This window comes from Phyllostomus hastatus, unplaced genomic scaffold (genome assembly GCF_019186645.2).
Source record: "Phyllostomus hastatus isolate PE091 unplaced genomic scaffold, TTU_PhHast_1.1 phas_scaffold_317, whole genome shotgun sequence".
In the NCBI taxonomy this organism is placed as follows: domain Eukaryota; kingdom Metazoa; phylum Chordata; class Mammalia; order Chiroptera; family Phyllostomidae; genus Phyllostomus; species Phyllostomus hastatus.
The window spans coordinates 1448717-1680732 of NW_025334023.1; the positions used below are offsets into that span (position 1 = coordinate 1448717).

Genomic DNA, 232016 nt, shown 5'->3' on the forward strand with positions numbered 1-232016 from the left:
TCCATTGTGTTTGTGATGCATTTACAGCAAGTGGCAGACATCTCTACACTTGGCCCCTAACACTTTGATGTGCATATCATTAAGCAGAGAAAAATTCTATTTAATTTTTTAGGTAAAATTTTCATACAGTGAAGTGCATAAATCCTAAGAGTACCACTCAGTTGTTCTGGCATATGCATACACCTGTGTGATCCAATCCCTTTCCATCATTCCAGAAACTTCTGTCATGCCTCTTCCAAATCAACACCAACACCCACTCCCTCAGAGGTAACAACTCTTCTGATTCTTTTCCATTATAGATCAATGTTCTTGATGTCCTTTAGGCAGTCTTGGTGTGAGCCTTCTTTTACTCAGCATGGTTTTGAGATTCACTTATGTTGTGTGTATCAATAGTTCATTATTTTTTATTGCTCAGTATATTGCTACCTGAAGAAGCAGAATTTTAGGATGTCTCCCAAGATTTCTGTCTCCTGGTGTGTATGCCCTACACACTCTCCAGTCTGGTGAATATGAGGGAACTGCACTCTTCTGATTAGGTTATGTCATATAGCACAGATGGCTTTTAAAAGGGAAGTTATTTGGGTGGATCTGACTTAATGACATGAACTCTTTACCTTTAGGTCAAGAGGTCAAAACAGTAAAGCCACAGAGATTGAAGCATGAGAAACTCAACAGGAAGAAGATTTTTCATTATTAGGTTGGTGGGGCCATGTGGCAAAGAATGCTGGTGACATCTAGGAGCTGAGAGTGACTTCCAGTTGAGAGCCAGTAAGAAAACAGGACCTCAGTCCGACAACCACAAGGAACAGAATTCAGCTAAAATTGTTGGGAACTGCCCTGCCTGTTTTCAGAAGCCCTGTGGCTAAAGCTGAGTAAAGGACCTTGGGACCATAAGCCACTTAGGAGACAAAGCTTATCTTCCTTGCAGGGGCCCCACCTCTGCTCCCTTTTACTTCACCCTGCTTGGCCCTGGGTGGATGACTGGTTAGCCAATTATGGTAAGATTCCTCAAGGGAGGGATAACCTAAGACAGGCACAGTCATGAAGGGACCCTGAGGGAAGGACTTGGGGGTTATAGAAAAAGGGGGTGATGGACCCTTGCCCCTTGGCTTTGACATAGCCTGAGTCCTCATTCTGCCTGCAAGAAGTCTCCTAATCTCTTAGCCATCTTACTTCTCCTGCCTGACTTAAGTCTGAAACAATGCTAGAGGGTGGTGAGACCCTGTGCTGGAAAGGGCAGGTTCTCCAGGGCAATCAGACCTAAGAAAAAATGCATAAAATCCTATGAAACCTACTTTGCTAATACCCTCAATTTAAATTATAAGGTTCCAAGCAGGAAGTGAGTTTGTTCCCCAAAGTTTTATGGCCTTTTAACCATCTGACCCTGGCTCAGAATAAGCCCTCAGTGTTCTTTGAATGTTATCTATTGTTTAATCATTTCTGCCTGACAATGATTGATGAGCTTTATGTATACACCCTGTATTCCTGTGCAAACTGAACCCAATAAAAGCTTGTCAAGGCAAGGGTCAAGGTGCTCTCCTCTTGAGAGGGTGGCCGAGGCTTTTTCTCCTCTTGAGAGAGAAGCCACACCATCCCTTTCCCTCCACAGGACTTGGTAGTCCATGTGAATTTGTCTCGTCTCATCCATAACACCTTGGACTCCAGGAGCTGGGGTCTGCATCGAAAGTCCTGACTAAACTTGGGAGTGAATTCTCCCTTAGGGGCTCCAGAAAGGAATGCAGCCTGGCTGACACCAAGGTCTTGAGCAGATGAGAACGTAGCCATGTTCTGAGCATATGAGAACCAGGATATGTTCTAACTTACAGGATTGTAAACCAATAAGTGAATATTGTTTTAGGCTGTTAAATTTGGAGTTACTTTTTTACACAGCAACAGAACACTAATACTGCAGTTTGTTTAGCCATTCTTTTAATGGGTATTGGGTTCTTTGTGGTTTTGGACTTTTATGAATAGTGTTGCTATCAACATTTATGTACAAGCCTTTCTTTGTAGGTATATGTTTTCATTTCTCTTGGAAGTGTTGGGTTATAGGATAGATGTATGTTTAATTTTACAAGAAATTACCAGCCCTGGCCAAGTAGCTCAGTTGGTTAGAATACTATCCTGATACACCAAGGTTGCAGGTTTGATCCCCGGTCAGGGTGCATACAAGGATCAACCAATTAATTCATAAACAAGTGGAACAACAATTCAATGTTTTGTTCCCCTCTGTCTCTAAAATCAATCAGTAATAAAATTTAAAAAAGAAAGAACGTACCAGATCTTTTCCTAAAGTGGTTGTGCCATTTATCTCCCACCAATAATGTATGTAAGTTCTGGCTGGGTCACATCGTCAACATCAAATAGTGTTAGTCCTTTAAATTTTATCCATCTTTGTGGGTGTATAGTGGATTTAATTGCTTTTCTCAGTTGGTTGACTGAAACCTGGATTCATTGATGAAGTTAAATGAAGTTGAGATACCAAGGATCCTTTAGTATAATATAGCAGAAAGAATCCAAACACTTAAAGGGACGGGATTGTTGGTTTATAAACCTTTCCTTATAGGTTTGTAAGTGTGATTCATCCACCCCCAGCTCCATCCCCTGAGAGGGTCCAGATGACACTCTCTTTACCAGGGCATTGAGAAATATCTTTGTGAGAGTGATGACATCATTGGAAAGTGGTATTGTAGTTGGTTTCTGTAAGCTGGGGATGTTGGGAAGACATTACTGATGGGACTAAAGAATATGGGAAGTTCACTGATATCCTAATTGATCTGTAAAACCAAAAATCCTCTGGACTGGTGAACGGAGGGCCAACTCAAGACAAGCGAGGGAACTATGGTCTCTCACCCAAGTTCCAGGCCTGGGTTAGTTCACAGATTTCCTTGAATGAAGTGAAAGCCAGTACACTTAAGGAAGATGGATAAATATCTGTCTATATATTCCTTATAGCCTTCCCCAATGGGACCTGCAGTCATTTCCCAAGGTAACTGTATGGGTTGGACCGTGTCTTGCAAAAAGACATGTTGAAGTCGGTGCCCCAGGTACCTGTGAAACAGGCGACCTTGTTTGGAAATAAGTCCTTTGCTGATGTAATCAGGTTAAGATGAGGTCATACTGGATTGTATGAGCTCTACCCCCATGACCGACCTTATAAGAAGAGGGAAATGTGGCCACAGAGACCCACAGAGAACACCATGTGAGGATGGAGGCAGAGGCTGGAGTGATGCAACTGCAAGACAAGGAACATTGAGGATCCCTGGTAACCACAGAAGGTCAAAGGGGCATGGAATAGATTCTCCCTTAGAGCCTCCAGAAGAAACCAACCCTGCCAACGCCATGGCTTTGGACTTCTGTCCTCTAGACAGTGGGAATAAATTTCTATTTTTTTCTCACCCAGTTTGTGGTACTTTGTTTATGGAAGCTCTAGGAAACTAATAGAATAACTGTCCTTGGGGATCATTGGCACTGGCTGCAAGGCTAATTGGAGTAGGAGTTGCTACCATAGTCCACCACTCAGAAGTGGAGGCTTATGGAGTCAAGTGATAAATTGACTTTTGATTCTAATCTATCTCACTGTGAGCCCAGTCCTTAAACCCATTTCCCCATGACCTCCCCAGTTCTGGATTACATAGACAGACAAGGGATGTTCAGCAGGTGGCAGAATATGTCTCTAATCCACAGGATAGGACTATTATGGTCGAAAGGGCTGCTTTCCTATCAGAAATGTAAACAAAAATCAATAATGTATTGCTGGGAGAAATGCAAGATTAGCATAACCATCAGAGACCTGACAATTCAGAGGTGACAATTCCTGTTACCCACTCGACTCACCTCTCAGACTCACACAGAAGTCAGAGGACGGGAGAATGATAGTGGATTATTGAAACGTTAAGGCAGGTGATGACTCCAATTGCACTGCTGTTCCAGACAGAGCAAAACAGAGCATCTGCCACCTGTGATAACGTTAACTTGCAAGTGTTTTTTCTCTATTTCGATAAGCAAAGAAGGCCAGAAGTAGTTTTAACCCGGCAAGGGCAGAAGTGCGCCTTCACCATTTTGCTCCAGGCCTGTGTTAACTCTCTGCCTCTTGTCACAAGTTAGTCCCCCAGGGACTTTGGTATCTTAGCATCCCATGAGACATTAAACTGGTCTCCTATGATTACGAGAAAATGCTGATAAAACCTAAACAGTAGGAAGTATCAGGTACCTGGATGTTTTCAGTGAGTTTTTGTCAGTGTTTGGGATTTTAATCATTCTGGTATGTGTGTACTTGTTATTCTTTTTTTTTCCCCCTAATTTAATTTTAATTTTATATTTTTTGCATATTTGGTTTTGTATGTTTTTAAAATATATTTTATTGATTATGCTATTACAGTTGTCCCATTTTCCCCCCTTCACTCCCCTCCACCCTGTACACCCTCTCCCACCCACTTCCCCCCCTTTAGTCATGTCCATGTGTCATACTTATAATTTCTTTAGCTTCTACATTTCCCACACTATTCTTGCCCTCTCCCTATCTATTTTCAACCTACATTCTATGCTACTTATTCTCTGTACCTTTTCCCCCTCTCTCCTCCTCCCACTCCCCTGTTGCTAATCCTCCATGTGATCTCCATTTCTGTGGTTCTGTTCCTGTTCTAGTTGTGTGCTTAGTTTCTTTTTGTTTTAGTGTGGTTGTTAATAATTGTGAGTTTGCTGTCCTTTTACTATACATGTTTTTTCTTTATCTTCTTTTCTTAGATAAGTCCCTTTAACATTTCATAAAATAAGGGCTTGGTGATGATGAACTCCTTTAACTTGACCTTATCTGAGAAGCACTTTATCTGCCCTTACATTCTAAATGAATAGTTGTTATTCTTTTAGTTTGCAATTCCCTGATTACATATGATATGGAGCATCTTTTCATATGCTTATTTGCCATCTGTATGTCTTCTTTAGTGGGGGGCCTGTTTAGATCTTTTGCCCATTTTAAAATGAGGTTGTTTGTTTTATTGTTGAGTTTTAAGCGTTCTATGCATATTCTGGATACAAATGTTTTCTTCCAGGCTGCAACTTGTTCCTTTGTTCTCTTAACATTTTATGTAGATCCAAATTTCTCTCTGATGTAATCTGCCTTCCTTTAACATTTCTTGTATTGTAGGTCTGATGGTAATGAATTCTTTCAGCTTGTATTTGTCTGAAAAAGTATTTCACATTCATTTTTGAAATATTTTAACTGGGTATAAAATGCTGAGTTTACAGTTTCTTCCTTCAGCACTTTAAAATGTCATTCTTTTGTCTTTTGGGTTGAAGTTTCTGGTGTGAAGTGTGCTTTGCTCCTTTGTATAATGTGTCTTTTTTCTCATGCTGCTTTGAAGATTTTCTCTTTACCTTTGGTTTTTGGAAATTTTGAATATGATGTATCCAGGCAGGTGTAGTAGTTTACAAACAGGTATAAAAAATCTTTGATGCTTTAAAAGGTAGAGCTTAATTCTCCTACTCTTAAGTTTGGAATGAATTTAGAGACTTACTCCCCCCATCCCTGGGACAAGGGAGTGTTTTTATTTTTATTTATTTTTTTGTACTGAGGTATAATGGACATATTAACATTGTATAAGTTTCAGGTGTGCAACATAATTCAATATTTGTATATATTATAAAATGATCATTACAAGCCCAATTAACATCCATCACCATACATAATTACATTTTTTTACATTACATACAATTTACTTTATCCAGTTATTTATAACTGGAAGTTTGTACTTTTTGATCCCTTTTACTCATTTCACTTGCCCCCAACCCTCGCCTCTGGCAACCACCAAACTATTCTTTGCATCTGTAAGCACATTTTTTCCCTTAGCTTCCACATGTGAGACTATACAGTATTTGTTTTCCCCTGCCTTATTTCCCCTAGCATAATGTCCTCAAGGTCCACCCATGTGGTTGCAAATAGCAAGATTTCATTCTTTTTTTTTTTAATGACTGAATAATATTCTATTGAATATATACCTACCCTATTTTCTTTATTCATCCATCAATGGGCACTTAAGTTTTTTTCCATATATTGGCTATTATAAATAATGCTGCAAAAAACATGGGTCCTTATACAAGGTCTGTCTGGAAAAGGTTCAGCCATTGTTAATTTAATGGGAACAGTTTGCACAACATCGATGTAACCAGGCAGCTAAGGAGAGTGGACTGGAATGTACATGCGTGAACAATGACTTCACTGTGCTAGTCAGTGGGGACAGTAGATGCCATTGAGTGAGCATGTGTACTGTGTGGCCATCACATTCAAAATGACTGAGCAAGTAGAGCAACAAATGCGCAACAAATTTTGCGTTAAGCTTGAACATTCCTCCACAAAAACTATTAGGAGGATTGAAAAGTCCACAGCTATGGGCACTGGTGATTGGCAGTTTCATTATGATAATACACCCGCTCATGCATCATGTCTTGTGCAGAGTTTTTTGGCAAAATATCAAATCACCCAGGTGACTCAGCCCCCCTACAGCCCAGATTGGGCACCCTGAGACTTCTGGCTTTTCCCAAACTAAAATCACCTTTGAGAGGGAAGAGATTTCAGACCATCACTGAGATTCAGGAAAATATAACGGGGCAGCTGATGGTGGTTGGGAGAACTGTGTGAAGTCCCATAGTGCATACTTTGCAGGGGACTGAAGCATCATTGTCCTGTGTACAATGTTTCTTGTATCTTCTTCAGTACATGTCTCTGTCACAGTATATGACTGGATACTTTCTGGATGCACCGTGTGTGTGTGTGTGTGTGTGTGTGTGTGTGTGTGTGTGTTTGAGTTTAGCGTTTTCATTTTTTTTCAGATAAATATCCAGTAGAGGAATTACTGGATCATATGGTACTTGTATTTTAATTTTTTGAGAAACCCCTGTACTGTTTTCCACAGGGGACTTTTAATGAAGAGAACACAGTGGGGATAATGGTATGCTATTTCTGAGATTGAGATCATACAAGATACTGCTGTTCTGCCTGACTCAGACTGCTCTGGGATGCTAACTGCAACTCTGTGAGGACTTTAAGCTGCTTTAGTCATCAGGAAATTACAATTATTTTATATATTTAATTGCTGTGAAAAGCCAGCTGGATGAGAAATTACTGTAATGGAAAGAAACTATTGGGTTGGCTAAAAAGTTATTTTTTTCCCCATAAAATGGCTCTATTAGTGTTTGTCTTTAACTTCATTCAAAACAATTTCATTAGATTGTACTGTGACAACTGTCATATCAGTGTGCATTTAAAAAATCAAAATTGGTGAATTTTTGGGTAGCCATTTTAATATTGAAGATGGATGAAAATAAGTGACATTTTTGGCATATTATGCTTAATTATTTCAAGAAAAGTAAAAACACAACTGAAATGTGAAAAAAGATTTCTGCAGTGTAGGGAGAAGGTGCTCTGACTGATTGAATGTGTCAAAAGTGTTTGCAAGATTTTGTGTAGAGATTTCTCGCTGGACGATGCTCCACGGTCAAGTAGACCAGTTGAAGTTGATAGTGATCAAATCAAGACATTAATTTAGAACAATCAAATGTGGTTATCTCACCACATGGGAGATAGCCGACATACTCAAAATATCCAAATTAATGAAGTTATTAGTGAAAATGAAAAATATGTCTTTTATTTTATGGAAAAAATGAAACAGACTTCTTGGCCAAACCAATATCAAAAATCCAAATTGTAAAATTATGGCATAAGAAGCTTATTGAGTGATTTCTTCTTCCAGCAAGGGCTTTGTTAGCACCTATTCTGTGTCTGAGACTGCCCAGATAAGCCACAGTTATGTAATTTTAACCGTTAAAACACAAACCTTGACTTCTTTAGTACAGCTCTATTAGAATGTAATTAGTTTAACTTAAAAAAAAATGTTCTCATCCAAGGACATGTTCATTGATTTTCAGAGAGAGAGAGAGAGAGAGACAGACAGACAGACAGACAGAAAGACACTGACATGAGAAAGAGCATCGAATGGTCGCCTCACACACACACCTCAACCAGGGATCAAACCCACAACCTAGGTATGTGTCCTGACCAGGGGGTGAAACAATGACCTTCAGTGTATGAAATGATGCTCCAACCAACTGACTCACACTGGCCAGGACAATTTAACTTTTTTTTTTTTTTTTAAAGAGCAGCTTTAGGTTCACAGCAAAACTGAGTGGAAAGCATCAAGTTCCCATAAATCATCTTATGCCTCCTGAAAGCTGTCCTAATATCAACACCAGCATCAAAATGGTACATTCATTACAACTGATGAACCATATAGACATGTCATTGTCAACCAAAGCCCATAATTTACATTAGGCTTCCTCTCTGTGTTGTACATTCCATGGGTTTTGACAAAGGTATAATGGTACGTGCCCACCATTAGCTATTGCACAGACTAGTTTCACTGCCCCCCAAATCCTCTGTGCTCCACTTATTCACCTGCACCCCATCCAGTTCCTGGCAACCAATGACACTTTTCACTGCCTTCATAGTTTTGCCTTTCCAGAATCATATGGTTGGAATCCTATAATATGTAGCCTTTTCAGTTTACTTCTTTCACTTAGTAATATGAATTTACAGTTTCTCCATGTCTTCTCAAGGTTTGATAGTTCATTTCTCTATAGCATTGAATAATATTCCATTCTGGATATACCAAAGTTTGATTATCCATCTGCCTACTGAAGAATATTAGGTTGTTTCCAGGTTTTGGCAATTGTGAACAAAACTGCTGTATAAATATTTGCATGCAGGTTTTTGTGTGGACATAAATTTGCAACAATGTGGGTAAATACCATGGAACATGCTTACAGGATCAGATGGTAAACGTATGTTTAGTTTTTTAGGAAACTGTCAAACTGTTTTCCAAAGTGCTGTATTATTTTGCATTCTCACCAGCAGTGAATGAGAGCTCCTGTTGTTCCATATCCTCTCCAGCATTTGTGTGGTTAGTTTTGGCCTTTCCAGTACTGATTATTTGACCTTCCCAAATAATCAGTATTTCCAGTACGTGTATAGGGGTATCTCATTGCTGTTTTAATTTGCAATCGCCTAATGACATATGATGTTAAGCATCTTTTCATATTACTTACCATCTGTATCTTTTTTTGACTTTAAAAAAATTTTAATAGTTGTTCAAGTACAGTTTTTGGTCCTTGACTCCCATCCCAGCACACCCACCCATTCCTCCCGCCTCCCTCCCATTCCCATCCCCCCTAGTTTTTGTCCATCTGTCCTTTATATTTGTTTCTATAAACCCTTCCCATTTTCCCCTGAAATTCCCTCCTCTCTCTGCTCTGGTCATTGTCAGCCTGTTCTCTATTTCAGTGTCTTTGGCTATATTTTGCTTGTTTGTTTTTGTTGTTTAGGTTCCTGTTAAAGGTGAGATCATATGGTATTTGTCTTTCACTGCCTGGCTTATTTCACTTAGTATGATGCTTTCCACCTCCATCCATGCTGTTGCAAAGGGTAGGAGCTCCTTCTTTCTTTCTGCTGCCTTGCCTGTAAGGTCTCTTTTGAGAAATCAGCTGACATTCTGATTCATGAATGGGATTCATTCCCATTCTGATGGGAACTCCTTTGTAGGTGACTGTCCCCTTATCTCTTGCTGCTTCTAGAATTCTCTCCTTCATTTTAATCTTGACTAATATAATTATGGTGTGCCTTGGTGTGTTCCTCCTTGGGTCCAACTTCTTTGGGACTCTGAGCTTCCTGGACTTCCTGGAAGTCTATTTCCTTTGCCAGATTGGGGGAGTCCTCCTTTATTATTTGTTCAAATAACTTTTCCACTTGTTACTCTTCCTCTTCCCTTTCTGGTATCCCTATAATTCAGATGTTGGAATGTTTAAAGATGTTCTGGAGGTTCCTAAGCCTCTCCTCATTCATTTGAATTCTTGTTTCTTCATTCTTTTCTGTTTGGTTGTTTCTTTCTTCCTTTTGCTACACTCCATTGATTTGAGTCCGTTTTCTTCCCATGACTATTGGTTCCCTGTGGGTTTTCCTTCATTTCACTTAGTGTAACCTTCATTTTTTTCATCTAATTTATGACCCAAATCAACCAATTCTGTGAGCATGCTGATCACCAGTGCTTTGAACTGTACATCTGATAGGTTGACTATCTCTTTGTCGCTTAAAAGTATTTGCTCTGAGGGTTTTGATCTGTTCTTCCATTTGTTTTGGTTTTTTTTTTTTGGTCTGGTCACACCTTTATACTACATATAGTGAGGGGCGGAGCCTTAGGTGTTCACCAGGGCGGGTCAGCCCAGTCACTGGGTTGTGACGCTGTCTGTGGGGGTGGGGTCTGAGAGGGAACAATGGCGCTTGCTCTGCTCTGATTTCAGTCCCTTCCATTGCTTCCCACAAGCAAATTGGTACCTTTTGGTACTGAATCCCGGTGGGTGGGCTTGTGTATGTTCTAGAGCCCTGTGGGTCTTTCCAATGAGCTTTCTCATGAGGCTGGGAGTCTCTCCCTGTGCCTCAACCCCCACAGGTGTTTTCAATCAGTGATTTGAGGGTTTATTTCCCCGAGAGGGGGCCCTGGGCTGCGTGGTCTGTCTCACTCCCCAGCTTCGCTTGGTTTGTCTGTGCACGAATGGGGGACCACCCGGTCAGCCAGCCAACCTGCATGCCTCACTGGGTCTGCCAGCTGCTGCCTGTGTGCCTGGGTCCGCAAGCCACCGCTTTTTTTTTTTCCTGCAACGCCTCTCCGCCAGAGCTAGACTCTGCCCCTCCTACTGAACTGGATGAATGTGTCTAACTCCTTGGTTGTCGGGCTTCCATACAGTTCAATTTTCTGTCAGTTCTGGTTGTTTTTGTTTGTTTCTAAGTTTTTGTTGTCCTTAATTTGGTTGTGCGAGGAGGCACAGTGTCTCTACCTATGCCTCCATCTTGGCCGAAAGTCTCTGCATCTCTTCTTTAAAAAGGTGTCTGTTCAGGTCTTTTGCCCATTTTGTAATCTGGCTGTTCGTTTCCTTGTTGTTGAGTTTTAAGAGTTCTGTATATTATTTTGGATACTAGTCCTTTATCAGACATGTGTTTTGCAAATATTTTTTCTCAGTATATAGCTTGACTTCTCATTCTCTTTGACATTTAACTTTGATAGATTAAACCCCCCCCCCTACTTTCTAAAGGATGTTCTTTAAATTGAGGTATATATATTTTTGATGTAAAAGTGTACAATTCAGTGGCTGCACAAAGTTGTGTAACCATTTCCACTATGCAACTCCAGAACATTTTCATTACTCCAGAAAGAGCCCCCCACCCCACCCATTATGTCTTTCCCACTCCCTTCAGCCTGCGGCAACCACTAATCTACTTTCTGTCTCTATGCATTTGCCTATCTGGACATTTTCATACAAATGAATCATAGTAGGTAACTCTTTTGTAACTGACTTCTTTCATTTGGCATATTTTCAAGGTTCATCCATGTTGTAGCATAAATCAGCATTTCATTATTTGTACGGCTGAGTAATATTTCATTGTCTAGATATACCACACTTTGTCTATTCATTCATGTCTAATGAATGTTTGGGTTGTTTCCACTTTGTTTTTTACCATTTGTGCAGCTATATGTTTTCCTGTCTCTTAGGTATACACTTAGGAGTGAAATTATATGTCCACTGCTGGGACATATGGAAAATCCATGTTTAATCTTTTGAGGGACTGCTAGACGCTTTTCCAAAGTGGTTGCATCATTTTACAGTCCCACTTTCTTCACATCCACACCAACACTTAATGTCTATCTTAAAAAAAAAAAGATTTTATTTATTTATTTTTAGAGGAAGGGATAAGGAAGGAGAAAGAGAGGGAGAGAAACATCAGTGTGTGGTTGCCTCTCACGCACTCCCTACTGGGGGCCTGGCTTATAACCCAGGCATGTCCCCTGACTGGGAATCAAACCTGCAATTGATCCTTTGGTTCACAGGCCTGCACTCAATCCACTGAGCCACACCAGCCAGGGCATCTACCTTTTTGCTTACCAGCCATTCTAGTCATTGTGTAGTGATATCTCATTGTGGTTTTGATTTGCATTTCCTGATCACTAAATGATGGCTTATTGGCCATTTGTATATCTTCTTTGGAGAAATCTATTCAGACCTTTTTCCCATTTTCAAATTAGATTGTCTTTTTATTGTCAAGTTGTGAAAGTTCTTTATTTACTCTGGATACTAGACTGGCCAGAGGAGGATGGGGGTTTTGGAGGAAGAACACTTACCATTGATGAAATTTAGGATGTGACTCTGACACAGGTGACTGACTTGGGCAGGAGCAGAAAAAGATCACTAAATGTGAGGAAAGCAGGGTGTTGGATAAGTCATTTGTGGTAAGCGGAGCCACCAAGAATGATGGCATGTGTTGGGGAAGAGAGCAAGTGAAACAAGAGCTAAAATCTTCCTTGAATCAGTAAAAGTCATTGAGAGAGCGACAGAAGGGCCGAAGAGTCAAACTGCTGAATTTTTAGTGGGAACGATGAGTAGTCACAGAGAAGCAGTGGGGACTCACTTTGGGGTCTGACAATAAAAGTAGCATCCACCTAAGACCCTTTCACTGCATTACGCACCATGGTTTGGGGTGACACCTGACTAATGCACAACAGACTGGTAGTTACTCCAGGTAAACTGCCTTCCCACCTCAAACATGGGAATACTGAATATGCAACCAGGAAAAAAGTTCAACACAGTTCAGCCTGAAACCAAAATATGTGAACCCAAGTTAGGGTGTGTGCTGATGGTAGCTAAATTTATTACTTCTCTAGTTTGTAGAGAAGTAATACTAGTTTACTATCAAGATGGGATTGTAGTTACTGACAGGAGTAGAAATGTATATTCTGAGAGTGTAGATCCAAAAAACAATACCTTCACGTGACTAACATTAAAGTCATGTAACAATATTACTATATTAAAAATGCTGTTCAGGCCTTGGCTAGTGTAGGTCAGTGGGTTGGGCACCATCTCTCAAACCAAAAGGTCACTGGTTTGATTCCTGGTCAGGGCACAGGTGTGGGTTGCAGGCCAGGCTCTAGGATGAGGGTGTGAGAGACAACTTACTGATGTTTCGGCAGCACGTCAATGTTTCTCTCCCTCCCTTCCCCTCTCTCAAAAATTAAATAAATAGATACAACCTTTCAAAAAATGTTGTGTCCCAGCTGGTACAGCTCAGTGGATTGGGTGCAGGCCTGTGAACCAAAGTGTCACTGGTTTGATTCCCAGTCAGAGCACATGCCTGGGTTGCAGGCCAGGTCCCCAGTAAGGGGTGCATGAGAGGCAAACACACACTGATGTTTCTCTCCCTCTCTTTCTCCTTCCCTATCCCTTTCTCTAATAATAAATACATGAAATAAAAAAATGCTGTTGAGTCTAGTTGGGTTTGCATTGGGTTATATATTAATTTAAGGATATGGTAATGATAATATTGTCATCTTTTCCAAAAACTTGGTATGCCTTTTAATTTGCAAGATCTTGTCTTATGCTCTTCAATCTGATTTTTTTGTTAAATTTATTAAGTACTATGCAATTTTGAATAGGTAATACACTGATTGAAAATTTAATATAAAAGTGTAAAAATGAATTTAGTTAATTTTCTTGTCCATTGCTATTCCTACTCTCTACCAACTCCCCCCTCTTCCAGAGGTATTTTATGTACATATGAACAAACATACACACCTGTTTGCTGCAATTATGAATGGAATGTTTTCCCTTTTTTATTGTTTCTGGTTTATTGCTAAAACAGAAAAATGCTATTGATTTTTGTACATTTATTTAAATACTTACCAAATTTCCTTATTAATGCTAATAGGTTTTACTGTAGCCTTTTGGATTTCCCAAATACAGTCTTATATCAGCAAAACAAGAATTTATTATTCTCCAATATTTATGTCAATTAGTCTCTTGCCTAATTGCTTTCACCTGAATTTTCAAAGCAATGTTGAATCTTCAGACTTTAACAGAAAGAGCTTTAGCATTTATAATTAAAAATGATGTTTACAATGGGTTTTCATGCAGTTTTTCTTCCTTTTACTGACAGCTTTAATTTTATCAAATTATACTTAAAGCTGTAAGACTTTAGCAAATACTTTTTCAGCATACACTGATAAAATGTTTTATCTCCTTTCATTAAAAACAATCTTTATTTTGAAATAATTTTACTTACAGAAAAGTTGCAAAAACAATACAAAGATTCCTGTATAGCCTTTACTCAGTTCCCAAATGTGGTGCTCTATGTTTATTTACTGTTCTGTGTGTGTACATATGTATGTGTGTGTAGTTTCCTGAAATATCTGCAAACTGTCCTTATCTTTAACCTCTAAATGTCAGTGCATATTTTCTAAAAACAATGACATTCTCTTACATAATCATATAAGAAATATTATCAAAATAAGAATATTAAGGGAACCAACTGTGTGGGAAAATATATTTGCCAATGATATCCTGGACAAGGGTTTGATCTCTAAAATATATAAAGAACTCACATGACTCCACTCCAGGAAGACAAACTATCCAATAAAAAAGGGGCAAAGGACCTGAACAAAAGCTTCTCCAAGGAGGACATACAGATGGCTCAGAGACATATGAAAAGATGCTCAGCATCACTAGCCACCAGGGAGATGCAAATTAAAACCACAGTGAGATACCACTTCACACTAGTCAGAATGGCCATCATAACCAGATCAACAAACAATAAATGCTGGAGAGGTTGTGGGGAAAAGGGAACCCTAGTACACTGTTGATGGAAATGCAGACTGGTACAGCCACCATGAAAATCTGTATGGAATTTCCTCAAAAAACTAAAAATGGAACTGCCTTTTGATCCAGCAATTCAACTGCTGAAATTATATCCTAAGAATCCTGAAACACTAATTCCAAAGAACCTATGCACCTCAATGTTTACAGCAGCACAATTTACAATAACCAAGTGCTGGAAGCAACATAAATGCCCATCAGTAAATGAGTGGATCAAAAAACTGTGGAACATTTACACAATAGAAGACTATGCAGCAGAAAGGAGCTTCTACCTTTTATGACAGCATGGATGCAACTGGGGAGAATTATGCCAAGTGAAGGAAGCCAGGTGGTGAAACACAAATACCACATGATCTCACCTATAAGTGGAATCTAATCAACAAACAAGCAAGCAAAAGATAACCAGAGACACAGAAATTAAGAACAAACTGACTGTAACAAGAGAGAAAAGGGAAGGGAAATAACAGGAGAGAGAAGGGAAAGGGTTGTCAAAGAACATGTATAAAGGACCCATGAACAGAGCCAAAGTGGGGTAGGATTGAGAGTGGGAGGTGGGGGTGGGGGGAAAGGGGTGGTGGGAAAATGGAAACAACTATGTTTAAACATTAAAAAATAAGAAAATTAACACTAAATGTCTATAGACATTTAAATAATCTTTAAATTCTTTTTAAAGTTTATTTTATTGATTATGCTATTACAGTTGTCCCATTTTTTTTCTCCCCTTTATCCCCCTCCTCCCTGCTTCCCACCCTCCTCCTTAGTTCATGTTCCTGGATTGTACATATAAGTTCCTTGACTTCTCCATTTCCTATACTATTCTTAACCTCCCGTATATTTTGTGCCTACCAATTATGCTTCTTATTCCCTGTACCTTTCCCCTCCTCTCCTTCCCCCTTCCCATGATAACCCACCATGTGATTTCCATTTCTGTGATTCTGTTCCTGTTCTAGTTGTTTGCTTACTTTTTGTTTTATTGGTTTGGTTGTTGATCATTGTTGAGTTTGTTGTCATTTTACTGTTCATAGTTTTTTTTTTAAGATTTTATTTATTTATATTTAGAGAGAGGGAAAGGGAAAAGAGAAAGAGGGAGAGAAACATCAATGTGTGGTTGCCTCTTGTGTGCCCCCTACTGGGGACCTGGCCTGCAACCCAGGCACGTGCCCTGAGAATCAAACCAGCAACCCTTTCGTTCGCAGGTTGGCACTCAATCCACTGAGCCACACCAGATAGTTTTTGATCTTCTATTTCTTAGATAAGTCCCTTTAACATTTCATATAATAAGGGCTTGGTGATGATGAACTCCTTTAACTTTACTTTATCTGGGAAGCACTTTATCTGCCCTTCCATTCTAAATGATAGCTTTGCTGGATAAAGTAATCTTGGATGTAGGTCCTTGCTTTTCATGACTTTGAATACCTTGTAGCCCCTTCTTGCCTATAAGGTTTCTTTTGAGAAATCAGCTGATAGTCTAATGGGAACTCTTTTGGGGGAAACTCTCTCCTTCCCTCTTGCTGCTTTTAAGATTTTCTCCTTATCTTTAATCCTGGGTAACTTAATGATGATGTGCCTTGGTGTGTTCCTCTTTGGGTCCAACTTCCTTGGGACTCTCTGGGCTTCCTAGACTTTCTGGAAGTCAGTTTCCTTCACCAGAATGGGTAAGTTTTCCTCCATTATTTATTCAAATAAGTTTTCAATTTCTTGGTCTTCCTCTTCTCCTTCTGGCACCCCTTTAATTCAAATATTGTAATGTTTAAAGTTGTCCCATAAGTCCCTAAGCCTCTCATTTTTTTTGCATTCTTGTGTCCTCATTCTGTTTCGATGTTTATTTCTTCCTTCTGTTCCAAATTGTTGATTAGAGTCCCAGTTTCCTTCCCTTCACTGTTGATTCCCTGTATGTTTTCCTTTATTTCATTTTGTGTAGCCTTCATTTTGTAACCAAGCTCAATTCTGTGAGCATCCTGGTTAAGTTTAACTCTGCATCAACTCTGATAGGTTGGCTATCTCCCCGTCACTTAGTTCTTTTTCTGGAGTTTTTCTGGAGTTTCTGTTCTTTCATTTGGGCCATATTTCTTTGTCTTGGGGCACCTGTTACGTGGTAAGGGGCAATGCCTTAGGTATTTGCCAGGGCGGGGCAACCCTCTTTGCTGCGCTGTGGTGCTGCCTGTGGTGGAAGGGTCAGAGGGAACAATGCCACTTGCCGTGCTCTTGTCCCACTTTCCATCACTTCCCTCACTTCCCAAAAAGCAGACTGCAAACTCTCCTGCGAGACTGGGAGTCTCTCCTGCCACCGCAACCTCCACAGGTTTTTTTTTTTTTTTTACAGACAGGGGTTTTGAGTCTTTAGTTTCCCGTGCTGAAACCTGGGTTTCAAGGTCTGTCTCACTCCCCCATTGTTTCTCCCGGCTATCTGTGCTCGAAAGTGGGACCTCCTCTATGGTCCGCCAGCTGCTGCGTTGCCATGTGCCCTCTCCACCCTGGCTGCCTGTCTCCACGTCTCCACCTCTCCTACCGGTCTGGGTGAATGTTTCTTTAACTCCTTGGTTGTCGGACTTACACAGAAATGATTTTCTGGCAGTTCCGGTTGTTCTTGGTTTTTAATTTGGTTGTTATCCTTCTTTTGGTTGTGCGAGGTCAAGTGTTTCTGCCTATACCACCATCTTAGCTGGAAGTTTTAAATAATCTTCAAATCTTGATGTAGTAAAACACATTCATAAACGTCCTGATACGGAGGCTGAAAAAAGCTTGGGTTATATGATGCAGCGCTCAACATTATTTTATTTGGAATTTTTGCATCTATAGTCATAGGTGAGATTAGGCTATGGCATTCTTTATGGCACTTTATCAGGTTTTAGTATTAATCTCTTACGCTGGCCTTTAAAAATCTGAGCATTTTTTCATCTTTTCCCATGGTCTGATGCAGTTTATATAGTAATTAAAAATGACAACTCATCTTTTTTTTGGTGTTGACTTTGTGATAATCAGTTGAACTATATACTTGTGATTTTTGTACTTTTCCATATATATGAATAAAAAAGTTTAAATAAAAAATAGAATCTTCCAAAAGGATAAATATTTAATCACTTTTCCAATTTCTTCTTTGGTAATTAATTTGTCTATTCTAACAATAATGTTGGATCAGTGTTTGCTAGGAAATTATCTGTTTGCCTGGTTTTCACATTTGTTGCCATGGATTACTCCCAGAATTATTTAAAATTCTCCCATATATATGGTTTTACATTTAAAACTTCTGAGTTTTCCTTCGTAATCTGGTCCTATTTTATTTTTTTTTGCTCTTTTCCCCTCTTTCAGTCTAAGAAGGTTTTATCTATTTTATTGGTGTTTTCAAAGAATCATTTTTCTATTTATGCTCCTTTTTTTTAGTATCCTACGTCATAACTTGAGGTTTTATCTGTATTAGTCCATTTCCTGTATTATACTGGTTTAAATGTTTTTCTCCCTAAATTTCTAAGACAATCACTACACAGCTTTGAGTTTTTCTTTTTGAACAGTAAAGGTGTTAGTGTTACATTTCCACCTCCTGGTCCAGCCTTATGCTTTTCAGGATACTCAGTAAGGTACCCGGGTCTTACTTTGCCCCATCCACTCAGGGGTCCATCCTGGCAGGTCCTAATGCCTGGCCACAAGCACATGACAACTAAATGTGTGCTCAGTGAATAAGTAACACTGATTTGTCCTGGGACCTACTGTGAAGACCTGTGCTTGCCGCAAGGGCCAGTCATTCATCAAAATACCTGGAGCAGCCATCATGTGCTGGCACTGTGCCAGCTTCTACAACTGGGTCAGTGAGACAAACAACTGGGTGTCTGCCCTTTTGGAACTCATGTTCTAGTGACAAAAACAGATGTAAAACAAGTAAGGTAACTGAGCTGAGTACTGCCTGTCTGCTAAGAAAGTATAAGATAGGGCTCCAACACCACTGAGGTCTAAAAGAGAACCCTTAGAAAAGTGATACTTAAGTTCCTCAGAATCTGAGGGTCTACTCTGTCCCCTATTCTCCTTTCATTAAGGGGGCCATTGGGTTTTCTTGTATAAAAGTCATCTGGTTTTGAGTGATATGTCTGCTGCTCCTGGCCACTGTTGATTGAACCAAGGGACTGACATAGCCAGGCAATAGAAATTTATTCAATAGTAATGTTCCCCCAGTCCCCAACCTTTTTGGTACTGGGGACTGGTTTCATGGAAGATAATTTTTCCACAGACTGGGGGTCGGGGGACAGTTTCAGGATGATTCAAATACACTGCATTCAAGCTCACCTCCTGCTGTGCGGCCCAGTTCCTAACAGGCCCGGACTGGTACCAGTCTGTGACCTGGAGGTTGGGAACCCCTGCCATTGAGGATGGCCACTCACTGACTTAATTAGAGCCACTAAGGGAAACTTGAACGCCAAACAGAATGAAAGGAGAAGAAAAGCAGAACAACAATAGTAAAGTCATAATATTGGCAGTCACATGACTCTGGGATATTGATTTGGAACTGTAGGTATCAATATGAATGTATGGCTTTTAATAATATACAGAGAGAGACACACAACAATAAATTCAGACATGTGACGCATGTGTTAACATACATATACATATTTTCTTGTTTTGTGACCTGAAAGGGCTGAGACGCAATGACACTCCAGTAGCAATGAATACACCTGGTGCCCAGATCTTGGTTTCTAAGTGTCACTTTCAAGTAACAGAAACCAGGTGCTGCGTGGTGAAATGGCTAATGTCAGGGCTGGGGCAAGAAAAATATGAGTGAGTTTGGAACACCCTGTGGTGCCAGAAAGTAAGGAAGTGCTAAAAAAATAACAGGGGCAATGCTGAAACAACACAGGAGCTGACTGGAAAGGGTTCCCAATGGCCAAATCTAGGCCTGAGAGAGAGAAAAAAAAAACTGTGTTAGTATTAGATTATAACCCATAGAAGAAAACAAATATCCATTAGTTTATGCTCAGATAAATAAATTATTGAATAAATATATGGGGGAAAAGAGACAGCCCTTCCTTACAGTAGAATACCAATTAATAAATATAGGTGGAATAAGGGAACAGAAAGTCATCATTAGGCAAATAAACATTAATGCTTGCTGTAAGCAAGAACACTTAATGGATGCTAAAATCAGTGGGCAAAATTCTAAGGGGAAATAAGACATCTGCACAGCTTCAAAGACTCTACTCACAAGATTCTTACTAATTTCATAGTGGAGAAACCCGGCACATACCACCCCAGCTGTGTGACCAAAGTTCCGTTGACCCCCTGCCAGGAGGCCTTGAGAAGGGCACAGCATTGCTTCTGGGGTCGTCTTGCCAAAAATGCAGACTCTCAACCTAATCATGTGAAAACAAGAGGCTAACCCAAACTGAGGGACATCCCTCAAAATGACTGGCCTGGACATTTCAAAAGTGTCAAAGCCATGAAAGGCAAAGAAGGACAGAGGGACTGTCAGGCTGAAGGAGATGAAGGAAACACACGACAAAATGCAAGGCGGGATCACGAACCTGACTTGGGCCCTGAACTGGAAACGGAACATCAGTGGCAGAACGGCGGCCAAATCTGAATGTCCACAGGTTAGTTAGAAGAACTGTACCAATGTTAATTTCCTGATTTTAATAATTATACCATGGTTTTATAAGCTGTTACTATTAGAAGAAGCTAGGTGAGGGTATAAGGGAACTCTACTAGTTTTGCAACTTTCTGTAAGTCTAAAATTATTTTAAGACAAAAACGAAAGAAAAAAAAAAAAGAACAGCAGTCATTGAGGTAGGGAACACCAGACACAGCTCCTTTGGGGCTAGATGGTGACTGCCAGAGCCCAAGTCCTGCCTTATGACCGCCTTATACCCGCCATGTTGTTCTGACATTCTTCCATTCCCCATGGGACTTTGATTCCTGCCCCCATTTTTTGCTTCTTGAACGAGATGAGCTAACACCAAAGGAGGATTCCAAAAAGGCCCCACAGGGTGAGGGTGATGGGGTGATCATGAATGGGGGCTACTGCAGATGATGCCCAAGGACACACCAGGCCTTTCTGTGCCCAGCTGAGCTGAGGCTGAAACATGGGATGGTGTGAGGACCTTCTGCTTAGCAACTGCCACGGACAGTGCACAGGGGGCTGTTCATTCCAGGTGAACTTAGATGGGACAGCGGCTGGGGCAGACGCCATGATCTCTGTCTTTTCCCTAGAGCTTCCCAGGTCTATGTTATTAGTCTCCTGAAGGAGGCCCCAGAGAGCTGAGCTTACTTGGTCATTTGGTGCTATTGTCCAGTCCCAGAGTGGGCCAGGGTGGTGACCCAGCCAGCCTTCCTCCTAGAGGTGCTCTACACTGGCCTAGTCCCAAGGCTGGAGAAGCCTGGTCTGGCCTGACCCCAGAATGTGGGGTGAGGAGGAGTATGATGTGGCAGTGGAAGGGGGAAGGGTTCTCTGGGTCCCTTCCCCTTGGAATTTTAGGGCATGGGAAAGAAGTAGCTCCAGCCTAAACTGCAGAGCCTCTGTACTCTGCCTTCACTCTCTGAGGGCTAGCAGAGAGTGGCAGGTCAGTCTGGCCCGTCTTCTTCCAGCCAGATCTGCTCTTAGCTGCCATACTTCTGTGCTTCCAGGGAACACGATGAAGTTCCAGAGACTATGGGGCACGGGGATCATGTTGAGGGGGTTGGGAGAAGAGGTGGGTGGGAGAAGAGGGGGCCCTCCTTCTGCTCTCTGCCTTGAAGGGGGTACAGGCACAGCTTCCCTCCTGGACACTTGTTAGCAAGTTTTGGCCCCAAAACAAAGGGTGCAGGAAAGTGCAAAATTCCTGCTTTGGACTGGGGCTGAGGAGGGATCTTGCAGAGACTGTGGGAAGGTAAGAGGCCTTAGGCTGGGCGGAGAGGAGTGAGAGGTATGAGGTAAAGGTAGGTCAGTTGCCATGCCACAGCCGTGGGGCCTTTATTGGATGTTGAGGGCACTGGGCAGGTAGGTAGACGCTAGAGGAAATGGCACACCTTCTCAGGGTGTAGCGGTGCCCGGATGTCCAGTTTGTGGGTCTTGCTGTCCTCATCGATAATCTCCAGCCGCAGCTTGGGTGACCGCTTCTCAGTCTGGGATGAGGGCAGGTCAGGGCTCTTGAGCAGTTGCTTGTCTGAGTCCTCCACAGTGATACGCAGAGTACAGCCCCCTGGCAGCAGGTCTTGTTCGTAGGCGGCTGCCAGCTGGTTCACTACACGCCGCTCTACCTGCAGGTGACAGGTGAAGTAGTGTCACTGCTGAGGCCAGGGCCAGCCTGTGACCTGAGCCTGAAGGCCAGGCTCTATGACTCACTGCTAAGACAAGTACTTACTAAGAGCTTTAGTTTTCTCACTTGCAAAGGGCTAACAACACACAACTTGCAGGACTGTGCTAAAAACTCAATGATGTCAGCCCTGACTGGTGTGGCTCAGTGGATTGAGCACCAGACTGCAAACCAAAGGGTCACAGGTTCAATTCCCAGTCAGGGCACATGCCTGGGTTGCAGGCCAGGTCCCTGGAATGGGGTGTATGAAAGACAACTACGCATTGAGATTTCTCTCCCTCTCTTTCTCCTTCCTTTCCCCTCTCTAAAAATAAATAAAATATTAAAATAACAACAACAAAATACCCCCCAAATAGCAGTTTCTGAGGTTCCCAACTCAGTTCCCCATCCTGGTAGGGATTCATACTTGGTTACCCTCCAGAACAGGGGTTTAACTCGATCATCCTGTGCTTTTGCTTCTATAGGGGCATCTGCACTGGGCATGAACAACTCCAGGCGGGGAGCCCAGGGCCTATGTCTGGGGCCACAAGGAGGGAGGCATGGAGGTGCTCACTCCTCAAGGCTCCTGTGCTCACCTCATGCTTGATGGAGCGGGCACCATAGTGCACATTGTAGCCGTCGACCAGCACGTCTGCCACCTCGCGGTCCCAGAGCAGTGTGATGTTGTGCCGTTGCTTGGCCTAAGAAAGGTCAGAGAGGAGTGTGTGGCCCAGTGCTTTCCAGCTCTCATCACTCATGCCTGAGGCCTGGGCCTGTGAGGGACTGTGTGCTCAGGGCACTGGCCCCGTACACTGTGCTCCATCTTTTGGGAGATGGTGCTCCCAGAGCAGATATCCCATCCCCACCCATGGGCAGTCCCCACTCTTACTCTCTTGGCCCAGAAGTTCAGTTCCTTGTTGACCAGCTGGATGAGCTCCGAGTGGCAGAAGGGGAGAAAGTAGACGATCTCATTGATTCGTCCCAAAAATTCATCCCTCCGGAAGTGAGCCTGCAGGGCCAGGTAAAGGGTAGGGTGAGCTCAGTGACCCAGATGGGAGTAAAGGCAATTATTGGACCCCAGTGGGGAAGGCATGGGGGCTTCCATAGCTTTAAGGGGATCCCCCCAGCAGGAAGGACAAAAATCTTACTTTTAGGATAGGGCGAATCACTTTCTCCTTGAAATTCTTTGATATGGTGATCTTGTCATTGATCTGGACATCCTCTGTAGAAAAAGAATCATAAACTGCCTATTTCTCATACCCAGGGGGCTTTGGGAGAGACGCCTGCCCCTTGACCCCATCCCTAAAAAGAGCCCTGGTCCTGTCCTTGATGATCTGTGTACTCCTGGTCAACACGTCAGGCCATCTGGGCCTTAACCTGGTCTTTTTACCTGAACAATGACAGGGCAGGACTGGGTACTTTCTGAGGTTCTTCCAACTGTCGTGTGCTACAAAGCCTGGGCTTCCTTAGGGTGCAAGTTGTGTGAGGGAGAGGAGGACAGTGAGGACTAAGACTTGAGTTCTGAGTTGGAAGAAGGGGGCTGGAGGGTTCATTCAATTCCAAATGGAAGGGTGACAGGCGTGGCCTTCCGTCTGATGCCCTCTTCCTCTCCAGCACTCTCCTGTCCACCTGCATGGGAAGGCTCCCGCTCCGTAGAGTTCCTGGGCTGCTGTCCCAGTGTCATGCCGAAGCATCTCCATCTGTGAAGTGTGGATCTCTTCAACCCCTTAAGACCCCGGCCTCTTCCTGGCCCCTCACCCTGAGGTGGCTCTGTCCATTCCTCTGTCTGGAACTCTCCTGTCACCTGAGACTTGGGGTTTTATTGAGGAAATGAGGGTACTGTCTCTGTCTGGTACAATGCTTAGTATCTGGTCATTGCCAGCTATGGACAAAACTTCTTACTAAGACCCTCATCAAGGCCCAGGACACCAATGCCATCCTTGCCCTCAAGAGATGTGCTGGTCGCCCGGGCACTTGCCCAGTTGCCTAGACAGCTCTGTCATGTGCCGTACCAAGGTTCTCGGCAATACGGTTATGGCTCATCTCCAAAGCTTCCTGCCTCAGCTGCAGTGCGTGCTGTGCAATCTCGTCGCTGGCCACGTTGGAGGTCATAATGAAGATGGCATCCTTGCAGTCAATAGTTTTCCCTTTTCCATCTGTCAGCCGGCCCTGGGAAAGAAGAGTGACTACACAGTCAGGGAGTAGTAAGACTGAGCGCCTCTTCCAGGAGGTCTCCCCCATGCCTGACAGAGTCAGCTACTTGCTTGCTCCCTGGGTTCCCTGAGCACTGTTCCCACACCTTGGTTGCTGTGCTCACTGCTCTGGGCAGCCACTGTTCCACAGAGTGAGCACCTCCAGGTGAGACTGCATCTGCCGAGTCATGAATCATAGCACCAATCATCCCTGGCACCCAGAAGTGAGCCTGATTTCACACACATCCATCCAACACACTTTCCTGGAAGTCCACTCTAGTCCAAGCTCTGTATTGGGGTACTGGAGATGCACAGAGCCTTTAACATGCTCCCAGTCTAGAGGAGTGACCCTCAGGAAACCAGCAACAATAAGACAGTGCATTGAGCATTATGACAGGGGATGCCCAGGTTGCTGTAGGAGTTCAGAGGAGAGTCTTTCACCAGGCCAGTGTGAGGACTAGATATGGTCATACCAGAGAAAGCTCCTTAGGTAACCAAGCTGTGCAAATGATGAGCACTTCCATCACAGGGACCTGCTTAATGTTCTCTGCACTCTACCCATAGAAGCCCCAGGAAGTCAGAGGCTGGATCTTGTTCCCCCCGAGTCCTAGAACAGTGTCTAGCACACAGTAAGTGCTCAGTAGCTGCCTGCTGAATGCCTAAATCCTTACAACTCCTACAGAGAAACCAAGGCTCAGAGGTTAACTAAGCTATTCAAGGTCTCATGGCTAGTAAATTCTAGAGCTGAGGCTCACACCGTCTGATCACAGAGCCCATGCCCTTCCCTCTGCACCAGATCATACCAACAGTGCTGTATAAATGCTCCATGAAACTTTGCTTCCCTGAAAAAAAATTCTCAGAACCCTGCCAAATTTAGTTTGCATCCTTTGATCCTTGCTGGAGAGAAGCAACTGGGACAAGTGCAGGGAGAGGGAGGCCTGCCTGGGACGTCCTCTGGGTTTCAGACAAAGCATGGCTTCTGCCTGGCCAGGTAACATGACTCTGGGGGGCAGGTCACTGACCTCAGCTGTTGGCTTCTGTCTGCCCCAGCCTCGGCTGGTAACCAGTCCTCAAGTGTTTCCCCTTCCCTGTTGGCCCGAGTCGCAGTTAGCTCTTACTTCCAAAACCAATGCAAAGGCCAGCCTTGGCCCTCACAGGCAGCATGGGAAGGAATGTGCATTATTTGAGCTCCTACTGCATCCTGGGTATGGTACTGGGTGCTTTTCAGCCTCACTTTACACTGGCCCTTGGCACAGGCCTCTTAGGAAGTGTTATTTCCAAGGGGATCTAACCAAAAGGGCCTCCTGATCCAGGTCCCTGGTTACTCTCCCGTCCCTGCCTTGGGGTGGGGCAAGGGGAAGAGCACAAATGAATGTTCTTGAGCTTTTGCCATTAGCTTTCTCACTTACGGGTTACAACACAACTTAATCTACTCCTTAGTATAGACCAGGTCTGCATGAGTGTGTGATGTACCCAAGTGCATGCATATGACACTGTGTTTGCAGAGTTCATTCAGGAGGATGGAGTGCACACGCTGCTATACTGGCCAGAGCAATAACCAGTGGCAATTTCATTCTGAGAGATCAAAGCTCTGTTCATAACTGGGCCTGAGGATGGGTCCCAGGTGGGTGAGGGGAGCAGGTGCATGCATGACTGACCCAAGGGTGACTTCATGTCTTGTTGTCCTCTGAGTCCCTGGCAATAAAGATATGTCCCAAAGAGGGAGCTGTCACTGTCCTACCTTGCAGCAATAACTGGAGTGCATATGTTCTGGGTGGGGCATGAATGCTCACCCCAGGCTCTAGGGGCTGTTTTCCCATTGCTTCTGTCCTTGAAGGAGGAAGAAGGTGGGCTCCTTGGGGCCCAGTCTCTTCCTGGGACTTTGGTTCTGTGCCATAGGCTCTGGGCTCATCTGGGATGTGACTGGCATTAGTCCTGTTTGGTGCTTTGGTGAGAGCAGTAAAACTGCTTTTCTGGGCCCAGGCTTGGGAGAGCTGACTGGGTGGGAATGCGGGGCTTCCCTCAAGCTCCCAGGATGGATTAGGAGACTTTAGAACTCCCAGCGCTTACTTCTCCTAATGCAGCACTCACCACAGTGGGCTGAGCTGCTTTCTGTTGTGTCTCCCCTCTGCTCGCACTGAATCAGTCTCTTGCTCTGCCTACTCGCTCTCTGACTCTTTCCTGATGGGCGGCAGGCTGTTGTAGACCTCGCCTCTTCTCTGCACAGTGTACTCTCCCTTGTTGAGATTCCATCCCTTCCTGTGGCTTCCATGACCCTCTCCGTGCTGGAGCATTCCCGACTCTAATTCCAGTCCACACCTCTCCTGTGATCCAGACTTCTCCAGCTGATGAAGGACCGCTCAGACATCTCCATCTGGCTGTCCCTCAGGCATTACCTTTCAACAATTCCGAACCTCAGCTCCTCAAGCTCCTCACCTTCATCATCAATTTGTTGCTCATCCTCCTGCATTCTGGGCCTCACTGATGGTAGCAGCAGCAGTCCTGTCACCCAGGCCAGAGATTCTGCCCCTCGTCATCCCTGGCCCTCCCTCTCTCTTCCCATCCAATCACTGAGCCCTGCACAGTTAACCTCCTGGTAATTCTCCCCACCCCACTGCCCTGCTTTAGACAGGCCTCCCATCTCCAGGCTGAACTCTTCAATAGTCTCCTTGATGTCCCCTTCTTCCTTCCATCCTCTCACAGTTGCAGACAAGGATTTTATATAAAGTGCAAACTTGACCATGTTTCTCTCTTGCTTGAAGTCTTTAGAGGTTCCTTATGATCCACCAAATAAATCTATACTCCTTTGCCTGGCATTTTAACTGGCCCCAGTCTATCTTACCCACCTCATCCCCACCATTCTGGTCTCACTTTCCTCTGCAGGTGAGCAGTACTGAACAGCTACTGTTCCAAGGCACAGCTACCTCATGCGCCCCGTGCTTCTGCATACTCAGTGTCTACTGCTGGTCCTTCTCTACTTGGTTCATCTGGCAAACACTCACCCTTAGGTTTGCTAAATTACCACTGAATTACGCTGGTCAATAGAGCATATCCCCTGATGTTGTGGGCTCTGGCAATGGTTGCAATAGGACGAGGTCCCTGTCCTCAGGGGGACATATGCATAAATCTGGCTAAGTAAGCTTGGATGGCAGTCTTGGTCAATGGAGCCAAGGGCATAGACATCAGAAACAGCAGTAGGCTGTGGGGCCTGCAGAAAGAAGTTGCTATCAACTACCAAAAGGCAGCTGTGAAGTGGCAACAGCAGGGGAGGGGTGCATAGGGCTTCCACGCAGGGCCACCTGTCTTTCAGTCAGCAGGTGCTTTCCGTCCTTCTGGGCCAGGGGGGCCATCAGGGGTACCTCTCCAGGTACCCCTGGATGTCGGAGGCCAAACAGGCTACTGGACTTTCCCTTCCAGTGAATTCTTCACTGCAGACCCACCTCTTTCTTTGGGCCCTAGCTGCATGTTATTATTTATTATTGAAGTGGTAGGCTCTAGAACTGGGCTGCCTGGGTTCATACCCGGATTCCCCCTTTCCAGCTGCGTGACCACAGGTGAACTACTTATCGTGCTTTATTTGAGTTTCCCCATTTGTTACAAGGAGGCAGTAATAATACTATCTTCCTAGGGCTGTTGGGAGGACTAAAGGAACTGATACGTGTACATTTTCAGAACAGTGCCTGGCATATGAAGTACAAACTTGTCAACTATTATCATGTCTCCTTTCCAGCTGTCATTAGGCAGGGAGCCCCTGAAGGGCAGGCAGGTTTGGGTCTGGTGCAGAGCTGAACATCTGAGTCCCATCAAGAGCCTGGAACAAAGCAGGAGGCCTCAGAGAACAGGTGTAACTAAACAGGCGACATTTGAAGCACTGGTCTTCACGCCACTGCAGAGTGTCTGGGCACAGGGAGTAGCTGAGGGGCTAGGAAGACAGCAACAAAACTCAGGCAGGGGCAAGAATCCCGGTTCAGGTGGGGAAGGTGGTGGGAAGCTGTGGGGACATGTGAATGCGCGTCTTCTTGGTTTGGTGCCTGGTCTGCTATCTGGTCCAGGGGGAGTTTCTTCATGCACCTCATCTAGTGCACCTGTGACATGGGAAGTGAAACTCATTCCTGTTTCCCAAGAGCTGGCAGAACTAAGTGGAAAAGGTGGGCCAGACTCTACCTGACAACATGCTGGCTAATATAGGTCCTGCACGGGAGCAGAAGAGAAGCCTCATCCTGGTTCTGCAGCCACTGGGATGGGTGGGGGTCAACCCCTCCATGATCATACAAAGGGGAGAACTGGGGCTCTGGGGTCAGATGTATTTGCAGCCTGATCCTGGCCACTCCATATAGTAGCTCTGTGGCCTTGGAGAAGTCATTTATAACCTCTGAACCTTGATTTCTTCATCTGTAAAAAATGAGATTGCTCCTCCCTTGCCCAGCTATTGTAATGCTTAGTGATAGTGTCTGTAAAGTCCTTAGCACAGTCTAGTACATAGAATGCACTGAATAAAAGGGGTTCTCTTCCTCATTTAGAACTTACTTCGCCTGTGTGTATGTGTGTGGGGGAGTGAGGGGTGGGGGAAGGGGCTGTCTCATTTGTGATGAGCCTGGAGCCCCTCAGAAGAGCTCCATGAGCCAGAAAGGTTCTTGTAGCTTATCTTGGATCCAGCCTTCTTGTTTGCCGCATGAGGTACCTCATTCCTAAAGATGAAGCAGAACTAGAACTACAAGTTCAGGCCTCTCTCTCCTGGCACCTGTGTCCTACTCAGTCTTTCCAGAAGGTAGCTTGGGCAGTGAGAAAATTTCAACTCTTAGGCAGTGCTGGTCTTCCCTTAGTGCCCAGTCTGGGCCTGGTCCAGAGAGGTGTGAAACCACATCTGCTAAGTGCCCGAACACACACATGGGGGAGCAGCAAGTTGAGAAATGACCTGACAGGCCTCTGGGTCCTTGGTTCCCACTGTCCACAGACCTCCACACCCCTAGGTGTCCTGGCCTCCATTCCAGCCCAAGCTGACTCTCACCTCATCAAACAGCTGTAGCATGATGGTAAGCACATCTGGATGGGCCTTGTCCACCTCATCAAAGAGCACCACAGCATTGGGACACTGTTTCAGCTTCTTGGTCAGCTGACCACCCTCCTCGTGGCCGACGTAGCCTGGTGGGGACCCAATGAACTTGGCCACCTGGGGGAAGGAAGGAAACATGTTATAATGGCCTTTCCAATCTTTTAGTTTCCAATTTGGGGCACGCATGGGAAGATGGCTTTATATACACTGTTAAAACTGCCTGTCTCAACAAGGAGTGTCTGGCTGTCTCCTGGAGTGGCAGGAACCCGGCCATGATGGGACAGCAGATAGATCTTTTCTATATTTATTCTTCAGAGCAACTCCTGTGCAAGCAGATCAGTGACCCTGCTGCGCACACATGCCCCTGAAGGCCAAATCCCAAGGCTGCTGGAATTATGTCAGGCCTGAATGACAAGCCACATCAAAATGCCCAGGTAGTCATGTTGACAGGCCCCCCAAACCACACTTCACCAAGGATGTTTACTCACCTCATGCCGCTCCTGGAACTCAGACATGTCCAGCCTGATGAAACCCTGTGTGGAAAGAAGCAGGAGTCCAATCGGTGGGAAGGCAGAGGAAGGGTTAAGGAGGACAGCATCTCAGATACCCTTTAAGCTTTCGGACCACACCAACTCAAGATCTTCTACCCTATTCTTACGATACATTATTTCTGGCTCCTTGTCTCCTTTTCTGCTCACTCATTGTCTACCTGACTCCATTCCCTACCTTCATGAACCCAAGTTAGGTACCTGCCCTTCTAAATCTGGCCCAGAATGTCTCTTTTCTCAGGCAGGCTTCTTTTGGTCTGATTACCACATCATCGGCCCAAACGCCCATCCTCCCATCCATTGCACATTTCCTGAGGGCATCCCGTGTGTGCTCCGTGCTGGAGCCACATCAGCAAACAAGTCTTGGTCTCTGTCCTTGAGGGGCACCCACCGAGTGGGGTAGGCAGACCTGGACAAGTCAGTCACAGTCAGTGTGGATCGTGATGATGTGCAGGGAGCAAACAAATACCCAAACAGCTCCATGGTGCCCTCACCTTTGCAAGTTTGTGTGGGCACAGGCCCCTTTCAGTTTACTTTCCTTTTGAACAGCTAAACATTTTTATTTCATCTAAAAGTCATTCATAACATAGTTTGCAGCCTTTCTCTTACCACTGCTGGGCCTAGGAGTGATTTCCAAGGAAATGGTCCCCAGGGGTGAGGCCTGACCACGACCAGCCCCAGGTAGAGAGAACACTGGGTAGTGTGGCATTTGTCAGTCAACACAGGCAAAGGGCTCGCTTCTTTCTGTGAAGACTTTAGGGCACTCACAGGCGCCCTGTCCTTCCACCCGGGTCAGGGATCCCTGCACCCTCCTCAGGCTGCTCTCCCACTGGCACACGCTTCCGAGACAGCACACTCACTGACTGCGTGTCTCGGTGGAGCTGGGGATAACGTGGTGCCAAGATCCTGAGAGGAAGGGATATCTGAAATGGAGGCCTAGTCTAGCTCAGCCTCTGGTCTGAAATTCACTCGGTGATGTACTTCTAGTTTTTTCTCTCTGTTCTGTCACTCTGCACCTGAGGTACAGAGTGGCAGAACCCAGGCTGGCAGACAGGGGCCTCAGCTCCTAGTCTCAGTTCTGTCACTCTCTGTGTGGCCTTGGGTGTGCTGCTCCCCCTTTTTGAGCTGTAGTTTTCCCTGTGTAACACAGGCCCTTATTTCCCTTCCTACTTTCACCAGAGATCTGAGGAGAGGACCTAACCGGGAAGTGGGAAAGGGCTTGGGAGAGTTGCTGAGGTCATGTGGGGGAGAGCCCTGCCATCTGAGCACATGTGGCATTAGCAAGTAAGCATTTTCAGAGGAACCCAGGCAGCTTAGCCAAGAGAAACACAGGCTTCAGAAGGTTGGGAGGATGGACATGGGGAAGCTGGGAGTGCTACCCAGAGGGAGCAGTGGGCTGGAAGCCATGAGGTGGGTATCTGGTAAGAGCTGACAGTCCCTGGCCGCTTACCATGTGCCTGGCAATGTCTAAGCAAGCTACAAAGGGCTCAGAACATGTACAAGTCTATGAGGTCAGCACTAATATCATCCCTATTCTACAGATGAGAAAACTGAGTCATAGATTAAAGGAACTTGCCCAAGGCCACTCAAGCTTGACAATCTGGCTCCAAGTTTATGCTCTGAGCCATTTACTCTACTGCCTCACATCCGCTGCTCTATCCATCAGGTGGGCTCTTGGCAGTCTTCCTCGGAAGGGTTCTGAGTGTGGTGCCCAGATGTCACAGTCCCAGGACACAGGCAGTATAGACTACGGCTTGCTTATGTCAAGTGACCTGGGTTCTTGCCCTAGCTGCTTTGCTAAATTGTTAAGTTTAAACACGTTTCAGGGTTTGATTTTCTTGACTGGGATAATTTTCCTAAGTTTCATATGATCTTAGCTTAGGGTTATCTAGAGGTGAGGCAATGATAATGACAGTAATTTTCAATAGGTACTGATTGCTTACAAAGTACCAGGAATGCTGTTTAGCATTTTATATCTTGTTAACCTTCATAATCAATGAGATAGGCACCATTACTGATAGACCCATTTTACAGATGAGAAAACTGATGTGAACAGAGATCCCAGCCAACCCCACGGAGTAGTGCAGCGTGGGGATCCCTGCCCTGACCCCCCTCTGTCGTACTGCTCTGTAACTCCAAGCCTTTATGGTTCCACCACCCTATTTCAGGATGAGATACAGAATAGCATTAAGGTTCTTTCTCAAGGATTATTAACTCTAATAATAGGTGTTGATAAAGCTACTCAATTTGGGAGAAATGTAAGGGAAGGGCTAATCAGAGAAAAAAATAAGCTCATAGATCTGATAAGAAAATTATAGAAACGTGCAAATAATGTCTTGTGAAGCAGCCAGGTCTGGAGGTCCCACTGACTCTTTACAAATGAGGCAACTAAAGATTGGAGGGTCAGACTCAAATTCAAGTCACCGACTCCCAAGCTGGTGCTCCTTTCAGCACACAGGCCACTTTAACACTGCGCCCTGTACATGACACTTCTCACACAGCACTCCTTGGGTCCTGGCGCTGTCAGGCACCCGGTTAGATAGCCTACATACAGGACTCTTGGATTTGGAAGGCCTCAAACATGCCTGTTACATGGCCAACAGATGTCTATGCTAAAACAGGTTCAGTAAATCAGGAGTTCTGTGGAATCACTACCTAGGACTTTAAAATACATGAATGGTTATATAGGGCTTCTCATGCTTCTCATCTCCCGATGTGACAGGGGGACAAACTGACAAGTTTACAATCTAGTCTATTGCATCTGAGAACAATAATATTTGAGAGAAGAGTTGAGCGACTAGATTCTGATTTTACTTTTCCCTTTAACAACTGACCTTGGACATATCCCTTAATGCTGTAGGTCTGTTTTCTCATCTGAAAAGTAGATCTACTTTAGCATCTACGCTCTTTTCCTCAAAGATGAAATAAGACAGTCGATGGGGTACTGCTGTGGAAAGTATGAGGTGATGCGCCAATATGACACAAGGGGATAGGCGCTGACTACGTGCTAGAGCCTGAGCTCATCTGACGCTCGTAACCACCACAGGCACGGCGACGGACAGCCTAGCTCGGAGAAGAGAGCTGAAATGGAGAGGGGTGAGGAACAGGCTCAGGGCCAGTGAAGGTAGAGTTGGAACCTGTGTCAAGGGATGACTGACTTCAGAGCCTGCACCTACTAGCCCACCGCCTCTGAGCAGCGACAGCATTACTCCCTTCTGCTCGGTGGGCCAGGTGGTAGAAGATGCCATCAGCACGCCTGCACCAGTGTGCGTGTGCCTCCAACGGGACTGGTGCTCCTGCTGAAAGGCAGCTCGCACCGCTAGGCTTCTCACAAGCCCCTCTCCTTTCTGCACCAGCAAGTCAGCAGATACTTTCCTCCTGCTTCCACTGTGTACGAGTCGTATGAAGACACATTAGGAGAGCTCGGATAAGGAGATTATAATTTGTAATTAAATATTAACCTTTCTGACAGTATTAAAATTAAAACACTCAGAATTCTTCATCCCTAATCAGGTGGTTCCTGCCCGTAACTGCATCTTCCCTAATAGTCTTGTTAGTTTATGGCCCTTTCCAGAGTGCTAATTGTTTCAATCGCTGTCAACCTGATGAATTGTCTTAAAAATGCTGTTTCAGTTGGGGCATATTAGCATGTCACGTGCTGCTTCTTGCCTGCCTGCCTGCCTGTCAAGTGGGTCCGCTCTGGGTTTGGTTGAGGTAAAGCACAGCTACTGGTAGAGCCAGGGAGGCTTAGAAGGCTTCAGCTACTTATTAGGCAGAGGAGGCTATGGATGCAGCTCAGGAGGACACAGCTTGAGCAACCTTGTTTCTGTGGCTGCCAGGCCCTCAGGAAGGTGCGAAAGGGGTAGCTAGGCTGGAAGCAGGACAGGAGGTGCTCAGGGGTCTGCTGCTGGGAGAGTTTGGCTGGTGAGGCCTGCACAGTTCTTGTCACCTCAGATGGGGAGGTTTTCTACAGAAATGAGGCAAGGGCACCTGGGGTCGTAGGCAACTTCTGGTGGTGGGAGCAGGGGCACCTCGGCCTCCATAGTGGGAAAGCTGGTAGAAAGAAGAGTGTTTGGCCTTCGACAAAATGTTTCTGCAGTCTCCAAGGATTGTTCTCTCTGACATTTCTCTCTGCAGGAAAGCACTGCTTGGCAGCCTAGGAAATCAAACTGAGCAAGCCTTGGAAAACCAGGGTTTGAACAAGTGAGAGATGGGGCCAGTCCTCTCCTATGGAGAATACAGGGCTCTGCGTCTGGGGAAAAAGGGGCTGTGACCACCCCACATCTTAGAAGAAATCCTGTTTTAAAGCTTATGTGGGATGGAAAGAAGCAGTAAGACATCCTCTTATTCCTATTTGTTTTCTCCTACAGGCCCCAAGACTCCCTTTGGCACTGTCTTGAGGCACAGAAATGGCACTTTTCTAAAGCTGTTTCCTTCTCCAGACTGAGTTCCTCAGGGCAGAGAGAATGTCTGAATAAACACTATTTTTTTTTTTTTAGGAACTAGTATAATACCAGGCACAGAGTAGATGCCTGAAAATATTGTACAGATGAATCTTACTGGGTTCTCCCAAGTGCCCCAAGAGTCAGGGCAGGAAGGGTGTAATTTTCCTATTTCAATGATGAAGAAACGAAGGTACACAGAGATTGGATAACTTGCCCAAATTCCTGGAGCAACTGGTGGCTAAGTTGAGGCTAGAGGTGAGGCCTGCTTCATGGTTCCGGGCCTATCTCTTTGAATGGCTATCGCCAGATTCAGGGAGCCTAGGGTTTTTGGGCTAGCAGGAGTGTCAAGGTCTCAGTGGCCTGAAGGTCAGGCCCAACGTCCCAGCTCTTACCTTTTTGGCATCTTTGTGCATATATTTGGCTGTCTGCTTCGCCAGCTCTGTTTTGCCTAGTAAGAAAAAAGGGAGAGGAATTGGGTTAGGACCAGGTAACTACCTCCTGGAATGAAAGAATATTAGAAATGCATGGACAGTGAAAATAAAGTTTTATGGATGGAAATGCTGAGTCTTGGAGTGGGTCAGTGACTCTCCCAAACTCATTAAGGGAATTAAGGATGGAGCGGGGACCAGAATCAAAGTCTGAATTGCATCTCGATTATTTTGTGGACAGAGATTGTGGCTTTTTCTCTATAGCAGCATCCTAAGAGTGGGAGGTTGGCTCAAAATCTAGAGCCAACTTGTCCTCTGAAGCTCAGCACAAACCTTGCCTCTCTAGGAGCACCCTGACCCCGTGGCGCACTGCGCCGCATGCCTCTAGATACCTGTGATCTTGCCATCCAGCCAGGCCTGGAGCCACAGACCAATTACAGGTGGGGAGGGTACCTCTTCGAGGCTTCATGGACTTTCTTTGTAATTTAAAGAGGGAATGTCAGAACTAAAGTGGTGGCTCTGAAGGGTCACTGGTATGAAGCCTTTGGAAGTCACTACATAGTACAGGAAATCAAGTTCTATAGTATCATGGTGAGGTGGTGGTAACTTTTTTGGACCCTATACCTGAGGGAGAGCTAAACCCATAAAAGTGCAGAAAGGGGAAGAGAAGGTAACAGAATGCATGAAACTCCCCATCAAGACAACAGCAGGAGGTGGTGGAGCTGGGGGAGCTTGAGGGGGTGAGAATGTCTCAGTCCAACTGGCTAGAAAAATGCCCAGCCCTTTTTACTATAATTAGTTTTGCTATGCACCCACTGATTTGCCATCAGGTACTTTCTCCGGCTTCCTAGCAGGTTATGTCTTAGGTTGTACTGAGTAAAGCTGCTCCGTCTGGGCAGTGGAACTGATTCAATTGTATGCAAAGGGCAGCCTTGGGGGATGCAGAGTGGCTGGAGCAGGGCTACCAGGTCCCGAAGGCTCATCCTCCAGATGAATTGCACCCCAACTTCCAGAGGGAGGGGCATCCTTCCAGCTATTTCTAATGGGACAGATGATCCTTTTGCTGGTCCATAATTTGGAGGCAGTTGTACTAGGAGCTGGAGTTGAACTAGAGGTGGGGAGCCTGACCATGGCCCATAGCGGCTGGGATGCCCCCAGCTCTTCTTCCCCACTGGCTGATCTGCTCCCCTTACCTATTCCAGATGATCCTAAGAAGAGGAAGACCAGAGGGTGTTCTTCGTCATACCAGCCATTCTCCTTCCTCCGGATTGCTACGGCCAACACACAAGACAGGGGACGGGGAGGGAGGCAGATAAATCAATGACACAAAAGGCAGGATAATTATCACTAAGTATACAATATGTTTTACTGCTCTGCGCCCACTCAAAGTCCTCACTACCATTAGTGCTGCCTAATCTGATTAGCTGGCAAGGCCCCTAGAGATACCTAATCAGGTTAGCATGGATTTGGAAAGCTGCCCAGAGCAGATTTCGGATAAAGTTTTCCAGGATGAGCACTCAGCGTTGCCAGGGAAACTGAAAGGCGGGTGGATGGTGAATGGAGGTGAAGGCAGTGGGGGGTTGGTGAAGGAGAATTCGAGAGGAACTTTAGCTCTCAGCTGGTCACCCATCTACTTACCACTGGCGGGGGACTCAGCCTGCCTCCTATGCCAATGGGAGAGGCAGAAGCCCACAGCAGGCCCCTGGGGATATGGAGTGTAAGCTCTAGACTCTTCACTATGTGGGGAAACCAAGGTCTGGTCTGGAAATATAGTCAAACATGCTTCCTAGAAGCCAGTCAAAGGTAGTGTGGAGCTCAGGGCATGGAAGAGTGAGCCATCTGGTTAGCATCTCCACTAACCATGGCTTCTGGGTGTGGGGGGGGATGGGATAGATCTGGACAGGGTCCCCTAGGGGTGCAGCTCTGCTGGAACGAGAGCTGACCTCTGCTCTTCAGGAGAAAGTATATAATCAAGGGCTGTGCATTCAGGTAAGGAAATTACATGCCCAAGTAGAGTGGGAGAATCAGACTCAGAAGCATCACTCAAGTATAAAAGCAGGAGACAGAATGAGGCACAGCCATGAGAAAATGAACCATTTACTGCATACTATCTACTGGGCAACAGTTGGAAAAATCACCAACATTTTATTACTTAAGACCTACACAAACACCCCAAGAAGAAATTCTTGGCTTCATTATTCTGAACAGGAAACTGAGGCAAGAGATAAAGAGGCCTGCCCAAGTCACAAAGCTAGCTGACTAGCTGACCGGTAGAGGCGGTACAATTGCTTCTCTCCCTAAACTGGTCTTTTGTGTTGCATACGGCTGCTTAAAAAAGCGAGTATCGCTTTGGGTTGTGCTAACGGTTACAGAAGTGGGAGGGGGACAGAGCGCTGTGCAATGTCAAGGTTAGTTTGCAGATGAAACAGCATGTATGGTCTGGTCCCCAGAGAGTCAGGGGAAGATTAGTAAAGGGATATACATCAGAGGACAAGGCCTGGAAATCAAGTCAACTGAGAGAGTTGATGGTCTTAGGGATGTGTCTGCAGTCTTGAGGTATAAAGTTCCTAAATACTATGCTGTGTGGTACGACCCATGTGGTTGGGTGGCTGGGTAGCTCAGTTGGTTGGAGCGTTGTTCCAATGTGCCAGGGTTGTGGGTTTGATCCCTGGTCAAAGCATATACAAGAATCAACCAATGAATGCATAAATAAGTGAAATAACAAGTCAGTGTTTTTCTCTCTCTCAAAAATCAATAAATAAAATAAAAATTAAATAAATAAAAATAATTTCTTTAAAAAGAAGACGCTGTAGAAGCCAAGGATGCTTTGTTGGGAGAAACAGGATTGATGCATCATGGAGGCTGGGTAGGATCTGGAGAGGCAAAGGTGGCCAGAGGACAGATTTGGAGGGACAAGAATGACCAGAACAGTGGTGGGTGGGATCAGACTACAAAAGTCTCTAACACTAGGAGTTTAGGTCCATGCTGTGATCTCACCTTAATCTCTAATGCTGCTAACTTAAGTACTTCCTAGTTCTGGCCTCAGCAGAAACAGATGGAAACTGTGCAATCTCACGGACATCAGAGTAGCCAATCTGCCTGCCTGGAAGATGCTCCCTGAGAATCCCAGCAGGGGCCTCAGAACATGCAGTCCACCCTTTCCTCTGGGCTGGGTCCAAGGCATCTCTGCACCAACTGGCCTGGTCCTCTGGAAGGCCTGGCTCCACGGGGAACTCAGAGGCCTCATAAGTACCTGAAGGCTGTTGATGAAGGGGAGAAGTCCAAGCCTGCTGAGAGGGAGCCTGCAGCGTTCAGAGACAAATAAGAACCCAGGGGTGGGGGTATTTGGGGAGGTGGAGATATTATAAAGGCAGAGGCTACCAGGGGGCCATATCAGCCTCACGGTTGCCTTCAAAGGGCCGAATGTAGAGCTCCTTGCCTGTAGTTAAGGAGTAGTTACATTTATACAGTCCTACAATGACATTTGGCCCTTTGAAGGCAACCGTGAGGCTGCTGTGAAAATGAGCTTGACACCCCTGGTAGACTTTTGTGAACACTATGTATGGATGTCTGTTGGGCGGTGGTGAGAAGGGTCATCAGAAAGAGTCCAATTCTTACAGAAGTTGGCCAAATTGAGAATCTAGGTTGAAAGAAGCTGAGCATAAACTGGATTCAGGCTTTATGGGGTCTCCAGAAAGTGAGAAATGCCCAGGTATCATTTAGATAAGGGGCCTGAGTTCGGGGGTGGAGGACAGGGCTCCCCAGGTGTCATGCACCTGAGGTGCCGATCTGGACTTCTCTTACAAGGAAGCTACCCAGCCCCCTAGAGCTGCACACTGCCGGGTGATGCAGTTCAAACACACCATGGAGAGAGTGGAATTGGATTATGCCTGGGGCCATCTTTTTCTCCTTATTTTCTAATAATGCACCTGGGAGAAAGCTCTTTATAATGCTAGGCAGACTCCACTGCACAGCTGTCCCTGGTCAATTCTGCCAGACCTAGGGCATGAGTCTGGGGTGGGTTTGATCTCGGCCCCCTGTGAAATAGGCGAAATGCCAACCATTAAACAATTACAACTCTGGATATTTCTAATAATATCTGAAGAGAAAAACAGCCAAGCAGATGGTGTCCGACAGAATGAAAAATGGAAGCAGCTAGGAAGGACTGGGGACGGTAGGCGCCAGGGGGTGCGGTTGGCAGGGTGGCGGAGGACCAAGGCTGGGAACCTGGAGGGTCCTGTCAGGCCAGGGCAGGGTGTTGGACAGACAGAGACCTAAATAGCCCCACACAGGATGTGGCCACAGGTACCAGTGCTCTCGCTGTGAACCAGCAAAGGCAGCATCTTAGTCTGCTAACACTTCACGAGTCTGCTAACACTTTAAAGAACTTCCTAAGAACTTCCAGAGGCAGGATGTACAAAGAAGTTAGGTAACGTGCTCAAGGTTACACAGGTAAAGAAATAAAGGCCCTGGGCTTTACTCCTCAGCTATGGCTGGCTTTTGAGGAGTTAAAGGAAAGGGGTCTGCCTGTCCCAGCCCCAGCCTCTCCTCATACCCTGGCTTCACCTTGAAAACTGTCTGGCTCAAGCAGCCGTTCAACACAGGGTCTCAAGAGCCCGTTCCCTGAACTGTGCTCTTGGGCTTGAGATGATGCCAGTGTCTCCTTTACTGGCTGGTCTCATCCCTGCAAGCTCCCAGCAGGCCTGGTCGTCTCTCCATGTGTGGGGCCGGATCCACTGCCTCCTTGCTGGGTCCCCCCTTTACTAGAGCACCTGGCCATGTCTATCACTAATGGACTATCCCAAAACTTGCCTGCCACAACCATTTTTTAAGATTTTTATTTATATTTAGAGAGAGAGGAAAGGAGGGAGAAAGAGGGGGACAAAAACATTAGTGTGTGAGAGAAACATGCTCCCTAACTGGGGTCCAGGCTCGCAACTCAGGCATATGCCCTGACTGGGAATCCAGCTGGGGACCTATCGCTTTGTGGAATGACACTCAACTAACTGAGACACACTGGTCAGGACCCACAACAACCCTGCTTGGTGAACCTCACCATCCCACGCTTGCCCATTACTCTCACGGTCTGTGTTCATTGGTGGGGTGGCAGGGTGGAGAGGGTAGGAGTTACAGAGTCGAGGTTGGAGCCTTGACCCTGCCACTTACTAACTGATTGACTTCTATTTCTTTAGGGCCTTGGTTTCTTCACCTAGAAAGTGGTAATACAATACATCCTGAATTAGCCCCACATGAGATTAAATGAGTTAATGTTTACAAAAGCATTCTGTAAGTTGCAAGAAGTGAAATAATAATAAGAGTAAAAATAATGGTAGCCATAGCAGCAGGAGTGGCCACAGCCACCAGCTCTGGTATTTTACGGGTATTTCTGTCCTCCTGGGAATAATCCTGAGCAGTAGGTATTATCTCCACCTTACAGACAAGGAGAATGAGGCTCAGAGAGGGGCAGCACAAGGGGTTTCATCTGCCTGGGCCTTTGTGTCTGGGGAGGGTGTGCTCCAATCTCACTGTGCATTCTGTGGGAGCAGGTGCCAGGAGTTGTTTTCAGAGGGGCCTTTGGGAATAGCCTGACAGTGGTATAATGCTGGCTGACTAAATGAATTAATTCTCAGTCTTTCTGGAATCATGGGGGGGAAAGAACAGATACTTAGCTCCCATTTTACAGAGAAAGTGAGGCCTGAACCTAAGAGTCCTTTTATGGCTCCCAATGGTTACAACTACCCTTGGGTAAAAAGGTTTCTCTTCTCTTCTTAACCCTTCTCCAGGGAGCCTATCTATTTGTTCAGCAAATAAGCTCTGTGCTAGGTACTCAGGCACCTACAAAAAAACCCCTAAAATAAGGTCTGTATCTTTTTGATGAACGTGGCCATGAAAACTAGGGGCTGCAAATGGGACGGGAGCACTGGGAGAAGCGTGCGAAGGGCCATTTGTGCCTGACCGACGCCTGCCTGGATAACCAGGGGGAGAGAGCCAGGCAGTCATTCCAGAAGGGAAGACCCAGCATGTGCAGAACCAAAGGGAGGGGGGAAGAGCTGCGTCCTCCTGCTGTCCCAGGCTTTGCGTCCGTCAGTTCAAGAGTCTGGGGCAGTCTGACTCTTCCTTCCTGATAGGTTCTAGCGGTCTAGTGTGGGGCATTTTTTAAACCTAACCTGGTGTTCCATACTTGTGGCATCTCCTAGGGGAACCAGTTCTTCAGAGGGACTTTCCTGGTTGAGAGTCACCTGAGTGTCCATTAGCAATTTCCTGTCTACAGCTAGTGGGTTCCAGAGGCACAGCAAGTGCTCCCAAAGTACCTGCTGACTGAGTGGACATGGGAACCTTGAGAGTGGAGGATGACAAGAGAACAGTCAGCCTTGAAGGACTTATTTTTCTGAAGGCAGACTGTTGCTACTCACTGAGGAGCCAATATATTAAAAATGCAAAGGACGGCTTTTGCTGAGCCTACCCACTGCGTCTGTGCACGCATACTGCGGGCAGGCACTGCTGGAGGGAAGAGCGACGCTTCCAGAAAGAGGTTGGGAGGAGAAGCTGTGTTGAGGAGAAGCAGAGTATCAAATGGACTAAGACTTCCTTCATTGGAGTTCAACAACGTTTTGCACACCTGTGTGCCCAATCCTGGGGAAAGAGCTGAATGTGAGGTTGCTGCTGACCTTTGGAGGGAGAAAGACATACAAACTCATGCCCTGTGGTAAGTGCAGTGATAAACGGTGTCCACAGGAAGCCCTGGGTCTCGAGTGTCTCAGCAGGCCAGTGGAAGGGTGGGGCCATCCAGATAAGGAGAACAGCAGGGGCGCAGGAGAGACATCTGAAATGGTGAGGTGTGCAGGTGGAACTACAAGTACTTTTCTAAATTAATCACTGCCACTCCACAACTCAGAAATGACTTGGAAACAGGACTCCAAGAGAGGGTGCAGGAAGATACAGGACCTGGGAAGTTTAGAGTTTCAGATTAGTCAAAGAGAGAAGTGAAGCATGAGAGAGAAGTGTGTGCCCACTGTGCGCCACATGGTTGATGTTGAGATTCTGAGTTCGGGCCCAACTGCAGCAAGGAAGAGTGCTCGGGGTGGCAGAGCTTCCCTGAGGAAGTTCGAGGGCTTCGAAGTCAACTGGGGCCAGGTGCAACGGGTGTTAGGGACAGGCCCCCAGTCAGAGGGAGCCACAGGGAAGTTTCCAGGTGTTTAGCTGACCTGCCCTGAGGGGGCTGCTCAAACCAAGTTTGGGGAATATCCTGTCCACCCCAGGGGTTGAAGGTGAAGTAGTATGGGTGCTATAATGAACATTTTAGCTACAGTCACATTCCCAGTATGCTTGTGGACTGCTAGGAAGCAGGCTTATAGCTTCTCTTTTCTCAGAGCACATCACAGAGATGGACAAGGGGCCACATCCAATTAATTCAACAAACTCCTCTAAGCACCTACTTTGAGCAGAGCGCTATGCCAGAAATTGGGAAAACAAACATTTCAGTCATGGTCTCTGCCTTCAGAAGTCTACAGTCTATTATTGTTCCTGGTCTGAGTCAGGCTGAGTAAAAGCCAGCCAGAGTGTGGGAGACAGACACGGCGGGGGTGGGGAACGGGCCAGAAGAAACGGAATTCCGCGCAGAGGGGTAACATCAACAAATGCAGGCAGGAGACCAACAGAGCACGTGCAGGGAAGCAGAGGCAGCTGGCGTGGCTGGTAGCACCACTGGTGGGCACAGTGCAAAGTGGGGGGGGATAGCAGGGGTGGGCCCTGTATGCTGGGCTACAGTAGCAACGGCCACTCAAGGATTTTAAACAGGGGGGGTTTACAAAGCGCACTCCATCTGGGGAGAAGTGATTATACTAGAAGGAAAGGAGGTAGAGAGACCAGCAAGGAGGCGACTATGTGCTTCAAAGGGCCTAAGGTGGAGCAGTGGTTATTAAGAACAGAGAGGAGAGGCCAGGTTTCAGACACATTCAAGAGGTAGAATGACAGAAATTGATACTTAATGGGCTTTAAGGGGGGAGGGGGGAGGGAGGGGACAAAAAAAAATCCAAGTTTCTGTTTAGGAATCCAGGAATGGTGGTACTTTTATAGAGAGAGGAACACAGGAGGTGAACAGGTTGGAGATGGGGGGCGGAGTCTAGCTGTGAATGTGCTAGATAGACAGCTGGTTGCCCTTCTGAGGAGGATGGTGGGAAACAAAGGCTCTGAATTCCCAGGTCTGCCCCATGGGGCAGGCATCCACCTTTACCCTTGACCAAGAACAGCTCTGGATTCTGGAAGGAAAGCCTTGTTTTCAATGCCTAGACTCTGGATTATGGTATGTAGGTTGGTCCTGCTTTGGCTCCAATAATGCTAGAAGACCAGAGGCCCAGGACGAGGGGTTGGTACGTTATCTCCTCCATTTGTAAGGTGGTAACTGTGTACCAGGCCTGCTAGAAGCCCTGCAGCTGGGGATCACACTGATAAATTCACTGTATTACTTTGCACAAATCAATATCCCAGCACTTACCAGGGTTTGATGTGACCGAAATTGGTTTCAGCCAATTCGAGAGGGTAATAAATGGCCATTTATCAAATCAATTCATTCTGCGGCACTTCTCTGTCTGCCCATCATCATGGTACCCCTGGGGTGGCAAGGGCCACCCAGCCAGTTCCTAGCGCACATATGACACTAGTCTAGGGAACCCAGGGAGGCTGCTGACCCAGAGAATGTCTCAGGTTTCACCTGGATAGGTGGCCAAATATTATCTGACCATTTTAAGTGTGGTCCCTAGCTGGGGGGCTTCTAGCAGGTGGGCACATAGTTGTTGCCTTGTAAATGAAGGTGCTAACTTACCAACCCCATACACAGCCCAGGCTCCAACAGCCTCTGTCTCTTCTGGGGTCGCTGGAGCCATGGCAGGGTCAACCTACACACCACAGGACAAGCAGTAGGGCCTTCCTGATCCGAGGCACAGTCTGGGTGACAGAATGGAGCTTTGGACAGAAGCACTCAGGGTAGGCATTCTGACAGCCCTTAGGAGATGAGGAGCTGAATCATCTACTCCTGCTTGGGTCCACGACACAGGGACATAGATGGGTGGGGCAGCGGAGAACTGTAGGACTAGGGAGAGAGGCCAGCCTGGGGCTAGGACTAAGGATCAGTCCCAGCTTGAAGGAAACAGCTGTGGGCCTGGCCGAAAGCACATGGCGGCCAGCCCTAGACAGTAAACATCTTAAGGACAGGGACTAGGTTTTATTCAGGGCTGCCCGGCACACACTGGGAAGAGCATGTGCTCTATAGTCAGGCCATCTGGATCTGGCCCCCCAGTACACAGGGGAGGACCCTGATGCTCAGAGAAGCTAAGTGAACAGCCTGAATGGCACAACTGGTAAGTGCTGAACTGCTATTTAAGCCCAGGCTGGTCAAATTCTTTCCATCTCAGTGTTCCCCACTCCCCCAACTCCTACTTCTAGGAGCTACATATCGTATGGGCTTGAGAACCTGGTGAGAAGCAGGAGGTCAGAGGAGCAGGCAACCTGCTGGGAAAAGGCTGTGTAAGAAGCAGGGGGAAAACACTATGATGGCAGAGGTAGTTCTGGCCCAAATGGACAGGAGACTCCAGCAGAGATGCTATCTTAGGTCTCTGCCCAGGTAATCTCTCTCTCCCACAGGCTACTCCTTCTCTCTCCAACCCCTGAGAGCTCCCAGGGTCTCTCCTCCCTCCACTTCACACACGATGTTGGCAAATAAGTGGGAGGTTTCCACCTCCAAGGGGGTGGCTGAGGGTGGGTATCTGTATCTAGACCTGAAAGGGCAGCTTGGTGTGGTTTGGGTCTGAGCAGTCGGGCCTTATACATTAAAAAAAGCTTTCCCTAGCTCCTGTGTGTGCCAGGAGGCAGCTGGCTGACCTCTTGCTGGTGAGACAGCTCTGATCACTGGGCTACTGTTATCTGTTGATGGGGTCAAGCCCTTGATGAGGGGCCCACAGCTGTCACATGAGTCCCGCTGGTGTATGTGAGGATGATGAAGATCAGGCTCGGTTCTGTGTATCACAGGGACAACCAACTTCATTTTCCAATTATTCCTCTAATTGGTTTCCTAGGGCTGAAAATGCCACCCCAGAATATCCCAGAGGGGCACAATTTCAGCCTGATGCCTCCTTCATCCATGAGCAGAACCTGGTGTTGTCCTTGGCAGTTGCTGAACTGCATGTGGTGCGACCAAATGTTTGGAGAGGAGAGGTAGGCCGCACGTGAGGGGAACTGACCAAGACAAGACGGAGGTTTTTAGACTTCAGCTGAGCAGCTACATCACCTGCAGGGCCTGTTAAAACATGGGTTGCTTGGCTCCATCCCCAGTTTCTGATTCCACAGGTCTGGGGTGTGGCCTGAGCTCTGCATGTCTAATGAGGTTGCAGAGGACGGTGACGAGACTGGTCCACGGACCATGCTTTGAGAACCACTGCCTTAAGGACATCCCCTTCTCTAAACCAGGGATGGGTTCCTCCACCCTCGCAGTGTCTGAGGTCACCCCGAGGGAGTCATGTGCTTGGGTCGGGGGGTTGGCATGGGTAGGAGGGGCATTAGGCTACTGGTTATACCGGCGGGTAGTATGGCTCCCAGGGGTCAAAGTATGGGACGCAGGAGCTTCTGGGGTAGAGAAGAAGGCACTCAAAACTGGTTCAGGACGTTTTACCTAAAATTGAGTCAGTGGCAAAAGATAGGAGCTGCTACCCTACTTGTTATGGACAAGCTCCTGTTTCTCTCTGGGTCTCAGTTTCCCTACCTGAAAAGTGGGGATGTGGAAAACTGTACCAGCTAAAGGCTAGAGTTAAAGTGTAAATATAGGAAAAGCAGCCTTTAGCAAGTATTTAAGTGCTCTGTGACTCAGCTTCCTCATCTGTAAAATGGGGATTTAATGGTACCAAACTCACAGGGTTGCTACAAAGATTAAATGATAGAACATATGCGAAGAGCTTTTCCTAATGCCTAATAGAAAGTACTCAACAAATGTTGTAATATTTTTAGCTCCCTCCCCAGCATGGTGACAGCAGAATGTACAGTTTGTTGCAGCAGACCGTGCGCTCCCCTGCCCTTTTCAGTGTGGGCTAGCATCTCACACACTCACCTGCACCCACGGTGGCGATGGCATTCTCCTGGCCAATGATGTGCTCCTTCAGCCGCTGCTCCAGTGGAAATCGGCGCCGCTCCTCAGCTTCACGCTTCCGCTGCTTCTCCTGGTACTGTGGGGAGAGCAAAGGTGGCTCAGGAGTGCCGGGCCCAGCAGGATCCTAGTTCCGTTCTATCCCCCATCTCAAAACAGAGACCTGGCTCTCCAGGGCCAGGATGCACAGCTCTGGCTCATGATCGCTGCAGGCCCAGTCCTTCCCCGTCCTCTCATCTACCCCTCACCCGTCTCCTTACCTCAGCTGGCCACTGTTCAGGGGTCCTGGCTCATCCTGCTAGTTAAGTAAGTATGGCTGTTAAATTAACCCTTGACTCTAAAGTCTGACAGAAGACCTGGGTTTGAATCCCAGTTATATCACTTACAAAATGTACTTCTCACCTTGAGGAAGTTACTTCACCTCAATTTTACCTGTTAATTAGGGATTAAATATGATGATCTATATAATGCACCCAGCATCGTGGCCGGCATGCAGTAAGTGCTTAACAAATACAGGTGCTTTTCCCTTTCCACTTATCCTCTTGAAAACCTTCTTCTTTTTTTGTTTTTAAAATATTTTATTTTTATTTATTTTTAGAAAGGGAGGGGAGGGAGATAGAGGGAGAGAAACATCAATGTGCAGTTGCTGAGGTCATGGCTTGCAACCCAAGCATGTGCTCTGACTGGGTATCGAACCTGCAACACTTTGGGTCGTAGCCCGCACTCAATCCACTGAGCTACGCCAGCCAGGCCAAAACCTTCTGGGCTTTCAACCAGAGTTATGAACACCCTCCACTTCAATGATATTGCATTTCAATTAAACACAATCATTCCTCAATTGCTATGTGCTAAGCCCTGTGCACACCATGGTGGAAAGGTGGGGCAGGGAGAAGGAAGAGAACTGTGCTCCACCTCCTGGGAGGTCCCAGTGATGCTGAGTGCCTGGCATGTGCTGGCCCTGCGTGTGGTCCGCTTTGTAAAGGCAGAAGCCCCTGAGCTTGCTCGCATTGTGAGGAAGGAGAGAGAGAGCCAGGCGCTGCTGTCAGGAAGGTCAAAGTCAGGCAGGGGAAGTGAGGCAGGGTCTGTGCACAAATATTTTTCAGGCAGAATCGACCATTCTCCTCAGTTCCAAAGCATCACATCCATTTCTAACCCTGTGCCTATCACTACCCACCCACCCTCTAAAATCCTGAACCCCTTGAAAACAATTTTGTTGCATGTTTATGAAAGTGTACTCTACTCTAAATCAATGATGAGCTCCTTGAGGGCAGGCACTGTTTTTTCCCTCACTGCTATTTCTAGCACAAGTCTTGGCACAGTAGAGGCATCAGTGAAAATGTCTGCAAAAATGAATGTGACGACGGACAGAAAAAGGAATTAACAGCTAGACTGGGCGGTGCCGGAGTCCAGAGAAGGAAAGGGTGCATAACGTGTGGAACATGTTGGGGGTGCTTTCTGGGAGACAGGAGGCTGGAAGAAGCTGGAGTACTGGGCCAGGTGGAAGTCGTGGGACTATTCGTAGAGCAGGCAGGGAGGGGTGAACGCATGGGCCCTGTGAGAAAGCACTTAACTGAAGCCAGGGGAGAGGGGCAGAGAGCAGGTGCTGGGGTGGAGGATGCAGGAGGCTCCTTTACCCTCAGACCCCTGAAGTACTGACAGATTTCCAGAAAGCAAGCTGCCAAGGTAAGGCCCTGTCACAAAAGTTGTGGCTGCAGATTGCTCTTGTGGGCGAGTGGATGAAAAATACCTGCTGGTTGGGCAGTGTTTTCCTGTTACAGTAGTGACCTTGACAGAAGTTAAAAAAAATAAATAGCAAACAATCCAATTTTGGTTGTTGCTATCAGTCTGTAACTGAAAGCTCCCATCAGTCCTGGGGTTTCATATGGAGCAATAATTCGGCGCCAATCCCAGCGGAGCGACGCTTGCCGGCTGGAATCCAGAGTGTCACTGTGCAGCTCCCTCAGGCGCCACATACATCACCTGGCTCTGACGACTCCAGTCATATATCTGCCTCCTCCTCCACCCTGCCCACCCGGCCCCTCTCAGCACTCGGGTCCACTCTGCTGGAAGGCTGACAGTGAGATGCACACAGACTGGCTGGTACAGCCCTGGCTAGCGGCCTGGCGGGCCTGCAGTCAGGAGGACCACGGAGGGGCTCGAAGCGGTGGAGGCTGTCCTCCACTGTGTGCTGGGCCTCTTTCCTCACTTCCCCTCAGTGACGGGCATTCCCACCTCTAGGCCTTTTGCTCACACTGCTCCCTCACCACAGAAGTTGCCCCCATTCCCACTCATCCCTAGTGCCTCGGTGATCTCTGCTTCAATACTACATTGTCTAAAAAGCCTGCTGTAAGGCTTTGTGCATGCGCCAGGACCTATGGAGCACTTACTTGACTGCCTGTTTATCTCTCCTTACTGGTCCATAAAGTCCTTAGTGACAAAGGCTGTATGTTTTTCACCTCTACAGCTCCAGCACCCAGCAGAGCCTGCTCGTGGAAGGAGTCAACACATGCTGTCAGCCGAAGGAGGTAACTACTATCTGTGGACTCTAGGCTGTGCTCCAGGCACTGTACTCAGCATTTGGTACAGAGCATCATATTTGATTCTCACAGCTGTCCCCATCTGAAGTTTGGGGCAGGGCAAGTGGCAAAAAGAAGCAGCTTTGCTTCAACAGACCTGAATTCAAACCTCCCCTCATCTACCTATTAGCTAGCTGGACCCTGAGGAATTTAATTCACCTCCTTGAATTTCAGTTTCCTCATCTCTAACATGAGGATGGCTCTGGTACCTACCTTGCAGGATCCTTGTGGGACACTGGTGGGGATTAGATGAGATAACGCATACAAAGTGCACAGCAGAGTCTCTGGTGCAGTGAATGTGTACATACGAGTGGTACGTGAGAGACTCCAGGGGAAAGCACAGTACCTGGCCCTCGGGAGGCCTCTATGCTAATTTAATCTGCATGAAGCTCTGTGCATAAAAAGAAGAGGTGCTCTGGCTCAAGCAGAAGCCAGAAGCCAAGTCCACTTGGATGCCCCCACTGCCCCAGAAGTGGCCCCTGACTCCCTCCCCCGAGGAACCCAGCAGGGTACAGTCCCAACACCGACTGGGCTCCACTGTGTGTCCTTGCATGGTACAGAATTCTGCCTCTAGGTACTTTCTACCCACTGTTCCGTGCAGCCTCACAGAACAGAACACATCTTTTTCCTTTGCTGTGGACCAAGCCCAACATGACTTTCCTCACCCTTTACTGATTTGGGTACAATCACCATGACCTCCTTGTTTTCTCCAGGGAAACATTTCTATGTCCTGTAACTCTTCTTCAGTGTCATGGTTTTAGGGTATCTTACAATTCCTGCTATTTTCTTGGGCAAGGGGAAAGGGTCCTTGAGTTCTATGGGGGCAAGGGTAGGGAAAGGTTACATCATGACCTGGCTAGTTTCTCAGAACTTTCTAGATGGTCCCGGGAAAGATTTAACCCATGGCCTAAATCTGAGCATGTCCTGATTCTCTATTGGCTTGGAGCACTGAATACCTTTTCAGAAAAACTTCTGAAAATGCATTAGAATTTTAGACAAAAATGTACAGGATGCTGGAATTAAATCATGTAGAAGATTACTGCTTCATGCTCTTTCTCTAATGCTTAGCAGACTTTGTAAAAAAAAAAAAAGTGTTGAATTAATTACTTTTTAAGGCATGAACTATGAGCCCAGGCCTGTGAAATGCTAGCCAGTGGAAGAACCTAGGAAAGGAAAGTACTTGGTCTGTATATACTCTTCTTGGGAAAGAAGAGAGAGGAGAATGGGAGAAGACACTTGGGAAGGACTCCACAGTTGTGGGTTACTATTGTTCCTGGCTTTTTGAGGAGATGGGAAGGAAGGCTACAGGGACTAAGGTCAAGGCTGTGCCTTTACAGGGTTCCACTAGAGAAGATAAGCAGGTAACCCAGCTTACAGAAGCAGAGGGTGCTGGCCCGAGAGACACTAGGAAGAAGCCACCCAGGACAGCAGGAAGGGGGGAGTGATCATCTTCTTAATAAAAGCCATATGCAATTAGCTTCAGAAGCCCTCACCTGGAGCCAGCAGCAACCAGCTCCCTACGCTACATCTTGGCTAGATAATCGCGGCCACTGGTTTCCATCACTCTTGATTTAATATGGCACCCCTCCTGGCTGTGAGTGCATTTACAGGAAAGGGCTGGGAGGCCAAGGCAAAGCCTAGTTGAGCTTGCTTAGAGGTGGGTAGCTGGACTGAGTGTGTCTGCAGGGGAGGGTTACAGGGAGGAGTAGGTCAGCCACCATTACCGGTGGGTATTTCTCAGGGAGCAGGTCTGATAATGAACCTGGCAGTGTGTTCACTGAGAGGGTGGTTGGGGCAGGGGTGGCAGGTGTAATGAGACTTTGGGCAGGAATGAGATAGGTACTAGGAGGAAGAGAAGAGGCCAAGCTGCAGTTTGCCTCTTGTGGGAGTTCAGGGCCACAGAGTCCACTGGCTGCTCACAGACAGACAGGCATACCCCACTCTTCTGATTCCAACCCCAACTCACATCATAGGCAGGGCTTCTACCAGGCCTGAAGCTGGGGTTGACAGAGAGCTGGGTAGGAAGGCCAACAAAGGGGACCAGGGGGCAACATATGAGATGCAGGGGATGTGATGAGAAGAAACCTGAGTGGGGGAATGATGACAAGAGGAGCCCAGGGGATGCAGACCAGATGTGAGAGACCAGGTGATGAGACAGGCACCCAAGGGACTTGAAAGTCTCTTGAGCCACGGGCTAGTGTGGCTCAGTTGGTTGGGCATCGTCCCACAAACTGAAAGGTCACCGATTTGATTCCTAGTCAGGGCATATGGCTGGGTTGGGAGTTCAGTCCCTGGCTGGGGGTGCATATGAGAGGGAACCAGCCGATGTTTCTCTCTCACACTGATGTTTTTCTCCCCTCTTTTGCCCTCCCTTCCCCTCTCTTTAAAAAAGAAAGAAAGGAAGTCTCTTGAACAAGCTCATAAAGTACACATTTCTGTAGAGGAAAGCTGGGCACAGGGCAGGCATCTGTCCCATCAGCCCAGTGACCACTATGTCAGCATCCTGGATTCCACATAAATCAAGTCACGTCACCCCTCTGCAAAGAGCTGGGCTGATCCAGAGACGAGACTGCTGAGAGATGGCTAAGAGGGGCAAGCAGAGGCTGGAGTGTGGAAATGAGTTGCGTTCTCAGTGCATCAGATCAGAAGGCACCTGATGCTACTGTGTCCTGTAACTGGTGATGTTACCTTTGATCACTTGCTCAGGGTGGTCTGGGCCAGGTTTCTCCACTATCATTTTTCCCTTTGTAATTATTAAGTATCTTGTGGGGTGAGACTCAGACTATGTGAATATCCTGTTATTCCTCAAACTTCCACTCACTGTTTTTAGGATCCATCAGTGAGTCTTGCTTGATTTGGGACCAGCTGTTCTAATCCTCACAACCTTATGAAGTTCAGAGTATCTCATCCCTCAATATACAAGAGATAAAGTAAATTAAAGCAAGGTTCTACTGGTAGCAGGTAATAGAGACAGACACCAATCCTTATAGTTTGGCTCCAGGGCCTGCACTTTCCACCCTGGAAATAAGACCTGCTCTCTGCCTTCAGGGAGTTCAGAGTCTATTTAGGGAGATGAGACTTAAAACACAAATTTCATATCTTTACTTTTAGCACAGGACTAGCTAATGAATTTATTGAAAATAAACACCAGAGGGTGTTCTTGCCAGAAATGCATAATCTGAGTTGAGTTTTTAGGAAACATTAGACAAACCCAAATTGAGGGACAGTCCACAAAATAACCAGTTTGTACTCATTAGGATGTCAAGGCAGCATTAATACAATGCTCTGATTTTGAGGACTGTATTGAGGTTATATAAGAAAATGTTCTTGTTTTGTGGGAAATTCATATAAGTATTGAGAGACGAAGGGGCATAATGGGTATAACTTACCTTCAAATGATTCAGAAAAAGTGTATCTTTATATATGGAATTTGTGCATATGTAAGTGATAAAGCAAGTGTGATAAATGTTAACTAACGACTAGTGATCTGGATGAAAGGTTTATAAGAATTCAGTGTACTATTTGTTGAAATTATGTAAAAATAAAATTAAAATGAGTCAAAATAATTCTTACCCTTGGGGGATGGGGAGTGACTGGAAGGGAGGATGCAGTGGCTTCTGAGAGTGTGTAATTGCCTCTTTCTCGGGGAGGTGTATTTAGTTTGTGAAACTACCCTGAGAAGTGCACCTATAACGTGTGCACCTTGTACAAATATATTTCAATAAAAAGTTTTCAAGAAGTTAAAACAAAAGACAACGCAAAAAACTGTCCCCATAAAGCACAGAGCACTGTGATGAAGGGCAGACAGTGTTTTCACCCCCCCAGGGCCAAGCACAGGGCTCGGCACCGGCACTCACAACGAGACGAGATGTGTAGCAGGGGAAAGGCTGGGCAGGGAAAGGGAGGGGTCTCTCCTTACCCTACACCACAAGGAACATAACCATCCTACCCTCCTGCAAGCCTCACCCCTTCCCTCCTGGAAACCTTCCTTTAGCTCTGGTGGGAGCACCCAGGCTTGCAGCCTTGAATGGGGGCCCAGGGGAGTATTGCATCCCCAGCTACCCCTGAAGCAAATGAAAAAATATAGAGATAGGAAATGTGCTTGTGATTCTGTCACTGGGATATGCAAATAAAATATATATGATAGGTCTATCTGCCTAATATTCCTGCCAATTCATTCTCCGGGTGTGATTAAAATGAGCAATAAATTCCTCGTGAGTCTCGGTGGAGTGAGGATCTGGGAGTGGAGATGTGGGTTGGCACCAGCACGTCCCCCTCAGCTGAATATTCATCATGGAATAGCTCTCCATATTTTTATTTTATCTGCCATCATGTGCACAGAGATATATTTCTACTTCTCCTTCGTCACTTAGTTAAGACAGGAAAACAGTCTAAGCTTTAAGTATTAAACTCTCCACCTAGGGAAATCCTGCAAAGTGAGACCACAGGCTACCTTCTCTATGAAGCCTGACCTGGTCATTCTGCCTGGAGGAGATCATGCTTTCTTGGAGCCCCACAAACTCCGTGTAGACCCCTCCCCTAAAGCACAAGCCAGTCTGTGGGTATCAAAGCTGGGAGTGTCCGCCTCTCCCCATCCTCCTCTCCCAGATGGCCGGCTCAGGGGACAGGAGCTGACCTTCATCCACCTCTGGATCTTCTTGGGGGTCCCGAGGAGGCTTCTCTACACAGAATGCTGAGAGAACTGAGTAAACCAATAGTGAGGAGAAACTCATTTAGGTCAATTAAAATGACAGAGATTTTAGATAAATAACACCTTTTAAAAGGCAGAATGAAATAAAAAATTAGGCTAATGGATAATTTTAAAATAGGAAAATCTCAAGAAATAACATTAAGGGAAAAAAAAAAGCAGATTCCAAATAAGGACCTAGGATCATAATTCAAAAACCTTGAGAGCCAAGTGGGAGATATAGATGTCTGATAGGCAAGCACATACAATAGGGAATGGGAAGGCAGGTGGCTAGAAAGTCCATGCTCTAACCTCTAAAGCATTACACTCATACTTTTAGAAATTCTGGGTTGGCACAATAAAACATGGCTGCCAGTTTGAGATCCTTGGTGTACAAGTATACAGTAAACTATCAACTAGGTTTTAAAAAGGTCATCTATGTGAATATGTATAGGTATGATCCAGAAAAGGTAAATACAGCATTATAAGAGGAAATTCTGATTTATATCTCAATAGTTACTTATAACAACTTGATTTCTGTAAGTCACCTGACTTCTTTCAGCTCCAGTTTCCCATCTGTAAAATGGCAGAAGAACTGCTTCATAGATTTGTTATAGGACTAGAAAAATATGTATTAAAGCACCTGGTATAGTGCCTGAATACACTAGATAAATGGTACCTACTATTATTATAAATAATTAAAAATATCAATATGTATAGGTATAAAAGCTTTTAATTGAGATTCTGCTAGTTGACATCTCTTCCAGGAAGCCTTCCTTGATCTAGGTAGGATGAGAAGCCACCTCAGGGTTTTCACAGTTCCAGGGCTTCCCTGGGACTGATGACTCAGTGGTGACATAGTTCACCTGCCTGTCTCCTTGTCAGACTGTGATCTGCTTCAATATTTCACCAACTGTCTTTTTCCCACACAGCCCAGAGTGTAACACACAGATGTCATTTATAAATATGTACTGAATTATTTAATTCTCTTATTTTACTTTCCTAATTTTCTATGATAGGACAGATGACTTTTACAATTAAAATTTTCTGTAATGAGCACATATTTGACTACAGAGTGATAGGTGAAGGTGGAAGAGGCTGAGCTGGGTGGCAGAGGATGCCGAATGGACAGAAGAGGAGTAAAATAAGATCAGAGTGGTGCTAACTTGTGTCTAGACAAAGAGCTGGGAGATGAGGTCTCAGGCTGGAGCCTCTGCACCCTCCAGGCCTGAGTCATTATGTTACAAACAGAGGGCCTGAATGCAGCAGCAGCTGCTGCTTCTTTTCTGGCAGAGGGAGACAGAAACCAGGTCTAAAGCAGTGCTCTTCCTCAGAAACTCTGCCTTACAATTTTGAAGAGGTAGCTCTGCAGCTTGGAGGGGAATAACAGAGCAGAAAGAATGGGTGACTACGCAGACACTAAGCAAATGAAAGACGATACTGCTGACATCGAGGGAGAGCTGGGGGGCAGTTCAGCTGGTTAAAATCCAATGGGATGGCAGAGCGATCAGGTGCAGATGCTCAGAGGACAGCTGGACATTCCAGATGTAGGAAATCCAGACCACATGAAGGGACAAAAGAGAAACAGTCTTCTAGTTGAGAAGTTACAGGACCCCTGGGCTAACTCTAAGTGGTTGTCTAGCCTCCACAGGCAACCCCTTGCACTGTACGACAGCTCTGTTAGGGAGCTCCTCCTTGCATCTGCCACCCTTAAGCTTGGCTCTGTCCTAGCTTTGCCACTGAATAATATCTCCTCCCTTCCCAATCACAGCCATTCCTGTGCCTACGTGCAATCTCTCCTCTCTGGGCCAGATGACCCTATTGCCTTCAGCCTCTTCTCAGGGCACAGTTCCTCCTGTCCCCTTACTACCCCCCTCTGCACAGATTCTAAGAGCTCAGTCTACTCAGAAGGTAGTGCCGCAATTGCCCTCTGTGGTCTAGAAGGATCTGATTGGCACAGAGGAATGCAACTGCCATTTCTTAAACTTGGGACAGAAGCCTTCCGGCCTACATCAAGCCATTTTTTTGGCAGCCAAATTTTGTTAAGGGTCCCTCGGCAGCCCTAACCCTCCCCCTGTGCTGGCACTAAAAGGCCTGTTTTTTGCTTTACATGACCAGACAAAAGTCAGTCCTAAGTCACATTACCTGACAGACCATTTATACTCTTGGCCAAGTGAAGTGCTGGCTTTCAGAAGACAGTAATTAGGCCTGAAAAGCGAAAGGATGACTGTGATGCAGTCCTGAGGTTATCTGAAACGTGCTTAGGGATTTCCTTAAGGCCCCTGGGAAAGCTGACCTGACTTCCAGGGCTGCTCCTAGGGGTGGGAAATCTGAACAAGAGGGAAGCATTTGCTCTGTGCAATTTTTGCCCTTTGCCGCTCCCAAGTGCCCCTTAGAGTGTGCTATAAAAGCCAGTCCACCTTCCTAACACCTCTCCTTCTCTGGGGGAAACATTGCAAGATGGTTAATGAGGATCCCAAGGAGACAAACTGTAGTTAACGCTGGTTCCCAGATAATTCCAGTTCTTCCCCTTTTAGATACATGGTAGGTTCACTCTTGGTCTCCTTGTGATTGGGCAAGAACATGAGATTAATATGTCCATGAGTTATGAGCAGAAGTGGAAGGTTCTACTTCCAGGCTGAACACTTAACTGGAGATGCAAGGTATTCCAGAAAATTCTTTTCCTTTGGCAAGCAATCAGCAACATGCCACAGGGTGGTTGCTCTGCACTCGGGTCCTGGAGTGCCTGCGATGAGCAGAGCACCCTGTGCCGCCCCCCCCCCGCCCCCCCCCACTGACCCACAAGGAACATGCAGAGTGAGGCAAAAATAAACCTTTGTTGTTTTGGACAACGGAAATTTGGGGTTGTTACAACAGCATAATATGTTTATCCTGACTGATACACAGACAACCGTATACTGAACGGAACCTCAGAAACCGTTTAGTCCAGTGTTTTCACTGCAGAGGTAAACCGAGCTTCGATGAGGGAAAGTGCTAGCCTGAGGTCACCCAGTGGTGGAGCTGGGATCACAACTCACATCCTGTCTGTCCCAGTCCAGCGACCTCAGTGCTCTTACTTAAGACACAGAGTATTTGCCACTAGGTGGGCCCTGTTACACTGAATCATCTCAGGGAACTTCAGCCAACCTGCTCATAAAAGACCCCACGATGCAGGAAAGAGCGTAAGACAGCACCAGAAACAGGTTTTCTACTCTAGTCCTGCCTCTAACCTTACTTTGCTCAAGTCTGTAAGTTCCAGTTTCAATACTAACTTACTCTGGGGCCAAAGGCAAGCCACATCACACCCCTGGCTCCAACTTCCCTAGAAGTAAAATAAGTCACTTGATTTCAGAAATTTAAAACGTTTGCCTCACAGCAGAGGCTCCATGGAGGCTGTTCAGGAGGGAACGGACGAGCCAGGGAAGGAACAGGTCCATCTCTCCTTCAACCAGAACAGCTCTAGTTTCCTCTGATTATTCGGTTTGGCTTCGGTATGATTTACCATCACTGGACTTGATGATTTCTGAGGTCCCTGCCAGCTGAGATTTGTGATTATAATTCTTGGATTCTGCCAAGTAGTTCCCGAGTTACAGTTCGGTGGCTGGGAGGACCAGAGGCAGTCCTGTTTTAAGGGAGTTCAAAAGTTTGGGTGAGAAGATCAAGTTAAGATGAAGACTCTGGGGGGTGGGGGCAGCCCAGACTGTATACTGGGTTCTCTGGAGCATGTGTGGAACGGAGGGGTCAGGGAATGGTTCTAGAGGAGTGGTGACGGGAAAGGATGACTTGATGAGGCTACAGAATGAATTCACGAGGCTTTAGGAAATAGTATTTGGGCTAAAGATTTTGTCTCACCAGCCTCCCTCCTACGAAGAGGAGCTAGAAGATTCATCACCTCAAAAATTAAATTTGAAGGTTAATCCTCAGAAGCAAAAAGTGACCCAGAATTCTTTCTGGTCATGACAGGAAGTTTCCTATTCTTGATGAGACTGGGGGTCAGATTTGTTTTAAACAGACAATAATAACCTAAGAGGAAGTGTGAAGCCTGACATAATTTAATGAATGAAAGATTTAATGCCTCATGGAGTGCCCACAGGCTTTTCCTTTCCTTTCTCTGAGACTTACCTTGGTCTCCGAAGTTCTTAGAAGCTTCATCACTTCTCCTTCTCGGGCATAATCCAAGGCTTTGTGTCCCATCTCATTCCTCAGTAGGGGATTGGCTCCTGGCAGGAGGAGGAGAAAGAGAGGGTATCAGAGGCTCTGTGAGTAACCAGTGGGACCTCAGAGGGTCTTGAACCCTGGTTTTAGTGTTAGGAATGCCCATTGAAATGAAGAGCAACAAAAACCTATGAGATGGTAGAATGGTAGGAAAAACATGTTTAGCTACTTGAAAGGAGAGGTCTTAGTCCTCTGTAACACAGAGGTCAGAGTACTGTGGCTCTCACATGTGTAGAAACACTACGCATACTACCATACACACAGATGTGTTACACACACAGGTGTGCTCTACACAAATACACACAGCTGAACATGCTAACAAATGTACCAAACACACAAATTGATATACCCCAACACCAATGCATTAGTTATTAAGATACTCCTATTATCCAACTCATTTGCGTACAGGTGAACATTCCTTTATAAAAATCATATATAGAAGGGCTCCTTACTAAGGAAAGAATGTCCCAAATAACAATGTAAAGGCCCCCTTCTTTCTGCCCTTCTCTCCTAATGCTTTTTTCTCTCTGGCATTTCCTGCCTGCCAGAGTCAACTGAGTCCTCCGGAAGGGTGTGGCCATCCCCAGCAACCTGACTGTCCCAGTGGCAGCTGGAGGATGTTACTGATGCTACTTGTTGGTGAGTGTGCTCTCCTCCAGTCACTAGTTCCTGTGATTTGAAGACAAAGAACTTTAAGTATGACAAAAAGAAGGGGCCATGCATCTACTTTCTTCCCTTTTTTAAGTGCCAGCAGCTGAGCCTGTATAAAGTGCTGACTGTGTGCAAAGACTTGGCAGATATGGAGGAAAGGCTACTCTGACCCCTATGCTGTCAGAATCTCTTTTCCAAAGTCCAGGTCTGAGTACTTCACTGTCCTCTTCAAAAGCTGCCCTGACTGGTGTGGCTCAGTGGGTTGGGTATCATTCCGCAAACTGAAAGGTCACCTGTCTGATTCCCGGTTAGGGCAGATGCCTGGTTTGAAGGCCAAGTCCTTGGTTGGTGGCGTGTGAGCAGCAATTGATCAATGTTTCTCTCATGTACATTGATGTTTTTCTCCCTCTCTTTCTCCCTCCCTTCCCATCTCTTTAAAATTAAAGTTTTTTTAAAAGAAAAACACCCCCCCCCAAAAAAAACCTGTCCATTCCATTCAATTTAGCAAACCTTAAATGAGTGGACACAGAAGACTCAGACCTGGCCCTGATCCAAAGGTACTCCTCTCAAAGCAGGAAGAGAGAGAAACATAAGAAGAAAGCTGTGTCTTGAACATAGTAGATGGCCAAGAATTATGTGTTAATGGAACATTCCCTGATCTTTCTTGCTAGGGAAGTGTTGTCCAGAAGTAAAGAAAGGTTAAGGCTCGGTCTCTGCCCTAAGGATGTAACTGGCTGGCTGGGGACACTAAACACACAGACAAGGCTGTGTCAGTGTGTCCAGCCACTGTTTGTTGATGGATAGTGAAAATCAGCATTTCTCAATTCCAGACTGTGGAGACATTTATATCATGATATAAAACCATTCCTACAGAAGCTCTCTGCTTCTTAAAGGCCTTTAAACTTAGCAACAATAGCTAGCATTTACTAAACATTTACATGTGGTTGTCTACCTGGGCTGTGGAGGAAGAGTTGCAAGAAGAGGAGGGGAAAGGGGCAGAGAGCAGAAGTAGGATCCAGACCAAGGAAACTTATTATTAATTGAAAAATATCATACTTTTATATACAATCCTACTTTAGAGTAGGAATTTCCTACAAAATATTAATATGTAATTTTAAATAATTCATACACCTTTTAAAGTACACAATTCAACCCTGACTGGTGTGGCTTAGTGGATTGACTGCTGGCCTGCAAACTGAAAGGTCACTGGTTCAATCCCCCTTCAGGGCACATGCCTGGGTTGGGGGCCAGGTCCCCACTTGGACATGTTAGAGGCAACCTCCATGATCAATGTACCTCTCACACATTGATGTTTCTCTCCCTCTCTCCCTCCCTTCCCCTCTTTCTAAAAGTAAATAAATAAAATTAAAAACAAATAAAAGTATACAATTCGGTGGTTTTAAATAGTTATTTTACAAAGTTGTAAAACCATTACCATATCTAATTCCAGATCATGTTCATTATCTCAAAAAGAAACCTGGCCAGGCAGCTCAACTGATCAGAGTGTCATCCCGATATACCAGGTTGCGGGTACGATCCCGGGTCAGGGCACGTACAAGAATTAACCAGTGAAGGCAAAAATAAATGGAACAACAAATTAATGTTTTTTCTCTCTCTCTCAAAAAAAAAAAAAAGAAAGAAAGAAAGAAAGAAAGAAACCCCACAACCATTATCTGAGACCACCCCCTCCCCGTTCCCTCCAACCCCTGCAACCATCGTCTATTTTCTGTTTCTACTATAGATTTGCCTACTTGACATTGCATGTGAGTGGGATCACATAATGTGTGGCCTTTTGTGTCTGGCTTCTTTCACTTAATATAATGTTTCCAAGGTTCACCCATATTGTAGCATGTGTTATTCATGCTACTACATGAACGTAGCATATACTTCATTTCTTTTTATTGCTGAATAATATTCCACTGTGTGGATATACCACATTGTTTTTCCATTCATCAGCTGATGGACATTTGGGTTGTTTCCCCCTGTAGCCATTACAGTGCTATGCACATCTGCAAACAAGTCTTTATGTGCTGATAATACCCACTGGTATTTACTAAGCACTTACTCTGTGCCAGGCACTGTGCTCTGTACTTTATATACATTACATCATTTAAGTCTAACAACTGTCCTGAGAGCTAGGAATTAAAGTTCCCATGCTATAGACATGGAAATTGGGTGCAGAGAAGTGAAATAAGTAGCCCGAAGTCACAAAGCTGGTTCTTTCCTTGGACCAAGAGTCAAACCCACCCCAGATTTTCTGAACCCCAGTTTTCTACACTCCCATCAGGGTGACCATGACACATCCTTGCTGAAAAATCCTTCAGTAGCTTTTCATTGCACAGAGGATGAAGTACAACCTTCCTAGTGAGCAGGGTGTCTTCGGCAGCCTCAAGGGGAGCTCTGTCCAGATACAGGCTGGAGGAGAAGGGTGATCAGGGAGAGACCTCTAAAGGAGAAAGACAAGAGGAACAAAGAGAAGAAGAGAAATGGAATAAGGAAGAGAGTAAAAATGGGAAAGATAAGGGGAGGGAGGAGAGAAAGACAAGGTGAGAGAGGGACAGAGGAGAACTGAGAGTGAGACTAACCACTTTAAACAAGGGCTGTCAGTGATCTATATTTGCTTACAGAATGAAAAATGTGTGCCATAAACATTGGCCACTGAGTAATTTCTGGTAGGAGTCATGTCACTTCTTATAAAGAATGGGATGGGGACAGGGAGGACATCTCTACACCTGGGCCAGCCAGCACAGGGATGCCTTTTAAAGCAGTGCTGGGCCTGTTGCCAGCCCAGGAGGCTCTTAGGCCTTACCCCAGCCGCTTCTGAGGGAGGAAGCCAGTAGAGATCCCCAAGGTTCTGGAGCCTCAGGGTAGCGTGTCTGCTCCCACTTTAGGAAGGCTGAGGCAGGGGCACCACGAATAATGTCCATTTGATATGAGCCTCCAGCCCCCAGCCCCCGCACCCTTGCTCTGATGCTCTGACTTGACTAATTGCTGTAATAATTGATAGAACCTGACTTCTACAACTGATCGATTTCATCTTCACGACCAACGGCCACAAACCATTACACTCCAATAAATAACCACGTTGGGCCTCATCCGCCTGCCCTCTCCGGGGGCATCGGGATGGCCTGTGCCCTGGCCTGACCTTCCCTTGCCTCCCACCCAGGGCCCCTCCAGGCCAAGCAGCTGGTCTAGAGGGTCAGACCTCTGGGAGCAAGTGAGAGGGCTGGATGGAGGTGGGGAGTGCTAATCGCAGGCCATCCGTCACCTCCCACTGGCTGTCTGGGGCTGGGGCCAACACCTGGAGCACCGCAGGCAGTATAGTGCAGGACCCCTCCCTTCCTCTCCCTGCTCCAGATTAGTGTGTCCCAGCTTATAATATTTGATAAATAGCAGACTGGCTTCCTGGCAGCACTGCTGCGGCTGCGCCTGCCCGCTACAGCTGTGGAAGGTCACTCATTGGGGAAATATGTTTCTGTCAGTGGTATTGAAAAAAGTTTAGTGGAGTGACAGGCCTCAATTTTTCAAATTTTATTAACTCCATCCTCTTAACCATTTGTCTTGAATTCCTTCAGATTCTGGGGGATCTGTCAATAGGGCTTGGGCCAGGAAGGTAGGGTTGGGGGTGGGTGGTCATGGGCTGGTCCTAACTGGTAGGGTGACTGGTTTGGGTCTCATCACCCAGGGCAGGATAGGACAGTGGAAATGGTGTTGGTGAGAGGGAAGGCCTGGTCCACTGGGGTCCAGGAAGCCCACTGCTCTCTGGAGTAGCACTTGACTTTGATTTGACATTCACAGACTTTCTGAGAGGAAAAGACCTTAACAGTGAGCTCTCCCAGCTCCCTAAGTAGTGACTACCCTCTACTACATCCACAACAGGTGGTCACCCTGGCTTCCCTGAACATGCCCAGAACCCAGTTCCAAGCCCATGGCCCTTCAAGGGGTTTCCCCCACTACACTAAGGGGAGATCCTTTTCATGTGGGCCCCAACCTCTCTCTCCAACCCCACTCCCACCTTAGTCTTCCTGCAAATACCTGTTCATCTTTTAAGACCCAGTTCAGGCTTCTCCTCCAGGAAAGCTTCCTTGTTTTCCTCCCACCCTAGTTTGGTACCATTCTTTGTGCTCCCATAGCCCTTCAGCTTCTATCTTACTGCACTAATCACGTCACATTAAAACAGTCTGTCTCCAACCAAGACTTAAGAGCTCTTAGAAGCCAGGGACCATGCCTGATCCACTGCTACATCCTTGCTACCCAGCGCAGCGCCTGGCATATAACAGGAATTCAATAACATTTACCAAACCAATGGACTTTTTATAGGTGTTCTCTTCTGAGGCCACACACAACGTGGCTGTACTTTATACCCCAGAAGAGCCTTCTGACAGCAAGTGTGTGGGCACGTCCTTAGTTCCTGTAAGGTCCAGGGGCCTTAGTCCCTGGTCTCTTTTCTAGTTCTAGGTACTTCTCTGCCTGGGTGGCAGATTAGGTCAGGTGAGGACCTAACATTCTTGATACTCTGTAGGTGGGAAGTGGGGAAGAAGTGGTGGGACAGAGTGGCCCACTTGCCCTTCCTGGGGAGAGGGATTAAATTAGGGTGGGGGATGTGATTAAGGTCTTCTAGTGCAGGAGAAGCAGTTTAGAAGCTGGGGGTGGGGTGGGGGAGGAGGCTTGTAACTCCCTCCTCCCTTGACACTACTCAGTCCAGGCCCCCTGTCTACCTCTGTGAATATTAGAGAAGAGAATGTGTGTAAGAGGACTTAAAAAAACACAACAGTAACTGCCCTAAACAAATATGGTTGGGTTATTATTATCAATAATTTCGACACACTCACCTCCCACAGCTTTGTCAGCTCCTTGCCCACCCTGACCTCCAAACACAGTTTTATCAGTCGTACTGGACTTCTAGGGATCTGCATCTCCAGCCACTGCAGTTTCCATGACTCACCCTACCCCTGTAAAAGGGCACCAGGCAGGGAACTGGCAGGGGTGGGGGGATCACCACCCCCTGGCTGTGTGATCTGGGTTCACTTCTCTGTTTGCTTCACTTCTCTGTTGGTAATAATTGTGCAATGCCTTTCTCTAGGGGTTTTGCTTGGACTGAATAAGATAAAAAGCACACAAATGATAAAAAAAAAGGGTTGTACAGGCTGTATGACGTTCTCTGTAATAACTTTTACATTCACTCATCCCTTCTATTTTGACTGCTAGCTCCTTTACTGCCTTCATCCTGATTTTCATTATTTCAACCGTCTCCTTACTATCTCCAGCTACAGGTTTTTGTTGAACATAAAATCTTTCCCATGATGAGATATATGGAGTGAGCTCTTCTTTTGGTTGTGAGTGCCCATCAAGCAGACAGAGAGAGGCAATGGCCCAGGACATCAGAGAAGCCATGCACCTGCACTGGCCCCACACTGTTGTTTGGACCACTCCTCATGCCTGGAACCCCGCCCCTTGTCTCCCTGATTCCCTATTCTTCAAAGGCCCTTCTCTGGGAAGCCTCCCCTCCCCTCCCCTCCACTCCCTTCTAGGTTCTCCACCTGTCCCTGGGCTCCTGTTGTCCTCTCTGCTCACTCCTTTTCCTGGGAGTCCACCCCTGTTAGTCTATATGTAGCTGCTCAGCTCAGAGATGGTCCAATTCCCCTCTGTACTCCCAGAGTCTGAATGAAGGTGAGAGAAGAGCCCTGTCCACAATGCTACACGAAATAGCAGAACTGGGAATAGAGCCTGGGGTCCTAACAGTTTATCTTGAACTTTTCCTAAAGACCAAACCACTGATCATTCTCAACATATGTATATGCAGGTACGTGCGTACCTGCACCATCATGCTTCCACGGAGCTAAGAATCTTTACTGGGCACTTTACATGCCACAGCCTGTGCCAGCTACTTCCATGTACTTAATTCTTCATTTGGTGAACAAAGCAGGAGAGGTATTATTTTTTCCATTTTATGGATGATTTAACCGAGTCTGGGAGGAGTAAGATGAGAGGATATGGGCTAACATTTGCTGGGCATAAGGCTTTTATACACAGTGTCTGAATTATTCATCATACAGAGGCTCAGAGACCTGAAATAATTTGCCCATGGTCACACAGTGAATAAGAAATAATGCTAAAATTTAAAGGAGGGATTTATTATATTGGGTTGGCCAAAAAATTTAAGTTTTTTTTGTAAAATAAAATACATACTTTTCATTTTTACCAATAACTTTATTGATTTGGATATTTTGGGTATGTCAGTTATATCCCTCACTATATGGTGGTATAATGTTGATTGTTTTCAATTAATGTCTTGATTTTATCACTAGGTACTTCAACTGGTCTACCCAACTGTGGAGCATCATGGCAGAGAATCTCCAGCACGGAACTTCATAATCCACTTTTGACAGGTTTGATCAGTCACAGTACCTTCTCCATACACTGCACAAGTCTTCTTTTGCCATTTCAGTTGCATTTTTACCTTTCTTGAAGTAATAAAGCATAATATGCCAAAAATGTTGCATATTTTCTTCCATCTTTAATATTTAATTGGCTACCCCAAAATTCACCAATTTTGATTTTTTTTAATGCATGCTGATATTACAGCTGTTACAATACAATCTGACAAAATTGTTTTGAATGAAGTTAAAGACAACTAAGCACTACTAGAGTCAGCTTAGGGAAAAAAAAAAACAAACAAACTTTTTGGCCAACCCAATACTATTCTCTTTTTTGTAAATGATTGAAATTTTACATAATAAAAAAAAATTTTTTTGTTTTTTTACAATGAAGCCAGGCCTTGTTTTCTACTACATAATGCCACCTTCCAAAGGCTCAATGACTCAAAAAGGGAAAAATAATTTTTTCTTTTACCTTCCAGAGTGCTCAGATGTTCTAAAGCCAAAATAGGGGTGTTTCTACAGGCAGGTTTGGGATAAACAGCTTTGTGGAAAGGGGATACAATGGGGATCCTTTTCCTCCCATCAAGGTTTCCCTGTCTGGGGGCCAGGTGAATCGTGACCCACATATACTGACCTCCCAGAAGGTCATCCAGGAGTCCTAACTCTCCAATGGACATTACAGGTAAGATCAATTGTCTTTAGGTAGGCAGATTTCTCAAGTTCACAGAATGGTGCACTCTCCCTCCTAGGAGCACATCTGGGTCTTTCCCTTCCCACTCTTCTTCACCCACAGGCAGGAATCTCCTAAACTCTAAGGGTCCCCATGAGACTTGCAACCAGGAGAGCAATGGGCAGGGCAGCTCATCCCAGGATAACTCCCTGAACCTGTCTTCAATGTCCCCTTTCCTCTGACTTTCCAGTGAGCCAAAGCAGCCCTGCCTTGGCTCTCTCCTGCTGCTTCTTCTGTCCTAAGCCCTTCCTTGTTTTACTGTCCCTAGCTTTAATAACGTACTCTTAAAATAAAAATAAATAAATAAATAAAGTTCACAGAAAAGAGAGCTATTGCATCACGGTTGGATTTAGTCGTTTCATTAAAACCCACCAAGCACTGAGGCAGGCCAAGGGATCGGCAAACTGTGGAACAAGACTGGTTCTTGTCCTTGAGTAGAACCCAGCCTGATGGGAGACAGACAGGGACAAACAGTGACAATACAGTGTGGTGTAGGAGGACAAGAAGACGAGGGTGATGACCCCCACCATCCCCCCAAAGGAGCCACACATTGGGTAGTCGAGGAAATGGGAAATCACAGCATTAGCTGGAGAAGAACACAAGTACTAAGACAAAAAAAAGACTAGAGAAGCCCAGGGAAGGGAAGGTTAAAGCTCAAGGTCACAGAGACTGTGGGAGAGCATGAACTAAAACCCAGGTTGTCTAGTCCAGGGCTCTTTCCATCTGTCTTAACTGTCCTGGGCCCCATTTCTGAGTTTTCAGTTCCAGTGTGGACCTGAAGGTGTAGGCTGCTACCCTGGGCTGGTACTGTTCCCTTCAGTAGTACCAAATTCCCCTTTGTCTAGCACTCAGACCCTTCATTCTGCAAAGCCCAGCTCCAATTTCCCTACTTTAAAGTTTTCCTAGACCACGCCTGCTTATATGGATCACCTTCTCCTTTGAACTCTTCTTAAACCACTTATTCTGATCACACACTTTTCATTCATACATATTTGTGTCCAGAATCAGAGAGCATCACTAAAGATGCTTTGTGAATGCCTAGAAAAAGAAATGGTAATGATGGCGAGGTGTGAGGCTGGGTTCAAAGAAACCAAGACATGCTTTTGTTCATCATGATTACCTGTTTGCTCAATCAGGTGCAGTTAGGGCAAATGTGAACTTCATCAGACATTTGATGGGATGTCTCGGGACACCCCTGAAAACACGACGGAGAAAGGGGAGCTGGATGCCAGGATAGTGTGGAGGTTTAGTAAGTGACTAGTGGACTAAGTGGACCTAGGGGTAGGTGAGGGGAATGGCAGAGTGCAGTGACTGACAGACCAGAGGTGACCTAGAAGGAAGTTTCCAGTGGCAACAAATAGTCCTGGTCCTCTTCAGCTTGTCTTTCCCTGACACAGATTATCACAGTGATGGTCTCTTCATCAGATCTGCAGATGTCAGGTTAAGGTGGGAAGGGTACCAAATACACCTGGTGGAAGGCTGACATTAAGAGCTGAGACAAATGAGATGAAAATGAAAGGTGATAAATGGGAAGCCATGGGTTTTGGAAAAGAGACAAAATGAAGATTGTTCTGGGAAGAGTGATCAAGATAAAAAATAGTTTAGAACCTTGTGAGAAGAATGATTTAAGGACCTGGAGGTTTAGGCTGGAGAAAAGGTAGCTCAGGAGAATACAACTGCATTTTCAGGTGCTTGAACGGCTATCATGTGGGACTGGGATTAGAGCCATTCCACATAAGCTCAGTGATAAAATTAAGACCCTTGGAAGCAGATTTTGGCTGGATATAAGAAACTTCTAACTGTTAGAACATCTGAAGATAGAATCTGAGCAACCTCAGGAACAACTGAGTTCTCCAGCACTGGAAACATTCAAGCACATAGTGGAAAACCAGTTGGTAGGCCTGCTACTTACACATCTGTTTACAGAGGTTTTTCAAGATTGTTAATTTGTGTCTGTTCATTCATTCAAAAATACTTTTTGAGATCTTTCTATGCATCTGGCACCATGCTAGGTGCTAGGCATTCAAAAGCAAGCAAGACACTGTCCCTGTTCTTAAGGAGCTCCTGATCCTGCTGGGAGGAGTTTATTTCAAGAGTATCTTGTACCTTGATTATAGGCCTCAGCACAGGGAAGGTTGGCTTTAGCTTAGGTTAAATCAAAGAGTTCCTGTGGAAATTCAAACACATATTTGGCTACTAAAAGCCATAAACAGTTTAATCAAGGCCAAATTACTTGCTCAAACCAACTGTTAGCTGTGGAAATGGAAGTGTACACTGAAACACAATTTGTGATTTTTTTGTGCATTATATTTTGCTCTTACAGTCTGAATTTGGTCTTTGGCTGGGACTTGTAAGACAATCTGTAGGTACATAAACAAGTGGCTGTGGTGTCAGGGTGAAGTGATTTAGCCAGCAGGGCTACCCAACTCTCCATTTCTTACCCACCCTATGGGGACTGCTTCAGCACAGACATAAACATGCTCCTGCCGTTACCTTATTGCACTCGTCACATGGGGAGGCTAGAAGGCTTGATTCAGGGATATGATTGGATTTTAAATCCCAGTCTCACAGGATTTTAATTACTGGTCTGGGGCGGCAGGGATAGGCGCTGGCTGCCTTTGGATGGAGGAGGTCGATACGCCACTCCACAACATATTGAGCCACAATGCCTGCAGACTCTATTGCTCTATTTAATCATCTTTTGCAAAATTTACAGTGGAACAGGAGAGATCAATACGGAATTTATCACATTCTCTTGTAAATATGAGCCAGGAAAGAGTTCCAGGCAGTTTGTTACTGAGTGGGAGGGAACATGTCTGTGTGCAGCTGGGCATTAGGAGATGAGACAAAAATCCATTCTTCTTGGCATAAGCTACAGATGCTCAGCCAGTCCCTCCTAAGCCTGAAGGCGAGTTCAATGGGACTAACACTGATTCATTCATTCATTCCATCAACGAACCAACATTCCAGAGCACCTATTTTACGTCAGACTCTGTGTAGGCTCTGGGGATTCCAACTGGAATTCTAGTAGTGGAACCTGAGCAAATTACTTAACAGTCTAGTGCATTTATTTATGTAGGTGATAAGAGTATCAAACTCATAGTTATTTTAAGTATTAAAAGACATAAGGGCCTTAGTGCAGAGCTTAAAACATACAGTAAGAACTCAATAAATGATAGCTATCGTTATTTTTACTATATTTACCATTATTAGGCACTCCTTCCCACAGTGCATCTCACCAGTGGTACATGTACAGAAATGGGATATTGTGCAGAGAGCCAGGTGCCCCATCTAGCAGACAGAAAAAAAAAAAGACTGAGGCGGCTTCCACAGGTTAGAGACCTGGCCAGGGGCACTGGCAGCAGAATCAGAGGAGCAGGGGCTAGAGGGTGTGTAAAGAAGAGATACATGTTAAACTCAGTTTTTTTCAAAGCTTCAGCTGTAATCCTGAAAACAATAAAATAGCCTCCCTAAATTGTTGTGGGGGAACAGAGTGAGAAGTGATTCTTTATGTGGGTAAACCAGGGAAAGTTACACAAAAGAGACATAAATGAATTGGCTCTTGAAGACTAAGTAAAAGTTTGGTAAGTGGAGAAGTGGGGCAAGGACACGCATCCCAGGTAGAGAAAAGTGAATGAGCAAAGGTTTGGAGGCAGGAAAAACTCCAGGCTAGGGAGTAAGCAGTTGAGTGGGCCTATGGCAGAGACAGCTCTTGTCTCTCCAGGCCGACCTGGTGAAAGGATGGCAGAAGATTCATGGTGGGCTGCAGAACCTTGTAGGCTGGGTTAGACATCTGAGCTCATCTTACAGGCACTGGGAAGTGAACGTTTTCAAACAGGAGTGACAGGGGTTTGTCGGCTAGAGGCTGGTTTAAAGGGGAGCCTGGTGATAGGGGACCAACAAGAAGGCTATTAACACTAGTCCAGACAAGAGTAAAATAAAGTCTGAATTCAGTCTCCTCTGTAGTGGAGACAGGGAAAGAATGGACTTGAGAGAAAGTTCTAAGAAAGATGGGATTAGTGGAAAGTAAAGGCAAAGTCAACAGACTTACTTATAATACATCCTTGTTTGCGTGACCATAGATGATGGTTCCATTCACTAAACAGGGAACGAAGAGGGCTGGCTTTGGATACACTGAGTATAAAATGTCGACTGAATATTAAGATCAGCAGAGGACTGGAGACATGAAAAAGCCTGGTTTGTTCTAAGACAAATATGCAGGCCACTCTGGGTAGAAAAGAGGTGGTACAAAGCATGGAAATGAATATTCAAAGACACCTCAAAATTGGGTGGGGGAAAGGACAAAAGCAAAAACTGCTGCCAAGGATCTCTGTTCAATGCAAACTTAAGGTAGGGGTTTTCTAGATGAGGGATAATGCTCCAAATAGCATGTGACATACGCACTGTAAGAATGGGGATCGTCAGCTCATTTTCACTTTGGGCAAGTTTCCTGGAAGCCATGGGCTTCCAGGAGGCCAGCCCTATTTCTCGCTCACCCCACAATCCAGCACAGACTATTCCCAGAGGTGGCAGCAGGCCCTGTGACCAGAAGGCAGCTGGGAGCAATTGTCAGTGGCAAAGGAAAGGCTCTGGATAAAGCAAAGTTCAAAGTGGACTATAATAAGAGCCTGGGTCCCTGGGCTTCTGCACCCCCTCCTGCAAATGACAGCTGAGGCCAAGGCAGCCAAGCCTGGGGTCTGGGCTAGATTTAGCAGTCATAATTATACTGCTGACGTCTGGGGCAGAGCCACAGTCTGCAGAAGGCGACAGCTTTTGTTCATGCACATCATCTTCAAACATGCTAATCTCATGTCTGCTTCCATCTAACAGCATTGAAGGGAGGCTGAGGGAAGGGCATACAATGCCCACACATCTGGCTAATTCAGTTACAAGGCCAATCAATCTTGATGGGTTGTCTATAAAACACCAGTCACCCCAAAGGACGGAGCTGACCAGATGTTTAAGCTTCTGTTGACCAATCGGGCCTAATGTCCATAGCAGGGAAGAGGGGTTATCAAGAGTTGGCTCAGGATTCCACTCACACGTCTATTATCAAAGCTGCCTAAAGCCTTCTGCTTGGATGAGAAGTACATTAAGATGGTGGTCGAGCCAGGCTCATTGGAATACTCACACCTTAATGAGGACAGGAGGTCTTATTTACAGATGGCTTTGAGAACACTTGCAGAAAGAGGAACCAATAACATACTTTTGCTAATTGCACTACGCAGTATAGAGAGAATCAGGGGTGGAGTGGGAATATTGTTTACTATGATATTAAATGCCACAGGCTATAGTTCTGGACACAGAAACTGTTCATCTGCTGATGACTTCTTTTCAACCCCCATCAAGGTTGAAGGAACTGTTTATCTCCCTCATAAGACTGTTGCTTTTTTTAAAAACCAGAGGCCACTGCCAAGGACTTCTTCAATTAATGCTTTTTCCTTTACACCCAACCACAGAGACCAGGCAACAGTCGCCAAGAATAAAAGTGGAAGAGAGTGGTAGGGAGATTAGGAGGAAGGAGAGGGCAGGGAATAGACTTGTAGTCTATACCAAAGGGATCATTTTTCACCCAGAGCTTCTTGCTGGTGCTAACGATTCCACTTTTTTTTAGAGTGTTTTTTCCTAATTAATTCTAAGGACTTTACCATGTTTGTCTCAGAGTTGTGGCTGGCATCACAAACCAGATAAATAGACTTGCATAAAGGAAAGCTCTGATATTTTTAGAAGGTGGTGAGAGAAAAGCACAAATTAAAAATGGTATCTTTGTTGTGACATCCTGTGCCCAGAACAGTGCCTGGCACTCGCAGGAGTTTCATAACTGAGTAATCATGCCCCAATTATGATACAGCTGGGTTGTGCTCCTTCAGTCTGTTTGTTGGGAGAGGACTTCTATCATCCCTGGCAATCCTACTGGACAAAATCACTCAGAGAGCAGGAGAATCTTCTCTGGGCCTGAACAAGTGGGAGGAAGTGGTGTTTGGAGGGAAGGGTACAGATCTCATTACCATACCCAGTAACCTCTTCTTCCTTTTCCTCGAGGCAGCAGCAATCAATGCCGATGACCGACCCTGCCTCCTCCTGATTCTTTTCTGCCTTGATTTCCATTATATACAATACATATGACTTGGTCTCTTTTGTAGGTTTCTGTTCATTCTTCTGTCCCAAGTTATGGGTGACACCCACAGCTGAGTCCTCAGCCCCATCTCTTTCTTTCTGATGTGTTCTCCTTTAAAAAAAACAACAGTTCCAATTTGCATAGTTTAAACTACCCTAGTGGTTCTCAATCCTAACTGTGTGTTAGGATTATATGGGAAGTGTTAAAACTGTATCAACCCAAAATGGGAGAAAATATTTGCAATATATATGACAGATAGAGGGCTAATATAATATACTTAATGTGTAAAAAAAGTTTACAAATCAAAAGAAAAACTAAGACCAGAAGTTCTAGCAGAATGTATAAAAGATATGACCTCGAAAGAAGATATAAATTGGTTCTTAAATATATGAAATGATATTCAATTTCACTTATAATAAGAGAATCAAACTAAAACTACACTGAGATGCTACTGTGTTGGCCAAAAAGTTTGTTTAGTTTTTTTCTGTAGCTGGCTGTAAGAGATCTGACCAGATCACTGGGAAGGAGTGGGAAAGGACAGTAGGAGGAAGTTGTCCAAGGCAAAGGTAAATAGCCCAGGAAAGGATTGGCTGAGAAGCTGAATGTCTCCAAAGCCCATGGAATGATGGGCGAGAAGATCTGAAATAAAAGAGGCGCTCTTGGGCTCTCAGAGGGGCACTGGCTCTCCCTGGCTCTTGGGCTCTTCTCCCTAGAGGATGCCTGGATGATCGTCCTGCAGCTGCCTGCATTTCCCAATGGACAGTATTTTGGATGGGAAGGAAGTACAGACATAGCCTAGGACTGGGCTTGCCTTGCAGAGAGGGTGGCAGGTTCATCCTTTTGGTGTTGTAGAGGGGACAAGACCTGAGGCAGAAGCCTGCTGTTCTTCCGAAATTGTATAGATTTTGTATCTGATGTTTTAGTTTGTAAATTAACCCTATAGAAACAACTAAAAACTAACAGGGGGAATGCTAGGAGAACCTAGGTATTAGAGGAAGTGGGAGTAAGACTTTTCACTGAAAACCCTTTTGAATTTTGTTCCGTGTTCAAGTATTAACTATTCAAAACAAAGGAAAATTAAACATTTATAAAATATCTCTGAGAATGTATTAAGCATAATAATGGCCTCTCAGTGATGTCCACCTTCTAAGTCCTGAAACCTGTGAACATGTTAAATGACTCAGCAAAGGGCTATTAAGGTTGCTCATCAGCTGACTCTGATGGGAAATTACCTTGGCGCATTCAGGAGGGCCAATGTGATCACAAGGGCCCTTATACATGAAAGAGGAAGAACAGTCTGTGTCAGTGCTGAAATATGACTCTGCTGACTACTGTTGGCCTGCAGGTGGAAGAGGGCTACGAGACAAGGAATGCGGGCAGCCTCTAGAAGCTGGAAAAGGCAGGAAAACAGACTCTCTCTGAGTCTCCAGAAAGGAATGCAACTTTGCAGACACCTTGATTTTAGTCCAGTGAGACCTATTTCAGGCTTATCTCCAGAACTGTAAGATAATAAATCAGGGTTGTTTTATGCCACTAAGTTTGTGATAATCTGTTTACAGCAGCAAAAGGGAAGATATATAAGAAAAGTTACAGTGGTTGCCCTTGCCAGGTAGCTCAGTTGGTTAGAGTATTGTCCCGATATGCCAAGGTTGTGGGTTCGATTCCCAATCAGGGCACATATAGGAGTCAAACAATGAGTGCATGGAAAGCTGGCACAACAAATCAATGTTTCTCTCTCAAATCAGTAAATAAAAAATCTTTAAAAAGTTACAGTGGTTGCCTCTGAAGAAGAGGACCAGGAATGTAGAGGGGAGACTTCCTTTCCACTATATCTTCCATACTGCTTGAAAAATTATTTTATTTTGTACATTTTTTAAAGTAAAAATCACTAAAGTCACTAAACAAACAATCACTTCAGGAGCTCTCTATTGATTTCAAAATTAAGTACAAGTCCTCGGGCTCATACCCAAGGCCCTCCACATTCAAGTCTCCCTACTACCCACAATCCAGCAGGGGGCCAGTTCCTACCAGGTCTCTAGTGTGCAAGGCTCCTTTGTGTTGCTACATCACTTAGAAAGCTTTCCTCCTTCCCTCTGCCTGTATGAATTCTCCCCGTCCTTCGGGGTCTGCCTCCAGTCCCTCCTCCTCCATGAAGCCTTCTACAACATCAACACTGATGTTTCTCCTCCTCATTCATTACACTTATTCTGGCCTTTGCTTATGTGTAATTTAGGATCCTGTCACTGGTGCTCTTCTCAGTGTGCTTTGTGTATGGGCCTTTCCACCAAATGAGCATACTACAGGGTGCAGTCTGAAGGACGAGCCTGTATCTTTTTCTTTTTCTTTCCCATAATGCCTACTGCCCATTTATAAAATAACTTACTCAATAAATATTTACTGAGTACCTATCATATGCTAAGGAGAGTGCAAGGTGCTGGGAATATAAGCACTGCAGATCCAGACCCTACTTTCAGGGAACGCATTGTGTGGTGAAGGAGAGAACTATTAAGCAAATAGCCAAATAACTACATGCTATGGTAAGTGTGATAGAGAAGTTCCACAGGATGATTTAAGAGCATATATTGGAGGAACCTAGAAGAGGGGATACTGATGGTCAGTCAGCTATAGGAAAATAATTAATAGTTGCTGAACAAATATAAATACTTAATTTGCAATTAGATAAATCAAGAGGGCAATATTCAGTCAAAATCACAAACTATGAAATGGAAGGGAACTTTGAGATTGCAGCCCAACTATCTAATTTTACAGATGGGGAAATGAGGTTCAGTGAGGAGCAAGGGACTTGCTCAAGTTCCAACAGCAAGGTCCAGTTTGCATCAGGTCGCCTGCACATAGGGTTCATTACTTCGAGGGAGTCTCGACAAGCTCCCTTCTTCTGCTACATTTAAAAGAATTCATTTCTCAAACGATGTTCAGGAAGAAGTATGTGGCATAAACCTTCAAGAGCACCTCTATGCTAAAAGCAAATGCTTTATATGAAGGGTTCTAGTCCATCTAATCCTGGGATGGGCCTTCGCCGCTATTTGCAAGCCCTGACCTTCAGACTGATGTTTCCCTTTCTTAAAGCTACAGTGCTGCCCTTTCTGTGTGCATTCTACCCAAGAGCACATGCTCTTGGTGGGGCATGAGTGAGCTGGCAAAGGGCAGTTGGCCCTGTTTTGGGAAATGTGAATCCTAATCAGCTCTGTTTCCAGGCCCAGTGCAGGTGAAGGAGAGCATATTACACAGAACAGACCTGGCCCAGCTGATGCTGACCTCTTCTTCACCCAGGGGAGCCTCGGCCTCCAGCTGCCACTGTTTGGCAGTGATGAGGTCATGCCGGATACCAGCCAGGCTCATCTGAGGACTGTTTGGAGCCGATTAAAGCGTTGATGGAGTGTGGGTGCCTGGATGGCAGGAGGCTCTGGAGAGCTTGGGTTCTGGTGACCAGGCAGGCACTCATCTCTAACTCAACCAAGCAGCGACTTCTGTACATCCACAGGATCTAGGATACAGAAATGCCTTTCCGTGGAGGTCAGCAAGGACAGTTCTTCATTTTGTACTGGGTAAGGGGCTACCTTAGGCCAAGGGCAGACGACAAAACACAGGGTCACTTAGGGCCCCTTTTAGCCCTGACCTACCACATGGACTGCAATTAAATACCACAGAACCTCTCCATTCTCCACAATGCCCCCAGCTGGACTGCTGGGTCCCTTTAGGTGACTATTGGCCATCCTGCTTCATGGGATTTTCTCAAGTGACAGGCTAACATCTACAGGTCTCAACATATATGCCATCTACTCAGGGAGGACTGTACTCTTCCTTAATAATACTTGTCTAAATGGTAATTAGCTAATAATTTTTTAAATTATTTGCCTAATGTTTATACTTTGACAGACTTTAACCTGCACACAGACAGGGATTACAATAAATACTTGCTAAAGTAGTAACAGGAAATCAGTAAAAAGACCAATATGGGTAAGAAAGTTTGACAGGTAAGTTTTAAGTAGTGTTCTTTAAATGGAAAATTATGTACACAAGAGAAGGACTCCTCTTACCTGCCACTTCATGGGGCCAGTCAGGTCCTCCTGGCTGTCTTATAACCAGTCACCCTTCCAAGCCAGCCTTTTCTGGTTTTGAGAGGCAAGGAGGATTTTTTTTCTTTTTCCCTTTTAACAATTTTACTGATGTAATTTACATGCCATAAAGCTCACCCATTTTAAAATACACAATCTAATGGTTTTTAGTATATTTTCAGAGTTGCACAACCATCATCACCATAATCTAATTTTACAACATCTTCATTATCCCCAAAGCAACCTTGTACCCATTAGCGGTCACTCCCCATCATTCCAACAACTACTGGCTTGGAGAGTTTTTAACTCTGTACCCAAACAACAGGAGAAAATCTTTAGTGTTCAATTATTTGACATGATCTCTTCATCATAGAGATGGAAAAAGTGGTGCCAGAGAGGGGAAGATCACAGTCCCCAATACCTGCACCCCAATGATGGCAATGCTCTGGCCTCTCTGCCATATAGCACGACTATGTGCCCAAACTGTCTACCACTGGACTTTAAGCAACTCGAGGACAGAGGATATATTCTGCTCATTTGTCTCCTCTCCCTGCCCGCAAGTACTATCACAGCAGTACTTAAAGTGCTTTAAGTGTGCTTCATGAACTTTGTTACCAGTTCTCGATGAGTTAAAAACAGTAAGTGAGAGTAAGAAGTGTCTAGAAGCTTTTACAGTGACTTAGAGTAGTTTTATATCTGTTGAACCTAGTGAGATATTTGGGCCTGTATTTTATATGCCTTTTTAAAGTATAATTTTTCTAATAATTTATATCAGATTTTATAAAAGTATTGGTTCATGACAGACTGCAAATTCAAACAAGAGCAAAAAGATACAGGTCTTTTACAGACTGTTTGAGAAGCACTGCCTTAAAGCAATCCATCCTCCACTCTCCTCTGCTTCCCCCTTTCCCTTTGTTTCATTGAATCTCTTGTGCTGGTCCCTCTACTCATTCTCACAGCTGAAGTGTAGGTTGTCTCACTATGTGCTTGGGCTGCTGGAGCTCTATACCTTCCTATGCACAGCTCACAGACTCTGCCAGCTTCCACCACCCCCAAGAGACTGAAAACTCTCAAATTTTCATGTCCAACTTAGAGCCCCTCCTCTCTTGAGCTTCAGACCCATTTATCTAACTGCTTGCTACACATCTCTCTAAATGAGTGTCCAACAGGTTGTTGGGTAAGTCAACAGATATTTATTAATCAACTACGATATGCCAGTTGTGAATTTTGTTCTAGGAACTATAAATATAGCCATAAAATAAACACATAAGGTCTCTGTGATCACAAGGTTTATGTCCTAGTGGGGGAGAGAGACCATAAATATGTAAACAAATAAACATGATCATTTTAGGGACTAATCAGTACCATGAAGAAGACAAATAGGGTAATACAATATAAACTGACTGGGGGAGCTACTTTTACGAGGGTGGTCAGGGAAGGCCTTTCTGAGGAGGGGACATTTGAGTTTAGGCCCAAATTCCCTATGGGGAGAGTGCTCCCATCAATGGGAGAGGTAGGTACAGAGGCCCTAGGATGGTCAGGAGCTCAGTGTCTCTGAGGGACAAGAGAAGGCCGGTGTTACTGGAGAATAGAGAACAAGGGGAGAGTGACTGGAGGGGAGGCTGCAGAGGCAGGCAAGATCTAGGTTACAGAGGGCCTGGTAGGCTCTGGTAAGGAGTTTGGATTTCATTTTAGTTCCCGTGGGAAGCCTGTGGAAGGTTTTAAGTAGGAGCATGACAAGATTTATGTTTTAAAAAGATCCCTCTGGCTGTTATTTGGAGGATGGATTTAAGCAGACAAGAGTGGAAATGATGAGACTAGTCAGGAGGCTGTGGTGATCATCTAGGAGAACTGGATTATCACCCTGAAGTGGAAAAGAGTTAGGGCAATGGAGATGCCATGAAGGACATGGGTTCAACATGCACCTTATTATTTATTTGAAATATTTTATTTATTTATTTTCAGAGAGATGGGTAGGGAGGGAGAAAGACAGGGAGAGAAACATCAGTTGATTCCTCTCACACGCCCCCAGTCAGGGATTTGGCTCACAACTCTGACTGGGAATCGAACTGGTGACCTTTCGGAGTGCAGACCAGCACTCAATCCACTGAGCTACACCAGCCAGGGCCAACGTGCATTTTAGAAGTACAACAGACAAGACCTACTGAAGGACTTCACTGGCAGTGTAAGGGTAAAAGAAAATTCAAGGATGACTCAAGCCCCAAGGGCTGAAAAACTGGGTAGATGATAGTATCATTTACTGATATGGAGAAGACTTGGGAGCTGCCAATTTTGGGGGAAAAGCAGAAGCATATTTTGGCCATGTTTACAATAAGACTGAGGAAAGAACGGGAGCTGGGGAAATGGACTAAGTAGATAACAATCGCTCTTTTTGAGGACTTCTGCCATAAAAGGATGCAGAAATGAGGCAGCAGTTGAAAGTAGAAATGGGTTCAAAAGAAGTTTTTAGTTTGCCTTGTTGTTTAAGATGGGTGATATTGAAGCATATTTTTATGCTGACAGGAATGAGCCAGCAAAGATGGGAGAAGAGAGATGGGGGCTAACTGGAAGATAAAGTTCTTGAGAAGGAACAGGAAAGAGGGGCTCAAGCCCAAATGCAGGGTTGATCTTAGGAACTTTTTTCTACTGTGGAGGAAGGAAGCCAGGATAAGGAGACACTGAGGGCTGGTGGATGTGACAGTGGGGAGATGAGGTAGTTCCTTTCTGATTGCAATCTATTTTCTCTATGAGGTATGAGGTGGTATCATTAGCTTAGAAGTTGGGGAGGGCGAAGACAGATGTTAACAAGACTGTCTTGGTCCAAAATAAGACAGTGATTTTACTCACAAAATATAGTGCAATGGCTGACAGTGCTGAGATTCATGGTCATAAATGTAAAGTCTAGTTAAATGGCTGTGTGATTTCTTCTTCCAGCAATATTCAGCTTTTCAGATACAGAAATGAAGTAAAAAAGAAATTGCAATTAACTAGCATTAGCATTTTATCAGGTGAGTACAGACGAGGGAGAAGTAAGGGAGTAGGTAGAATGCTGGAGGGTGGACTCTAACAGATGTGGGGAGGGAAGGAGGGAAGGAAAGAATGTTCAAAACAGAACCGGTCATTCCCCTGTAGCGCCATTCCACCCATACCTCCTCTTGATAGCCCTTACCTCGGTACAGGCGCATACCATTTACTCAGCCATCCAATCCAGAACCTGGACCTCGTCTTGACTACTATTCCTCTTTCACCACCTGACACCCTAGTGATTCTGTGCTTAAATCTGAGACCATTCTTCTCTCCTTTCCCACTGTCTTATTTTAGGCCTCACGTAGACAATTATAATAGCTTCAAATGAAATATTTCTCCTTTCTCCAATCACACCTCTTCTAATCCATTTTTTCTATTTTCTTTCACATATAACAGATATACAGAAAAGTACAAAATATGCATAAAGGGACAGCTCAATGAATTTTGGCAAGGTGGACACACCTGCATATCCAGCACCTGGATAAAGAAACAGAACGTTAAGCATCCCAGAAACCCTCTGAGTCACTTATTACCTGGCCCTTTGAAGGTAACCACTACTGTGACTTCTTCAACCACCGGTTTGTTTCGTCTATTTTGAACTTTACATATAAGCGCAGTCATACTTCCATGTCTGGCTTGTATCCAGAATATCAGGTTTGTGAGATTCATCATGTTGTTCAGGGCAAGAGTTCATTTGTTCGCTCATTCACTCTATTATTCCATTGTGTGAACATTCCATAATTTATTATCTATTCAATTACTGATAAACAATTTTGACATTTATAAGCCTTCCCTCCCCTAAATCTTAATGGTTTCCACTGGATAACGTCCAGTTTCCTTAGCAGAGCTTATGTTACAGACCTTCATTATTGGCTCCTGCTTTCCATTCCTGCTTTCTGACCCTTCTATCTAAACCTTATAGACCAGCTCTTCTGAACTGCCTGTAATGTAGTGAATCAAGTGTGCTGCTTCATACTCCATGCCTCTGAACATGCTGGTCCCCTGCCTTTCTCCCTCACTTACCTGGTAAATTCACATTCATTCTTTAAGACCTAGTACAAACATCATCTCTTACATCATGCTTTCCCTGCCCTCTCCAGAGATTTAAAAGGGGTATCTTTGGGATCCCTCAGAACCTTTTATATATCTCCCTTAACACACTAGCTAGCAATTCTTTGTTAAAATATCTGATTTCCTCACTGAGCTATCAGTTCCTTAAGGGCAAAGACCATGTCTGGATTATTGCTATTTCCCTAGTGCCTAGGGTGGGGCCTATGACAGGAAAGATGCTCAGTAAATGTTTGAAAGATGAATGAAAAGGCATGCCCAGGAGCTACACTGAATGCTGGAACTGGAAGGGGTTCTTGGGATCAGCTACTATAACTTCTCTATTACTGATGAAGAGAAAGAATTTGCCTAAAGGACAAAGATTTGTTGGTGGCAGGGTCAAAACTTCTGCTTTTGTGCCCAGCACTCTTTCCTCTTCTCTGCACTGCTTGCTGGCAGGAATCAGAGGATGAAGTTTCCAGAGGACAGCTGGAGGCAAAGCTGATTCCCTCAACATCTGGCATTACAGCCAGATGGACAGACAGTGAAGTGGAACAAGAAATGGAACCCTAAGTTTCAAGCTCAGACAACAAATTAACAAGCTGCTAAAGAAGGTCAGCACTGGAAAGGCTCTTTGCCTCAGGCGGGCATGGTGGGGAATTTAAAGACTCATCTGATGGTGGCTGGTTAACACTGACAATTGAGCCATGTGCAAGCAAGGGGGGCAAGGAAGAGCCATCCATGAAAAGTAGGCAGGGAAGAGGATAAGGGAAGCCCTGGGGAAAATGCTATTAGGTTTCATAAATCTCAAGTGTTTCTGAGGTGATGAGCACTGGTGGCTGAAAAGGCAGCGTCACTGTGACTATAATGAGAAGGAAGGTATCAGCAAAGAGGTGAAGCTCTTAAAAAATAGGATACTAGGACACTAAGAGCAAGTGGGCTGAGAAGCAAAGATGTGACATCCAAATCTCCAGGGGCTACAGAGATTTAGCAGTGCATCCAAACATGAACTAAACTATGTGCAGGGTGTTGTGGCAAAGGAGGCAGAGACTAAAAGACAGTCCTGGACCTCGATTTACCTCAGTCTAGTAGAGGGGACTAGATCCAAATTCCAGGAAACAGGGGAGACTTCAGAAGGAGGCTGGTGTTAGAACTGGGGACTGATGGCAGAAAGAATTCCACCAGGCTTAGAAACAACGTCTTAAAGGGGAGTGAGAGAGAAAAGGCACTGAGGTGGGAGCCCTGAGTTGACATCACAGTGTGGCAGGAGTTAGGGCAGCACTAGGGGAAACAGTTAGTTGAGGGTCAGACCAGGACAACTCTAAAACCAGGTTAAAAAGTTAGGATGAGCAGAATTCTTTTTATTTATGTATTTTTTAACAAATGAGCACTGAGTGTTTTTGAAGTTAATAACATTACATATATAAAGTGCTTACTCTGTAGAACCTGTACGCGTCCTAATCCTGACAAAACCTTAGAAGGTAGATGGTATCACTCCATTTCCAAGTGAAGAAAGACAACCTCAGAGTGGTCCCTGCTTGCCCAGGGCCACAGCTATGAAGTGGCAGGGCTGGCATTCAGATCCTGACTCCACAGTTCATGCTCTTTCCTTGCAGCCTTTCTTAATTGGGATTTGTCCTTTGAACCACATACGGGAAATTATTTGAATAATGTAGTACCATCTCAGACACCTGGGAGAAAAGCTAATTCCTTGTGTGTGATGGACACCTTAGAGCATTAGGACTCAATTCTTTGGGGAACCCTGGTCAGGAAGGCTGTCGTGATTAGAGATATGTTGTAGGAAATGGATCTGGCAGTGAGATCCCATCCACCTTAATAGCCCTGGAACTATTGGGATAAATCAGTTCTATGGGCTTAAAAAAGGAGGCTCCCCATCTTCCCAACCATCCTGCTTCTTCCTCTCTCCATCCCACCAATATTTTCTTGTACTTGACAGTGCAAGTGCTGAAGAAGAGGCTTCCTACTCTAAACCAACAACATAGGTTTTCAGAGATGAAAACCACAGGGGCCTGTGCATCCACTGTTCTGTGGAGGTCAGAGGTAGAAAATTGGCACTAGTGAATTCAGAGCCTTTCCATAAAAATTGTCTGGCAAACTCCCATTACACTTCCTGACAAAACTAGGCATCCTCTCCTATGGGAAGCTTCCTGTGACTGACTCCCCTCTCTGTTCACCAGGCAAAAGCAGGTATGTCCTCCTCCATGCCCCTGAGCCCCTTGTCCAGCCCCCTGCTGAAGCACTTATCCAGTGGTCACTGCCTGTTTCTGTATCTGGCTCCTCCACCAGTCTCCGAGACTCTCAGGGTCAGAGACAGTTTGCTTGATCCAACCTAGGATGTCCTGAGGTCCATGGTCTCAAAGATTGCAAATGGCTTAGTCAGAGTCACATTATGGAACTGAGATTTAAACCCAAGCTTGTGTTCTTTTCACTGACTCAGGAGCCTCATGAAGATGCACTAAGCACCCAGCACAACACTGTAAGAGTTCAGAGACGGTGCTTTCAGAGTGGACCAGACCACCAGAAGAGGCTTCTGAGACCCTTCTGAGAAAGGGAGGCTCAAAAGCCTCCCTTGAGAGGAGAAAGGGAGGCCTTAAAGAGTCAGAGGATCTACATGAGAACAGAGGGCATGTGATGGTGTTTTAGGTGGTGGTGGGGTGCAGAAACAGAGTTAAGAAGCCTTTAGTTAAGATTACAGGTTTCATGAAGGAAAACAGGATTGTTAGCTGTCAGGTGAGAGTTTGATTTCTTTATACAACCATGGAGCATGGAACAGGGGCTTATACAGATGTTATCTCATCTCAGAAGAAAACTGAGGCTTAGAGAGTTAGGGTAACATGTCCAAGGCAAAACCAGTAGTAGGGTGGGGAGCTGGGGTTCTGAAGCTGTCCTCTTTAATACTCTATACTGCCTCCTAAGGGGTCACAGAACTTCCCACATTATCATACTGATACTGCTGCCTGGACTTCCACCCAGCTCTCACATGGGGACTGCTAGTCAGAGTGGGGCCAAGAATAGCTGTCCCCTCCAGCTCTAACCATCTAGGATCTGAGGATCCTAAGTCCCTATGGATTAAGCAATTTCAAGGACAAGGACTCTGGATAGACTTCGTGAACACAGGCTGGCCCCCTGATGTCACAGAGAGCACTTTCCTCTCATTTGCTGGAGCAAAGCCACTGGCACATAAAGGCTAAGAAAGCTGGATAGTAAGGAAGGCAGACCCTCCTGCCTTCCCTGAAACCCTTGGATTAGGTCAACTGAGGTCAAAAGACTTTGGAAATGTTACTGGCAACAGCCCCCGGGACAAGGGTGTAGGATCCTGCCTCTCGGTTGGCTGGTCACACACACAGGCTGACCAAGAAAGGTCAAGGGGGGAGGGAGGTCAGAAGTTGGGCTGGCCTGCAGGCCCTGAGTGACGGCCACTTGTTCAGATCAGGAAGGGAGAAATAAGTGGGTTAATGGTTTTGGCCCTTGAGGCTGGGAGGCTAGGGCAGGGGGTGTAAATGGATGCTGGATAAAAAGGCAGGTGGGCAAACTGTAAAAGTGGGGGATTTGGGCATCTGTTCCAAGTCAACAGGCAGGAACCATGCCCCAGAAACAGTTCAAAGGGCCAGCCTTGGCCTGGAGGAGGGGAGGGTGGACATTTCATAAAAGGCTTGTGCCTCTTCATTTCAAAGGTGTTCGATCTGGAAAGCTGGAGAGGGTCTCTTTTTAGAGTGAATTCTCTGTCAGTTTGGGGGCTGAGGAGAAGCAGGAAATGTAAACCATTGCACAATGGCTTGGGGGTATTGATTGATTTTAAGGCACGGCAGAGAGAAGCCTCATGGTGAATGCTCCAATTCCTAGCTACAAAATGTCTCGCCAGAGAACTTTGCAAAGGACAAAGTGAGTAGCATCTTGCTTGGGGATGTTTTTTAAGTCTCTGCTTCTGAGAGCAGTAAGTTCTTGCTCTAAAGGCGTCAGTCATCCTGGGCACTGTTTCCACAATGTTCGTGCTCCAGACCAAAGCACACTCTGGAGCAGGTCCCTTGTGGGCTCGGGATATGGGCACGGCCTGGAACTTAAGCAAGTGTGGCTGGATTTGGGAGTTAATGAGAAATCCCTCTAATCTGATCACATGACAAGGGTTAGAAGATGATCTGGGGGTATAGAGCCAGGGAGGCAAAGACTCTGGGATGAAAAGAGGTGTCTTTGAAGAATCGATTTTGAAAACGTGATTAGGCTGAAGAGGAGAGTTGGTGGAAGTTACAGAGAAGAAAATTACAGCTCATTAAAAAAAAAGCTATTTCAAGCAGTCAAAGAAGAAATGGACTCAGTGGACACCTAAAATGGAATGGACTCCCAGGAAGTCCCTGACGAAGTCCAAGGAAATGCCAGCCAGCTGTTAGAAAGGTTTGTGCCAGGAGAGCGGGTAGCCGCAATGACCTCTGAGGACCTCTGAGGACCCTTGCAGCTGTCAGGTTACATGAAGAATGACTCCTGACAACTAGGACCTGGGAGGGTCTCCAACCCCAAAAGAGGGTCTCTAGTCCTTTGATAAATAGCACTGAGGGCATAAAAAGGGGCCTGGGCACCACACATCCTAGAAAGAGGCTTCCCTTAATCCAAAGAGAGACTGGAGTGGGATAAAGGTAGTAGGAAGAAAAGTGACTGCTTGGGAGGTAACAGGTAAGGTGGAGGATAACTCTGCACCAGAGTTGGACAGGACCCGAGCAACTCGAACCTGGGGCCTGCACATACTGACCCTCCACTTAAACTGATGCTCTTCAAAGGGAGGGTATTAAATCACTCAGTAAATAGTTACTGAGTGTTGACTGTGTGCTGGGTACTGTGCTAGATGCTGGGAATGATTTTCCCAACTTCAGGGAGCTCAGATTCAAGTTAGGGAGAAGGCTACTGAACACAAAAACAATTTCAGACTATGACAAGTGTGACTTTAGGCTGGGGTAGTGGTGAGATCAAGGAGAATGTCTTTGAGACCTGGGTTAATAGGGGTTTTAAGGGCCTCCTCTTGTTCCACTAGCCCTGCTGTAGAGGTCAAAGTGGAGAGAGAGAACACTTTAGGGGAATGCAACGAACAAAACTCTCAGGGCATGTGCAGACATGCAGGATGGCATGGTACATAACACACAGGTAAGCAAAGGAACGTGTTCTAGCCATATAAGGGCAAATCCCAGGTGCATATTGCCACTGTCATTAAGCATAGCCACCCTCAAAGCATTTCCAGCTCTGGGAGGGTAACAGGGCTCTCGGGGAACACAGTATTTCCAGAGCGGAGAGGGTGTCAAGTCTCTCTCCCTGCCAACCCCTGCCCCATTCACCCATACTCTCACCTCCATCAATTAGCTCCTTGGCAGTTTGGTAGTCGTCAGCAAGGACAGCATAGTGCAGGGCTGTGCAGCCCTTGAAGCTGGCTCGGTTGTTCAGCCGGTTGTTGAAGTCATCTTCTCGGGTGACCAGGACTAGGGGGACAGTAACACAAACCCTTCTATTAGCAACAAGTGCCCTGATCCACCAATCTCACTTTCTTTCTCTTGGCATTTTAATTAACCCACTCACTCATCTACCTACTTACGAAACATATAATGTCATCCATTATGTGCCTGGCGATCTGTGTCGGGCAAGACAAGATAAACCAGAGCCAAGTTAGTTCCACAAACATTTACTGACATCTATTATGTATCAGGATTCATATGGGGACACAGAAGTGAATCAGATGTGGTCTCTGACCTAATTTGAAGGAGATAGACAACAAATACATATTTACAGTATTATTTGAGATAAATACTGTTAGAAGTATAACAGGATGATATAAAAAGCCAGAGAGGAGCTGAGCTCAATTAGTGCATGGAGAGAAGATCCCAGAAGCCCAGAGTCTTGAAGGGTGAAGAGGAGCCATCCAGGTGAAGGGAATGGTGGGGTGAGAGAGACAGAGGCTGTTCTTTGCCGAACAGTAACATTTCCCTCTGCTCTGAAGATGTTTACAGTCTAGTGAGTATTTAATACTACTTTGTAAAGAACTTTTTAATTTATAAAAGCCATTAAAAATTTGAAACTACAGAAAAATACAAAGAAGGAATCAGTATTTCAGCAACATGAGAAACTGCACTTAATATGTTGGTATATATCCTCATATATATGCACACATATCCTACAAAAATTCACTATATTGCAATTTTGTAATATGCTTTTTTTAAACCCTTAAAAATGCACTGTGAACATGTTCTTAAAGCAAAGACAAACAGCATTTCACATGGTCAAAGAACCAAAACCCCCAGGCTCACTCTAGCACTAGTATTCACAACTCTCCCTCTCCAGCGTCACATAAAAACCTAAGACCAGTTCTATTGCTTTTATAGGAACTTACAGGTTGGGTGACCACACATATCCAAGCAGAACCTGGTTTACGCCTATTGTCCCCGACAGTCCCAGTCTGGACAATAAATTGGAAGGTTACCCCACCTCTGGGGTCCTCCCTTGGAAACTGAAACCTCTTATAACAGTTATGCTGCTTAGGTGATGGGGTTTCTTTCTGCCTCAATTATCAGAGTAACTATTATGTTTCCTCCTGAACTGAGTTCACTGTGGGTGGAACTCGGGTCCTATCTACCTGAATCCCCTATTCCCCTGGCCCACAACACTGGGCCTGCAAAGAGTAGGCTCCTCTCACCACTGGGTAAGGGTGTGTATTTCACTCGAGGTAACCTTGCCTAGATAGTCAAACGCACCAGACAATTCCTAAACCATTCTTTTCCAAGTTACATGGTCTTGGAACAGCGTCCATGCATTTTCCCATTTGGCAAAACTAGAATTCCTATTTAAAGTTCAAAAAGCCAGAGGACTGTCATGCCTCCTAATACTAACAGACCTCATTTGCTGACCTTTTTCTACTCTGTACCTGGCCTGGTCACTCCACACAATCAATTTATGTACTTCTTGTAACTACCTTGTAATAGTAGGGGTTATCACTCTTATTTCACAGACAAGGAAACTGAAGCATAGAGGTCACCCAGCTAAAACAGGGGTGGGCAAAAGTAGGTTTACAATTGTAATACAAGTAAACAATATTTAATAAATAATACACAAATTAACGTTGTGTTTTGCTTACTTACAACTGTAAACCTACCCCTCACCCATAAGTGGTTGAGTGAGGATTCGAACCCAGGGCTAACCTGAGTCCTTAATCTTTCTTTCCAGCACATCATGCTGTTACCCTTATTTTGCAAATAAGCAAATTGGATCCCAGAGAAAGGAGCTCAGAGCCTAGAAAGATGTCTGGTCCCAGCATTGGCTCTTATTCTTTTTTTTTTTGCCTACTCAAGGTGAAGGTGTAGTCATACTTTCTGCAGAACTTCCTTTAATAGGGAATGGCCTGAGGCTTTATAGCTAGCACCCAGATAAACTAGCTTAGGTGGAAGCATTTCAAATGTTTGGCCAAAATAAAGTTGGTGGAGTACAATTTGGCACCAGAAGCTCTCCAGATTGATAACCTCCTTCTCTCCACACCTGAAGTATTATCTGACCTTTCCTGGAGTAGGGAGAACAGGAAAAAGGCCCCTGAGTAGCTAACATATAAGTCACATGTGCAAAGTTATCTGCATTTTTCCCATAAGAGAGCCCTTTAAGGCCCAACTCAGAGATTACTCTTAGTCTGGGTCTTATCACTGTAAGTGATCTTGTTTCCAACCTACTGCAGATTAGGAGAAGAAAACAAGAAGGCTGGGGAGGAGGCTTCATAATCAAGCAGATTGATTACAATCAAGTGCCAGCTAGGCAGGGAGGGAAAAGAACAGAACAATAAAAAGCTAAAAAGGAACTCACAGAATACTGCACCTCAAAAGCCCCTAAGGGTACCACTGAATGGCCACATAGGACATTAACTACTGGATATAATGATGAATCTGAGGAAAAGTGATAGTTGGCTCAAGAAAGCAGTAAGGGTGTAATCCATTTTACAAGGAAAAATCATTCATTCAACAAACAACATTTAATGAGAACCAGTGCTTGGTGGTAGCTGCTGGAGATACACTAATGAGTAAGGGAGTCTAATGCAAGAATCAGACCACTGAATAAGTTATGTTTCACAAGTGCAGTTATAGAGTCATATATAGGGTGCTTACCATAAAAAGCTGATGAAGTCAAGAAACACAGCTGGGGCCATTCAGTTCAGAGACAAATGTCACCAGAGTACCAACATCATAGACCAGCTATTAAGAAATCATAGGAGGGCCCCTGCTCGCCTCTGGGGTCTCGTCTCTTATCATCTCCTTTCTAATGCTCTCTTTTGCCTCTGAATTTCTGCAAATACTAGTCCACTGCCTGCAGCATCTACCCCTCTTCCTTGTCTTCAGTCGGCTAACTCCAATTTATTTTTAGGCCTCGGATTAGAAATCACTTCCAGTGATTCCTCCCAAGTCTGAGGTAGTTATTGCTCCTAAGAGCAACCCAGTACCTTAGGCATCTCTGATTACAGCATTCATTACCTTCTTTTTTTTTTTTTTGTTCTTAAGATCATAGGTATTTCTTTTCTTTTTTTTATTATTATTTTTTAATCATTGTTCATATACAGTTTTCTCCTTTTTACATTCATTACATTCTATTGCAATCACCTATTTACTTGACTGTGCTCTCCACTTGGCAAAACGCTCAATGAGGACAGGAAGTGTGACTACCTTCTCCACAGTTGTATCCTCAGTGCCCACAATGGTGTCTAGCCATAAATATGTGCTTGACAAATATTTGTTGAACAAGTGAATACGTAATTCATAAAAAAGCTTTTGATATTACCTTGTTTTTGGAACAATAATAATAATGTCAGCCAATGGTTACCATATTTAGTGGAGACAGTGGAGTGTGGCTGTTAAATAAGTGAGCTTTGGGGCAGGATCAGCCGTGTTTGGATCCCAATTCTGAATTTACTGACCGTGTAATCTTTGGTATCTTAGCTACTTTCTCTGTGCCAAGTTGGTTTGTTCATGAATTTGTTTGTTCCTTCCTCTCTCCTTTTCTTTTTTTAAGATTTTATTTATTTATTTTTAGAGAGAAAGGGAGGGAGAGAAACATCAATGAGTGGTTGCCTCTCATGTGGCCCCCAATGGGGACCTGGCCTGCAACCCAGGCATGTGCTCTGACTGGGAATTGAACCAGCGACCCTTTGGTTCTTTGTAGGCCAGCATTCAATCCACTGAGCGACACCAGCCAGGGCTCTTTAAAAAACAACAAAAAGATTTATTTTTAGAGAGAAGGAAAGGGAGGGAGAAAAAGAGGGAGAGAAACATCGATCGAATGCCTCTCACATGCCCCTAACTGGGGACCTGACCCACAACCCAGGCATATGCCCTGACTGGGAATCAAAGCGGTGACCTTTCTTTTGGTTTGCAGGATGACACCCAACCCACTGAGCCATACCAGTCAGGGCTGTGCCAAGTTTCTTTATCTGTAAATGGAGATGATAATAGTGTTCTCTCAGGGGTATGGCAAGGATTAAATGAGACACTATGAGTAAAGGGGCTTGGAACAGTGCCTGGTGTACAGTACCTCTCAATAAATGTCAGCTATTATCCTTACAGTCTAGTGCTTCCACATATACTCCCTCTGTGAAAGAGGTCCATTTGGGGAATCCTGTATACACTATTCCCCTCAGAAAAGCATAGTTTTTAGTTAAGAACCATCTGTTTAATTCATTGTTACTCAGCAGTTCCTTGTTTGACAGCCTCTTTCCACCTAACCCTTATTAAAATCCTGAAGTACAGGTGTTCCACAGAACACTCTCTGGAACTGAGTAGTGCATTACTATCTGTAAAATATTTTCACTTCTTTCAGAATAATCCTGTGAGGTGTAAGTTTACTCTCTCCACTTTACAGATCAGAGAACTGAAGTTCAGAATGAAGCCACAATCAGCTGGTGGTGGAGCTTAGCCTATTTCATGCTCTTATCAATAACCTCTTTCCCCTCATCACCCAGTGCTAGAAGTTCTGTCCCAGATCTTGCTGAAGTCCCCAGTTCATTAGATTTCATACTCTTTTCTATTCAAAAAGAGTGGAGAAAGGTGGAAAAGTGTGGGGAGAGGAAGAGCATGCACCCTCATACACTCACCCCCCCAACCCCACTGAAGAAAACTATGCAAATCCACGGGCGCCAAAGTGACTCATCCAAGACTGGCTCGCCAGCTGGCCACCACGGTGGTCTTTTGTGGTCCCATGTTTACAGCTGGTCCTCAGCCAGTGAACCGTCTCCTTCCCAACAAAGACATCTACCAGCCTGTCTCCAGCATGGGGTGAGGCAGCTCGGGCTCTTGCTTCCCCTCCAAGCCGGCCATTCCTGCATCTTCAATGGAGGCTGCACCCTCCTGCACAGGAAGATGGCAAAGCATCATTCTGCCATCCTTCTGCCCTCACCTCTGACTTCTGATGTTGTGAAGTCTGTGCCTGCGTGCCATGGCAAGTTTGTGCCTTATACATACTCTGCAGGACAGCAGTGCCAAGGAGTCAGCAGTGGAGAAAGTAGTCCCTGAGGCCCGCCAAGTAGCCCTGGCTACGCCTGAGCACTGCTGAAACTGCAAAAACACCAAAAAAACCCCCCCAAAACAAAAACAACCCAAACCAAAAAACCTCCCCCCAAATCACTGCCTCCCACAATGAGAAAGAGTGATTTAAGGTAAAGGAATCATGCAGTCCTGACTTTTCAGACTATCACTCACTAATAAGCTCTTCTATCTGTAAAATGGGTATGATAAACAATAATTTTGGGAATCGTAAATATTTAAATATTGCGAATCAAATTTGATAATACATTTAAAAAAAAAAACCATTACCACAAACATTTACTAATGCTCCTTTCCCCTTTGGGTTAGACACCAGGGACACAGAGATGAATCCGACACGGCTCCTGTCCTCAGACTGCTAAAAGGTGTATGAGGCTAAATGGGCGGTCTCCAGGTAACAAAAGCTTTATCACTGCTGCCCTGTGCAGAGGAAAGCAACCCTCGGAACAAGTTCCATTCCCGCCGGCTCAGCGCCCACCCACCACTCCCAGGAACCATGCAACCTAATGTGATGGGAAATCTAGCAGTGCTCTGCCCTTCAAGATGTGAGCATGTCTTCATGAGAGGGAACCTCTATGACTAATGTGGCAAACTTGAGAATAACCCCTTACATTTGTGCAGATGTAACAGTTTAGTGAGCACAATGCAATCATTCCCTTAACCTCAAGACAACCTAGGGCAGACAGGTCAAGTATTGTACTATTCTCTCTACTGAAAAAGAGACAGAGGTAAGGAAGTTAGGTGGCCTGCCCAACTCGCACTGCTAGTCGGTGGTGAACTCGCAGCAGACTTTGAGCCTGCCTGGCTCCACCCTCCATACTGCACAGTTTCTGTCAATGTCCACAAGGTCAAGCCTCACATAACCCAGGGTCAGCTAACCTGGACTGAAGCTCAGGGACTAAGCTAAATTTTTATCAAGAGTCTCTGGGAAAAAGGCTCTGAGCTCTCAGGTTCCTCCCACCCAAGTTGTTTTGTATCTATGACCACATTAAATCCTCACTATAAGCCGAGAGACAGCATCGCAGGCTGCTCCCTCAGCCTCTGAGGGCACTGGCTGTCCGCTCTGTTGTATTTGTCTTCAGCCAGAGGAGTGGGCAAGAAGGAGATTTCCCATGCTGGGCCACCATGAGACCATCCCTGGAGAGGGCAAAACCCTTAATATCCTTCCACAGCCTAGATAGCCTGCCTTCCTTTCCAAATCCTACCTGTTCTTTAATACCCAATCCGAGGCCTCCTCTTCCAGGAAGTCTTCTCCCCCAAGCTCTGCCCTAGATATCTGTCATTTCAATTTTGTGTACCCATCTACCAGTTATTTATTGTCTTAAAACACCTCTTGTAATACTTTTGTGCCTTAAAATTTTCCATTCTGTTCTGACTCTCCAGTTAGAACAGAACTCCCATAGGCTCCTCATGGATGACAGTAACTAGTTACATTTTCTGTATGTACTTCATACAGCATCGCTTCAGTTTTTCATGCAGCTTGAAACTTCATCCATCCACCTGCCCACAAGCATACCATCCCTTAGCACCTCAGTACAGAACGTGCTAGGAGAAGCATGTATGCACAGGGTATGCCAGCAGCAAAGATGGGGCACATGTCACGTGGGTCAGGAGGAATCTCCCAGAAGAACTGTCCTAAGGATGAGGGGGAGTTTGTTAGGTGGAGAGGGGAAGAAGGGCAATCCAGGACAGGAAGTGGCATTGGCAAAGGCCAGAGGGTAAAGTCTGCATTACCTTTCCATTCAGGAAAGCAGGAGTCCTTCGGTGAGTCCAGAATGCTGAGTGAAAGTGGGCAGAGCAGTGAGTGGGCAGAGATGAGGTTGCCCAGATAGGCAGAGGCATGACCTTGAGAGGGGTTGGGACTTTAACCTGAAAGCTATGAGTGTTTAATTGTTTTGGTTAACAAATTAAGCAGCATGGGGAACAGTAAGAACAATAAGCCAGGAGACAAAGAGAACTGGGTTTAAAAATGGCTCTTTTACTAACTTGATATGTGTCTCAATCCCTCTGTGCCCCGAATTCCCTATTTTTAAAATGGAGGGGAGTAGTTGTTTTTTTCCATTAGTGGTTCTCAAACTTTTGTGGGAACAGAATCACCTGAATAATTTGTAAAACACTGATTTTGGGGCAGCCACTTCAGCAATTTAAATTCAGCAGGTGGTGCCTGGGAATGCACATTTTAAAAACTCCATTGTATTGTTCCTCCAAGAGACTGAGAAGCACTGGACTAGATGACCTCTGGGGGTCTTTCCCATTCTAATAATGTTCTGCAAAAAAGACAAAAATGATGCAAGGCTAGCCAAACCCACCCCGCCTCCATCTGCGTGGTCCTGCTCCAAGAAGGGAAAGGAAGTCTGGGCACCAGAACATTCTGTCCAAGCCCCAAGTTTAGAAAGTTAGAGCCAAGCTCCCAGAACACCAAGCCTTGCAATGAGACCTCCAATATCTCACCTGTATCTCCTCTCCCTCCAAAACTCTCAGTTGGAATTAGGTCCTTCTACACAATACACTCTAGTCTGTGTCCTTGTTCATCCACCAAACATTTTAAGTACTTTGCATGGGCTTTGCCCTCAAATGCATGCAAATAATGTCAAATAACCTTTCTTTTATAAAATATCTCTGAAATGAAAATATTCATAATTTTGAGCCAGGGACCTGGATTCTAATCCTGGTGACTCTGGAAAATTATTCCATGCTTTGGAGCCTCAAATTTCTCGTTGGTAAAATTGGGACATTAATATCTATTAAATGGGTTGCCGTAAAAATTAGAAATGACGGAGTATAGTGAGAGGAACGGAATAATTGGCACCAAGGAAATGGCAATTTTCAAATTAACATGTCTTCTACTGTCCTGGAACCTGTAATATCCATAATCTTCTGTTTGACTTTAAGAGGCCTCTCCTACCTGGTCCCTGTTAATGTCTCAAAATGGACTTGCAGTTCCTCCCCTCTTGCTGGTTGAGGCCCCCCCAAAGAGGACCCTGGCAATCCTATAATGAATCTTAGTGGGCAGCACTGTGTACTAGAAAGGGCAGACAGCCGAGAGCCAGTCAGACTGGGAAGCAAAACTCACTAACTGTGTGACTCCAATCAAAATCCTAATATCCCTGAGAATTTGCTTCCTCACCAGTAAAATAAATAATATCAACCCAATAAGATTCAATGACAAACCCAGTTAAAAAATGTACACAGGATCTGGTGTAGATATTTTTCCAAAGAAGATATACAAATGGCCAAAAAACACAAAAAGAAGCCCAATATCACTAGCCAACAGGGAAATGCAAATCAAAGCCACGACATACCACTTCATATCCAGTAGGGTGGTGAAGTAAAACAGACAGGCAGTAATGGTTACTGGTAAGGGCACAGAGGAACTGAATCCCTCATACATGGCTGGTGGGAATGTAAAACGGTGCGACTACTTTGGTAAACAGCCTGGCAGTTCCTCAAAAGGTTAGATATGGACTTACTATATGACCCGGCAATTCTACTCCTAGGTATAACCCCCCAAACTGAAAACATTATGTCCTCACAAAAACTTGTGCACATTCATAACAACATTATTCATAATTGCCAAAGTAGAAACTACTGAAATGTCCCTCAACTGATGAATGGATAAATAAAATGTGACATATTCATTAACAGAATATTATTTGACGGTGAAAAAGGAACAAAGTCCTGACACTTGCTACAACACCGATGGACCTTGAACATGTGCTCAGTGAAAGAAGCCAGGCACAAAGGACACATGTTGCATGGTTCCATTTGCAGGGAGTGTCCAGAATGGGCAAATCTACAGAGACAGAAAGCGGATCAGTTAGTGGTTATCTAGGGCTAGGGGGAGTTGAGGTGAAATGAGGAATGATTGATAATGGGTATGGGGTTTCTTTATGGGGTAATAAAAATGTTCTAAAACTAATTGTGGTAACAGCTGCACAACTCTTGTGAACATACTACAAACCACTGAATTATACACTTCAAATGACTGCACTATATAGCATGCAAATTAAATTTCAATAAAGCTGTTATATGAAAAAAATGTATGTTAAGGGTCTGAGAACATTGCTTGGCATGTAGTAAGGACTTAATAAGTGGCAATAAATTTATTATGCCCTGCCCTCTTCCTGATGCCCCTTGAACCCTGACCGGAACCACCGCTAACACGAACACTGCAGAGTATGCAGGCTCATCGCAGGGAGCTCACTTCAGACTCAGTGGAGGGTCACAGGTGAGTCCTGGAGGCAGTATCCCAGCACTAGGAGTCTTCCTCTAGTACTCAGATATTTAAATATGTGGAGTAATAAGAAAACAATGGCCTATATTTATTGAATGCTTATTATGTGCCAGGTATTATGCTAGGAACCTCACAACTACTGATATTTTCCTCACAAGAACCATACTAGGCTGTTGTCATTACTCTTGTTAATGAAGAAACCAGGATTTAGGAGATTAGGCAGCTCGTTTCAGGTCACATCAACAGTGACCAAGCTCGTCTGTTCAATCCCAAGGCTTGTACTATTTTCTCTCTATGGCTTCACTGTTCTTTCCTTTTATTTATCTATGTTTTACCTGTCCTCTACAATTCAAGCATCCTGATTTTCACTGATCTACATTTCCTCTATACATTCCAGTGATATCTAGTCTACATGAAATTACTCAACATTTTCTTTCACATAGTATTACGTGTTCTTAGAGTGCTTCATGTGTATACCCTTGAACATGGTAGGTGCTCAACAAATACTTCTTTAGTGAACCGTGGTTAGGCTGTCTCCCCAAGTAGCAAATAGATTCTTGAAGGAGAGATACTGTGTCCTACGGATCTCTTTGTCCTTCATGCAGAGAAGGCACTCATCTAGGTTATCTAGGCTGGCTTAAAGGTAGAAGACCAGACCTTTCTTGAAAATGGTTCTCAAAGATGCCATGCTCTCTGCTAATGGACAGGAAGGTTTCTACCTAAATGCACGCTGATATGACAGCTGCCACAATACAATCTAACAAAATGGTTTTCAATGAGGTTAAAGACAACTAAGTGCCACTAGAGCCATCTTATGGGAAAAAACAAACAAACAAAAAAAACAACCACACAAACTTTTGGCCAGCCCAATAACTAAAAACAGGATCCTGCTCACCTCATTATTACCTTATCATAGTGTAGCATTGGAGCTGGCACATAGTAGGAGTTCAGAAAAGATTGTTGATGAGTTAAAAAGAAGACTGGGTCAGCACTTACTCTACTGGACATACAAGCACAGCCTTCCCATAAGAACCCTAAGCCCATCTTCTCTCATTCCCATGGAAGGGAAGGAGGAGAGCAGGAAGACTGACCTAGAACTTTAAGGGAAGGCTGTTGTCCCTGCCTGTGGACCTGGACAACCAATGTGGCATCCCTTCTGACCCAAGACCCCTGCTTGGACCACAGACTCAGGTGGAGCATTCAGAACCCATGTTTCACCTTCACACTATTCAATTCAAAGATGTTCAAATTTCCAATTGTTTTATCAATGTCAATTTTATAGTTTGTTTGAATTGAGATCTAAATCAGATTCACACATTGCTACTGATATGTCTCAAACATGGTAAAAATAATATGGGAGGTGGTGGGGAAGCGGATGGGGAGTATAGAGAAAACAATGTCAGCCATGTGTTAACTGTTGGGGGGCATGATGATACATGGGAGTTTTTTATACCATTCTATTTTAAAAAACAAAGGCAAACTTTTCAGAATTGGTGACTCTGCTTTCTATAAACCCAACAACAACACTTCGTCTGAGCCTCTTCTATTTCCCTCCTCTCCTAACTCTCAGAGTAGTAGCATGCTAGGAGGTAACTAGAGTCCCTCTGATATGTCCTACAATTACTCTAGGCTCACACTCTCCCCAGTATCCCTACCCTGCCCCCATCCTAACCAAAGCAGTATGCTGCCAGCTCCAGGGATCCTCTAGGCAGGACTGGCAACAAGAGGAAGGAAACTGCTCTTTTTGCCTCTCGGGCAGCTATGCTACTTGGTTGGCCAAACTTGGTCCCTTTGTGCTCTCATCCCTACACCTGCTTACCTCTCCTCTGCCTTTCCTTCAAGATGTTAAAAATTCGCAATAAAAAACAAATACAAAATGCTGTAATTAATAGCCAATTCCAAGCCAACCCAGCATCTCTACTAATAAACCTCAACACTTGCAAAAAGAACAATAAATTCTGCCCCTCTCTGGTTCTGAGGTGGTCTCTTTTATACACTCCGTGTGTGTGTGTATGTATGTGGCTAAGTGTGTCTACATATATATTTATTTTCCTTTATTTCCTATCCAGGGAGGGGCAGAATAATGAACTGCGTGCGTCAGGGAAGATGAATCTGAGATACTAGGGAGCAGTGCAGTAAAAAGATTAAAGTGTTATTATTGTTGGTTTTTTTTTCCCCCATGGTCCATTGTGACAGCTCGACCGTCATCTGTAAAAAATGTCTCAGCGAGAGATAATCATCGGAAACTCAATAAAGCGTCAGGGGGAGCCTCAGCCCCCATCAATCACTGGGTGCCTGGAAAATTTCAGCCCTCTGTCTCCCTTCCTGCTATCCATATAAATGTCTCTAATATATTTTGTGTGGTGTGTGGGACCCATCCCTGATTTGGAACTTTTGATGAAAAAATATTTATACACAAAATATGTAAATTAGTTAAAAATCACAAGACTAGTTCTTTGCTAACCCATCCCATGTTTTCTTATTTTTATAAATGCATCAAATTTATTCTTTTTAATAAAACATGTCAACTAGTCTATCTCCCTCTCCTAGTCAAATACATATACAGGTATGGAGGGCTAGAAGGATGAACACAATTAACCTACTGGCTGATACACTTAATCTTGAAGTTGACCAAAAAGCCTGATGGACTGACAGTATGCTGTCCATCCTGGTGACTCCATAGTGGCCAGCACTGCTAAGAAATGACAAGGAGAACCACTGGCCGTAGAGGTGCAACAAGGCCCTGACAATTATGAGGAAGAGTAAGGGACATTATAAAAAATAGTAACTTGCCCGAACAGTTTTTGGCCTGACAGATTCCCAAGCTTTTTAAGACTCTGGACAAGCTGGAGGTTCTGAGCACACGTGGGGAGCACAGAGACTGATATGGTTTGATATGGTTGCTGGGTTCTCTACAAGGGCAGGAGACAGTTCCACTGGTATTTGGCATAATCTCTGCCTCAATGAACTTTAGTGCCTGCACCACAGGGCTGTAGCACACAGTATCAATAAAATTGCCAGCTGCTACTATGGCTATCACCACCATCAGCACCTTATTATCACTGCACCCTGCTTCTCCACCCTGGAAGGAATCAGTTCCCACGGTGCCCTATCCTTTAGGACCTTCAAGGCTTCTCTCTGTCTAAAGCATATAAAGTCAAAGCATTTGAATAGACCCCAGTTGATTAATTGCTCATAACTCTCTAATATGAATCTTTTGCTGTGCAGATGCTTCACCCTAAAAAGTTCATTTTTTGTTTGCTATCTCTGAATGTTTTGAACATAACACACCCCTTCTCTGCTCACACCCAAATGCACCCACCTACAGGCCCTCCATAAAACCTTCTAATACTTCAAGGCTCAAGCACCATTTTATTTCTTTGACTGTTTGAGCCAGAGATTGTCTTCTCTGAGTTCTGATAGTTCTTGTTATCTGTACCTCTGACTGGATCCTTACTGAAGATTGTCTTGGTAGTGTATTCAATCTTAATTATTATTAATTACTATTTTTGCTAGTACCTTACATCTGCATGATGCCTTATATTTTCTCAAGTTAGTTCTTTCGTAAGTACTTCAATTTATGTTCATATTAAACCTATAGTACATGGAATATTCTCAGATGAGATAATCAAGGTTCAGATGGATAAAGAGAATCATCCAAGGTCACACAGTTAGGTGACAGACAGCCATACCTTGCACTCTAAATAATGTTTTGCTCTTTGTTGGTAATGGTTTGTTATCGCTGAAAAGCATTTGGAAGGCTGTGCCAAAGACTCTGAAGTTCCATGACAGTATGATGAGGATAATGATGAGGATATAAAAACAGAAACTTACGTTAATGATTCTTTCTGTGTTCTGGTTTTAGGGATAAATATACTATCTCTAACTCTCAATAATCTTTATTTTACAAAAAGGAGACAGAACCTCTGAGAGGTGCTGAATTGGCTCCAGGTGTCAGGGCTACTGTGCTCTACACACCCAGAGTACAAGGCATAAGCACACAGCCTCTCTGGGGTGAAGCTGAGTGGCAAAATAAGGTCTCTTTCAGGGAGAAGGAGCTCCAGATGAGGTTTTTAAAGCAGTTCAAGCACAAGGCCACAATTACCACCTGTAGTCTAGCACGTGCTACTCCAAGAGTGAGGGTCTGTTAGTAATGCAAAATCTCAGGTCTTACCCCAGACCTACTAAATCAGAATTTCTGGGAGAGGAGCCCAGGAATCTGTTTTACTCTCTAGGCAACTCTTATTTCCTTAGAAGCCTTATTACTCCCATCTGAGTTTGTGCTCTCCCAGGGCATATACCTCTTTGCTGTGACTGGGTAGGGCTGGGCACACAGTGGGCGCTGGGTGGTTAACTTATACCAAATAGATGAGCTAGGATGAGACCACCCCTTGGCATGTCCTGGGGTGGGTGAGAAATATGAGAGAGCAGTTCCATCACCACCAGTGGGGACTCCCAGCCATCTCCTGAATTCCAGGGCACTTGTCCGCTGGTTTGTGATGCGCCAGCTTGCACTGTCCTGTCCCCCAGCTGAAGACAGAGATGGGGAGGTCAGCTGCAGCAGGTGAGGACCTGCAGCCCCTGGAGCTGTAGGAAGGGGGCCACATGGGCTGATAGCGATGACTATGGCAGGTCCAGCCTGGAAAGCCAGGGCCTTTTCCCTCGGAAGGGCCCTATGCCAACCCAGCTTCTGCACAACTCATCTTTATTCAGCTGCCATTTGGAGCTGAGACGAGAAGCTGATTTATAGTCTTCTCTGGCCACGTTTCTGCCGTGTTTTATTGTTTTAATTGTACATATGAGAGGCGCTCAGAGTGCTCGCTTGCATTTCTGACAGCCCCAGACACCCAATGTTTATAACAGTTACTTATAAGCAGCCAGAGGCATCCCTGGCTGGGCAACTTGTTTTCTGTTACCACTTATTTACTGCCACCTCTACCTGAGGACTGGGGCCCGCCACCCATCAGCCAGCCACAAGTGGAGCTCTCCTGGAGTGGGCATGGGTGGGATTCAAGGCACTGAGTAGGATGTGGGCAGGATCAGGGAACGAGCTGGTAGAGCAGCAGCCGTGATCTTCATGCTCCTTTCCACATGTGTCCCCTCAGTGTGCCTTTGCTCAAGCTGTGTCCCCTGCTTAGAATCTTCTTTTCTCCTCCCTCCTCTTTATCCTTCAAAGCCCAGGTAAAATCCTACTTAAGTATATTACTTTCTCTGATGGTGAGCACAGAGTTTCTAGAACCTTAAAAATCACATGCTGATATGGACCTTGGAGGCCATATAATCCAACATCCTAGGGCAAGAATACTCTTTACAGAATCCCTGAAGGACAGACATCTAGCCTCTGTCAGTGCCCCTCGAGTGGTGAGTTGCTCAATACCTCTAAAGCAGGTACTGAGACTGCCTTACACTAAGTCAAAACCTACCTGCATAAAGAAATACTTCATTAGCCCTGGTTAGTGTGGCTCAGTGGACCAAGTGCCAGCCTGTGAACCAAAGGGTCTCCAGTTCAATTCTCAGTCAGGACACATGTCTGGGCTGCAGGCCAGGTCCCCAGTGGGGGTCGCACAAAAGGCAACTACGCACTAATGTTTCTCTCCCTCTTTCTCCCTCCCTTTCCCTCTAAAAATAAATAAAATCTTCAAAAAAAATTCTTCATCAAAGGTTGCTATGTTCAAGAGAAAACTGAAATTCACTTGCTGAAGATCACACAGGTAGTGATAGCTTAGAGGAACATGACTGCCTGGCACCAACGCCTGACCTTTCTCCATGATACCGTCATGCCTCTGAACGTGCCACTCTGAGGGCTGGAGAGGATGGACAGAGTGAACAGCCAGGCCAACCAGGTTTCCACCCCAAACATTTCTGCACTGCCTGCTCTGGCAAACCTACCCAGAAACACAAACACTGACAAGAGTGGGAGATACTGTGATATGCCGAGCTGAGCAGGCTCCTTTTACTTTTTCTTTTTTTCCCCCCACCGTTCAAAGTTTATTTGGTGTTTTAGTTGGTATGACACTTGGATAGTTGGCTGTGTTATTTATATGCAGACTTTTCTTCTTATGTCATATGGCAATGTACACTAATCTGATTCATACAGTAAACAAATTAAGATCCTTAAGAACAGTTATGCACAAGACATGCAACACTGGTATTTATACATTGGATCCTAGGATGTGAATGACTGGAGAAAAAAAGTTGGACTAGGCACGTTGGGTAAAGGAACCACAAGTTACGTAACACACAGTGAACACACATCTGGTTCGAAGGGCAACTGTGGTGTGTTCAACGCTGGCAGTGGTGCCTTTGAGAGGTGGAACTGCTTCACACGAACCAGGTTAGGGCTGCACAAGGTAAGTACCATCCAGTATCAGGACAGAGATGCAGGGCTTTATGAGCCATCACTATTTCTATCTTTAGGAAACTGATGTTTTTAGCCACAGATCAGATCGAAGGGACAACATGCCAACCTCTAACTAAAATCCAGTTGGCCTACACAGTGAGGTGGTACGACATTAGAAGACCTCACAACTGCAGCTCTTTCTGGATCCCCACAGTGTATCTGCACTCTCCTTCAGACGGGCCTCTCCCTCAGGTGTCAGAGTCACCTTCACAACATCTGAGATTCCATTCTGCCCCAAGATGCAAGGAATACCAGGCAGATGATTTTTTTTTATTCCATAGAGACCCCTGATTGTGGTGAAAACTGGATGCACCCGCCTAAGATTCTTCATTATACTTTCTGCTCAATCTGCTCAGATAGTCCAGTGGCCCAGGGTGTGTAGCGTTTCAGTCTGATCACCTCATAAGCACTGTCAACCACCTGTTTGTGAACTCTACATCAGTGCCTAAATCAGGGTGCAGAATCTTTAGGGAAAAACTGGCAACATTCATGCCACTCCACACATGCACACGAGAGTCTCCATGCTCCTCAAGGACCCACCCATGACAGCTTAATGGGTGAACTGCCAGCCTTTCCCCCATTAGGCAATGGAACTGGGCTGAACCCAGATTGCAACCACTTCCAATAACATGGTTTTGGGGAAAGCCACTTATTTTCCAAGTGATGTAGGTCAAGATATAGACTGGATTGGCAACATTAAGCAATTTGCAGTTGGGACTATATTTTACATTAAGAATGATGAATTTAAAGATGTTCACACTGGATCAAATTAAGACATCTTTCTCCTTGTTGTTGACGTGCCCCAGATGTGGTAATAACCAGTTTGGAATTTGCAGTCACATTATAGTCTTTGCCAGAGATAATTTTTGGTGTTCTAAAAAAAAGGGTACCATGTTGGAGATCCATCATCTTTCCCTTTAATTTGTCCATGACATCAACAAGAGCAAGTTCATCTGCCAAGTCCTTCATTAAGATACTAATGGCACAAACCATGCCAACAGCATCAACCCCAACTGTAATCTTATTCTGGGAGCTTTGTTCTTCCTTAAGAAGATTCACAATCAGCTGATCCTTGAGAGTTACCATATTGGACTTAGAACCAAAAGGGATTGGGTGTGCATGGAAGGTAGGCATTGGTGGCACACGGTGTTGGAACTGGACTTGGCCACAGCTGCTCCAGTACCAGGCTCATTAATAAGGAGCAATGGCCATATGCAAAACAGAAGCATATCAATAGAAATGGGGCAACAAATTACAAAGTCTCAGCAAGGAGGGCACATAAGTTTCTTCCCTCTCCAGGCAGTGACTGTTCTGAGCAGGTAGAACAGATACACAATCTCTTTGTGAGAATACAAGGCAACTTCTCCAATGCCCCTTGGTCTACTTGTCAGAATCCTCTTTCCTCTTCATACCTTAAACGAGGATGAGTGAGGGAAGTACCCTCTTATCCCCCTCTTACTTTAACTTCTTTCCTTAGGCAGGTTCAATCACACCCAGTTTTAACTTCCAAGCAAATACCGGTGACTCCTAAATTCCTATCTCCTGCAGACTTCTCCTTTGAACTCCAGAACCATGCAGACACTATTCACCCAAATCGGAAATTGAGGTGTCTCCATGGGGGCTTCCTTTTCCATCAATTTGTACAGTCTACTGAGAACTGAACCCCGCCCCCCCGCCCACTATTTTTCTAACATCTATTTTCTCCATTCCCAAAGATCACTTCAGAAATCACCATAAATGATAGGTGCATTTTGGGTTAGAGAAACATAGCTTCTCATCCAATTCTCAAAGGGAGCACATCATCCCCTAAAGGTCAAGAGTCACTGCTAATCTCTCTCCTCCAATTCATCTACCGTCTTGTCAGAATGGTCCATCTAAAATGCAAATGTAAACTGAGCATAATCCTACTTAGAATCCTTTGATGGTTTTCAGAAAACAATGTGATTTCCCTAGAACTGCTTTACAAAATCCTTCCCATGTGGAACCCCAATTCCCTCTCCACTCTTATTTCTTGCTATTCTTCTCAGCACTGTGGCAGATAATGCTACCTTCTGTCACCTACCCACCCCATGTCTTTGTATGGGTTGCGTCTTCTGCCTGGAAGGTTCATCTCTCTTAGTCTACTTGGTAACTTCTGAGTCATCTTTAAAATTCAATTCAAAGTCACTTATCTTGGGATACTTTCCAGATACCAGCCTATTGTGAGGAAGAGCTTATCACTAACTATATCAGGGTTACGTACACCCTTTGTACACCTACCTTTGCATTACCACTCTGCACTGTGGTGCCTTGTTCATAGATCTGTCTTACCTGACTAGGAGCATTGATGAAGGGCTAGACCATGTAAATTCATTTTTGTATTCCCAGCATCTGGCACAGTGCCTGATACTCAGTAAATGCATGCTGAATTACAAATAAGTAAAACTAATAAGCAATTACAACTGTAGAACACTTTACAATTCACACATCACATACTTTTATCTCTTGATCTGCACAATACTAACTAGGTAGACAAGGGATATACATTACTGGGTTTTAGGGAAGTTTTGCCAAGGTCACAAACTACAACGTAACCATCTCCCTTCAGCACTTAGCACAGGCTGAGGCCCACAAATATATCTATTAGAAATGTGATGGACTTCAGTACTGACTCTATGCTCCAAAGATGAAGGACTGTCCAACCTGACTGAGCATGTGACTTTCCTATGAATTTGCCTAGACACACTCTGGGCAGCAGAGTTGCACCTCTTGTTCTACTCTACCCTCCTCACACATTCTCATAAATCAGATAACTTCCCATGAAAAAGCCAGTCCAATCCAAAGAAAAGAGAGTAACAGGATTCTCTTGTTTCTGTCTACTTCATCCATGAGAAAGATCAAGAGCTGGGTACTGTGCTGTGAGTGCAGTAGGCAATCAATAAGTATTGGTTGTATGGATCAACTGATGGGATATCTATAAATGGAAAAAGAAAAGAAAAATATAGCTAAGAAGGAGCGGAAGGCTTAGTCTGCTAAGGGGAGAAGAAAGCTCTAGTGAGATGATACTAAAGGACTGGCACTCTCTAGCCATAGAGCCTATGAATTTGGAGAGCAGAACACATCCAAACTGATATACCAGGGAAAAGCAGATGAGCTGCCAGAAAACTGTGGTACACAAAGGAAGTCTGGAATTCTTTTAAAGAACTGCAGAGAGAGGAAGATCTTGCAAGCTACAGAACAATGAGTTTATCAGTGATTTCTGACAAAAATTTCTAGAATTTTTTTGAACAATTCTTAAATACTTAGGCACTAGTGTGGGTTCCCTCGGGAGGACACCAGACCTTGCCAGAATAACCCAACATCCTTTTGGGAAAGGGTTCCTGGGCAAGAAAGTATGACAAATGCTAAACATAGTTTTATTTTAGCAAGAAAGCTGAGAAAAGCTCTTAAAATTTTGTGGATATGATAAAGAAATGAAGGATAGAAAAGAATTAAGTTTGGCAGATTTACAGTTGTGAATGTTAAATAATGCTTCAAAATCGTCTTGATCATGTGCTGTGCAGCTCTACACTTTCACAGAATCCTTATAAACATTTTAATCAAACACTAGCACGTGCTCTGACTGCTGTGGCTCAGGTGGTTTGGGCATTGTCCTGCAAACTGAAAGGTTGCCAGTTTGATTCCCAGTCAGGGTGCATTCCTAGGTTGTGGGTTCAGTCCCTGGTTGGGGTGCGTACAAGGCAACCAATCAATGTTTCTCTCTCACATCAATTTTTTCTCCCTTTCTTTCTTCCTCCTTTCCCTTCTCTCTAAAAATAAATAATATCTTGAAAGAAAAAAGACTGGCATGTAAAGTACATGATGGCAGGGATTCTGTCTAAATCAAGTGTCCACAACAATAACTGCTAGACATGTGATCAGTAAGAATTTTTTTGATTAATTTTGAATAAACAAATGAATCCATAGAAAGTCTATTCACTAAATTTGTAGGCCATACAAAATAAGCAGAGACTCTTAATATTTTTGTTGTCTATTTACCTACCTACACTTACTTACTTACTTACCTAGAACATATGAGGCCAACATAAGAGTTGGAAAGATTCAGGAGATGGCCAAAAAAGGAAGGAATGAAGCACACATTATTCTAGGCACTGTTGAGTTATACAAGATCCCTGTCATCATGTACTTTATGTGCTAATCTTCAATTCCAATGGGAGGAAGGAAAGAGGAAAGGGAGGAAGGGAGAGAAGGGAGAAAGAGAAGGGAGAAAGGGAGGGAAGGAAGGGATGAAGGGAAGAAGTGAAGGAGAAAATATCTAGAACAAGTACACTACAGACTATGGGTCAAATCCAGCCTGTCATCTGTTTTTGTAAACAAAGTATTACTGGAAGCACATTCAACTGTGCATTGTTTACGACTGCTTCTGCGCCACAATGGCCAAGCCCAGTAGTCACAACTGAGACTGAAGAGCTCACAAAGCTTAAAATGCTAATTATCTGTTTTCAGAAAAAGTTTGCTGATCAGTGATCTAGAATATTGACTATAAGCATCAACCTGGACAGAATTATTAGAACATAAGGGTACAAAACTTGAATGCAGGGGTGGAGGTGGGGCAACAGCAGAGGTTGGACTATATGGCTTCTCAGCTCTGAGAGTCTATGAAATAAAAAATGCTTACTGAGTCCTGCTGGGATCCTGAGAACAGGTGAGAAGGCACTCAAATAGCCCTTTCCCTTCTTGGCCCTGCCTTCTCAGCAAATGCTCCTCGTTGCTTTTTGGTAAGAGCATCTGAACAGAAGACAGCTGAGGCAAGCAGCAAAGCTGTGTGTGAGTGAGGAGAGGACAGCTTATAAGCTGAGTCTCCTCATATCAGACTGCAAATACAGTGCAAGTTTGGTACTCATGAAATTCTCCTGTTTGAAACATAAAGTTACATAATTCCTCCAGTTCAGTGGGAATTCCAAGGAGGCATAGGTCATGGCCTGCACATGGACCTGTCAGCTGAGGAGGAAAGAAAAGATGTGGGCAGATGAGAGTTCAAATAACCACAAAAAGGCCAAGATTTACAGAATATTCAAAACAGCAGCTGAAAGCATGTTGTAATTATTGCCAAGGACAGTACAGGCTTTGTGGAGGAACCAGCTGCAGCAATGGAGCCTGAAAGAAGAAGTGGCTGTAGAGAAGCGAAGAGGGGAAGGGCAACTTTACACTGCATTTGGGCAGTAGCACTCTGATGCTCTTGACATTCCTCTCCCGTTGCCAGTTTGAGAAAACTTGCTGGAGCAGCAATGACACCTCCACCTGCTGGGCTACCACACTTGCATCAGTCTGGCAGCCTCCCTGACAGCTCTTGCTCCCCTTGGTTGAACTTCCCTCCAGGTCAATGTTCTGTCCCTCAGGTGGTCAGCATAGTTGTCGGTCCCCCTGGCCTCACTGCCAACCCCAAAGCAGACACTGCTTGGCTGCTCTGTTGCTAGAAACAGAAAAGAATCTCAGCCTCTGCAAGTGTTCCAGGATAATGGGCAGGAAGGGGGCCAGTCTAGAGAAGCAAAGCTCAAATGTAAAATACTCATTTCTGTCTGCAGCCAAAGCAACCTGCCTTTTCCTCAACCCCACTCTGACGAACTACTCACTAGAGGCAACACAGACTGACTTGCCCAGATAACCTCTAACAGACATGTGACCAAGCCCTGGCAGAGGTGCACACCACCACTTTCTTTTGGAGAAGCCCAACCAACCACCTACACAACACCCTGGGGAGACACTGATGACCACCCCATTTTATAAGCATAGACATCAAGGCACAGAGAAGGTCCACTATTTGTCCTGGGTAACACCGTGAGTTGAAGGGCCAGTCCCAGAGATAGGATTGTATTTTACATATAGGAAGAGGAAAAAAAGCAGTATTCAGAGCAGTGCTGAGGAATTTCTGAGGTTGAGGAAACCGGTGAGGCTGCTTTCTAGTTCTGGGGCAGAGATGGGACAGGGTAAGTTTGCAGCAAGAAGAAAAGGAACAAATCCACATTCCATGCAGTTGCCTTAATTATTTTATGGAAACCTGCTCCACTGTCCTCTCATCTGTGGCTCCACAGGCTGAGGTGCTTTTGCGAGAACACCAGTAGGAAGGTTCCCCTCACTCTCACCCCATTCATAAAGTCAGGCCTCTAATTTATTCCCCAAGACCTCTTAAAAAAAGATTTTATTTATTTATTTTTAGAAAGAAGGGAAGGGAGAGAAACACCAATGTGCGAGAGAAACATCCATCAGTTGGCTCTCGCACACCTCCGACTGAGGACCTGACCCACAACCCAGGCATGTGCCCTGACTGGAAATTAAACCAGGGACCTTTTGATTCATTGGCCAGCACTCAATCCACTGAGCCACACCAGCCAGGACTATTCCCCAAGACTTCTGAAGTGACATAAATTATAGAAGCCCAAAGGGCTGCGAAGGGCATCTGCTCCATGAGTCCTCTGGGAGATAAGGGATTTGTAGGTCTCTCTGAGTTGCTGGTAGAGCTAGCACAGAGCAAGGCTGCCTGGAAGTCACAGGGAGTAGAGTGCTCAGAACAGCAGGGTAGCCCGGACTTACCTTCCAAAGAATGGATTCCCTGCTCCTTGGCGGTCTTGTAAACACTGCTGAAATTATCCCCAAGGTTTGGGTCAGCACCAGCAGCAAGCAGGACCTGCACCACACTTGAAGAAATCAGAAAGACAGAGGTGTCAGAAGCAGGGGAGGCCCAAGAAGTAGACACCCAAATTTTGAAGCACGTCTGAGGACTGGATGTGCCTCTACTCATAGGTGGTACCATGGAAAGAACATTAACTCTGCAAGAGTCAAAGGCAGGAGTAGAAAAGCTGGGTCTGAAACTTCCTGGCTGAGAGGCTCTGGACAGTATCTAAGACCTCTCTAAGGCTTGGTTTCCACAACTATAAAAGACAAAGTGTTTATTCAACAATTATTTATCCAGTGCTATGCTCTAGTCAGTATTGCAGGTGCCAGGGTCTATGCCCTCATGGAGTTTACAGTCTTCTGGAAAGGACAACAATTTAGCATGAAATTACAGTGAAGTGTGATAAAGACTATGATGAAAGAAGTACCATTTTCAGTGGGAAACTGAGAGGACATCAAGAAGGGCCTTCCAGTGGTATTTAAGGTACTGAAAACTTGAAGGCTGAATAGCCAGATCTGGGATGGTAAAGTGGGAGGACTCAATGCATTTATAAATCCTAGAGGGAAGAGAGTGTAGCTGCGCCTGAAGAAAGCAGAGTTGGAGGAGAGAGTGTAAGGGGAGACCAGTGGGAGATGAGGTAGGCCACTGAAGGGCTTAAAGGGGCAGTGACATGACAACATATGTTTTTCCTCCCTACTTCAAAAGATGCACATATTTAAAAAAATGAAACTATATTGAAATATTAAATTAAAAATGAAAGTCTCCCCTTATATCCATCTTCTTAATCTAAATTCCAATGGTAACCACTATTTATAGTTTGGTGTGTTTTCTTCCAAGCCTTTGCTTTTGGGAGAATCACTCCAGTGCCTGTGTGAAAATGGACTGGAGGGAGTAGGACCAGAGGCAGGAGCCTCCACAGGTTGTTGAGAGGTTATATTAAGTAAACTTATAAAGCATGGAGCATAGTGCCTGACCCAGGAAGTGTTCTGTATATGTTAGCTTCCCTTCTATTACGTAGTATTCCTGCTAATGCTTTCTTTTTTCCTAAAAAGGGCTCGTGTTCACTATAGGAAATTCAGAAATGTACATAATCAAGAAGAAAACATCCTTCCATCTTTTCCAATGGATATATATTTTCTTTCTTTCTTTTTTTTTTTACAAAATGGGATCACACATAAACCCTACCTAAACATATATACACACACACCTTCCATGTTTTAAATATTTGTCTATCACATTATTTTTAAAGACTGCACAGTATTCCACTATAGACTGCTCTTCACTTAGCCAATCCTATACTGTAAAACAATTAGATTATTTTTTAATATTTCAATAACACAGTATCTCTGATTATTTCCTTTGCATAAATTCCTAGGACATGAAGTTCAAGGTCAAAAGTATAAGCATTTTTAAGAGTTTTAATAAATATTACTAAATTACCTTCCAGAAAGATTGTACCAATTTTTAGTCTCACTAGCAAAGGATGAAGGAGAGTAACTGCTGTGCTTTCCTTTCACCAAAATAGTGTTTTCTTTTTCATAATGTGTTAAGCTGATAAAACAGAAAATGAAATCACACTGCTGTTTCAAATTGCATTTCTCTGACTTCTAGTGAGGTCAGACTTATATTTTTTGAAAATTTTAAAGTATATTTTATTGATTATGCTTTACAGTTGTCCCATTTTTTCCCTCCCCTTTATCCCCCTCTGCCCTGCACCCCCGCTTCCTCCAGCATTCCACCTCCTTAGTTCATGTCCATGGGTTGTACATATAAGTTCTTTGGCTCCTCCCTTTCCTATACTATTCTTAACATCCCCGTCTATTTTGTGCCTATGAATTATGCTTCTTATTCCCTGTACCTTTTCCCCCTTCTTCCCCTACCTCCTCCCCGAGCATAACCTTCCACGTGGTCTTCATTTCTGTGATTCTGTTCCTGTTCTAGTTGTTTGCTCAGTTCGTTTTTATTTTTTAGGTTCAGTGTTGATAGTTCGGTTTGTCATTTTACTGTTCATATTTTTGATCATCTTCCTTTCCTTAGATAAGTCCCTTTAACATTTCATATAATAAGGGCTTGGTGATGATGAACTCCTTTAACTTGACCTTATCTGGGAAGCACTTTATCTGCCCTTCCATTCTAAATGATAGCTCTGCTGCATAGAATAGTCTTGGATGTAGGTCTTTGCCTTTCGTGACTTGGAATACTTCTTTCCAGTCCCTTCTTGTCTGTAAAGTTTCTTTTGAGAAATCAGCTGATAGTCTTACGGGAACTCCTTTGTAGGTAACTGTCTCCTTCTTTCTTACTGCTTTTACGATTCTTTCCTTATCTTTAATCTTGGGTAATTTAATTATGATGTGCATTGGTGTGTTCCTCTTTGAGTCCAACTTCTTATTTGGGACTCTCTGAGCTTCCTGTACTTGTATGTCTATGTCCTTCACCAGACTGGGTAAGTTTTCTTTCATTATTTTTTCAAATAAGACTTCAATTTCTTGCTCTTCCTCTTTTTCTTCTGGGACCCCTATGATGCAGATGTTGGAATGTTTAAAGTTGTCTTGAAGGTTCCTAAGCCTCTCCTCATTTTTTGGAATTGTTTCTTCATTCTGTTCCAGATGAATGTTTATTTCTTCCTTTTGTTCCAAATCATTGATGAGTGCCGGTTTCCTTCCCTTCACTGTTGGTTCCCTGTATCTTTTGCATGGCCTTCACTGCTTCCTTTATTTTGTGGCCATACTCAATCAATTCTGTGAGCATCCTGATTACCAGTGTTTTGAATTCTGCATTGATAGGTTGGCTGTCTCCTCACTGCTTAGTTCTTTTTCTGGAGTTTTGATCTGTTCTTTCATTTGGATCATATTTCTTTGTCTCAGTGCACCTATTACATTGTAAGGGGAGGAGCCTTATGTATTCACTAGGGCGGGGCAACCCACTTTGCTGTGCTGTGGTGCTGCATGTAGGAAAGGGGTCAGAGGGGGAACAATGCCACCTGCTTAGCTCTTGTCCCACTTGCAAGAGACCTGCAGTTTCTCCTGCTGCCACAACCCCCACAGATTTTAACAGCCAGAGGTTCTGAGGCTTTATTTTGCCCACAATGGAACCCTGGGTTTCTTGGTCTGTCTCAATCCCTAGTTGTTCCTCCTGGTTTATCAGCATGCAAATGTGGGACTGCCCAGTCCACAAGCCACCGCCTTGACATGTGTCCTCTCCACCTGGGCTACCCATCTCCTCCCTTCCTACCAATCTGGATGAATGTTTCTTCTTTTACTCCTTGGTTGTCAGAATTCCATACAGTTTGATTTTCTAGCATTTCTGGTTGTTTTTTGTTTTTAAATTGGTTGTTACTTTCTTTTGGTTGTGCGAGGAGGCAAAGTCTATTTATCTACACCTCCATCTTAGCCAGAACTCCTCTAGTGAGGACGGACTTAAAAAAAAAATATGTCTAGCAGTCAGTTGAGTTTTTCACAAACCCTTACTCATGTCCTTTGTCTGTTTTTTTTCTCTGAATATGTTAATCTTTTGCTTAGCGACCTTCAATACTGTTAATGCTTTTGAAGATGTAAATGGCAAGAATTTTAAAAAATATATTGTAACTGTTAAAAAGCACTAGTCTTTTTGTTTTCCTCTTGTTAGTTTTTTAACATTTATAACCAGCAGTGTTGATGGTTTCCCCTGTACCATTTGGTTTGAATTTCATTTCTTTCAACTCAATTATTGGCTCAATTATTTGCTGAGTGGATGAATGAATTTCAATAATATCCATACACACAAACACACAGTCCTCACCAGTAAGTCAGAGAACCAGAATCCATCTCCCACATAGTTGAAGTTCTTTAACATCTGATCTAACACAGTCAGGTGAGTCTCCTGTGTCTACTCACCTTCCCTAAAAGTATCTCCTGGCAGGCAGTGGACCGCTGTCACAGGTACCTTATTCAAGATATGGATTAAGATCCCAAAGAGAAATGAAAAGGGCCTATAAGCAGCTAAAATCCATGTTTAAAACCCATATATTTAATTCATGCAGAGTCTTTCAGGTTCTCAAAAGAGGGTACAAAAGGGTGATTATAGATGGGCAAACTAACTGAAGGTAGTGAGGAATAATATCTGATAAAAAGGTGGCGTGGTAGAGAGTTTAAGTACATTGGTTTTAAAATCTGGGACAATCTAAGCATCATTGTGAATAATGACAGCTATGGATTATAACCACTGAGTAAAATAAGATTCCATGAGTCTGTATTGAAAATAAATTAGTAAGTCAAAATGGAGAAGGGGAATCTCTTCCTTACTGTAGAATGACAAGTAATAAATGTAGAAGGAAGGATGAAATTAGAAAATCATCATTTTGCAATGTCATAATTATCAGGGATAACAAGAGTATCTACTTCACATGGCTATTAATATATGTAAAGTACTTAGAACAGTGACTGACCGATAACAAGTGCTCAACAAACATTAGTTATTATTTCTATGTAACTGACCCTGTGGTTAGGCTGTGGGGAAGTCAAGAGAAGTATGAACTGAGACACTTAAAGTGGGAAGACAGCATGCCATTTTATAAAAAGCACAGTGAGACCTGGGTCCAAATCAAAGCTCTATCATTTACTGACTATGGTTTTAGACAACATAGTATACCTCTGAGACTCCATTTTCTTACCAGAATAATGGAGATAACGATGCCTCCCTTGTAGGTTATAAGATAAGTATGTAAAACTCCACAGTGCCTGACACACAGGAGTTCCACAACTATGAGCTCTTATCCCTTTGTCCATATAATCCTAGTAATAATAACATGAGTCTGGGTCAAAGTACACATCAGATTTGTACTTGATCACTTCCAGAACTCATGCTGGCATATTCCTATATTAAGAAGGCAGCTCTTCTATATTCTGAACAAGTTAGCTTGTTTTTAAAGTCTAAGAGAAAAGGGTTTGTCGATCTAAACTCGAAGGGACATAATTTGGTTAATCCTCAGATGTTGTATCCAATCACTATTCAATTATGTCCCCTTCCATGGCAGGCTGTCCCTCCAGGCAACTAGTGTCACTAACTATGGTACCTGGGCCTCTCTAGGTTCATGAGTATTGATTCTATCTGTCTAATTTGCAGGCTGCAAGACGTGTCTAAGCAACCAAGTATGCTGCCCTTGGTCCCAGAGAGCAGACAGTGGTCTGGCAGGATGGGGAGAGGAGAGTGACTAGACTCAGCCCTGGGGCTGCTAAACCCATAAAGGGAATGGGCAATTCACTTCACAAACTTGAAGGCCAAAGAGGGCAAGCATCAAGGCTAGTGACTCATTCTGCAACCTCAGAGAAGACTCCTTCCACTTTTAAGAAAAACTCAAAAGGCAGCAGCCCCACTTTGGGATATAGCTAGGACTAATGGAACCGTAGCTGCTCAGTGGCCAAGAAAGGCACCAAACACCTTGCCAGATAGCTAATAGGCCTTTTACTTAACAGCCACCATGCACATCCAACCCAGAGCTCCATGAGGATCAGGCCCTTCTTGGAGAAACCGGCCCAGTCAGGCTGGAGGGCTACATGACTATGGTTAGCTTTGGTGACCAAGATAACTTTGTGGACCTGTGGGCTGCAGCAGGACGGAACCAGAGTAGGAGACTAGCCAGGTGAGAGAAAGCTAAGGCAACACTGGGAGTGCCAAGAAGTCCATAATCAAAACAGAACAAAGGGGCCTAAGACTGTGAGGCTGAGTCAGAAGCTAACTCAGATGGCAAGGACTAGAGGGTGAGGCATAACAGACCACAAATGAAGCAGTCAAAAACCAAGGAATACACTGGTAGCAGAGGGCTAGGCAAAAGAAACAGTAACTAGGAACAGCAGTGAAGAGCCTGAAAAATGAAGTGATTTCTGACTCTCTGAATTTTTTGCTGAAGTAGAAACAAATCCCCAAATTTAGAACTGCTTTTGGGGAAGGTGACATCCATGGGGAGATGGTGAGTCGGTACACCTGGCTGACAAGGAGAGTGCAGGGTCAGCCCTGAAATCAGAATCTGACAGTACAAAGGGAGCAGGCACTACTATTCAAGGTGATTCACCATAGGCTACAACTATAGCCTCCCCTCTGCTCTGGTGGGCGTGTTAGCTGCCATTTTGTAGTTTAGGCATCACTGCCTTACATTTAAATAGTTGGAATCAAATGGGCTGTGGTTTATGGGTTAGGCCTTTGTGGTCTTAATGGCTAGATTAAAGTGGGGCAGAAGACACCACGAAGAACATCTCCACTCAAAGTAACTACATTGACTACTCCACACCTATTCACTGGGCGAAGGCTTAAGAATATCGGCAATTCTCCCAGCCAGCTCAGGATGCAGCCTCTGGTGATCTGCGGAAAGATATGCCCACCAATGCCAATATCAACCTCAAAGGCTAGAGATAATCTTTAGACCCACTATTTCCCTTACTAACTGGGGGAGTCAGAAAACATTTGTAGCCCAAGTGAATGGGGTTTGTCCTTTAGTGACTTGCCTTCCTGTGTGCCCATCAGATTCTATCCTGTTCTTAGGTCTACCCCAAGTGAACTGATGCACCAAAAGGACAGGCCTTGCAAACACTGAAGGTGAAGCTTGTGAGCGACAGCATCAAGGTGACAGGCTGACAGAGGAGCAGCAAGAGGACAAAGCTAGCCACACTAGTTAGGGGGCAGACAGGCTTGAAACTCTGGCGAATCAGAAATGGTCAGGTCTTGAAAGTTGGCCAGAGGCAGACAGGAGACTACGGGTCCAGAGCCCAAGACCTCAGCAAGTTACACATGTGCGTAGGAATAGGAAGCTTTGATTCTGGCTAAGAGCTATTTTCTCTGCCCTGTTTCTACTGCCTGCTGGTACAAGCACCTATTTTCTCAAGGTACAGAGTGTTGGCTAAGTAAGAGAAAGATAGTAGTCTGATAACAAAAGCTAACATTTGTGTATACTTCTTCATGCCAGGTGCTATTTTAAATACTATGTATATTCTAATACATTTAATCTTCACAACAACCCTATCAGGTACGTTACACATAAAAAAAACTGAGGCACTGAGGGGTCACGTAACTTGTCCAAGATCATTCAGCTGTAAGGCGCCCTGGGCAGCCTAGCTCCAGGGTCCATGTCTTTATCACTCTGCTCTATTGCCCCTCACTTCCTAATACTGACTCCCAAGTAGTTAACTATCTCTAGGGGCACTTTGTCTCAACTCAATTTTTAGCAGCCCAACAGAAAAACAAGACAAGGATATAAATAGTCAATTCCTACAGGAGGAAACAAATAAAAAATATTAAGTATGTGAAGACGTATCCTCAAACTCATTTGTTATTAGAGAAATGCAGATTAGAACGTGGTATCACTTTAAACTCAACATGTTACCAAAAGTTAGAAAGCTGAAAAATGCCAAGTGTAGGTGAGGACACATGGGTTCTGCGACTCTTCATGCACTGTCCAGGGAGAGACTGGTGCAGCCATTCTGGAAGCTAAACTTACAATACTTTGTCAAATTAAAGTACCTTACCTTCTAGCCCAGCACTTCTGCTCCTGAGTACAGATACCCTAGAGAAATTCTTATACAGATCCATGAAGGGCAACACCAGGCACTCATCACAGCGTTCTGTGGTGGTGGGGAGTTGCAGACAATCAATCCCCATCACTGGGGAATGGGTACATTAAATGTGGTAGACACACACTGTGAAACACGATGAAGCTGGATACATGTGCAAAAACATGGACAGATGATTTTAAAAAGGGGTGATTCCCCTATTAGTCATATATTGAATCTGACAATTTGTTCCAAAACTTTATTCCTTCAGAGTCTCACGATGGCAGAACTCCTGATTCCTATGTCCAGAGTGATCATGGGGACAAGGATCCAGTGAAAACAATGAACATCCTGAGCACTAGTCACCAAATACGACACTCCTCCTGCTAGTAGTGTCCCGTTGCTTCAACTGACTAGTCCTCAACTGACCTGCAGGGCTCCTCAGTGATCCAGAAACCAACCCAACTGACCTTTGGTCTTCCAGCCTGGACGCATGCCCTTCCTCTTTCGTCTGCACAGAACCCAGCGTGCACCCCCTCAGTGGCTGACCCTCATCACAGTGTAGTGTCACTGCCTGTTTACTTTTATTTGCCTTTCTCGCCAGGCTACTAGGCAAGGGCCATGTCTCAACCTTCTTCCCCAGCTCCTTGATCAGTGCCTGAATCACTTTAAGTGGTCAACTGTAAGATGTTTTCTGAATGACTGCATGAATGAATGAATGAAGAAAGAATAAAGAAATCATAAACTTATTTGGTGGGAGATGGGGGAGAAAGGTGAAAGGCAACGGTCTCAACCCTACCCAGTCCTCTCCCACCAAAAGAGGCCACAGGCAGTTTAGCTGTGGAAGGCCTCCGTACTCCTCTCCTGAGCACCAGCCCACTCCTGGGCTAGAGGCAATTCCCAGGCAAAGCTGAGAAAACGAACATGATGTGGCCCCTATATGGCAGTTCTTAGGACTCATGAAAACTCCCTTTGAAGGCACAGCTCCCACGAGGCCCGTTTTAACTGGCTCATCAGGCTGTATAATTAGACTAGAGGTGGGAGCACATGTAGGAAGGTTGGCTCGCACTGACCTTGATAAGCTCCCACTTTTAGGGCAATGGGATATCACAGTGAACGGGAAGACAGTTACATAGAACGATGTTAAGGTTTTCTGCTCTCAGTGGCCAGAGGAGCTTGGGGCCATCACATTGTTTGTGAAAGAGCAAGGAAATCTGTGGTGTGAGCTGAGGCCTATGCTGGGTGAGGCGCATGTCAAAGACGGCTGATGAGTAGCTGGAGTTGGTGAAGCAAGAAGGGCAGTGATCCCCACTCCAGATTGCCCCCACAAAAAGTTGAGCTTCAGGAGAAGCTCTGCCCCTCCCTCTACCCCCCACATCCAAAGCACAGGGTCATTGTGATGAGTATCGTGAGTCCCAAAGAGAAGACAAAGAGCTGACCTTTATTCTCAACCCAATGCACACCTCAATGAGGGGAGGAAGCAAAGAGGTCACAGCTCAGGAGGTTTGCTGGAAAGTCAAATGAGCTGTATCTCATTTGGTCTACTGGCTGTTAGGAAAGCAGGGGGGCCAGACCAAAGGTAAATGGCATGTATTACCTCTAGAGATCCTGTGGCATGCAGGCATGAACTAGGGGTAAAGAGGGAAGGAAAAACAGTTTTCTTCTTAAAGCCAGCTTCCTTAGGCAACTAAAGATTAAGGTGGAAAGCACAGTATCTGTGTAGATAAAGTAGCCACAGTGTGTTAAGCATTTACATTCACTATTTCAGATCCGTAGAACCACCTGCAATGAGGTACTAGTCTCATTTATAAGTGAATAAACTGAGGCTCAGCAAGACAATATGAATTGCCCATGTGTGGACATTGAATAAGCACAGGAACCAAGATCCAAATTCAAGTCTGTCTGGGACCAAACCTATTGTACATTCCCCTAAACAACACTGGTTCTCATCCATTCAACCATCTACTAGTCTGCCATGCTATCCCTTAGTTACTAAGCCTCTACTATGCACTAGGAACAGGGATATTTTCAGATGGTAGTTAAAAGTAAAGCAGATCATAGCAGCTAGCTGGGACGAGAAGTCCCGTTCAGATGGAGACGGGTCAACATCAATGGTAGGCCCAGACAGGATTAGATAATTTGGGGCAAGGGGCAAGAAAGGCATGGCACAGTAAGCAGAGGGCCATGGAATCAAGACCACCCATGGCAAGATTTACAGGATAACCCCAGTTGTGCCCTCCACTTCCTTAGCCTCTTCCTAAATACCTTTCCATGTCTTTCCATCTGTGGTTCATACTATACAGCCACTGAACTTATGGGCCGATATGGTTAAGCCCTGACTGTCAGGGATTCTTACCACGATATGAGCCCAGACCAGGCTCTCTCTTGGCACATGATCCATGAGTATAATGGGGCTGGTTTATCTCTTAAGACTTTGAACAAAAATAACAAGGAAACCAAATGACTACCCTACGCTGAGATAAGGGCTGTCATTATTCACATTTTGCAGTTGAGAAAACTGAGCAGTAAGTGGTAGAACTGTGTTTTAAACTCAGGCAGTCTCCTTTCGGGGCCCTTGTTACTTACTACAGGGTCCAGCAAAAGTAATGCCATTGAATGTGGTTGGTAGGGTACGTGAATGTCCCACACGAGATTGGACAGCATTTGAACATTTCACCTAAAATGTCATGGTGTGCTTGAGTGATATTGTTATTACAGAATTATGTTTATGATTTTGTAATAAAAGGTTTTTATGTAACAAAAAAGGGGTGTTATTTGTGCCAAACTCTGTATGTCACACACAACTAGATGACGTGGTCCCCCAAGCAGGGCTGTGTCTGATCATCTGTTCCCTCACACACAGGGTCCAGTACAGGCCAGTAAATATTTGTTGAATCAGTCCACTGCCGGGGCCTTCACACTGCACTGTTAACAATCACACTGAGTTTTCTGGCGGCTCTTGGGCTTTATTTGCTAGTATTGCTAAGGAGGGTCTCTCAATGTGAATTTTAGGGTTGGTTCTTGGTTTTAATTGTAAACTAAACACTCATCTCTGTTAATTTTTATCACCACAGATTTAACCATTGCTCTAGTCTACTGACTTCTTTTCTCGAGATGTCCCTGATTCTTTAACCCAAGATAATTGCTACCTCGTAAGCTTCATTTAATCTGCCAATTTGATAGGCATTTAACCATAGTCTCCATGGAATCAGTGATATAACTACTAAACAGGACAGAGCCCCGTGGCTCTGATGTCTTTGAAGAAGTACAGGAGTGGACCACATCACAGTCCCTAGAAATGAAACACCCCTCCCCAAGCCACTGAACTGGGTGAGCACTGGATGCTCTCCTGGTCCCAACTGATACTCACCATGGAGACAGCACTGAACACAGAACCTCAAGACAAGATACAGCATTGGAGAAGGGGGGGGGCACCCCGAGACTGTCATGTTAGGCAAATGAGCTGGCACTGCTTTCCAGAGAGCAGTGTCTTGAGTTGCCTGAGGTCAAGGCATGCGCCTGCCAAACTAGAATCGGGTGCATGTTGGAATTGGAATATCATTACTACAAAACAGGATTATCTCGAGCAACGATTCCAAATGGGATTAGAAATGACTCTTTGTTACTCAGAGATAATCAGCCACAGCAGCAGTGGTGGGTGGGAAAAATGTCAAGCTCGGCACACTTTTCTGGGGGGCATGGTGCTGGCATTCTGGGCACCTGGCCAGCACCCTCACCCACCCTTCTTTGCTGGGAAATAGTGGGCACTGTCCTGCTCTGGGCAGGTGGCCACCTGGGACAAGAGCCAGCGCTCATCAAAGCGCCCTGCTCTGGGTCCCTTGTTCTAGGTCCAGCTTCTCAGATAAAGAGGACTGGGAAAAGAATCTCCAAAGCCTTCCTGCAGTGATGATGATGATGATGATGATGATAATAATAATATTAATAATTGATATTAATAATTAATAATAATGGCAATAATTATTATTGAAGGACTACCAGCACTACTATACTACTACAAACTAAAGTAGTAAACCCTTATCAAGTGATTACTATATGGTAAAAATTGTTCTGACCACTTTACATATATTTACACATTTATCCATCAAAATAGCCTTTTGAGGTAATCTGCTTATTATCTCCATTTTATGACTGAGTAAACAATCACAGATAAGTAAAAGAATATGACAAGGCACAGAACTGGTAAGCGGAAGATTTGAACCCAGGGAATCTGGCTCCAGAGTGCACCACATGCTGGACTGCCACAGCCTGAGAGGATCGTGGTTAATGTTGGGTAACGCCTTTCCTTCACACTCCCTGGTCTCCAGACCCTGCCAGTTCTTCTACTAGCTCTGGCAGACTCCTACTTTTTTACCTTTGTGAACCTATGCTCACAATGGCCCAACTTCCAGAAATGCTGTCCTTACCCTTCACCTTTAACAATCAAAATCGTGTCCATCTTTAAAGACCCACTCATGTGAAAGGGCCTCCTTTCATGATGTCTCCCCAGTAATCTAAGTGGTCTTCTCTACAGTATGGACCACATTCTGTCTCATTTAAAGTGAGACTCATTTTATCCCTGTTCTGTCAGCTTCTTGGGACAAGGTTTGTCTGTTTTTATATGTCTCATAACCTTCCAACATAGCTGTTCACCAAGAAACTCTGACTGAGATGACCTGACTCCTGGTCCCAGCAACCCTTGGTCCATCCCATGGCCTAGCTCCCTGCCCCCTCCCTCCACAAGCAGTGTAGGCCAGTGAAAAGGATAAGGGCTTGGGGTTTAGAGACCTGGATTTGAATGCTGGCTCCCTCCTTCATTTACTAGACAACCTTGGGTATCTCTGAGCTTCATTTTCCCTGTCTGTAAAATAGGGATCATAATCCCTCCCTTTTAGGATTACAGTGAGGAATAGAGCCAACATGAGAAGTGATTGACAATGGGCCTGGCATACAGAAAGCACCCAATCAACCACAGCCATCATCGTTACTACCATCAGGTAGTCAGACAGCACAAAACCCAGCCTCCTCAGGCTGAAGGAAGCCCCACTCTGCAGCATGCAGCCAGGCCAAAAGTAGGCTGGGGACCCGAGGAAGAGGCTGTAGGCCTCTAAGGTGGGAGAAACCTCCATGTGGGCAGGGCCCCTAAGAACCTGCACTGAAACACAGGTGTACAGGTGCTCCACCTGCTTTGTCTCTGGCTGGCAGCAAGGAAAAAGAGCGTCCCAGGGAGGTTGCCCCGGTCCAGCTGCAAAAGCAGCATCAGCTCTTTGCTCTAAGAACACCTGTGGAGTTGTCAGCCCCACAAAGAAAGGCCTGTAGAACCTCTTCTGCAGGACAGCAGTCTGGCTTGGGATGCTGGTTTCTTAAAGATAAGGTTTAATGCCCTCTTCTCCTTAGTAAGGTGGAGGGAAAATAAGCAAATGCTAAAAATAAATGACTGCTGTGAGAGGGAATTAAATGGTCTTCAGCCAAGGATGGCGGCATTTTAAAATTAACAAAGCCCAGGTACCACATCCAGGAAGGCCTTGGCAAATGCGTGTTATCCACTCATTAGCTCAGCTCCTCAGGGACACTGGCCAAGCAGGGAAGGCAGTGCCGGGAAGCGGTCCTTCCGATGCTGATGAAATGCACTCCGGGAGAAACGACAGAGGAGGGAGGGAGGCTCTTGTGGGGAATTTCAAACAGTTCTGCTGGAACTTTGTGCTCTGCCTCACGGTCTCACTTTCTCTGAGGCAGGGCTTTCAAGGCAACCGGTGAGCCCAAGTGGACTGAAATCTGAATCTATCATCACCACCCCATTCTTTTGGCATGTCTGGTTCCTGAAGCACCACAGTGGCCACACTATTTAGGTGGTCTCCCTGCTTGGCAAACCTGGGACAAGGAACCCAAGTACGATGTGGGATGGGAGGCAAACTCCCAGACCTGTACCCTGCACTTTCTCCATGCTATAAAGAATCATGTAACACTATGAATTTATACGTGCCTTCTCTATACCACGTGTATAGTGAATTTATCGTTCTTCATCAGTAATTATACTTCATGACACCAAGAATCATGAATTTACAAACCATTCTTTCTTAGCGATCAGAATATACAGTGCTCTAATGTGAGATACCATCAACAATAAGAATTCAAAACATTCCAGGTGATCCTAAACAACAGAATTCATTTTGGCACGATGACAGGAATTCTCAGTATGCCATCAGTTGCAGCTAATAATGAAAATTAGAGTGGGATGATGACCTTTTAAAAAGGTTTTTTTGTAAGTCATTTAAGTATCAATTATGCACAGTGAAATCCACCCCTTTAAGATGCACAATTTGATGAGTTTTGATTGTATAGCCAAAATCATAATCAAGATTTAGAATATTTCTATCACCCCAAAAGCTCCTTTGAGCCCTTCTTCCCACTCCTAAACTCTAGCAGCCACTAACATGATTTCTGTCCCTACACTACTGCCTTTTCCAGACTGCCGTATAAATGGAATTATATAGTAGGTAACTGTTTGTGTCTGGCTTTTAAGCTTTGTCCATGTGTTGAATGTTGGGGTAGTCTTTTTTTTTATTGCTGTGTGCTGGTCCACTGTATGGATGTACCATCATCTGTGTACTCGCCAGCTGATGGACATTTGAGTGATTTCTAGTTTTTGGTGATTTTGAATAAAGCTCTTTTAAAATATTTACATACAGGTCTTTTTGCAGATGTAAGTTTTTATTTCTTATGGGCAAATACCTAGGAGTTGGTATTATTGGGTAAATATGTTTTACCTTTATAAGAAGCTGTCAAAGTATTTTCCAAAGTAACTATACCAACATGCACCCCTATAGCAATGACAACAATTATTCTGTAATTCTGTCAGCACTTTGTATTATCAGTTTTTCTAAATTGTAGCCATTGTAGTTAATAGATATGAAGTGGTATCTCATTATGATTTTAATTTACATTTTGATAAATGACTACTGCTGAGTATCTTTTCATGTGCTTATCTACTATCCATCTCTTTTTTGGTAGTTATCTGCTCAAATCTTTTGCCCATTTTTTAAAAATAAAGCCCTGGCTGGCGTAGCTCAGTGGATTGAGCGTGGGCTGCAAACCAAAGTGTCGCAGGTTTGATTCCCAGCCAGGGTACATGCCTGGGTTGCAGGCCATAACCCGCAGCAACTGCACATTGATGTTTCTCTCTCTCTCTCTATCTCTATCTCCCTCCCTTCTCTAAAAATAAAATTAAAAAAAAAATTAAGTTGTTCGTCCTCTCCTTATTGATTTATAAGAGTTCTTTAGATCTTCTGGATACTATTCCTTTATCAGACATATGTTTTGACAGCTTTTTTGTTTTTGAGGAATTAGAAATTATAAGGATCTAAATCATACTGTTTTTCTTTTAAACCACTATACCCAACACAAACACTGATGAAGGTAACCACTGATGAAAGACTTAAATTTTCAATTTACAAACACCTTAGTGCGACTAGAGAGAAGACCAAGCAGTATTTGGTACCTGCTAAAATTCCTGAGACTACTTTTACCTCCGCTGTAAGCACCCAACCAACACTAGGCTTTCAGGGAAGCTACATCTGGAGAAATGGTTGTCCTATAAACAGCTTTTGGCCCCCCAGACTCTGCACCTCCCAAAGCCCTGTTCTGGTCTGCCAGGCTCTTGGAATGGTCAACAGTCGTCACACTCCATTGCTGGCCATTGTCCACTGGGAAAGGTAGGAGGCTCCAAATCCATCCCTCAGTGAAAGAGCAAACAGTGGGGCCTGTGGCCGCTTGGACATCAAAGTTGAGCAAACGGGCCTGGCAGGCCCTGCCTCTCCGCCTACATATCCTGCAAATGCCATATGAAGGAGCTTCCCTGAGGGGGGTCATGACTTTCGGCTTGTCATAGCATACATCAAAGTTTGCACCACACACGAACTGGGTGCATGGGTTCGAATCAAGTTGCCCAAGAGCGGATACTTAGCCATTGTGTCCAGTTTTAATCCTGTGTTTTCCCAAGTAATTAAGCCTTCTTGCTTATGAACTTGTGACTAAGTAAAGCATCACTGAGAGGTTGTAACATCAAAGTGCCTTCCACCGTCTGTCCATGTTTGGTAAAATTGGATTTCTTTCCCTTCTTGAAGAAAAACTAATTGAATTTAGCTGAAGGCTGGGTATATTTGCACGAGCCAGTGAAGGCTATGCCAAGTCACAGTGATCATCCTGGGGCCCTGTGCCTCAGCCTTTAGCTGGCCTGGGTCAGAGCACAGCACAGAATGAGGCACCCGGACTCAGGCTAGACAAGTGCCTGTGACATAAGGCTTATGGAGGGCTCACTGTGGAGAGGGCAACAGCCCCCTGTAACCGGTCCTCAAGCCAAGACTACACCCCAGCTGTTACTAGAGCTGGCGGAAGAATTTTCCTAGTAGAATGTTGGTTAATCTTTGGCAGAAAGGCTACTGAAGACAATGGTTATCACATTACTTAAGTCCTTGATGTCAGCAGTTTAAGTAAGCTTCTTAAGGCAAAGGCTGTGATGATTATTATCTGCATTTCCTCATAACCTGGTGCATCAGCACCTGACACAATACAGTTTGAAAAATGTTTGCTGGACATATGAAATGGTAATAGAAAGAATGTCAGAACAAAGTTCCCCTCTCCTGAAGAAACGAAACTCTGTATCCCTTGTTTGCCATGCTCACTGGGAATTTCAATCTAAATTAATACTTCATTTACTAATTACCTTATTTACAGTGAGTGCAGCATGGTCCCATTTATGTGAAGTTATACACACACACACACACACACACACACACACACACACACACACAAGGATTGGTCTCTAGATAGAGGGAATTCAGTTCCCTGCTACTTTCTTCTCTATATTATTTTTACAAAAACAATAAACCTATTTTTGGAAAAGAAAATCTCTGGTTCAATCCTGATATAATTATCTTCCCTTTTACCAATATGATTTCTGATCTTGATCCAGTTTTAACTCTCCTGCGTACATTTATATTTTTATTTTAATTTACGTCACCTCAAATTCTTTTTGGAAATAAAAGGAAGACATAAATTATGAATTAGGCTCTCATACAGACTTTAAAAATTTTTGTTCTATAGCATCATATTGCCTATTCAAAATTAAATAAAACAGTATTATCTTTACTCTTCAAAATTAAATAATAAATACATACATAAATAAAAGTTCACATGAAGTTAGTCTCCTTAAGAACAGAGACTATTTTGTTCTATGTCCCCAGGGATCTAACACATTAAGCAAGTGCTCACCAAAGGCAGTTGAGGGGGAAATGATGGGGCTACTCTCAGGATCTCTCCTTTGATCTTTGACTGCCAGCATCTAAGGGAGATGATGGTTCTCTGCTTTCAGCCTTGAATTAAGCGGTGCTATCCCTCTACCTTCCCTTCATCCAAATCCAATTAAAAGGTGGTGGCATTTCAGGCCTGGCCAGTACGATACCAGAGGGTTTGGTGAACGATGAGAAGCAGCACACTTCTCATAAGGAGAAACTTCCTGACAGACTGTGCTGGTATGGACACGGTAACTCTTCAGGATTGCTTCCAGGGCACCCTACCCATGGGTCTGCTCACCCTGACTGAGGTACTCCTGAGATTCCCTTTTACCAGATTCTACTTTTCCTTTTTCTATAGCACTCCTTACCTTCTTATGTTACGTAGATTTCCTTTCTACCAGATTCACTTTTCCTTTTCTTCCCCACAGTATGTCTTACCTTCAAATATATTATATAGTTTACTTAGTTTGTGGTTTATTATATATTTTTTGAAGATTTTATTTATTTTGAGAGAGAGGGGAAGGGAAGGAGAAAGAAAGGGATAGAAACATCAATGTGTTGTTGCCTCTTGCACGCTCCCCTACTGGGGATCTGGCCTGCAACCCAGGCATGTGTCCTGACCAGAAATTGAACCGACAACCCTTTGGTTTGTAGGCTGGCACTCAATCCACTGAGCCACACCAGCCAGGGTCTGTGGTTTACTATATTTGTTTATTGTCTGTCTCTGCCTCTCTCTACTCAGGGACTACCATCTGTATAGAAATAAGATCTATGAGGGTGGGGATCTTTGTCAAGAACAGTGCCTGGCAAACAGTAGGTGCCCCCCACAATTTGTGATGTGAATAAATACACCAACATGAGAGTATGCTATTTTCATTAGAAGTCTGTTTTCCCTGGGTACCTAAAGAAAGAGAAGGACACAAAATGGGTGCTTAATACACCAATAATTAGTCCTAGGAACCAAAGCAAATAAATACAAGCCAACACTCTCACTTTGCTCAACAAGCATCACTGATTTGCTAATGGCTCTGGATAAAGACAGGCAATCAGTTAAACCAACAACTCATTAGATTCAGAAAGCTATCTACTCACTGATTGGCAGAACTCTTAAGTATAGTGTTATTTCCACTTGTCTCAATACTGAAAATACATTACACATAAGGGCACCTTCCCCCACCCCCTTTTCTCAACCACTGTCTGCCTCTTACAGATGGAGACATCTGTAAGCTGGGAAGGAGATGGGTGGGTAGGGTAGAAGTAGGGGTGGGTGGATTATCAGTGGTAGAATAAACATGTACACTTGAGCACAGAGAGGTCTAACGTGAGCAGCAGAGAATAACTTACCGTTTGTAACCTGTAGCACATGTATTATCTCATTTCATTCTCACAAGCATATAGAGAGAATCCACTCTGCTGCCAAATTCAGTCCTCTTAAACTCCCTGCTTTGAAAATATCCTGTCTACACTGCTCTGACATCGCTGACTTCACTACACTCTCTCTACTTGCCTTTCTTTTCCACATTAGGCCACAAGCTTCCAAGGTCTCTCATTCCCCAATGCTTAGCACAGAGCCTGGTTCAGAATAAATATTTACCAAATGTCTGCAGATAACTAATTTCAGGTGGAGAAATGGTGTCCAAAAAATTCTGAAACTCAATTAAGGGTCAGAACCAGGACTAGACTCCAGGTCTCTCAACTACAAAGTCCATTTACATCAATTTTTTCTTGCAAAGACTGAGTGCTTGCCCCTGGCTGGGTAGCTCAGCTGGTCAGAATGCCATCCCAATACATCAAGGTTGCAGGTGTGATCTCTGGTCAGGGCACATACAAGAAGCAACCAATGAATGCATAAATAGGTAGAACAACAGATTGATGTTTCTCTCTTTCTGTTTTCTCTCTCTCTCCCTTCCTCTCTCTCTCTGGAAAAATCAATAAACAAACAAACAAACAAACAAAAAACAACTAAGTGCTAGAAGCTAAAGAGGCAAATAAGGAAATGGAGAGCTGAGAACAAGTTCACGATAGAAGAGCAGAGAAGAGAGACTTATCTCAAGTACAGCTAAGTCCCTCAGGCAGTCTGAGGCAGTGCCACCCCTATATTATAAAATCCCTGTATGTTGGTGTCTATCACATTTATGATCCTTCCAAAGGTGGCTAGGATTGGCAGATAAAAGCCTCGAAAATCTGCTTGAAGGGAACATTTAAACTGGTACATCCTGCTATCAATTTCAGTGGCTACTACTAAAGTGGCCAGTCTGTTTCCTTTGAATGCATTTCTTTTTGCTATTATTTAGTCAAATCTTTTGCACAATCATAGCATCCAGCACTAGCTTGGGATCTAGCAGAGGAAAGCAGCAGTAAAACACACAAATTTTGTAGGCAGCCAGACCAGGTCCTAAATTCTGTATATGTGAGACCTTAGACAAAATGCTTTATCTCATTGGTTGTCAGTTTTCACACTTGCAAAATGAGAATAATAACATATATGTTGTGGGTGCTTGTGAGAATTAGCAATAACTCTTATACAAAGTCGACTACTTTGATCATTACACAACAGCTACACCCTAAGGGAATGGGCAAGCAGGTAGGAAAATAGCAGGGCCTCCACTGGGAGAGCAGGAATGTGCCCACCTTTCCTTATTCCTATCAGGACCTCCAAAGAAATAGCCCAGACCTGGCTGGTGTAGCTCAGTGGATTTAGCGCGGGCTGTGAACCAAAGTGTCACAGGTTCGATTCCCAGTCAGGGCACATGCCTGGGTTGCAGGCCACGGCCCCCAGCAACTGCACACTGATGTTTCTCTCTCTTTCCCTCTCCCTCTCTCTCTCTCCCTCTCCCTCGCTTTCTCCCTCCCTTCCCTCTCTAAAAATAAATAAATAAAATCTTGAAAAAAAAAATTGCCCAGGTCATGAAGCCAATGAATGATGGAGCTGAGATCCACAACTACATCCCTTTCCACATCTCCTATACTTTCCCCAGCACTGGGTATAGACCAGTACCTTAGGCTGAGTTTGTCTCCCTGCTTCTGGAGAAGACAGCAGGGTGACGGCAAGGGTGGGAGAGGATTCAGGAATTCGATCTGAAGAGATCTGGTTAAGGGAGCCCTGTGTGGAAGGAGATCTCTCACCTGTAGTTTCGGCTGATGGCTGCCACCATAAGTGCTGTCCAGCCAAGCCTGTGCCTTGCATTGACATCTGCACCATCCGCCAACAGCCTAGAAGACAGAGGAATATTTTCAGTGTACAGCTTATCACAGACCTAGGAGTGGAAGAAATGAGACAGTCAACAAACTGTGGGGCTGGATGACCCTGGATACAGGTAAAGGCCTTTGAGAACTAAACACCCATCCCAGCATCTCTGGCCAGTCTCCCCAACGCCAGGATTCCCCTACTTCTCTCCCTCCTTACCCTAAATCAGTCTGCCCCTTGCTCTTATCCTCCTGGCTGTGTGAGGAAAAAATGTGCCTCCCCTACGTGATTACCCTGACACTCCTACTCCCTCCGTCCAGAGTGCTCCCGCCTCTGCTCCCTGTTCTAAGCCTACTCTCGTGCCATGGGATGCAATCCTGGCTTGAGGAGTCTCCCTGAGAAGGCTTCCTTGATTTACCCAGTCCACAGATCTCTCTTCCTCCCTTAGAATTTCCCTGTTCTTAGCACCAAATGCCCAGGGATGCTTTTTCTTTTTCCTTTTTTTAAAAGATTTTTATTTATCTATTTTCAGAGAGAGGGGAGGGGAGGGAGGAAGAGTGGGAGAGAAACATTGCTAGGTTGCCTCTCACACCTGGTCCATAACCCAGGCATGTGTGCCTCAACCAGGAACCGAACTGGTGACCCTTCATTTTGCTGGCTAGCACTTAATCCACTGACGCACACCAGCCAGAGCCCAAGGACACTTCTTATCTAGGTAGTTCCTGCTCTATAAAAGGATCACACTCTTCAAGTTTATCCACATGGTGGCCCTTTGAAAACTGGAAATCTTTGAACACAGGGAAAGATGGAAATAATGTTAGAAATGCAAAATTGGGTCTCTACAAGAGTCCACATGAACCTATTTGACTCTATATGCCACTACCTAGCACGCTATAGGGGTGTAGTAGCTGTTGGGTAGACGAACAATGACCGCGTTTTAAGTATACCACTGAAAGCCTGAATTCTGGGTCCTGGGAAGAGGGCCCGACAATGTGGAGGTGAACAGAGAGAAGGGGAGTAAACAGAATGAATTCTTACTCAGTACCTACTACAAGTGGAAACTGCCCTCAGAACTTCATATACATGCTCTCATTTACTCTTCGTACAGGCTAAAGGAGCTGATACTTCTTTTCACAGATGAGGTAACAGGCTCAGCGAGGTGAAATGACGTGCTGAAGGTCACAAACTAGTAAAGAGGCAACTCAGTGACTGGAACCCAGGTGGGTAACGGCTCTACAGCCTGAATCCTTCTCACCTTGTCATCCTTCCCTGAGGCTAAACGTGGTTCCATGTCACATGGAAGACAAAAGACTACACTGACTTCAGTAACTCCACAATATGTCTGGGTCCTGGGCTAGATCCTAGGATGGGGGTGAGGAGAACGCATGGGGTCTACCCTAGCAAAGTATATAATTTGGTTGTGGGGAAGGACTGAGGAGAGTAGGAACCAAAGCCTGTGGTGTTTGGCTTCCCACCAGAAATGCTATAGAAGGCCAAGAAAGGAGGAGACTGAAAGTCAAGAGTGATTATTCAGACAGAAGTGAAGCCATCTGTCTGAACAAAGGAGGTCTGCTTATGAGGAATGGTGGGAGCGGGGGGTATTTGGGGGAACTGGGAGGGTATCTAGTCTTCAGTGGGTTCTAGATGAAAGGGCACCGGCAGAAAGCCCAGAGCTTGGGGATGAGTCCTGGTGCCATTCTTACGTAGTAAATGCTCCTCTGGACCAAGCCAAATAAAACCTCTGCGCTGTTTAATAAGTAAGCAGGTGACTGAGGTTTGGGAGGGTGAAAAGACCCAAAGCCTGAGGGGGAGACAGCCAACAAGCGCACACCTGTACTCGGATGAGTGCACACCGAGGGAACCTAACCCAGTCTTAGTGACCCAGAGGTCTCTCTGAGAAGGTGACAACAGAGAGCTAGTCAGAAGAAAAGGGTGCGAGGGAGGGGCAGGGGTGTTCCAGGCAGAGGTGAAGCCTCTCTCCCAGAGAAGACAGCATGGGTTATGTGAGCACCTGCAAGAGGTTTGGCATGACTGGGGCACAAAATGTAAGAGGAGAGTGCCAGGAGTGGAGGCTGGAAAACCCTCATCTCTCGTGTCTATTCTGGAGGATTTCTTCTGGGCCTCTTACCATGTACACTTCTTGTATGGAGGAACAATTCTGTATGGCCAAGAATGTTAAAGAGACTAAAAAAAACCTGATGATGAATTTTCTGAGACCAAAAAAAAAAATCACTTTTTGCACAAAATCTCCTCCCTCATTTACACACCTTCCCTTGTTCGCAGGCCAACTGGTGCTGTGGGAAGCACAGGGTTCTGAGAGCTAAGAGACTGGATTCCTGACCCTAAGTGTGATTCAGACAGATGGTCTCACTTCTCTGATCCTCACCCAGAAGACAGGAATATCAGGACCAAAATCAAAGAGGTTTGTGAAGGGAAAGGCTTGAACTGTGTCTCGAAGAAGGGGAACAGTTTAGAGACAAGGGAGAAAATGTAAGGCAGTGAAGACAAAAGGAGCAGGATACTCCTCAGAAGCAGGGAAGCAATGGGAAGGTATGTTCAGAGACCAGGCAGGTCCATCCGGGTGACAGTTTGCAGCAGAGGAACACCTGCTGAGGTATGCAGGGCCTACAACAGGGCCTCACACCCGGGCTAGGAGGCCAAGACAGTGGGCGTAAACTTTTCTTGAGCCATGTGTTTCTTTAAGAGTAATGATCTTAAAACTGATGACTCTCTCCAAAAAAGTACACAGGAGCACACATTCCTACCCCACCCCATTTTGTTTTGTCTTGTCTTGTTTTTTACATACAACACCCAGGGGTTCATAGGTCCTCATGAAATTAACAGTGGACCCTAGGTTACAAACCCAATATAAAGAGTTGACAAATGCCTGGCATGTGTGCCAATGTCCTGCACTCCTGCACCTAAGTCAGAAATCACAAATCTCTCCACACAGTTCCTTCCTGTGGAGCCATTGAAAGAGCCTCGGAATCCTCAACACTGGTTCCTCCTCCTCAACACTGGTTCCAATCAGCCACCATCAATCAACTGAAGCTGGCAGCAGAGAAGAAACCTATTTGCCACTCCTCAGACTCACACCATAGGCAGTGAGGTTGTCAGTGAAGGTTTTGGGGCAAAAGAAATTACAAAATTAACCTAAGAGCTTAAGCAGGCTGAACATGAAAGGGGAGAGAGCAGGAAATGGGGTCAAGGAGGCCAGTCTGGAGACTGCTAGCACACAGACCTAAGGAGATGAGCTGGGGCAGAGACAGAAGCAAGCAGGGCACTGCTAGGAAAGGGCACGGCTAGGGCAGCCAGAATCCCTAATGCTTTCACTGGGTCAGTGACCTGTGTTCCCCTGCCTGGCTGGGCACAGAGAATTTCAGCACTGCTCTACAGATAGGGCGGAAGAAAGAAGATTGAGTTGCCTCCCCCTCCTGCTCCCTGAGGGTTGAGTGTAGTGTAACAAAAAGGATGAATGAAGGGCTTTGGTGTAAGGTCAGACCTGAATTCAAATTCTGGTCCAGCTGGGTAACCCTACGCAAATCAATTCTCTATGGGACTCAGTTTTCTCACCAATCAAATAGGGATGATAACCTCTAATATACAGTGATTGCAGCCCAATGCCTGGCATACAGTAGGTAATCAATGCAGGGTGGCTGCTGCCTGCCACCCTTCTCTACTTCTGTGCCTCTGAGGGAACAGTGTTCTGGTCTCAAGCTGGTAATGGCAGGCTGGCCAATACCCAGGGGTTCTGAGACAGGGCCACACAGGGCCACCTGGGTAACTCAGCCAGGCTGGCTCCAGGGGCTCTTTTGTTCATTTATTCAACACATATGTGCACTCACACACTCCGTGTCCAGCCACATGCTAGCTACTGACAACACAGAGGTTCTTACTTTCCAAGACCTAAGCCAACCAGGTTTTTATAGATATACATATTTGTTTATTACTCCCCCCCCCCAAATGATTGTACTTTAAAGTACACTCATACTGCTAAGTATACAACAATTCCACTTTTTAATCTGCTGCATAATTCTCCATGGCACTTCCAACCAAACTTTCCCCCTCTGCTCTCCATCTCCTGACCAACAAGAGCAGTGCTCGAAGAACATCCTCTTACGTGTGCCCTTTGGCCCTGTGTGAATATTTCCCTGGACCATGTACTCAGAGTGAGACGCAGTTATACTACTTACATTACCTGGTTTGACGAATAGTGCCAAGATCCCCTCCAGGGCAGCTGCTCCACCTGCCCTCCACCAGGAGGACCAGGGGACTTCCCTGTGTACCACTCTCAAGCCAACACTTAGCAATACCCAGCTCTCCTAACCACTGCAAGTCTAAGTGCAAAGGATCTCACACTACTGTTTTAATTTGCATGTCTTTGATTACCAACAATCTTGAGCTACTTGTTATATGCACGTTAGCATTTTAGGGTCCCCTTTCCTGTACATTGCAGGGCTTTCTTTAAAGAGGAGGGACTGCTAGGGGAGAGGGCTTCTCCAACCTTGCTAATCCTTTCAATTCATAGAGTAGAACGAGCACAGGGCAGAGTCAGGAGACCTGGGTTCTAGTTCCAATTTTGCCACCTCCTACTCTTAAACCCTAGAGAAGGCATATCATCTCTAAGTTTCAGTCTCTCCATAGGCCCAGTAGGGTTTTAGGGGGTGACAGTGTAATCTGAGGGGAAGGGCGCCACAAACCTGAAGGATCATTCCCAGGAGACAAATCTGTGTTTGGCAGCGAGACTCCAGCTCTTGAACCCTGCCTAGCTTCCCTACTGAGCATCATTTTTTGCAGTCTCTTGGAGGTGAGGTGTAATGGGAAAGGCAATGACCCTGGAATCCCAAAGCTGGAGTTCAGATTCTGGCTCTCACTTGCTAGCTGTGAAATGGAGGATATTAATCCCCCATGGTGCAAGGTGTTTGTAAGGATGAAAAGAGACAGACACGGTGTAATTTCTCGGGAGTGGTGGCACCCAGCAGATTAAGGAAGAACCAGAACAAAATAAACGCCAGCACAAGTTAGCCCAACTACAAACTTTTCCTCTTTAGGAGCTGGGTGGACCCTTCCCCTTCCCCCACTTCCCCTCTGTGTACAGCAGCCCCAAAAGTTAGGATTTCACAAACCCGGGTCTCCTCCATTTCATTTTGTTGCTTTGCAAGTGAATGCCCAGCAGGCAGTCATTTCAAAGTCCTGGGCCAGCTGGGCCGGTGGCTGCCTGCTGAGAGTGGCTGAAAGGGCCTCTGAGGCCTAAGAAAGCCACCCTTGCTCTCCCCTGCGATTTTCACCAATGGACAAAATGCGGCAAGTGAATTAATCTCTTTTAAAAAGAGCAATGCTTGTGACAGAGCACGGTGTCTCCGAAAAGGTTAGGATTCCATCATCCCTGAGATGATGAGTGGAATGCTTAATGCAGGTTGCCACTCAGGGCAGAGCAGCCTGTGTCCAGGGGCTGGGAATGGGGGTGGGCACTGCAAGCCTTTCTGGGCTCACTGACTGTGAAAGGTCCTTCCCTAATGAACTGGGTCTCCTGCTTGGCAGGGCAGTGGTGGGTGACACTAATTGGGGGTGACCTGGGATAGAAGATAGAAAGGAGACCACACTAGAAGTCCAGAGTTGAATCCCAGCTCTTATACAACTTGCAAGCAGTAGAACGGGGCAGGAGACTAACAGGAGAGACCTCAGTTCAAATGCAGGCTCTGACATATACTGGGTGGGTAGCCGTGAATGAATGGCTTAGCCCCTCTGACCCTCACTTTGTCCCCTCATCAGAGTGACAACTCCTGCTCTCTGAGCCTGTTTCCACATCTGTTAAAAAATGGAGAACACCTTGCCAGCCCTACCCCATATATCACACAGGGGTGTCATGAAGAGAGAATGAGACAAAGCATGTAAAAATACTTGGTATGCAACAATGCAATGTATAAATAGAAGAGCCTGTGCTATTATCATTCTTATTTTCCAATTAGTGCTACCCCATTTTAAGGATATAGAATATATGAAAGGTATACATAGCACTTGGAATGGAAGTCCCCAAACGTTTCTGTGGATTGACAAATAAATGGTCTCAAATTCCCAGGTGAGGGCCTCAGTAGAATAAGAGCTCCTTAGGCCAAGAGTTGAGGATTTCCACAAAAGAGTAACAAATCAAGGGGGGAAACAAAGCTGCTCCAATCTCTAGGGATCCAAGAGAGTTCTGACGACTATGGACCAAACAGGCAACAGTGATTACCTCTGATGGAGAAGGGAGAGGGGATGAGGGAGCCCTACTTCCTGCTCTAAAGGCTCCTGTATTGTCCGAAGTTTTGTTTTTTATAACAATGAACATACTATTACTCCAAAAAAAACCTTTTTTAGGAAAAAATAAAATATCATTTTTATCTCCAAGAAGCCTTCCCTGAGACAGCTCCGATGCTGCCACAGTGCCTCTGCCAACCAGTACCAACAGTTGTCACAGTTTCTTTGTCTCACTCCCCGGGCAGCAGCATGGTCCTTTAACACTGAGGACGTGCTTTGTCTCTGCACCCCTGGTGCTGGCACAGAGACAGGCTCACCCATCAGAGGGCCCTGGGGCTGAACCACTGAATGTCTATAGTACTTTCTTACATAAATCTCTGACCAATATGCCTGTCTTCTGCTGACAGTTACTTGTTTTATATCCGCGTGCCTGACTTTTTCAAAGTACTTAGGCTCCTGTGCATATGTGGGTGTGGGTATGGGTGCAGGACACAGGGCTGAGGACACAGATACAGACTTGGGCTAGCGGTCATGTATTTCAGTCACAGCTCTCTCAGTAACTAACTGTGTGATCCTGGATAACTCTCTGAACCTCACTTTTCAGTAAAATAAGGGAACTGAATTAAATGATTTCTCAAGTCCGTACCAATTCTAAAATCCTAGGATTCTAAATATGTGTAGCACTAAAATTTAGAAGTGGATCCCTAGCAGACATGGGCATCGGCAAGACTTCCAAAGAAAAGACAGCTCCTCATGTCTGCTGTGTGTAGAAGGGAGGGAGAGAGTCCCACACAGGGAAATGGGGGCAGTTCTGACGTATTCTGTCTAACCAGCTCGCCTACTCAGGAGAGGGAGAGTTACCACTTGATTCTTCTTCTTCCTCATTTTATGACCAATCAATACCAAGCGGCCCCTGAACTTCAATTGTGCATTGTTCCAACTGATTGCCGGATCCTTAGCATGAACTGGCCCTCAGCTGCAGCTGGGGAGGGGGCTGACGGGTAGGGAGCTCTGTCCCACCTGCATCAGAGGCCTGGAAGCAGTGAGCCATGCAGACTCAATCATGATCACTATCGGGGCAACAGGGCCCTGGCTGGAGCCTCGCAGAAGGTCCTATTTACAGTAATAACAGCACCAGGCCAGGCTGTCTGAGCAGAGGCAAGGCGCCTGGGGCTAGAATCCATACACAGCCTCCATCTGTGCCTTATCTACCCAGCCAGCTTGGATTGGGAGGGGTGGGCAAAGGAGGAGAGGCTGCTTTAGACCCCAGCCTGGGCCAGCAACTTCAGGCAGGGTCCCAGGGCTCTAACTCCACAGACAAGTCTTCTCAGGCAACTTGTTCATCTGCTACTTGAACTTAGCACTCTCCTTTGCGACCCTTCAAGACCCTTCCTCTAGGAAGCTCTACAGAAGTTCTCACTCCCAGTGAGATGGCCTATCCCAGCACTGTCATGCCCTGGCTACTCGAAAGGGAAGTGGGTGGGCAGTGAGAGGGAAGAGGGACAGGCATTTATGCAGCACCTACAAGTGCAGGCACACTGTATAATGTGCCTGTACACTTTAGATTTCCTGGACCTGAAGAATGATCTGTAGACATCAATCCAATTCAATCCTTCCTTTTATAAATACAGATACAGAGGAGATTCAAAAAGCATCATCTGCCCTGGCTGGTGTGACTCAGTGGACTGAGCACCGGCCTGTGAACCGAAGGGTCACCAGTCTGATTCCCAGTCAGGGCACATGCCTGGGTTGTGGGCCTGGTACCTGGCAGGGGGCGCCTGAGAGGCAACCACACACTGATGTTTCTCTCCCTCACTTTTTTCCTCCCTCCCCATCTCTAAAAATAAATAAAATCTTTTTTTAAAAAGGCACTTTTAGGCTCGGAATAGGCTGATCTGAATAGGAGCCTACACCTGTCTTCCAGGCTGTGTGACTGTGGGCAGGTCATGCTAAGTTCTCTGAACCTCGCTCACCTAACATCAGCCTGCCAGACCTACCTAACAAGGGTGCTGAGATGACCAAAGGAAATAATGTATGTGCAAGCAATTACATTTTCCAAATGTAAGTTGCCATTGTTCTTATTGTTCTATTTGCTCAAAGGCAGAGAGTGGAGGAGCTATTATCAGAACCTCAATGAACACTGCTGAATGAAACAGAGTACAGTCCAATGCTGGGGTAACCATTCTTTGCCTACCTCCCTTACAGTTTCTAGCAGGAACTTGGCACACACTAAAGTATATAGATTATTTTCCTTAATTTATTTTAAAATGATTTCAAATATACAGAACAGTTACAAAAATAGCATGCACGCGCACACACACACAAACCCCCTCATATATCCTTCACTCAGATTCTCATTACATTTCGCCTCATGAGCTTACTACTCCCATGAGAGTTAGTTTCAGACTCTATGGCCTTTACTTCCGAATACTTCAGCACATATTTCCTAGTGTGAGGACGTTCTCTTGTATAACCACTAACCAATAATGACCAAATTCAGAACACTTAACATTAAAATACTTTTATCTGATATACAGCCCATATTCAATTTTTTCAATTATCCTGATAAGATCCTTCACAGCGATCTTCCCCGCCCCATGGTCCAGATATAGGCCAGGATCAATATTAGAATAAAGCATTCCACGTGTCTTCTGTTTCTTTTCATTGAAAGTAATTTCTCAGCCCTTCTTTGATTTTCATAATATTGATATTTTTGCAGAATAAGGTTGGTTTGTTTGTAGAATGTCCTTCAATTTGGATAGCAATTTTTTGAGGAACTACTTTCTATTATTCATCCATTCATTCCACAAACTTTTCATGAGACTGGTTATTATAATACTCTGATCAGGCTACTGAGGACACTTCGATTAATTTCGTAGTACTCTTGACTTCAAGGTGTTCAGTGGACAGCTACATACCTGGCAAGTAGCTAAAATACAAGTAAGGCACCTGGAGGAAAGTGCTACATGAGTGTAGGTGACAGCAACTGAACCACAGGGACAACTTCCTGGAGTCAGAGACCTGAGCTGTGTCAGAACGGGTGGCCAGAAGCAGATTCCCCTAATGATCCTGGGATCCTCTATGGGAAATATCTCTGCTTCCCCAAGCAGTGTGTGCCATGGCTGAGATTCAATAAAACACGAAAGGCAAAAATATAAGGCCAGAAAGGGGAGGGGATGGTCCAGAGCACCCTCATCTGGGTACCTCTGCCCAGGGCTATATGCTAGGTCCCAGTCAGCAGCTGCCTTCTCGACAAGAAGTAAGGGCCTATCTTATCCATGCAGCCAAGTGAGGGAAAGGGCCATGGGCGCCACCTACTGGCTCCACAGCAGGACACTAGGCTGCTGTACAGGGTAGCTGGGCAGCTGGGCAGCTAGCTAGTTGCCAGGAAGCTTGACACACCATGGCAATGAGACAGAGATGGCTCAAACTTCTCAAATAGCATTGGCATGTGAGCCACCAGAGCCAAGCTCCATGGGCGCTCAGATTTTCAGTAAAGAATGGACTGGCCAAAGCCAACCACAATACCTGGGCAAGGATTTGGCCTTCATCACTTCAGGTCCATTCCAGTAACAAAAGTTAAGTAGCCTCAATTAAAGCCAGACTCTGTGTTGGTTACTGAGATTAATTGGACAAGGTCCTTGCCCACAATGAGTCCCCAGTCTGAACTAGGGGTAGCGAAATGAGACAAGTAAGTACACAAAATAAGTGTGTTAAGTATCACAGTTGCTCTGAGAGCTGTTTGTAGAGTCAGTGACCATACAATATGCTTGGCTCTTCCTGTCTTACAAAACTCTTAAATGATGGAGCTCATAAAAGCTCACATTTCTTGGGTAGCTTACTATGCATCAGGCACTCGACGTGTATGAACTCATCTAATCCAGTGACTAGAGAAGAAGCCTGAGTCTTTCAGAGGGTAACTGATTTGCCTAAGATTACATGGCCAATAAACGGCAGTCTAGAACGGGAGCCCATGCTCCCTCTACTGAACCACACTACTGTCCAGGGCATGCATCCTGTCTTCTTCTTCCCTTCTTTCCTATGTAAGCCTGAGGCTAGCATACTACTAGTATCTGATGGAACTAACCAACTGACAGGAAATAATAAAGAAGGAAGATTATTAACTGGAAAAGAGGTTATCTGAGGAACAGAGATACTCTTTGATTAGTTCTGCTTTCTAGAACCTTCCCCATGAAGAGACATTCTTCTCATAGACTCAAGATGCGGAAGACCCAATCCATCCCTTCTTTTTCTTCTTTTTGGTGGTCTCCATAGTACCCCCACCACTTTCAGAGTCACTGGCAATACAATGCTTTAAAGTGGTCTTGTCTTTAGGTTAAAACAAGCTTGGCAAACAAATCCAAACAAAAGGTTAAAGAAGTACAGGAAGCCCTGGTTCTCAGTAAACTGGGCTGACTGCAAGCTTAACATAATCCAGGAGTACATCATGCAGCTGCTAAGAAAGCTAATGCAAGCTCAGGCCACATTAATGGAATCACAAAATCTCTAACAAAGGGGATCACAGCCCTGCTCCTCACAATAATGGTTATGCCACACTGTAATTCACAAGGGGCACCAAAAACTTTGTGACCATTTCATCAGAAAATGACCAGGAAGGGGAAAAGACTTGAAACCACAATTTAGGTTACCAAGGCTTATTTGACTTGGAGCTCTGTCTCCTGATATTTAAAGGTCTGGAACAAGAAAAGGGAGCAGTGTGGTCCTAAAGGACCTAGTGGGGACCAAAGAGGAAGTGGAGAGGGAACTGACTACGTCACAGTAGCCCACCACATGCCAAATACTGTGCCAGGTGCCACAGGGAGGGGTGAAAGTAGGCCTGCAGTTTTGAGTATACAAAACAGTTTATTCTTGTATTATTATTTATTAATTATTGTTACTTTCCACATGAACTGTAAACCTACTTTTGCCCCACCCTGTATTCAAAATTCATCACAACATTAAATATTTTTCTAATTACAAAGTGCCTTTGATTCTATTACTCCAATTGCCCAGAATGTCTTTCCACCAAGCTCCTTGAATCCAAATATTGTATCATCTATCTCCAGGCTCAGACTAAATACCACCTTGTCAATGAAACCTTAACTTTTCTTTTTTTGAAAAATTTTACTTATTTTTAGATAGAGGAAAGGAAGGAGAAAGAGAGGGAGAGAAACATTGATTGGTTGCCTCTCAAACGTGGGACGTGCCCTGACTAGGAATCAAACTGGCAACCTTTTGCTTTGCGGGACAATATCCAAGTGAGCCATGCTGGTCAGGGCGAAACCTGGTTTTTCATATGCATTAATTATAATTTTCTTACTAGACAGCAAGTTCCTTGAAAGGCAAAGGTCACCATGATACATGGCTCTCCTCAATGCCGACTGGGGCATATTTCTCATAATGGGCCATAAGGATAGATAAATGCCACAGAAAATAGACAAGTGGCCAATAAGCATACAAAAAGGTGATCATGAGACCATATAGCCATGATGACCATTAGCCATCAGGAAAATGCAAATCTAAACCACAATGAGATACCACTTCACATATACTAGGATGGCTATAATAAAAAAGACTGACAATAACAAATGTTGGCAAGAAGTGGAGAAATCAGACCCCTCACATCCAGTGCTGTGGGAATATAAAATGGTGTAGCCACTTTTGAAAATAGTCTGGCAATTCCTCAAAATGTTAAACATAGAGTTACTATAGGACTGAGCAGTTCCACTCTTAGGTATATCTCTAGGTATCTTTTCAAGACATATAGAAACATACATTCACACAAAAACCTGTACATAAATGTTCATAGGACATAGGAATGTTCACAGCAGTATTACTAATAATGGCCAAAAAGTAAAAACACAAAGGTCCATCAATTGATGAGTGTACTATAAATAATATGTGGTGTATCTATACAAAGAATGTTATCGGCCATACAAAGGAACGAGGAACTGATCCTACTGCAACATCATCAATCTTGTAAACGTCATGCTAAGTGAAAGCCTGACACAGAAGGTCACATATCGGATGATTCCATTTATATGAAACATTCAGATAGGCAAATCCAGATACAGAAAGTTGCTTAGTTGTTGCCAGGGTCTGGGGAGGGGGAAATGAGGGAATTTCCTGTGTTCCTATGAACATTCACGTACAGGTTTTTGTGTAAATGTATGTTTCTATATCCTTTGGGCAGAGAGCCTAGGAGTGTAACTACTGGGTCCTGTGGTACTCTATGTTTAACATTCTGGGGAACTGCCAGACTATTTTCCAACGTGGCCACACCATTTTACATTTTCACAGCAGTGACTGTCAGGGGTCTGCTAATGGGACTGGGTATTTGGCTGGCGGGGGGTGGGGACGGGAGTGATGAAAATGTTCTAGAGTTAGTGGCAGTAGTTGCATGATCTTGTAAAAAACTAAAAACTGGACTGTATATTTTAAAAGAGTGAATTTTATGGTACATAAAGTATCCTCAAAAAGAAAAAGAAAGAATGAATGAACAAATGAATGAATGCTTGATCAATCAGATTCCTATTCTTCAGGAGGCAGAAAGTACCTTACACCTAGAGGCACCCAACTGAGGGTAGGATGCTGCCCATGAGAGAATCTAAAGAGGGGACTTGAACACTGGAGAGGAAGTAAGGTCAGAGACAAAAATGCCTCAGATCCTGTCTGACCCATACTTGGGGGCTGGGGCTATGACTGAGCCCCAGTGGGTCCTGCCCTGCCTGCTGGACTCTGAACCCCTGGGAATTCCAGGGGCCTCCCTCTGTGTTTCATATCCTGTTCCTGCTCACTGTCCATCTGCAAAGGCTGGTCAAACACACAGACTTCCCAGGAGGCCTGGGTGCTATCCCCCCAAACAAAAGGCATTAAGATGGAAGCCTCAGATCAGCCTCAGAGAGGATTCTATGCAGCCTTCCTGGGCCTCCCATCCACATGAATGGAGGATACTTGAGACCAGTCAGCCTGCCCAGCTGCTGTACCCTCCTGCTGGGTAGCCTCTGGAGAATAAATAGGGTTTCATTCAACCGACAAAACAATCAACCAGCCAGACTCTATTCCAACTATGTGCCTTCTGAGTATCCAATCCACTCAGCCTTGTGAGACTAGCTATGGTGGAGGCAGGAGGAGGTGCCATTCACCCTGCTGTGATAGCACAGCCTAGGTGAGGAGATACAGACATGAAGCAAGCGAAGGGAAAAGCAAGGAGGTGAAAATTAAACACAATACTATGTAGCTCTGACTTTAAGGCTGTGGGAATTTTGGTAAGAACTATCAACATGGCCTAGAATAAGCAGTGAACTGTAGTGAGAAAAAGCACATACTTTGGGGTCATGTGGGCCTTGGTTTAAATTACAGCTCTTCTCTTACTAGCTGTGAGGAAGTAAGTACTAAATTTGTCTGAGCCTCAAGTTGTCTCATCTAAAAAATGGACATAGTACAATCTGCTTTGCAATACTGTAGGAAGCAATAAAGATAACACAGTATCTACTATCATGCCTCTCATAGAGTGGGTATTTAATATAGCTATTACTCCTAGGAAGGATGAGCTTTCTGGAAAAGGAAGGGCAATCAAGCACGAACAGGATCTAGACAGAGAAGAAGGACAGGGGTGGAGCGGGAAGCACTAGAAAGGCCGAAGGGCAGGAATGACTTAGTAAGCTGTAAGTCTGGGCAGTAGGAAGCCAAGTCTGACAGGAAGGGGGGTTCTTGGGAAGGAGGGGAAGGCCAGGCTTGGCTGGTGAGTGTGGGAGCAGGGGTGTCAGCGAAGAGGAGAGATGGAGGAGGACAGAGAAGGGGTCTGCATTTGACAGTTTGTCTTCAGGAACCTTGTGGACTCCCAGTAAGGCAGACAGAAAGGGTTCCCCCTTTGCTAGAAAACATCTCCCTGAGCCTGGAGGAGAGTTGAGAGGAAACTGAGACCCAGGAAAGCCTCTCTGTGTTTCCGGCCTCACAGCCTTCTCATCTGTAAAAAGAAGTGGTGGGCCACTTCCAAGTGGGCAAATCACTTACACTAACAGAATTTCTACTCCATCATCTGTGAAATGGGGCTACATTACCTGCACAGTTGTGAGAATTTAGTGACCAAAGCCTCACATAAGGTGGCATTCAATAAATATCAGCCACTAATAGCAATATTTAAGTTACTAAAATGTTTTATATTTTATAATATGCATATATAAAAATATATAAAATATATTAAAACAAAAATTGTTATTAAAGAAATATGCTATAAACATTAAATAAAATTCTTAATATATGAGTTCTTTAAAAAAATAATAAAACTAAGCATAATAGGCTGTGTATTTTTTGCTTTACTTTAGTATACACTTACCTTGTAGTTCATCAATCTGGAGAATCTCTGAATGCCCACAATAAGAGTTCAAGGAAAATGTGGACGGTAAAATTTGAATATTCAGAAAATTCTATTACCTTAATTTATTTTGGTAATTAGTGGGCCTGAGCCTTGTGTAATTAACAGCTCTCAATAATAATACCTACAATGTACTAAGCATTTCGTATGTGCTAGGTACAGCACTAAGTAATTTTTCACTATTATGCTTAGTTTTATTTTTTTTAAAGAACTCACATATATTAAGAATTTTATTTAATGTTTATGGCATATTTCCTCAATAACATACTTTTTGTTTTAAATATATTGTTTTATATATTTATATATATTATAAAATATAAAGCAATATTTTAATAACAAATATTTTCTCATTTACTTTTTTCACTTAATACTCACAGCAACATAGTAAAATATGTCAACCAACATCCCACTTTGCAGATAAAGACTCTACGGCTAAAGAGCGTGGGCAACTTTCCCAAGGTTGCAGAGAGCAAATGGCACAGCTGGGATTCACACCTTGTTTTCTCAGACTCCAATGTCCTTACGGGCAGGACTCCTGCCAGTGATACACGAGCCTCTTGGGCAGACCTGCTGACAGAGTCACAAGGAAAGAACCACTTACTACTTTAGGAGGACGCTGGACCTGGAAACCCTGCTCAGAAAGGAGGAGAGGGAAGAAAGCAGGATGCAGACAAGTTCCAAAGTTCAAACGTGAGATTTTCTGAGAAGGCTTTTCGAACAGGACAGGAACAGGCAGGAACTGTGAGGTGAGCAGCTAAAGTGTGGATGAGAAAGGGGCCACATACTAAACCTGACACGCTCAGGGGAGGCCTGCACAGGGACCTTAAAAACTCAAGAGACCAAAAGTAACCACATAGAATGGTCTGAAATTAAAACTTTCTAGCTAAAAGTGAGTCACAGTGGGTAGTCAGGTCCTAGGCAGACATCTTTCTTAACAAAGGTGGATCTTTACCTTAACTGAGCCTGTCTATTGCCTTAAATGTCAGGGTAATTTCCTTTTTCCAGACCCCTCAGGGCACAATTTCCCACCATAGCAGGTGACCAGAGAGCCCCTCATTATTGCTGTTATTGTGTTAACTGTCCTATACTCTATACTGGCCTAAGTAAAAGAAGTACATGCCTATTCGTTTTACTTCTTATCCAATCCCAGAAGTTTCCCCACTTTGCTTTCTCCCGCCTCCCTAATCTGTCACCAATGAATTTCATGTAACCACCTTACATCTTCCCCTTTGATTCTGATGTATAAAATAAGTGGTAAAGCTGCCATGTTCCAGAGAATTTCTGGAGCATTTTCTCAATCCGTTGAGATTTTGCTTCCCGGCAACTGTTGTCAGTTTGGCTTAAATAAACGCATAAAAATTCTTACAGGCTTGGATGTTTCTTAAGCTGACAACTGTTTTCAATATTCTTGGATCTCTCTCTGTTCCTCAGTTTCCAGGAAAATTCTTTGGGAAAAACTCCAACTGGTTCCAGCCATACTGATAGAATTTGCATTACAGCCATGACTGAACTGGGATTTTCAAGCAGCAGTAGCTGGGCCACAGCAAGGGTGGTGGGGCGACAGGAGTCTGACGGCTGCCCTGCTGTGAGGCCCCAGGGACTGCAGCCCTGCGGCCTACACCATCTTTGTGGCTGGATCAGTGCCCAAGAAGATCCTGGCACACACAGGCAAGTAGGCACTCAGACTGGTTCCTAATGTCTCTCTCGCTGATCACATCAGTCCCCTTCCAACCTCTCCGCCTCCAACTCAGCTACCACTGCTGTTAGAAGAAAGATAGAGCTTCTCGCGACGGCCTCTAAAGACCTGCGAAGTCTACTTATTCTCTGGACTCCTGGCACCAGCCCTCTGGGCTGCGGGGCCCATGACCCTCCTTCAGTTCTTTGTGTTTGCCATGGTTCCTCTTTCCACAAGGTCTCTGTAGATAACAGCTCCTTCTCTGGGAAAGCTCTTCTCACCTTCTTCACCTAGGTTCACTGCCCCTTGTTTACTGCAGAGCTCAGGCTCCCTCTGGGAGCCTTCCCTGACCAGAGGAAATCTATGTGAGACACTTGGAATTCTCCCTACTGCCCCTTTGCAGCTGTAATTTCACATGTGCACAGGTAATGTCCTACAAGGCTTTAAATTCCGTGAGGAGGGGCCTGTACATATATTTGGCTTACTACTGATCCATTAGGGCCTAGCACAATGCCAGCGCCTAGTAGGCACTATTTATTTAATGAATAAATGATTAAACTAATACTCCATTTTTATTATATTTTCAAAGGGAAGTCAGTTCTCTGATTACAGATTTATTATAACTGTAAGTAACCACCAACAATCATCTAACTCTTACCATTTACAAAATACTTATCCAATATTTAGTATTTAACTATTTACATAAATAGTGAAGAACAAAGCAATGACTTGACACCCCCAAAACTCACAGTATTATGAGAGAGAGAGAGAGAGAGAGAGACAAGGAAACAGATGATCAAATCCCAAGAGAAGGTAGTAAGTGCTATCACAGAGGAAGTATAGGGTGCGGGTACTTGGAGGTTCAGGGAAGGCTTCTTGGAAGATGTGACACCGATGACCAAAAGGAAGAATAGTTTTCCAGACAACAAGAATTCCCCTGCCTGGAACTCTCACAAGATCCCGGGAGGGTGGTCTGATAGGTATCCTCAAAGACACTTCACATTTGCCCTGGCTGGTGTGGCTCAATGGATTGAGTACCAGCCTGCGAACCAAAGGATCACCACTGCAATTCCCAGTCAGGGCACACACCTGGGTTGCAGGCCAGGTCCCCAGTAGGGGGCGCATGAGAGGCAACCACACACTGATGTTTCTCTCCCTCTCTTTCTCCCTCCCTTCCCCCCTCTCTAAAAATAAATGAATAAAATCTTTAAAAAAAAAAGATACTTCATGTTTGAAAAACTTAAAGAACCACTACCTCAAGGCCATACAGTCCACAGGCAGTAGGGCCACTACAGGCTCAATCCCAGGGCTGGGCTCCCCTTCAGAGACATGCTTCTCCCCAAGGTACCCAGTAGGCCCTGCTGTTTATTGCTCTCGGACTAGGTGAACCACCTGACTCTGCTGGGCTTCTAGGCAGTTGACTGGCTGCTTCCACAGCTCACCTACCCATCAAGTTCAGAAAAAGCTGCTAATCCCATTTTCCCCAACTGCCTTCTGCTACCAGGGAGCAAACAAGCAGGGCCTCAACAGGTTGCACAACTCAGAAAAGGAGCAAGGCTCAGGGACACACTACAGAACTGTCTGTCTGGTGACAGACACTGGGGCAAGCCCTGGTGATTCAGTGTGTGAGCCAAATCCTTCCAAAGAGAGTCAGTTTTCATGCAGAGCTTAACGCTAGGAACTGTATTTCAAAGTTCTCAGTGGGAACCCCATTAACAAGATTGGAAACTAAGACTCAGAAAGGGAGTTTCTATAACTTATTAAGGATCATAGAGTCATTTAGTAACTGTGTCAGAAGTAGAATCCAGGACTTCTAATCCTAAAAATCCTGTATGCTTTCTGTAACATTATGCTGCCTTCTAGCATCTCAGCATTCAAAAAGGCTGTGTGGGTTACACCCTAGCAATCAGAAAACGGTGTCATGATTTTAAGAGAACTCTCACTACAAGGATCAAATTATAAGAGTGATTCCAGTTAGGCCCTGACCTTCGGTCTAGGGCAGCGATTTTCAACCAGTGTGCCTCAAGAATGTTTAAAACATGCAATACCTGCCTATACAGTCAGGGACACTGACCTCTTTTCCTTTAGTTTGTCAAATAAAAAAAATAGCCAAGAACACAACTGTAGCCATCTGGTGTGATGAATCAAAATTATACATTTCTTTCCAGTCAGATTGGCAAAAAATATATTTTTTTGGTGTGCTAAAGAATTTTAGTAATTAGTTTATCTGTGCCATGAGATGAAAAAGCTTAAAATGGCTGATTTAAGACAAAGCTTTTGTTTCAATCTATTGCAAACAACAAGAACAGTTACATATTTATTGTTGGGAACCGCCCTGACTGGTATTAGAAGCTGAGACCCCCGCCTAGGCTAAAGCTAAGGGAACGCCCTTGGAACCGTGAGCCGGCAAGGAGAAAAAAGGCTTATCTCCCTGGCAGTAATGCTGTTTCTGCTGCCGAACCCCAAAAAGCTTGGTCGGTTAGCCAAAGACGGGTAAGATTCCCCACGGGGGAACAACCCAAGCCAGGCACGATCACTTTTGGGAGGCCCCCCAAAAGAAGGACTTGGGGGGCTGCAGCAAAAGGGGGTGATGGACCCTCACTCCTCGGCTTTGACAAAGTCTGAGTTCTCAGCGTCCGGAAGAAAATCTCCTTATCTCTCGGTGGCCTTAGTTCCCGCGCTCCACCTAAGCCTGAAACAATGACGGGGAAGTACAGCTCGGTACTGGGAAGTGCGGATTTCCCGGGGTGATCAGGCCTAAGAAAGAACATGTAAATTACTGTGAAACCTTCTTTGTCCAAGAATGCTCTTAGTTGAATGAGGAGGGTCTTAGAGGAAGCTAGTTTGTTCCTCAGCCTTACAGCTCTTTGACCCCCAACTCAATAGACCGGCAGAGTTCTTTGTTTTATATATTCCTTACTTCCCCTAATGAGTATTGTATGTTACCTGAGTTATTATGCAAAATGAGCCTAATAAAAGCAGGTATGGACGGTAAATCAGCGCGCTCCCCACTGGGGGGGTGGCCATTCTGTCCCTACTTCCCCACAGAAACTGGTTTGTCTCTGTGCATGTGTGTTTTTTCTCGCGTATTGTCGAGCCATCCACAGTGTGCCGTGGTCACTGCTAGCCGGTGACCCACGCGCAACAATTTATTGGTTGAGAGAGCTGTGTATTTTGGTTGCTCTGGTGCTATCATTAGTATCTTCCCGTTCAGCTAAAATGATATGCCAATTGATAAACAGACAGCCCCTCTGAGGCCCCAAGACAGCCAAATGTATTTACTAGCCAGGGTTTTTGTTAATTAGATAAAATCCCTTGATCAATGTGCAGAACATTTACCTGTGCTGTAGCTAAGCACACTGAGAATACCTTAATCCTGGCACGTGGACAGCAAGTGTTTCAAGCCCCAAGCTGGGCATCTGGGGACAAGAACCAAACCAAGCCATGAATGCAAATCTAAAATAAATGTGGGTAGCCCTCAACAAAGCCCAGATCTTTTTTTTTTCCTGAACTACAAACCAAATCAGACTTTTTTCCTAAAAGCATCTAGTAAACAAGTTTGAGCTGGTATGAAGTCCTTTAGTTTCTAAAGTCATCAAACCAATCTCTAAACTGATGGAGATTTTGAAAGACAGCATGGTACATACAGTGGGACAAGTCAAAAAGACACATACTCAACTTCCTAGTTGACATTTCCACTTGAATATCTTACCAGCATACTAAATTCAGAATGTTCAAAACTGAACTCAGAATCTTCTCTCAACCCAGTCTTCCAGCATCTTCATTTCAGTGAATGGCAACAGCACTGAGGCAGCTGATCAAGCCAGAAAACTGAAATTCATTTTTAATACCTCTTCTCCCTAATCAATCATATCCAATTCTACTCAAGCAGTCAACATTCATTTATTGAGTACCTACTATGCAGCAGGCCCTGACAGAGTTCTACACATCGCTAAGTCCTGTCTAGCTTCCTTCCTCCACCTCTGCTACTGACATCTCAATCCAAGTCACCATCTGCCATCATGCACTAGTCTGATGGCTCCAGTCACTCTCAGCCAGTCTTCCCACATCTACCACAGCTCTGTATCAATCTTTTCTCCACAGAGCAACGAGAGATTCCCCCTCTGGCAGAGCAACTGCCAGTATTGGATTCCCCTCCCCATCACACACCCTTGGCTGTTTCTTGCCTCGGTACTACCACTTAGGCTGTCGCCTTTGCCTGGAATGCCTTCCCCTTCTATTTGCTGTGCCCTACTGATATTTTAAGACTCTAATTAGGTGCCATTTCCTCTGGGATTCCTTCTCTGGTACCCCAGGTTGGTTAGGGGCAGCATGTTGTGGGCTCCTGTCTCTCGACACTGACCACACTTGTTGTTACAGTCTTTCCCAGTCGCCTTCATTGAGGGCGGAGGTCATGCCTGGTCAGGTGCCCCCAGTGCCAAGCCTGTGACCCAGCACGACAGGTGCTCAGTGAATTTTTGTCAAATGAACAAATGAAGCCTGGAGAGAACAGGCAGGCAGTCTGAAGTCCAGGTTCTACACCACCAGGGTTCCTTCATTAGAAAATGTTTGGGTGTTGTGACAAACTGACTTAAGCACTTAGCAGAGAGGCTCAGCTCCTGGCTGGCAGAAGGGAAATCGGTGTTGTCTTTCACCCAAGCTTGTTCTGAAGGAAATGTGATCTCCTTCAGGACAGGGAGAATGGGGCCCTCACTTTCCCCAGCCCTGACAGCTCCTTGTATGGCTCAGGCTGAGCTAGACAGATGTGCCTTCAGTCTATGCTGTGCCCTGGTTTCGGGTGAATGAGTCTCGAGTCTAGAAGCTCAGGCTCAGGTTTGGGCTGAGCCCAGAAGCAGGGCCACCTGCTCATGTTGCTGACTGGTGAGACAGGGGATCCAGGACTGATGTTCACTCCTGGAGAGCTGAATGCACTAACAAGGTTTAAGTGCCCTGTGGAGAAGGAAGAAAATAGTTGCCACATAAGGAGAAAGGAAGAATGAGGAAGGAAAAAGGAAGGGACGCGGCCTCCCCCTGATACAACCAATGAAAATAAGACTCTAGGCTGCATGTTTCAGGTTTGCTAAAAAGTCATAAAAAAAACAACAACTTCGCCCAAGTTCTGCTATGCTAGAGAACATGGTAAGAGATGTGGGGAGTTAGACCCTGTTCCTGCCCTGGGGAGGCACACAATCCAGTGGTTTAAGGTGAAGACTGGCCCACAACCTTCTTCACATAGAGACAGAGTGTGGAAACGGCAGATCCTGCCCTGCCCCACCAGCCAGGCAGGCCCAAACCACAGTTACCCAGCTCCACATAAAGCAGGTCAGTAGTACCCACATGCCAGGGCATCAATCCAGAGCTCTTGGCTTGATCAACTCACACTCTGAGGATTCCTGATCTGCTGCTGATTACATCAGCATGTGAACCTTGCTGGTTTGTGGACTGAGTGCCTCAGTCCTGATGTTCAGCCCTACTTCTCTTACCTGACCTCCAGTTTTGCTTCTAGAAAAGGATTCCTCTCCTCCCACAGGCTGGTATTTCCCTTCCTCGATGACCCTCATTCCCTCCTAGTCCAGTGACCAGCAAAGGCACATACCCCCCATCTCCAGTGTCTAGCAGAGGCCCACTCATTCACTCATATACAGGAACTGTTTAGGGTGAGAAGAAGAGAAAAATGAAGTCCTAATTCAGATCTTTATAAACTTGACCTTGTGTTACTAAAATAAACTTTTAATAAATCTGCATTTCCACCTTTTCTCCACCTTTTTCTTTCTGAATGACTCTAACTGGGCAATTTTCCTGCTTTAATATTTCCCATGTCTTCCCGGTGATCATAAGAATTCAAAATTCCTTATTCTGGGCATTCTAGAATTTGCACATTCCAGCTTCTCTCAAATCACCCTCCCTCTTTCCCCGCCCTGCACCTCTGCACAAGTACCACGCCAGGAGCATCAACACAACATTGGGCCCAGCAGCCAGCTGGCATCCTCTGCCCTGTGCCTCTGATCAGCTTATTTTCTGCTCTTTCCTTCTGGGGGTAGTGGGGAGAGCAGGGGAGAGACTGTCATGCTAAAGGGCAGGGTCTATGCCTTGCCCATCTCTGATGCCCTCACAAATGGCAAAGATTCTGACTGAGTCATCACAACCAAGAGCAATGGGACAAGAGGAGGCAGGAGAAAAGCAAGCTAGAGACTAGCGACACACGTGAAAGGCCCCTACAGACCCTATCCACACAGACAAGTATGAATGTGGCTGAGTCACACATACACCACAAATGCCATCACGTTCTCTATTCTTTGGGCAGGTGTTTAATTGCTATCAGAAAAACGTGTATCTGAAAGAGCTAAAATAATTAACAGATGGAGGCTCAATGGAATGGGGTAAACTCAGCCTACCTGGGTAGTGGGAGAAAGGTGGAGTCACAGCACTGCTGCTCTGCAAATGTGCTATCTACATTGGATTGCCAGAGAAAAGCAGCAGCCTGGCAGCCCTCAGCAGTTACCAACAGGTGATTCCAGGGTCAGCAAAGGCCTGGAAAGAGGGGGCCCAGGCAGTCTCACCCGCTCGGTTCCTCGCACTGCAGAAGGAAGCGAAGCTCATCTGTTTCTGGGGGAATGAAGATGCCACGCACAGCCTGCAGTTATGAATGGCTCTTATAACAACAAGCTGACATCTATGCTTGGTTTTTAAGATGCATCATCGCATGTTTATTAAACTATTGCTCTATCATATTTATTAGTCTACGAAACAACTCCCAGCCCATACTTCCAAACGTGGTTTATTAAAAACTAAGCCTTGAACATTAATACTCAAAAGCACCCTTGAGAATCAATAATAATGCTGCAGATAAAATGAAAGAGAATCAAAGCAGTAAGTCTTGGTGGGGGCTGCGGCTGCCTTCCAACACTTTCTGGTATGCTCAGGCAGCTGGAGTCCCCACTCCAGCTCCCCAAGGGTATGTTGGCGTGGGTGCTGGGCTAGCTCCCCCAAACACCAGACTTCCTGTCTGAAATGTGGACTTGGTAGTACAGAAGGGGGAGTGTCTTACGGCCATTTAGATCTATGCAACGGGCCAAAAAAGGCCAAGATTAGGCCCAGTGAGAGCCACTAGTTTCACTGAGAATAAAACCTCTGCCCCTAACCAACAGTCCCGTACTGATGCCCTGTGCTGACCCAATCTGCGCATCCATCATGGACACATACTCTGTCCTGGGCCCTGAGCTGAGTCCTGCCCCTGTCTAAGAAAAGCCTTAAATCCAACCAGCCAGTGGTACCAAAGGGCCCAGGGAGACTGGAGGAATGCAATCAGCCCATGGGCAGGGATCCAGCATGTACACCCCAGGCCTTTCTAAGTCCAGAAGACCTGGCAGAAAGGTCTCTTCCAGCTTCCTCCCAAATCCACATGCCTCTCCACGGGTGCCCACCTGTACCGCATTCAGGCAATAAGCAATGACATATGGCCCATTCCACATAGAAACAAGAACAAGTTAGAAGATTCAGGGAAGAAACCACAGGATGCAGAGGGGACTCCACACTATGCCCTGTGAAGAACAAAACAGTGGAAGGATCCAGGGGTGTTTGAGGTCAGAAGAAAAGGAAACACAGGGCTCACCAAAAGAGCCCAGGTGGCTCTGTAACTACAGGGTTCAGTTCCCAGCTCTGTGTGAGGATTTCCTCTAAGGCATTCGTCACCAGAAGCCCACCCCACTCGGCCCCTCCTGTGGGGGAGAGCAAGGCCTGGGGCTCAACACTCACCTGCTGACTTCTTGGACATTGTTGGTGCGGGCAGCTTCCAGCAGGGCTGCATCTGAAGAAAGAGAGGGCACTGGTCACACCCCTGGCCAGAACCTACCCCTCAGTACAGCTTAGAGGGCCCAGCAAGACAGTGAAAGTAAAAGCACTTCAGAAACATGGGCTTTAACAAGAGAAATGATGCCAAGATACAGGCATGCCTCAGAAACACTGTGTGTTCAGTTCTGGACCACTGCAATAAAGTGAGTGTCGCAACAAAGTGGGCTGTAATCTTTTTGCTGGTGGAGGGTCTTGCCTTCAGTTTGTAAAAACAAAACAAAACAAAAAGAAAAAACAACCCACAACATCTGTGAAGCACAATAAAGTGAGTGCAAATGAAAGAGGTATGCCTGTAGGTAAAGAGAAGGCTAACCATCCCATGCCCACATGTTAACAACTTGTCTTCCATATCTTGCTGTTATAGAGCCCAAACTCTTAACTCCTCTCATCACATGGGCGATCCCAGTGAAGTGCTGACACCAAGTGTTGCCAATGGTAACTGTTCAGTGTGTGGATTCCTTCGCTCTTCATTAGCTGTAAAGCTCTACCACAGGTGGCAAATGCAAGGCTTACGGGCCAAATCCGGCCCTCCACCTTGTTTAATCTGGCCGGGCACCTTGTTTCTACCTGGTGGCAGTGCTGAGCTCCTTGCCCCTAGTTAAGGAGTAGTTCCATGTACAGAGTCCTAAAATTACATTTGGCCCTTTGAAGGCAACTGTGAGGCTGATGTGGCCCCAATGAAAATGAGATTGACACCTCTGAGATATGTTTTAAATGACTATTGTTATTAGCCATTTCCTGAGTTTGCCCCACTTTCTCTCCCAGCTTGTTTCTCGGCCTAATTTTGATGTCACAGGTCACAAGCTCAGAGGTAGGGATAGGACAGGGAGAGACAGGCTAAGGGGGGTGTGGGCCCTTCTGAGAGGAGAGAGTTGACCAGGAGTCAGGAGGCCTGACTCCAACACACACTGCTCCCTCCTCACCCTGCACTGTGGCAGCCCCCTCCCCTCTCAACCCCAGCTTCCCTGACTTTAAAGTAGATGCAGTAATCCTTGCCCCACCAGGCCTCACAAGGATGCTGAGGATATGAAATGATGATTGGTAAATCTGCAAACTCCCTGATGCCAAGCCCAGCAAAGGGAGACCCCAAAGCAAAGGGTTCCAATTCTTAGGAATTACCTAGCATGATGCTGGCACCACCTTGTGGCCACGTAGAAAAACTGACTCAAAAAAAAAAATCTCAAAAGACAACAGCAGCACAATTTCTTCAGAGTTAATACCAAGAACCCGGGAGACCTCTGAGCCCAGCTTGAGCCTGGGTCTGAACTTCAATGTTGAACACCAGATGGACTCACACCCAGTACTGTCTTAGGGAGTTCTTAGTCCAGCCAAGAGACTCACCCAGTGAAACAGGAGGCAGCACTGGAGCAGGGTAGAAAGCAGGATCCGGAGATAGGCAGACCTAGGCTCCCATCTCTGCCACTTACCTGCTGTACCACCTGGCCAACTCACCTAATTTCCTGGGCCTCAGTTTCCTTATTTGTACAATAAGGATAAGATACCACCTTATCAAGCCTATGCAAACCAGTGCTGTGGTTCAGACAGTAATGATTCCACTCCACCTCCAAGCCTAGACTACAAGGCCAGGTCTTTCCTGGTTATCCTCCCTAAGCACATACCCAGGCAGGCCCCAGCTGGAAGGGAAACAAGCCTTCTTCAGAGGTGGCTATATCCACTCTTCCCTCACTCTGCTGAAAGAAGTGGCTTCTGCAAGGTCATAAAGGAAGGGAAAAACAAGCCGAGATTAAACCCAGGCCTCCTGGTTCCAAAACTGTACAGTTTCTACCACACAACACCCAGGGCCTGAGTTTACAACTCTGAGTCAGGGAATAGTAGTTAGCAAGTCAGAAGGGTTGGAAATGGTCATGGCCTTGGTCATCATCTATTTTGGTAAATAAAACTCTGGTCTCTTTGCTGGGGTTCACATGCCACAAAGCCCAGTCCAGAGCCCCCAAGGAACCTCTAAAAGGCAAAACCTTGGATGCCTCCTCCTAATACTTCTAAACATTCTGGCCTCAGGATATTTCCTGAGCTCATGACTCTCCGATGCCTCCAGGAGAAATTCCAAACCATTCAGGCCCCACTCCATTTGCTCTCACCTCATCCCACAGAACCCCTGATCTCCAGCCAGGTTGGCCATTCTACTAGCTCCTACACACACCATGCTGATCTGTGACTCCCATACCTTTGTTCCCGGAAGCCTCTGCATGGAATACAATCCAACTCAAGACACACTTACTGAGTACCTACTAAGTTCCAACACTATGGTGGACAACATGAAGGTATTTAAAAAAAGAGCTGGTATCAACCTGAAAAAAAAAAAAGAGGTAAGATGCATTCCTTGCTTTCATGAAAGTCACAGTGAGGCCTTTTCATCTCACCTCAGCCTTCAGAAGGCAAGTTCAAATTCTCTGTCCTCCAGGGGTCTCCAACCTTCCAGGAAAGCTTTCCTGACCCTGTTGGCCCTTTAATTCCCCAAACTACACAGAATCAGACCACTCACCAGACCCACAGGCCTCACTGCCTATACTGTCTTAAGTAACTTTGTGTTGCGTTAGGAGTTCCACACCTAGCTCAAAACTAGGCACATGGGGTTATCTAAAAATGCTGAAAGGGGGTATCCATAGAATGCCTAAGCTACAAGAGAGCTTAGAGCTCTATTTCAACATCCTTGTTTTGTAGATGAGGACACAGAGGGCCAGTGAGGAGAAGCCAGGGTCTAAAGTCACAACGGGAATTAGAGGTAGAACCAAAACAGGGTCCCAGTTGACTTTATACCTACTCCAAGGCCCGTCCTTCACAGCTGCCGAATAAGCAAATTTCAAGGCAGTCTCCCCCCCTGTTCCAAAGTCTCAGAGCTGGGGAGGTATGGAATCTATGAATACCATGCCTCAGTGCGCCCCCCCCGCCCCCCTCCACAATGAGAATCTGTTTGGACAAATGAAGGCAAGAAGTCTGGCTCTCTGCCTGCTCTCCCAATCCCTGCTTAGCAACATGCCCCCAGGTGAAATTCCAACCCAGCCTCCAAGGGTTGCTTTGGGTCCCCAGGGAGCCAACTTCCAAGTCTTCCTTCCCCTGCTAACTGCCCCACATGGCAAGATCAACTCATGTCTGAGGCCAGGCACTGCAAAACCCTGGGAGTCTGATGGGCAGACCCAGGCTGCTAAACTCCAAGAAAGTCAAAATTACAGCACTGTAAGAGTACTGAGAAATCATCTTTCACTGTGTAAGTGAGGAAACTGAAGCCAGAGAAGAGCAAAGGGTGAGGAGTGGCGAGGCCAGCATTGAAACTAAGTCTTCTTCCTTTCTTAGGCCACCTTAGAGGGTGAGCTCTAAACCATTTAGCAGTTGCCTCAAAATACACGCAGTCTCCTGCAGACCTCTTAAAGAGGAATTGGATCAGGTAGAATTTTAGAGCTTAAAGGACCATGCTCCCGTTGTACAGGTGGAGAAAACGATGCCCAAAGATGGGCACTATTAGGCACTGAACTCTCCAGTGCAAACCCTACCCCTGTGATGATGTCTGGGTCCCTCCAGGTCTGAAACTCCTGTTCTAAATCCATAAGCAATTCCCACACCCAAAGAGAATCAGGACGCTCCTCCCGCCTCTCCCTTCCTCGAACCCAGGCTGTCCCAATAATCACCCTTGCTGGACGGGGTCTTGCTGTAACAGTGAACCACCAGAGCTGTGGCCAGGGCCCACATGCCCATTCCAACTCTGTTGGGGAGCTCATTCCAGCAGTCGTGTCCGGAGAGTGTTTCTTTGGAGCTGGGAAGGTGTTCCCCTGGAGCGGCTGCGAGGCACTGGGTCTCCGGACGTCTTCCCTGGCGCCCCCCGGTGGCTGCCCCTCTGCGGGTGATCAAGGCCAGTGATGTTCCAGGACGCCCCCCAAAGGGGGCTCTCAGCCACTGAGGCTCCCCGCAGCCCTCGGTGGTCACATTCCGGCCGGAGGGACTTCGGTATTTCTGGAGCAATGGAGACCTAAGCAGCTGGGGTAGGAGCCGCTGCGCCAGCGCTGTTCTCTTCAACACCAGGGACCCCAGCATCGTGACAACTGGTTCGATAACCACCTGGTGCCGGCCCCCGTGCTGGCCACTGGGCTGGCCACGTCCAACATGGCTGCCGCGGCGCGTTCGAAGACGCCGCTAATAGAATGGAATTACGCACTACCTCACGGGAGTGGTAGTCCACAGCTTTAGAGTTTCCCGCAGCTGGAGGGCGAATAAACTACAATTTCCAGAAAGCTGTGGAACGCGTGTCACAATAAACGTCTATTTACAGGAGGCCCCGGGGCATGTTGGGAAATGGAGTTCGGATGAGGGGCGCGGCGATTAAGATGCGGGTACCAGAAGACAGCTCAAACACGCGCTCGATTTAAATAGGGATCTTCGGCAAAGACCTGTTATGAAATGTATGCTTATTTCTTCCAGTGTATTTCTCTTTTCAGCTTGAGACAGCTTTTCACGAAGATGTTTAGGGTAACTGGTCCACCTGAAATAAGAATTCTTTTTATTTTCCTACTTTCCTTTTGGCTGAAAAGCTGATACCTTGTCTTGCTTTCTCACTTGTTTTATTTTCAAAAGACTTTCATGTGGGCCATTTCATCTTGTCTTCATGGCACCTGCGTGCGGAAAACTGGATAAGGACTATTGTAATCTACAGGGAAGGGAAGGGAATTTAGGCTCAAAAGTGAAATGATTTGTCAATAAATCAAATAAAACTCGTCTTCTGACTCTGAGCCTATCCTCTCCATAAACACCTGTAACCCATCCCGGCCCCTTTTCCAGACAACTCACAAAGCAGACAGAAGGAGGAAGCTCTTCGTGCCAGTGCTCTCTCTTGCCTCTGCACTTCCTTCAAATGTCCTTTCAAACTTCCCATTATGAGAACCTTCCCTGACGATTCTATTTAAAATAGCAATTCCCCTTTCCCCTATCCTTTTTGTCCTGCTTAATTTTTCTTCACAGCGTTTACCAGCTGACATACTAAATATGTGTTGTTTTATTGTCTTTCTCCACTAAAACCCCCCATGTGACCCCCATGAGACAAAAACTTTGTTTTTTCACTTTTATGTCACTAGCATCCAGAACAATGACTGGAACAAAAAGAGGTGTTCAGTATTCTGCCAGTGAATGGATTATTCTCACCTTATTGGTGTGGGGGAATGAATATGAGGTTTAGAGTGTAAGCAGTCCTGGATTTCAATTTTGACTCTTAGATTTACCACATGTGTGATCTTGGACACATTTCTTTACCTGATTGTTAATTTGCTCATCACAAGGCAATTGCTTGTATTAAAAGAGATAGACCTGTGTTAAATGGGATAATATGTAGACCATCACCATCCCAGCTTATAGTAGTCTTCAAGAAATTGTGGCTACCATATTTCCTACCCTACACTTCTTAAGGGCAGCAACAGTTTCTCATTTCTTCATCTTTTTGTAAGGCACTCAGCAAATAGCTATTGAATACCAGTAAATGAATGTATATTTTAAAATTACTCAATAGCCAAAGCATTTTGACCTATTTTAATAGATTACCAGGATATCCCGTCTTGTTAGCCGCTCAATTCACTGTAGCAGCTCCATCCTCCCTGCATTCTTAGAATAGTTCTGCCTCCCAGTTTAGGGTGGGTCAAGACAGAGTGCTTCTGAACATTTAGGTAAACATCACCAGTAATAAGCAGAGTTCAAACCCTGTTGCTGTAGATACATTCCAGGGCCCTTCAGTTTACTTAGCACTGCATAATTTTCAAAGTATATACCCACTGATTCTGTCATTTGATTTTCACAAATAACATCCATTAGGGGTGCAAGGCAGGAATAAATCGCTATCAGCACTAGGTAGGTAGTACTGAGAGGTTAAATGATCATGTCTGACTGAGTGGGAAGTAGTGGGGGAGCAGAGCATGGGAATATCTATTAGAATCAGCTGGTACTTACAATGGATTCTAGATCTTCAATAATGAATTCAAAATCTTCTAGGTCACATTGCTAACTTTTTTTTATTTCATTTTTTTTTAAGATTTTATTGGTTTATTTTTAGAGAGGGAAGGGAGGGAGAAAGAGAGAGAGAGAGAAACATCAATGTGCAGTTGCTGGGGGCTGTGGCCTGCAACACAGGCAAGTGCCCCGATTGGGAATGGAACCTGTGATGCTTTGGTTCGCAGCCCGCACTCAATCCACTGAGCTATGCCAGCCAGGGCTTACATTGCTAACTTTTCAAAAAGTCTTCAACTCAGGATGACTTCCTTTTGATCTACTTAGAAAGCAGGGATTTATATCAGGTTCCAGTTTACCTAACTTGGTCCAGAGTTTCTAGTTCTTGGGGTATGGGACAGAGACCTCCAGCTTCATTTAGTTTATAATGAGGTGACAAGGGGTTTAGAAGGAGGCGGAAAGTGAAGGATCAATGAATGCAGTTTCTGTGGTTACCTACTTCTGGACTAGAGTTAGGGGCCATTCTATAGGTTTCTAAAGAAAACACTTCCCTGAAAAAACAAAAAAAAAAATACCACACATTTCTTCTTTAAGATATTATTTGTTTGTTTGTTTATTTGTTTGTTTTTAGAGAGCAGGAGAGAAAGACAGAAGGAGAGGGAAAGAAACACTGATGTGAAAAACATCAACTGAGCCACACTGGTCAGGGCAGTAACACCCATTTTTAAATGAATAAATAAGTCATAGATAATGAGAGTAGGTTTTTCTCTATTGGAGAAAGAAGTTATAAATAAGGAAAGGGAATGCTACAATGAACCTTGTGGTATCAAATTGGAATTGGGGGTATCAGTATAAACTTATGATTTTAAAATACATGTATGGATAGACCAATACAAAAATATAGATATGTAAGCATACATATAGTTTAGGATAGTCCATAGATTGTCTATCTTGTCAAAGAGCACAGGTGCCAATTTGAAGGAGTTTCTCATGCCAACACTGGAACAATGAAGCAAAAAAAAAAAATGATGGTATGCGGTTTTTACCTAGTAAAACAAATACCCATGAGGTCTTACTAATATAAATAGTCAAATAAATAAATAAATAAATAAATAAAGGAGGAATAGAGAAAGATAGCTCTTTCTGACAGTGGAAATTAATTAATGAATGTACAAGGAAGAGGGAAATAGACATCACCATTAGGCAAGTACCACAGCAATAAATATTTCAGACAAGATCCACAGATGGTACTAACATATGGTAAATGTGGGTAAAATGTGAGAAGAAATAGGATTTTTACCGTCTCAAGGCACCTCCTGAAAGATACTTATCAACTATAAACACTTTACAGTGGAGAAACCAGGTGCACACCAACTTAACCAAGTGATCAAGGTAAATGTTACCAGTATTAAGAGATACAGACATCATGAATCCCTTGATCCATTCTGATTAACCCTTGTGAGTCAAAGATCTTTTTAAATATATTTAGCACTGTACCTAGGGGTTAATGCATAGAATTTGAAGACAGAGTCACTTGCTGTGGATCTTACTGCATATTGCCATGCTACTATCTCCACACCCACTTTCCCACACAGATGAATGGATTTGTTATTAATACTAACAGCTAAATTTTATATGTTTCAGCCACTGTGTCACATAAGCTACCAGCACCTATTATTTACAGAGATGCTCAGAGAAGTTTCCCTCAGGTTTCCTGGGTATTTTTTCATGATGTCTCTAGCCACTAAAGATAGCAATTCTAGCATGTAAACACATCTGAGAAATCCTAGAGGAACTTATCTAAGCAAGTTATTCAAACAGAAGTTAGTGGCTACTAAACATTGAGTATTTATTCTTAGTAGCTTTATATGAACAAGCTCACTTAATCCCTACAATAACCCATGCATTGGGAACCACCCACCTGGTTTCAGAAGCTGTAACCCCCATGCCTAAGGCTGAGTGAGTGACCTTGGGACCATAAGCCACTAAGGAGACAAAGCTTAACTCCTGGCAGGGGCACCGCCTCTACCCCTTTTACTTCACCCTCTTTGGCCCCCAATGCATAATTGGCTAGCCAATGATGGGTAAGATTCCTCAAGGGAGGGACGATCTAAGACAGGCATGATCATAGGGACCGCCAGAGAAGGACTTGGGGGGCTATAGCAAAAGGGGGTGATGGACCCTCACCCCTCAGCTTTGACATAGCCTGAGTCCTCATTCTGCCTTAGAGAAGTCTTCTAATCTCTTGGCTGCCTGACTTAAGCCTGAAACATTTGGGAGGTGGGTGCAGCCCTGTGCTGGAAAGGGCCCCAGGGGCAATCAGGCCTATGAAAGAATGCATAAAATCCTGTGAAATCTACTTCGCTAAGAATGTCCTCAGTTTACTGATAGGGGTCCAAGCATAAAATGTGTTTGTTCCCCAAAGTTTTTAGCCCTTTAGCTAACTGACCCTGACTCAGAATAAACCCTCATAATTCTTTGAATATTTTCTATTGTTTGATCCTTACTGCCTGACAATGATTGATGAGCCTTACCTAGCAATTCCTGTGAAAATTGAACCCAATGAGGGGAGGGGTCTGGGGGAAAAGCTCCCCCACACCCATAAGTTAGATACTATTAATATTTCCAATTTTGTTGGACTCAGAACTCAAACTATTACCTATTAACAAAACACAGTTTGTTTTCTAAGGAAATGTGTGTGTATGTGTTATGTCTATGTGTGCAAACACATTGCACACTTTCCTGTATAACAAATAGAACATAGTGAATATAGTTTAATCTTTTCCTGATGATTGAGGTTATTGCTATTGTAACAAATATTTTTTGTACCACAGTATCAATGTAGAAGTCTTATGCTCTAATCCAAACTATGCTCAGAAAATATTTTGCTAAATAAATCTCTTATATCAACTTCTTTTCTTGTCATCTGTTTCTTCCCATTGAATCAAAGTATAGCATGTGGCCTCTGGGCAGAGTAACATAGCTACTTTTCACACTAAGAGTAAGAATTTTATTTATGATAAATCTGCCATTTATCACATAAGTGAGGAAAAGATGAATTAGTTAGTAAATGGTGTTGGGACAACTGGATGGCCAGGAGAAAAAAAGTAATTGGATTTATATCTTACCCCTCCAACCATAATAAATTCTTACTAAATCAAAAGATTTAAATGTGAAAAAAAGAGACCAGAAAAATGCTGGAAAAAAATTCTTAAGAATAAGTGGAGTAGGGAAATTTTCTAGGTGTAACACAAAACTCAGAACCCACAAAAGAAAAGACTAACGTATTTGGCTCTACATAAAACAATTCTGATGGGAAAATACCATAAACAATTAAAAATACAATTGACTATCTGGGAAAAAATAGATTTGAACCAGAGAGGCGAAGGGCAGTATTACAGAGAATGCCTGTAAAATATGAAAAACACCTACGATGCAGAAAATAAATGGATGAAGGCAATGTCTCTGTGCACAGTACAGAATGGGGCTCCCAAGGTATGGATCAGAAAAAGGGGACTCCATGAAGTATGCATGGCTAGGAGAGCCATATGCGGCCAGATTTCAGCTTCTACTTTCAGAAACTGCATGTCCAAATTTAGCAGCCCTGAGCAAAGGACTTGGCCAAAGAGCTCAAAAGAAAAAAAATGTAACATAGGCATATATGCTCAACAACTCCTATGATAAGACCTGAAGAGGCCCTGGCTGGGTAGCTCTTTTGGTTAGAGCATTGTTCTGATACCCCAAGGTTTCAGGTTCCATCTCAGTCAGGGCACAAACAGGAAGCAACCAATGAATGCATAAATGGGTGAAACACCAAATCTATGTTTCTCTCTCTTTCTGTCTCTCTCTCAAATCAACCAATAAAAAAAGAAATGCACAAGTTAAAACTGTAATGACCCATATCTTGCACAATATACAAAAATGATCTCGAAATGGATTATAGACCTAAATGTAAAACCTAAAATTCTAGGAGAAATTTTTTGTGACATTGATAAGGCAAAAATACAACACCAGAAACATAGTCCATTAAAAAAAGATAAATTGTACTTCATCAAAATTAAGGACTTTTGCTCCTCAAAAGCCACTGTTAAGAGAATGAACAAGGAGAGAAGATGGTGGCGTGGTAGGAGGGAGCAGATTCCACTTCCATTACACACGGGAGAAAAACCTAGCCGATCAGCGGAGGAACAGAGCAAACAGCCAACAATATCACAACATACATGAAAATTGGAGATCAAAAATTGTAGCGGACATTGAAAAACCGGACAGTAAGGAGAGTGCTTCAGGATAATAAGGGCCCAGGGATCAGCACTGGGACCAGGTTGTAGCCCCAGGCCCGGTGCTCCCGGTGCTGGGTCAACTGCTCCCTCCCTGGCCAAACAAGGATTGAGCAGCACCAGGGGAGGCCTGGTTGCTTGAAGGCACAGAGAGGGGAGCGAGGACTGAGTGGCAATCACACAGGGGCTGTGGGCACCCACGCATAGCCCTGGGAAGAGTGTGTGCCAGAGCTGTGCAACAAAGGGTGGCCTGGCCGCAGGCTGCGCCTGCGCCTTCACCTGCAACCCTGAGAGAGTGTGATTTTTGTGGAAGACTAGGAGCCCACAGCTGTGAGCAAGGAAAAGGTGAGGGCACTCCGCAGGATCCCGTGTGCCCATGGCCGTGAACTCAGGGGAAGTGCACGCCCCTCAGGATCCTTGAGCCCATATATGTGAACCTGGAAAAGGCGCAGGTGCTCCGCAGGATCCCCAGAGCACACAGCCCTGAACATGGGGAAGGCAAGCGCAATCCGCACTCTGCAGGATCCAGGGAGCCAATGGCCGTGAGCTCTGGAGAGCGAGCTTAGGAGGACCCAGATCCCACACCCAGGGCCCTACGGAGAGGCACCAGACTGGCCCTGGGGAGAGTACATGAGATGCTGACTGAGCGCTGAATGGGAAGGGAGAAAAGAGACACCAATTGCCCCTCAGCCTGCTGAAGCCAGCAAGACTAGAAAAAATGGTTTGGCCAGTTGAAAACCAACAAGAGGTTTTTTGTGTTGTTATTTTGTCTTTTTTTTTAAGTAACTTTTTATTTTTTAATTCTTATTATTTTTATACCTCTCAATTCTTTATGCTTCTCTGTCTTTCTAGTGTTATTCCTTCTTCCTTTCTTTCCAAATTTATCTCTTCTTCCTTTCATCTTCTGCTTTTTTTCCCTTCTTTTTTCTTTTTTTTTGAACTGGCAAGTTATTGCATATTTGTATTATAATTTTTTCATTATTCTTATATTTTTATTTTAATAGTATTTTGGTATTCCTCTTCTTTCTGTATAGTCTTCTTTGCTTGGCTGCTTATATTGTATCATTTGACAGGTTTCCCCTGTTATCTCATTCATACTGTATTGCTAACTTACTGTCCTTCATTTATGTTCCATTAGTACACTACTCAAGGTTCTATACTCCCTATTCTTGTCATCTAGGTCTCATAGATTCTGTCATATGATTGTTGCTCTATTACTACTGTAAATAATAGTTATTCCATACAATTGTAAATACTATACAACACCCCTCCCAGATTTTAGCTCACTTCATGGTTTCCTGAACTCTATTACTGTAGTGGTTAACTCTATTCTCTCACACACTACACCTATTTACTATTCTTTACTCTCACCCTACCTCAGAATCTGACCTCCCACAACCTCACTGCTTTCTAGGTCCAACTCACAATCCTTTCCTCCCCAATAAGAGTCTTATCTTCTTTTCATCCTTTCTAAAAAGTGGCTAGTGGGGTGGAAGATCATGGTTAACACTATATGTAACCAAAGGATCTCCTATCTCTTCTCTACTGGCTGCTACTGTAAATATCATAGAATACCCTCACTGTCTTAAACCATTTTGCCTTACCCCTACAACTGCTCACAAAAAAGAGTAGGGGGAAGCTGTGAACACCAGGATACCTGAAGGATACTGCACCACTGAATCTCACAGGTATTCTACCACAGTTCACACCATAAGCCCAGGGAACCAGAACAGATCAATTTAAGAACCAGAGGCTAACAAGAAGAGTCTCACCAACAATGAGAAGACAAAGAAACAATCCCTAAATGAAGAGAAAAGAGGAAGCCTCAGAAAGAATGCTAAATGAAATACAGGCAACTCAACTATCAGATATTGAGTTCAAAGAAATGATTATCAGGAAGCTCAGTGAGCTCACAATGAGCTACCAGAAACTACAGGGAAGCTACAACAAACTCACTGAAAACTATATCAACATGAAAAAGAAAATAGAAACTATCAACAAGGGCCAAGAGGAAATGAAGAATACAATTTCTGAGCTGAAGAACACAGTAGATGGAATGAAAAGCAGGATCAATGAAGCAGAAGATCGGATCAATGAATTGGAGGACAAAGTAGAAAAAAACACCCAGAAAGAGCAGGAAAAGGAAAAGAGACTCAGAAAGAATAAAGAGGGATTAAGAGAAATACAAGACAATATGAAATGTAATAATATCCGTATAATAGGGATACCAGAAGGAGAAGAAGAAAAGCAAGGGATCGAAAACCTAGTTGAAAAAGTAATGAAGGAAAACTTCCCTAATTTGATGAGAGAAAAAGTCACACAAATCCAGGAAACACAGAGAGTCCCAATCAAGAGGAACCCAAAGAGACCCACCTCAAGACACATCATAACTAAAATGGCAAAATTTCAAGATAAAGAGAGAATATTAAAGGCAGCAAGGGAGAAACAGGAAGTAACATACAAGGGAGCCCCAATAAGGCCAGCAGCTGACCTCTCAATGGAAATGCTCCAAGCCAGAAGAGAATGACAAGAAATATTCCAAGTAATGAAAACTAGAGGTCTGCAACCAAGGCTACTTTACCCAGCAAGGCTCTCAATCAAGGTAGGAGACCAAATAAGAAGCTTCCCAGACAAAAGAAGACTAAAAAAATACACCTCCACCAAACCGGCTCTGCAAGAGATGCTAAAGGGACTGCTTTAAGGAAAGAAAGGAAAAGAGAGAGACAAACAGACAGACACAGGTATGTAAATGGCAATGAATAAGTACCTATCAGTAATAACCTTAAAGGTAAATGGATTAAATGTTCCAATCAAAAGACATAGAATAGCTGAATGAATAAGGAAGCATGACCCATACATATGTTGCCTACAAGAGACCCACCTCAGGATAAAAGACCTACACAGGCTGAAAGTGAAGGGCTGGAAACAAATTTTTCAAGCAAACAGACAAAAAAAAAAAAGGCCAGGGTAGCAATACTCATATCAGACAAAATAAACTTCCAAAAAAGGGCCATAAAGAGAGACCCAAAAGATCACTTCATAATAGTCAAGGGAAGAATCCACCAAGAAGACATAAACATTGTAAATATATATGCACCCAACATAGTAGCACCCAAATACATAAAGAAAATCTTAGAGGACTTCAAGAAAGATATTGACAGCAACACAATTACAGTGGGGGATTTTAATGCCTCACTGTCAAAAATGGACAGATCTTCCAAACAAAATATCAACAAAGATGTTGTGGCATTGAACAATGCCCCACATGAAATGGATTTAACTGATATTTACAGAGCCCTCTATCTCAAAGAAGCTAAATCCACATTCTTTTCAAATGTACATGGAACATTTTCAAAGACAAACCACATGATAGAACACAAAACAAGCCTCAACAAATTCAAGAAAATTGAAATAATACCAAGCATTTTCTCAGATCACAAGGGACTGAAACTAGAAACCAACCCCAAAGAAAAAACTGCAAAACACTCAAAATCATGGAGATTAAATAGCATGCTTTATGGAACACCATGCTTCATGGAATGAAATAGCATTCATTAAACAATGAATGGGTCAAGAATGAAATTAGGGAAGAAATCAAAAAGTTTCTGGAAACATATGAAAATGAACTCACAACAACCCAAAACTTATGGAACATGGCGGAGGCAGTCCTGAGAGGGAAGGTCATAGCGATACAGGCCTACCTAAAAAAGACAGGAACATTTCAAACAAACAACCTAACCCTTCATCTACAAGAACTCAAGGAACAACAACAAAGACAGCCCAGAACAAGTAGAAGGAAGGAAATAATCAAGATCAGAGCAGAATTAAATGACATAGAGTCTAAAAGCACAATTCTAAGGATCAATGAATCCAGGAACTGGTTCTTTGAAAAGATAAACAAAATCGACAAGCCTTTAAGCAGACTCATCAAGAAAAAAAAACAGAGATGACCCAAATAAACACAATCAGAAATGAAAGAGGAGAGATTATAACTGATACCACAGAAATACAAAGGATTGCAAGAAATTACTAAGAAGAACTGTATGCCAAGAAATTTGAAAACCTAGGTGAAACGGACAAATTTCTAGAAAAATATAATCTTCCAAAACTCAATGATGAAGAAGCAGAAAGCCTGAACAAACCAATAACAGCAAATGAAATTGAAGCAGTAATCAAAAAGCTCCCAACACACAAAAGCCCTGGACTGGATGGTTTCACAGGAGAATTCTACAAAGCATTTAAGGAAGAGCTAACCCCTATCCTTCACAGACTATTCCAAAAAATCCAAAATGATGGAAGACTTCCAAACTCTTTTTATGAGGCCAGTATCATCTTAATCCCAAAACCAGACAAAGACACAACAAAGAAAGACAACTTCAGACCGATATCACTGATGACCATAGATGCTAAAATCTTCAACAAAATATTGGCAAACCACATTTAACAATACATTAAAAAGATCATACACCATGACCAAGTGGGATTCATCCCAGGGATGCAAGGATGGTACAATATTCACAAATCAGTAAATGTAATACATCACATTAACAAAATCAAAGACAAAAATCACATGATCATACCAATAGATGCGGAAAAAGCATTTGATAAAGTACAGCACCCATTTAGATAAAAACACTCAGCAAAGTGGGAATAGAGGGAGCATTCCTCAACATAATAAAGGCCATATATGAGAGACCTACAGCCAACATCATACTCAATGGGCAAAAACTAAAATCTTTTCCACTAAGATCAGGAACAAGACAAGGCTGTCCACTCTCACCACTTCTATTCAATATAGTACTGGAAGTTCTAGCCACAGCGATCAGACAAGAAAAAGAAATAAAAGGCATCCAAATCAGAAAGGAGGAAACAAAACTGTCACTGTTTGCAGATGACATGGTAGTGTACATAGAAAATCCTATAGACTTGGCCAAAAAAACTGCTTGACTTAATAAATGAATTTGGAAAAACAGCATGATACAAAGTCAATATCCAGAAATCAAAGGCATTTTTGTACACCAACAATGAAATAGCAGAAGCAGAAATCAAGAAAAAAAATCTCATTCATTATAGCAAAAAGAAAAATAAAATACCTAGGAATAAACCTAACCAAAGAGGTAAAAGACCTGTATTCAGAAAACTACACAACACTGAAGAAAGAAATCAAGGAAGACACAAACAAATGAAAACATATACTGTCTTCATGGATTGGAAGAATTAACATCATTAAAATGTCCATACTACCCAAAGTAATTTACACATTCAATGCAATACCTATTAAAGTACCAATGGCATATTTCACAGACATAGAACAAAGACTTCAAAAATTTATATGGAACCATAAATGACCCTGAATAGCTGCTGCAATTTTGAGAAAGAAGAGCAAAGTAGGTGGGATCACAATATCTGATACTAAACTGTATTACAAGGCCACTGTAATCAAAACAGCCTGGTACTGGCATAAAAACAGGGACATGGACCAATGGAACAGAACAGAGAGCCCAGAAATAAACCCAAGTCTCTATGGTCAATTAATATTTGACAAAGGAGGCAGCAACATAAAATGGAGTAACAATAGCCTCTTCAACAAGTGGTGTTGGGAGAACTGGACAGCCACGTGCAAAATAATGAAACTCGAGCACCAACTTACACCATATACAAAAATAAATTCAAGGTCGATAAAAGATTTAAATATAAACCGTGACACCATTAAAGTCCTAGAGGAGAACATAGGCAGGAAAATTCAGGTATTTCATGCAGCAACATTTTTACTGACATGTCCCCTAAAGCAAGAGACATAAAGGAAAGAATAAACAAATGGGATCTCATTAAAAAAAAAGAAAAGCTTCTGCATGGCTAAAGAAAACAGTATTAAAATAAAAAGAGAACCAACTGTATGGAAAACATATTTGCCAGTGATACCTCAGACAAGGATTTAATCTCCAAAATATATAAAGAACTTACACAACTCCACTCTAAGAAGACAAGCAACCCAATTAAAAAATGGGCAAAGGACTTGAACAGACACTTCTCTAAGGAGAACATACAGAGGATTCAGAGACACATGAAAAGATGCTCAATATCGCTAGGCATCAGAGAGATGCAAATTAAAACCACAATGAGATACCACATCACACCAGTCAGAATGGCCATCACAAACAAAGCAACAAATAACAAGTGTTGGAGAGGTTGTGGAGAAAAGCGGGGACCCTAGTGCACTGTTGGTGTGACTGCAGACTGGTACAGCCACTATGGAAAACAGTATGGAATTTTCTCAGAAAACTAAAAATGGATCTGCCTTTTGACCCAGCAATTCCACTGTTAGGATTATATCCTAAGAACCCTGAAACACCAATCCAAAAGAACCTATGCACCCCAATGTTCATAGCAGCACAATTTACAATAGCCAAGTGCTGAAAGCAACCTAGGTGTCCATCAGTAAATGAATGGATCAAAAAACTGTGGTACATTTACACAATGGAATTCTGTGCAGCAAAAAGAAAGGAGCTCCTACCCTTTGCAACAGCATGGATGGAGCTGGAAAGCATTATGCTAAGCGAAATAAGCCTGGTAGTGAAAGATAAATACCATATGATCTCACCTTTAACAGGAACCTAAACCACAAAACAAACAAACAAGCAAAATATAACCAAAGACACTGAAATAGAGAACAGGCTGATAGTGACCACAGGGGAGAGAAGAGGGAATTTCAGGGGAGAATGGGAAGGGTTTACAGGAACAAATATAAAGGACACATGGACAAAAACTAGGGGTAGGGTGGTAATGGGAGGGACGTGGGGAGGGAGGGGTGGGAGGGCTGGGATGGGAGTAAAGGACAGAAAACTGTACTTGAACAATGATTAAAATAAAATTAGAAAAAAGAAAAGAAAAAGAAAAAAGAGAATGAGCAGACAAGCCACTGAAGGGTTCACTCTGAGGTATTTCAGGTAGAAAAAGATATCAAAGCACAGAACACTTGCATTGCATTATGTGTAATCATTGGTGCTATTTCAAGACATATACATATTTATATTTTTGTGGCTATGTGTACTTCAGATATCTCTGAAAGAATAATAAAAATAGTTGCCCTTGGGGTGGAGAGAATGGGACTGGGAGATGAAGGAAAGAAGCAGGGAGAAGGGAAAATTTTTCTTTTAACTTACACAATTTTGAATTTTGTATCATGTGCATATACTGCCTATTCAATTAAATCAACCAATCTCAATAATTTATAAATTCACTTTAAACTGATTTTTGGGAGTCTTTTAAATCTCAAACCACTGTATTATTTTTTCTCACGTGGAAACACTGACATCTTGTGGACTTTTAAGGTAATGCTGCTATTTTAAAATTTTATTTTCTAATTACTGTTGACATACAACACTATATTAGTTTCAGGTGTACAACATAGTGGTTAGACATTTATATACCACACTAAGTGATCACCCCAATAAGTCTAGTATTCATCTGATACCATACATAGTCTTTACAATATGATTGACTATATTTTATTTGCTGTGGTACAGATACTTTGGAAGACAGTTTAGCAGTTTCTTATACATTTAAGACTTAACTGTTCCACTGCTAAAAGAATGAAAAGTTAGCCCTGACCATCATGGCTCAGTGGATTGGGTGTAGTCCCACAAACTGAAAGGTTAGAGGTTCAGTTCCCAGTCAGGCCACATGCCTGGGTTGTGGGCCAGGTCCCTGGTTGGGGGCACAGGAGAGGCAACCAGTTGATAATTCTCTTGCATATTGATGTTTCTCAACCTCATTCCTACCTTCCCCTCTCTCTAAAAATTAATTAATTCAAATCTTTTTTAAAAAAGAATGAAAAATTACATTCCCGTACACACAAAACATGCCCTTTATACGAATGTTAATAATGGCTCTGAAAACTACTATACTGGCAGGAGTGACTGGCCCTAATTATCCTAGTGAGCTAGAGTAGCTGCCACAAAATGAGGACAGTGAGACTATCTGGGATACTGAGATTTAATGCTGTCTCCTGATGCTTCTGTGTCTGGTGAATGAGCAATTCCAGCAGCCAGCACCTGACAAGGGCAAGGCAACCAAGAGCTCACACCCCTGAGGAATGAAGGTCTGGGTTATCCTACCAGGCAGGCAAACTAGATTAGGTGAAGTCCTAGAATGAGGGCGGGGGTGGGGGTGGATGGAGAAGAAAGACAATACTGATTTAGGACTACTGGAAAAAATTGGAATTGTAGCTTTTTTTTTTAATAATCCTGGTCTATTAAATGTTTTATGAGGTTGCACTGGCTACTGTCTTTAACTGGGCAAATTTAATGTGGGATGCAAGGGGATCTCCTTGGTGTGAGGACTGAGGGTGCCAGAGCCTATGGTGCCCAGTGTTACATCTCCTTAATTGAACTCTGATTTTAGCCATCACCTTGGTTGGCAGTTCTTCGTGACTGCAAAGTCCTCTTGTGATGACATCCCACCTCAGGCAGGAACTTGCTTACGTTATCACTTAATATGTTGTTTTTTGATATTTAAGTTCTACCAGAAACCAGTGGCAAAGATTTGCTTTTCAGATGGAGACTGGCCTGCAGAAAGGGTCATAGTTTTACTTCGAACCCCTAAGGGTCTGCACTATTATTCTCCTATTGTAACAGAGGCTTCCCCAAAAAATCCCTTTTGCTGTGGACACTTCTCTTACCATTGAGTCTGCTGAACCTCAAGACCTAAGCGGCACGGCCACTTGACTAACTTTGACCCACTGCACAGCTTTTCCTAACTTTGGGTCCCACTCAAAACCACAGCCTTGGAACCACTTGGTAAATGGGTTTCATCAACATGTTCCAATGTAGTATATGTTAAAATCCAAACAGGCCTACCAACGTCTGTGACTCTTATATTCATGATGTTCATTGCAAGGTGAAGCAACCTGCCTCTCACTTTTAAAGCTATATTTCAACATGCCCTAGGCTATTGGAGCCCTAGAAACTTCATCTGTGTATCAGGTCCCTGAATGTTCACAGGGCTTATGTCCCATCCTCTGGAATGCATGTGTTTGCCAAGGTATCTAGGCTGCTTGCTCCTTCCTGCTCAGGAGGTCCCACTGGCATAATGTCATCAGTGTAATGGTCCAGCACGATGTTCTGCGGGCTATCAAAATGACCAAGACCCTCTATGGCTGTACTATGCCAGGGCAGGAGGTTGACGTGGCCCTGAGGAAAAATAGTGACATAATACAGCTGCCATGCCACACAAAGATTGCTTTGGTGCTGAAAAGAAGACATTTTCCAGATGCCAGGAGCCATATTGATTTGCTCCAATAACCACACCACATCCAGGTTGCAGCTGTAATTGAATTCAGTATCCGATTATATTTATAATAATCCATAGTCATTCTCCAAAACCCATTAAGCTTTTGCATCTGCCAAAAAGACAAAATTAAATGGGGTTGTAGTAGGAATAAGAGCTTCCCATCTTTCAAGCTCCATAGGTGGGGCTAACTGCAATTCCCTCGGGAATTCATTAACTATCACGACGCTGGGGGATAGGATGGTTTTGTTTCCTCCATAGCTAGTGTACATAGATCTGGGCAACCATAAGGTGGTAGAAATAGGATTCTCTGATCACCGTTACTCCCGATGACCCTAGTGCAGCATCCATGTTTCCTGTCCCATAATCTTAGGCCCTGACAAGTTCCTATTCGTATGTGCACACACGGGTGGGGGTGTACATGTGTGGGTGAGGGTGTGTTTCCTCTAGGGACCTGGAGGCTGTGACCTTGGTTTGGCCACTCTGGGATCCTCATGCCAGTGGACCAGCAGACAAAAAGATGTTCCAGTCCTGGCAGGGTAGTCAACCCTGATTCACGTGAACAGCAAGGGTTGCCATTTCATAATGGATAAAGAGTGTGCCTGGAATTCAGGGGATTCGCTGGGGCACCTCTTGGTGCTGCTCTGCCCGGTGATAACTTTGAATGGGTAACTGCAGCAGCCATGGCCTGACAAGACCAAGGCAAGGGGGCTGAGGGTCTGGAGAACCCCACCAGGCAAGTGACCCAGATGAGTCAAAGTGCTGACTGAGGGAGAGGGGAACCGAGTGGTTGGTAGAGCAGGGAGATGAGGAAGATCAATTATGACTCTGGGCAAAGCTGTAATGAGAGGATGTAACTTGATTTTATAGCCCCATTGTAAAAATTTGGAATTGGCTCAAAGCCTGAAGGATTGGATGTAAACTTCCCCTCTTGAGGAATAAGTGAGAATATTTTTTTCTCACGCAAGATCCAGATGTAAATAGGTATGAACAGATCCAAGTGGTATAATGTTTATACAATATCTAGTTAATTTTACCCCAGATATGCTCAGCCTGACCTGCCCAGTCCTCTCCCAGAGACCTAAGCCCCTTGCCCTATTTCCTGGCTGGACTGGCTCCAGGAGCGGAACATTTCACTCTGGTGGTCATAGCCCCGGTCACCACATCTCCCAGCTCTGAGCACCTGAGCCTGCACTCGGGGTTCAGGACCAAGCATCAGCATGGCTTCTATCACATTCACTGGCACAGGAGCCACAACAGCTCCAGCGCCAGGTCTGACCTGACTGGACCCAGGGGGTTCTGGCTTCCCCGGTGGCTTCCCAGAGTGGTCAGTTACCCAGACTGCAGGTCGTAAGGCATTACTGTCCAATGGAGAGGATTTGGGCCAATGAGAGACAGGACAAAGGTCCCCAGAGATAAGTGGCTTTCTTCTCCTCCCCCCAGTGGAGTGTTTTTAGATGTGGAAGTTCCACATGGCTTCTCTGCAGGTGTCCCCTGAGCAACTCCATCGAATATTCTTGTGAAGATGGTGCCCGCTCAGTAAAGCACCACCTTGTAGGTGTCCCCCTGACTTCCCTGTCTGACTACCCCTTTTCCCTCATGCTTGCTTTCTTCCCAGGAAAGCATCGGCTCATAGGCTTTGCCCCAGGCTGGCTCTGCATTCTAGGAATTCTGGGTGAGGAAAGAGGTGTGGTAGAGAATGGAATACTAGAAATGGAAACTGTGGTGGGACTGAAGTTATTGTGATGGCAAGGTCTCAGGTATAACTATGGAAGGGCATGGCTTAGAGAGAATGGACAGCAAGTTCATTGAGAAGAGAATATCAAGGAACTTAGAGCCCAGAGCACTGGAGTAATCATCAGTGTGGATAAGGAAATCCCTAGAAATGATGTTAAAGTGTTGGGGAGAGTGATCCAGATGCTAAAATCTTCAAAGCATGGGAGTGGGGTGAAGAAATGCTACTCCCAAGTTACCAGAGGGGTTGGGGGTTTGCAGGAAGACAGTATACTATCTTCATGTAACGGAAGCGAGAGCATTTGGGATAAGCAATGAGGAACAAGGAGAACATGGAAGTCTCCCCTGTGCCCAGTGATGCAAGGGCTATAGGAGAAGAAGCAACTATCTCTTGAGAGGACTGCAAAGAAAGCAGTATCTCAGACCAGAGTTCCACTGAGAGCAAGAAGAAGAAGAGATTTGTGGGAAAGGGTGAGGATGCAGAATGCTGTAGAGAATGACCTTGAATTCCAGGGCGCAGTGGGAAGGTTTCAGGAGATGAGGAGTTATGGCAGATGGGGTCAGAGAAGATGAAGTACTGCTGACTGGGGTTAGAGACAGGGAATGAGGTAACTACTACATTCACAGGGTTAAAGGGCCCAGGGAGACTCCTCCTGATAGGCTCAAGGCAGAGAGTTAGGGAGCAGCTGCAAGTGTTCAGGAGAGGAGCACTGTGAGCTCCCACCCAGGGTTTGCACATCTGGGCTTCCACTTAGCCCTGCCCTGCAGAAGGAGGCTTGCAGTGCTGCTCTGAAAGCACAAGCCCCTCCCTCTGTGGACAGGGAGGCCTTTAGGGGAGCAGGAGTGTCCTCTTCCTCCAGCTGAGTGGGCGCACCAGCCGCCTGCTGGTCACAATGACAAGAGCAGTGGATGTTCTCTTCTGGTGAGATCTTCCAGCTGCTGATGTTAGGCTGACCTGTCTGGGTTTGTTTTGTGTTTTGTTTTTTTTTCATAATTTTTTGAAGATTTTATTTATTTATTTTTAAAGAGAGGAGAAGTGAGGGAGAAAAAGAGAGGGAAACATCATTGTGCTATAGATACATCAGTCAGTTGCCTCTCACCTGCCATCAGTTGGGGACCTGGCCCACAACCCAGGCATGTGCCCTGACTGGAAATCAAACCAGTGATCTTTCAGTTCGCTGGCCGCAGCTCAGTCCACTGAGCCACACCAGCCAGGGCTGGATTTATCTGTCCTTTGGTTCTGCATTCAGACAAGGGGCTGTTTTCTTTGCTAGCATTTGGTGTATGTCTACTTATTTCTAAGACAGCATTAAACTTAAGCAAACCTTCATATCCTTTTAATTTTCATTCCTGCACCTATTTTATATAACTCTTTGATTCTTTATCTCCTTCTGAAAGGAAAGGAGTCTATTTTTAATTTCCTGACATGTCCCTCATAACCTACTGTTCTCTTTTTCTGTTACCCTGACTCCTTTTACTTTAACTGACTTTGTACTTTTTTTGAGCTTGTTCAGCCTGACACAGCTAGTTCAGACTGGTTCCCACATTTTCCAAGCAGTGTACAAACTTCTCTTCTCCTTTTCATTCTTTAGAAAGACTTGATGATAAGTACACAATAACCTGAGTTTACTGACATTGTGCATTTTATTTCTCGGATCCTCCCCTTCTTCTCATATAGATTTCCTGTCTGCTCAGTAGTGCCCACCTACTGTTTCTCCACCTTTCACTTAACAGTTTTCCATCTTCCACTGCACTTCCCTCATCTTCGACAAAATTATCCTCACTTTCTACAAATAATTTCCACCTTCCAAAAGCATCCACCTACCTTTTATAAATATTTCCCATGTTTAACCCTGTGTCTTTCTAGGACTCCTTTTCCCCCCCAGCCTACTCTTATAGCTTATATTTTGGGGTTTATTAAAATACCAGTGCTTGACTCATATAGTTTGGGCTGATCAATATGTAAAACTTTATCTTATTTATTTTTAGAGAGAGGGGAAGGAGGGGACAATAGAGGGAGAGAAACATGAATGTGTGCGAGAAACATCAGTCGGTTGCCTCTCACATGTGCCACCAACCGGAAACCTGGCCCACAGCCCAGGCGTGTGCCCTGACTGGGAATAGAACTGGCAGCCTTTGGGTTTGCAGGATGATACCCAATCTGCTGAGCCACACCAGTCAGGGCAACATGTAAAACTTTAAAGCAGTAAGATTACAAACTAGAGTGCACTTTTTTGTTTTGTTTTTGCTGCTTCTAAGTTTTTAGTTACATGACTTTTTGCAAACAAGCATTTATACCAGTGTTTTGGGTGAAGGTGAGAGAAAAGGGGAGGGGAGGGCAGGGCAGGGGGAAGGAATTCTACTCTACTGGTAATAAAGTTAGGTTCATTCTATCATGGATTTCATAGCTCCCAGGGAAATGTGGTCCTTAAACATTGTGTACTACTCCTTTACTATGATCTTGTTTCAACAGGTACCAGTTTGTGCTGTGATCAGTTTCTTAGAAGGTTGCCAGTGGTGTCATTGCTGTTGCACTTCATGCTGATCTTCTTCCCCACACTGTTGTTGCAAACGTGTCAATCATCCCATCTGGAGCTCCAATGGCCTAGAACCTGCTAATGCCACAAACTCCTCCCTCGGGAGCAGAACCAAGGCCTTAGTGTGTACCTTCACCACCAACTTTTAGTTCCCTTGTGAAATCTTCCCTCTAACTACTTAGGATTAATAAAAGAGCTCACAGTTCTTTTAAGAAATGACTAGTTCTGACTCATTGGCGTCATTGCTTCCCTCTCTCAGGTTCACGTAGGTCACTCTTTGGCCACTCACAGCCCTGTTTTTAGGCTGACCTTTCTGACCTTGTCAGTTCTGCCCAGGTATCTCTGAACACATTCTTGCTTTCTTGAATAAATGACAGGATTTTCCAGGCTCAGTCTGAAATGCTTCTTACTTCAAGAGATGCAATTAGTTTCTTTCCCAGAATCTTAGTTCTTCTTTCAGGAGAAAAGTATTAGAGTCAAAAATCTGGGAGTAGGGGTGCACACTAGCTGGTGCCCCTCCTTGGCCAGAGCAAGGCAAGTGATGCTAGAATGTTCTCAGGACACACTGATGTCACAGAAAGAGTTTTCTTTTTCTATTGGCTTTCTACACCCCTATTTTGTAAGGCATTTAAGTATATCACATCATGTTTCCAATAACTTCAATCTTTACCAGTGCTCTTGTTATTTTTCTCTAATATTAGATATTATTAGTCAACTTCTCCCTCTTTTCAGCTGATAATTTTCCCATTTTTCCCACAAACAGTGATGTGCAAAATTGTCAAACCAAATCCAATGATTTCATTATAGTTTTATCCCTCCAATTTATAAGTCCCAATTTTTAAATATTTTCTCTTTTAACCCCCAGCTGAAGCATCCTTGGGCTCAAAGTATGCATATCCAGGTGACCTGACTCATAAGCATCACTCACATGCCAATCATTCACAAAGAAAAAGTAACCCCAGTCTTTCTAGAGTAACATCCACTTCTAAGGGAGTACCCAACTCTTCACAAAGGTAGAATGAAGACATATTTCTCCAGGTTTCATTTAAACTTCTCCTTTACTTTTTCCACCTGAGACCTACAGTTTAAATCTATTTTCTTTCCCCTTTATATTTTCCCTTTTCCTCGGTGACTAAAAGATTTTTGTTGTGAGTAGTTTTAGAACTGATCTATATTTGTTTACAGGTCTTAAGATACATATTTTACATCGCTTTCTAATCCTCTCAGTATGCTTATAACGTTTTTGGCTTCTTTATTTATTACATTTGTAACTTCAAGTGTTAACTCATACCTTTATGTCTCATTTTATCCCCTGTATTGTGTCCCTTGACCCCAGATTTTAAAGAAATTGGTGTCCTGAAGATGGAGGCATAGGAAAACACAGTTCATCCTCCTGCACAACCGCATCAAAATGACAACTAACATGGGTGTCCAACCTTTGGGCATCTCTAGGCCACACTGGAAAAAGAAGAGTTGTCTTGGGCCACACTTTAAATATACTGCAACATATAATCACAAAGCAATCTCATACTATTTTAAGTAAATTTATGATTTTGTGTTGTGCTGCATTCACAGCCATCGCGAGCCACATGTGGCCCGAGGGCTGCAGGTTGGACACACCTGCATAGAACAACCATCATTCAGAACCATCAGAAATCAAGTTGAATGGAAGTCTGACAACTATGGAACTGAAGAATCCACATCCACCCAGACTGGTAGGAGGAGCAGAGGGGTGGAAACAAGCAGACATGGAGACACAGAGCTGGCTGGTCCCACTCCCACATGTGGTGGATAAAAAATCAGAGGGATATCTTGGGATTGAAGTGTCCCAACCCCACAGCAAGCCTCCCATCCCAGAGTTCCAGTGTCAGAAAAATAATTCCCCATAACTTCTTGCTATAAAAACTAGAGGGGATTGGGTTGGTAGAAGAAAGTACTGGAGTCCCAAACAGTTCTTCTTAAAGGTTCCACACTCACATACTTACTCAGACTTGCTCCCTCCAAGCTCAAGCACCAGGACAACAGCTTGAAAGGTACTGGCAGCATACAAAGAGGAGCTGAAGTGTCTGGCATCAAGGTGAGTGCTAGAGGACAGCTTTCTCCCAGACAAAAAGGTGGGCAGACGCCATTGTCTCTTTTCTGAACTCTTCTGCCATAGAGTCACAGGGCCAGCAGGCAGGTGCTGTATATGAGACCCCATCAACCTGGCTAACACTGTTTGCCCCACCCTGGAGATCCCCTGAGATCCCACACCACCCAACTTCCAGACCTACCCAGTTTGTTAACAGTGACTTTTCCATAGGAACAGCTGGTCTTAGCTCATGCTTCACAACATCCTAAATTATTTTAAGCAAGCAACAGCTGCCCTCACTGTGAGCCCCAGCCCCCATAACTCTTGCTAAGTGGTCCCAGGCCCAGCACTAGTAGCAGCCAGTCTTGGATAACAGCTTGGCTTCACCTGGAAATATCCCAACCCAGCACAAGTAGCAGCCATCTCAGATTGCTTAGTAGCTCATGCTGGGTAGCCTCAGGAAGAACACAGGTGGTGACTGACCTTGGTATATACCATCCAGGAGCCCCAGAGCCTGCATATCCAGTGCACAGCTACAGACCATGTAGGAGCACCATCACCCTGTCCCTGCACTGCTGATCCTCCATGGAGGATGGAGGTTAGTGGTCAGTGGTCACAGCCAATTCTTACAGCTGACTGGTCTGGGTAAATCCTTCCCATTGAACTGCCAAGAGCAATCAAGGCTCAACTATAAGAGGCTGTACTCAGCACACATAGTGGGCACAACTCTAGCACCCAGCTTGGGTGAAAGGGAGGTTGTGCCACTGAAACCTAGAGGACACCTACTACATTAGACACACTACCAGGACACAGTTTTAGCAGCTCTATCTAATACATCAAAACAAACACCGGGAGACCACCAAATTGAGAAGACAAGGAAACATGGTCCAAATGAAAGGACAGATCAAAACTCCAGAAAAAGAACTAAATAAAATAGAGATAAGCAATTTATCAGATGCAGAGTTCAAAACACTGGTTATAGGGATGCTCAGTGAACTTAGTGAGTACCTCACCAGTGTAAAAAAGATCCAGGCAGAAATGAAGCATACAATAATTAAAATAAAGAACAATTTACAGGGGAACAACAGTAAAGTGGATGAAGCTGAGAATCAAACCAGTGATTTGGAACATAACAAAGCAAAAAACAACCAATCAGAACAAGAAGGAAAAAGAATTTTTAAAAAATGAGGATAGTGTAAAGAGCCTCTGGGACAACTTCAAGTGTACCAATATTCATACCACATGGGGTGCCAGAAGGAGAAGAGAAAGGAAGAAATGGGAAATCTATTTGAAAAAATAATGAAAGAAAACTTCCCTAATTTGATGAAAGAAATAAACATTCAAGTCCAGGAAGTACGGAGAGTCCCAAACAAGATGGATGCAAACAGGCCCACCCCAGGACACATCACAATTAAAATGCCAAAGGTTAAAGATAAACAGAAAATCTTAAAGCAGAAAGAGAAAAGCAGTTAGTTACCTATGGGGGAGTTCCCATAAGACTGTCAGCTGATTTCTCAAAAGAGACTTTGCAGGCTAGAATGGATTGGTAAGAAATATTCAAAGTCTTGAAAAGCGGGGACATACAGCCAAGATTATTCTATCCAGCAAAGCTATCTTCCCATACAAAAAACAACTAAAGGAGTTCATCATTACCAAACCATTTATATGCAATGTTAAAGGGCCTTAAGAAAAAGAGGAAGATAAAAACAATGAACAATAAAATGGCAAAATATACATATCTATCAACAACTGAATATAAAAAACAAACTAAACAAACAAGAAGAACAGGGACAGAATCATGGATATGAAGAGCATTTTGATGGTTGCCAGATGGGAGGAGGGTGTGGGGGAATGTGTGAAGAGGTGAGGGGATTAAGAAATACAAATGTGTGGTTACAGAAGAGCCATGGGGATGTACAGTACAGTATAGGAGATGGAATAGCCAAAGAATTAATATACATGACCCATGGACATGAACAAAGTTGTGGGGATTGCCTGAGGTAGTGGGGGATGCTGGGTGGAGGGGGGCAAAGTGGGTAAAATTGTGACAATTGTAATAGCATAATCAATAACATATAATTAAAAATAAATTTTTAAAATTGGTGCCCCTGTTCTTCATTTTACTTTGCTTCTACCTTCCATCTCTGTTTCTATCATCTGTACTTTTATTTTTATGTTGTCCCAGTCAGAAGTATCTATCTTCTCACCCTGGCTGTGTGGCTCTGTTGGTTGTAGCATCGTTGTGTATACCAAAAGGCTGTGGTTTTGATTACTGGTCAGGACACTTACTTAGGTTATACACTCAACCCCTTTTCAGGGCATGTATGGGAGGAAACCAACTGATGTTTCTCTCTAACACTGATGTTTCTCTCTCTCTCTCTCAATTCAATAAGCATATCCTCAATTGAGGATTTTTTAAATAAAGTATCTTCTATACTGTTTCCATAATACATTCTGTTCAATCAGAAAATTAAAAAATCAAAAGCAAATATATAGAGTCTATGTCAGGTAAGAATATTTTTGTTTTATGCAAGGGAAAAATATAAAAGGACCCAATGCTTCAGTACCACCTGGCTTCTTAGAGGGAAACCCTGTGCATCCTTCTCCTCAAAGTGGATGTGACTCACTGTGGACATGCTGGTCAAGGCTACTCTGGGCCATGGCTCAGCTCTGCAGGTCTCTGTTTCCCGAGTCCTGGGGAAACCCCCAGGAGATAGTGGAGATGAGAGTGTCTTCCTAATGGGGTGGATGCAATACGAGTCACGTTGGTCCAAGAATGACCAGGGCTCGGATATTTCACAGGATCCTCTCTGACCTACTCCATGCCACTTTTGCATCCCACCCTAACACTGTTTTATTTTTTAAAAACAAATAGAGATTTTACGTATTTATTTTTAGAGAAAGAGGAAGGGAGGGAGAAAGAGAAGGGGAAACATCAACTGGTTGCCTCCTATAAGCTCCCTGTCCAAGAACTGAACCCACAACCCAGGCATATGCCCTGATTGGGAATCAAACTGGCGACCTTTCGCTGTGCGGGATGATACACAACCAACTGTGCCACACTGGTTAGGATCTGCCCCAACACCCTTGAACATCCCAGTTGAATCTACCTGGACTCTTTTACCCAAAGATTTCACATCAGAAAAGGGGAACTTATTATTCATTGGTTTATTTCTCATAAGATTTAGTTGTGACCTGATATTCTTTTATCTGAATGATTCAATTATGCTTCGGGACACAAATTTAGTAAATTAATATATACTTCTGACTGTACTTGACAGATACAAAACAACTTTTCATAATTGAAGAGTCATCATCCTTTAGTTTCTGGACACTGCTTCTATATTAAGGAAGAGGAAAAGTATCTGAAGAAACAATTTCCTTACATAGGATGAAACTGCCCTTGCCTTTTTATTTTTTAATTATATTTTAAAGATTTTATTTATTTACCTTTAGAGAGAGGGCAAGGGGGGAGAAAGAGAGGAAGAGAAATATCAGTGTACTCAAGATACATGGATTGGTTCCTTCCCACACACCTCCAATCCGGGGACCTGGCCCGCAACCCAGGTATGAGCCCTGATTGGGAATCAAAGTGGCAACATTTCGGTTTCTCAGGCCTGTGCTCAGTCCACTGAGCCACACCAGCCAGGGCTGGCTTCATCTTTTTAAGTGCAAGCTCTCAGGCAGGCAGAACTTTACGAAAAAATGTTCTTACCCTGAGTGAAGGGGATAGCTGCCACAGAGAACTGCTGATGTATATTATACTGCCATTCCCTGTCACATGGGGTGCTTGACAGATGTTTGCTGTGTCGACAAGTTTTGGGCCAGAACTGTTTGAATACCTTTGCTCAGGTCACTGTAGGCTACTCACGACGTAGGTAGCATTAAGTACTCTCAGCTGCATGGAGACGAGGTCTAACAGGCTAAGAAATAGGGGAAACCTGCTGTGGAGTGTTTGGCGAAGGGGAAGGAGCAATCATTAGAGTTGATACACTGTTCAGTTCTATTTCAAGCTGACTCTGGTTCTGAATTTATTTAAAAGTTCACTGTACACTATGTTATTTAGCACATTGTAAACAGACACTCTCAATGCCCTGCCTATATCTTCCTCAGACAACCATCTCTGTACCTGATAGACCTCTGTATCTGAGGGCTGTTCCAGAGCCTGGGAAAGCTGTCTCATTCACCCAAACTCAGCAGCTGGAAGTGCTTGGGGATGAACACATCCTGGATCAGCCCTCAGCCCATGACTACTGAGGCCTGGAATAAAGCACCCCAGCTCCCCTGTCTCTCTGGTGAAATGACTCGGAGGTATGCTTTGCACCCTTTTCCTGCTGGTCTCTGTGGCAGTTGGCTTAGTAACATACCATTTTCTGGCTGCCTTCCCATCCCCATGTCACTTCCATAACTGCCCTGCAGAGGGCGCCTGCACCTCCCAAATGAACTACCTGCATTGGAATCTTGCAGTCAGCTTTTGAGGAAACCCACACTAGGACACTTTGCTTGGCAGGTATCTGTTCTGATCTGGGATTGAGAGGAAAGTGGATACAAAAGCAGAGTAGAGGACAACTTGTTTAAGGACCTAGATACCAGACTGAGAGTTTAGACTCGACCTAGGAGACCATTCATGTGCTGGGTGATATTTGAGTATTTTCTTTACAATTTATTATTTTCACCTTTGATGTATTAGTTCCTAGGTTTCTACAAATATTGCATTTGTCATTGAGTTCAGGCTTATAAAATTGTGCTGAAGTCAGAGATTTCAGCCTTCTTATGTGCTGATTGCTTGTAAAAAGAAACTGTAGAGAGAGGAGCGTCATTAAGGTGTAAGACAGATGAAATTCACAGCGATGAAGCTATTCTCAAGACCTTGTTAGAGACCCATGAAGGTTGAGATTAGTAGTCCTGAAACTATTGCCCTCATGACAGATTTTTATTTATAGCCATCCTGTTTAATATTTTACAGCTTTGTGAGGTCATATGAAAAGTTTCTTTAAAAACATTGGGTCTTAAAATTTTTTTATATTATTTTCTATGGTAGGAAAACTCAAATTATAATTGCATAATAATTGCTTGTCATTAGAAACTGCATAACTGTAGCTGGTTTCTGTACCTCCTAAAGGTATATAATAGCCTAACTCCCTTTGCTGTGCACAAGTCTCAAAATTCCATATCTGACTCTTCTCATTTAGACCCAGAATAAAATTAATGAAGTCAGTGACTCTTTGTCCAGAGACAACACATTTGGGAGATTGAAATTAGAAATTTGGCAAATCTATCACATTCCCTCTGCCTTGCAGGCTTAGAAACCTGGATCGATGTTTTGTAGAGGTATTTCCCTCTGTTACAAAAGTTCAGAAACTTAGAATCATCTTTTCCGTGTGGAATCTTCTTAATCCGTTTCCCAGAGAATGCTTTACTTTATAAAACAAGATAACTAGGTTTGTTGATTCAACTGGAACTGTTTCTGCACAGGGGAATGGGTATTTGTATTCTCTGGTCAGAGCGCTTTTGCTGCATAGGCTGGCTACCCAAGGAGTCAAGTTATAATCAGATGGTTGTCTGGCATGCATGACGTCGAAACAAAGGGAATCTGATACTTCGAGAGGTTAATAACTTCACGCTAAGTTAGAATGGCACTCTTATCCTGCTCCCAGGACCAGAACACTTGATGATTTTTTGGTCCAGAGTCCTCTCTCCCATGCATGATATCTGGATGGACACTGATATGAATGGCCTTGTGGTTTCTTTTTTCTATACCCATTCCTAACCAATATATTTTCAGAAGGATACTTTCTATAGATATTTTTCATAAATTTAATCAGTCCAGAACCATATAGGTCCTTGACTATGGGTTTATGAATAGGATAACTGAAATTCTGGGGCACTGAAAATTGAATGTGTATTTTATGTCTGTGGGAATTTTCTCCGGAGAGGATTCATAGCTCTCAGCATCCCCCAGACAGCTCCCTGCATCCTCCTGGAACAAGACCTCGGAGGAGAGTCCTGACTAGGGTCTACTAGAGATTATGGGTCCTAAATAGGAAGAATTGTTTCAAGCACATAAAGCTAAATAAAAGCCATACATTGTAGTTCTTCATAGGGAATTAGCGTGGATTTGTTATACACATTTCATACATGAGCTCTGTGGCAGGAAAGCATGAAATTTCACTCTGAGGAGAAGCCCATACTGTGAGCTCTGAGTGTAGACATGCTAACACCACACTTGATGACTAGTGTGTGGGCTGCACGGAAGAAATGGAGGAAAACCCCAAAGGCACCCCAGCCGTTTAAAAAAGAACTGAAAGCCAAAGAAAACTTTTAATCTGAATGTAAAAGGGCAGAGGGAAAATGGAAGAAAAAACAGAACAGAATGAGCAATTCAGTGATTTCCACAGAGCAGCCCTAGCGGCCTACACTGGGCACGCTGCAGCAGAATTCAACAGAGCTAGGGGAATTCCATCTAGGTTCACTCAACTTTCAGCTCGAAGCCTTTCATTATCACTGGACAAGTCTCTTCAGCTTCTCAACCCAGGGAATGTGTCACACAATTCATAGAGGCTCTCACACCAGGTGACTGAACATTCGTTACAGTAGGCAATTTGCCTCACAACCTGTTCTCAACAAATAGCTGCAGACCCACCTTATTTTAGTGGAAAGAATGTACTCTTTGATCTCAGAACCTTAAGGATTTCTGTTAAAGAATATGCTTTTCATCCATGTAAAGATGAAGTGTGAATTTCACGCTATAGGTTTTGGAGTGTCAACATTTTTTAAAAAAGATAAAGAAAAATCTATTAAATATTAACTTAAAAAGTGTAATTAAAAAATTAATCTTGAATATTATTTTTATATGACAGTAATTTCAACTGCTTCTCCAGTGGCTCAGGTGAGTCTGGGACTGTGTTGAGAGTGGAGGTTGGACCATCATGAAATACAGGAGCCGGTGCTCTGCAACCAGAAACCACAGGGCAGAGAACGACAGGGCCTCCAGCTGACTGCTGGAGAGTGTTAGGTTTCTAAAAGGACAGGGCTAATATCCTGGAATAGAGAGCAGCTCAGGCAGTTTCTACTCCAGCCAAGCTCCCAACCCCCTGGCTGTGCAGAAATGTCAGAAAGACCTGCTGGGACACCAGGAAAATGAGTTCGGGAAAATACCAGAATGTGTGACAATGGAAAGCGGGGAGTCAGGCAAACTGGTTTCAGGCAGAATGGTGCGGCCACTGCACTAATCTGGGCAAATATTCAGGTGCCTGGACTGAGGTGGTGGTCATGGTGATCGAAGGAGATCAGGGACCGGTGTTCTCTCTGAGTTGTTCCGGGAGGAAGAACCTGAAAGAAGGGCAGAAGGCGAATAGGGTCACGAAACAAGAGCGTGAACCTCAAGATCTCAAAGGTGGAGTAATTTAAAAATCTGATTAGATTCTAGGATATTTCCATGGAAGTGTACTCTGCAATCTCTAAAAACTAGAAGTATTCTAAAGACGGAAAACAAAAACCTGAGAGAACTTTCAGAACTGTTTCTAGTTCTAGGGGGTCTTTAAGCTTTTTCAAGGAGTTTTCAAAGATTATATTTATTTATTTATTATGATTTATTTATTTACTTACTTACTTATTTATTTCCAAGGAAGGGAGAGAGAGGAGAGGAAGAGAAACATCAATGTGTGAGAGAAACATCAATCGGTTGCATTTTGCATGCCCTGAACAAGGGACCCGAACAACAGCCCAGGCATGTGTCCTGACTGTGAATCCAACCAGTGACCTTTCAGTTTGCAGGACAATACCCAACACACTTAGCCACACCAGTCAGGTACAAGGAGTTTTAAAAAATTTTTTAAAAATTTATACCAGGCCTTAATAGAAACAAGTAAATAAGTCAGCAGAGCAAAGATGCTACCCAACATTTGAATGTAATAGTTACCACCAGATACTGGTAAAGAGGCTTGATTCATCAAGAGTCAGAAAAACAATTAACACGTGGGTAGGACAAATATTTCACAACAACTTTAGTCAGAGAAAGAATTTATTCCAAATAATAGGAATTCCATGAGGTCAGAGCCAGAGATACGTTCAGAGGTGGAGAGAGACGAACCCAGAGGGACCCCCATGATGTCCAGGGGCGCTCCAGGCTCCACAGGAAAGGTCTCTCTCACAGGGAGCTGCATCCCCCAGGGGGTCAAGTACTCAGAACTGAGGACTTGAAGACTGAAGAGCCAAAACCTTGAAGCAGGAGGAACTAAGTCACCTATCAGGCTTGCCAGTGCAACTATCTGAGACTCTCGGGATAGAGTTTCCAACAGAGAGGAAAAGGACTGAAGGTCAACATCCTTGAGATCTTCATGGATGTTGTAGGAATTCCTGGTGATTAAGAGAGATTTCCAGCTGGGAGTCCAGAGGACAGGACCCAAGAGTGCCTCTGCCTGAAATTATTGATTGGAGTATGTTGCTGGAAAGGTCTAAGAGGCCCATGTTCTGAAACATGTCTTCCCTTGGCAGGCACACAAGAAGGTCCTGTCCTCCTGGTTCACGCTCCCAGAGCTGCTGCTTCCTGCTGAACAATAGTCCTCACCTACTTCCTGATTTTACTTTTTCTTCATGTAGAGCCGATATAAAACATAAACATAGGGGTCTGACTGCTTCCATTGTTATGACAAATATTAGGAGACATAAGTGGAGTCCTTTCCTTGGTTCACAAGTTACTGCTTTAATGTTTCACCCCTACATAGAAATCCAAAGGATCTCTGAGTTGCAGTATGAGATCATGTTATCTGCCCTGACTGGTGTGGCTCAATCTCTATGTCTCCTTCCAACCAAGTTACCCCCAAAGCTTCCATGCATATTAGCTCTCCATGATAATGGTGAAAGTTGGCAATGTTGAGAGATATTCAGAAGATTGGACTTAAGTTTGAAATCTGGATAAATAAAAATTTGAGAAGAATTTTTTTAAGCATTTGTGAAAAGATTCATGGTATTTCTCTAAGGGGAAGTAAAATGTCAGGGACCGTGAAGAGTTTGCCAAAATGTGATCTGTTTTCTCACTGGCCATCTGAGTGACACGCAACTCAACCAGTATCAGTTGTTTCTTTACCAGCTCCCTAGTGAAGGCCAGAGGTCAGGTTCCCTTCTCCCTGCACCCAGGGCCCAGACAGAAATCCTGGGTGGCTGTGCAGAAAGCAGTGTAATAGGAGCCTGGACCTCTGCATTTGAGGTCATCAGCGCACTCGCAGTGAGACTAATGTTCATACCTCACTTTCATTATCTTATATTTGTTTGCAGTTACTTTTGAGCTTTGAGATGACCTCTCTTCTAGCCATAGCAGTTTGCCTTTTGATCCTAACATAATGACTAACACAACATGTAATGTATATAACCGCTCCCACCACATCCTGCTGACTTTGGTTTCCCCTCACATCTTTGAAACTGTAGAGTTCCCACACTTGAGTCTGATGCTAAAGCCAGTTAGAGACCATGTATCTGAAAAGATTTTTTTAAATATCGGGAAACAGATATTTAGAGTTACAAAGACTAGATTTTTTCTATTTACACTACTCATAGTATAATAAGATTGTTTTCATGCATGTATCATATATGCATCTTATGACAGGAACATGTCAAATCTCATGCTCAGCAAGAAGTCCACCCTGTGGGCTCTGGGCAGCATTCAGTACATGCAAATGGGTCAGGGGTCACTACCTCTTCTTTATAGGTGACTGGCTTGGCACAGCCAGATAATTCACATGACCTAGACATGGCTTCCAGAGCATCTGATGAACAGTATGAGGGCTGTACTAACGAAAAATGATTTTAAAAAGTGCCCCAGCTGTTAGAAAAAGTACTAAAAGTAAATTAAAAATGTGTACATATTTAATTAATTTATTTCTAGAGATGGGAAGGGAGGAAGAGTGGGAGAGAAACATCAATGTGTGGTTGCCTCTAGCATACCCCATGCTGGGGACCTGGCCTGCGACTCAGGCATGTGCCCTGCCTGGGAATGCTGCAACTGGCCCAGTTCGCAGGTGGCTGTCAGTCCCCCGAGCCACACCAGCTGGGGCTGAAAGTGAATAATTTTTTTTTTAAAGATGAATAGAAAAAGGCGCTGATAAAATGGAAGGAAATAAAGAATGAAATAGATTTTCAAAACAACTCAATGATTTCCATGGAATAGATTTAGTGGCCTATGCTGGGGATATTGCAATAGAATTTAACAAAGCTGTAAGAACATTTCGTCAAAATTCACATAACTTTCCATTTAAAGCCTTCCATTATTATTTTGAAAGAGCTCTTTAGCTTTTCACTGCAGGGAAGTGTTCTACAATTTAAAGAGGATGTAAGACAAAGTTGCATTACCGTGGGAAAGGAAAAGTAGGTTTTGACCAATTTTCATCATCATATTTGTAAGTAAAGCTAAAAATATATTAAAGATGGGAGGGGGACACTGTTTACCATCGAAACCTGCTTGGGTGTTTGTATTAAACCATTCTCTTTCAATCTACCTGAAGAGGAAGTGCTATTTCCAGACTATGATGTATTTGAGCAAGTTACCATAACAAACATAAATAAAACAATGAAATTTCACTTGAAGGCCACAAACATTTTAAAAAATATTTTACTTATTCATTTTTATATTCTTTTTTAAATCATATTTTATTGACTATGTTATTAGAGTTGTTCTAATTTTACCTCCTTTGTATGCTCCACCCAGCACCCTCCGCTCCCTCAGGTAATTCTCCCATCATTGTTCATGTCCCTGGGTCATGCACATAAGTTCTTTAGCTGTTCCATTTCCTATGCTGTACTTTACATCCCCATGGCTGTTCTGTAACTGCCTCTTTGCACTTCTTAATCCCTAAATCATTCATTCATTCCTCCTCACCCCCTTCCCATTGGGATACTATCAAATGCTCTCCAATCCATGATTCTGTGTTCTTGTTTGCTTAGCTTCTTTTTTTAAGATTCAATTGTTGATAGATATGTACTTTTTGCCATTTTATTCTTCATAGTTTTCATATTCTTCTTTTTCTTAAATAAATCTCCATAACATTTCATATAATAATGGTTTGATGATGATGAACTCCTTTAGTGTTTTCCTTGTCTGGGAAGCTCTTTATCTGCCCTTCAATTCTAAATGATAGTTTTGCTGGGTAGAGCAATCTTGACTGTAGGTCCCTGTTCTTCATGACTTAGAATATTTCTTGCCAATTCCTTCTAGCCTGCAAAGTTTCTTTTGCAAAATCATCTGACAGTCTTTTGGGAATATCCCTGTAAGGAACTAACTTCTTTCGCTTACCTCTCCTCTTGTTGTTGAGTCTTTGTTGCTGTTGGCACATAAATGGGAGAATTTTACCTAGGCTAGTCAGCTGCAAGGATTGGCTATGAACACTTACCACCAACCTCCAACCCCCATGGAGGATCAGTTGTGCAGGGGCAGGGTGGTGGTATTCCTATATAGTCTATAGCTGTCCACTTGGTGTCCTGGCCCTAGGGTTACCTGGGTGCTGGCCAAGGTCAGCCCTCACCTGTGTTTTGCCTGAGGCCACCATGCCTGACTATAAAGCAATCTGAGATGACTGCTTCTTGTGCTGGGCTTAGAGATATCCAGATGAAGCCAGGCTGTGAATTTAGGCTGGCTGCTATTAGTGCTGGGCCTGGGCCCACTGAGGCCAGCTATTGCTTGTTTGAGAGAATTTAAGAACTTGTGAAGCATGAGTAAATACCAGCCATTCCTATGAAAAAGCAGCTTGGGTGGGTCTGTAAGTTATATGGGGCAGAGATTCTAGAGATCTCCAAGGAAGGTCAAACAGTGTTAACCAGGTTTATGGAGTCTCATAGAATGTACTTGCTCACTGGTTCTGTGTGGGGAAGGTTTAGAAAAGGGACATGGCCTTTGCCCGCCTTTCCGTCTGGGAAAAACTTGTCCCCCAGCTCCCTCCTTGATGCCAGACTCTTCGGTTCCTCCCTGTATGCCACTGGTGTCTTCCACCCAGTGCTGGAGCTGAGAAGAAGGGAGTCTGAGTGTGCCTTCTTTAAGAGCAACTGGTTGGGGCTCTAGCAGTTGCTTCCACCGACTCAATCAACACTGGTTTTTGCAGCCAGAAATTGTGGGGTCTTATCTTTCTGGCATTAGACCCCTGGGCTAGGGGTCTGGTGTGGGGTTGGGACTCCATGTTCCTGAGATATTCCTTCCAAATTTTCATCTACTGCATGATGGTGAGAGGCCAGCTAATTCCGCATCTGTGCCCCTTCTACCCTTCTAGATGGATTTGCTTTCTTTAGTTCCATAGTTGTCAGACTTCCATTCAACTCATATCTGACATTTCTGAATGATGGTCATTCTATATTTTCATTGTAATTTTGATGTGGTTGTACGAAGAGGTGAGCTATGTCTGCTTATGCCACCATCTTGACCAGAAGTCTGAAAGTCCCTGAAAATTTAAGAGTAACTTCAATTGCTTCCATATTTCCACTAACAATTCAAGAATAAAGACAGAAATGTCAATAGTTCAGGTGAATCTGGGACTCTCTTCCAGGTGGGAGTGGTGGGGCCTTTGTGAAATAGAAGAGGGGGGACTCTGCTACCAGAAGCCACAGGGCAGAGAACAATGGGGCCTTCAATCAATTGCTGAAGAGCATTAGGTTCCCAAAACCATAGGGCTGATATTCTGGAATAAAGAGAAGCTCATGCAGTTCCTAGTCCAGCCATGCTCTCAAATTTCCTGAACTGCTGAAAGGCCATAAAAAACAGGTGAGAACCAGGAAATATGAATTATGAAAACTGCTGATGTGTCAGGAGAGGTTTAGGGGAACTGGGAAACCTGATCCAGGCAGAACAGTGTGGACACTGCAGGAATCCTGCCAGGAGGTGAGGGCACCTGAACTGGGCAGGTCACCATGGTGATCAAGGAAGGTCAGGGGACTGCGTTTCTCTATGAGGTGTTTGTTCTAGGAGAAAGAGAGGGAAAGCAGAGTGCAATGGGACTGTGGTTAGAAAATCAGATGGTGGACCTTGAGGTTTTCAGTGTGGGTAGTTTATAGGATCTGAAATAGTTGAAGGGCATTTCCACTGAAGCCATTGGCTAGATTGCAGAGCAGGTGAATAGTGTTGGGGCTGAGGAGATCAAAGAGCTGAAAGGCTTTGCACAAACAGGTCCCATTAGACACATGCACAGGGATGATGCCTAGACTGATGAAGGCTAGAGATGGTAAAAGCAGAGAACACACACCTCAGTGAAGGCATATCAGTAATGGCTGGAAATAGCAATGGAGAAAGGCTATGACCTGTCCAGCCCTGTGGTGGGTGAGAAAGTGCCATCAGGAGCTGCCTCCACATTACTCACCTTTCCCAAGGTGTCCTGGCTCTCAGGTTTCTGTGCATTTACACCTATCATTCCTTCAGGCCTGAGTCTCTGTCTACATGCCATATTTCATCCAATCTAAGACACTATCAATATGGTAAAGTAATTATCTTTCAAGACCCAGCTGAATATTACTTCTAATCATAAGCCTTCTTTGATACTTCGAGGCAAAATTAGATGCTATACTAGCTTCATGCCACCAGTTTTGGGTCAGACGACCTCAGTGGTTATCTAATAGTGGTTATCTGAGAATTTGGGCAAGTTACCTTAGTAATCTGTGTCTCAATTGCCTCATTTGTAAAATGAGGATAAAAATATTGTAGCAATACTTCAGTAGTATGTCTGTAAGAATTAAAGAATGTCTTAACTTATTGCCTGACACATAGACCATGTTGTGTTTCGTTTTCTTTCCTTGTTCATTTCCCATGGAGAACCTTGTATATATCTCAGTCATACCCTCACCATCTCTGTGATAATAATTTGTTTACGCTCTGGTGATCTCTCTAATGCCAGACACTTTGTCTTCCTGTGCCCTCTGCACCCAGACCCTGTCATTAATGCCTGGCTTGAATCAGGGCTCCCATATTGGTGGCTGAAGTAAGTTAAGTTTTCTTGAGATGCCAGGGTCCAGCCAGAAGTGGATCTGAGCGGAAGAGGAACTGAGTGTCCAGCCAGCTTCAACCAAATTAGTCTTCATGCTCTGAGAGGGTGCTGGAAACAAGAGAAATGTTTGGAGTAGAAATGGGACCACAGCCAGTGATTACTGGGGAAATCTGAGCTCTTGCATGCAGAAATTTTGAATTTTGATCAAGCCTAGTAAAAACAGGATAGCCAGGCAAACAATGCAGCAGAGGAAAGCTGCTGCCCCCTACCTCAGGCAGGCTGAGCTGAGAACCCCAAGGGAGGAATGAGATGCCACCCAGAGACAGGACTGCAGATAACACTGGCTGGTGGAGAACAGAGTATATGTGTTGCTGCAAAGGCTGAATGTCCATGAGATCCAGACCCAGAGACATAGTCTTAGGTGGACAAAGAGCACAGTAGCCAGGGAGTTGCAGGCATTTGAACTAGATTAGGGTCCTATTAGTCAGGAGGAAGGGTCCTTTGCTCTTTTGCCAAAGATCTTCCCTCTGCTTCCAATTCTCTGCCTTCCCTTGAGCATCCAGGATATTTCTTTATTTAACAGTATTTATTTAACACTCACTACCTGCCAGTACCAAACAGATCCTGCCTTCAATACTCAAAGGACCCATCAAACCTGTATATGTTACTTATCAATAAGGAGTATAAAGAATGATAATTTGTTCTTTACTTCAGAACGGATGTCCTAGCATGCCTTATACCTAGACCCTCTAAAGCCTTCACCCAATGAGCAGGCTCTTGATTCTTTGTAGAGTTTATCTCTTATCCTCTGGCACATATGTGTCTTATTCAGACAATCAGGTTAATAACATATGCCTGTTTACCAGTTCAAATTAGCATGATGTCATCAGTGTAGTGAATCAGAGTAAAGTCCTACAGAAAGTCAAGATGACCAAGGTCTTGGTAGACTAAATAGTGACAGAACAAAACAGTTATCAGAGCCTTGGGGCACAATTGTGAATAAATAGTACTCTTTCCATATATGTGTAAACTGCTTCTGGTTCTCCTTACTAATGGGGATCGGAAAGAACACAACAACAGAGTTAAAGTGGAGTGCCAGAGGCTGTCATGATCTATCCCAACAAAGACACTACATCCAGCAGATGAGCTGCATTGAGCTACCACTTGGACCACGTGATAACTACATGGTCCAAAGTGATCCAAACAGTTCGTTCAGACAATAATATAAGAAAACTAAGTGAGGGATATAATGAGAGCCATCAGCCTTGTTGTATCCTCTGTCTTCAAGGGAGACAGTAATTTCTGAGCCCAAACAAACAACCGTCAGTGATTCAGGAGCTGAACAGTGGCTCTAGTTTCAAGCTATTTGATTTTGGGCATGGTTGTCATGTAGCAAAAGCTACACCAGATTCGCAGGATGGGAATGGAGAAGAGAGCTCTGAACAGGGCATGTGGATTTGGAAATCATACGATGGCAACTGAAGTCAAAGGAATCAATGAGACTGTCCTGGAAAATCACATAGAATAAGTACAGCACCAGGCCCCTGGAGTCACCATTACCACACTCAGTCCAATGATTCTACCTCAGAAAATGGCACTGCCACCCACCCAGGCACCACATCACGCCCTGAGACCTGAGCCTTTGGCAGCACACATCACACCCTTCACCTCTCCTTCTGGCAGCCTAGATGCCAGCAAAGGGGGACTTCTGGATGCTCTCAAACATGCTACACTCTCATCTTCTCACCATGCCATTGCCTGTGCCTTTTCCTCTGTCCGCAATGCTCTTTCCCACCCCTTCTTCATCTATTGAACTGCCATTTCAACTTCACATGGCACTGCTTCTGGGGAGCCTTCCCTGACCACCCCTAACCAGAAGTTAGACTTTCCTCCTCCCATATGTCTCTGTGCACAGTTCATGGCACATATTATTGAGATGACTATTTTATCTCTGTCAGCCCTTCATGGCCTCCCCATGACTGTGTGGCCCTGGTGCAGCCTTTATGTGCCTTTCTGTCTGTAGGCATGTGTGCTTGCATGTGGTCAAGAACTCAGGGTCTCTCCCTGGAAACAAATAATCCTGAGCAGGGTCCAGCTTGGGATGGGAAGATTTCAGAATGGCCAGTTTAAATGACAGGTATGATTAATTTTTCTCTCTTCTTTGATAGAATGCATAGCAATCACTGTTGATGGATGAATGCAATACTCATTCTCAAACCATATTAGGCTGAGTTGATCAGTTGGGTAGAGCATTGTCTTGCTACACCAAGTGTGCAGGTTCATTCTTTGTTCAGGGCACATATAAGGAGCAACCATGAATGCACAAACAAGTAAACAACAAATCAATTTCTCTCTCTCTCCATTCCCCCCACCTTCCTCTCTCTGTCCCTAAATCAATAAAAAAAATTTTTAAAACATGTTGCATTTGTCCCTTTAAGCATAGATGGTCTTTTCCCAATAACTTTTTAGAAAAGCTAAAGAGTTGTCTTCTCAGGCTTCCTTATATTTAGTGTGGCCAGTAATGTGAGGCAGAAGTCTGCTACAGGTTTCTAGGAATGTTTTGCTTTTCTGATTCAAAGAACACACATTCCTTCCATGTTCCTGCCTGAAACACAGATGTGAAGGCTGAAACTTCATCAGCTAGATTGTACCTGAGGCAACAGGCCAGCACGATAGTGTGACTGAGCAGAGAGCCACCATGACTCTGAACCTCTGATGGCACCTGAGAAGCACAGCCCCAAGTGTGGGCTAAGTGCCTCCTGACCTCTTCTTATCTGAGGTTAATTATGTGACCTGACTGTTTGAGACACTACTCATCAGGTGTGCTGTCACAGTGCATAAAGCAGCCCTGGCTGACGCTGACCAAGCAGAGCAGCAGGAACTGGCTTCCAAAACACATCTCTAAGTCAAGGTGCTGATAGGACCAGCATTAGGGATAAGCCCATCATTTTATGAATAGATATGAATTTTCTTTTTAAACTCACCTCTTGGTTTTGGAGCTGGGGGAATATTGGAAATAGAAATGTAGCCTCTGTTCTTAAAGTGGTCACCCAGCAGTGGGAAGTGGTCTGATGGAATGCCACGCTGCACAGTGTGCAGTGGAGAGCTGCGTTTCATACAGCTCAGAGGAGAGGAGGCTTCCCAAGGGGATGTGGCTCTGTGGGGAAGCTTTCCTGGTAGATGAGGGGCCTGAACAGGGCCTCAAAGATAAAGGGACTTTGATTAGCCCACACAGACCTCTCCTGAGAGGGGAGTGAGCTGAAGAAGGTCACCTGCTGCCAGGCACCAGCTCCCACTCACAGGAACTCACTATCAGATGCCATTCTGGTCCTCCATACTGGGGGTTTAAAAAAATGTTTCTCTCCCTCTCAGGTTCATTTATTCAACCCGTATTTATTGAGCCTTTACAGTCAATGAGGAAGAACTTTGGATACAACTGTGGGCAGAACACATTCAGTAGCTGGCCTCAAATAACTTCTGTTCCAATGAGGAAGACAGATGACAAAGAAAGAAAAACACAGGGATGCAGGAGGCAGGATGAGCAAACTCAGAACTGGGGAGCTCCCTCCCTTGTTCTAGGCCTCTGCCTCCCCAGAGGGGCTGCACATCCGACTCTTGCTGCAAGCAACCCAACAGGCAACACTGCTGCCTGGAGTACCTAGGAGCAGTGGCCTCAGAGGACACCTGCTGTGGGGGGCTGGGTGTGGCTTGGTGCCCAGGCCATGCCTGCAGCCTGTAAGTTTCTGCCATTCTTTTCTGCCTTCCCAGGTTGATATCCCTGTATCCCCACCCCAACCCCCTTTCCACCTCACACAAGCTATCCTCACCCCAGCACACATGCTGTGGCCACACCATTCTGCTCATTTCCAGTGTGAAGCACTGTTCCCTCATCCTAAAGGGTCCCTCATTTCCTCCTTTCCTCTGAAGCCCTCCTATTCCTTGACCTGAGCTGAGTGATCACACAGTCGATCGTCCCAAACAGGGATGCTCTGAGGAGGGAAAGGGGGCACTACCAGTCATCACATCAGACAACACACAGGCCAGGGCAAGTGGTCTCACATGCAGAGCCCAGTGCTGACGGCTCAGGCTCCACACCGCCTCTTTGACTGTTGCCTCACCACTTCCCAAACTGTGTGCTGTGGGACACCTGGGAGACATCTTCAGGGCTTCACAAAAATAAAAAGAAACTAAAGGTTCCACACTGAAATAACTTTCAGAATCTCTGAGTTAACCCAAGATAAACAGATTTCCTTAGTGCAGGACCCCACACCCCCATTACCATGCACAGGTAAGAGGAGAGCATGGCAGGTTTCCTGAGCCCATTACACCTGGGAATCCTTGAGCAGAGAGCACCTGATGGAAGAGGCACACTTTCAGAAATACTGTCTGACACCAATGGAATTGTTCCCAAAGCTTAAACTTACCTCCGTCCTAGTTTCAGTGTGAAGATATGAACAGCAGATGCAGTTGGCTCACACCCAGCTCTGCCTCTTCCCAGCTGGGGATGATTTTGCATCAGGATGCTTCTGGCTGCAGCCACCAGAAAGCTGTAGATAGTACTAGCAACACACAAGGACTCCTGAGCTGAGCACCTCCAGGATCCCCATGTCCTCAGGGACCCAGGTCTCCTGTGTCCACCCTGCCATCTTCATTCGGCACGTTGCCCTCTCCTCTCAGGGACACTGGATGGCTGCAGCTGCTCCAGGCCCAGCACAGAGGCAAAGACAGCCAGCAAAGAAAGGCGTGTCCTCTTGTGTATGTATGTCTTACCATTTATCCTTAGCAAGGAAAAATTTTACCAGGTGCACCCCTATCTCCACTTGACAGCCCTGTGTGAGTCTTCTCCCCAGTTGTCAGTGGCTATTAGCATGACCAACCATCCCAGTCTGCCCAGGACTGACAGGTTTTCTGGGACTCAGCATTACTAGTGCGGAATTTATGCCCTGAATCAAGAGAGAAGGACCACTTTCCTGAATATGGAATGGTGAATACCCAAACAAAATCTATATTCTTACAGTGAGGAAAAGGGGGGAAAGCTGTTGGGTAGGCATTCAGCAGGGCTGCCTTATCCAAAAAATGAGGTACAGTGATAATTCTGGTGACACGGAAAGGGTTATATGCGATGACATATGACAGTGTCTCGCCTAGAGAACCAATACAGCAGCTTTTTATTAAGCATTTGTCTTACAAAGCACTGTATTGTCTGTACAAAGCACGGCATCACATGTATTGTCACTACATCTCCACAACATTCTGGAGACAGACATGTAAGTTCTATATACAGATGTTCATAAGACATCAAGAGGTTAAGTGATTTGCCCAAGGTCATATAATTGGCAAGCGGTAGATCCAGGATTTCTCAAGACAAACCGAGTTTTTCTGACACCAAGATGGCCATCTTTATTTCTCTACCCAAATGCCTTACACAGCTGTACTTCACGTGTTAACTTCCCTCCCTTAATTATTTTAATTCGGGGCTATCTGTCTGATTCCAGCACCTTCACTGCATCCATGGTAGAGCACACAGAGAGGGACCCCCAGGCTGTGCCTCCTCCAACCTCTCTGCTTTGCCAGTCTGCGACACAATAAGACCCTCTCATGCATCTCCTGTGGGCAAGGCACTGTCTAGGCATCTTCAGGTGAAAAAGACAGACCCAGACCTGCTCTCATGGAGCCTATGGCAGAGGAGGAAGGGGTATCAGGAAGACAGGTGCTGAAACCACTTATTCTAGAAATGATTAAGTGCAGTGGTGTACAATGCTGGGAAAAAGAAGCACAGACAGGAAGTTGTGACATCATTACTGAAGAAGCCAGTTTTGTGTAGGAACCCAAGGGTGCCTTCAGGAAAAGGGACATTTAGGCTAAGAGTTAAAGACTGCATAGCAGTTAATAGAGCAGTGAGTCAGGGGACAATATCTGTTGGAATGAAGAGGCCTAGAACTTGGGAAAAGAACTTGGCACTAATGGCCAGAAGACTGAGGGTTATAATGCAATGATAAAAAACAAAACCCTAACTCACAGAGGTAACCACAAAATTTTCATGGGCCTCATCCTAAGTGTTTTTGGTTACAGGCATGGATTCTGGAACCAGACAACCTGGGTTTAAACTCTGGCCCCCACATCCATGTATTGATTGTGTGACAATGGACAAGCCCCCATCCCCTTACCTTCTCAGTTCCTCTGTTTTAGCATGTGAAAATGGGAGCAAAAACTGCCCCTATCCTTTAAGGGGTGTGAGGATCAGATGAGGTGATACATGTAAAGCAATTAGAAGGGCACTGGGTAAGTGACAGGTGCTACCTAACTATTATTACTATCAAGCAGTTTGGTGTTGGGAACTGCCCTGCCTGGTTTCAGAAGCTGTAACCCCCCATGGCTGAGGCTGAGTGAGTGACCTTGGGAACACAAGTCACTAAGGAGACAAAGCTTAACTCCCGGGCAGGGCCACTGCCTCTGCACCTTTTACTTCACCCTCTCTGGCCCCCAATGCATGATTGGTTAGCCAATGATGGGTAAGATTGCTCAAGGGAGGGACAACCTAAGACAGGCATGATCATAGGGGCCACCAGGGAAGGACTTGGGGGGCTATAACAAAAGTGGGTGATGGGCCCTCGCCCCTCGGCTTTGACACAGCTTGAGTACTCATTCTGTCTGCAAGAAATCTCCTAATCTCTTGGCTGCCTTACTTCCCCCACCTCACTGAAGCCTGAAACAATGCCAGAGGGTGGTGCAGCCCTGTGCTGGAAAGGGCAGGTTCCCTGGGGAATCAGGCATAAGAAAGAATGTGTAAAATCCTGTGAAACCTGCTTTGTTTAGAATGCTCTCAATTAAATGATAAAGGTCCGAATAGGAAATGAGTTTGTTTCCCAAAGTTTTGTAGCCCTTTAGCTAATAGACCCTGACTCAGAATAAGTCCTCATAGTTCTTTGAATGTTATCTATTGTCTGATCCTTATTACCTGGCAATGATTGATGGCATTTACCTGTATTCCTGTGCAAAATGAACCCAATAAAAGCCCATTGAGGAAAAGGCTCTTGGCCCTTCTCCTTTGAGAGATTAGCCACCTTTTCTCCCCAAGCAGATCATGTCTTGGTAGACATATTCTCATCCGTGGTAGCTTGGGAGCCCTGCAGGCAGAGCCCCCCCACAGTTTGGTACACCAAAATGTATGTCCTACTCTCTTCACTTTCAAGTAAGCATCTCGCTATGACATTGAAACTTCTTTTTAAAGGCACATCGAGCGTGAGCATGCCAATTAGTCAGAACACGGAGGGACTGCTCCTGTTGGCTGCCCAAAGTCTGAGCAGAGCACACTCTGGACGGAGAACAAGATAATATTCTTGTTTGTGGCGTAGAAACATTAACTGTAATTTCACTTCATGCTAAGAATGAAGTTGGAAAAGGAGAGGAAGAGGTCAGAAGAAATGTTGTTCCACCCACATTCGGAGCATGCAGCCAAACTTCAAAGGAGCCCAAACACCCTGTTTGTGTGTGTTGGCTGCTATTCTGAAATTAAGGATTTTTTCTTTCATCTTCATGGAGGATATGTTTATTGATTTTATTGCTTTTAGAGAGAGAGGAAGGGAGAGAAAGAGCGAGAGACACATCGATGTGAGAGACACTGAGCAGTTGCCTCCTGTACGAGCCCCAACACAGGATCAAACCTGAAACCTAGGTACATGCCCTGCCCAAGAATAGACCCCGAAACCTCTTGCCCAAGACGATGCTCCCACCAACCGAGCCACCCAGCCAGGGATGTAGTTAAGGTTTGCTGGCTGGCTGTCACAAACTTTGTACAAGTTTAGGAAAGAGATAACGGCTAAGCTCTTGGTAGTTTTAATAGAACCAGTTTATAACATCATAAAGAAGAAAATAATTTAATTTTACCCTTGAGGCCAAGCAACCTAAACTAGAAACTACTTTTATTTCCTCATGCTTCCTTATAGCCTTTATTTTTCTACAAGCATATTTTTATTTTTTTTTTTTACATAGTCATCATTTTATCCACTAACTATTCCTCTGGCTTTAGACATTCATGCTGCTCCTAATTTTTTCATTGTTACAAAAAACACTCTATAAACACTTTGTGTAGTTACTTTTTTTTTTTTATCATTTCAGAGCCAAGGTTAGAGAGAATGAGAAGTATGAGAGGTTTCCGGTAACTGTCTTTTCTCTCTTCCAAATCTTTGGCAAGAGACTCTGCCTATCGCTCATCCTCTCTATAGGCTCAATCTCTCTACAGTTTACTTAAGGTCATCTGCATAAGTCCAACTCCAGCCTCTAGAATGAATCCTGACCATTAAGAGGGGTCATTTAGGCATCTCCAGACCAATAGTCACTGATGAAACAAATACACATTGAACATCAACCATGTGACAAGCAAAACACTAAAGAGGGCCCCTCCCAGGCAAACTGATGAATTTCTTAAGGTAGGGAGCATTTTCTAAGCTTTTATCTGTGATTATGTACGTTAAGCTCATGATAAACCCTTATCTCTAAGACTAAGTTTTCAGGAAAATAAGCCAAAGACTAATGAGGCACTCTCTTCTGATTGAATAGCTTTGAGGGACTAAGACTAGAGACAGATTCTTCTTCAAAGGACAAGAGCAGTGGGAGTGAAGGGTGGTGCAAAGGATCTTCCAAAATACCTGAGCCCTGGTCATATGTGGGCCCAATGTGACTATCCCATGTGGAGAAGTCACCCTTTGACCCGATCTTTCTCCTCTAGCTCTCTCTAGAAAAGAGAAGTTGAGATCCACACAGCTGAGTTAGGACTAGGAATCAGAGGCTACAAGAAGTAGTTTCTTTGAACACCACTGTTACAGCACTCCGGATCATCTCTGTGAAGACTAGTCCATCAGAGGTTTTTGCAGCTGCTGTTAGTGAAAGAGCGTCAATTCCTGCTGACGCCGCTGGTCCCTGAGCCAGCACTGATATCCATCACCTCCATTAACACCCAGCAGTACAGTGTTGTAATTACTGCTTTATACAATCTTGTAACTTGTAGAAATGCTAAAAAATGAGAAAATATATTCACATGTTAAGTTACATGTTTACCGTTTCTAGTACTCTTCATTTCTTCCTTCAGATTAGAATTACCATCTACTGTCCAGGGTTAAGGTTTCGGGTTAGGGTTAAGGTTGGGACACCAAGCAGTGTCAGTGTTATCTGGAGCTGCCACTGCTCATGTGCTAAGATCATTTGGAAAAAGCCCTTTTGTGGCAGGAAAAAGCAAAACCCATATGCAAAACGACACAAAACCAAGAGAGAGAAAGAACACACTGAGGGTGATGTTTGTGTTCCTGGATCCTGACATGCCTGAAGTCTAACGACTGATTAGCAAAGAGGAACAAAATAAAACAACAATGACACTTCCCTTCAACCCAGATTTTCTAAATTTAATAATTTTCACAGCACTCGGTACCGGCCAAATGTAAGGAAACATACACTGAAGTAGACAGGTTGGAACAACTACTGTGGAAGGCAACGTAGTATTATACACCAACATGTTAAGTACAAAATAACTTGACCTATCATTGATACTCCTATAAACTTATTCCATAGGAAAATGTTCTCATAAATGCAAATATACAAGTATTTTCATTGAGATGTCGCCTATAAGAGAAGAATCAGAAGCAACCTGTTTATCAATACTGTAGAAACAACAGATTACATGCCTAACATTGCAAGAATTAAAAAGTCTCCTTTGTCTTTTCCTTTTCTATACTATAAGTTTTAGTGTTCTTGGGTCTGTCCTTTACTTTGGGAGCTAAGTTGCAATTCTAATACTCAGTTCTTGAAAAGGCTGGCTTTTCTAGTGATAATTACTACTGAAACAAACCTCAGAAAAGTAAGAAGAAAAATGTTCCTTCTTCCCTATAGCTGCAGAAAAGCAGGTGTTGTTCTGTGTCATGAAGTCGGTTTTGAAAAGGCTGGAAGCATTCACAAAATTATGTGTCTTCCTGTCTTATCCTGTGAAGAGACTTGCTTTTCCATATTTAACTGTAATCATTCATAAAACTCTCTGTCTTACTCTCTTATCCTGTGAAGAGACTTGTTTTTTTTTCTGATGTTTAACTAAAATCATTCTCTTCTGTATACTGTTTAACAAATGAGTTTTTCAAAGACATAGAGATTTCAGCCCTAGCTGGTATGGTTTCAGTGGGTTGAGCACTAGCCTGTGAACCAAAAGGTCACAGGTTCAATTCCCAGTCAGGGTATACACCTGGGTTGAAGGACAGAACCCTCCTGATTTGAGCTGTGTGAGATGCAGCCAACCAATGTGTCTCTCATATCAATGTTTCTCTCCCTATTTCTCCCTCCTTTCCCCTCTCTCTTAAAAAAAATAAAATCTTAAAAAAGAGATGACATATGGATTTCAGAGAGTGACAATAATTCCTGTGAAACACGATTATTAATCTTAGAAGGTTCTGATCATAATTGCATGTATTCATGAGTGTTATTTAAATGATCAGTATCTCATAAGGCATGTGCACTGGCCAGTCAGGACGGCCGGCCACTGTGAACAGCTGGTAGTGCCAGAGTGGTGAAAGGACACTGAGGACAAGCCTCGCAGTTGCTTGTTAAATTTATGTGCCTTGTATTGAATTGGATATCAGTGTCTCTCTGGGATCTTTGTTAATTCATAGAAGAAGGATAGACCTTCCCTCTTCCTCATCCATTCATAAAATAATAATTCATACTTGTGACTCTGATGCATTTCTGATTCAAACTATGAATTTGAACAAGTCTCTGTCTCACTTGAAACAAAGAATTTTTAAAAGTCTTTCATTTTATAGAGCTTTTTTCAATTCCCAGCAAAATTAAGAAGAAAATGCAGAGATTGCCATATGCTCCCTGTCTGCACACCAGCACCGCTGTTCCCGTTATCAACATTCCCCACTAGAGCAGAACATTGGTTACAACTGATGAACCTACATTGGCACGGCATTATCACCCAAAGTCCATAGTTTACATTCGGGTTTTCTCTTGGTGTTGTACATTCTATGGGTTTGGACAAATGTATAATGACATGTATGGTTCATTTAGTATCACAGAAAATTGTTTCACTGTCCTAAAAATCCTCTGTGTCCTGCCTATTCATCTGTCATCCCACAACTCCTACCTCTAACAAACACTGATCTCTTTACTGTCCTCATAGTTTTTCTTTTCCAGAATATCATACAGCATGGACACTCTTCACATTGGCTTCTTTCATCAGTCAATGGCTTTTAAACTTCCTCCACGTCTTTCATGACTCAATAGCTCTTTTCTTTTCTTTCTTTTAGTGCTGAATAATATATTTCATTGCCTGGATGTATTCCTTCATTTACCTATTGAAGGACATCTTTGTTGTTATATCTATTATAAATGAATTATAAATAATGTTATGTCAATTATAAATAAAGGTGCTGTAAACATCCATGCACAGGTTTTTGTGGGGGAAGTTTAAAAACTACCCTCCATTTTTTTCAAATCTGATCTGAAACTGAAAGTACATCCCTCCCCAAAATAAAAAGGCCAGAGCACTGTCTCTTAGGCACTTTTGTCAGAGACGGACCAGGACGGAATCACAAAGGATCTGCAGGAAATCAGGTACTTGATAACTCAGTTCTGATCTCTGAAGGCGAAGGGTCTCTGAATGCATGGACCAGGAAGGGCTCTGAGAAGAGGCTGGTGTTCAGATGGGACTGGGAGAGGATTTGAAGTCTGGGGTGATCACTGTAGTGGGGGTTATGTCGAGCCAAAGCCTCAAAGTCATTTCGGTGTCAGAAATATTCCAGGTAGGGAAGTGCGGTCAGACATGGCAAAAAGGAAAACATATTGAGGGACAGAAATGCCATCTCTTCATCCTTCTTAAATTTAAGAACTTAATCTTAGATTGTGCCTTTATAACTCAGGATCCGGAGGCAGTACCATTGGTGCCTGTGCCTCACAAGGTCCCTGTGGAAGAGGGCGCTCTCCCTTCCTGTGGTTCGTCAAGCCTAGGTCTTCAGGCCACCTCCCCACTCCAACTTCTACATCTTCTTCCAAACAAGAAACCCCGAAAGCTCCTGGGCATTGTAGCTCTCCCTGGTCATAGTGAAAATTGACAGCATTGAGAGGTGTTCAGAAGGATTGACTTCAGTTTGAGATCCAGGTTAACAAAACTTTGAGAAGAACTTTTCTGGAAAACAACAACAACAAAGGCATTTGTGAAAGGACTCATTGTATTTCTCTAAGGGGGAGTAAAATGTCAGGGGCTGTGAAGGATTTGCCAAAATGTGATTTGTTTTTCTCACTGGCCGTTTGAGTGTCCTGTACCTCTGCCTCTGACCTGTATTAGTCATTTCCTTAGCAGCTCCCTGCTGAAGGCCAGCAGTCAGCATGTAGGGTCCAGACAGAAATCCTGGGTGGCTGTGCAGAAAGCAGTGTAATAGGAGCCTGCACCTCTGGGTTTGAAGTTACCAGCACACACGCAGTGAGACTGATGTTCACACCTCACATTCATTATCTTATATTTGTTTGCAGTTACTTTTGAACTTGGAGATGGCCTCTCTTCTAGCCACAGCAGTTCGGTTTTTAATCTTAAACCAGTGGTTGACACAATGGGTAATGTATATCACTTTCCCACCCACATCCTGTTAATCTTAGTTTCCCCTCACATTTTTGAAACTGTAGAGTTCCCACACTTGAGTCTGAGACTGAAGCCGGTTAGAAGACAATATAGGTGAAAAGATTTTTTTAAGTATCAGGAAACAAAACAGAGTTACAAAGCCTAGTTTTCTCATAGTATACAGTAGTATACTGTATACTATAGTATACAGTAGTATACTATGTTTTTAAACCTAGTATATGTTTAAAAACCTAGTTTTTACACTGCTCATAGTATAATAAGACTGTCTTCATGTGTGTATCATATATGAGTCCTGTGACAGGAACATGTCAAATGTTCCTTCACGCTGAGCAGGAAGTCCATAGTGTGGGCTCTGGGAAGCATCCAGGACATGTGAATGGGTCAAGGGACACTCTCTCTTCTTTGCAGGTGATGGCTGGCCTGTCAGGGCGAAGTAATTCTTGTAAACTAGACATGGCTTACAATGCATTTGATGATCAGTATAAGGGGTGTACTGAACTAATGGATAAAAAAGCACCCCAGCTGTTAGAAAAAGAACTGGAAGTGAATAAAGAATTTAAAGAAGAGTGGGAAGGTGCATGGAGCAGATGGAAGGAAATAAAGTTGAATGCAGACCCTTTAAAAAAACTCAGTGATTTCGAGGGAACAGCTCTAGTGGCCTATACTGGGAAAATTGCAACAGACTTTAACAAAGCTGTGAGAGAATTCCGTCAATACCCCCAAAACTTTCAGTTTAAAGCGTTCCACTATTATTTGACAAGAGCTCTTCAGCTTCTGAGGCCAAATGAGTGCCGTACAGTTTATAGAGGTATTACGATAACGTGTCAATACAGTGAAGGAAAAGTACGTTTTGGCCAATTTGCCTCATCATCTACAGATATAAATGTAGCTAAAAGGTACATTAAAAATGGGAAAGGGACATTGTTCACAATCCAGACCTGCTTGGGTGTGCCTATTAAAGCCTTTGCTTTCAAGCCAAGTGAAAATGAAGTGCTAATTCCAGGCTACGAGGTGTTTGAGCGAGTCTCTGTAAATAAAATAAATGAAACGTATGAGGAAATTTCACTTGAAAACCCCCAGAAATTTGCAAGCAACTACAATTGCATCTACAGCTCAGGTGAGTCTGGGACTCTCTTCCAGGTGGGAGTGGTGGGGCCTTTGTGAAATAGAAGAGGGGGCGCTCTGGTACCAGAAGCCACAGGGCAGAGAACAATGGGGCCTTCAATCAATTGCTGAAGAGCATTAGGTTCCCAAAACCATAGGGCTGATATCCTGGAACAAAGAGAAGCTCAGGTAGTTTCTAGTCCAGCCATGCTCTCAAATTCCCTGCTGTGCAAAAACGTCAGAAGGAACAGGTGGGCACCAGACAAAATGAATTAAGGAAGCTACTGATATGTCCAGAGCTATAGGAGCGGATTAGGGGAGCTGGGAGACCTGGTCCAGGAAGAACAGTGTGGCCATTGCAGGAATCCTGCCAGGAGGTGAGGGCACCTGAACTGGGCAGGTCACCATGGTGATCAAGGAAGGTCAGGGGACTGTGTTTCTCTATGAGGTGTTTGTTCTAGGAGAAAGAGAGGGAAAGCAGAGTGCGATGGGACTGTAGCTAGAAAATCAGATGGTGGACCTTGAGGTTTTCAGTGTGGGTAGTTTATAGGATCTGAAATAGTTGAAGGGCATTTCCACTGAAGCCATTGGCTAGATTGCAGAGCAGGTGAATAGTGTTGGGGCTGAGGAGATCAAAGAGCTGAAAGGCTTTGCACAAACAGGTCCCATTAGACACATGCACAGGGATGATGCCTAGACTGATGAAGGCTAGAGATGGTAAAAGCAGAGAACACACACCTCAGTGAAGGCATATCAGTAATGGCTGGAAATAGCAATGGAGAAAGGCTATGACCTGTCCAGCCCTGTGGTGGGTGAGAAAGTGCCATCAGGAGCTGCCTCCACATTACTCACCTTTCCCAAGGTGTCCTGGCTCTCAGGTTTCTGTGCATTTACACCTATCATTCCTTCAGGCCTGAGGCTCTGTCTGTGTGCCCTATTTCATTCAGTCTAAGACACTATCAATTTAGTAAAGTAATTATCTTTCAAGACCCAGCTGAATATTACTTCTAATCATAAGCCTTCTTTGATACTTCCAGGCAAAATTAGATGTTATACTAGCTTCATGCCACCAGTTTTGGGTCAGACGACCTCAGTGGTTATTCAGGCTCACCTACCACTAGTTCTGAGAATTTGGAAAATTTACCTGAGTAATCTGTGTCTCAATTGCCTCATTTGTAAAATAAGCATACAAATAACATTATTTCAGTATTATGTCTGTGAGAATTTCAAAAGTTCTTTTTTTATTGCCTGGCACATAGACATTGCTGAGCAAATACCATCTTTTTTCTCCCATAGAGTATCTGGTATAAGACATACCCTCACCCTCTCTATGATAATAATTTGTCTAAACTCTGGTGATCTCTTTAATGCCAGACACTTTGTCTTCCTGTGCCCCCTGCACCCAGACCCTGTCATTAATGCCTGGCTTGAATCAGGGCTCTCACATTTGTAGCTGAAGTTAAGTTTTGTTGAGATGCCAGGGCCCAGCCAGAAGTGGATCTGAGTGGCAGAGGAACTGAGTGTCCAGCCAGCTTCAACCAAATTAGTCTTTATGCTCTGAAAGGGTGCTGGAAACAAGAGAAATGCTTGGGGCAGAAATAGGGCCACAGCCAGTGATTCTCGGGGGACTCTGAGCTTTTACATGCAGAAATTTTGAATCTGGATCAAGCCTAGTAAAAACAGGGTAGCGAGGTGAACAATGCAGCAGAGGAAAGCTGCCGCCCCCCACCTTAGGCAGGCTGAGCTGAGAACCCCAAGGGAGGAACGAGATGCCACCCAGAGAGACGACTGCAGTTAACACTGGCTGGTGGAGAACAGAGTATATGTGTTGCTGCAAAGATGAATGCCTGTGAGGTCCAGACCCAGAAACATAGTCCTAGGTGGACAACGAGCACAGTGGCCAGGGAGCTGAGGCCCCAGGTGGAGAAGCCTGTCTTACTGAGGCACCTGTAGCTGGGAGCACAGGTGCATGGGGAGTGTTGATGGAAGGGGCTCAGGAGGCCATAGGCCTGGGAGCTCAGTTCACTCAAGATGACCTTAAAATCAGAGACCCAACAGGATGTGTCCTCACAGTTCACTCTCTCTCTGTAAGGCAAAGGAGTCTAATTGCTGGCCATGTACAAGGAACCCCTAGAGCCCACCCTCTTGGTGTTTTGTCCCTAGGTAAAGCTTGAAATGTTTTAAAAGGAAGGAAACCTTTCCTTCTTTTCCTTCCTCTGCAGGAATGAAAGAAAGTCCAGCATTCAGTCTGCTGCTGCTCAGTCTCCTAGGCCTGCTGCTCCTCCCTGCCGAGCTGTAACTCTCCCCTGCCTGGGGCCTGGTTCTGCATGGGGCACCGGAGAGGGAGGGATGCTGGATGGGGTATGGCTTACACCAGTGCTCATGTCCCCCAAGACGCCTAACAGATCTACTGGGTCTGACCACGAAATGGTGCTTTCTGACCTAAATTTACTACTTGAGATAAGTCCCTGTTTTCTTGATACTTTGCTGTGTTTAAAAAGCAAAGCTTTTATTCATTATAAGCAGTGACGGTCTTTAAAATGCAATTTCATTGTGATGGATGTTATAATCTAAAGAAATAAACCATTTATAATCACACCATGCTCTTCTGTGACTAGATATTTCTACAGGTTGCATTATTTGCCCAAGAAATTCCCCCAAGGACTTAGGTGTGATGTTGACACTTTCACTGTGGAGATAGTCCATGTCTTATACTGCTCACAAATGTCCTCATGGCCCCCTGACTGGCTGAGCCAGAAATACTAGGGCCGTGTTAGATAGAGAAATCCTTCTCCCTACACCACCCCACTAAGCTCTGTTAATTCACTTTAATAATAGCTTCCTCTTGACTGGGGAAGTATTTATGAATTTGACCAAAAGGCATAAACTATAAAGAAACAATTTTTGACACAGTAATAACAGTATAGCTCTAATGTATTGGATGCTTACTGTTGTCAATGCAAGAAACATCCAAACTTGTAAGAATTTTATGAGTTTATTTGAGCCAAACTGATGACAGTGTCGGGAAGCAAAGTCTCCAGCAACTGAGAAAATGCTCTGGAAAGTGGTGGTTTTACCACTTACTTTATACATCAGAATCAGAGGGGAAATCGTAAGGGGTCACAACCAAATCCACTGATGGTAGATTAGGGAGGTGGGAGAAAGCAAAGTGGGAAAACCTCTGGGACTGGATGCAAAGTAAAAGGAATACACACATACTTCTATTCCATAGGCAGGTATGGGACAGTTAACAGTTCACACCTGACATGATACTGTAACACTGAGGGGTCTGTGGTCTCTGCTCTGGTGCTGTGGTTGTGCCCTGAGGGGTCCAGAAAAAGAAGAAACTGCTGTGCGATTCCACAGTTATGTTATCAGGTATGCTACTGTAGGTACAAAAAGACAACAGACAGGTTCAGGTAAGGTGAAGATTGAGCTTTGTTAGGGGAAAAATACCACCCTCTCACTTGACTACCTGCTTTGACCTGTTTTAGTTAGAAAGTTTTAAATTCAGACCATCCTACGTGGTCACTTTAGGTCTCTGAGCTTGTAAGGCTGCCACACAGGCCTCCCCTGAGCTTGTCAGGGTTAGTATCCTGTCCATACTGTGTATCAGGCACTCATTATTCTAAGCATTTCACATGTTTAGTCATTTAGTCCTCATATTATCCTTAGGAGGTACGTTCTATTATTTTCCAATTTTACAGTTAAGGCACTAAAATTATGTAATTCACTGTCAAGGAAAAACAGAAGAAGCAAGAATGCTCTGGCTGATGTGGCTCAGTGGACTGAGTACCAGCCTGTGAACCAAAGGGTTGCCAGTTCGATTCCCATTCAGGGCATTTGTCTGGGTTGCCAGCCAGGTCCCCAGTAGGGAGCGCATGAGAGACAACCACACACTGGGGTAAAAAAAAAAAGGAAGAAGCAAGGGAAGGGAATATACCACAGGGAAGGGGGTGGTGAAGTGCTGGCAGTAAAACTATTACAGAACAGACCCGGGGTGGGGTGGGGCTGAATGATATAGAAGACCCCCCTTTTTCTCTGGGGGTTCCTCCCCCATACTAGGTTTGCTTTGCCGGCTGCCAAAGGAAAGACATCTCTCAATACCAGAGACTGGTGAAAAGGAAAGGGGTTATTATTTAAAAGTTATACAGACTACAGTTCTTTAGGATACCCAGAAACGCACACAGTCCTTCCTTCTCCCTCTGCCTGGTCTGGGGTACCGTATCTCAGGAAAGAAGTAGAAGTCCGTGATTCAGGCTCCCAGCACCATCCACGTGGCAAAAAGGGAGCACTTCCAAAGCCATGTGGTCCTCAAAAAGATGCGTGGTCTCAAAGAGACCCCAAATGGCTGCCACGCCTGGGTTTAAATCCCAGCACCAATCTTCCTCTGCAGCCTCATTTCTGGCACCTCCCACAATTGGCCATAGCTCTTTCAGCATTCCAGGCAGGTGTGGCCCTGTGGTGTGGGGCCAATTATCTCCCAGCTCTTTTGCACCCCATTACAAATCCCTATTTGGGGTTCCCCTCTTGGCTACACCCTGTTACAAAAACTCACACTCCTGATAGGGTAGAGCCCATAGTTCTGCACATAATTGGCTACAACAAATCCTAACTAATTTGCCAGTTAAAATCTGGCATACAGGTGTTACTTGGGGGACCTGGATTAGGGGACTCCCCCCACCCCAGTTCTTGTCTCACTCGCAAGAGGTGAATGCAGGCAAGAGGCAACACGTATAGTAGAAACAAGATAGCAAGATAATTTCAGAAATATACTTGAGCCCTGGCTGGTGTGGCTCAGTGGATTGAGTGCTGGCCTGCCAACCAAAGGGCCGCTGGTTTGGTTCTCAGTTGGGGCACATGCTTGGGTTGTGGGCCAGGTCCCCAGTCGGGGGCGTGCAAGAGGCAACCACACATTGATGTTTCACTTTCTTTCACTCTCCCTTCCCACCTCTCTAAAAATAATTTTTTTTTTAAAAAAGGGAAAACAAGAAATATACTTGAACACTAAGTTGCAAGTGGGCACCCAGCTAGTCTGAGTGCCCCAACTATTGAGATTTTAGGGGTTTATGCTTGTAGCCAGCTTCTAGGTTTTGCCCTCCTCCACCCCTCTCCAGACCTTGGGGTTTATATACAGTTTCAAAGGCTTTGTTTCTCAGATAGTGGAAAGCATACTTACAGAATTTCAAGGGCTCCCTCCTCCTGAGCTATCATGGATTCACTTGTGATCTTTCAGAACACCTGGCCATCTTGTTATTGGACAGGGGCCAGTCCCTGAGTGGGTCTGCCTAGAGCCAGTTGTAGTGTGTGGGCTCCTGACTACGTATAGGGAAGATTTCACAACACGAGTCCAGGTGACTAGGAGGATACATTTATTAAAACTGGGGACAATGAAACAAGGAAAGTCCTAGCAGAGAAGAAGCAGCAAGAGAGCCTAGGCTGGGCCGCCTTAGCTCACTGGGAAGTCAGAGAAAAGGGGACCTTGTGAAAGGTCAGAGGATTAGCCTGGGACAAGTTTCCAGCTGCACATTGCCTTGGAGTTTGGGAGACGCCTGCCTGTGGGGAAAGAAGTGAGAGAAGAAGAAGGGAAAGGGAATGACGCGGTCTGCTCCCCAGAGGGAGATCGAGCATGTCTTGCACTGTGTCCTTTTTCTTGAGGCTTTTATCTCTCTCTTGCAGGTGGGAACCTCAGGGGAGGTCTCAGGGGAGGGTTTAGTAGAATATTCATCAGTGATCCAGATGTTCCCTTTCAGGGTCATAGTCTTATAACAGAAACCCTGGGTTTTTTTGCCCACTGCCCCCGAAAAACGTGACTCCCAATGCCAGAATCTTCTGAGGAGGATAGGAACTATTTATTCAAAGATATACAGGTTCAGAAAAATGGCAAAATTCTTTTTTAAGTCCCAAATCCCTTAAAATTAAAAACCTCTAAACACACACAGTTCTGCCTCCCCTTGCCAAACTAGGCAGTCAGAAGTACCGCCTCTCAGGGAAGAGATAGAAGTCTGCAGCTCAGTGAGGCAGATTCCCATTAGGTTTCTTCCACTTGTCTGTGCTTGGATAGGCTCCTGCTCTTAACCCCAAACCACATGGCCCCTTCTCATGGTAGGCTGGTGGGGGGCCTTCTGCCTCTTTTCAAACCATGTGGCCAAGACCGCTCCCCAGCCACAAGGTCAAAAGAGCCTTCTTCTCAATCGCATGGTTAAGATACACAGGTAGCTCAGAACATGGTTGCCCCACGCTTGAGTTTAAATCCTCGCCCAACTCCACCTCCATAACCCCATTTCCGACCCCTCCCACAAAGGGTTACACCTGCCAGTACTCTGGTCTCTTCTGCCTTTCTCAGCTGCCATTCTTAGTTTGGGCAAGCTTGGCCCTGTGATGTAGGGGAACCAGCTTCCTGCTCTCACTGGAGGCACTGTAGCCAGGGGACTGCCTCCTGGAAGCATCACAGATTGGACATGGGTGGATCTCCCTGGCTCTGAGTGTTAGCATTACTTAAACACTGGCCAAGTTCTTTAGATATGCAAAGTAACCCTCAATGGCCCTGCTTGGCTTCCCCTTCCCCTGCCAGGGTAGTGGGGGTTTGAGGGCTTCTCAGGTTGCACCCCAGGTTCTGGACCTCATTCCACACCTGTTACAGTCTCCACTGATTGGTCAGTGGCAGGGCAGGGGGTCTCTGGTCATTGTAGTTGGTTCTGGCGTTGCCCATCTGGTTTTGCTGCTTTTCTAGACCTGGAGCTGGAACACAACTAAGTCCTAGAAGCTGTCTCCAGGGAGGAAAGGCCAGAGTAGAAGATGTTACCCTGGGAGTGAGGCCCTTGTCTTCCAAGTTTTGCTCCCCGCCTCCCGCCCCCGCCAGGCACTTGCTGCATTCCACCCTGGTGACTGTTTGCACCTAGTTGTAAATTGCTTGGCCATTGTGTTCAACTACCTGCCTCAGTTTCCCTATTACCCTTGCCAAGACATTTTCTTACCTTCTCACTATTCTGTCTCAATCATACTGGACCAGGCTCAGGACTACTGAATTAATGAGTGAGACATGTCTCCCTCCTGCTTTCTGCCTTGGTTTGCCATCTATCATGCTTAACATAGGGGTCAATAAAGTTCATGATTGTCGATCAACTTCAGCAGGAAAGAACCACTTTTATAACTGGAAAAGCCAGCATTTGTGCTGCCTGTCACCTACCAGATCCAATAAGCAGAGACAGGGATCGAATCTTTATGTGTGCTTTATCCAGAAGGTCGAGCATCTGAGAAGATGGTAGGTTTGTACCTTAACAGCCCATCTTAAATTCCATTTTAAACTGACCCTTTTTATAAGGAGAAGAAAAGCGTAGGTGAGGGGCCTGGAATCCAGGGAAAAGTTAATCAGATAAAAGCTGCAGCATTCTTTCATTTGTGTCCCGGGCAGTGGTCTTTATCTGTGTCTTGGGCAGTGGTCTCTATCTGTGCCCTAGGTGGTGGTGTCTGCCTGTGTGTTGGGCAGTGGGCATCTCACCCAGGAGCACCATGGCTCAGACACCATGTTGAATTGCTAGCAGTCCTCCTTGCAGTCCTCCTGAGGCACAAAGGTGGAAGTGCTTGTGATCTCCTGGAGTGAGGGTAGGTCATACATTCTGTTCCTGAAACAATAGCTTTTCACATGCACTGATTGCAAAACTTATTACTATTACTTGAAACCTAAATTTTCCCAACATTTGAATCCCCCATCACATTGATGAGCCCTGACTGATGTGGCTCAGTAGGCTGGGCAGGGCAGGACACATGTGTGGGTTGCAGGTTTGGTCCCCAATGGGGGTGTGTTTAAAAGGCAACTAACTGACTGATGTTTCTCTCCCTCTCTTCCCGTCTCTCTAAAATAAATAAATAAAATCTTTTAAAAAAATACCTAGAGGGAGAGACATATCAATGTGTGGTTGCCTCTCACACGCCCCCCCACCTCCGCCACTGGGAACCTGGCCCACAACCAGGCATGTGCCCTGACTGTGAATCAAACTGGTGACCCTTTGGTTTACAGCTTATGCTCCATCCACTAAGCTACATACCAGGGCAAAATATTTTTTTTTAAAGAACCAACTTGATGAAAATAAAACATTCCTTTTTATGACTTTATATGAGACCTTTTGTCTATAAAACTCCTCGTTAATAAAGGCATATTGTTGCAATACATCTGGGGAATAAATGCAGCAGAAGTCCATCTGACAGAGTATGAACACAGGCGAGATTAGAAGAGTGTAACTTGCCCTGCCTGGTGTGGCTCAGTGGATTGAATGCCAACCTGTGAACCAAAGGGTCACCAGTTTGATTCCCAGTCAGGGCACATGCCTGTGTTGTGGGCCAGGTCCCCAGTAGGGGGCTCTTGAGAGGCAACCACACATTGATGCCTCTCTTCCTCTCTGTCTCCCTCCCTTTCCCTCTCTCTAAAAATACATAAATAAAATCCTTAAAAAAGAAGAAGAAGAAGAAGAGTGCAACTTCCTGTTTTTCTCTTCCTCCCCCAATTCCAAATCACAAACAGCAGCTGATTTCAAAGCCTGATCTGCTCCACCAAGCCCCCTGACCTTCCATTTTGCTGTTTGGGTCAGGCACTTTGGACCCTTCCCTGACCTTTCTCCCAGCATGTCATGCACATTAGATCCCCTTAGAGGGAGAACGAACAAGGGAGCCAGACAATAGCCCTTAAGCACTAAGCCCCTAAGGACAGTGAGGTTCTGACTTGCATCAAATACATCTAGCCTTTGGGTGTGTTTTAGCTTTGGGCCCATAAAAGCAGCAAAACCAGACAAGCAATGCCATGGCTGACATCAAGACCAGCTATATTGACGAATGACTCCCTGCTCTGGTGCCCACAATCAGTGGAGCCAGGACCCTGAAAGGACACACTTGGAAAGCTGGTGCATATTCTGTGGGGGTTCTCCCCTGGGACCGCCCCTAAAATCTCCACCCTTAAAAGCCCTTATGATGGAGGACCTAGTGCATACTCTCTCTCTGTCCCCCAGGAGTGTGGCCCTGCTGTTCCTCTCCTTTCCCCTTCCCCTCCCCTTCCACTGTTTTCTTCCCCCACACCCTAAACTCGAATGGCCAGCTGGCAGCTTGTCCCAGGCCAACCCCTTGAACATGTCCCCAAGGGCCCTGTTTATCTGACTTTCTAGTGAGTTAAAGCAGCCCAGCCAAGGCTCTCCTGTCGCTTCTTCCGTGCTAAGCCCTTCCTTGTTTTACTGTCTCCAGCTTTAATAAATGTACCCTCCTAGTTACTTGAACGGGTGTTATGAAATCTTCCCTACAAGTGGTCAAGAGCCCACACACCACAGGTGGCCCTGGGCAGACCCGCTCAGACCCAAGCCCCCTGTCCAGTAACAGCTTTATTTCCCTCATGTATTTTGAGGGCAATTCCATGCCAACGATGCCATTCTGGTGAAAGTGAGAAAATTTGCACATATTTGTACATCCCTTCAAAACCAAAATGTCCATTTACATGTCATCATGAGTGTAAAACATTAGGTAAAATAACCAATCAAAATCACAGACTTTTCAGAGGTTAAGATGTTCCATCACAAGATACATCAACAACTTCCAAAGCCCAGATGTTTTGCAAAACTTTTAAGAAATCACATTCGCAACAATGATGTATGTGTACTTTTTACTTCCATAGTTCTTTTAAACTTTTTATTATAAAGAGTGTTCAGAATCCTTACACCACCAACCACCATCAACTTTTGGTCATGCTTTTACTATCTCCATCCATTACAAATGGGTGAGGCAGCAATCAACTGAAAAACTGATTACATGGTGATCAGGAAAAGCACTACTTGTCTCAGAAAACATAAAGTCTAGATAGACAGTCCAGGATGGTGGAGAACTGAAGGATGTCTTCAAAAATAAGCCCTTTCTTGTACTTTGTTCTTTCATTTTTAGAATATGACTGCAATATGGCTGCTAAGTCTCCAGAAATCACATCATTGTTCCAGGAAGAAAGAATGAGGTAGGGCAAAAAGGACCTGAGGATATGCCAACTGCCTCAGGTTTTCTTAGGAAACATTTCCCAGTAAGTAAAAGCAACTTTTACTGACATAACTTGGCTTGGACAGGACACATGGTCTCCACTTGCTGCAAGGAAGCGTGGATGGTGAGCAATTTTAGTGGAAAACATAGCCACTCTGAAATAAATCAGGGTCGTCTTATTCAGGAAGAGGGGTCTGGTGCCCCTTTGCCAATGATCTTCTCTCCCCTTCCAATTCATTCCCTTCCCTTGACACTCAGGACATTCTATTATTTAACAATATTTATTTAATGCTCACTCCCTGGCAGCACCAAGGACAGGTCCTGGGGCTCTGAACAGAAATAAAAAGTAATGTTTGCTCCTGCAGAAATCCTAGCCTAATCTCGAGCAGGGAGCCAATACACAGTATCGAAACTTGTAAACTGCACAGTCACAAAACCACATTATTTAAAGATATAGAAAAAAACTCTCAAAAATATAAAACTAGAGATAATTCAAAGTGCTTGCCTCGGGAGACCTGCCAGGAATGGGGAAGCGTAGAGCAGGGTTTTGTGGATACTATTGTGGGCACTTTGTACTTCTTGGCTTTAAAAAAAAATGTGCTTCTATAACTTTGATAAAATATAAAAAGCAACTCTGAAAAATCACACCATAGTAAGCATCTTTGTGCATACAGAATGGCTGCCATTTTTGGTTATGTTTTCATGATACATTCTTAGAATTTCTGTGTTAAAGATTGCAGATACAGCCCTGGCTGGTGCAGCTCAGTGGATTGAGCTTGGACTGCAAACCAAAGGGTCACCGGTTCGATTCCCAATCAGGGCACATGCCTGGGAAGCAGGCCAGGTCCCCAGTGGGGGTCACATGAGAGTCAACCACACATTGACATTTCGCTCCCTCTCTTTCTCCCTCCCTTCCCTTCTCTCTAAAAAGAAATGAAGTCTTTAAAAAAAAAAAAGATTGCAGATACAAATTTGTTTCCAAAAATGTGCAGGGTTGCCAAAGAGTTTAGAGGAGTGACATAGGTCAATTAGCAGTACATTGCAGGCACTCAGTATACATTAGTTAGAAACAAATGAATCACCCTAGATTTTGTCCCAATTCCCACCCTTTCCCATGTGCTGACTCAGGAAGAGTAGCTCTCTGTGGGCCTTGTGCTGATACAAACTGTCCTGTGGCAAGCAAGTCCAGTGCCAGCGTCTCAGGTTGTTGCCGGGGTGTATTTGGGATAGATCCCTAGAATGAGTAAACCCCAGTCATTTTACGAGATATTGCCCCGACTCCTCCACAGGGGTAGCTCCATTTCCCACTTCCCCTAGGAATGTGTGAACGTGTCTTTTTCTCACAGCCTCACCAAGAGACATTGTTGTCCAAATATGGGGTGTGTATTCATCTGATGGATGAGAAATGGTCGCTCAGTGTAGTTTGAATTTGCATTTCCAACTGATACTTGGCATTTCCTTCTGCCGCTGCCCAATCTAAATTCCCCTTGCTCTTCACCAGCACTTCAGTTGGTCTAGCTGCTTGCCAGGGGGATGATCCAGACCTTTGTGCCTGAGCGGCCTGGACCCTTGGCGGCTTGGCCTTTGTCAGGCCAAAAATGCCCCAGTGGGTCCTGCTCTGTTATTAATGACACAGGAGCACCAAGATGCATCCCAGGGGACCTCCTGAGTCCGACATTCTCCTTCTCACCACAAAGTATCAGCTACCATGCCTTGTCATGAAATTCAGGGCTGATTATACTCTCCCACCACCATAAATCCATGTTACCACCTGAACCACGGGTATCAGGATCCAGAAGTGACCAGGTGGTGGTTGCTGCTTCAGGTGATGTAGAACTGTCCCGTGTCTCTTGGTGCAAGAACTCTTCCCTTCCTGGGAACCAGAACTCCTTTTCAACAGACTCAAGTTGTCGGAACACAAAGCAAAACTTCTGCAAGTGGGTCACTGTAAGCGATGGTAAAAGGGGCCTCTCCTCCTCCCACTTTGGCCCCTGGGCCCCTGTACTCCAAGTGATGGAGACAGAGCACCTCAAAACAGCTACTGGTTCACATGTATTGCACACCCTCCAGGACGGCACCCAGGTACCTCCAGGTGACATACCCTACAGGCCGACCACAGGATCCCGTGAAAGAATCACTCCAGGCTCCAGTTTGGAAAGGGTCTGATGTAATCAACTTGCTCGATCCTCTCAAGGCAGGAAGTCACACCAGGGACTCAGTGGGTGGCAAGTTGGATAATGGGCTGTGGCAGTAGCTGGACCAGCCTCGGTGAGCAGGACCCCATGCTGTTGGGCCTGTGCACAGTGTCCATCCCCGCCACCACGGCACCCCATTCATGGGTCCACTGCGCCAGCCTTTGAGGGGGAAGGACAGAAGCCGGCTGATACCCACCAGAGAAGCCATCCTGTCCACCTGGCTGTCGAGTGTGTCCTCTGAGCAGGATGCTTCCTCATGGGCACTGAGGTAAGACAAACATCTTCTCACTCGGTGCTCACCCCTGGTAGGCCCACCCACATGCCTCTTCCCTCACCTTCTGATGGCACTTTTTTCAAGCCCCTGACCAGCCAGCCAGTGATTCATCACTGCTCAGAAATGCATACTCTACCTCAGGCCACTTCTCACTCCACAAAATGCTGACAACTGAAATCAATGCTTAGAGCTCTGTCCATGAGGAGGAATTTTTACTACCCTGTCTTTCAGGGCCACCCCTGCCTGAGGCTATCATGTAGCAAAAGTTCCTATTTGGCTCACACCAACATGTAGGCGAGTCTTTCCATCCAAGAACCAGAGCTGGACATTTTCTCCCTCCATTACCTGGGCACGGAGGAGCCCCTATGAGCCCTAAGTGTGAGCTGCAGGAAAGGCACCAGTGCAACAGATCATGTGACATGGGGCTCTGAGCTACTCACTAGTGTAACTTATTTCTGTCTTCTAGACCTCCCAGGCCTGAGTGTGCCCTTCCCCTCGTACAACTGAAATACATTCCTAGTGTGCCTGCCTGACCTTATTAGACTTGATGGGTCTAACAATATCCAGCTCAATATGGATATATATATATCCACAGCTCATGATAAGAAACACCTATCTCATTATCACTTGGTGTCTGTCCTCTGGTCAGTCTCTATAGGGCCTGGTAGTCCCTCGGGACCTGTGTTGTGAATGCAGAGTTCTATGATGCAGAAGGCATGGCCGAACTAGAGGGTCTGGGCCATGTATCCCCTACTGGCGCTCATTAGAGACTCTGCTCAGCATCTGTATCTCCACGGATGTCTCTTACACTACAGGAGCAGGACAGATCAGCTGTACTGCAACCTGGTCCTAATGTAGAGCTGTCTCTTCCTCTGGGCCTCATTAGAAATTGTTAGGCTTCTGACTCCCTGACAAAATGGATTGGGACAGTATTCTCAAAGTGACATATTTAACCTCCAAAACTGAAAGGACCCATCAAACATGTATAGTTACTTTTCAATAAGGAGTATAAAGAACCATAATTTGTTCTTTACTTCAGAAGGGATGTCCCAGCAAGCCTCAGACCTAGATCCCCTGAAGCCTTCACCTAAGGAGCAGGCTCTTGATCTTTGTAGAGTTCATGTCCTATCCTCTGGTACTGATATGTCTTAGTCAGAATTCCAGGTCAACACTATATTCCTCTTTACTAGGCTAAATTTGCATGATGTCATCAATACAGTGAACCAGAGTGATGTTCTGCAGACAGTCAAGGTGACTGGGGTCTTTGTAGACTAAATTGTGAAAGACAGCAGAACAGTTATCAGAGTCTTAGGGCTAAATTGTGAATGAATAGTACTCTTTCCATATACGTGTAAACTGCTTCTGGTTCTCCTTACTAATGGGGATTGGAAAGAACACACTGACAGAGTTAAAGTGGAGTGCCAGAGGCTGTCATGATCTATCCCAACAAAGATACTACATCCAGCAGATGAGCTGCATTGAGGCTGCCACTTGGACCACGTGATAACTACATGGTCCAAAGTGATCCAAACAGTTCATTCAGACAATAATATAAGAAAACTAAGTGAGGGATATAATGAGAGCCATCAGCCTTGTTGTATCCTCTAAGTCTTCAAGGGAGACAGTAATTTCTGAGCCCAAACAAACAACCGTCAGTGATTCAGGAGCTGAACAGTGGCTCTAGTTTCAAGCTATTTGATTTTGGGCATGGTTGTCATGTAGCAAAAGCTGCACCAGATTCCCAGGGTGGGAAAGGAGAAGAGAACTCTGAACAGGGCATGTGGATTTGGAAATCATACGATGGCAACTGAAGTCAAAGGAATCAATGAGACTGTCCTGGAAAATCACGTAGAATAAGTACAGCACCAGGCCCCTGGAGTCTCCATTACCACACTCAGTCCAATGATTCTACCTCAGAAAATGGCACTGCCACCCACCCAGGCACCACATCACGCCCTGAGACCTGAGCCTTTGGCAGCACACATCACGCCCTTCACCTCTCCTTCTGGCAGCCTAGATGCCAGCAAAGGGGGACTTCTGGATGTTCTCAAACATGCTACACTCTCATCTTCTCACCATGCCATTGCCTGTGCCTTTTCCTCTGTCCGCAATGCTCTTTCCCACCCCTTCTTCATCTATTGAACTGCCATTTCAACTTCACATGGCACTGCTTCTGGGGAGCCTTCCCTGACCACCCCTAACCAGATGGTAGACTTTCCTCCTCCCATATGTCTCTGTGCACAGTTCATGGCACATATCATTGAGATGACTGTTTTATCTCTGTCAGCCCTTCACGGCCTTCCCATGACTGTGTGGCCCTGGTGCAGCCTTTATGTGCCTTTTTGTCTGTAGGCATGTGTGCTTGCATGTGGTCAAGAGATAAGGATCTCTCCCTGGGAACAAATAACTCTGAGCAGGGTCCAGCTTGGGATGGGGAGGTTTCAGATGGCCAGTTGGAATAACAGGTCTGAATAATTTTTTTCTTTTTCTTCAATAGAATGCATAGCAATCACTGTTGATGGGCAAATGCAACACTCATTCTCAAATCATTTTTCCACCGTGGCAGGCAGCTCAGTTGGCTAGAGCATTGTCTCGCTATGCCAAGTTTGCAGGTTCATTCTCTGCTCAGGGCACATACAAGAAGCAACCAAAGAACACATAAATAAAAGGAACAACAAACCAACCTTTCTCACTCTCCATCTCCCTTCCTCTCTCTCCTGCTCTAAAATCAATGAAAATATTTTTAAACCATTTTCCCTTTGTCCCCTTAAGTACAAAAGCTCTGTTCTAAATAACCCTTTAGAAAAACTGAGGAGTTGTTTTCTCAGGCTTCCTTGTGTTTAGTGTGGCAAACAAGGTGAGGCGGAGTCTGCTACAGGTTTCCAGGAGAGCTTTTGCTTTTCTGATCAAAAAGACATTGGGCAGGCCTTACCCCTTTCTCCCATCTTCCTGCTTGAAAAACAATGTGAAGCCTGAAACTTTATCAGCTGGCTTGTCCCTGAGGCAACAGGCCAGTGCAATAGTGGGACTGAGCAGAGAGCCACCAAGACACTGAGCCTCTGATGGCACCTGAGAAGCACAGCCCCAGGTGTGGGCTGAGTGCCTCCTGACCTCTCCTTACCTGAGACTAATGACGTGATCTGGCTGCTTGAGACTCTACGTGTCAGGTGTTCTGTCACAGAGCAGAAAGCAGCCCTGACTGGCGCTGACCACTCAGAGCAGCAGGAACTGGCTGCCAGAAGATGTCCCTGAGTTGAGGTGGTGCTAAGACCAGCATTAGAAATAAACCCATCATTTTAGGAGTAGATAGGTGTTTTTTAAATTTTTATTTATTTATTTTGGGAGAGATGGGAAGAGAGAGATAAAGAGGAAGGACCTGGCTGGCATAGCTCAGTGGACTGAGCGCGGGCTGCAAACCAAAGCGTCGCAGGTTCAATTCCCGGTGTGGGCACATGCCTGGATTGCAGGCCACGGCCCCCAGCAACCGCACATTGATGTTTCTCTCTCTCTCTCTTTCTCTCTCCTTTCCCTGTCTAAAAATAAATAAATAAAATCTTTTTTTTTTTGAAAGAAGGGAAACATCAATGTGGGAGGTAAACATGGATTAGAGCCTCTTGCATGTCCCCAGTTAGGGACCTGCAACCCAGGCAAGTGCCTTGACTCGGGATAGAACCAGTGACCTTTTGATTCAAAGGCCAGCACTTAGTACATCAAGCCACACCAGCCAGGGCAGTATTTGTTTGTTTGTGTGTATGGTTTTTTTTTTTATCATTTCAGCTCTTGGTGCCATGGGAGGAACTAGAAAACAGAAATGTAGACTCTGTTCTTAAAGCATTTACAGTAAAGATCGAATGAAATGCCACGCTGCAGTGTGTGGTGGAGAGCTGCATTTCATGCAGCTCAGAGGAGAGGAGGCCCCCCAAGGGGAAGTGGCTCTGTGGGGAAGCTTTCCTGGTAGATGAGGGGCCTGAACAGGGCCTCAGAAGAGAAAAGGGACTTTGATGAGCCCATGCAGACCTGTCCTGAGAGGGGAGTGAGCTGAAGAAGGTCACCTGCTGCCAGGCACCCGCTCCCACTCACGGGAACTCACTATCAGATGCCATTCTGGTCCTCCATACCGGGGGTTTAGAAAAATGTTTCTCTCCCTCTCAGATTCATTCATTCAACCTGTATTTATTGAGCCTTTACAGTAGATGAAGAAGAACTTTGGATACAACTGTGGGCAGAACACACTCAGTAGCTAGCCTCAAATAACTTCTGTTCTAATGAGAAAGACAGGTCACACAGTCGATCATCCCAAACAGGGATGCTCTGAGGAGGGAAAGGGGGCAGTACCAGTCATCACATCAGACAACACACAGGCCAAGGCAAGTGGTCTCACATGCAGAGCCCAGTGCTGATGGCTCAGGCTCCACACCGCCTCTTTGACTGTTGCCTCACCACTTCCCAAACTGTGTGCTGTGGGACACCTGGGAGACATCTTCAGGGCTTCACAAAAACAAAAAGAAACTAAAGGTTCCACACTGAAATAACTTTCAGAATCTCTGAGTTAACCCAAGATAAACAGATTTGCTTAGTGCAGGACCCCCCACCCCCAATTGCCATGCACAGGTGAGAGGAGAGCATGGCAGGTTTCCTGAGCCCATTACACCTGGGAATCCTTGAGCAGAGAGCACCTGATGGAAGAGGCACACTTTCAGAAATACTGTCTGACACCAATGGAATTGTTCCCAAAGCTTAAACTTACCTCTGTCCTAGTTTCAGTGTGAAGATATGAACAGCAGATGCAGTTGGCTCACACCCAGCTCTGCCTCTTCCCAGCTGGGGACCATTTTGCATCAGGATGCTTCTGGCTGCAGCCACCAGAAAGCTGTAGATAGTACTAGCAACACACAAGGACTCCTGAGCTGAGCACCTCCAGGATCCCCATGTCCTCAGGGACCCAGGTGTCCTCCATGTGTCCACCCTGCCATCTTCATTCGGCACGTTGCCCTCTCCTCTCAGGGACACTGGACGACTGCAGCTGCTCCAGGCCCAGCACAGAGGCAAAGACAGCCAGCAAAGAAAGGCGTGTCCTCCTGTGTATGTATGTCTTACCATTTATCCTTAGCAAGGAAAAATTTTACCAGGTGCACCCCCATCTCCACTTGACAGCCCTGTGTGAGTCTTCTCCCCAGTTGTCAGTGGTTAGCAGGGTGACCAACCATCCCAGTCTGCCCAGGACTATAACTAATGCTAGCCTTGGAACATTGGTGGGCAACTTAGATGAGTTCATAACCTCTTTGGAATGAACCACAAGACTGCCTAAATCAGTCACTGAATATGGGAATGGAATTGCCATGATTAGATTAGACTAAGCAGGATTTATACCCTGAATCACGAGAGAAGGCCAGCTTTCCTGAATATGGGATGATGAATACCCAAACAAAACCTATATTCTTACAGTGAGGAAGAGGGGAGGAAGCTGGTGGGTAGGCATTCAGCAGGGCTGCCTTATCCAGAAAATGAGGTACAGTGATAATTCTCTCCTGGTGACATTATGACAGTTACACACAATGACATACGACAGTGCCTCCCCTAGAGAACCAACACAGCAGCTTTGTATTAAGCACTTGTTGGTACAAGCACTGTGCTAAAAGCAAAAATAATGTATCATCACTGCATCTACACAACATTCTGGGACATAGGAAGTAAATCCCATATTACAGATGGTCATGAGGCATCAAAAGGTGAGTGATTTGCCTGAGTCACACAGGTGGTAAGGGGTAGAGCCACGTCTCAAACCAAACCGAGACTGTCTAACACCATGGCGCCGTCTTACTCTCTCCACCCTGGCCTCACACAGCTGTGCATCTCATGTTCACATCCCCCCCTTTAATCTCCAGCACCTGGCACCGGGCCCAGCAGACAGGAAGCATTTACTAAATCCTTTTTCAATGAGTAGATGGTAACAGCAGATATTCCTGCAGCCATTATGATTTACAAAGAACTTTTGCCTGAATTTAGGATTTTCTCCCCCATATCTGGTCTTCTTCCAGTGATCATTCTAGCAAATGGCACCAACATCTTATCCACTTGCCCAAACCCTAAAACTAAGTCACCGTGAACCCCTCTCTCCCCACATCATATCCAACCCACCATCAAGGGCATCTCTCAAATCTGTGCATTCCTCTCCATCCTCCATGACCTTGGCCCATGTCAGCATCACGTTCTCACAAGCACTGCTGAAGTGGTCTGCCCACAGCCCACTTTCCATCTCCAGCCTCTTCTCCATGCTGCAGCCGCAGTGGTTCTCTGTTTCTGATCAGGTCACCTGCCTACTGAAAACCATCACTGTTCATTTCTTTTGGGATAAAGCCCAAATTCCTTGCCACTGCCTGGCGTCTGCCTGCCTCCCTTGCCTCACCGTGCACCATCCTCTCTCTCTCACACTGTCCCAGCCACCCTCACCCCCTACTGACCTTCCTGAAGTCCCTCCTTCCCGTTGTGCTTCCACCTGCCATGGGATCTTTGCACATGCTGTCCCCATCCTCTTGGCCTAGTTAACTCTTACCTCAGGTCTCAGCCCAGGCATCTCTTCTGGTAAGATGGCCCTGACCACCATGCCCAGGTCAAACCACGCTGTTGGAGGCTCTCATGGCACCATGTGTTTTCCTTACCGCCCAGTTGGCACAGCTGCAGTTTTACACTCACTTGTGAGCTTGTTTGATCAGTGTCTGTCCATCAACTAGTCTGTAAGCTTGGTGTCTGGTTTTGCTGATCTCTCTGTAGCCCTTCCAGTGCCCAGCCAGGGACAGTACATAGTCTGATTTGATAAATGTGTGTTTAATTAATTAACTAGTTGATTAATTGATTAACATTTCATCCAGTTTGCAGTGAGCTCCCTCGGGACAGGGCCCTGCCTTAATGCCTCTACACCACCACCACTCCGTGCAGCCAGCACAGTGCAGCCAGCACGATGCAGCCTGAGGAAGCGTGTAGCGAACACTCTGAGTGATGGTGACCACACACAGGTGACAGGGATGGAAGTGCTTGTCAGAAACAACCTGCAAGGAGTGAGGCAAGCAGGATGTGTGGGGGATGGAGCTGAGAATGGATGTGGCCTAAGGTAACTGTAGCTTTGGCCTGATGGGGAAGGCATGTTTGGAGCCAAATCATAGATTGCACTGAGGAGTCACCCCACCTTGAGGCAGGGGGCCAGAACTTCGTGTGCTGTGTCTCAGATGGTCTTCAGTGATTGGGCTGTCCTGCCAACTGGACCCCCAGAGACACCAAGCTGGAAAGTGATGGTCAGCTATGTCCCCTCCCCACTCCAGCCCACCTGTCCAAGGTGAGCTGAAGGACCTCTCTCCTGCCTCACCCACAGTGTTAGATTCCTTGGGCTGCTCTAACAAAGCGCCATAAACTGGGTGGCTTCAAACAAGAGAAATGTAGTGTCTCACAGTGCTGGAGGCCGGAAGTCTGAGCTCACAGAGTGGGCAGGGCCAGACCCTCCCCAAAGGCTCTAGAGGAGGACCTTTCCATGACCCTCTCCTGGCTCTGTGCTTGCTGGCAGTCCTTGGCATTGCTTGGCTCGTGGTGGCATCACCCCAGTCTCTGCCTCTGTCTTCACAGGACCTTCTTCCTGTGTGTCTCTAAGTCCAAGTTTCCCTCTTTCTATGAGGACCTCATCTTAACTTAGTCACATCTACAAAGATCCCATTTCCATATAAGGGCAATTATCAGACCCCAGGGGTTAGGACTTGAACACAGATTTGGGGGTACAGTACACTCACCCAGAATGTCACTGTTACTTCTTTCCAACTCTTCTGAACCTGCCCTGTCAGTGTCTGGGCCTTGCCACTGGGGCTGCACGCTCCTCTGAAGTTTCGCTTCCTTATTCCCACAAATGCACCCGGGAAGCCCTGTAACTCAGACAGCTGGTGGCTTTCACAGTGATTCTCATGCTTCCCATTGAATCCTCATGAACACCACAAGACAGTTTATTATTATCCCATTCTACTGATGAGTAAGTTGAGACTCAGAGAAGATGAGCGCCTTACACAAATTCACACAGTGGGAAATGGCAGAGCAGAGGCTTAACCCAGGTGCCTGATGCCAGACACCACAGCCCTAACCGCTGCATCTACTGCCCACCTGCTTCCCAGGGTGGGATATATGCCAGCCGCCAAAGGGCCCTTGTGGACCCATCCAGCAGCTTGGAAGAATGTCATAGAGAAATAGCTGAGACAGTGAGAGAGAACACAAAATTGGAGACCTGTGTTTGGTTACTAGGAGGACCCAGGAATAAGCAGTCCCAAATCACAAGTAGAGATCAAAACGAGTACTCAGAGGTAGTCTGGGCTGACAATTCTTTAAAGAGAGATTTTCCATTGGTCATATTTTGACATTGACTTGATGATGGTGTAATACAAATCTGATTACTTTTCTCTGCCGTAGCTTTATATCCCACACTCACAGTGAATATGGTTTTGCATCCAGGAGCCTGCTGGTCAGTTCTGGCAGCCAGCTGGTTTTGAACCATGTTCTGCACTGGCCATGCAGGCAGGATTCCGCTGTGAACATGAGTCCTCAGAAGGGAGGCCTAACTGCTCATCACGCAGGCCTGGTTTTACTGAGCAGCTATTTTCTTTAGAAGACTGGGGCAACTCTTGCATGTCCACGATTACTGCTGAGATGCTCCTCAAGACACGCAGGCTGACCCAGACTCCTCAGAGGATGCAGTCACTTGGATTGGACTGTTACTGTAATGACTAACCTTTCATTTGGCAGTCAATAATTTTTTGCTGAATGCCTTGCCTGCTCTGTCTCAGGGTCTGTGCTAAGTACACTGAGGATATAGAAATAAGCCAGACTTAGTCTCTCCTCTCAGGGAGCTCACATCTTCTTGGGGGAGTCAGTCAATCACAACCAGTGGGATCAGTGCTTCAAGTGAACTATCAGTTGAGGTTCTCTGTGCTACGGGCCATAGTCCACACGGGTTTGAGTAGAAGGAGAAAAGAGTCCGGCTCAGGCTCAGTGCTGCACGGCTGAAGGTCAGGGACAGCGCAGCCAGTCCAAGGGCCCAACAACACTGGGAGAACTTTCTAATGGGAATATCACCATCGTGCCATCTGGTGCTTGGCACCTACATGACGGGCTGGCTGTCAGAAACTCCATCTTGGGTGCCCCTAGAACACCCAGACACCTCCACCATAGCTGCTTCCCAGGTGATGTTATTGACTTGCCTGCAGTTGTCATGCCCATCGCGTACTTCCCACCCTGCCAAGTCTTATCAGGGACACCTTCTAAATGGAACCCAGGTCACACGTGCAGCACAAGCTGTAGTGGAGCGTGGGAAATGTTCCTGTAGTTTCCATTCTGTAAAACACAGGGAAGCAATCTAAAAGGGAATGGCAATTGGATGTTTACATCTAGAGTTCAGGAAATATCATGAACCAGTGGGCTGGGTCAGATGACAGAGGGTCGCCCGGGGGCAAAGACTGGTGAGACTGGTGAGAATGGTGACCCAGGCCAGGTACGAGGGTGCTTCCATCTTGGCTCACCACTGAAATAGTGAATGCTCTGGTAGAGACAGAGATACAAGTGTGAAGGTTGTTCCCTGATGCCTCCCTAACACCTCAGTAGGGATGCACTAGGTCTAATGGTCAAAGCAAAGAGTGAGAAAACCACCAGGGTCCCTGTCCAAAGTGGCTCAGTGGATTGATTATTGTCTGTGAACCAGAAGGTTGCTGGTTTCATTCCCAGTCAGAGCACATGCCTGAGATGCGGGGCTGGTCCCCAGGTGGAGCGTGAGAGAGGAAAGCAATCAACGTCTGGCTCCCTCTCATTACTGTCAGAAAGAGAATTCCTGCATTGGTGAATCTGAAAACCTATCCTGACATGAAGAGGTTCTAACAGTGAAATACTAAACTATTATGCATTAAAATTTAAGTGTGTACTGAGAGGCAAAACACTCTACAGAAACAGAAGAAGTAGTAGTTTTTCCTTCTCATTGGCCACCAGAGGGTGAAAACTTGAGTCCAGGTAGGACCTCTGGCCAGGGACAGATCCCTGGTTACAGATCAGGAGCTAAGGAGAGAGACCACCACTGGTGGCCCTTCTCCTCTCCCAAGGAGGTGTGGGATTCTCATCCCACATTTGAGAAATCTAGCATTAATTTCACCTTGTTCCCCGACTCTGCCTCACTATTTCTCTCTTGTAATCACAAGATTTCATGAAATTCTGTAGAACGTTTTTAGCATGGTTTGGAAATATGGAAAGTACACTTATCTGCATTTAATGAGAAGTGAAAAGAGGAAAGGGAAAATCTTGACAGATTCAAGACACATTATGAATCACAAGCAGGGTGAACACTAAGAAAACCACATCTAAACACATTCTGATAAAAGTGCTGAAAACCAGAGTCAAAGATAAAATCTTCACAGCAGCCAGAGAAAGAGATGCATTTTGTTCAAAGGAACAATAACATGAAGTCAAAAGGGAAAAGAATGTTATCTTCAAAGTACTAAAAGAAAACACTTTCTAACAGAATTCAATTACTCCCAAAAATGTTCTTCAAGAATAAAGGAGAAACAAAGACATTTTCAAGCTGATAAAAACCAGGAGAATTCATCACCAGCAGACCTGCACTAAAGGAAATAATGAAAGGGTGTTTTCAGGTAGAAGGTAATCATCCCAGATGGAAGCTTTAAGATATACATCAACAGAAATGGATAAATATATTCATACAATGGAATTTTATATACATATATATGAATATTCATGGGATCATTCTTTCTAATAGCCGAAATATTAATATCCAAAAGTCTTTCAGTATTTATATGTGAAGTACTATACTGCAATAAAAATTGATAAAATAGACTTACACCCACACCAAAGATGGAGTAATAAAGACTAGATTTACCCTCCTGCCTGAAATAATAACAGCAAAAAGAAGGACAAAATGTATGAGATAAACATTTTCAGGGCACTGGATAGCAGGCAATGATATCCATCCTTAGCTGACTTCCCCTCCCCACCCGCAGGCCCTACCCACCCCACCGCCAGTCTGCATTCACCCATCTCAAGGAGTCTGAGCTCTAGGATACTAAGTAAGCGGCCAGGACAGTAAGACCTTGACCCCAGCACCCCCAGGCCTCCTCCCCAACTGCTTTCCTGGTCTATCTGCAATGCTCTCACCTCCTGTCCCAGTCCTCCCCATCCAAACTTCAAGACCTTCTGGGCCCAGCCCTCTCCTGATGCCCCTTCACACCCAGCTCACTGCTGCTCTGATCTCCCACCATGTCATTTGCACAGGACCAGGCCTTGCAGTTCCCTCTCCTGGTTAATTCATGCCCAGGGATGGGCTCTGCCCACACCGGATCACAAGGCTGGTGCTGCCCCACCCCCCAGGGGTTTTCTAGAGAGGCAGGCTACTCAGTAACAGACGGTCCTCTGGAACAAGGGGTCTCATTCAGGTAGAACTGATGGACTTCAGGCTTGTTCAGAGGGCAGCAAAAGGGGCTGGAAGCCTCTGAGAAATATTTCCCATTTTCCTTGTGGATTCTGTATAGAGTATACCCTGAGTAGACTGTGGAATCTGCATGAAGACTGTGTTTGTGTGTAAAAGAGAATGTACATATGTGTGTGAGAATACCTGTGTTTGAGTGTGAGAGGGGCGTGTATGAGTGGAGAGGTGGGAAATGAGCCCCACAACACACCCAACACACCCTTCTAGACTTCTGGGAAGACTAGGAGTTGGGCGCCACCTGGTGGCCAAGAGCTGCATTACCAACCCCATCTCAATCACCTCTTATGACACCATCACTCCCACCCCAATCTTCAAGGCTGGCACGTAGAACTGATCCAGAACTTTCTCTGGGGCCCCACCCACTTGCTCACCACCCCTATCCACATCACAATCCTTAGAGATGAGACAGAGACCTTGTCCTTAATCCTTCCTCTATCCAAGAGGAAGCCCTTGGATGGGAGTCATGTAGAAGAGGAACACACTTCAACTTCAAGATTGCTTAACTCTCTGAACCTCAAGCTGCTTGGCTACAGAATGAGGTGATAGTATCTATTCCACAGAATCATTGAGGTTTTATGGAAAATGCAGCTATTGAGATGGGAAGGCAGGGCAGCTACAAGAGGACTTGGAGCCAAATCTCATGCTCTCCAACCTGGTGAGGGCTCCCACAGGCTCAGTGCTCAGGCACATCACTCCCACTCTCCCCACCTCCCCCAGCTGCCCACACAGATGCCCCGCCCACCTCCCCTAAGGGCCTCCCTTCTGTCAGAGGCTCCACCCAACACCTGGTTGCTGGTGGGAGTGGCACAGAGCTGCTGCCCGGGGTTGTCGTGAGGCCGCATAAGCCCCAGCTTCTGGGGCAACTCTCAATCCTATCTCTGCCCACAACCCCACCCAGCTAGTCACCAAGTTCTGCCAATCCGATGTGTCTTGAATTCCTCCCTCTCCCACCCAGCTCAGGGCACAGTAAGAGCCCTACAATGATCCTGCCCAAGCTGGGCCCTCACAGTCCTTTCTCTGCTGTCCAGGAGGATCTTTCTCAAGTGCTGCTTGAGCTGCTTGGCTACTGACCACCTTTCTCTGGCTCACAAAATGAAGCCAAACTCCACAGCCTGCCATTCAAGGCCCACCCTGGTCAGGCCTTATATCTCCCCCTCCATCTCTTCAACCTCGTGTGTCAGTCACTCCCCTTCTCTGAGCCTTTGTGTGAGCAGTTCCTGCTACCAGGAGTGCCTGTCCACTTTTGCCCACAGGAAACAGCCCCTGCTCATCTTCCAGACCTCATTGTGGCTCTTCTCAGGGTTATAATCCTGCCTGGAGCCCCACGGTCAGGTGTCCCATAGGGGGTGTCACGGCCTGCACCTGAGTTTGGGTCGATCTCCCCCACCAGGATGCTAGACCCTCCAGGTCAGTGACAAGGGCCGTGTTGGCTCTAGTCCCCAGCTCAGGGCCCTGCATATAGGAGGGTAGGAGGAAATGTTCATGAGTCGCTCACTCAATTTGGTGGCAAAAAGGGATGTGTCACCACATGGACCTGGAATAAGGTTAAATGGCCTCACAGGAAGGCTGGGCTGAGGACAGACATCAGAGGCATCTGAGGGAGGCATCTCCCTCACTTGGAGGGAGATCCAGGCCCCAGGATGTGTACCCTGGTCATTCTGCCCCTTTGCCCAAAGGCTTGTGGAAGAGAGATGTGCAGACACCTTCAGCGCTGGGGTCACAGACAGAGGAGTACCTCCATCAGGCCACACTGAAGCTGGTGTCTGCTGGGCACCATGAGAATAGCTGTCCCTTTTCAGCCTTGGACCAGGAACTGACCACCACCCCCACCGGGGGCCCACTTGTCAGACTGCTTCTGAGCTGTGAGAGGACAGACAGACTGGGGGAGCCCAAAGCAGAGGCTAGGCAGGGGAGGGGCCAGGAGCCCAAACCGCCACCCCCGACATAAGGCAAAAAAGAGGCCCTGAGGCCATTCAGCCCAGAGGAGCAATTCCAAACCATATCAAGTTGTGGGGCAGGGGAAGTAGACAGCCTCTGTGGTCCCAAAGGCAAGGCTGGTGCCCAGTGACATTTTGGATGGTTGCAGGTTGTCACTGTCCATCTCCCAACTCTTCCCTTCCTCCCTCCCCTGGGAAAAGAGATCCCAGTGGCCAGCCCTGAACATGTCAGCTTTACTGATCTATAGGAGATGAACAGGGAGAAGACATGGGAGGGGCATTCGCAAGTGAGGAAATGGGGTCTAGAGACTTTTCCAGCCAGAGCTGCCTCAGGGCCCCCAATCTGGACTCTGCTCTTCTGTCTGTTACTGAATGAACCCGTTGGGGAGCCCAGATACTGTTATCTAAACAATCCCCCTCCCCCAGGGTCTTTCTGTACTAGGTTCATCTTGCTTGTGCCAGGTGTTAGGAACTGTGTCTCTCAGTGCCAGAGTTAGGTACAAAGGAAAGAAATTATTTATTCAAAAGTTATACCGGTTTAGAGTAATGGCGGAATGTCGTCGTTAAAGTCCCAAAGTTCCTTTAAAACACCCACAAACACACACAGTCCTGCCTTCCCCCCTTTGCCCAGCCAGGCCAGTCAGGGCTACCATATCTCAGGAAAAGAAATAGAAGTCCATAGCTCAGCTAGACTCCCGGTTCCTCCCAGTAATCATGCTGGGCCGGGCAGGCCTCCCGCAGTCCCCAGCACCATCAGCTGTGTCACCACGATCTCCAGCTCTTAATCCAAAACTGCGTGGCACCTCCTCATGGCCCCCCAGTGAGAGTCCTTTCATCCCTTTTCTTCCCGAGTTGCTTTACCTCATTGTCTCCCCGTTGTCTCTTGTTGTCTCCCGTCCCTTGTGGTGGCCCACCTTCAGTTTAAATCCCAGCCTGGAACCTCCTCCATGACCCCATTTCCGACTCTTCCCACAACTGGCTACACCTGCTACCACGCCCCTATTCTCTGCCTTTCTGGGCTGCCATAGTAAGTCGGGGCAGGCGTGGCCCCGTGGTGGGTGGAGCGAACCATCTCCAAGCTCTCCTGCAGGTGCTGTAACCAGGGGAGCTTCCACCCAGCTACATAGTGGGTCAAAGTCACGCCTATCTCCCTAGCTAGCTTGCTGTTGATATGCAAAATAACCATTTTTCATACGGGTTGGAGCTAGCCTACTGCTGCTGTGCAAAATAACTCTCAGTGGCCCTGCTCCATGTCTCCCATCCCCCAGCCAGACTTGGGGGATATCC

At 44.8% G+C, this 232016-nt stretch overlaps 2 protein-coding genes and 1 pseudogene across 3 annotated transcripts; 1 reads left to right on the top strand and 2 right to left on the bottom strand.

Annotated features, from left to right (window-relative positions):
• Nucleotides 1-16712: 16712 nt before the first annotated feature.
• On the bottom strand, nt 16713-155414 carry CLPB (caseinolytic mitochondrial matrix peptidase chaperone subunit B). Of its 2 annotated transcripts, XM_045818021.1 has the most exons (17): nt 154929-155414; nt 151189-151240; nt 127084-127170; nt 107069-107172; nt 84654-84782; nt 57181-57278; nt 45760-45874; nt 35858-35935; nt 34629-34684; nt 29732-29776; nt 29199-29360; nt 24011-24167; nt 23147-23220; nt 22888-23007; nt 22595-22699; nt 21733-21963; nt 16713-19627 (listed from the first exon to the last, which is right to left on the bottom strand). In XM_045818021.1, the coding sequence occupies exons 1-17, from the start codon at nt 155329-155331 to the stop codon at nt 19622-19624; spliced, it is 2022 nt and encodes a 673-aa protein (XP_045673977.1). In that variant the 5' UTR covers nt 155332-155414; the 3' UTR covers nt 16713-19621. The 2 variants fall into 2 exon arrangements, with proteins under 2 accessions (XP_045673977.1, XP_045673976.1); XM_045818020.1 differs by lacking the exon at nt 16713-19627 and having other exon boundaries at nt 21648-21963.
• Nucleotides 100611-101584, bottom strand: LOC123805292 (annotated as a pseudogene).
• A 47205-nt stretch (nt 155415-202619) lies between the features above and the next one.
• Nucleotides 202620-207397, top strand: LOC123805524 (T-cell ecto-ADP-ribosyltransferase 2-like). Its single transcript, XM_045818156.1, has 4 exons — nt 202620-202681; nt 203597-203677; nt 204111-204819; nt 207029-207397. Exons 2-4 carry the CDS (start codon nt 203615-203617, stop codon nt 207103-207105), a joined length of 849 nt encoding a protein of 282 aa, XP_045674112.1. The 5' UTR covers nt 202620-202681; nt 203597-203614; the 3' UTR covers nt 207106-207397.
• The last annotated feature ends 24619 nt before the right edge of the window (nt 207398-232016 follow it).

Coding starts and splice junctions, on each gene's coding strand:
- CLPB (XM_045818020.1), bottom strand. CDS start 155,331: ATGCTGGGGTCCCTGGTGTTGAAGAGAACAGCGCTGGCGCAGCGGCTC. Junction 57,279..84,653: donor CAAGGAGCTAATTGATGGAG/GTGAGAGTATGG, acceptor TCCTCCTGCCAG/GAGCCAATCCCCTACTGAGG. Junction 21,964..22,594: donor CCCGCTCCATCAAGCATGAG/GTGAGCACAGGA, acceptor TGTCACCTGCAG/GTAGAGCGGCGTGTAGTGAA.
- LOC123805524 (XM_045818156.1), top strand. CDS start 203,615: ATGGCCTCTCTTCTAGCCACAGCAGTTCGGTTTTTAATCTTAAACCAG. Junction 203,678..204,110: donor ACCAGTGGTTGACACAATGG/GTAATGTATATC, acceptor TCTTCTTTGCAG/GTGATGGCTGGCCTGTCAGG. Junction 204,820..207,028: donor CAATTGCATCTACAGCTCAG/GTGAGTCTGGGA, acceptor CTTCCTCTGCAG/GAATGAAAGAAAGTCCAGCA.